Source organism: Anarhichas minor, unplaced genomic scaffold (assembly GCF_050575085.1).
Source record: "Anarhichas minor isolate MPS153535 unplaced genomic scaffold, ASM5057508v1 ptg000027l, whole genome shotgun sequence".
Lineage (NCBI taxonomy): Eukaryota > Metazoa > Chordata > Actinopteri > Perciformes > Anarhichadidae > Anarhichas > Anarhichas minor.
This window is the reverse complement of record NW_027466473.1, coordinates 4593152-4824701: the sequence shown is the minus strand read 5'-3', so window position 1 is coordinate 4824701 and position 231550 is coordinate 4593152. Positions and strand designations below refer to the sequence as shown.

General features: G+C 42.6%; 5 protein-coding genes and 1 long non-coding RNA gene across 9 annotated transcripts; 4 read left to right on the top strand and 2 right to left on the bottom strand.

Moving 5' to 3' along the window:
- The first annotated feature begins 46660 nt into the window (after nt 1–46660).
- LOC142960346 (junctional adhesion molecule 3B-like) lies at nt 46661–84375 on the top strand. The gene is given in 10 exon segments (XM_076102156.1): nt 46661–46681; nt 46683–46749; nt 74611–74679; nt 74759–74872; nt 74957–75109; nt 77082–77284; nt 78765–78864; nt 79437–79566; nt 79664–79718; nt 80807–84375. Coding segments are annotated over 10 exon segments (948 nt in total). The 3' UTR covers nt 80843–84375.
- A 3717-nt stretch (nt 84376–88092) lies between these two features.
- LOC142960345 (vacuolar protein sorting-associated protein 26B-like) lies at nt 88093–97322 on the top strand. The gene is made up of 6 exons (XM_076102155.1): nt 88093–88432; nt 90140–90296; nt 91604–91768; nt 91883–92058; nt 92149–92291; nt 93684–97322. The coding sequence occupies exons 1-6, from the start codon at nt 88210–88212 to the stop codon at nt 93819–93821; spliced, it is 1002 nt and encodes a 333-aa protein (XP_075958270.1). The 5' UTR covers nt 88093–88209; the 3' UTR covers nt 93822–97322.
- A 3676-nt stretch (nt 97323–100998) lies between these two features.
- On the top strand, nt 100999–204255 carry arhgap32b (Rho GTPase activating protein 32b). 3 transcript variants are annotated; one of them, XM_076101727.1, is made up of 25 exons: nt 100999–101394; nt 129819–130147; nt 142033–142138; nt 146569–146663; nt 146931–147015; nt 167894–167980; nt 171693–171830; nt 172891–172983; nt 173499–173621; nt 174735–174812; nt 177095–177176; nt 178777–178827; nt 180378–180452; nt 191058–191207; nt 193776–193878; nt 194757–194901; nt 196009–196091; nt 196459–196566; nt 196929–197074; nt 197148–197349; nt 197718–197863; nt 198018–198092; nt 198244–199014; nt 199355–199968; nt 201066–204255. In XM_076101727.1, the coding sequence occupies exons 2-25, from the start codon at nt 130053–130055 to the stop codon at nt 203268–203270; spliced, it is 5856 nt and encodes a 1951-aa protein (XP_075957842.1). In that variant the 5' UTR covers nt 100999–101394; nt 129819–130052; the 3' UTR covers nt 203271–204255. The 3 variants fall into 3 exon arrangements, with proteins under 3 accessions (XP_075957842.1, XP_075957843.1, XP_075957844.1); XM_076101728.1 differs by lacking the exons at nt 100999–101394; nt 129819–130147; nt 142033–142138; ... (8 more) ...; nt 178777–178827; nt 180378–180452 and adding an exon at nt 184065–184330; XM_076101729.1 differs by lacking the exons at nt 100999–101394; nt 129819–130147; nt 142033–142138; ... (8 more) ...; nt 178777–178827; nt 180378–180452 and adding an exon at nt 188275–188562.
- On the bottom strand, nt 169736–184874 carry LOC142960108 (uncharacterized). Of its 2 annotated transcripts, XR_012956284.1 has the most exons (3): nt 184006–184874; nt 172918–173043; nt 169736–172344 (listed from the first exon to the last, which is right to left on the bottom strand). It is a non-coding gene; the product is annotated as an uncharacterized LOC142960108 (long non-coding RNA). The 2 variants fall into 2 exon arrangements; XR_012956283.1 differs by lacking the exon at nt 184006–184874 and having other exon boundaries at nt 172918–177000.
- Nucleotides 204256–214189: 9934 nt separating the features above from the next.
- On the top strand, nt 214190–217801 carry h3f3c (H3 histone, family 3C). The gene is made up of 4 exons (XM_076101915.1): nt 214190–214342; nt 215641–215784; nt 216200–216353; nt 216476–217801. The coding sequence occupies exons 2-4, from the start codon at nt 215657–215659 to the stop codon at nt 216602–216604; spliced, it is 411 nt and encodes a 136-aa protein (XP_075958030.1). The 5' UTR covers nt 214190–214342; nt 215641–215656; the 3' UTR covers nt 216605–217801.
- A 4919-nt stretch (nt 217802–222720) lies between these two features.
- Nucleotides 222721–224829, bottom strand: crx (cone-rod homeobox). The gene is made up of 3 exons (XM_076102209.1): nt 224733–224829; nt 223589–223740; nt 222721–223359 (listed from the first exon to the last, which is right to left on the bottom strand). Exons 1-3 carry the CDS (start codon nt 224827–224829, stop codon nt 222721–222723), a joined length of 888 nt encoding a protein of 295 aa, XP_075958324.1.
- Nucleotides 224830–231550: the final 6721 nt, after the last annotated feature.

Sequence of the window (231550 nt, the reverse complement as noted above, 5' to 3'; positions counted from 1 at the left end):
GTTCTTCACAGGCCTTTACGAAAGTATCTTTATTCTTTTATAACACTCATGTATTTATTAAAAGGATAGCGTTATACACTGAGACTGCTATGAAAGCTTAAGTAGAGGAGGACAACCATCTCTCATATCCTTCAATTTGCAATTGTATTTCAAATGTGTATTATTAATTTGCTGCCAAAGTCCATTTCAATCTCGCCGATGAACAAGAGAATTTGACTTCACCATCATTCATAAATAATCTGAAAGAAATATCCAGCTACAGTAAGTGCCCCTCTGTCATTATGTCCTCGTCAATCATCATGTCCTTGGCTTTCATTACTTGTAAAGTTATTATATCAATGTCTGTATATTTCTTTCCTTGATTAGATAGAATAAAGAAGCGGCCTTTAAATTTGTTAAAGATATACTACATTTGCATTGATACCACACGTCTATGGCAGAGTTTGAGCCACCAGGGCACCTTTCTGTTTTTTGATCATGCCAATGTGACGGATAGAAGCGCCAGACAGGAGACTGCAGAGAAAGCCCCTGGGCGATATCAGAGGAGGAGCAGCTTGAGTGTGGTAGTGTGCAGAGTGCAGAGAGAGAGAGCTGCCATTTCATGAGTCGCCCGGAAACGCAACCTGTTTGTTTCTGCCTTTCAACTGGTAGGAAGTTCATAAAAGTGTTGCGATGACTGTGATTAAACCTTGGATACTTCTAAGGAGAAAACACCCCCACTTTCACAATGCAATGCTCATGCAATGGTTTACTACAGTGATAGCAGATTATCTCATTTGAAATTTATGAACTGCCACTGGAGAGCAATGCAATCAAGGCATGAAGTGTCATCCTGGTGTAAGAGCCACTCCAGTCCTCCAGAGGGACCACAGGCTTCCCGTCCTGAACTTTGTACCTCTCAGCACTTAGGAGGAACGCTGTGCTAAACCTACTGCGGCTATTAATTAGCTCGCATTCTACTGCATGGCCTCGTTCCATAGCTGCTGGCATCCCCATGAGTGCTGTTGTGTATGTTTGATCTATAACTTTTGAAAAGACTGAAGGCTTAACTGAACCAGAAACATAACTGTGCATCCATCTAGCTGAAGAGAGGAGGAGAAAACGAAGCCAGAATGACACCAATTTGCCGTCTTGGATGTCTGGGCCTGCCACAGAAATCCAGTACAGGTGAAACAGGTACCAATCAGAACTCATGAATCATATACATGGTGAGGCCTGATTCTCACTTAATCTACCTGCAGTATGTGGACCACAGGAAGGCTTCGAAGGAAAACATACAGCCAGGTGACACCAAATGTTCTGCACATACAAATAAGCTGAGCAGTGGTTTGAGTCTATCTTAACGAAATGCTCACATGCCAGATCAATGTTGAGAGAGTTATCGGTGACTGTAATCATTAATCTTCTTCATACTGGCCTTGACAGCACACTGTAAGAACAGAGCGACAAAATAAAGAGTCCTTGTTCTGTGCAAAAATGCATTCATTAGCTTAAAGCTGAGATGAGGCTGGGGCTGCCAATTTTCAAGTGTTTTTAGTAAAAGATGTCCTGTTTGTGAGCTGCGCTGAGCTGAAGCAGAGGGGTAAGTACTGTGAATTCAACTCTGCTACATTCATGTGCTATTAATTGTTTTTGTCCAATACATTTTTAGATGAAATCCACTGTCAACAATTTTTGTATTTCCTTTTTATACCACTCGCAAATCACAGGGTGGGGTCAGGGCAGCTTGGATTTGGTAATGCTAATGCACCTGGAGGCAACCGTTGGTTCCTCTACACGGTAGGAAAGGGAGGGGTAGGTATTCAGTTGGTTGCAATCTGAAAAAAACACCACTAGAAGCCACTAAATCCTACACACTGGAACTTTGTGTCAGTGTTTACCTTTTAAATACAAAGCAATACATCACCATACCACCTAGCCCAGTATCATGGCAGGTCGTGATACTATACGAATTGTAATCTATTGGTTTCCTGTAAAGGGACACAAGTTGTCTGGTTTTTTGGTGTCGCTCAGGACAATAACAATACAAACGGAAAGGTAATTAGGATTTTTTTTTGGTGATGGACACACAAATTAAACACATCCACGTGACTATGCAACAGTCAGAGGTAGTGACGTTGGCATTAAATCTCAAGAAAGACCTCTTTTGGTGGGCAGGACCAGGGCTTGGTGGGTCCAATGAACAAAGGCCCTTCAACCATGAGAGCGGTGTTTGACACTATGTGTCCCAAAGTGTTGTTGTGGTTTTGTAGCCTAAACCTAACTGTACTTAGTTATTTTAAGCCCAACAATGTTACCCAACAAAGTGGTTTTGTTGCCTAAACCTAACTTTTGTTTTGTTGGGTGACGCACTTCTGAAACGTCGAAAACCATCGTAATCTGGTAGAAAATATATTTCCCTTGAAAGGTAATTAACATTTTGTTTTGTTGTCTGTAAAAGTAAATTTTAGAAGACCAGGCTTATAAATCCACTAGTACTTCTAAGGCTCACTAATTAACATACTGTATATAAAATTATATCTTGTCTGTTTGATCCGAACAAAAGCTCATGTTGATTTCATCCCACTAAACCTGATTAGCAGCCACGGCCAAGGACACATTTTGAGGTATATTTTGTTTCCACCCTTATATCAATATATTTCAAATTATTTCTCTTCCTGTTTCAGCAGCAATGCTGGCTCATGCTTTGTTCTTCATGGCCACTGCCTCCGTTCTTCCAAAGTGATGTAGTAGGCGGCGGAGCTCAAACTGCTTGCAGTACAAAGTATCCTGTCATGGTCAAATTAGAAAGACCTTAGCTATAACTTCAACTCCTAAAAGAAATCCTTATGGTTTTTTATGGGAATAGGACCTGAAGGATCAGAGTCAGATGTTCATCATATTTCTTCCTCCAAACACCTTGGTCCCTTTATTTTCATGCACAGATAACTTACTTGCCTTTTAAGATACCTTGCTCATTTTAGGGCGTTTAAATGCCCTTAACAATGACACATTCAATCACATCCTGATGAGCCTGGCTGACTAAGAAGAAAAGGGTTAAATCTGACCCCACTTGGGGCCATTGGATGGCGATGAGATGATTAAATCTCAAAAACTGTTAAGTAGAGTCAAATTGGGTGCAGAGCAGATATCCCTCAATAATCAATCACTTTAGACAATGCCACCAGGACAAGTGTTTTTTTTTATTCTTGTGGAATGAGATGAACAGTAGTAGAAGTAATCATCCATCTTTGTAGAACAAGCTTTAGAAAAAGCCTCTATAATCCAAGGGGAATGGCCCAAGCTTGTCCTCTTGAGTTGGCAGAACACGCAAACACCTGGTTGCATGTCAGAAAAGCTGAAGTTCGTGCCAAAGATGTAGAAAAAACTATAATCAGAGGGACATTGATTGCTTTGCTCATGATAAAGGAGACTGAGAAAAAGCATCCAATGCAAATGGCTAGAGTCATGAGGTCATCAGTTCAATAAGTAAGATAAAACAAGTACATTCATTTTATTCAATTTACACTTATTTGTCACTTTATTTATAGAGCTATACAACAGCTCTGCCATAAAATCTATGGTGTTTATGGTTTTTGGTGACATTGTCAGAAATGTGCCAATTATAAGTTAACTATTGAGGGCATAGTTAAATGTGGTGTCGTACGGGACTACATTATATATGAGAAACACATCTCAGTATAATGCAGTCAATACAACACCATCACTAACTATGACCCAGGCGGCAACAAGCAGTTCTGAAAAGTGAAGATAATGCTAAAGTGCCTTAAACTTGCCTTCTCTCTAATGGCCATCAGGAGGCGACTCCTCTGGTTGAAATAAAAGTGAGATTGTAGTCTATGAGAAAATTACACTACTTCTCACATGATTCTTTTTACCTCAGCACATATTGTAAACATGATGTTATGGTCTAAATACTTCTTTAATACAGCATAATGTCTATTTAGTAGATTATGGTCCCATATAGAATAAAATAGACCATAAAGCAAGCTTTAGGGCGGGGCTACATGTTATTGACAGGTCGCTACCACTACCAGAGCCGTATTTAACGTCTCTACTTCACTCCTCCACAATCCTAATATAGTCACTTCCGCTCACTTGTTGCAAAAAAAGACGATATGGCGACGGGCAAAAGCCAAGTTGGCGACTGCCAAAATGCTGAATTTGAGGCTTAGAAAACCGCAGTCCACAAACCAACGGATGACGTAATGACGACGACTACGTCCACTTCATATATAAGCCTATGCTATGACCTCCAATACTAAAGCATTTGGAGTAGCAGTGCAAAACATTGCAGCTATGTTAACTAGATCGATGTTACTGATGTGATGAGTTGGATGAGTGTATGTGTGCATTATGCCTTCACGTGCTAACGTCTGGGTTCACTAAGCATCCAAGGATATTGTTTTTTACACCCAGTAAAAATCAATAATTCAATCAAGTAACAACTCTCTGACAGTGTCAAACTTCAACATTACAGACGTCCTAAAAGTAGACTTTATGTTAGAACTATTGAATTGTATGAGTTGTTGCTGCATGTTGCTGGACTGCCAAAGTAAACCAAATCACTGAGAGGAAACATGCAAACTTCACAAAAAAAGGGTCCAGACTCAAGACCAATGAAGCAGTGCTGTATAATGGTTCTGGTATAATGGTGAGGACTCAGAAGCAGGACGCAGAGACACGGCAGGTAAGATGAATGGAGGTTTACACTATTCACTTCTAAAGGGACCCAACAAAAAGACACAAACTGGGGCAAAAAACATTTTAGGGGGGCTGAAGCCCCCCTAAAATGTTCTTCAGCCCCCCCCCCAAATAATTTGGCATTATTGGCTTAAAAAAAAAAAAAAATAGTTTTTTTTTTTTGGTGATGTCATTAAATTAAACTATTGTTTCTCACATGGACAAGTTATTTATAACTCTAACATGCTACATATGTGCGTGCGTTCTGGTTTGTATGTTTTCTCCCCCTTCAAATTACAATCCAATAGCCTATCATCATACTTAACGATATAAAGTTGACACTGTCAGGTCCATTCTCCATCCATTGTGTGCGGTCCCTTTAAGAATTAGGATTTGGGAGTGACGCGGATATGAAAGCTAGTTTATCCGTCTTTCCTTTACAAGTAGGAAAATTATTTCTCTCTCTTTATTTGAAAAAAGTTCATATTTGTGTTGTCAAATTTCACTATGACCCTGAAGTTCTGTCTCTTGTGTTATCATATACTGAATGCAAGCAAAACTACAGAGCAACATCACACTCTTTCTGATTGAACCAATCTATGAACTGTCTGAAACAATGGATATCCACGTCCCCAAATGGCCCCAAAAAAAATGCAAACATGATGCTCCCCTTGGGCCTAAGCCCCTCCTTTCTTTGAATCCTAGAAACGCCCCTGGGAGGCAGGCATACTAAAGCACCAAAGTGCAAAGGGGAGAACACAATAGATGATCTGGCAAAGGGGAAAGGGGCGGGTGAGCACGTGGGGTTGATGATGAGTTGCATGGAGACGTCTTAACCAGTGGTCTTACTGTGGAGCAATGAATATGACACATTGGGAAGGACAGTACAAAGAGATGCCTACACAGGTTCTGTAGGTACCTACACAGGTTCTGTAGGTACCTACAGGTTCCTGTAGGTACCTGTAGGTTCTGTAGGTACCCGTCACATTTTTGTGAACAATAATTTTTTTATTTCTTCACAATATTTTGTGGCTTGGAAGAAACATTAAATTGTTATTACATTTTTTCTAATTATGTTGCTTTTAGAAGTAGTTCTGGTGACATTTCATTCCTCCCTAATTGAATTTGATGAATTAGTAGAATATAAACATTATTTATTGGAGACCGTAACCAGTGTTCCGTGATACATGCAAGAGGTAATTTATATTACATTAGTACCCTACAATGGCAAACAGATCTCGACACTGCTTTTGTGTGAAAGAGGCCTAAGAACACAATTCCTCATTAATACCGTAAATGCCACTGTTGCCTGACTACCGTATGGTCTTGACGTGACATGATATGCACAGCTCATGCCCATCTGCCACTGAAATCCTTGCGCTCACTATACTCCTAGTGCCGCTACTTCTCCGGTGTCACAAGACTCAAGATGCTCCCACATGTATGTTGGATGTATTTTTTATACACTACTGCTGCTGACATGCAAACTTTCCTGTGCGTTACAGTAATCTGTCACAGAAGCAGCAGCAACACTCAGATGGGGTGGAGAACATTTTTTTTTCCACTAAAGAGAAAAACCTGGCAACCCCGGAAGATCAAAGACACATGGCACACGTCTATTGATCAAAGTTAAAGTGATGCTTCTACTAATAATGGGTCATGCACTAATTATGTTATTTAATCTAATCAACCAAGGAGATAATCAACAAGGACGATTCTTCAAAACCCAAGATGACATTGAAGTCTTTTTTGCCAACATTTAAAAAATTCTATTCGATCTATTATATCTGTGCTTGGCACTATATGGTTATGGTTGGGTAATGTTAATAACATTCGCTTACTCAAGTAAAAGTACAATATCATAATATGAAAATACTGCATTATGGGTAAAAGTCCTTCATTCAAAACCCTGCTTAGAGGGTCTCTACATCGAATTCAGAGCAAATCTACAATTGAGGCATTGCCTTCACACGACTCAACATGTAGATGGTTGAGCCGGCGGCTAGCAGCAAACAGCGCTAACAGTGCAAAACCATGGTAACAGGGCTGACAGAAAACAGTGTTTTGCCATGAGCTAGCCAGTGGGGCACACAAACAGGGACTCACGTGTAACCAGCTCAGCTACGTAAAGAAAGTACGGAGAAGATTCGATGGCAACACACACAGAGGTGGACAGCTAGAGAACTCCACTATATCCTTACAAAGCAAATAGTTGTTTGATGCTATATTAATGCTCTGATATGTCGTATAGAGAACCTTTAAGTAAAATATTTATCATCTAAATGTACTTAAAGTATAGAAAGACAATGCCGTCTGTGTCTGATATATTATCAAATATATAAATTACCATTGTGGGAAATGAATAATCCTGCATTTTTAGATAAAAGCAAAAAGTGATGTTTCTAAATTGAACACAATGCACCCGCTATGTCACGTCTGCTGCGCGCCAAAATCACTTTCAGCAAAAAAGACATCCTCTTATCCCACCTCTCAATCTGCAGGCACACCTTTGCATATCAACGAGAGCGCATAAAACTGCATAGTCATCCTGTCGAACAGAAGGAGCTGGATGATGAGGTGTAGAGGTGAATGAAGAGAGGAAAAGAAAGGGGAGCTTGTCCAAACAGGGGCAGGACAAGTGACAGATGCAAAAGTACCCGCTTTGAATGATATCAGCTGATTGAGTATTTTATCAATCATAGGTTGGATGGCCCCTCTATTTGGTTCCACTGCTCTGTCTGTGCTTTCTTTCTCCAGGGCAGCAGACCTGATTGGGGAGTAATCAGTGGCGTTGGGCACACCTGGGCCCGGTCTGACTGCATAAAGGCCTGAGCAGCAGTCATTTGTTGGCAGATCTCCTCTCATCCCGCACCTTTGATGTGGCTTTTAGTTTCTATTTTGTATTTTATAACACTAATGCACATGTTCACACATGCACTTCCTACACTTCTGACTTTACAGATTCCTCCCATCCATTGATTTGACTTCTATTGAATTACTCTTTGGTTAATAAATAACTTTATTTTTAAGTATACTACCATTTTTGTCGTAGCTTGAGAGCCCGGCTGTGGCCGCCTGCAAGTGACATAATATATCGACCGGGCATTGAAAGTTTCGTGGTACAATAACGACGATAACAACCATCTTTATCATAGACCATGATCATGTTTTTAACCGTAAACCTTATTTATGACCTTAGCCAAGTAGGTTTGTTGCCTAAACCTAAACAATTGTTTCACAACATTTACTACGTGGCATTGTGCGTTTCTGCAAGCGTGACACGGGGCGGATATGAGAAGTATTTATGAAACAGATTTTTGGTCTCGAAACGACGACATTCAACGTTTCCCGAGGTGTGCAGAAACATATAATGCCATAATTGTTTTCTGGCTACACCTACTAGTATGTTCAGAAGGTCGTTATGATCTATTCACATGGTTGAGCACCGATACAAATACGAGAAGACGACCCTGACTGCTAGTCAGTAGTATTTACGACGGGAACAAAGGCAGAAGTCAAGTGATGACCTTTAAAAAGCAACGATGTCCTTGTTTGAAAGAGGTCAAACAATCACAGAACTTTCACCCAGGAGACCATTGATCGTGTCCCTTGTGAAACTAAAAGTCAATGTTTACTTCAGTAAATACTTAAGTTATGTAACTGGCATACTTCATTTAACCTAGAGCACGCCTTTCTCTTCAGATTTTGTTGCCTAAACCTAAAGTTGTTTTGTTTCAGTTCATATCAGTATGTTTCCCTTTCACATCGTGGTTGGTGCAGCATGGCCCTTCTTCAGCGTTAGAATGGTAGCGATACCCGCTGATGAAGGCCATTCATTCAGATGAAAGCGTTCTAAATGTGTTCAATGTAATCTGTGACCTGAAAATGCATTCTTTGAGATGGAGCACTGAGGACAACTGATGCGCAGTCACATGGACAGATTGTTAAATTGTGCGGCAAAAAAGATACCCTTGTGATATCTGAGTGGTTTATATGATAGAGATGATCATTGACTGATAAGATTTGATTGTATTTTATGAATCTACATCGTGTTTTTTTCTCAGGAAGTGTTTAAGGCCACTGTTTAAACAGCATGGATGCACATATGAAAGAGGATAGTATGGTCTATCATCTCCACTTGTATTAATATACTCATGTCTAAGTGGTGTTAGTGGTCGAAATGAATAGCCACTTGATTATAACGAGATCTGGATGAGGCCAGTCCAGGACATTAACATTGTTGTTTTATAGCCATTCTATTTAGCTTAAGCTCTGTATAGAGCTCTATATATGGGCTCATTGTATGACTTGAAAACAAAGCTCATGTTGGGGCAGGTTTTTTGCCATCAGGTTTTGCATCAGGTGTTACATTTCTATATTTTGTTGCATTTGTTTTCCCCTCGACCCTCACAAGCCTCTCAGCATGCAGCAGAGAGCCCCACCATGGCATGATGCTGCCACACCACCATGCTTTATAGTGAGACTGGTATGTTAACAATAATGTGCAGTTTAGTCTGATGGCTCAGTTCTGGTCTGATCAGACTAGTGGTGTTTTGGGGGGGACAAAGACTGTGGGGCAACAACTACTTTGAACAGATACAAAACCAGAAAATTATGAATAATGTGCTATTTCACATTGTCAAACACTTTAACATGGTGATAATTGACGTGGTGTTCTCCGCAATTCGCAATTCGTATGCAGTTTGGATGGCTATGTTAGCCCAATTTTTACCACGTTGTCCTGCTGTTAGCAGTTAGACATTTTTTCCTGGACAAAACCTCCATGTTAAATCTAGGATCATTTTTCCCCACATAGCGGCCTACCAAGCCAAGAGCCTGTAAAGTCCCCCAAACCGGGACCCTTAGGTGTACTGCAAGTTCATGCCCGGGAACCTGTATGCGCTTATGCATCAGGATGGGGGACGAACTACTGACAATTGTCTCTTGCAGTGTGTGCAGCACGCAACAATTTTATTGCCGGATACTTTACGTAGAGAGGGGAAGGCCTCCTGGAGCGCTTTAGAACCAAACAACATTCTCTTTTGCCGTGACAGCTAACCGTTAGCGTTCTGTCAGAAAGAGCCACAAGCTTCATAGCAACTATGTGACACATTTATTGATTGACACACATACCAACAAATCAGAGTTAAATTACAGATAAGTATTATGTTTTCATATTGGGTTAGGTAATATGAGCAGGGCAGACCATGATAAACGTCTGTGTAAGCGCTGACAACTAGTATATTAGAATATTTGAAACTGGGACAAAACTGGGACATTTTAGTATTTTACAGATATTTGTCAGGACTCTTGACACCGATCTTGACAGATGTCCTACGTCCCTCTGTGTCCTCCTTCATGGTCTCCCTCTCGTAGTCTTGCTAAGTCTTTGAGGACAGCCTGCACCGAGCAGAATAACTGCTGTTCCATGCTCTTTAAAGATTGATTTAACTGGACTCCGAGGGACGTTCAATGATTCCGAAATTCTCTAGCACTGACTTGCGCTTTTCAGTCCTGTTTTTCTCAGAGTTGCGTGGCAGTTTTCCGGTGCAGGCTTCGCTGTGATACTGACCAAGGAAGCAAATTCAGACACTAATATGCCACATGTAAAACTCAGATCCGAACATCTGGGATACCAAGAAGCAAACCCTTAGCTACACACAGGTGATCTCCACTTTACTAATTACCTGACTTCTAAAACCAGTTTGATGATTTTTGTATGTCCTAGTAAATAAACCAGTGAATAACAAGTGCTCTGTATTTCATATCTTTTTATTGATTTTGATAACTTTGTTTTTCAGTGTAAAAAATAAAGAATAAATGTTGTAAAACGAAAGCTCTGTGAGTGAATACTTTTTAAAGGTACTGTAATTACAGGCTCATTATTGCGATAAGCGTATTAGCCAGTGACTCTGTAATGCACTAATGAGCATAATGTTCCATTGCATGATAAAACTCATTTGCTCGTAGATGTATTAAATAGAACCTGTAAACATTTCAGCTGAATATGCTCTCAGAGCACAGCAGCTTGAACACTGGGTGCAGCATACACTGAAGCCAGATGGCAACCGCTGGTTAATTGCTAAATAATCTTCCCAAACACTGGATTGTGTGTGTTTTTTTTAGGTGTAAGCCAGTATTTCCAGGCCGCATGCTGGGAGATCAGAATTTAAGTCTCATCTGAAGGGGAAATTTCTCAGCGGGGCGTCTATTATTTTAAAGCAGATTACTCTGTCAGGCTGTTTTGGGCTGCCTCGTCACCCGTGTTGTCGCTATCATTTACAATAGACACGTGTGAAACAGTGGTGGAAAGCACTCGAGTAATTCTTCTTTATACCTTCAGACACTCATTAGAGTCACCACTGCCACCAGGTGTTTCTGCAACGACCACTGCTGTAATGTTTGAATGAATACAAACCACAATTGGCCCCCGGCTCCGTGCAGGTTCTCAAGCTTGATTTTGTACTTGACCCATCCGCGAGGGTCGCAAGTGTCACACCATTAGCTCCATTGCGGGGGTCCCGTGTGGCAGGTTTTTGCCTGTCAATGCACATCTGACATCTTCCACGTGGACGCGGATGCGTGGAAACCATGCGGAAACCATGCTGTATCCCCCTTTTCATTTGTACAGTATTATGTTCTCTATGGCTTGGTTCTCATGCTGATGTTACGCACCCCTCTACCTCCCCATCTCCGCCCTATCTTTGCAGTTCCATCAGCTTCATCAATTTATCATTCTATCAGCCTCATCAGCCACCACCACCACTGGTGTCTGGACTCCACAGGGGGATTTATCTTGTTGCTGGTCGCGTCCAAGCGCCAAGACTTTATCATCACATATCATCTGTTTATAATAAACAATCATCTTTTCTTTATCTAACTTGTCTCTCCTGATTGAAATGTGGATTGTACTTGGGATGAAAGCTTGTAAAAGCTTTGTATTGAATAAAAGTATATATTTTAATTTGACACAATATGCAAATCAACTGTATCTTTTCTTCAAACGATAACACCAATAACATTTTGCCATGATGGTTGTTTCTGAGGGTGATAGTGGTTAAATATATAAGATGAGGTTTTAACACAACACCAATGAGGAAGACCCTTCCTTCCACCTTTAGTACCACATCACATTCACAAATGTTGTTCACGGATGGATTACAAGTTTCATCTAAACCACTTTAAAGTATTTGCAAGTGGATTTTCGTACTGAAATGAATCCAGCTGTCAGTGAAGGTTAAAAATTGGGAAAACATGTAAAAACCCTGGTATGGTCTTTTGATGACCAAAAATAATATTCCATTATGATAAATCTGTTTCCGTGCAACCTGATCAGTTCAAAGGTAAAGATTTAAACAGGAAAATGAAAAGAACATAGAAACAGCTCATATGAAAAAGCAGCAGGTATAAAACATCCCATTCGAACATTTGGATTGACTAAAAAAAACATGCAACATATTGTGAAACCCTCTTGTGTATATAACTTTACGAAATGTCCAGGACGCATGCATACGTCCAGCCTCCATGCTGACTCGTAGCCAGCATGAAGCCAACGTGAGTCAGTGGCTGATATTTCCATGTGTGGGCTCGAACTGTGAATAATCATGACTAACGTTTATGACCTTTCTGGTCCAGCCAACGCTGCGTACCGTACGGCCCGTACGGCAGGCATTGTTCCCTGACATCATCCAGTCAGCTGCCGCCCACCAACACCTGATGCAAGCGAGCAGCCTGTCGCTGCGTTGCCCTTCGAGCATTGTCATCAAGACATCAGGATACTGCCTCTCATGAGCCTCGTTCGGTGTGTCATGTGTGTGGCCAACATGAATGAGTCATCCGCCTCTCCTTCACCTAATCGGCTCCTACATGTTTTTGCTTTTTTTTGGAGCTGGGTTTTCTTTCGGTGACTCACTGAAACTCAAGGTTCAGATTCCTACTGGGCCTCTGAGTGAAAAGGAACAGGAACCGAGGCTCATTTAAGTTCCTAGAAGGCGTTGAAATATGCGTTGATTCGATTCTCAGCCATACATTAGCAATCCTCTACATCTGGCAATTTTCTTTCCTTTTGTCCCTAAAAAAGGAATCCATCAATCACGATCTTTCTTCCATATTGTTGCTATGGTTTCCTGCCTTATTATATATATCAGGGTCATGTTAAGGACTCCCCGTGATGTCGCAAGCGTGTTGGAAGACTATGGTGGCCGACGCAAAAACGTGAAATCGCCAATGGGCCTGTCATGATCCAACAGTTCTAATTTTCAGGTGATTACACACTGAAGAACTTACTATCATATTCCATTTCTGCTAATACATCCCCCTAAACGCTACACACTGGCCCGTTAAATGTCATATTCTACAGAAAAGAACATAGATAGATGTGCAGTACTGGCGTTAAGTTGTGGCCTTTCGGTGCCTATATGTATACCTTGTAATTGACAGGTGACTCCTGTGGTGTTCGTTCTGGGCATTGTCTGCGTTTTCGTCTCAAAACTTGAACCCCTTTGCAGTGTGTTTTCAGTTCATGAAAGTTAATTGTAACATTTTGCTCATCTAAAAAGTGTTTGTTTGCACTTAACTCCACCCTCTCGTGTCACTTCTGGCTCCAGAGGATGGTGACGACTAAAAACCAAGATGGCGACGGACAAGATGCCAAACTCAAGATTTCAAAACTGTATTCCACAAAGCAATAGGTGATGTCACGGTGACTACGTTCACTTCTTTGTACAATCTACGCTGATGCATGGCATGCTCGACTCCTCGGGGCTCTGAAGCTCCGCCCCCTCTGCGCTAAAGACAGACAGACAATATCAAATTCAGTAGGCAGTAACTGTGGCTAAGTCTCAACTCACTGGTGGGGTGTTGCAGCCAGGCCAGACCCAACACACTCATGTAATTGTGCAAATTAGTGAGTTATTTAGCCTGGGTTTACTTTTAAATCTGACCCCTATTTATCATACATTTTAAATGAATGAATTTACAATTCATTGTCTCAAACAATCTACTGGTTCATAATTGGACGGTGGAGCATAATTTAGTGTTGTAATACTATTTTGCACCGAGCCAGCTGAGCTTGGATTGACCTTCATGTTAATGCATTAGTTCTTGTTGGAGGCGCTGCCGGCAGCAGGCTCCTGCGTGTCCGAGAGGCAGAGACTTGCAGTGGAAAGGTTGTAAAAAAAAAACACAAGCTTCACATTAGGAGCGGAGCAGAGACTGTTTATTTTTGGTTCCGTGTCAGTCTAGTTGCCAGGTGGCTGCCGGTCAGTGTTTTTTTAACACCGAGGTAAAGGTTGTGCCGGTGTGAGCGTGTGTTCACAGTTTCAGTACCTACGCACTTCGCTTCATGTTAGGCGAGAGATGATGCGGGGAACACTCTGTCGCGTTATCACCATTTTCAGAGCTAATTAGTCTGACGTCCTTTTCAGTGTGTGAGCTTATATAGTGCTGGCGTCACAGACCTAAATCGTTCTGCTGCAGCAAAGTGACAGAGGTCTGAGGGGGGACTTCCAGCTGGGCCTAAAGCACCAGGGATGTTTTTGTAAAAATGTATTTTTAAGTTGTTTTTTCAACTGAAATGTGTTATACAAGTAGCACACTCCTTTAAGGAATAACTTGGTTGCGTGTGTGTGACGTTAGCGAGAGAGAGAGCGTGTGTGTGATGGTGAGTATCAAGTCAGCAGTAACGATACTGCTGTGAAAGTAGCAGTGCAGTGTGTGTAGTTATTTGTTGGTGAATAAATTCTACTCAAGCCAAGTTCCTTGCTTGCCACTTTCTGATTAAAGTAGCGGGTTGGCGCCAAAGTTAAACCACAACTTCGGACCAGGCTCCTTTTGATCGGCCTTTAAGGTGAACCAGCTATTGTCATTTTAATTGTAATTGAACTTTCGTTTCATCACAGTTTTTCAGAGATCTACAGCATGAATAAACCAAACAGTCTGGCTCATATTTATTAATATTTCAAAATTTTGCTTTGGAAATGCTTATTTCATTAAGTTTCTATCGGGAGTCTCATGATTAACACAGTGCTGCAAATCATTTATTCAAACAATCCATTTTAGATGTTGAGTGCGTCAGAGGGATGTTTTTCATCTGCAAACCGTCATCAAGATATGGAATTGTTTGTGTGTGTGCGTGTGTGTGTGTGTGTGTGTGTGTGTGTGTGTGTGTGTGTGTGTGTGTGTGTGTGTGTGTGTGTGTGTGTGTGTGTGTGTGTGTGTGTGTGGTTGTGTATTACTCATGTTGTGGGAACATGTGTCTTACACAGTGACATTGTGGGGACACGCCTTCCTTATGGTGACAAAGTGCACCTCCCCATTATTATATTTTAGTGTGAAGACTTGGTTTTAAGGTCAGGGTAAGATTTTAAAATAGGCAAGTAGCTGTTATGGTGAGGGTAAGTCTCCAGAACATGAACGTAAGTCAAAGTAATGTCATCACATTTTAGGGTGAAGACTTGGTTTAAGGTTAGGGTAAGTTTAAGTTAAGGTAAGGTTTAGGATAAGGTAAGTAGCATTCATGGTAGGTCTCCAGGAAATGAATGTAAGTCAATGTAATGTCCTTTTAAGTGATGGAAACACGATTGTGTGTGTGTGTGTGTGTGTGTGTGTGTGTGTGTGTGTGTGTGTGTGTGTGTGTGTGTGTGTGTGTGTGTGTGTGTGTGTGTGTGTGTGTGCGTGCGTTTTTACCACATTGTGGGGACTCACCCTCCTTTTGGGGAAACTGCACGTCCCCATAACGTAAATCATTACATTTTAGGGTGAAGACTTGGTTTCAGGTTAGGGCAAGTTTAGGTTTAGGTTAAGGTTTAGGATAAGGTTTAGGATAAGGTAAGTAACATTCATAGTTATGGTAAGTCTCCAGTAAATTAATGTATGTCAATGTAATGTCCCCAAAAGTCATGAAAATACTTGTCTGTGTATGTGCGTTGATGCAACTTTGCTATTTTTATAAGGTGATCAGATGAGACATGCACATTAACACTGGGTTCAAGATTGTTATTAAATTAGCTCATACAACTCATAAACCACTGGTGAAAGGAATACGGCTACATCCTCTGGTATATAGTTTAATATCACAAACATCTGGTTCCTCACCTGGTCGACATGTTGCACCGGTTCAGTTGCAGACGTTGACTGACCACAAGAGAGCAGCATTTCACCACAAACTGGATCACACGTCTTCCTCCTGAGGTCAGCTACATGCTACTGTGAGTGAAACATACATCTCTGCAAAGTTCTGCTTGGCTACAGATGAGGAAAATGAATTTAGAACATGTATGTGTCCTGCTGTAATTAAAGCATGGGCGTCGAGGTTTTCTTTATATATATATATATATATATATATATATATATATATATACATAATAATTACAGTACAACATAGTGGCATTTGCATTTAACCAATCATAAGCACTTAGGAGCACAGGAGCAACTTGGGGTCCAGTGTCTCGCTGAAGCACACTTCAACCTACAGACAGGAGGAGCTGGGGATCGAACCACCAACCTTGTGATTAAAGAACGACCTGCTCCAAAACTCTTCATTGTTTTCCAATAGGCATATTTATTAAATAATCTCAACATTCAAAATTCAAATAGGAGATAGTTCAAATAATTCAATATATACACCAACACATGTAGATATGTTAGTATTTCAGGCAGACCTGGCCCATTCATTATTGTGACTTTGAAGGATATCAGACCACATTTTATGACTAAATTATGCAAAGAGGAAATCCAAGGGGATCATTTACTCCTTCTAGGAATAGAGACGGAGGTCATAGATCACTTCATATGTACAGGTTTATCTAACATTAATTGCGGTGTACTATTTAGGAGATGAATAATGTGTACATGTATTATATCACTTTTTCTCTGTTACTAATCTTACCAGGTACACTGATTCTGAGGTAAACGGCTACATCCTCTGGTTCAGCAACAATGCACAAATTCATCTTTAATGTAAATAATTGTATGTTTTTAAAAGACATTATAATTTATGAGGATTTCTCAGCAAACAGACAGCATTGCTGCTCTGTTACAGTGCAACAGCGGCTTCAAGAATGAATGTAAAGTGGACTTTATATAGTTTAATATCACAAACATCTGGTTGCTCACCTGGTCGGCATGTTGCACCGGTTCAGTTGCAGACGTTGACTGACCACAAGAGAGCAGCATTTCACCACAAACTGGATCACACGTCTTCCTCCTGAGGTCAGCTACATGCTACTGTGAGTGAAACATACATCTCTGCAAAGTTCTGCTTGGCTACAGATGAGGAAAATGAATTTAGAACATGTATGTGTCTTGCTGTAATTAAAGCATGGGCGTCGAGGTTTTCTTTATATATATATATATATATATATATAAAATTGTCAAGTCACACTGTACAAACAAACAATCAATGCATCCTTGTCCTTTTTAAATGGGACCACATGACCTCACATGGCTTGTGTGTCCGTGAGTAAAAGAGCAAACGATACATACGGTTCACCTGCAGCTTTAAAGTGGGAACGGCTTTATGAGAGCAGGAGCAATAACACTAAAGAGGCCAAAAGAAGAAGAGAGAGAGAGAGAGAGGCAGTAAATCTGGAGGATCATTACGCGCTGTCAGATGCTGGCTGCCAGTAAACTGCAGCCTGGCTCTATTCTTCAGTGGTCCTTCCCACTGTCAGGGCCATTTTTACGCCGACCCCCGTGCCCCCCATTTCATTTAGCAGAGGACTGGCTGCCAGTGTTCTTTGCTGTGGGCAGGTGCAATAACAGGTATAGCCTGTGAGCTTCCACTGACCTGACAGAGCAATTAAATCACTTTCACAGGGTTTGCTGTGTGCGGCCCGTGGGCCACGACTGTCATTTGAGCATTTAGCAAAAGGAGAGTGTGTTCTCTGCTCAGAAAAGGGGGGGGGGCAATAGTTTTGCTCTCTGGCGTTCAGGCTGCGAGTGGCTAAAAACAGTGGATTAAGGGAAGGGTCACGGCCTTGCTGATGGGATTTTTCTGAAAATATAGCCATGCCCCGCAGCAGCGTTTTCCTGTGAAAAATATATAAATAATGTTTGACATCATGGCTGCATCATTAACAGCGGAAGGAAGGCACTGTTTGAAACACATTAAAGCCCATTTAAAATGAAATTATTTTTCATTTTTTCCGCTGTTCCATCAGACCTCCTAGTGGTCTCGTCAGGATGATATTTATAGCAGGGGTTAGCTATAAAGAGCCAAGATTACAAGTGAAAACAAACAGATTACACAGTAACATAATCTAAATGGCAACAGGAAAACCAGGGCAGAAATCATGACATAGAATGTCTCAAGTACGGGAGAAGATAGGAGTCATAATGAGTCTTTCCCCAAAAACAACAAAAACTAGTTCAACAATCTTATTACATTTTTTAGGCCACAAAAAAAGTGAGTAAACTTGAACAAAAGAAGAGGTCAAAGTTTCAGTTCAGTGGATCCAGTGGAGCTTTAGCCTCACATCCCTTCACCTCTTGATCTATTGTCTATATTTAATACTGCTGTCAGATGTAAAGCTGGAGCGTTGCACCACGTGACAGCAGATAATCCATACGTTGAGTAAACATGAAAAACTGCAGAGCTGACTGAATTGTCTTTGTTTGACTTGTCCTCAAATCATAAACAGGTTAAGTCATACAGACGTCAGTGAGCTGATTAAAACTGTGAACAATATTTCACCTTTTTTATCTGAAAGCTGTAGTTACTTTGCAGGTGTTGAATATAAGATGTATGAACAGCTAATAAAGTATGATCCACTGTACATTACACTATATAACTAAAATCAGCTCTACCTTCACAACATTTAAATTTCACTTCCAAATCCATGCATCAAAAATAATATTCTAGTCACACATATATCATAAATATCTGACTCCGAATGGGGTTATTCTGGTTCATTTTATTTTGGATACTTTGAGTACATTTTGCTTCTTTACATACACAAAACATCATCAGCTCCTAAAATACAGTATGTAAAATAGTTCAATTTAGGTCAACCATAACTAGATGCAAATATTAAAATGCTGATTACATGTTAATGCATCAGTAACAATATTATTCCAATATGCATCTGCCCGTTATAATAGTATACAATAACCTACACTGATAAGTGCCATATTTAGTGGTGGAAGAAGTACTCTTTTATTTAAGTAAAAGTACTAATACCATCTGTTTTAAATCATCTTTGTAAAAATCCTCTGTTAAAGTAAAACTGATCCATTCAAAATTTCTATTAAAAGTACAAAAGTGTCAGCATCGAAATATTCTTAAATTACAAAGATGTTGAGTATATACTATATTATTCATAATAATACATCATCATTTATTAGTTGAATATATTTTGTATTATTCATTTGAAATATAAAGTAGCAGAAAATGCCAGGAAAGCTGCTCCTGTTTCATCAAATGTCTGTCAGTTGACCTCAGCAGCTGTTTGAATGTGGAAGTGTTTGTCCAAACGCAGAATGAGCTCAAAAAAACATCAACCTCATGAAAGTCTAAAGACAGAAAGTAGAAAACCTCCATAAACCAGGAGGGTGTGAAGAAAGAGGTTGTATAGGTATCGTCACGGAGGAATGTGCTTGCCATCTGACTGCCCAAATAATAGAAAATGATTAACTTCATTTTCAAACACTTCACGGTCTTTTTGTTCAGGTTTATCTCGAGGTGTTTGCTGTCATTTGAAAGTGAATTTGATACATTTTAATTAATCAAAACATGATACTGTTACTAAATGATACTTACAATATTCTTATTGGGGTTTATACGACTCTTTTGTACGGTCACCTTACTCTATATTATAGTATAATCTTGATAACTTATATTATATAACTGTATAGGTCTCAATATGAGCCATATATTAAGAATCATTTTATGAAATGTCAAACTCCATGCAAACTCTTTTTTTTCATAAGCATGTGAAATTAAATCTATGACAAGAAGCGATGAGTCACCTCAAACACATACAGTTCATGGTACCTGTTCAAACAGAAGAAGAGACTGTGCAGTTGATCATGGAGCCTTTGTTCGAATTGTCTGTTGCTAAAAATTGTACGGAAAATCCTCCCAAGATCCACTATGGAGACCGGCCCGGACCGCCGGCATTCCTCCATAATCTCAACCCCGCACACACCCTCAACATTTGTTCACATTCACTCTTCCTTTCTGATCCGATCCCACATATCTAACCTCACCATCCTCTCCAGTAAAAATACAGTCAGATAAAACACTGTCTCTGCTTTAAGTCAATGCCCTTTCACAGATGTTACATGTTGTTGCGATAGATATCTTGACCGAGCAAGAAGACTTTTTGCTGTCATCGTGTAGAGGGCAGATATCTGTGGACAGAAATAGAAAGGAATGGGGGAGGTTGGTGTTTAAAGGAAAAAGCCTTCAGGGATGTCTAAACTTTGCAGGTCTAAGATATCAATGAAAACAACTGTAACAATTTCAGAGTGATGAAATAAAACAGACCTCATATTGTTGTTTTCATTTTGTACAATTCAAAGAAGGCTAAAGCATCATGGGTTGTTTCCTGGAGCTACTGAGCTGAAAATCAATGATACACTGATTTTAACATGATTATTTACATGCAAATAAGTTCCACTACTGTTCAGTCTTCTAGCACAGTTTATAAGAAGAAAGGATAGTGATATACTTATTGTGAAGAGCTCAGCCTGAGTTACAAGCTGAAGTTAGCATGCTAGCCTACTACTATTGATAATTAGTAAACAAACTAATTAGTGAATACAGAATTCAGTTTTAGTGCATAAATATCCTCTCTATTCTATAAATTGTGCCCATGCCAAACTCTACATTTAAGTTAGTCAGTTTGTAGCTAGCTAGCTAGCTAGCATCGTAGCTAGTTAACACGCTAGCATAACTTCAGTGAAACACTTTTGATAGGGTTAAGGATTGAACCATCTCAAACAGTGTAATTTAAAGGCACAGTGCATGATTTGGTTGTATCAAATGGTGTGGTTGCAGATTTAAGTATTTCTCATAATAACACTACTTTAGGAGCAACGGAAGTCAGACAGCGCATGGCGGGCACTCTCTGGCAGACGTTACCGCAGTTTCACAAGCGTGATGGAGAACAACAGTGGCCTTCAGGTAAGAATACAGGTAAAAATACAAAAGGCTCTGTCTAGAGCCAGTATTTGGTTTATCCGTTCTTGACTACTGAAACATGGCGGTGCAACAATGCAGACTCCGTAAAGACGACCCGTTCCCTATGTAGACATGAAGGACACATTCTAAGCTAACGAAAAAACAACAATTTCAATGTACATTACTTTATGTATCTGCAAATACATCTTCTTAAATGTTAGAAACTGTCCCTTTAAACCCATAAGAAAATGAAACATGTGCTAATAGGTACACGGTCTACCAAGCTTTGCAAAGGGTACATTTACAGGTGGGCAATAAAAGTTCTTAGTGTAAACACAATAGACAACACTCAGCAGTGAGAGGAGCAGTCTAGTCACTAGACCCCCAACCCTCCCTTGGGGATTAAGCTCCGGCCTAGGGGACAGAGAGAAAGAAACACGACAGATTTGGCAGATGGTAAGTACAGTTCTTAGCAGCTCACTCAGCTCCCTCCCTCCCTCACCTCTGCTTTAAGAAACAAGCTGTCAGATATGCTATGTTACAAAAAGCAGCCCAATCAGCCTTTAAGGATGACTGGACCAACTTAACCTACAAAACAGTGTTAAAAAAAACATTTGTTAGTATCTTTTAACTTGTAATTTAAGAGCCCAAGGTGACAACAACTGTGTGGCCCACTAGGTCTTCTCCTCAAAGTCTATTTGTTCCATGTCAAATTTCAGAGACATTAATTTATTTGGACAGAAGAAAGCCTCCCAGTGGAGATATTATTTCCAAGACAGATTGAACATGCTTATCTTTAAAATGCCTCATAAGCACCTATCAGGCAGCAGTGGTAATAAATCAGCTTATGTAACCAGCACTAGTAATCAGAATTCAGTCTGAGTGGTTTTCTCTTTCTTAGCTCCATGTGCAGAGGTAATGCTGAAACCATACTACTAGTCGATTGTCATTTAGGTGCTTCGTAATAAAATGACTTGGATTCACAGATAGCTAATTATTTAAGGCCTGACAATGCTAGCAGTTGGCTTTATTTTTAACTACTTCACTCAAAATAGTGACGGTCACAACTGTCATAAAAGAATAAAAAAAATAATGATAATGTCTGTGTCATAAGATACAGCTCAAAGTAATTCAATATCCAATGGTGTGAAGAATAAAAATAAGTCCTTAACGAGCATTTCAAAAAAACTTTGTTCACATAGCGTTACTTCTCTCTTGATTTATTACCTCAGTAAACATTGTAAACATGAGTTTACGGTTCCATTCTCTAGTTTCAAGTCTTCTTCAATACAGCATGATGTTCATTTAGTAAATGATAGTCCTTTTAGAGGCTACCTTGTGATTGACAGGCCGCTACTATGACGTTGTCCGATCTTGGAGTTGCCTGTGTTTACATTTTACCAGTTCATGAAAGTTAATTGTAACATTTTGGGCGCCGAAAAATGTCTTATTCATTGTTCGGTTGAACTTGGCTCCAACCTATTGTGTCACCTCTTGTAGCAAAAAAACAAGATGGCGACATCCAGAAACCAAGATGGCGACATTCAGAAACCAAGATGGCGATGACCAAAATGCAGAACTGGAGAAACTAAACAAATGAATGACTGACTTCCCGGTGACTACTTCCACTTACATTCTATTATACATCAATAATATATATATATGATACATTCTATTAAATTAGTGTATTTTAGTGCATGTGAGTCTCTCTGTTGTACCCCACTGGCTAGATCATGGCTGCCGCTCTGTACGGCACTCATACGGCGGTTCCATCCGTCCTGAGGGGGAACCGGATTCCCGTCAACACTGTTGCCATTGTTGGCGCTGCCACGGCCATGTTGAGAGCCGTGAAGAGGCAAAAGAAATGCTCTGAATATGTCAGAGACAACCTTTAAAGTAACAGCAGAGTAGCTTTTATTGGTCTAAAAACAAATGATAGTTTTCGTAAGCAGTATTTGCTTTCACAATATTCAACATAATATGCGACTGAAATGGCTTGGTCTTGTGATCCTAACTAGCCTTATTAAATATGTACTTTCATGATGGTTCATCTCTACGAGGGACATACAGTACAAAGTCTTCCAGGCCTTAAGAATTAATTACATTTGAACACATGCACGCAGACAGACAGAGAGAGACAGTCTGCTTTCATTTGAAGCATTTCAAATATGTGTGTGGCTTTTAATTAGGCTGGAGATTACTTGTGCTGCTTGATTTTTGTTTTATATATTTATTTTCACACAGGGACATATGTCATTCCCATCTTTAGTAAACATGTGCTAACAAGTGATGAGCTACATGCTCACTCTGTTCAGTTACACCTTTGCATATCACCTTGTATAGCCCTTGTCTTATTATTATTAACATTCTTATGGTCTGTCTTGTAAAAATATTTCTGCTCCTAGTGGAATGTTCGTATCCATCATGCCGGCATCTGCAGTGAGAGACTGCGCCAAGAGCACAGCAGACAGAGAAACAGGGAAGCTCTGTCAAAATACAGTATCTGCTCTATAACACTGCAAACCTGTTATTTCCAATGATGGAAGAAGTATTGACATTGTTTTACTACTGTAAAAAGTGTAAAAATGCTCCATTACAAGGATATTCATTCTGATGTATTAATGTACAAGCAGCATTTTCCTGTTGTCAAGGTGAAGCTGATTTTAACTACATTATGTACTGTTGGGTAGTTTAATCTATAGCAGTTCATATGGTTTTAGAAGCTGATCATATCTTATATTTTATATGCAATACAATCATCTGCATAGAAACTCCTAACCACAGCTCTTTTCTGTGTTAGTCAGAATGATTCCCTTCTGGTTTTACCTGTCTTCTCTTATGTAATGGGATTTGATGTTGTCATATTCTAACTGTTTGTGCTTTTTGTATCGTATAACATTGTATTGTATTAATTGCCTGCTTTCTAAATGTCCTACATTGCATGATGCTGCCTTATTCTTCCAAGCTTTTAATCCTGTTCAGCTGTCAACAGCATGTCTGCTGTTCAAATTGTATATGTTGAACAGCATATAAAATTAAGCATAATAATTTTAAATGTATTTGTACATTTAAAATTATTTGAAATTGATTGACTTTTGACTAACACTGGCACATTTACAGAGATGTTGATTAGTGAATAAGACTTCAGCTTCCAAATAAATGGAGTTAAGTAAAAAGTACAGTATTCCATCTGAAATGTAGTGGAGTTGAAGTATAATGTGAAAATAAAAATACCCCAGTTAAGTACAAGTACCTCAGAATTGTACTTGAGTATGTAGGATACTCGGTGTCTAAAGTATATCTTTGCTTTAATGCTGCTGTATTTAATGTATAAATACTGCATGAATACAAACATTTCAATCATTATTTCTGTCCTCCAAGGCAGACAGGCCAATCATAGCGTAGCATCGGCCAGCTCCATCCAGCACCGGACAACTATCCAACTCCACAGACTCTCGTGCAATTGTTTCAGATGTTCTTCATTTTCAGGCTGGTTTAGTGGATTTGGAGCTGGTTACACTGGTTACACGGTCTGTAATAGTGATACTCGTTATCCGGAGAGGTTGGAAGGAGATATAAGTTTGTAAATGATTATGTTTCTGCATAAAAAAACATTAACGGAATACATAATCGTGTAATTAGGAATCCCACTAGTCTTCTTGGCAAGATCCACCCTGCGTAGCTGGATTAGACAGAGAAGATTGGTTAAGGTTAGGTATATACCTCAAATAGTTAGGGTCAAGATAGCCCATTGGTCAGGGCATGGGACATGAGCAAATCAGTTCACCTCGGCGAGCATGGACGCCTGGCTGCATGCTGCACAGGGCGGGTCTTGCCAAGAAGAGCAATGGGATTCATGATAATGCTACGTTACCACATCATTAAGTAGCGTTAGCATTACTATGCCAAGCTAGCTACTGAAGGTATACTGAATGTCTACACATACTGCTTTTTGAGGATTGTAAATACAGACCTACCTGGCATTACAGGAACAGTGTTCCCTAATTGTATTATCTGGTTGCCAGGTGGTTCACTGTTAGGCTTTAGCTTCTATCTTTATCTCTTAGACCTGTTTTACTGTTGAATCAGTTTAACATCCTGGATACAAGCGCATGTTGTATACCTTTCCGTCTGCTTCTCTCTAAAATGGCTTTTTTTCTCAAATGAGATCGTATTTATTCAAGGAGTGCAGTTAATTACAGTGTGGGCTCCAAGGTAACTCTGACAGCTTTTAGGAGAAGCAGCAGGGGGCGGGGCTTAGTGAAGGGTCAATTATAGTGTCACAACTTTTTTTCAAGTCTATAAGTATCCTGATAGTTAACAGAACCTACTGAGAGACAGAGGCAAATAGACAAAGATCAAACACATCACCCCCAAAACCACTTTTCAAATCACTATCAGCTCCCATATCAGCACATCGTATAGTATCTGATTTATCACTAAAACAGCATGATGCGGAATTCAAGAAATACCTGGAAGCATTATCTGTTTAGATCACCTTGGTGGAGAAGGTGAGCTTGCTTGATGAAATTAGAACAAGCCAGATGCAATCGAGTCCCAATCCATGTTAATTAGCATTAGCTCAGTGAGCGTCTCGCCTCATCAGAGGTAAACAGAGAGGGGCGAGCTGGAGCAGCGAGGCACATCGAGATGATACTGAGCCTTGCATGCTGTGGCAAAGCATCTGGAAGGATGGCACAGGGCCAGTCCATCTTTCTCTTTTCCCGTGTTTGAAGCTGACTCATGTTCTCATACAGATGTTGGCACATCACAAATACATAAGCGAGGTCAACGGGGACCATATCAGTCCCGATCCTGGCCTCGAGCCACACTGGAGATGCAAAGGGAGCACTCCGTCACTGAGATGGGCTCACTCGGACCCAACCAACCAGACAATGTGTTGGCCCGAGCGTCTTGTGTGCCATGCATGCCAGGCATGCTGGGATTTGTGACAGCTGTGGGCAGAGTAGAGACATTCGGCCAGTCTTGGCAACTGGAAAGAAGGGACAGGTGGAGCAGAGCTCATCCGATTGAGTCTTGCATGCGTGAGAGGGTTGAGGCAGCCAAAGCCTCATATTATCGTCATAATGCAGAAATCCAGTACATGACCCCTATCAGGGCTGCATGTTGATGCCTGAAAAGAGTAAATCCTCTGGAAAACACTGACTGATGAGTTCACATGACATGACACGTCTTATTGCAGACCCCAGTCCTCAGGCATTGGCAATAATCTCCATTATTTCACTAATTAGGAAAGAAAATTAGAGCTTTATGGACCTTAGTAGACGTCTTCAAAGAAAAAACATTATTTTTACCAACTAGCACTAAATCACTTCCACTTAAATCACATTTGCAAAGTAAATGTGAGATGTATTTTTATTCAAACAGGCTGTGCATCTGATTAATTCTGACCTTGGGCATCAAAAGTATTTAATTAATCCACTTCCCTTCCACTAAACCCTCGGGGTGCCAAGTTTCATCATCAGAAAGGTTGAGAAACAATTAGTCTTTTAATGTCTTTCCTGCATCTCCTTTAATGAAGTATTTGACTCTAACTACACAAAACCTGCTTTCATGTTTTTTGTGGTTTTCACTCAAATAAAAAATATTTGTATTTGTTAAGAACAACATACAAAAATCCTACTTCATATACCATATTCAAACTAATGAATGAGTGGCTTCTATAAAGACAAAAAATATTTTTGGATGTTGGATGTTAGCTGATAAGCTAGTGTTAATTATATGATTATCCCCATCTAAAAAATTAATTTCAAAATTACAATTTTCCAATAAGCTTCAGGATTAAACTCCTTTCAACATCATTAGTTTATGCAGGAGAATCTATCTGATGCGTTATTGTATGTTTTTAAGTTTTTTCTTTAGCTCAATGAACATTTCACAAGAAATTTGACAGTTTTATTTCGAAAAGAACAGCCTCGACCTGAGTTCCATGGGAACTTACAGTTTCCTTCTACGGCTTTTATTTTGAAAAACTAGATCTGTCCCTAGTTTCCTGGAAATATACATTAAGAGCTGGGGGCTTTTAATTTGAAAAACAGGCCTCATCCTAAGGTTCCTTTTAAGATACGGTTCCTCTATGGGGCTTTTATTATGCTTATTTAAGGTTTAAGGAGAACAGGCAGGTAGGAAGGAGACATGTTGGCCACACTAAGGCCAAATCCCAATGTCCCCTCTTACGGACTCACGGGCTTTGAGGCGCGCTCCCGCGAAGTCCGTGAGGGTTTAGGGCTGTCCCACTGTCAAATCATCGAGTGTTTGAGGGCTCTCTCGCAGACATTTTGAGCCCTTTATGAACCCTTTCCGTAAGTCAGCATGGTATGCTGACTTAGCCTAAGAGAATTACCCACAAATCATTGCAATGTGACGTTAAACACGGGGTAACCAGTGGACGCATGGAGACGTAAAAAAAAGGTAAACAAAGAGGACGGCTCACGTGTGTTCAGCCTGTCATAATAAATTTACTCAGAAACATTAAGGATTAAAGATGGAACAAAAAATAAACATGAAATCAGAAGATATTTATTTATTCATCAAATATTTGATTTTGTCATTGAAGCTGTTTTGACAAAAATGAGTAAATATATTATATGAAGTCACCTCATCTTGTGAGAAAAGAGCCTGAAGACGTTCAAATCAGGGAGTACAAAGTATAAAATAAATACACACAATTATACATCATATTTATTGTTGTTTTCATGGTAACGTGATATGTTGCAGCAAAGTGCTGTCCCATTCATATTTACACCATCTCAAGCCCTCACAGTCTCTCACACTCAACCAGTTACCAAGTGACGTCAGTAAGTCCTTGAGGGTTCAGGGTTCAGGGTTTAGGGGGGACATTGGGATTTGGCCTAAATAGAATCTGACCATAATGAACTTAATCAATTACACCTATGTTTACCCTAATACATCATGTCAAAATGGCTGCTGTGAAAATGGCCTCTATGCTCAAATTCTGAAGTCTTAACTAAGATTCTAGCTGCAGCGTTCTGAACAATTCGAAGACTTTTATTACTATACCTGGCTTTAACGTGTAAAAATAGCAATAATGTATTGAAGAAGTGAAACATTGTGGTTAGAATGGAGTTTTTTACTGACAAAAAGCCTGAAAATGTGCAAGTCCTGAGTGTGTTTGTGCGCTTGTGTGTCAAACTGCACTGATGAACTCATCTCAATCAGCTGTGTCTCATCCAGCAGCCATCAAAGGTTGCCGTGGTGATGGTAACTGCTGAATGACTCCTCGGTCAGTCCAGGTCAGACAGTAGATTTTGTACAGAGCGACCAATCAAAGCCTCGCTTCAGTAAAAATATCATTATATATATAAAATATTATAGATAATGTATTTTTGTTTGTGTGGTGTCAGGTGACCTCCTCATAAATGGGGACATGTGTTCCCAGAAATGTATGGCTGGCTTTGTACTTGTATGCACTACAGGTAACAACAGTAGAAGACCTTTTTCACAGCAAACATTTTGACGTGTCACAATAAAAAAAAGCACAGGTGTATTTAAACACATTCATGTGCATGCTGGCTCACTGCATGGAACCAAGATATCATTAACTGTATCAATTTCACCTGTGCTTTTCCTTGCTATGACAAGTCAAAATGTCTGCAGTTATAATAATTACCGTCGGTTGGTGCAGCAACCTTAGAGTTGACACTGAAAGACCAGGAGAATAGTTGCAATATAACAGCATAATGCAAACAGATTGGACAAGATGCAGAGATGACAGATGTGCAAAATTCAGGCTACGCTGGATGACTTAAATTATGAGCAGATTAGCAGGGTTCATTCAGTCTGTCAGTTCAGGGTTGTGTGTGCGTGTGTGTGTGTGTGTGGGGGGGGAGAGAGACAGACAGACATGCTTGGCAGGCTGGTTGCGCAGGATGACTGACACTTTCTCTGTGACACTACATTTTAAAGGTATAGCAGCGTGTTTAGCCGCAGTTGCTTTGACACCTTTATGAACTGAAAGCCACTGGACTGCAGCCGCATTCATCCTCAACGAGACTTTGCTGGTGTGTCGCCCTTCTCTGGTTAAATTACAGCCTCGCTATCCTCGCACTGACAATCAATTCCTCTTCCTTACTCCTGTTTGTTGCAAACTGCCATTCGTGCCGGCATCAATATTTTCACCATGCTTTTCTAGATGCTTCCCCTTTAGTTTGTGTTTTTTTTACATTCCCTCCCTCTTCTCCCCGCTCACACGACCCTCGCTCCTCCTGACTCTATTCCTCACTATTCATTTTTGATTGTAGTATAACCACTTGCCTTCCTTTCCCAAAGACCCTGGGTCAAGGAGGCTTTGAAATGCAGCTTGTAAAGATCCATCCGGCCCCCCCCCCCCCCCCCAAATCCCCGCCCGCTTGCTCCAGCTCTCTGAGTCCACGTGTCGCTCGCTCATGCCTGCTGTCAGCTCCCATTACCTAATTGGAATTGAGATGCATCTGGCCTGTGTTTTTGTCTGCACTGCATTCCTGCTGGAGATACCCTCCCGACCTCACTGGGACTTCTTATTCATGCCGTCCTGCTGGGGGGGGGGGGGGGGCTGATGTGTGGTCAAACAGTCGTTTAAATGGATAAAGATTTTTAAAAAAGGATAGTAGATCACAGCCAACTGCAGGAGGACAGAAACTACTGCGGTTCGCTACAGTTAATAAGAGCACTGTTTAATTCATGAGATCTGTCATGCTACAGTGGTTTCATCCTCACTGTCGGTTAAAAAGAATTTTTATAGCAGCTTCTGTACTTTCAAACTATTTATCTGTCGTGATCAGTGACCTTGCGTCTCCGGGTCAGAGATCCACGATGATGACAAATCTGCCGCCACGTTTACATAAATGCATCCAAAAGCTGGACGCGCTATCGCCACGCATGAAGCTCGCATCGCATTATTGATGGTGATTTTTTTCTCTTCGCCGTTGAGGAATGATTCGTCCTTTTCGTGGAGGGGGAATATACAGTATAGCCTGTCATGTCCAATGGATTATAGCTCATTAATATCCATTAACTTGACAGAAAAACTACTGGCAAGTGACCCAAATTTGGAAGTGTTTGAGGACAGCTTTTATAAGAAAACGAGCGCTCCGAAACAAAAGGGAGAGTGTTAATCACATGAGATAACTTTGTTCTGCTTTTCTTTCATATTCAGTATACTGGTGCTTTTTTAAATCTGCACGGTTCTCACTCAAATGAAAATGATGGTAAACGGGAAAGAAAATCATTAACAGCTAAAAGGTAATCATGTATTGGCTTATGCTGCATTCACAGATGTTTTGATTGGAGGTTACAGACTTTGTCCTCTCCAGCTATTTCTCTTCAGTCATTGGCTGGTCTGTCTGGTCAGAGACGGCTCACAGTAAAGGTCGTGTCAAAATGTGATTTGATTTTTCCACATCCCTGAGGTAGTGCTTTTAGCCATTCCTCATAACATAAAGGAGTTAGAAATAGTTTCACACTGAACAAGCGAAATAGGGCCAGCTGTAGAGGGATTTACTCAAATTTACCTTGAATACTGAGAGTGATGTGCTGGAGGAGCGGAGAGTGATAGCAGATATCTGACTCTCATTTTCACTGAGAACAAATGCGTAGCCCCTTTGTGATGGGACCAAAAGACCAATGTAATTTACCCGACACAAAAGGCTGAGAGGAGCTGAGCAGTGGGCATGGTTTCTGGGCTAATCTATGGAGATGAAACACATTAAAGCTGGACTTTGACACCGACCAAATTATTTAAAAATGACTGAAATGTTCAGCTGCTCTTGTCCTTTAATATTATGGTGTGAGTCCACAGCTGGCCTAAGGTGAAGCAGATTTCCCTCAGATGATGTACAAAGGAAAAGGACATTAGTGGAGCAATTAATGAATACATCCGGATGAAACTGACAGCCTCAGCGGAAATAAATGACTTTCATTTGTCACAGATCTAAAAGAAATCTGTCACAACCATTTGTCTTGATGTCACAGATATTCTTGTTGTGTGTCGACATCGTTGATTAACATCGTATGATAGATCGTATGATAGAGGGCTGCATAAGTGAGTCATAAAACCTGGTAAGGGGTTGGCTTAAGAGATTTTAAAGATTTGTTCTACAACATAGAATACATCAGTAAAGATCCCTCTCATGAATTTGAAACATTTTACATAAAAGGTGCTTGCTAACAAGTGGCTAAATGATACTACCAAATGTCATCACTAGAACACTATAGTCCACTTTAAGCTTTGTGGTGGTCTGGCGAAGTCATGTGACCGTTGTGTATGTTGTTTGCAGGCTTCACAAGCAGGCAGAAACCTTCAGTTCTGCAGAGTGAAACCGATTCGGAAGTGTCGTAAAACTTACATTCTCTCTACTGACCATCGGGGGGCGACTCATTACATTACATTACAGTCATTTAGCAGACGCTTTTATCCAAAGTGACTTACAATTCAGACTCCTCTGGTTGCAAAAAGAAGTCTGGTTGTATAGAAGTCTATGAGAAAATGACTCTACTTCTCTCTTGATTTATTACCTCAGTAAACATTGTAAACATGAGTTTATGGTCTCAATCTCTAGTTTCAAGTCTTCTTCAATACAGCATGATGTTCATTTAGTAAATTATGATCCATTTAGAGTCAAATGTCATAAATATAGCAGAGTATGCTTTAGGGCGGGTCTTACTGTGATTGACAGGTCGCTGCCACTATTAGAGCCGTATCCGGCGTCTCTGTCACTACTCCGCATTCCACATATTGTAACTTCCGTTCATTGGTTGCGAAAAAAACAACATGAAACAGTCGTAATCCAAGATGGCGGGTCTTCAAAATGGCAGTCCACAAAGCAATGGGTGAGGTCACGATGACTACGTCCACTTCTTATATATAATCTATGTTCACAAAACATTAATGTCGTGTTCATTTTTGAAGATTATCTTGCTGAACAAAACGTTAAAGTATCATAGACGTTTGTATGCCACCGAGTTTATTTTCTGCAATAGTCCAAAATCCATTGGAAAAATCTCATTGGCTTTTTGTCGAGGGAACCAGTGTGATGCTAAATGCTGGGTTGGCCTACAAAAGTGTGTCATCCCTGCAGCACTTCCTGGTTCTCAAATGTAGAAATAGATCACTATTCTGTTGCATTAAAGGAAATGTAGGATTGAGCATTCAACTTAAAATCAGGATATCTTTATGGGATATAGCTATTTGTTTTTCAGTTTCTTGTGAGTCCCCTAACTTCATGGGAGAGCAATACTAACTTGCTGAAATAGCCCTTTAACACTAAGCTCAATCGCTATACAAACTGCATTGTGTTAGCCCGACAGTTGTAGCTACATCATTTGAACCATGTTAGCTAACTGGATACAAACAGGACAGAGTTGTATTTTCTTTTTTTTGTATTAATTTGAATGACATTCGTTTCACAATTTAACATTCCAATTAATAAATCAAATGATCTGACAAAAAAAACAGTGAATTGTCACCCTTTATGTTATGCATAAAATAGTCACTTGCAAACCTTTACTATTATTATTATTACTATTATTAAATCACTCTAGTTTTACTTCTATGTAAGTAGGTTTTTACAAAAACAGAGGGAAGTGAGTTAAACTTTGACTTGTCCAGGTTATTTTAGGACTCTCTCTATCTCTGGTTCCTGTCAGAGGAATCCATTTATCCAGAGGCCAGGCCCAAGTTTCCATTTTCTCACCGGTTATCACTGTAATGTGGACTGCTGGAGTCTGTGGACATGCAGCGGTAGAATACCATCACCTGATGCCTAACTCAGTTACTGTGAGCACTGTGTAAGATCTACGGAGCCACGACCCTGCCTGTTTGGTGCACTTCAGTTTACAGCAGCAGGCTGCTTGACACGAATGTTTGATTAATGTAGACATCACTTGCAATATGCCCATACTCTTTTGCATGAGTCAAATTCAATTTCCTAAGCACGGTTACCACGATAATGGTTTCCTGCAGCGAGTGGGGAACATAGAACTAGAATAGGAGTAGAACGAGAGTTAGCTGTTATGGTGACAACACATGTCAGTGGGGCTGTAAAGTGTTGACGCAACTTGCCGGAGAAGAGAGCGGCGCAGCTCCGGAGACGGACGTCTGGCTAGTTAGATAGCTAGCTTGTCCTTCTCTGGAGCGGTTGGGAGTGAGGCGGAGGGACCGTTAGACCCACTGCTCAGCAAATGTTCTGAAACCACTGTAGCATCAAAGCATGGTGGGATTAGCAAGCTAGCTAACTAGCCAGCTGTCTACTAGATAGCTTGTAAGTCCATGCTACAACACTATGAAAAATAACAGGAAATGTTTTGTTTTCCTTTAGTTTACATGGAAGTTAGCCAGCTACAATGTACGCAATGACAACATAAAAATGGCCTCCGCTCTGACCATCCTGCTACTTCGATTTGAATGGGAATGTCCGTTCTACTCCTATTTAATTTATATGTTGGGGAAGGTAGCAGCAGGGTGATACAGAGTTCGGAACTACACGGTAGTGTTTGATAATAAAGTTTTGGTCAAAGCCAGTGTAATCTACACCTGGAGTCATTTACTGTCTCACGCAAACATGGTGCAGTCTTGTATGGAAGGTCTTAGAGACTAAAACCTGATTCAAAGACTTAGATTTAAGCACCTGCCATTTCCTGAAAAGGCAGCTGTGCCTCGCTTTAACACGCTCCTTCTTCTTCCTCTTCTTCTTCCTCAGCAGTAATGACTTGTCTTAGACTGTGCGTGAGGGTAAATATGTGAGCGCATGGATGATCTCACGTAAGCCCACCGAGGGTGCTTCACCCGCTCCACGCTGACCACCTCCCACAGAGCCATCTGGCACCCTTTTGCAGAGGCCTACTCTATCTATTTGAGTGTGAGAATGCGTGACTCTGCCTGTGTGCGTGCACTGATCCGAACGTCCGGTCCTGCACTACTATGCATGTAAACACCGCTGTGCTGTGATTTACTCATCTCACCTTTTATCTCCCGGTGCAACCTGGACCCTCCAGTGGCCATTTTTCACCACCCTCTATTTATTCGTTTGTTGATTTATTTTGACAGGTAAACAGAGCCTCCAACACTCATGGAAGCAGTGTTTCCCTTTGTTTGCCATGTAATCAAATCCTGCATTCACAGATGTGTGTTATTGAATCTTTTATAGGCCTAAAAATATTCACGGACCATTATCTAGGATCACCCCTTGATGATACATTAGAAAAAAAATCCCAACTATGTTTGTTTTGCAATGAATAATATCCCCTGATGTGTGGGTCTGTGGGTTTCAATCCAGCTTGAAAATACACAATACAGGCATGGTTGTTGTGTTAAGGTGTACCTCCTCACACTCTGCAGGTCTAATTTTAGCCTTGACTTGTGTTTCCCCCTTGAGGATCAAGGTTTTGCCTTTAGGGGGGGTGGGTGATGGTGGTATAAATAGTGCTAAATGCACAAGTTAAGCTACTGTGTGATAACAGCATGCCAGCATCATACTTGATGTTTCCATGACAGACTTGCTAAGCATAAGAAATGATTACTTGAGACATATTGTGTGCCCCTGAGAAAAAGTGCCCTATTTCTTTGATCTGAATTTATTTTATACTTTCTATTTATTTTCCCCGACCCGGGTTTTTGATTCCCCCCCAAGCCCGACTTTGCGAGCCTGAGTGGGAATTACTAAGACTGGAGAAAAGCTATTATTAACCCATAGAAATCCAAGAGTCCCCTTTATGCTGCAGATTATTATTCAGTGTTTCACTTTGGGGGAAGGGGTGAGATGCTGCCATGGAGAATTTTGTGTGACAGAAGCGTTCAGTTTGCCTGTCTATCACTTAGTTAGACGTGAGACATGGGATATAAATATACTGTGTGTCCATCCTTTGCCAATCTTCTCTCTGGCCCCAGTGATCACACTGCCAGCCTCCCATGGACCCCACGTGGAGGCTGGAGGCCCGTCTGAGTGCTGGCAGGGCTTCGCCCTCCAAGACTCTGATAAGGACCTCAAAATAGCAAAAGCCTCCATCATTCTCAAATTGTCCAACGGCAGATGCAGCATTTTTATTGCATTAAACTGGCCTTCTTCTCTGTCTTCACTTCTGTGGGGGGGCGCAGAGGCAACATGACGAATCTGTAAAAATGGCAGGCCAGCGGGCGCCCCGGCAGATTCATTTGATTGACAATAGGAATTACACCTTTCAGGAGAGATGTGGCCTTGCAGCACAGATAGTTCTGTTCGCTCTCTGCATCCATGTCTAGTTTGCTGGTCAAACAAATGTCTTGGCTGCGTGGACAGACGAGCTGAGCCGCACACACGGATGCAGTGACCCAGATCGAACACCTGGGGCCAGAGCGGGGGGCAAAAAATACCTCTTCTATCAACAGTGGGGGGAAATGTATTATATATTTGCCGTTTACCATTTTCATATACATCAGACCGACACATACGGGTACTTCAAGGCACCTTTTTGGGGTGTGTTTGCATTGTAATATTGAAATGTATCTCTTGTTAAACAAATTCTGTTTTACACACATGTCAAATTATTATTTTCCGGATTCTGATTCATTACTTTTAAATAATTTATTTTTTCAAAGTAAAACAATGGTTAAACAGGACACTGGCAATTATTGTTGTATTTGCTTCGTTCTTTTATATATCTGCTCAAAGAGTGTTTGAACGTGGCATTATTGCAAATTACTTTGGCCATGTTTTTTGACAGGGCAGCTTTTCCTGATTGTCACAGTCACCTGCCATCATGTGTACAGGTTTTATAGTTTGATGAATAAGACATATTTTTGTTATCAGACTGAATCTCACTCGCTGCACAATCGTCAGTTACTTTATCTGTGTCGGGCGTTAGAGCTAGTTGTTTCCTATGTTTTATTTTCTAAATGAGCAGAAAAAAGGTCACTGTGGTGTAATATATCAAATGCACAGCTGAATGCTGGCCTGTACATCTATGTGGGATCGATGACTGCTACAGCTACCAACAGTACATCCGCACAAATATGGAGAAAGTCAGCACACATTGGCAACAGTCACAAACAATAGCGAGTATGAAAATGATGTTAGTCGTATTGTGACCTTCACAGGCACCAGACCAAACTGAACACGTAATAGGAGATTTGGACCGTCATCAAAACACCAAATGAGGGAATAGCTTTTAAAAGAATTGCGTTCCAGATTGGAATATCTCAACAACTCGTCTCCAGGGAAAACGGGAAGTGAAGCATTTCCACCGTTGAAGTGCACTGGGACTCTCTTAGCAAAGATGTCTTTCCCTAATGCTGTGCTGAAAATATGTTTGCCCCGCTGTAAATGTCGGGGTGGTTATACTCAACAGCTTTATACAATGTTCCATGCTCTCTGTTGGCATGGCACCCTGCTCCACAGGGCAGGTTAAGGAAAACCAAACCTGCCCACTGAAGCTGATTTTCATCCGCGTAGCTAAATGCTTCCACTTGTTGTGGCTTTTCCCTCTGCTGTCTTGTGATTTGAAACCACTCAAGTGGCTCCCTGACTTGCATTATGTGCGTGTCTGGACCTTCTTCAAATTACTCCAAAACATCATGACACAATACAAGTAAGAAAAAGAGACACGTTATAATATGTAAAACTATCATTTTTTCAATACGCTTTGCAACACAACACACGGACAAACCACAAGAGGAGCAATAAATGAAATGAAATTGAGATCTGGCAGACGCACGCCTGCGTGCATAACTGACAACTTTCCCTCCCTAAGGCGTAAACCTAGAGAAAAGGTTTCATTTTTCACCAAAAATATGCCTGCTGAGTGCAAAAACAAGTTTTGAAGTATTAATGCGTGGTGCAAAAAAGATGACGGCATTCCTTTCATAGTCAGAGCGGTAAGCCAAACATTTACTAAATGAATCAGGCCATCGAGCTCGTCGACTGGCACATTGGGTGTACACATACCTCTGAGGCGGAGAGAGATGGGTCGAGGCTGCATCGTGTGAAAAAAGCATGTCAGCCTGAGTTAACATATGACGGAATCACTCAGCTGCCTGAGTCCTTATCAATCGGGGGGGGGGGCTTTGACAGCCTGCGCTGCTGTCTGCTCCCTTTATTAGCGTTCCGATGGCTTCGCAGCAGAGCCGATCAATAACAGCTCTAACTTTACAGGCGTGTATCACCGCCTCGGCCTCCTCCCCGGCTTTTTGTCGTCGATGCAGTGGTGCTTGTATCTAGTAATACATTTCCGACACACTTTTACTTTACAGGGCCTCTGGAGTGACACTGGAGCTTCAACCATACAGTCAATCATCCTTATCTGCATGCATGTTTCAGAGCACACGGATGTCATGACACAGGTTGTTGTGACACATGTCGACTGATGAAGATGACTGAATGAGTCATCCCGAACCCCTTGTAATGCCAATTACTACTTTATAATAACAGGTGTTTAATCAACCTATTCACAGCACTTCTTTTGACTTGTCCAAGCTTGAAAAGCACTCATCAACAAGTACGTGCACAAAGCCGGGCTAAAGTTGCCAAAGTCAACAGCCCATTTGCCCTCTTTGGCGTAAATACAAGTAACCGGCCCATAATTGCTAAAGTTAGTCTAATTAAATCTCCACATCATCCAAACTCCATTCCTTTTCTAATCTTGTGTGCCCAACAACTTGTTCTTCTGGGATGAATAAAGTTTATTTGGTCTTTGAAATGAAGTGAATTGGATTTTAATGTTGACCCAGCTAGTTTGCTGTAAAGTAAGGCACTTGACTTGAGTACTTTCAAAAAAAACACCACAAACTTTTATTTGCAGTGGGCAAAACACATAATGTGGACAGATGGCATAGATACAGAAGAGGTACACGGACTTTATGTTAACTTACGTACTCTAACAGTGTGCAGTTGTTGTTGTTTTTATTTCATTAATCATTAAATACTAAAACAATTAACAAATTTACGGTTGATTTGTGATCAGTTAATAGACCGTATTTTACACCCCCCCAGGTGCATGCTGATTCATGGGGGGGTTAGAGCAGCAGCTCCTCTAAATGTCTGTGCACGTCCCTGCTCATAAATGACAGCTGCTTTCCATTTAGGTGAGCCACTCCCAGGGTCCCGATATAATATCTGCTCATGGTGACTACAGCATTATTAAAATGTTATAGCAATGTGTAGGCGGTGACGGCACATGGCACATCTTTGATCATGGTCCTTTGATACGGAAAAACACCACATTGACTCGAGACACAAAACCACGATCTCTCCCTACCTTAGCCAAAGTCCTGCGCTTTGTATGCCAACCATCCACCTCGGCCTGTCACTATAAATGTAGCACTTTATTCAACTAAAGACAATGTTGCCCGTGGATATAATCCAGGCAGAGTTTCAGTTCCCTACAGTTAATTTAGACACTCCAGCTAGATTCTTTGATAAGAATGTTGGGTACTGTCAGTGATCAATATGTGTGTGAGACAAAAAATGTTTTCCCAGTGCCAAATGTATTCACATGAAAGTAAGATTTACTAAGATTTACTGGCATGGATTTAACATCACCTCCACACATGTCTGACCAGATGCTTCTTAACATTCCTGCCGCAGACTCTTGGCAAAAAAAAAAGAATCCTTATGAGTATATATCTGCCTCCCCTGGAACCAGGTCAGTGTCATACTGAGGTGCAGAAGTGTTATCTGATTCGCTCCATAGGTTTCACGGACTGCTGAAAAGTAGATTCTGGCAGGTTTGACAGCAAGTCTGTAAGTTGCTTGGAGGACCAAAGGTGGTACTTCATGTCAAATTCATGTTTATCACGCTGACATCAGGTCATTGTTTCACTTTTTCCAGTACTTTGGTTTATGACAAATCTCTGAACCCATGACGATGGATACGCTTTTGACTTCCTTTTCCTTGTGTGCTCATTGTTTACAGTCCAATTTGTAGCTTCAGATGCGAGATCGAAGTTGGAGTTGGGAGAGCAAGTGTACGACCGGATTGTTTCATAAGTAGCAAGTTTACAAGCTAATCTTAAAACCAATAAGAAGCTAAATCATCGTCAGACTTTCGGCCAATGCGTTCTCCACACAAACTGTTTACCCGCATTCAACCAAAGCCTGCTCGAACATGATTGGTCCATCGTACTCGGACTACAAACGGAAAAACCAGAACTCGGATATCACAATCTTGTCCCTTCGCCTACTTGATATGTGTCTGTTTATGTGTCTGTTTATAGATTAGTTGTTTCAATAAAATATGCTCACGAAGAAACTCCACCACCACGACCTGCAGATTACTCTAAACTTCCCGATCTTTCTGGAAACAGAAATGTTTGCTGCACATACTGACAGCGCTGCGAATGTTGACTCTGACTCAAGCCAAGCAGGCCGAGGGGCTTTCTCTTGTTCAAACGAGGCCGGCTTGTCCATCTGTTATCTGAAAAGCTGCACATCCGAGCTGCGGGTCCAATCACAATATCGCAACGTGTTCGATCACTGTGGGAACTTCCAAGCAGAGACGTGCAGATATGGGCTAGAGTGAGAGGAGAGACAAATGGCTCGCCCCCGGGGTGAGAGGCAGCAGCAGAAGGCTTTGCTTGTGTGCAGTCTGTTGGTACACATGTCTGGGTTTGGCTGTAATGAGGACTTCACAGACGCCCAGTTTGTAGTGTTTACAGAGCCTGGTGCACCTCAAGGTCACTTAAGAGCTAAAGCAGACAACAGAAGCTCATCCAGAAATAAATGTCTCGCCTTTATCGTCAGCGAAGACACCAGACGTTTCAATTTCTACAGTGACATGTACCAAGTCGTCAATTATATACACAGCTACAATTATATTTTCTAATGCCAAATAAGTTGTAGGGTAGCTGTCTTCTATGTTTCCCTGAAGAGGTGTGTTGCTTTCAATAGAGAGGCAAAGTCCCGCCCCTTGCAGTGGACCACCATGGGATTTTATTTCGGAAAGAAATATACAGTAGGCAGCGGTGAGTGACAAATAATGTATATATATAAAGTTTTTCATTTTAAAATATAATTTTGCAAGTTGAGAAAGTTGCATTTTTCTTGTAAAACTGCTTCCCAGCTGACAAAAAGACGCTGGATAAAACACATCAGGTAAAAAAAACAAGCTAGCTAACTAGCTAGCTAACTAGCTAAAAGCTAAGGTGGTGTTGGTGGCCTAAATTGTACCAGAAGAGAGATTTCACACAAAAGTAAATAGTACTACTACAAACCTAAGACAAATTGCAAATTTCATGACACATACAATTATCTCCATATGTGTAATTCATGGCACAATTCAAACAGGATCAAAATAATATGTCTCTACCGTACATTTCTCTTTTCTGAAATAAGCTCCCATGGTGGACGCCTGAATGGGAGGGACTTATAAGTAGCCAATAGGTTCTCTATGTAAGCATGGCTCATATCTTATATTCTACTAGAAATATGGCATCGTGATATCTGCAGAAATAAAAATGCACCATGGAAATGCAAGATACGTCACCAAAAGTTAGTAAGTGTGAACGTGTTTCTTCTTTTCAAGTATCACATACAGGTTGTACAAGGAGCAGCTCATTAACCACGGTGAGCTGCGGGGTATTTAGTTTCCTGTTTACCACATTCACAGCGTAGTGACTGTGGGCGACTCGTGCTGCGTGGCACAACATTATGAGAGCATACTTCCTGGTGTTGAGTTGCTAATGGGTACAGCAGTGATTGGTTTAAAAGGTAATGTATTGATTTCCCAGCACTGAAAGGAAATATTGCTTTCTACCTACGGTGCAATTATCAATGCTTCAAACTACAAAGGAAATAGTTTTGTGATTTTGGACAGGAAATGTCTTACTATCTGGCAATTGCAGCAAGCATTTATACAACTCTGCGATTATGTATTCTATAATACGTACATAAGTTATATTATCGTTGAACAGCAAAACAGCAAGAAAAGTTGGCTAACATGGAAACCAAAGACAAAGAATATAACAGAGATGGATACAACGCATGTGAAGAGGAGCAGGCAAACATGTTATTTCTATTATCGAATTGTCTAAATATAAATTCCGTTCTTGTAAAAGGAAATATTAGATATTGTAAGTAAAATATCAAAGTAGAGAAAAGAAGTAAAATAGTTGTTACACTTGATTTAGACTACGCTCGTGTTAGTGACTCAACACAACATATTTTCACCGTATGTTTGTTGACGAGATGTCAAATACCCTCTCTGTTGTTTTATTCAATCGTGGGTTAATGCTTCGCTCCATACCTCTTGCTCCGATTCTCAATGAGTGCGGTAAAAGAGTAAGCCTGGATGAGTAAGGGGGGGGGGGAGGTTCGCGAATACAATGTAGGCTTAGTGCCAGCAGCTTGAGTTTTGAGTGAATGGAGAAAGAGAGAGTGTTGTTCTAAGTGCTGGAAGTAAATCAGAGAATTCAATAAGTCTCTAGCCACTTCTATTATTCAAAAGACACAGGCAACACAATGGAAACAAAAGAGGCAATGTGGTGTGTAAGGACGCGCATGTGGTTATGTGTGTGTGAGTTGCCGGTTTCTACTTCTTCCCATCCACGTAACACTGGAAAGCTTGATGCATTCGGTGCATAATTCAGCTGTGTTGTATCTGTGTACACTCTGTGGGACGGGACATCAATGTTCTATGGCGATAACTGAACTGTAAGAAGAACATGTGCAGTTATGTTATTCGCCGGGTAGACGTCTCATGGTGTACCTGTTCCCACAGCTACACAGACCCACTTGTTCTGACTTTTTTTAGCCATAAAATTAGCTCAAAAGATGCATGTTGGGATTTATTTCAGTAGACATTTATGTTAAGGTAAATCCAAGATACTTACTTTAGTTTAGTATTGTTTTTAACTTATTAAAGCAACTTCTTCGTTTGTATTGCAGATGCCACCAAAGAGATTGTCCAGAAATATTTCATGATGGAGACAATTCCAGACCGAAATAGCTTAACAGCTATCAAATATATTGATATGAAAGTTTGTACGGATATTCGCTGCTCTTTCCCCGTGTGAAATAAAAAATCAACATTGATTAATCTGTCACGTAACTTCGTTAACAGCGCTTCCGTAGTTATTTTTGAATCTCTTGAGTGGGCAAACTTTTCATGAGCTATATATATTATATAGATATATTAAAATGTTTCCACCAAAGACAACGTTAGGCGTGTCGTGTTAGCAGCCAAAGCTAAGCTAAGAAGTTTCAAGTTTCAAATAAGGTGAAAATGACACAATAAGGTGTCATTTTCACCTTATTGTCACCTCATTTTGTGAAGCTCATGTTTTAATTATATTGCTGCATGGTTATCTAATACCTGATGCATGTATAAAACAAGATCCCCCGACTAAAACAGTTTGAGTCATTACTCATTGAAAGAGAAACACTCTTCGAGTGCAAGCTCAGCCCTGTAACTGCCTGACCTGATAGAAGGGATGTTCTGAAAAGCAAAGCCAACTCTCTTGCCTTTTTGCCATCTTTCATTTGCAATAACCTGGGGGGCATGCTTCGAGCTGATCTGTGTTTTTTGTTTTTTACTTTAGTTTATTTGAGTTGATATGGAAATTGGAGGATTGTAACATGGACCAGATGCACTGTGTTTAGTGTTTTTAGCAAAATGATAAGTTCCAACACCTGTCCACAGATAAATGCCATAAATGCGTCCACAAAAGACGAACACAAATATATACTAAAAAATACATCCACAGAATACATCCACAAAAACAAGTCCATAAATATATCCACAAACAAACAAAACATTCACAAATACGCACACCAAATATGTCCACAAATACATACACGGAATACATTTACTAATACTATACACAAAATACATTCACTAATACATACACAAAATACATTCACTAATACATACACAAAATACACACATAAAATATGTCCACAATACAATAAAGACACAAATCCACGCGTATGCAAAATACAGGTGTATAACTAGAATTTATATTTATTGTACATTGAATTGTCATTTGGTCCTACTGAAGGATACTGCCATGCCTTGTTCGTCGTGCAGGATTAATTTGGGATGACAGCAATAAAAGACTAGGCCTGGAATTTCAGGTCCAGCGGGATGCCATTAGATATTACCATCTGGCTAGTTGATCCATGGATGACTGTCTTTGTACAGAGAGATACAGCGACCGTGTAGGATTGGACCACCAAAGGCTCATCTTACAGCTGAATGGCTGAAATAAGAGTAGAAACATAGCTATCCAAAAAAAGCACCCAAGGCAGGAAATGTGATGACATTATTCAGTTTTGATTTAGTTAGTTGTTGTGCCTATAAAATACAAATGGACCCTTCTTTATGAAACCAGATAGTTCATATTCATGAGCAAAAACACAATTAAAGTGACACACAGATACATTTTCAGTCCAAAGATATTATGCGAGCAGTAGAACAACAGGAACAGGAAATAAAATGAAACAGATTTAAGATTAACAAGGAATAATCACGTTCCTTTTGAATCTGGCTTGAAATCCTTCATAATCATTGTAAACTCACACAGTGAGACCAGCTCTTTCAGTTTTACATCATTTCCCCATGGGCTGCGGGAGCCGAGTACATGAAAGCCCTTTGGTCTAATTCTGTAAGACTAACTCCATGATCATACACAGTTATTTACCACTGGATTTTTTTTTTTGTTATAGGCAAGAGCACCCAAAGTGAACATCCAGGCCCAGCCTTACTGAGAAGAGTGTTCCAGTGAACACGTTTATGAGGTACAATGACAGTTGAGATATCCAGTGTCAGTAATAAACCTGATACACAGTGCCAATGTCACACCGGGAGGAAGTATGTCTATATTAAACAATATTTTAATAAAGAACAGACATAATGGTCACTCCTTAATACAAAAAGCAGATGTAAAACACATGTTTAGTCATACACTAAATAGTGTGTGTGCAGCGGCCTGCATGCCGTCTCTCTCTCTCTCTCCCCCTTTCCTGTCTGTCTCTCACTATGAATAAAACAGATATGCCAAAAGAAATATTTTAAAAAGCCCTGAATCAGATATGATAAGATATAGTTTGAATGTCTCTTTAGGGAAATGTGTACTCTGTCCTGCAGTTCCACAGTTGATAAAAACATACAACACATAGCTTCCATGTAAAAATTTGCACATACAGAATTTTATCTTATGGACATAAGGACGTTTTTTTAGGGATAAATGAGTGAAGCTGAGAGAGAGAGAAGTTATGAAGAGAAGAGGAGGAAAGGAGAACAGAGGGACCAGGAGCAGATCAAATAAAGTGGCGTAAGATAATATTTGCCCTTGTAGTTTATATACTATTCCCTAAAGAAATCTAATATAATCGAGTCTAATCTTCAGTTCAGAGTAGTGAAAACCACAGTCACTTGGCAGTGTTGCGGATCCTTAATTTGACATCAGAGCGGCCCAGATTATTATGCCATGGATTCCAATGATTTGTCAGCTAAACCTTTATTCTGAGAATTCTACTACAGCATATGCACAGAATCATCGTTAATGGTAATTAATTACACCTGTGCCTTTCCTGCAATAAAAAATAGAAGCCCGTGCCATAACAAAGGGGCGTGCTTTGGGGTCATAAAGGCACCTTATGGCAAGAAATTCATCATAATAGCCCACCATATTTCCATACGGTGGGTGGATTTGGTTAACTTGTGTTAACATTAAAGTTTGTGTTTTTTTTGTAAAAAATGAACTGCATGCAGTGGGACTGGAACATTCCAGGTGAAACCCTGCTTTACCAGTTGCTTAAAAAGGCTGAATCATTTCAGATTCATTGTTCAGTGTTGCTCTGATACAATCAATACACAATCAATGCTATGCATGCTTTGTCAACGCATGCAGGCTTTGCGTTTAAGAAACATATACCTTGAAATAAACTTCCACTCACTAAATTCATCAAGTAAATATATATTCTGATAATAATTCTGATTTATTCTTTTCAATCACAGTGTTGGAAGTGGTTAGTTTGCACATATTATTTCATATTTACCTGAGTAAATTCAGTTTGCTGGTGGAAAATGGAGATGGCCTTATTTTATTTATTTTAGAAAACAAGGTTGTTATTTCATATTGTATGAATTCCAGCACCTAATGTTGCTTATGTAATATCCCCAAAAAGACCCTTTGTAACACAAAAGACCATGCCGCATACTGAGATACAAACCTGGAGAGCAGAGCCTCAAGGCAACCGTGTGGTTAAAATAACTACACCTGATTCATATTAGAATCTCGCAGATTTACATGCGTTATGTAATACAACTCATACGCATGCTAGCATAATTAGACATAGCTCTATATTTAGACATAATTACCACATTAAGGAAGCATGCAGTGAGTGCAATCATCTCAGATTGTACTTTTATAAATACAGCAGTGATCCAGTGCACCTATGATCATGCCCAACAGTAAAGGATATTACAGTTATGCACAGCACAGATGTCATAAAACCGTTTTTTGCCTATTGTGGAACTTTTAGAGGAGGTTGAATAGTATGTCATGGTTGGAGTAGCATTTATATTCCATGCTGCATCGGCTGTCATCACAGAGTTAGACCAGGGCTCAGCGGGAGAAAACGTCTCGATAAAAGCAACGCAATGTCACTGGAACTGGAGGCCTGCAGAGCAGACCCTATCCACTATGACAAAAACAGGACTTTACAGGATTCATGTGAAAAGGGTAAGAGAGCTCTGGGCTGACGGGCTGTGGCTCCTGTCAAAGGGCTCCAACATACGAGAAGTCCCTGACAGGGCTGTGATTTACAGTCGGTGAAAAATGGTGAAGGAATATTGCGTTGAAAGCCTGCCGTGTGCAATTGGTCACAGTGGTGACAGGCTGCCGGACTCAACTTATAACGTAACATACATGTCCATGAGCGCTCGAATAGCCTACAATGCATGATAAGAGTTAGAATTACGGATTAATGTAAATATACCATTTCAGAAAACTTGTAATACAAAAAAAGTATTGTCTTGATGAAAGTAATCAACAGGGGAAGTTCCATTATGATACCTGTTGGTTCATTTTTTTTTCTTCCTATTCACATCTTCCAAAGGTATCATTTTACAATAAATATCTTGAAAGGAAGTTTTCTCTAAATGAGCCACAAACCTCCACTTCAGCGCTTACATACACCAAACTTGCCAGTTTAATTTCTATCTTTATTCATATATCATTCATAGCCTGATTTATACAACAAATGATTCCTAAAAATATGGTGGAGATGTATTTTTTATGGCTGTTGACAGTATTTATTTTCTTTATGGAGTGATACAAAGAGATATCCAAAATTCCCTCAGTAAAAACCTTCAACTCTAATATAACTAATATGTCAACAAAATGAAACAGAAACTTTGAACCTGGCTTTATCCAATATTCAGAATTTTGTTCATTTTATAAGAGAATGCCTCATTTGCATATTTAAACATAACATTTCAGAAAACTTGTAATACAAAAAAGAATTGTCTTAATGTAAGTAATCAACCGGTGAAGTTTCATGTGATATCGAGGCCTATTATTATTCTTTACCCTGTTATCCTAGTCACTTCAACGAGGAACAGAAGGAATGTGGTCTTTTAAATATACTTCGCTGCTCATCTCTGTTCATCTCACAACACAGAGAAGACTGAACGCTCCCTGCTGCTTCCCTACAGTATAAGGCCACGGTAGTAAAAGCCTCCCACATCGTGTCAACTATAAATTCTTGTCTGCGTGAGTGATGCTTTCGGTAGCTATGGAAACCTAATATAATACCCCCCCTCCTCTCTCTCTCTCTCTCTCTCCCCCTCCCTCCCTCCCTCCCTCTGCCTATGTCTCTCTCCCTCGCTCCATCCACACCAAAGCTTCTTTAGGCTACTTTGCGCATGTACGGCCAGTCAAACCGAGCATTGCATCGACTCCAAGATGGCGAAAACACGTCTGGCTTGTGTCCTGACTCTCCTCTCAACTCACTGTAAGTACAGAAAATCACGCAAACTCTCTGTTATTTCCCCGTGTTTTCTCTTCCGAGGAACGTGGCCGTCAAAAGCCATTTACTTTTGCGTCTGTTTGGTCGCTATTTCTCACCAGCGTCGGGCGGAAAATAGATTGTGCCGCAGAAGTAACCCTATCTGGACGCAACTAACGTTAAACTCAAGCCAGGCTGACAGCAAGACCTGTCTCTCCGACGTGAAGTAAATATAGTTATTAATTCTGTTAACGAAATGGCAAATATAGTCGCCATTTTTGATACAACTTAACGCACTGTCAACATGACTGGCGAATGTACGGGTCGAGCGACGATTGTTTCTCAAATCCATCCCTCTCCTTCGCAGTTTTACTCGGAGTAAAGCGGCTGTATGTTACAATAAAACAAAGTGTCTGGATGTAGCCACATGTTAGCATTAGCACGACTAACTGAGCGAAGTGTTCGGCTCTTGCATCAGTTCAATTAGCGGCGTGTTTCACAGTGAAGCCCCCACGTTTGTCCCCGTCGCTTTGAAAAAGTTTCAACCCTTTAAAGTTCGGAGAGAGACTTTGTGTTTGTGAATTAAATATGATTTAAAGTGGTTTATTTTTTATTTTTTTGTCCCGTCGCCCGTGCGTTAACTATTTAACGTGGGGTTTTGAAGCCGCGGTTATAGCAGAGATGTAGGAAGCAGTGATGCGAAATAACGGTTTTTCCTGCGGCGGAATAAAGCAGTCTGTCCGCGGGAGGAGCCAGCCAGCCGGGCTAGTGAGTGTCCTCCTCCTCCCGCTGCTGGACCCTTTCAAACCCGCACCAGAGCTGAGCTGGTAAACAGAAACAGCCGTCGGAAAGTCCATTGGTTTCGGTAGTCCACCCTTAATAAAGACCCCATCTCTCCCCCCTTCTATCGGTCCTATCGTTGGTAACGATAAACGCACACCTGTAACAGCTTCATTAAAATTTGAACACGCGGGACAAATACTTAAAACATTAACTTACGGGCCGTGTTTTGACGATATTTAGAGGAAAAGCAAAGTTAAATCATTTTTTAACATGTCACTAAATGTACTATATTTAATCATGTTATATTCATAACGGAGTAAAACAATAAGCCACTTGTTGCTGTGCTACGTTGCGATTGATTTCTTTGATAAATCAGGATTGTTTTACTCTTCTTTGCTATTTTCTTCAGCTGCCACCAGACTACTCCAGTAGTTTATTTAATAAATCCAGGAACATGTAATTCTATAGTTTAAATCTACTGCAGATTTAGATGGATTTGCTGCAGGTTGAAAAGATTGATGATTCATCAAAAAAAAAAGCATGGTGGGCTGTTGCTTTGGCCTACATGCTTTGAAATTCAAGAATATAGTTAGTTTTATTTTAAGTGTAACAAATGTTGTCTAGAAACGTTTTACTTACAGCGAAAAATGCATTTAGAAACGTTGCACTCTCTCCCTGCTCACGCATGAGTAACTGTGCTTTGGAAATAATTTAGCCATAAGTTCGGGCATGAAATGTGTTCATTTTGCCCTCGCTGACACTTGGATGCACATTAAGCAAGGTGTGAGAGAACAGACGGATCAAAGAGAAGCGCAGACACAAAAACCCTCCTGTGATCTCTCACGTGTGTCAATTGGCTTATTCTCTTTGCTTTCATTAGGAAGAAGCAGCGGAGCTTGTTTGAAATCTGTTGCTGTGTGTCTCTCTCGACTCACCTCCAGGCTGTGTGCTTTTTCTTCTTCTTGTTTTTATGTGATACATTTCAAAGTCAGTACTCCTAATGATGTTCCCCCCTTGGTAAATCTGTGACATGGGAGCAGGACAATTGCCATTTTCAAAGGGGGTGGGGGGTGCAGTGAGCTGGTGAAGATTTAAGAATGTCTTTTGTCTTGCTGGACAGGGCTCAGCCATGTGGTCCGACTGTCTTTAGAAACAGGACAAATCTGGCTAAACCAAAGCTGGCCACAAGCCGCGTGGTGATCTACTACTTGGCGCTGACGCTAATAGGGGCTGACTGTAATTGGAATTCGTCTTGTTGTGTTTTGGAAAAAGCTCCGCACCAGATTCAGCTCCTGATGATTCACAAAGCGAGTAAGAAAGTCAGAAGACGGAATGTGCCGTCTGCCTTCGCTTCTTTTTCTGTGTCTTTGTGAGATGTGCTTGTTCTATTTAAATGCGTGACATTCATCGCTGGCGATCGCCTTAATGACCGCGCAGACCGCCGCCATTCCAAGTGACGGCTGAGCACGGACCGCAAATATCAGCCCCAGTCATCTGTCGGCAGAGCCAAAGACCAGGGCCTGTTGTTATTTTAAGCACAGCGGAGACTTTCCAATCTGATCTAATGGAATGCGTTGACATTTTCCATTGTTGGCTTCACCTGAGCCGTTTCCCTTAAACTATTCCAGAGAAAGCAGTACACTCACTTTAGAGGGACGTCTGCCAGAACCCTCCTCACAAGAGCGTGGCCAAGATATGTGGGATCTTGGAAGATGCTCACGGTGGATTAGTGCAGATCAAATATAAACTTTGAGATCACCGCTCTCTTTATAAGAAACACCTGTGGACAGCTACACATGTCAGATTGATTGCTGCGTTTTTGGAAATTATGCGAATCAACAACAGAAAGACGTTCGCATTAACTTAGCATAAAATACTATCATGAAAACCTGGTCATTCACAATTAATCCCTGCAAAAGAGAGTTGGTTTCCGGCTCAATTGATCAGCTTTCACGCTTTTATTTCCCTGGATGATTGACATTTTTATGACATTATCTCTGTTTTCTCTCATGGCTATCCGCCTAATCCAATTGGAGCCCTCTCTTCATCTGAATGGATAAGATAAGGCTAGAGAGCGGTGGAGCCTCCCCTGTGCTCTCCGCTGATAAGCTATTGCATCACTTAAGAGAGATTGGAGCATCCTCTAACCCACACATAACCGGGGTGCTCATCGGGTTACGTTGCCCAGCACGTTCCGCAAACATTTGTCTACATCAGGAGCCAAGCGTCGGCACTTCTCTCATTGTTTTGCATGTGTGGCACAGCCCCCCCCCCCCAAGATAACCGCGAAGAGTGGCTCCCTTAGGAGGTGCATGTTGTCAGATGTTTCTCTCCCCACCCAAAGCTTGCGAGCAAATGTTGGGAGCACTCTCTGAATGGCATGCGCGGCCCCCTGTGGGCAAGTCACATATACAGTCTTGACATTTGACTGCAGAGACGGTCAATGGCAGAGCAAAAACGGGGACGGACGAACAGACAGAGTCCCTCGCTGCCGAGCATTTTGTTTTGTTTGTTACAAGTCAAGAGTTTTTGTCTCCAGACACCTCCCCCCCACCCCCCCTGACTGAGAGGTGTCAGTGGCGTAACACATTTATCATGGCTGGCATTTTGGTCTCAGCTCAGATGGAAGGAGTTCTGCAGTTACCATGGGCTCATTGCCTAACCGAGAGTTGTGTAATTTAGGGTTGTAACAGTGCACCGGTATCTTTAACTTAATTAGAAATGATTGTTATCATACAGAGTACATTAGCTTATCTACGCTATGAAAAAAGACTGACATAAATGTGTGTGGGGTGGGGGGGGGTTAAAGGCACAAACAGTAGCACTATGGCTGCTCTGACACACACTCAGTTTATTGCTAATTGTTTATATTTATAGGAAATTATTTTGCAGCTGATGTTACTTTTAATCTTGGGCTGTCCTCAACCAAAGACATTCTCAGTCACCTGACGCTGACAGCATACAATCAGCATACAATGCTGTCGACTTATCGATTAGTTGATTTAATCGACGGATCTGTTTTTCCACAAAAGCACAATTTAAAATCTTGTCGTGTTTACAGAAAACAACACAAAAAAGGACTAAAGGAATCTTAGTCGACTGAGACCAAAATGACCGATTAGTCAAACAATCGACTAAGAGGGGGCGGAGCTATTTAATAGTTAATTTAACATGCTATAGTGCTTTAAGACTTATACAGTTAGGTGCTATGTTTTTATCAGTTTTGTATATCTTTATAATTTTGCTCTCATTCCCTTAAGGGTCATTTTAACTGACTGAATAATGATAATAATAAAAGTAATACTGTGATACTGAATCTTGTGATATTTTCAATGACAGTTATCGCACCGTGAAAACTTCACACCCTAATTTGCTTTCTTTGCTTTACACAAAATAAATCCCACCCTTTTGTAGTATATTCTTTGAATTGCTGCAGTCAGCCATGTGGGCGTCCCTCCATGGGATAAAGTCAAAGTGGCACATGGCCCTCACTGTGGAATGACCTGAAACAGCTGAGCAGGAGTGGGCGGTGGTGTTTTTCAAGCAGCGTCGCAGGCGTAACCCCGAAAATATCTGCCGCGTCCCTCCCAAACCTGAGTTAGCAAATGCGGCATTCCAAACAGAAAACACATGGCGGGAGAAGCCTCCTCATCATATGTGCACTGACTAACAATCACAACCACCTGTTTTCCCTGAGAGATAAAAAAAAAAGGGCCCCTGTTGATGAGTTGGCCGAGGTCAGGGCTGTGAAGAAAGCTCGGCAGTGTTCAGAAAAACAAGCCGGGCGTGACGGTGCGTCTCCTGAGACAGACGTCCGTTTTAACTTGACACAGAGGAGGATTCAGCTCCCTGTGCTGCTTTTATCAACTCTTTTTTTTCTTTCGCTCACAGCGAGCTGCAGCAGATGCTGAGGTCCAAAGGCAAATACTAACGCGTTCACGTTCCAGAAACGGCAATGGCATGTGCGTGCTTCAAATGTCAATAAGACTACCATGTGAGAGAACCACCGGTCGTAAACTAGAACCAGCCTCCAGGCAGCACACACCGGCCAAAAACTCCACATGTAAAACACCATAAAGGTCTCGCCGTGGAGCAGGTTCTGTCCATAATCTGACAAGAGGGGGGGATTCATGAGAAAATGAACTTAATTGTCGTCCCGTTTAGAGTAATGAGCGTTTGGAATCGACCGCTCTTCCTGAATAGAGGACTAAAGTGGTTTGTTTGTTTTGACAAGACATCATTACAGTCGATGTTTGGGCCACTCTAGATCAACAGGATAATCCCCAAGATGCCTCTGTGCTGGCTGCCTGAGTTTAGGGCAGCACAAGAGAGGCTTCCTGTCTGATGATCTCTATCTGTGGTCACATGGTCCCCGGAGCGAGCGAGCCAGCGCAGCTCTCCCGCTCGCGTGTCCACCGGACTCTGACGGAGCACGTCAATAGGTCAAAAGAGAGCGCCATCGATCAAACATCGGGGACGCCTGTCGGCTCAGTCAAATAATTAGGGGTTTCATTAGCGACGCGGTGGAGGCGATGAACTGCATGTGGCCGAGCGCGACGTCGCTCAGAGAGGAGAAAAGCTGGAGGCTGCGCTCCCGCTGAGAGTCATAACCAGATAATCGCTCCGGATTCATCTTTTGTTTACCAGGCTGCAAACAAAGGGGCAATTACCGTCTAAAAATAGCCGCGAGGCAGAATCATCTGACGACCTCAGGTGTTTGATCACAGCCCATTCCAGACCAAACCATTAGGAACATGGACTGTGATAATGATTGTGGACACAACACGGGTACAGTAGCTTCACCATATCTCAAAAGAACTGCCAGGAAACTTATTTATTTTAATCTGAATGGTAATAAAGTGGAGATGAAATAACATTGAGGCTCAGTCCATTGGTGTAAGGCCACATAGGGATGTTAGAGGATGAATGATGGCAGGAACCAGACCCAAGTGAGCCCTAATATCAAGCTAAAATATTAAAATCAGCTCTAAAGGTAGCCAGTGTCAGGCTAAAAGCATTTTGAAACAGCAGACAGGCTTTTTGACTTCCCGAGGAGTTGACAGAATGTCAGTCATGGAAAGAAATAAAACAGGGGAGGGGTTAGAGGACTGCACAATCTTTTTGACCTGTTTGTCAGAAATTACATCTGGAGTCTTTTAATCTTTGTTTTTGTCTGGATTATATTGAAGGAACCAGTGAGATGGAATTCGACTCATTTGATGACACATGGCCACGATAATGAGATATCGGGGCGGAGCTCCCGGGGGGATATAAACTGTGTTATCTGTGTGTTACCTTGGAGACAATAGCTTTCCACCTACAGCACAGGCTGTTGTGAGTGCAGATTGTTAGGGAGTTTCCTGCTCTGCGTCATTGCCTCGGAACGAGGTAATAGGGTGTGTTGTTTTTGTTATGATTGATAACAATGCTGCAAATAACATTGGTATGCTACTAGTTCTTATTAGCACAAGAGCTCCCTCTGATAATCAGGAGCCCTGGTGCTTGGAGCTCATTTCCTTGTCTTACATCTGGTGGCCTGTAATTAGGGGGGTTTCCACACCTCCAGGTCCATGTCAGGCCTGCAGCATGCTACTGTGGAGGTGGAGGGTGTGGATGCACCTGCTAGACATGTGGCTATCAAATTAAAAACAGCATGTAGCATCTACTGTAACATAATTCTTGGCACATGCAGTGGTGTCCGTGTTTGGAACGACGGCGTTTGACAGGAGGTGTTCGTGGTGAATCCCAGCCAAAGACACTAAATGTCAGATAGAGGACTAACATGTGAGTTACCGGCGTCTTCTGGGAGAGCAGTGCGAAATGGGTTCAAAACAGCACAGCGCAGAAGTGATAGATGGGGCTCGGTCAGTGAGCAAGACCTAGACCTTGATGCTCTCAACTTAAAAATAAATAAAATGAGGAAATGATTTGTTGCATGCCGGCAAGCCTGGCAGTTACACTCGGCCAGCACTGAATGTGGCTTTAGGGATGACAACAGAATCTACCCCTGCTAATTGAAAAGGACGAACTGAACAATTTCTTAGTGGATAGGACTCCATGGAGATTGATCTTCGTCTTCATCTCTTAAAAGAGGGGCTCATCGGCTCCAGACTTAGCAGCAGAGAGGAGGTTTAGGGTCAGACATGACCCAGACATCTTGGTGCTGATCCAAACCAGTTATTAGTGATGATTAAGTTGTGTGTGTGTGTGTGTAAGAGCAATAATGGTGATGCCGTGGATTCCTCCGTGAAACGTTACTCTCTGGTCCTATATTGGCTTAGAACTTAGACATTTGCTGTTGAGGCACAATGAGGTAAAAGCTCAGCATCATCTGCGGCCGTTCTTAACACCGTCTCAAGTTCAACTTAAAATTAGGCGGGACAGTGGTGGCTGTCAGCAGAAATCACAAATTAGATTTGGGCTCAAATGAGTTCGCTGCAACTCCCTGGAGTTTGATACTTGAGCCTGTCCAAGCTAATGGAATTCAAATGTCACTTTGACTATTTGTGACGAGTCATAAGACATTACAATCAGAAAGTTTTTCCTATTTGACTCAAAAGACATATTGTCTTCTTATATTCATGGAATAGTTCAACATTTTGGGAGATCCTCTTATTCACTTTGAATGAAATGCAAAGGTTTATATCACTCTCATTGCTGTTTGTTGTATTTGAAGCTACAGCAGCCAGTAACCACTTAGCTTAGCTTAGCACAAGGACGGGAAACAGGAGGAACCAGCTAAACTGTTTCTTATCTTGGAACCGATCGGTCTGGAGACGATTTAGCCTCTGGGGACAATGACCAATGTATCTGGGGTCTGGTGTAGCCAGTAGATATCTGGATAATGAATATAATGGCCAAGACTTCCTCTTCCGGTCATTGTTTACAGTCCAAGTAGCACAAGTTGCCAATTAGCTAAGCTAATAGAAAAAGCTAAATTGTAGTCAGATGATAGGCGGTTGGTTCCATTATCATTTTGGCCAGTGCGCTTCACCTCATTTGCTCTCCCTTTTTTTTTTCATGCAAATTCCAAAAGCTGCATTGTAGCCACGATCAAAAGCTCTGCTGCGGTAGAAAGCCCACCAGCACTGTCAGGAGCACAGAGTGCATTCAGCTGACTGGACAGATAGAGTAGCAGATTGTACCAGACCATCTGGCCACGTGGCGTGAAGGGCCACGTAGTTTAAAATATGTCGAGATTGAGCTGGAGTTGATAGCACTGTTATGCTGTTGTAGAGCTTGCCAAAATATCTTTTGGTAGAGAGCAATCCATTGATCTGAACGGTACTGCTCTCTCACACCAACGGCTTTTAGGCCAAACGGTGAAAAAGTTGATTGGAAGACCTCCATGTGAGCGCCTCCTCCCTCTGTGTCCCAACGTCTCGCTGGATGAAATGGGACTGAATACTTAAAGAGCTTTGAAGACGGTTGATATCTAGGAGCTTTAATGGAATGCCTTGATTCTGTCAGGAAAGATCACGAGTGCCCCGTGACCGTCCCTGTTTTTTAGGCTGTGCTGTGAGTCGTGCTGGAGGAGAAGCCCAGCACACACAGCCTATGTTGCCACGTGTGTGAGGGCATACTTGGGGTAAGTGAGTGCCTCAGATGTTTGTCAGGACAGGATGCCAGACATAGGAGACGAGTTTGTAATGCGGTTGCTAGCATTAGCCCCCCCCCCCCCCCCCCCGTCTGAACTTCAATAGAGGGGGCTTTACGGTGTGGCCCTGCTTGGGTTCTGTGTCGTTTAAAGCAGTAGAGAAAGCAATTTGGGTGGATTTCATGGTGACTCAGTGGTTTGTCAGGCATTTGTCATCGTTGGAACAGGTCACTCAAAAATGGCCAGGCTGAAGCCTCAAAGCTGATCAGAGACTTAAGTATTACGTCGTGACGTTACACTTTTAGCTGCAAAACAGCAGCAGCATAGTATTTTAAACGTATTTTCAAACACTGTACTCTGTATTGACCTAAATGATGGAAAAAACTGGATGATGAGCCTGTGAATATTCCGCAGCCCGTCTGTGTTCAGGGATTTCCTGAATCTTTTGCCATTAAGATTGTAATTAAACTAAATTGTCAGCTTCTCAACCCATCTTGTAAGTCATTCCCAAAATGACCACGTTATCTACTCTGCCATTTCCTTTCACAAGGCTGCTCCGCTTCCAAAGTCAGATGAATATATTTATGCGACGATGATTATCCGGGCTTAAGAGGTAACCTTAAGAGAAGCCATGTGGAACGAGGGGGTTCTTGTTATGTGGGACTTTCCAAGACTACAAAAACTACCCTTGATGGGTGGGAAGATGCCAAAATATAAAAAAAAAAAACTGAAGTAGTACTGACCAAGACCTGTCTTTAACTGCCTTTAAGGTGTAAAACAGGGGTATTCAATTAAAATTCCAAAAGGTCCAGATTGCGAAAATCTCCTCGGGCAAAGGTCCGGAACATTACAATAATATCTAACTTGCGCTATTTAGTGCCATATACTGTATATATTCAAGAAGTCTAGTAGTAGTACCAACGTCTCTGTGTAGTCAACACAGTCAACTGTCAAATCAAATAAAGAAAGTACACATCAATTATATTTTAACAATTATTATTCTCAGTTTTCAAATTTAACTGGATGGATTATAAATAATACATAAATAAATGTTCTTCTCATTTCAAGTAAAATAATGGCTGGATTAAAGAATAACTGACATAACAGAAAGTTTTTCAGAAATGTGCATCTTAAAATAAAGTACTCAATTTTAGAAAAATTCATTTCACAGAATTGCCCTGCAGCTTTAAATTCTGTTAATTCAGGTGTGAAGTGATGCCAATCAAAAATCAATATTATATTTTTCTCATCTTCTAACAAGATAAGTTGGTGTGCAGGGACTTTATCTGCCACTTGTTTCAGCTCTATTCTCTCTGTAACATCATTGTTGGGCAGTGAATTCATGTGTTAGGATTCTGATCATATTGGATTCTTAGGTTTATTTTCTGTGACTTCATTCAGATGTGAGTGGGAACGTTTGCTAAAAAGAGTTGTGCTTTGTCTCGTAGTGACGCTTCACATTACCGCTTTTAATAATCATCACGGTCTCTGAACATGTGAGACATACTGGTATTAAACTGTCCGTGTGAAGAATTAATCTATAAGCGTCTGTCCATTAATAGTTACAGACTCTGGTCTCTGACCACTTTTCTCTTTTTGGACAACGTCATGTGAAATAACTTCTGACTCAAGAAATTATTCTAGTCTTCTTTCTCTTTCCTCGTCTCTCCCCCCTGTGTCACGGTGTATGAACATCTCACTCAAGTCAGAAAACTTGTCAAAATACCCATTTTTGATTGGCTGAGCTGCATCACGTGATGTGATTTACAACGCATTGGTCGGCGTGTTTCCTGCACTGCTGAACAAGTGCCGCGAAGGCTGAACAAACTGCGCCGGTTAAAATAGAAGCCCTCCGTCAAAAATAAAATCGGTTTTAGGTCCAGGGTCCGGATACAACGCCGTCTGGGTCCGGATCCGGACCGCGGTCCGACTGTACTTGTTCTTCAGGTGCTTGACTTGTTCCTTAATTAGTCTCAGTCTACGTCTTGGTCTCCCTCATATATAGAAAACAAAGCCACGTCTCCATGTTATACAACCTGAACCCAAGAATACAGAGAGCACAGATGTGCACTTCCTAAAATATTCAGCATACAAAGGCAAAGAGCCAACAAATAATTCATTGTGAAAATAAGAAAACAACGGCGGAAAACACGAGAACAAAAGCCATTTAGTCGGCAAGGGGTAAAGTTTGCGGCGTGCACATGAAGCCTCAGAATATATATGTGTGTGTGGGTGGTGAACAAGTGGGGGAAACATACAACAGGCCACCGACCCCGGCGCTCGCCGCACTCCACCCCAAAAAGCCATTTATTCTGCCAAGATCCGGTTTTAAGCGAGAACAATGATCTTATGGTTCCTTGAGCTCTGCACCACACTCTCAGAGGGAATCTGTAGGCGATCTCCGTGCTAACGAGTGTCTCGGAGCGGCCCCCGTCCAGCAAGAGCTCGGTGTAATGAATCCCCCCCTCCGCCCCTTCCCTCGCCTAGAATCACTCATGCGGCACTGAGCGACTGTACAGTTTTATCTCGGATCATCAACACTCAAGATCATCAGCGTTCACATCTGTGGGCGGCGTCCCTCCGGGGCGATTGTTAGCGTGGTAAGCTCGTTGGGAGAGACACTCAGTTCTGCAGTGAGGGGGGGGGGGGGGGGTGAGCTCCGAAGGACTGCAGCGAGGGCGCTGGTACCCGAGCTAAAGGTTCCAGTCACATCCGAGCACAACACGGCCCGCTCTATTAGGCCGCTTTCCTTTCAGGGTTGAGATGGATGCGTTTAAGCAGATTGAGCCTGGCGTTACGCCAATCAGCGGTAGCCACGGCTTATCGGGGCCGGGCCTGCTGAGCACACTTCCACGGGATTCAGTGCAGTCTGGATCCTTCTCACTGGAGGCAACAGGCTGACTGGTGACTCTGGTTTCTAATTGGTGGAATATTCCACTCACTGTGACTCACTTGTGATTAGTTTCCTACACACAGCTGAATCATTCAACAATTATGCTGCATGTTAAGGCCTTTACACACCAGCGGACTCGATGAATAAGCAACACGAAAACGCCTGCGAATATTATATGTATAGGGCTTTTATTGTGAAAGGTAAGAACGAAATATCCCATATCTGAGCATTGTTAGCCATAGGAGAAAAAAAAAAGAGCTAAAATTAGAAAAATGTTTTCATGTGTGCGCAGCATTAAATCAATTGGTTTTGATTGTCCCCAAGAAGGACTATTTTATCTAATCAGCAAAATATTGAACAGGATAGCGCACGGATGCCATGCTCTGCCACGCTCTGCCACGGAGCAGTTATGTATGACACAAGCAGAGACAGCAGGTGACGAGGTCGCCAGCTGTCCTCTATTCTTACCATGAAAGCTTTGGACCGTTGCCATTGTCTCCCGGCCCGTGACTGTGTACGGCACACCTTTTACTTCCTGTGTGACCGTGTACACACACACACACACACACACACGGCATTGGTTCGTGTCAGAGGCTGGAAAACAGAATGGGAGGCATGGAGCGCTCGGCTGTCTGATGCCTCTGTCTGGTATTTCCCACGGAAACCCATCAAGGATTCCTCCCTGAGCAGGTGATGGAAGTGTGGGGGGGGGGGGCGGGGTGGTCAGCAGCAGGAGCCTCAGATGGTTTCCTTCCCCAGCTGTTGTTTCAGCAACATTCCCTGTCCCACAGCTCAGTCAGCCTGTGCAAACTATTTGAGTTCAGAGTATGCCTTTATGCACATTTGTTGTCTGAGGGGGGCGGCTCGTTGGCAAATTCCTGCTTGGAAATCGCACGCTGCGATGTCTCAATATTTATTTTTGTTTTGTTTTTTCTCATGGAAGGCACACAGTGTTCATAAACAACTGTCTTAAATGAGTAACAGTCGTGGTTTACTCCCAGTCATGTGTCTTGCAAAGTAGGAATTTGGAAGTGTGTGTTCAGTATGTGGCTCATGAGCAGGCGGCCCCACCCTTTTAATCAGGTATTTCAGAGATCGGAATGAACACTTCCAAAATACAGACTCTTAAGAACAAAAGACGGGGGTGCATGAAGTGACCCCGGTCCCCTCGACGACGCCTGGCTGTCAGAGCTCACTTCACCTGTGACCAGTCATCCCCCTCACACATTCTGCACTTCCCGTACTCCACATTAGTGCTTACTAAGGGACAATGAAAAGCACTAAGGGACAATGAAAAGCGCTCAGAGTTGCCTCCCACAGCATTATACGTGCAGGCCAGTTGGCGAGGAGGCTGCTCTGAAGGAAGTCTTTGTCGTAGAGTAGATCTTTGCAGCGGTAACAAGCTTGACCACGCTGCTTGACTTTAGTTTGTTTTTTTGCTCTCACAGTCAGCAGGCGCTCCTTCCCTCTGGTGTTGTGCTTATTGAAATGCCACACTTCTAAAACTCTCCTGCACATTGCATTTGTCTCAAACAGCTTCTGGAGTCTGTTCATCTGGATTGATAGTCCTCACAGACGATGTACTGTTGTTATGGAGTATGTTGGCTTTTAGTGCTGGAGACGGTTCATGGTGTTTGTGTTTGTGGAAAACTGTTCCATCAAATGGAAGTTTGTGGCATTTATTAATTCTCAAATACATTACCACATTCCTGTTTCTATTCAGTCAATTCATTTGCTACTGTCTATCACATATTTACTATTCATTTGTCTTACTTTATTTCATATTTCTTGGTATATATTTTACTCTTTTGTTTTATCTTGCATTATTTTGTTCCTTAGATTCTTTTTGCTTTTGCTTGCATGGTTTTCCCTTTTTATACATATTTAATGAGCAGTGTTGTTGGTAGGGTTGTAATGGCATGATAACATCTCAGAAAATAGTAGTTTCACCGTATACAGTATAACATTATTATTACTATTTTATTATCAGTTATAATGACCCTTAGAGAGAACAGAACAGAATTATAATAATCAGAATTATAAACCTGGTAACATAAAGTAACATAACATGTATATAACTGAAGCATGTTAATGTACATGTTAGCAGCACCATAGCATGCAAAATGAACTACTAAATGAAATGTAAGCTGAGAGCTATTAAAATAATGTCCTATGATTATTAACAATTAACATGAAACTCAGGGAGACTGAGATCCAACATGTTCATTGCCAACGACTGCTACACTGTGATTGTTGTGCATATGAACACGTTTATTGCTTCTAAAGCTGTCGATTGTCTCCCTCAGGGATCAGACATGGATCACGTGAATCTAACCGCCATGCTCTTCCAGTATTCAGACTTCCACCAAACAAACATGGCTTTTGTTCCAGAGCGAAAACAAAGGGCCGGGTAGTAGGCCGGAGCCGTGGGACGCCACTGTTGTGAAGAGCAGACTGTAATACTGGGGCTGGTCCTGGGCCTGCTGGTCCACGGCTGACAGCATCTTGATGACTGGGCTAAAGCTCCGCCTGGAGGCCCTTTTTATGAAGACTGTATAAGCTTCCTGCTGCTGTCTCACACGTTACGCTCCCGAGTGCCGCAAATGTGCCGAGCTACACAGCTCGAGACATGAGCGCGTCGGGCTACACTCCGGTTTGTGTGCGCACGTGTTAATGCGCTGTTACATTTGTCTGCCAGCAGTCATGCATAGTCGGTTCGTTGTCATTCAGTTCCGACGAGCCTCGATGAGATGACTCCCAGAGCAGAGGCATTAAAGAAACACAGAGATGCTGTCCATGCTGTGGAGATGTGCAGGCTGGGGGTGGGGGGGGGGGATACATAACTCATGAAAAACAGTTCAGAGTAAAGTCAGCACAGAGATGCATAAAAAGTTATCCCTAAAGGCCGCATCGCACCCTTTCAGTTGAGCTCTTTTGGTCCCACAGCCGGGCATCCTTCGGGCGCCGCAGGAAGCGAGGCAGATTAAACCTTTTGGACCCGCTAAGTCAACATGTCTCTGCCGTGTGCTGTTGTGTTATTGTTCAGTTGTCAGTCGAGCCTTAGCTCATCGCGCTCAGCTACCGCTCGCCCTCCACGCACCCGACAATGAGCGCTTATCTCTGCAGGCTGTGGCACATTGGCTCAGCTACACTCCCCCCACTCCCCCCCTTCACATCTCTATGTCCGTGTCCCGGCCCAACGAGCATTATTAGGTAAAGGAAATGCTGGCCGGGTCAAAAAAATAAATTAAGTTAATATCCCAGCATCCAGATTAGCCCGATATCTGCAGATGTGAGTGTTCCCAGATCTTTAGATGTTGTAGAGGAATTATTAGTTAATCCTTTGTGGCGTGCTGATGGAAAGCTTTAGAAAAGGGTTCCCGTTGAAGGGTGTGTGTGTGTGTGTGTGTGTTTGCGGGTGGGGGAGTTTTTTTGACGTGTCCGGTTGAAAGGACAGACAGCAGAATGTTATCCAGGGATTTACCACCATGTATTATTATCTGACCAGTTCATTGTTGACTGGCAGGGAGGATATAGGTTAGTGCACAGTAGCAGGAGTCACTCATAAGAACCCTGCTCTAGTGATCGGTTTAAAATGGCGTCGCCCTCTGTGCAGGATAATACTACCCATAAGCCTCTGGCACAGCCATGCCGCCATACAGTTTGTACGGCCACAAATGTTTCATCATGCTTTAAAAAGGGGGCCTGTGTTGAAATTGCATTCCTAATTAGGATTAAGGAACGGGTCAGGCAGCCCGGACTAGAATGTGAAGCATTCCGCCGATGCCATCTGTGCATCTGTGTGGCGAGGGGCTAATTCTGGCACAGAGTGTGGTGTGATGTACCACAGATATTTTTTTTGTGCAAGCGCGGGGATTTTGACTCTGACTGCAGCCCCCCAAAAAAGTGAATTGAATTTGAACCCCCCACCACCCCGTCCAGTTAGGTCTCCTCTCAGCTGACGCCACAGAGCTCCCGATGCACTCGGACACCCGACATGTGTGGCACGTCGGATTGCTCGCATAACAGAGACGCCGCGCCTGGGGAGGCCCCTGCTCAGCCTCTCGGGCTTCGATCTGTTTTGACAAGGCGCTCTCGCCGTCTCCCCTCGAGAGGCTGACCTGGGCAAAAATGAGCGGCCAATTTATTTGATCATGAGGTGCGTTCAAGGCCTCCCCAGGGTGCCTGTGAGAGGCAGCGAGTGCTACCGCTGCTCACACTTCTTACCTGGGAGGGATTCCAATTAGCAGACTGCGGGGGGGGGTGGGGGGCTCTGGCTGGCGCTGACAGCCGCTATAAATAGCGCCTGGCCATTTGACCCGTTCTCACTGCAGCGAGGAACAGCTCATGATTGTAGGTTATTACCTGCAATTGTCCACATCATCATTAAGCCACGCTGACACCAGCTGAAGCTTCAGGACTGAAAGAAATGCGACATGTAGCACCAGTTCTTTTCTCCCTTCCAGCTCTTTGTATTGACATTTCCATCATCACTGACACAGTGAACACATACACCATATAATAGACCATATAATAACACAGTTGGTGTATGTATACAAAAGGGCTGTGAAGGCGTTACATTTTGGATTGGTGTTTAAATTCTTGCAGTTTGGCTTTCATGAAACAGAATTCATATTAGGGATGCACGATATATTTTAGCAGAAACTGGCAAATGATTATTCATTATTCCGATAATGAAATCATGGATAGAGCCGGTAAATGAAAGCCAAATTGATCTTGTGCCCGCTGTCAGAAACACGGTGACATTAGTTGTTTGATGTGACATTACCACAGCGGATATAAAGAAGAGCATGGATATAATTAGTGGAGGTATCTTGCAGACGGTAACTTTAGAAATTTCAATGGCAGACATGTACACAGTTTGGCGGAGTGGCGCTGTTCCTGTCTGCTGTCTGCTCATGCGCAGCGAGTATTTAGCATCCGTCTAACGTTGGCGTAAACAGCATCTGCAATCCATCCTGGTCACGAGTTTGTAGAGCGCTGCAGGGATGACGTATTTTTGTAGGCCAACCAGGAAGTTAGCGTCACACTGGTTCCCTCCACAGAAAGCCAAAGGGGATTTTGGATTATTGCAGAAAATAAGCTCCGTTTATGATACACGTTTTGTTCAGCAAGATAATCTTCACAAATGAACACGGCTTTCATGGTTTTTGAATCATGAATGCAATCACCAGAAGTAAAAAGCTAACGTTAGGCACCAGTATACACAAGGCGGACTAGTGTTAAACGTAATTAGGTTTTTGTAGTTTTATTTAGCCACTTGTTAGACACATGAATGCTTCACAATTCACGAGCGGGATATTTACTGACTTCATATCGTGAAACAAGATGTTTAAATCTCTTACGCTTGTGATAACCTCAGACCTTTTTCAGGCATCTAAACTGACACTCTATGTATATTGAATGTAAATGGATGAATGGTTCGAGAGACATTTGCATGACATACCCACCACACACACACACACACACATAGATTACTTGCTTGCTTGAATTCCTATGCCAAACGTTTGGTAGGTAACCAACATATAGAAAAACCAACCAAATCCTTCTGCACTAACAGCAGCATAGCTGTCCCCCAACCCTTCCATGTCTTTATTCAGCATTAGTCGACTTTATGTCGTCATTGTGTTTTATCTGCAGACTAAGCAGCCGGTGGCTTTAGGGCCTATAAAAGCCTTCATTGAGTATTGAGTATTTTGTACATTCACATGTCGTTTTTGATGGATCATGTCAAAGCATTTCATTTGACGTTTTTCACGTACTTTACCAGAAAAAAATATTTGAAGAGTCAGAAATGTTTTTGTTATGTATCAATTGCAATATCAGTTAGATTTGGTTAGGCCAGAACTATGGAATATTAAATCATGCACCTCAGGTGTGCATACAAATCTACAAGCTATGAACTTCTTATTAAAAACCCAAAATGTAAAATGATCAGTTATCGTGTCGGCTGAAAGAGAAATCCACACGGTGCATCCCTAACCCCTATCACTGCACAGGTGACAGACAGTCATGTTGCTGATAAATCAGGTCGGACAGCCAGAGGAGGGGCTCTGTGTTTCAGCAGCGAGTGCAATACTGGAATTACACTGCATCTCAAATAGAACTCTACTGAGTATCGTGTTTATCCACGAGGAGCTCATGACTGGGGATCCGGCCATTGGATGTAGGTCCACACGGTCATTGCGTCCTCAGCCACAATACCCATCGACCATTGTTCCGTTTAATTGAGCAACCCATTCAGTCCCACTGCCCTGAAACTGTGTCACTAAACAAAGGTCTCCATTGGCATGCATGGCTGCTGGGAGCATGTGAAGAGGCAGTGTGGCACCAAACAACAGGACTCACTTTATACAGCGGCCGGGATCCGATTATCTCGGGGCCAAGATGGTTCACATGAATGAAGTAATATTATATCATTCAGTGAGTATCAGTTCCCTCTAAATGCATTATTGTAACTCGGAGCAACTTTGGACGTTTGGCTAAAGAACAGGAGCCTCATGTTTTAACGGCGCTTACACGCCAAATGTACACGTGACACTTCAGTCAGTCAGCAATCAGCAGTCCCATTGTGTGAGTTATGTTGCATCATGTGATATAATAATAAAAGGGGTTTCAAATCATTCTTTAACAGCATATACAATAAACAATGATACAACGTGTCACTGTCCATCTCTTTTATGACTGACGTGAATTAACGTGCACATTATAGCTGTCAGTACATTTTTTTGTTATATCTGCTGGCAACAAATATGACAAAATTCAATGGAAAATATGGTAATTAAATCCTGTGTGCAGATGTTTGTCAGGAGAATAGTTTACGTTTCTGCTATGAAAAACCTGGTTTTGAAGATATTGTTCATGCCAACAGAAATGTCTTGTTGTAATTTGATATGCAATAAAAGGATGGGAAAATGGACAAACATACTTATACAGGAGATTAAACAAAGTGAGACGGTATGTAACGGCTCAACGCAGCGACTAGCATCGTGGCTAGCAAAAGAAGGTGCTGCGTGTGAGGTGGAAGAGTAAAAGTTGCTTTTCCCACTCTGTGGTCCAGTCCTGTGAGCTAGTCGCACTGAGCTTGAGGTCAAAGTGAGAGCGGGCCAGATGCAGACGCTAACACTGACACAAAGTGACAGGTTCCCAGGCATTCAGTGACACCATCGGCTCCTCCCTTACCCCCCCTTCCCCTCTCCACACTGTCATTGGCTCAGGCCGAGTCTTTGACCCCGCACTGGATCAGAGGGCTCACCAGCAGTAAGGCACATGGGCTGCCCCGGCATCACCAGCCTCACGGATCAGGGCCCTGCAGCGGCCTCCTATAAATGCAGAATAAATGAATACACAAGAGGCCCTTGTGGGGAAAGATGAACCGTGTTTGAATACACCTGGATAAGATGGGCTGCATTTGAATGAACCCCTGATACCAGGATACAACTTTCAGTCAGACAGAATGAGTTTAACCACCAAAGGTGGAATGGTTGGGGGGGGGGGGTGCTGTCTTTGAGTCTCCATAGCTTGATAAAAGAATTAGCTTTTTGTATTCCGATGACCTTTCATCCATACTAGGAAGTGCCACTGTGTACATCGATATGTGAACTCTCCTCTGCCTCCACCTGCTCTTCAGGTCTTAACTTTGCTCCTGTGCTTATTGAAGCTGATTGTATGCACACCACTTAGCATTCTGGACACAATGTTAGCCAACGCCACTTTCATCTCTCAACATTGGAATTCTGCAGGCTGTATGCTACTTGGCCACAGGAAGAGGCTCTGTGACTTTCTAATGTCTGTACTGTAAATATGAAGCTACGATGAGCAGCTGAGCCGTTAGCTTAGCACAAAGACTGGAAACAGCTAGCCCGGTTCTGTCTAAAGATAACTCAATCTGTCTACCAGCACCATTAATGCTCACATGGTAAAGGTCCATGTTGTAATGTCTTTTTTTATTATAAAGCAGGACTAGGTTATATATATATATATATATATATATATATATATATATATATATATATATATATATATATATATATATATATATATATATATATATATATATATATATATAATCAAGTCCAATCAGTTTAATTAAACACAGCTGGACTCCAATGAAGGAGTAGAACCATCTCAAGGAGGATCAGAAGAAATGGACAGCATGTGAGTTAAATATGAGTGTCACAGCAAAGGGTCTGAATACTTATGACCATGTGATATGTCAGTTTTTCTTTTTTAATAAGTTTGCAAAAATTTCTACATTTCTGTTTTTTTCTGTCAAGATGGGGTGCTGAGTGTACATTAATGGGAAATAAAATGAACTTTTTTGATTTTAGCAAATGGCTGCAATGAAACAAAGAGTGAAAAATTTAAAGGGGTCTGAATACTTTCCGTACCCACTGTATATATATATATATATATATATATATATATATTCTGTTAAAACTTTCAAAACAACAATACTCAATCCCCTTTACCACCTTATATCTCATTTGTTTCATCTGCACATAATAAAAACGAAGTGTAAAAACAACAACTTGCAATTTCTAATATTTAATAAATATTCAAAAAGCCACATCAAAGAAAGAGATGGGAAGGCAAGGAAGCAGGGAATTCTCTCTCCCGGCCTTTTCAGGAAACCAATCAAACTATGACCCAAATACCGACATGCTCCACATAGCAAACAGTGAATTTAGTGGACCACTTCACCCTGTTCAGCATGTGATACATTTATACGTCGGTTTTATATAGCTGCATATTTACACGCGCTTGACGAGCTGCTCCGGGTCCATCCTTTTATGCGCTCAAACGTGGTGACATTTGCTCAGCAGCTGAGGGAGCATCTGATGCATTTATGTGGTGGAGTTTGCCTCATGTTCTCTCAACCACTCCACATGTGCGTTTCCCTCCAATTTATCCTTTTGACACATTTTTGGACGTTTTCGCGCAGAGTGACAGTTCCCCCAGAGGCGCTTTAAGTCGCGTAATAGATGAAGTGAATCTCGACTATTGAATGCCTCAATTCAGCTCGAGCTCGGAGGAGCACAAGTCTGTGGTTAAAGGCTTGTGTGTGTGTGATTGAAAAAAAGGAACAAACTTGTTTTTGTCTAACCAATAAGAAGAGGATTTCCCAGATTTACTCAGATGTTTTATTTCATCTCGTCTGCGATAATATGAAATATCCGTGAGTTTTCGACAGAGCTGTCACAACACACCGACACCAGGGAGGTAAAAGTAGGTGTGAGTGGGGTGGGGAGAGTTGAACACACACACTGGTGGGTGACCACAGCTGTGACAATACAACCGGGGGGGGGGGGGTTGCTCAGGCCTAAACCCTCTCCCTCTTTGTCATCATGTCACAAGCTTCCTAGCTAGACCTCTGAGGTCTGTTTAGTCACTTTCTCCCACAGCTACCAAAGCAGGTGGGATCCTGTCAAGTGTTGGTCACCGTTGGGGGGGGGGTGGAAACGGCAAGTGAGACAGAAAAATGAATCCAGTTACTATGGAAATATTGACAACATTGCTATGGGAACTGGAGCGCCACAGGGTGCTTTGTCTAGGATCTATCTGTAATCGTCTCAGAGAGAAGCTTATGGTAATATGTGATGCTCTTATGAATTAATTTGTCAGGCTTTCTGTCCCCGCTGACATCATCGACTTTTATCAAATGGAAATTAGCATCTCCTTGAGGCTAAAGACGAGAGGCAATGCGCCGTTCAACTCTCTTTTTTTTTTTTCTGCTTGAATCCTGTCAGCACCCCAGTGACACAGTGCATGGTTAAAATGTCTATAATAAACGTTGTTAAGTTAGTAATGGTTCACAATCCTGTCATTTTTATTGTTTATAACGTAATCAAAATGTTTAGATAGGGAGACTTCATTGTATTACCTTTGTTGGATAACCACTTTAAACAACAATTACCACTGCCTCTAGTTGTTGTTTCTGTACTTTCAATTCAGTCTTCCTCATGATGACATCATTGTGACATCATTCTCTGATTCTCACAGCACAGTTGGCATAGTTTTATTTTCAGTCACCAGAGAGGATCAATGGAAGTTCTTTGCTGTGGTGGACGGTGGAACAAGTGAAGTGACCGTGGAAAAAAACCATGCAGTGCAACCATTCCTCGACTTTTGATATTTGATTATCAAAAAGGAAGTCATTCATCACACAGGAGCAGTGTGTAGTATTTAGGGGGATTGGCAGAAAGAGAATATAATATTCATAACTATTTTTCGTTTTTGTTACCTTAGAATGGGTCCTTCATATCAACGTAGGTCCTCTTCACGGTGCCCGCCGTGTTGCACCGCCATATTTCCACAGAAGCTCACCTTACGGTACCTGGAGGCCACTGGAGTTCTCAGACACCCTCTGAAAGGGAGGAGTGATGGTACCAAACCCTACACACTGCTCCTCTTAAAGCACAAAATGCCAAACATTCTTGCTTTGTGTGTTCTTGTTGACTCTGGTGATCTTTTGATGTGATGAACACCTTTCTTGCTTTTGTGGTCTAGTTCCCGTATTCAGAGGTAGCAGAGAGAACCAGCAGCGCTGGCGTGTTAATGAATGTTCCTCCCTCAGCATTTACAGTCTTTCTCGTCTCCACCACACGCCTCACCAGCCGCATCCATGCTTGTTTACATCCGTTTGAGCTGGAAACATTGGTGCTGAATACGCAGCCGGGGCCGTTGTTATTCATGTAGCAGTAGCCACGAATACATAGCGCGCGTGTTGCTCTCAGGTCCGCGTGTGTCTGGATGCCCACATTCACTCCGTCGAAGGTGCGATGGCCGCAATGCGGGGCCATCTCTCGTGCTGTCATTTCTATAAACTGGTCAAGTATCTATCATGTGGAGGTCACGGCCTTGGAGGTGTCAGTGTTTGATGTGGCTGTCTGTGCTGGTCACGGAGCAGGAGATGACCAGAGAGGAAGAGAACAGTCCTCTTCGGGGAATCAATGGAAGCATTTCAGAAATGAAGTGAATAATGAATACAAATGAAGAAGGAGAAGATTATATGGTCGGTCATATCAACGGCACATTTATGCGCAGAGACTCTCGGCTGAGGAATACGTGAGCGGTTTGCGAACAGCAACCGGTGGATATTAAGTGAAACTGGGGTGTGCGTACTTTGATGTCTGAGCCTCTGAAGGGGCGTGGGAATATTCTCCACAGGCGCGAGGCAGAGATGTTCCACAGGGGGATATCACCAGGTTGCTTAATTGAATCGTTCTATTTATGGCAGCGGCCTCACCTCTCTGGATTCAGCGAACAGCGGCGCAACTGTGGTTTTTCCCAGGGGGAACAACAGAAAAGACAAGGAGGGATTCGTTACACAGGAAATACTCGGCTCCTCGGTGCCTGTTGTATTATTCAGAGATGTAAAAAAAAAAACTGTGGGCTTTACGAGGGCATTACACCAAGATTGCAGAGGGAAAAAAACCTGCGCCCATCACGAGGACGGCAAGGAAGATTAAGAAAAGAAAAGAAACAGATTTGCCAGATCTCCCACAGATGTGTCCAACCAAGAAGGACAACACAGAGACATGTAATTCATGCCATATGTAGGTCACTGAGCACCTGCATGCTTTAAAAGCTAACAATCTAACATCACACACATCTTACACACAGACCCGGTCATGGCTCAGAGAGAAAGACACAACAAGGATTCATTTCATCCAAGATGAAGTCTGAGCAGATTTTAGCAAACTTAAATGAAAAATGAGTAGATCCAGGTTTATTAAACCAAAAACAAATAGAGTTTAATCTGCATTGAGAGGCTCGCTTACCCAAATTGAGTTAAATACATGAATAAATAAATTAGCTGTAAGAACGCTGTAAAAAAAGACTTAACTTTCAGCTACTCTGTATTCCTCAACAAAATGTTGCATTGTTTGTTAGCTGGCGAGCTAAAAGGTTAGCGAGGCTAACGTCATGAGGGCTCCCGTGTTTCCTTCTTTGAGATAAACGTGTTGGCCTAAGAACAAGTTGAGCAAATAAAAGATGATCAATTATGCGTGGGTTTTATTGTGTGATTCATTTGCATGTCAATACCAGATCCTCTCCTCCTGTTCTTACCTTTCACAATAAAAGCCTGTTTACCAGAGGGAGCTATGCCCGAGTAAATCTGTTCAACCTTTTCATTTTGATGCGAAATATCCGCAGCTCAATATTTAGTAATTTTGTGTTGTTGTTTACCACGTGTGTGAAGGCCTCAGTGAAAAAACGTTTTTTCAAAGTAAAGGAGAAAGGAGACTGCCTGTTGGTCCAGTCTTCCTGTTCAGCTCCAGAACAGTTTGCTTGCGGTCTCCTGAGAATCATCAGCAGCAGCATCATAAAACTCAGTTGGGTTGAGTCTGTCCCTTAACTTTCTTCTCGGAACTTGATTATTTTTACTCAGTCCATCTCAAAAAGATACGTTAAACCTCCTCAAGTGTAAATTGAAAGTTAATCCTGGTTCACAGTTTAAATTGGAGTAAATTAGAAGAGAATATATACAGTATATATATTTAAATCCTGGTTTTAAAACTAATCTTTAATCCTTAATTTGAAGCTAGTTTTAGGTTTGTTGCAGCATCATTTAATCTGGTTTAAAAAGAGTTGCTTCCCATTTTACACTGGGCAAATAAATAACGTGTAGATATCACTGGTTCCATTGGTACGAGAGGTGAAGGCAAGACCTCGGAGGCTGTTCAAGGAGAGACACAGACAGGACGAGTATGATCAGGGAAGGATGTGTCGGACAGATGGGAAACACTGCTCTCATAAGGCACGGTCAGCACTTCCCCAGCTTTCACTAGGCTTGCGTTCTTCAGCCGGACGGTCCAGTTGTTTGACGCCCACTTAGGAAAAGACGCAGCCTCTGCTGCAGGGTTACCCAGAAGGAAGCAGTTGGGATGGGAGTCAGAGTGTTACTATCACTGTTATTAGTATCGGGTCTATAAAGTAATGATTGAGAAAATTGTGACGCCTTGAACAATTTCAGTTTTCGGGTTTTGTCCAAAATCATTTTATGATCAGAGAATACTGTCACAAATAGCAAATACTCACTCAGGAGATGCATTGAAAAATGACTTAATCGATGATGAAAACAGCTTATTCATTTCCTGTTGGTCGACTAATCGATTCATTTACTTTTTTTCCCGTTACACAAATGACTTAAGGCTGCATATGAGCCACTCGGTGAACAGACAGGAAGCTAAGGAGGGTGACCTTTTAATCAGTGAAAAGTTGACATTTTCAAAATACTTATTTCACGAACGAGACATTGTCACTTTTAACATGTTGATAAACATCGTTGAAGCGTTTCGCAGATATAAATGATTGTGTTGAATGCCTCCAGAGGTAAAGGATCTCTGGTAGGAGTGCAAGTCACAAGTTTCATCGTTTTGCTAGCCTGGTTTATAATGCAGATGAACCTCAGTGTCTTTGTGAGCGGGGGGGAGTTTCATGTCTTTTCCTGGACAGCTGTTTCCACAGCAGACCCTCTCCAGCTTTCTACGTCTACGTCAAGCTCACTTAGGCGCCTAATCTGCACTAATACTCTCTGCATTAAGGAGGAGCACGGGGGGGTGGGTGCTAAACTCCATTAGCTCTGTCAGACCAGAAAATCTGGAGCACCGCATTTAATGGAAAGTCGAAGCGCTAAATTAATCACCTGGTATAATTTATTGTCAACTTCGGATTCTATTTCAACACGGCCCTTTCTGATATTTCGGACCCTCTGCATACTTGGCCTAGTTAGATTCGGCGTTAAGTTACACATTACGGGCCGTATATTTGGAGCTCCAACCCAGAAGAAAGCAGCGACGTGCCTCGCATACGCAAGCTTTTGTCAGAAACGGTTAAAGGCATGTTTCCACTAGTGCGTGGATGGATTTAGGTTAACTGACAGGCATTCTTATTGAAGATTCCCTCACATTTCTACCTTTTTCCAGTGTAAAGAACAGATCTCCTTCAGTGTGCATTTGTACGAGGATGTAGAGCTTCTCCTCTACACACAGCTTTGTAACTGTGTGCTCTGTGCTTTCCACTGGATCTCTGCTGTTCTGACTGTCACACTTCTGAAGGAGCACACATTCTCATCTGCTCCTCTGCAAGTCTTTGGTTAAAGTTCGAAAACATTACTTTTTACTTCTTTTTTTTTTTTTAGGTTAGTCAAGAACTTTTTTTCATTTAGTGCTGTAGAGCTAAACTCGTCCCACCTGGGAGCAAACCTTGTTGTCTCTGCTGCAGTACGGAATAAATTGCGTCTCGAGATGCAAAGCCGATTCAAATATTTATTGAAATTATCAAATCAGAAAATATAAATATGAACTGCTGAGCTATATTTGTCGTTTTGAATGATGCTCCACTGCTTTAGTAGTATGGAGGCTCGGCGTGGGTCAGCACACTGAAGCTCCTGCGTGTGGAAGGCTGCTTGAAACATTTGTTTTCATACTTATTGCCACTAACATACTTGATGTCATCATGAAGAACTGCATCTCTGCTTTAATATTGAATGGCTCACAAGGAGCACATGTGAAAATGATTTATCTGACACAGGAATATTAATAAAGTCAGAACATGAGCGTCAAACTTAAACTTCTCAAGCGACCCCCTGAGACGTGGGTCTTTTGTTGTCCAGCGTAGGCATGACCTACTTCTCACCTCCATGCTGCCTTGTTACTGTCAGTAGCGGCTGAAAACAAGCTGTCGTCTTGTCATGATCTCCAGAAAGACCGCGGGCTAATCAGCTTACCCTGTCTACTCTAGCAGGTGACCCCAGACACTGCTGTGGATCCATATGACAGTTGGTGGAGGAAAGGTTATCCTCGTTTGAGCAGGTCTTTTTAAATGAGAGGCCCATTACTCGTTCCAACCAGTAATTATTGGCAGACTACACCTAAATACTGTCCGCGCCATTCAGGGTCCCTTCATGGTTGTTTGGTGTCTCTTTCTCTGGTCGATTTGTGTTTCTTGTCCTGTTGTGATCGTTGTCTCACCGTGGTTCTTTTTTGTCTCACTGTGGTCGTTCTTTGTGTCTCTGGTCATTTTGCACCACTTGTTTTTCGTCTCTCCGTTGGTGTTTTTTTTTGTCTCTTTGTTTTCCTCTTATCATAGTGTGGATGTTTTTTTGTTTCCATTTGTGTCTCATTGTTGTTGCCATTTGTGTCATTGTGGTCTTTTGTCTCTGCGGTTATTTTGTTACTTGATGTGGTCATTGTTTGTCTTTGTGTGTTGTGGTTGTCTTTGTGGTCTTTATTTGCCTCTTTGTGGTCGTTTTTTGCCTCTTTGTGGTCGCTTTTTGCCTCTTTGTGGTCTTTATTTGCCTCTTTGTGGTCGTTTTTTGCCTCTTTGTGGTCGTTTTTTGCCCCTTTGTGGTCATTGTTTTTGCCCCTTTGTGGTCGTTGTTTTTGCCCCTTTGTGGTCGTTGTTTTTGTCCCTTTGTGGTCGTTGTTTTTGTCTCTTTGTGGTCGTTGTTTTTGTCTCTTTGTGGTCGTTGTTTTTGTCTCTTTGTGGTCGTTATTTTTGTCTCTTTTGGGTCATTGTTTTTGCCCCTTTGTGGTCGTTGTTTTTGTCTCTTTGTGGTCATTGTTTTTGCCCCTTTGTGGTCGTTGTTTTTGTCTCTTTGTGGTCGTTATTTTTGTCTCTTTCGGGTCATTTTTTGGCTGACTTTCAAACAAGAAATGTTCGACCTCACTGTATGCAGCGGTTCTGGTCTAGGTGGCCTTGGCCTGAACTCAGGAGGCCAACTCAGCAATCCATCCATGAAACAATACAAATAAGTATGTGTGCATCATAACTGAGGTCACCTCAATGTTATAGTCCGTTCCTACTCAACGGACCACTTTGATGCATCATGACTTGAGCAGCCTTCATGCTGTGAGCCAGATGTACATAACGGGACTCATAAGTCATTTCATAATGAACTTCTTTTAAAGATTCAGCCGGGGCTTGGCAGCAGGAGGAGAGGTTGCACAAATGGAGAGTAGGCGTTCCCACAGACTTTCAGTGACCCTTTATCCCAGAGCCAGACCATCACTTTAGGTCTGTGGGAGTGTTCATGAGCATGTCAACGTTGACGTGGAAGTGACTTTGTGTAGATTTGTTTGTGGGCTTGTGAGGATGATTCAGCAGTGCTCCCAAGGCTCATAGCCTTCCACCACATACCAACACAGATCTTTTCCATGGTGCTTTTGAGAGAGGGAGAGAGAGAGAGACCTGAAAAGGGCACATGCCTCCCTGCGCAATTATCCACTGTGCATAGAAACAGCACCCCCACCCTCAACACGCGCACACACACACACAATGGTTTGACCAACACAACTAAAAATGGAAGCTGGCCGCTAACAGAATATGGCCAAAGAGCATCACCATTTCACCACCGTCGCATTGACATTTATCTCCTTTTCAATTGTGTTTGTGAAATAAAAGACGATTGGAAAATCTCCTCAAGGAGAGCGTTAAAATAAGCACAGCAGCACGTCAAGGATGTCAGCTGGTATTGTCCATGATATCAAATCCGCGTTGTGAAAATTCATGCTCCACAGAGTCTCACGTTGCATCGCCCCTCTGTCTCTGTCTCTGTCTCTCTCAGGCTACTTCAGCGCGTTGGCAGTGGTGCTGAAGACAAACAACGAATCGCCGTGGACCAACGAGTTTGACAGTAAGAGCTGATGAACCCCTGCTTTCAAAAATACAAAGAAGTAAAGCAACATTTTTTCATAACCCCCCATTTTTTCCAGGAATCGAGTTATCCTGTCTGATTGAGTCCATTTCCACAAGCAACCCCAGGATCGAATGGAAGAAGATAACGAATGAGGGGCCGAGTTACGTGTACTTTGACGGGAAGATCTCAGGTAACGTGCACAAACAAGACTCCTCTGTTTCCTGCACGTTCCTTCATTGCCGACATTGCTGACCGGGCGTTTCCCCTCCGACAGGTGACCTGGAGAACAGAGCGGTGATCAGAGAACCCGCCACGCTGGTGATAACCAACGCCACGAGGTCGGACACGGCCAAATACCGCTGCGAGGTCACCGCCGCCGCCGACCAGAAGTCAGTCGACGAGATCGTGATTGACCTCGTTGTGAGAGGTACGCCGACTTCACCTGCGTCAGCAACCTAAACACCATGTAGAGCAGGCATGGGCAAACTACGGCCCGCGGGCCGGATACGGCCCGTTGGGCGTTTTAATCCGGCCCGTCAGATATTGGTACAAAATTGTCCATATTATAATTAAGACTAGGGCTGGGTGGTATACCGGTTTTAATTTCCCGTATGATATGAATTCTTCACACACCATTATACTGGTGCATATCCGAAACAACTGCTGTCTGCTTTCAACAGGCAGCTAAATGTATTATTTGCTGCTAATGCACAGCGGTCAGCGCTAGTTCTCTTATATGTATTGAGAGGGAACCCGAGTCATGGTCATAACTTTATAACACAACAATTAACAACCCACAACTAACGCTCTTTAACAGAGAAAAACACAACAGCACACAACAGTCTGTGACACATAAACAATTTGTAACACTAATAATTGTACATTTATAAAATTTCACCGCCGAACTGCATGCTGGGTACAGCTCGCTCGCGAGCCTGCTTGCTAGCACAACAGTCTGCTGGGAGAGGGTCGTCGCTCCAGTTACGTTACATTAAAGAACCGGAGATGCACCGATAGAGTTTGACACATATGCAACGCTGATTACCGTGTAATATGTGTGGTATTTGTTATAAATGTACATTGGTGCAAAGAGGGTGATAATAAGCTGTACGTGGAGGGGCTTAGGACCCAGGGGAATGTAGGTGAAGGAAACAGGAAGAGACGGAAGACACGCCACACAAACAGCTGTTCACCGCTTGTCACGATCCTGTAGACCAGTGATTCTCAACTGGTGGTTCGTCGCGGACCCGTTTTCAGTGGGTCGCGGGACTTTGCTTTATGCAGCGGAGTTATTCACGCTCCTTTCCAGCATTTACGGCACTTGTTCAGCGGTGCAGGAAAAACACCGACCAATGCGTTGTAAATCATGTCACGTGATGCAGTTTAGCCAATAAAATAAGGGCATTCTGATACGTTTCCTGACGCCAGTGAGATGTACCCACACCGTGACACAGGGGGGAGAGACAAGGAAAGACATCACAGAGCAGAACTCTGATAATGTTAGATGTGACAGTCAAACATTTGTATGATCCGGTCAAAGACTCAAACTGCTAAAAAAGACCACAGTCATTAACCTTTACACTAAAAACACTGTCGAAAATGACTGCTTAATAATTAAGTGCATGATAAAATATGCATTAATGCGTACAGTGTAAGATCCCAGCTAACTGATGAACACCTCAGATCTGTTCTGAGAATTGCCACAACCAAACTGACACCAAACGTTGACGCACTGGTTAAAAAGGGTGACCAACAACACTGTTCCCGCTGAAATTAAATTGTACTTGTAATTTATATTAGTTCACACAAACACTCCATTCATCTGCTACTGGCCCGGCCCCTCTGTCAAATTTTAAAACTCAATGTGGCCCCCGAGCCAAAAAGTTTGCCCACCCCTGATGTAGAGTCAAAGATGTGACACGCGGAAATGTAATCAAAGATTCTTCCAAATGCAGGAAAACAAGCGGTTCTGGTGCCCTTAAAAAGAGAGACCTCGCTTAGTGAGTCACTCTTCTGGTGCTGTAAGATGAAACCGTGTTCTAGGTCGCACCAGCCCTTTGGCATACATACGAGGATGTGTTGTGACCAGACCTGCCCAGCTGCAGAGGCGTGTTCTGGGCTATAAGAGGAAACCTCTGAAACTGCATCTGCTCTGAATCGCAGCGCTAAAGAAAGCAAGCGCCGCGTGTTTTGGTAGCGTTTTTTGGCACGGGCCTTAAAAATCATCCGGTCTTGTCAAAATGCTGTCAGTCCAGTGAACCCTAAGGGGGTCAGGGTGACTTTGATTTTTAAAGCATCAGAGTTAATAAGCAGGCATCATGTTTGTTTTGCAATGGGAAGCTAATAGAACATCAAAACTCATCTGAAGTGTAAAAGCTCCATGTTTCATCTCGCCACAGTGAAGCCGGTGGTGCCGAAATGCAGCGTCCCAAAGTCGGTGCCTTTTGGGAAGTCGGCGGAGCTGAGCTGCATGGAGGAGGAGGGCTTCCCCAAGTCCCAGTACCAGTGGTTCAAGAACAGGGAGGAGATTCCAGACGACCCAAAGTCCAGCCTCAAGTTCTTCAACTCCTCGTACACGCTCAACGCAGACACAGGGACTCTGGTTAGTATGCGCGCACGTGTGTGTTTCCGCACTAGGGCGGGCCAGCGGGGGGGGGGGGGGGATATTTTGGGGAGACAGTTGATGGCGAGAGGGGCTTTGAGCCACGAGGGGAGCCTTCTGTCCTCGCTTGCACATTCCTCAACTCTGGATCTGCTCAGTGCCTCGCCTCGAACTCTCTGCTGTCAATCTTCAAGCTGTGATGCGCTGAAGCATGCTACAGTGTAAACTCAGTGCAAGTGATACACAGTCATGGCTGTTCACAGAAACACCGTCATCGCTCCTCTGCCACTCCCATATGAGGAAGTCATGCCCAGCGACCGATTTAGAAAATATATTATTATTTTGTATCACATTACATTATTTGGTGAGGAAAGTGGAAAGCGTCATTATTTTTGGAAGCTTAAAGAAACCCTTGTAATTATTTGAATTATTGCATGAGACCACCAAATTCTGATTTGTGTTGCTCTACATTGCATTATTTTGCAATAATGATTTAACATTTATGATATTTTAGCTTGAACATAAAAAAAGCTCAACTTTGACATGTGAGTGTGTATACATATAGAATAGGAGACGTAGAATACAAAGACAACTAACTTTCTGAACATTTCTTGTAAAAGATAATAAGATACTAACGAGTTGAACTTAAACTAATTGAACCTAAACTGAATCACGCAATTGCATTCTGAAAACTAAACTAAAACGAAATTGAGTCAAAACCAAAATAGTTTGTAAAATAAAAAGGAATCCAAAATTCAAAACTATTCCAACCGTAGAAATAGAAAAGGAGTAGAGCGGACATTGAACTGTTTTCCGTGGTCATTTGACGAGCACAAAAGAAAAGGCCGATGGTTGTGGAAGAGAGCGGACACAGACGCATCACAGCACGGCAGAATCAGCAAGCCAGCTAATTAGCCAGCTAGCTAGCTAGCGTGCTGATTCCACCGTGCTTTAATGCTACACTGGTTAGAGAAAACAAGGCAAACAAGCTGTCACTCGTCTGTTCATAGCAATGATCTTTCCAACGCTGTGACAAGAGCGTGTGGATGAAACATTAAGTTGTCATGCACATCAAAATGGCCGCCGCTCTGACCATCCTGCTACGTTGATCTGGATGAGGAATGTCCGTTCTACTCCTATTCTGCTTCTACGGTTACAACCTTGACTAGCACCACAGTCTGGTACGTTGCCTTCAGCACTGACGGTACCTCTCTGCCCTCCCTGAATCCCACAGGATTTAATCTGCAGAGAGTTGGTTCATTTGTTCACTCTTTTATCAGAAGCAGACAGCAGTGAATAAGTTAATGACGTGTTTGATCTATTCTCTGTAAAGACCCACACATACAAATCCTAACTGCTGATCCTAATCCAAGATGTTCTAAAACCTTGGAGAACCAGCTACTGACTAAACAATCACTGACAGTACGAGCATCGGGGGTTCACATCAATCACGGCTGTGTTTGTCATTTCTCCGATGCAGAAGTTCATCGCAGTGAGAAAAGAAGATGCAGGCGAGTACTCCTGCCGAGCGAAGAACGATGCAGGATACTCTGAGTGTCCACCGCAGAAGATGGAAGTCTGTGAGTGTGTCTCTCATACATTGTTAAGATGTACCGTATTTTCCGCACTATAAAGCGCACCGGATTATAAGGCGCACCTTCAATGAATGGCCTATTTTAGAACTGTTTTTATATTTAGGGCGCACCGGATTATAAGGCGCATAGAATAGAATAGCGTCGTAAGCGTGTCTCTTGAAAGGTGCCATTTTGGGGTCTTTATACACACAAGTGGTGTTGGACTAGGAGTAAGCACAGTACCGGTGTTTACCGCGGTGCGGCTTTGTAGTTTACTAGTCGTACTGAAACATTTTGACAGAGCGCCGTGTACAACCAGTATGGATCAACCAATTAACCAATTGATCCATATATAAGGCGCTCCGGATTACAAGGCGCACTGTCGTTTTTTGAGAAAATTAAAGGCTTTTAAGTGCGCCTTATAGTGCGGAAAATACGGTATATATATATGTGTATACGTACCTCTAATCTGATGACACAGATAACGTGTCAGTTACAGAATGATTGATTCATCCTGCCTGGTAGGATCAGGTTAACCCAATGTGCTTCATCTCTGCATTGTGACTTGACCTCCACAGACAACATCGATGTTGTGGGGATTGTTCTGGGAGTGCTGGTGGTGGTCGTGGTGCTCGTATGTATGACAGCGGGGATCTGCTGTGCGTACAAGCGAGGCTACTTCTCCAGCCAGAAACAGACGGGGAACAAGTAAAGACCCATGTTCTCCCACTCGCATGATCAACACATAGACGCACTGATCCCACCTGTCAGCCATAACACCTTTACTGTGCTTTGTGTTTCGTAGTTACAAAGTTCCAGCTAAAGGAGACGGACTGGACTACGTCAGGACGGAGGACGAGGTTTGTAGACAGCAGTTAGATCTAGACGCCTGTAGAATTTGCACATTTTAAAACTGGGGAGACACTACAAGTGAATCGGGTAACGAATATTAGCTAATATATATATATATATATGTATATATCACCATGAAACTTCCCCAGTCTTACATTAAGACAAGTCTTTTTGGTATTACAAGTTTTCTGAAAAGTAAAAAAATGCGGCAAATGAGGCATTATCTTGTCAAATATGCGCTAATTTGCATACATTTCCAGAACAGAAATCTGAACATTGGATGAAGGCAAGTTCAAAATTATTGTTTCGTTTTGTCAACGTATTATAGTCCAATGTTTTTACAAAGGGAATTTGGGGTTTTGGGGAAACTTTGTATCACTCCAGAAATCTGAAAATACTGTCAGCAAAAACTATCAAACATTAGCCATTTTTTAAGAAGTAAAATGTTGTATAAATCAGACTATGAATGGTATATGAACGAACCCCTTTGTAAAAACATTCAGAACATAGGTAGGAATGGAACTGGAAGGTTTGGTGTCTGTAAGAGCTGCTGAAGTGGAGATTTGTGGCTCAGAGTCTGAGAAAAAACTCATTTTGAGAAAACGTCCTTTAAAGACATTTTGAAGAGACTTGAAGACACTACAAGTGAAAAGGGTCAAAAATAAATACATATTTGATATCAACATGAAACTGCGCTTGTTGATTAAGACAATTATTTTTGAATTCTAAAGTTCTAAAATGTTATGTTTGAATATGTAAATGAGGCAAAGAGACAAAGTAGTGAAATAAACAACTGGATGTGTGTGTTGGATGATTTCCTTCCACTAGTCTGAAAGAAGCTAAATAGACCGGTGCATGAAGACATTCTGTTTCTGCCTCTCGCCTTAAAGTGAAGGTGGGAAATCAATCTAGAAAGTGTAATATGTGGTCAGCAGTAATGACGTATACACATGATGCTTAACGGGCTCAAACATTCAGCCGGGGGCCGGTGTGATGAGGTGGAGAAAGAAGAAATATGGTGGTGCGTTTGTAACAGGAGCATTCATACACTTCATTTTGATGTCCCGCCTAACTCGTCCCCGTGTGTTCTCTGCAGGGGGACTTCCGACACAAATCGTCATTCGTGATCTGAGGAGGGACGGATGAGGGGCCCCGCGCTGAGCCAGAGGCGTGACCTGTGGGGACCTGAGCTCCACGCTGTCTGACCACGGAGCCGCCACAGTCCACGCGCTCTGAGCTCTCAGCGTGACCGACATCCAACTCGCTCAAGTTTGCCAAAGGTGACGAGATTTTTCACGGGACAACAACATGTCGAACTTTAGATTACACAACCTAGTGGACTGAGATTCATTCGTCAGACTTTTTACCGCCACCAACCGAATTCTTTTGCTAAATGATGGAGTTCTTACTTTACAGCTGTCGCATGGTGTGAGAAACACCGACCGAGGTGTTCTTTGTTCTGCCAGGTAGGAAAGGAGGAGCGTCTTCCCTCCACAGTTTCTACTTCTGCTTCAAAACCTTCTCGTCATTTGTATAACCTTTGTTTTCTACTGTTGAAATTTGTCAGACTATTTTTGATGGAATATATTTTAAAAATGCCTATAGATAAAGGTTTACTTTTTTAAATATTTGTAAAATACTAACATGTGTTTTTTTTTTTGTTTTTTTTTTGGTCGCGGATAAAAAGAAATATGTAACATTTCAACCAGATCAGGCTGTAAGCATCGACAAGACAAGAAAAAAAGAGAAAAGAAAGACTTGAATCGGCATATCGCGCTGTGCTTCTTGATCGGCGGTCTTACATATTTAATTTCCTGCCGGCTTTTTGTCGTGAGACTCTTCCAGGTCCATGTTTGTAGATAGTCTTAGTGAGAGGCTTTGAAGAGTGCCAGTCCAATGCTGTGAAACACTGCACACAATCAGTGCTGCATTTTCTTGATTTTAAGTGTCCTTCTATGCTTGCTGTTGATCTTGTATATATTGAATTTGCTGTCCAGGATAGAGTTTTGCTGTCATATGCACGTTCAGTATTACACTATAATAATTATGGTAATAGTAAAACAGGGTTAGTTGGTTAACCTTCCAGACCCAAAGAAAAGGAAGTTGTAATACGAGACGTGATACGTTTTACTGTGTAAAAGCCCTGGATTTGAATTCTGAATGGAAACAAATTGGACAGAGAGCTTCCTGTTCCTGCGAATTAGGACAGCTTGTAACTTTGTTATTTTGACTACTGACTCGCATATATTTAAGCCCCATTCACTGAAGGTACCGAGAACATACGCAGAAATGCCCCAGCTCTACAGTACACTCAGACTGCTGCAGTCAGGTGTACACTCTGTTTCAATACTATTCTTTGCTAATATTTGTGCAAATTAGAGAGTAGGCCTCATTTTACATTTCTAACCTTTATTGTTTTAGTTGATCTGACACTTCAGTGGGACAGTGGTAGACAGCTGGGGTCTGGAGGGTTAACAGTTGTACTGATTGTATATAGATATTTGTATTTTTTTTTTTTCTCTCTCGCTCAAGATTATGTAAAGTGGTGAAAAAATGTAAAATGTCCGATTTGAGGAGATATGAAACTCTTTCCATTTGTAAGACTGAGAAACGGTAACATTTTATCATATCATTTCTTAACACATGAGTACGGAAGCCCTGAGAGGGCATTTTTCTGATCCATATTCTGAGTGATCTCAATAGTTCTCTCTCCTGTTTATGACTTAAGAACAGGTGGACAAAAGGTTGCATGGATCATTTTTCAAAGTTAATTTGTTATATGTGAAAACAGGTTCAAAAAGTTTTTGCTAGTGAGTATTTTTTGTCGTGAACATTTTTTTGTGTCGTTGTTGTAATACTCACTGTGGCCACAAGAGGCTGCAGTGCACCTCTGCACTCTAAACACAACACGTTTATTGTGTGTTAACAAGCTGTGTAGATTAAAACTCACCTGGAAGAGAGCATGAAGGCCTTCAGTCTTTCTAGAACACGGGTTAGTGGTGCACTTCAGCCTCTTGTGGCCAGAATGGACATTACAACAACAAACACACAAACAAAAAAACATTATCCTGACATTAAAATAAAAAGGTTTTCTACTGATGAAGAAAAATGATCCCAGCTAAACCTGTTTATACCTGTTCTTCAGTCATTAACAGAAGAGAGAAAACAATTTAGATGAGAAGTAGGAAATGGATCACCAGAAGTTTATTTTCTCACTGTCCCTTCAAGGCTTCCATACCTGAACAAGAGCTTCTTTACAACAGCACGGCAAGTGCAGTCATGATTTGACCCCTGTGTCGGTATTCAGAACAAACCGCTCACTGTTTCAAAGCTCTGTTGCTTTTGGCTCCTTCTCGTAACTTTTGGAGGCTCCAACCGGATAAAACAAACACACCTGATCCGTATCGGACTTCCATGCAGCTCACACGAACCTCTTGTTCAGCAGTTATGAAGTGAGAAGTGTGGTAAGATGTTAACCGAGTCCCAGTCGTGGTAGAGACGATCTGCCCAACATTTGCACAGAGGAAGAAGAAATACTGCTTTTTCCAAGTTGCATTAAGAACCATGAGAAATATGAATCCTGCTACAGGTGCTTTTCTGTTTATGGTGAGATACAAGTCACGCAGCACACAGACGCATACGTTTCCCCACCTTCAGGTGTACGAGTTTCATTCCTCTTAAGTGCCTTCTGCCTGTACAGTAGTCGGGTTTCTCCACAGCCATGCTCCCCCTCCACGTGCACATGGCTACATGATGCTGTCGGAGGCGTCGTGTTTTACATCCATGGAACCACACGCGCGGCGTTTGAGAGGAATGATGTCACCACAAAGTTTCCACCTCCCTTCTTTTACATACGTATCTGCGAATTTGTAAATAGCCTTTTTTTTCATAGATTTGAAGCTGTAGACATGTTGAAGTAGAAATAGAAATATATTAGTGCCTAAATATAGTGGGATTATTTTTGGTAAAGACACATAGCACTATTGGGCAAAAGGAAAAAATGGACACTGATTGACATGCGAGCTCTGGTTTATAACGCGTTTTAAAAAGGACACACTGTCCTGGTGTGTGTTTTTTTTTTTTGTTTTTTTTCTAACGCCTACAGCCAGGGGGGGGGGGGGGGGGGGGGCATTTCACTTTTGAAACCCACCGCCGCTCCACGGCTCGCAACGATGAACACGATGTCCAAACCGAGAGTTGACTCAGTATTCATGAAAAGTGCCATGCAGCAGTAACGGAGCTCTCATTATTCAGGTTGTTGCTACGTTTTCTATGAAGCAGAGCTCATGCAAAGCGTCATCCACAACAACAAACAGGACTGCCAGCTCCATGTAGGCCCACAGGCTGTCTGCGATCTGGCTGGATGGTGCGAGGATGGAGCCTTATGTGGACGAGATGGTGAGAGACGGTTCACGGTGTGTGTGTGTGCGTGTGTCAAACCAAGCTCACTCACTGTCTTTCAACTCCAGGAGGGCAGCGCTCCACCGATCCAACACCGGTAGAACTGTTCTAGACTGAGGACTTGGTCCAACGAGTAAGAGGGTGGGATGCTCTGAACCAAACTCGCATACAGTAGAATGTCCGTTTGGGGCCTGCTGGGGGGTTGTTTATGCTCTTTTCAGAACCACTCTATTTGTGATTAATAAAAACTCACTTCTAACATGACTGGGGACCTTATTTGTGTTTGCCTTTGTGTGAAGCGAGGACTTCTGCATCTGCGCTGCCACTCTTGTCATTTCATAATTTGTCTTCTGATTGTCCTCGATGTCTCCCTCTGCTTACGGGAATCCTATTCCGTGTATGAAAGTCCATCAAATGTCCCACTGGCAGCATCTTTGTTGATCTAAAGCTGTAAATCTATTGGTGGGAGTTAAGCCATTTCCACTTTCTAGTCTTAAAACAGCTTTCTTGCTCCTCTGTGGTAACCGTGCCAACTGGCAGCAAGTCCCGGGATAAAGAGCATTAGACCCAATGAGCTCAGCGGGGTGATATACTGTAGTTAGCAGAGGAGCCAGCGCACACTTTTATTTAGAAATCCATTGGAGGTCGGGTCACCCGTTTGGTTCAACGTGGGCTGAATAAAAAGCACCTTTCTGATTGTGGGTCTGAGGAATCCTCCCAGATAATGAAATGGAGAACATTTAGTTGAGCAGACCACACGGTTTGGAAGCGTGACTCATTCTCGCTGCACACTCCACCTCATTTGTGTCCTACGTTACGAGCCCCCCATCCTCTTACTGCCGTACAATCCAGTCACGTCACGTTCTTAACATTAAAATGTTTTTAGAGATTTCTAAAAGTGAAACAAGGACATTCTGACAGGCTTCAAGATGTATATGTTGGTAAGAAACAAACTGTTTATAATAGGTGGACTTAGTCACCATGATGTCACCCATTGGTTTGTGGACTATCATTTTGAAGCCTCGAGTTAGCCAGAGGTGACCGAAGAGGGTGGAGCTGAGTTCAACTGGATGTCGTAAAAGACATTTTTAATGTTTCAATTAACTTTCATGGCAGAAAAAAACACTGAAAGGGTTAAAGTTGTGAGGTGAAAAAAACCTGTCAATCACCGTGTAGCCCCGCCCTAAAGCATCCCCTACTTTCTGGTCTGTTTGACTCTAAATGGATCATAATTTACTAAATGAACATCATGCTGTATTGAAGAAGACTTGAAACTAGAGATTGAGACCATAAACCCATGTCACAATGTTTACTGAGGTAATAAATCAAAAGAGAAGTAGAGTAATTTTCTCATAGACTTCTATACAACCAGAGGAGTCGCCCCCTGGTGGACACTAGAGAGAATGCAGGTTTAAGGCACTTCTGCACTGGCTTTGCTTTTCAAAACCGGAGGTTGCCGCCCTTAAAAAAAGGGAATTTAGCATAAATCTTTATCTAATCTGTTAACAAGAAAACTCCACAGGGTGCCTTTAATCCTGAAATGTTAATACCAAGGATTATTTTCTCTTGGAAAACCATCTTTCTGGATGCATGTGACTTAAGTTTCTCTCTTTCTCTGACTTTCCAGAGCACAACAAATGACGTTCACATCACAATTTCACCAGCTGAATGTTTTTTTTGAACCATGGACACTTGGATGAAGTATTTGTTTGTGCTTGATGCCTTAATTACACATTACTACTCGAGGCTACAGGAAATAACCGGGCAGAGAGGTGAGAAACAAAGGTCCCCGGCAGGACTCAAACAGGGATGTTGCAGTTCACTTAAACACACTTAATATCAAGTTTCAATCATAGAATCAGACAGATCGTTTTTAAATTGAAATATTATAATACTGTACATGCAGTGGTATCTAGATTCATTATGATACTGAGTGAAGGCGAATGAATGTACCAGATCACTGAGACTTTTACGTTACCTCTCAAACTGTCACCATGTCCTCTTGGAATCTTAGCTGAAGAGGTTTGATCAACTGTGAGTTGCTGATTTCTTATATTTCCCGGCAATTTTGCAAGACACGATGGACTATTTCTGGGATTTCTTGTTGTCATGTTTGAAAAAGCCAGAAAAGGAACGCCACTTCCTAAAGGACTAGCGGGACGCCCCACGAGGAAACACCCGCTAATTTGTTCCCCAAATTCTAATTTCAGTAGACATTACAGATGCTTTCCAGTTGTGAACAAACAGAGCAGACGCCACAGTGAGGAGAGGAAGAGACGGGAGCAAATCGTACTCGACAGAAGGATGAGGCCTATTTAGAAAGATATCCCAGCATGAACGTGATGAGGTGACACATTGACAAGATATTTGTCCGCATCACAGCTGCACCCACTGCTCCCAACTGCACACCACCGACATGGTCTCAAGATAGAAGGACCGTGCTTGTTAAAAGTTTGCAGTCATTTGTCCAAACACGGAGAGGAGTTGTCGTCATTTGTCCATGTGACATTCAGATGTTCCAGCTGGCAGTTGACGGACAATTTTGGACGTCTTATTATTTTCCTTCACTGCCTCAAAAGTGAGTCATTGGTATGAAAGAGACGTCGTTGCGACTCGGTTCGTACAAAATAAAGCCCCGGGGGGAGTCAATTAACTGTTGTCAAAGGAGGAACATTATAATCTTTTTTCACAAATCACCAGAACTAATTACGCAGTTAAGAGAATCTGTTCCCGCAGGATTTTTGTAATGAGCTAAAGTGAAACACACGCACTACAAAATGTGAGTTTCTTCCTCTGTACACTTCATATTTCATATAGTTGGAGATGTAGCAGTGCAAATGTCACACTGTGCGTTCCAATACATACTATATAAAATGCAGTGTATGCCATAAATACCAGCAGGTTCTACCAGGATGATCCACAATCCTTTGCGCAGCAGATATATGAGCAAAAGGATCAAAGTTCAAGGTGCCACATTATGAGGAAGAAGTATAATTGAATGCATACTGCATGCAACAGTGCATACCTTGTAAGAACAGCTGCACTAAGAGTGTACTAAGAGTAGAAAGAAAAAGTAAGACTTTTGGAACGCTGCTCAAGTTTCTGAACTGAAGTGCAAGCGAGCAATTTAAGAATCCTGGAAACAGGAGTTTAGTTAGAGGGGATGTGGCCGATGCTTCAACTATGTATTGTGACGTTTGCCACATGTCTGAGAGCAAGGTGGATGAAATATAACAATTAACTTAAGTCTTTGTTGTTATTTGATGACCACTAATATCTAAAACTATTTCTATAGGGGAAAGTAAAGATTGACTTTTGGCAAGTAGATTTCTGACCCACTAATGCAAGTGAAAAAAACAAGAATAAAAACATTAATGTTGAACTCTGGCATATGTTTGTGAAACATGTGGCCAAATGGTGTTGGCTTCTTTGACTGACTAATGTTATGGCATATTTGGTGCATATTCACTTTTTACAGAAAATGTGGTTCTGACTAGTCAGTGTTTGTCAGTGGAAACCTTTTTAAAGTTTCAGAAGCTTTTTCATCGGATCAAGAATTTGAAAAAAAAACGAAACATGCAGTGGTTATAATATGGGGGAGGTTTTATTTTGGTATGGAAATGTTAAAATACTGAATAATGGCATAGAATATCTGGGATGCAAAAACCTTAACTGAAGAGGAGCGAAAGAGATAATCCGTCCCCTGTTGTTGAACTCTGCCCTCTAGCGGTGCAGCGCTGCCATCACACAACTGGTCACTCAGAGGGACTATTTCTTCCGCCTGTTGATACTGCGCCAAAAATGTGCAGACATATTGTAGAAAAGTTATCGGTATTTTAAATGGCCACATTCAACAATGTATTGTTGTGTTATTATAGCGTCGAGAGTATAGTTATCAAAAGTTTTAAAAAGAAAAAACGTTTGATAAATACAGCTTTCCGTCACATGACTGCCCGCGCATGCGCACTCAACCGGTTGTAACTCGAAATATTCAATAATCTGGGAAGCAGTTTAAGAGCTGGACGTCTCACAGCCAAACGAGAAGGAGCTCCAGTGTTTTACAGGTGTTTCGGACCCGGTGACAGCTGACCAGCAGCGATGAGCTTCTTTGGGTTTGGTCAAAGTGCGGACATCGATGTAGTTCTGAATGACGCCGAGACGAGAAAGAAAGCTGAGCATAAAAGCGAAGACGGCAGGAAGGACAAGTATTTTCTCTTCTACGACGGGGAGACGGTGTCGGGGAAAGTCAACGTGACGCTCAAGTACCCGGGGAAGAGGCTCGAGCACAACGGCGTCAAGATCGAGTTTATCGGCCAGATAGGTGAGCGGCTCGCGGGCCTGCGTGTTTCACTCTGAGCCCGCTGAGAGAAGTAGCAAAGTATTAGGAGGAGACGTCAGGGAGCTAGCTACACGCGCTAACCCGCGCCGTGTACTTTATTCAATGTGTCTTATACGAGTAGCGCGTGAGCCACTTCAACGTCACACCGGCCCGCTGTGGTAACAAGTGTCAGTTTGAGAAGTGTCGGGTCTCGTGACAGATGTGGGTGCAAGCTAACGTCAGCTGACGCACCAGCCATTGGCTAGCTGCCTCATTGACCCTTGACCCCCTGTTTATCTTTTTTTTCATTTAAAACAGGGCGCTTCTCTGTCAGAGCACAGCTGTGACTTTCATACAATAGTAACTAGTTTAGAGCTGATTCACACACCATGCAACTAGTAGCAGGTTGAAAATATAAGTTGCTGTTGTTGGCAACAATGTTGAACACTGAACGTGAAGATATAAACCACATACAAACTGGAACTGTCATGAATTGTTTCCAATACTTGCTACTTATCTCCCACTGCTATTCAGATACAAACGTTATATTTGTTACTCTACTACATTAGTCTGACAGCTATGGTTACTTAGCACTTTTATATTTTACAGACAAAACATACATTTATAAAAATGTAGTTTGTTACAGAATAAACTCGACCTTGAACAGCCACAACATGAAGATGCTGTTTATTGCATTAGTGATAATAACCCAGTAATACTACATATAAATCTAACATTGCCAGGTGTCGTACCATTCAGCTGCATATTGAGTACTACTCCTTCTGTCAGGCACTGAAAGTACATTTTGATAGTAATACTTCTGTTCACTTTACATGTGCAACATTTTGAATGCAGAACTTTAGCTGATGATTGGGTGCCTTCAGATTGTTGTGTTCCTGTAAACCACTATGAAGACTCCACCGTGTGAAGTCATTCAACTTCAAGGCTCGGCAGTAAGGGTTGCCACGGTTGACGTGTAACAAAAATGTGAGGTGACTAAAAATGGCAACCATATTTTCAGTTTCAGCAACCTGAAGCTGATGCCTTGTTTCCAGGAGCAACAACTTTGTAAAAGTTACGGTTGAACTCTGATATCTTTTTGTCAAAATCGAGTGCATCGAATAAGACACACCTTGATTCATTTTTCTTGTCAGGACTTTTTTTTGTTGTTGTGTTGAAGTAAGACTATAAAAACCAAATCTGCAACTAATTGCACAAAGGTTGCTCTGTGTAACGCCGGCCTCGGGGTCCACTAGATTAAGGGAAACAGCCCCTCATTCAGTCCATCTGCAGCTCGTTTGCCTGTCAAGCTGTGTACAGTTCTGTTCAAACTTCTTTTCTCCTTCATCAGCATGCAGTGAGCCTAGTTAAGCTGAGTTTGCAGCAGCAGCAGGGAGTTCCTCTTTGTCCTCTCCGCACCATGAGAGCATAAATACATCTTGACATTTTTCATCAGTGCTGCAAACCCTCCCTTTTCCTTTTTCTGTCCACCGCCATTTCTCTCCCAGTAAAGAAGAAGCAGAAGTACTTTGGATCAGGAGCAGAAGGGCAAAATGGCAGCCTTTGTAAAAAAAAAAATCAAAGTCAATAGTCCAGAAGCAACGATAGTTTTTCTTCTGCTATGAATAAAAAGCTTGTGCAAACTCCTCACTACAATGTATGAAAGCTCTCCACTGCAGCTGTCTGATGCCGGTACCGTGTCTCCTACAGAGCTGTACTACGACAGGGGGAACCACCATGAGTTTGTGTCCCTCGTGAAAGACTTGGCTCGGCCGGGGGAGCTCACGCAGTCCCAGACGTTTGACTTTGAGTTCACGCATGTGGAGAAACCCTACGAGTCTTACACCGGCCAGAACGTCAAGCTACGGTAGGCTCTGCTGTGGGCACTGTGCGTGGTGTGCATGGATTATTTCCAATGTTTGTGATGTGCGAATTTCAGCATCGTAACAGGGTTCAGCTTTAATGTTTTTGTTTTTTCATGTAACAATCAAGATTCTGAATGGATTTCCTCCAGAAGAACCTTAAATTGCTCCTGGTGGACAGTATTATTCACAGCCAGTCAAAGTTGTGTCAAACATGATTGTGTGATTTGTTGAAAAATCACACAAAATAGCAGCTTTACTGTGTAAGTTGGCAAACTTCTTAGAAGTAAAGAGGCAGCTCCTCTTAGCCTACCCATTTTATTTATGCAACAGGAAGCATTTTCATTTGTTCTATAACCTCAACTTGTTACCTTTGAAGTCACTGAGAATTACCAAACTTTCTAGTAAAAAATGTTCATTTGGGCAAATTTAGCATAAAGAAACGTTACCTTATGTCTTAGATTTGCCGTTGTGTGTTTACAATATAGATATCAGTTGAAACTCCATCATCTTCTGTACAATTCACTTAGTTTTTAACACTTTTATAGTGCACACTGGAGTCCATCCTAACATTAGCACCCCTATGTAAGGAATCAATTTTACATCACATTGTGAGAGACAGACTGATTTCACACCCCTAATGTTAAAACACGCTAAAATGCTAAGCTAATGTTGACATGTTAAAGGAATAGTGTGACATGTTGGGAAATACACTTGTTTACTTTTTGCCAAGAGTTCACTGATAATAATAATACGACTCTCTCTCATATTAGTTGTGTGGGTTCATGTAAGTCTTTTTGCTAAGCTAACAGTCTCCTGTTGTAGCTCCATATTTAACTCTAATATGATTGGCTGGACGCTCAACAATAACCCACACAGCTGGCCAGCTGTGTCTGAGGACATCAGGACGTGTCCTTGGCCTTTCTTCTGGCTAAACTTATCAAGTTTATCTGCCCATGTTTCATCCATCCAGCATGTACTGTGAGTTGTGTTTTGAGCAGCACAGTCTCAGTGTGAGGCACCAGGCCTCAGCGCCAACCTTTTAAAGGGGTTCCACGCGGGACGCCAGGCATTAGCTTTTGGTTGCCGAAAAACTAAACTATCGTTGTCATTTTGAGTCACCTAATATTTTGGGTAAATAAGATAGTATGCATATTTAGAAATCTATATTTTGGGGTGAATGTTTTGCTGTTTGCTATCTCTCTCTTTTTTATGTTACAAATTGGTTTGCCAAGAATTGGTTGCCGATGGGCAGCCCTCACTGTCCAGTCCTCCCTTGTTTCATCGCCATGTGACCTTTTTCCTCTTCCAGCTACTTCCTGAGGGCGACAGTGAGCCGGAGACTGAACGACATCAGCAAAGAGCTGGACATCGTGGTGCACACACTCAGCAGCTACCCCGAGCTCAATTCCTCCATCAAGATGGAAGTGGGGATCGAGGACTGTCTGCACATAGAGTTTGAGTACAATAAATCCAAGTATGAATGAGTTCCTTCTCCTCCATCCGAAGTGCTCCACCTGTTCATTCCACCTGTTTTCCTGAGAAAAGCAGGTGTTTTGGTTTTGACAGACGACATCGTTTTTCCTCGCAGGTATCACCTTAAAGATGTGATCGTGGGGAAGATTTACTTCCTGCTGGTGAGGATCAAGATCAGACACATGGAGATCGACATCATCAAGCGGGAGACGACCGGCACGGGGCCGAACGTCTACCACGAGAACGACACCATGGCCAAGTATGAGATCATGGACGGAGCGCCAGTCAGAGGTAACGACGAGGCCTCCATGGGGTTATGAGCCGAGTCTCTACTGCCAGTCCATTTGTCCCACACTGTGTCTCTGCCTTCTTGTGCCGCAGGAGAGTCCATCCCCATCAGGCTGTTCCTAGCGGGCTATGAGATGACGCCCACCATGAGGGACATCAACAAGAAGTTCTCGGTGCGGTACTACCTCAACCTGGTCCTCATCGACGAGGAGGAGAGGCGCTATTTCAAACAGCAGGTACGGCTTCATGTTGGCCTGGAAGTGAAGTGTGCTTCATGTCACCATGGGCCCTGAGATATGATATTTCAACATTTAGTAGACTAAACAATTCATCGAGAGAGTACTCACTACATGGCTGATGAAAATAATAGATAGTTTCACCACCTGAAGTGTAACTTCAGTATTTAGTATTAAGCGAGAGCACTGCAGACGGCAGCAGCTGATCGGGCTGCAGTGTTCTACTACGGGACCTACAGGCAATGTACGGCCACTAAAAGTGCTGGTTGTTGCTACTGACGGTTTCATATTGTTATCATAAATGCCTGACAACATTATGGAAAGGACCCTGAGGTGAAGTCTAGCACGAGTGAGAGGACTCGTCCATATTGTAGAAATCAGCGAAATATTCAGCCATGACACTGAAGATCTTTGAGCTACACTTCCTGTCCACCGGCTCTCCTCTCTACAACTCTGTCACGTTTCCACCCTTCTCTCCTGGCAACAAGTTGCCTCTCCATGTCAGAATGAGCCGTCTCCTCCAGTGAGACTTGGTTGGACTACTAGATTACTATAAGTGAGTTATTTAAACAGCATTTGTTTAAATGCTTAACTTCGGCTCAACCACAAGTTAATATGTGTACATGTATATAATATGTGTACATGTATATAATGAAAATATTACAATCACTAGCTGGTTTCACTCGACAATCTTCTGCATTTTTAATTGTTTAATTGATGTCCCAAGCTTTTTGATCCATATAAGCAGCTGATCACTGTAACTATAATCACTGTAAGCAGTTTACACTGTTATGAAAAAAATATTATAAAGGATTATAAAATATTCTTGTAATTTGATCCTATATTCTACAACTGTAGAATGGAAGAAAGCACAATAACCAATTATTTAGCATGGACTCGTCAGGGTGCTAGGTTGCTCTAAACATGAATCCCAAATACCAACACATCGCTGAGTGTCACAACCTCTGTGAAAACCCTGTTTGTGGATTTGAAGATGAGCGGGTTGGTGAATGAGGCCCAATCTGAGCATGTCAGGGGCAACAAGGAGCTCTTTCAGTGGACGCACGGTGATGGTGCTTAATTGCCCGTTTAGAGGCTGCAACACTGTCCCGATTAGACATAAAAACACGTCCAAATACCAAAGGTACTCTTTAACATTCTACAATAGAGGCTTCGGCTAGTTGACCCAGCAGACATTAACCATGCGCACTGTTCACCTTAAAGGTCAATCAATCATTGACATTCAGCTTCTCTCATGGGTGTAGTTTTGTCAAATAATCTATGAGTTAGGCACATTTGCTCATTATGAGCGTCAGTCACAGTTCCCAGCAGGTCACATGTGATTCATCCCCCCACCATGTCCTATATCATTCTTCTCGTGTCATGTTGCAGGAGATCACCCTGTGGAGGAAAGGCGACATCGTGAGGAAGAGCATGTCTCACCAGGCCATCATCGCCTCCCAGCGCTTCGAAGGCTCCTCCAATCCGGAGAAGACCCAGCCCCAGAGCAACGAAGAGGACGACAGCTAAAGCCCAGCATGCACCTCACCCAACGCGCTGTGAGTGCCGGAGCGAACGCCATGCGGAAGCTGTCGGCCAATTCTGAATGTGTGTGTGTGTGTGTGTGTGTGTGTGTGTGTGTGTCGAAGGAACAAACAGTCCGACTCAGACTGTAGTTGCAAGTAATTCTGTTTGTTTTAACCACCTTGAAGTACCAGCTGGGTGGAGTTTACCACGACTGCAAACTGCACAAAATCTTCTTTTAAGTGCTTAATTCAACTTTAATGGCATTTATCATACAGTTCAGTGGGGCAAACTTCACCCAATAGATGCACTTAACTATAATGTACAAATACTGTACGACCAATATCTTGAATTCACGTGTGTGTGTGTGTGTGTGTGTGTGTGTGTGAGAGAGAGAGAATGTACAGTATGAGAGCCACCAAGGGTGTATTTCTAACAACCTTTCCTTCTAACTACTTACTCGGCTGGAAGAAACGGTAGGTTTCTAAAAACGTGGGTTAATGATGGAACTTACAGTACATCTCGGTATGTCACCTCAAAAGACTGACATTTGTTTATTTAAGATTCACTGCCACGCCCCTCTCATTTGCTTTTAATTAAAAACAATTTTGGTCATAAAAAAAACGAGCAATGACAGAATAAATATGTACAAGACTTTAAAAACACTCTAAATGAAAGAAGTGTTTACATATTTGTATAAGACGACGCCTGAAATATTTTCATACATTCCGAGACTCTCATCAGAAAACGGTATGACTGTAGAGTATTTATTTTTGAACAAAGCTTCACATTTTTTAACCAGCGTTCTCCCCGTTCAGTGCGTGAGGTGGTGAGGGGCTCGGTGTCGGCCGCTGCCACTGCTGCTAACCCCAACATGGCACTTCCATCGCTATCGCCGCCTCCGACAGTTAGTGCAAATAAGAAAGCAGAGCTTCTATCAGTCTCACTCTGCTTTTTATTTTATTCTGCTCTCAGTGCTGTTTTTGAACTGGGCTTATGGCCTCACCTCACACCTCACATGGACAGTATTACACCTGTGTTTAGTGACAACAGCGACATAGATGCTTTTAGTTCAGTCTCTTAAAGGGACAGCTCACCCCAAAAATCCAAGACGCATATTTTCCCTCTTACCTTGTAGTGCTATTTATCAATCTACATTGTTTTCACCACTCGGTCAGCATCACAAAATAATACAAGGTCATCATTTCTGAAAAGATAAATATTTTTTAAATATATATTTTTGCCGCTTCGAGCACCACAAGCAGAGTGTCGTATGGTTCCATTCTACTGGAGAGAAGGCAGACATCTCTACGGCTGATACCTCCCACACTCGGCGACTCGCACTAAAACAATCTAGATTGATAAATAGATGTAGAGGTAAGAGGACAGATATGTATTTCTGATGTTCAACTGTCCCCGTAATGAGCTGATGTGGTTAGTTAGCTTTGTGCCTAAGGGTTTGTTGCCAAATGTTTCAGTGCAATGCTAGAGAAGATTTGCCACAGTGTGCTGCTATGATCCCCCCCCCCCCCCCCTTCCCATTTAGACTGCGCTCATCACTTTTCATGAATTAAAAAAAGTGTTTAGTGCCAAGAAGGTTTTTAATTAATGTTGATGTGAAAATGCAACTCTGTCATATGGAGCGCTTCAATTAAAGTTCAGAAACGGAAGAGTTCCAAAGTCTTTATGATTTCAAAACAAGCATAATCAGTTTTTTAGTTGCTGCTGGTAGATAACTTTTTATTTAGTTTCCTTCTCTAAAGTCCATCTCCTCCATCCTGAACAAGAGCAGGCTCAACGGGTGATGGTGAAGCTCTGCATCTGAACCATCACCCCCCCCCCCCCCCCCCCCCCACCCCCACCCCCCACCCTGTTCTGCTTGATGAGCTCTCGCTTTGCAGCTGTGCAAGAAAACCTCTCACTGTGTGTCCATATTAAAGTTTTAGACGGTTTTATATTTCATACTTGTACGGGCAGAGGAAGGTCAGCTGTTAGCATGCTGCTGTTGTGCTGAAGCGGCATGTCCACTGTCGACAGACTGCTGTTCGGGTAACTGCTAGAATATAGGAGACGCCCACCTAACGTGCTGATATGAGCCGACAAGACACTTTCATTTTGATTCCTGCAGCTCTACGAAGGGGGGGGGGGGGGGGGGGGGACAGTTTTACTCCATTAGGGATTCTTCCTTTGGCATCTTATTGACCCCACTCTCTTCTAAACCTAATTTGCTTTAGGGGATTGTACAAAAATGATCTGGGTGAGGAAAAAATGACTATACTCCATTGCTAATGTCTAAGCTCAACCCTGATTTCAAGCTTCATATGTTAACAGCTCAGTCATTTTTTCATATCCAAAATCCAGATTTATTTTAATACATATCAAGCATCCAGTTGGTACTCTGGCTGTTTGGGGTGTGTAAACACAAACGTCCCTACTAACTATAAGATCCACATCTACTGACATCTCAGCCCTACTAGCCACTGGAAAACACAGACATGAACATGAACCCACCTTCTGATCCCGGGTGCACACAAGCTGATGTAACAAGAACATGAAGTGAAATACAGATATTGGGGAATGGAAAATTCTGATAGTACTTTTGTTACGTTGTAGCGAATGTATTGTGCATTATGACCGGCGTCCTTTGTTTTGGCTGTTCCCTCCATTGATACAATATCACTTCTCTGAAATCTGTTGAAGGAAAGCAAAACGGTACCATTGAAGAAACCCAAAGCAAGTTTTGATTATGTGTCTTTTTTCATTGTTAGTTTATAGAGTGCTGCAAAGGTGAGTCAGCATTTTTTGCACTTCCTGTTCCCTCATCTAAAAGTCCATGGTTTTTTTTAAATATGTTTTTGGTTAGATGCCTGAAATAATGTCTGTGGTTAACACAAGCTGAAGAGATTTTAACGTTTTGTTCTAGGACATAAATACGTCAGTAAATACCCGTCTGGTGAATTGAGAAGCTTTTAATTGTCTTAAAAACGGCAGTTGCCAACATGTGTCTAAATGGATCACTAGAACACTGGTCCTCCTTTGTCTTAGCGGTGGAAGTCACGTCACCATGGTGGAGGTCCTTTATAGCCCAACATTGGCGTTTTGCTTGTGGTGACTGCATTCAAACTTCACGTTTGTTTGCCACAGAGCTTATTTTCTGCAACAATCTGATCCGTTGGCTTTTTGTGGAGGGAACCAGTGTGATGCTGACTTCCTGGTTGGCCTACAAATTTCCGTCTCCATTCCTGCTTGACTCTTATGTGGCTGTGATTGTAATTGTTGCAGTAGTACAGACACACAGTAGCCAAACTAACCCAGTTTGTAAAGTGAGATGGAAACAGGAGTGAATGATGAAATGTACAGTGTAAATGCACAATGTAAATGCAATCCTTCTCCGCTTTTTGTTTACTTTCATGTCATATATGGTCTCCCTGTCTATAAATGTGGATTTTAATCATTTTATATATTCCTGTTTTACTTTGAATTAAAAGGGAGTAACTGAAAAATGCATCTTCTCTCTGTTAATTGTTGTTTTCTTCCCGGGACTGCCACTGTTCAAGACACGAGATGATTGTCTGTGCCCCAGGCTCAACTCTCTCTCCCTAACATGACATGAGTGCAGTCACAAGGTCATATATTTTTATCCTAAAAATCTCAAATTGAAAATATTACAGTCTTACATATTAACTAGGTTCTTCAAATGTATTTAATCAGAGAAGTCCTGTCTCCATAAGTGTTTCAAGCAACATAAAACTAACAACTTCAAACGTACAATATCAGTTGTGATCATTGCAATATTATAATGTTTTTAAAAAATAAATAAAAGTATTTGATTCAAACCAGTTTGATTAGAACTAGATCTCTGAATGGACCCATTGAAACCAGACTATGGAGCTCCAGACGGAGCTGCAGCGTATTCCAGATGTCTAGTGCAACCGAGCTAAAAGCAACCTCTCACAGATCGCTGTTGATTCTACCTGCAGCACTGTCCTGTGATGATGAATACATACATGAATACAAGGGAAAGAACTCTTGTTTCTGTATATAGAAAACAACTAAGAAGAATTTGTCTTTGAATGTGTTCATGAAGAGCTGTTGCATCGCTACATGTTTATCCTGTCAGTGATGGGGGGCCGTCTGAATTTGTTTTTGTTTTTTTACATAGAATTAAAAAGCCTCATCATTGCCCTCAAATATAATGTCTCATTGATGGCCATGCAGAATAATTCTCCCTGTGGGGACCAGATGTTGTCACTAGAGGGCAGGGTTGGATCAAATGTCCTCATGAGCTATAGATCATCTGAGAAGAAGGAAATAATGTGTGTCAGTAAAGACCGTTTTTGATCTGCCTTATTTAAAGGGTAACTCCAACTTCAATACAACTTTATTGATCAATGACAATTGGTTAGGAACAGCTTGTACGCAGAGAAACACAGTAACATACAGACAAACAAATACACCAAGGAGCTAAGATGGGGGATACAAATCTATAAATGACGGTAAAAAAAGAAATCGATGGAGGATTTAAAAGTCGGGGATGGAGGTGATTTTTCCAAAATGCTCGCTGCTTTCCAGGATTCGTTGGTTGTAGAAAGAACGTACGAGAACATGTTCCTGAATGAATACAGGGTGAGGCTTCAAACGTCAACTGGCACATCTCAAATCCCTTGTGTCTGTGATTAGAGGAAGAAGTACGGCAGGAGGTTGTCTCAGTGAGAGAGTAAACTAACTCACAATAGGATTGGACATAGATATTATCTGAGTCCACACAAACTCTGCAGGGACAGCCAGTGTCCTCTGCTGCTCCCTCTGTGGACGGTGTTGGAGAAGCTTGATGAGTGTCTGGGGCACAGACCCACCACTGGGTCTCCTTGCAGACCGCAGGTCTCCGATGCCTCCAGGGGGATACAAAGTGGAGCTTGGGCTAGCACCAGCAGGACCCATCACAGCAGCAGGTCTGGAATCATTTCCTGTGACATGAAGAGTGTCGGGCAGGGGTGGCCAACACTTTTTTACTTTTATTTTTGTGGGCCATATACTGAAAAATATTACGGGGCCCAACAATAGTGAATGTGTCGTTTTCAATCAGTTACACGGTAAAATATTGGTTTCTGAGCCAAGAGAGAGATAAATGTATTTCATTTTATTTTATGTTATTTATTTTTTTATTTATTCATGCAATTCAAGACACAGTTTCCCTCTCTGAATAACATTCTGTACATGGTCATGTAACTATGGGAATGAATTCAAACTTTACAGACAACATGTCTTTGAGTGGCCAGAAGAGAGATGAACATTAACATGGACATCATGTAGCTTATTGAAATGAAAGGAGTCCCTCGTGCCATTATGACATGCGACTGATGGAACCGTTATATATGAATACACTGTAGAACCTGCACACTGTGTGTGTGTGTGTGTGTGTGTGTGTGTGTGTGTGTGTGTATGCGCCGAAGCACAGTGGAAAGTGACCTGAAAGAGGCCAGCGATCATCTGTCAGAGAGAGGAGAGCATCAGCAGCAGATGGGATCGGGTGACCTTAGAGGTTTGAATTTTCTCCTCACTTCCTTAGACTCTCCTTCTGCGGCTCTCCTGGACTAGAGGGATGTTTATGATCCTATAATTGTCTGAATGGCTTATTTCAGGTGTTTGGGGCATTGCAATATATGAATTTTGATCATTTCAGGCATCTGTTGTAGATTTACCTCTATGCCTCAGGTCATTAGTTGTGTGTGACACAGCCTCAGTTCAGCTTCACAACAGTGTCCAGGATCAGCTTCTTTTTAGTGCTGCTGGTTAAATACAAGACATCCTATGGACAAAGGGCTAAACTGATAAAAACAGTGGTGGAAGGAGTACTCAGATGTTTTACTCAAGTAAAAATCTACGGTGTGAAAAAGTCCAGCATTCAAAATCTTATTTAGTGCAAGTACAAAAGAGTCAGCATCAAAGTACTAAAAGTAAAAGTACTCATGACGCAGAATGGCCCATTAAAAAGAATATATTGATTTATATTCTTTATTATCAATCAGAAACTGCAAAGTGTGTAGTAACTAAAGCTATCAAATTAATGTAGTGGAATAAAAAGTACAATCTTTGCCTCAGAATTGCAGTGGAGTGGAAATATAAAGTAATAGAATAGGGAAATACTCAAGTAAAATACAAGTACTGCTTTTACTGTCTGTCTTTTGTTTAGAAGAAAACAAGAGCCACTGGGCTTGTGTTTCTTAAAGCCCCAACCCCAAAATAAATTTGAAGAACTGAGAAGTTATGACCGGGTTATTCAAGATAATCCAATGACCAGTTTCATGGAGGAACTGTTATCCTGGAGCTATTTCTACATTTTGAAATCTATTTTGGATTTTGAACTGTCCCTTTAATTAAGTGTTCCTCACTGTCGGGTTCTTGGGTGATCTTGCTACTTCTCTGCTACCTACTCTAACTTTACAATGAATAGACGTCTTACTTCTGTTTCAGGTAATTTGTAAGTCGACAGCTCTCATTAAGGCTGATAACATTAGCATTCATGCATGTCTACAACAATGAGTACACATGGTGTATTTCTCTGTTGTATCTGGCTAATTGTTGAGCATCACTCCACAAAAAGAAGCTTCACCTCATGTCTCAAACTAACCACAGGAGCAGTTAGCTTTTACTAAAGGTGACTGTATTAAAGAGCATTTTAAAGAGAAGTTTAATGGCAACACGTAAATATGTGGCCAGTGAAGGCATACGAGCTGGCATCAGACTGTTAATCCAGCCAGAGTTGCTTGGATGTTTCACAACTACAAAGCTATTCGCTTCTCTTGGTTTTCACAAAGTAACATAATGTGACTGTGTCCTATTTAGATGATGAATTCTTGTAAAATAGCTTATTTTGCAGCAGCATGCGTGGGAGAAAAATGGACTGGGCTATGTAAGGGATGTAAAACGAACTCCTTGTGTAATTGTATTCGTCTATAACCATTTGAATTCACAGACAGACCACCAGGCCCACGCGTCTGGGCAACTGCGTTACGATAGCACAATAAGCACATTGCCCTATTTCCTCAGCCGTTTGGGATTTCTTCGTGCTCCACGTTTCCGACAGCACGTGAACGCCGCACGGAGATAGCGCTGCTCCTCTGCTCCAGTCGGTCTCCACTCAGCGGTGTGCTTCTCCACACGAGCCTCTTGACAAGTTTTAACCTAGAAATAGCGTCCTGTAACTCCAGCTAAAGGCGAATTTAGTCAGCTGTTTGTTACGAAAAGAAGGTGGTTTTCATGGAGGACCGTAGTCGTCTTTATTTCCCCCAGAACAGCAACTGACTGAACGCTTCCCACGAGCCGTGTTATCCCGGGGGAGCCTTTTTGTTTCGGGTCAACCTAACTGTGAATACAACCGCTGGCGCCTTTTCTTCAGCCTGGAGAGAGAGACAGAGAGACATTGAAAAATATTGTCAAATTCTTTCTGCCTGACGTGTTTGAGTCTGCTGGGTTTCAGCTGTGATGAGGAGAGAATTGAGTAGCGGCGAAGCGCCAGACGGGGACAGTGAAAGCTGAGCTCATCTCACCGACCACAGCCTCCACCTCGATAATACAGGTACTTTTTACTTTAACTTAGCACATTTATGCTACATGCTCGCGGTGAACGCCATGCCTTTTTTCACATTACTTTGCTAGATAACGTGATGTAGAGTTTGGCTCGGTGTTTGGTGGCCAGACAGAGAGCGTTAGACGGCATGCGTGAGTGTGTGTGAGTGCAGTGGAGGTGGCGTGTGAGAGAGAGAGAGAATAACGTCTCCCCGGCTAGTCATGGCTCGCATTGAGTTGGCTAATCCTCCCGTCGCGATAGAACCGCATGCAGAAGCCCATTCAAAAATAGGGCTGCTTTGAATTCAGCGCTCGCCGTACAACATACACACAACGACAGCGGCTCACTTTAATCTTTTGTTCTCGTTCGGCTGTACAACCAACTAACGTTGACGACCAGACTCTATGAAGAGTCCCTTGAACTAGTGTTTTGAAGTTTTCCATAAATATACTGTACTGTAACATTATATATGGACATTTAACGGAGTCTGGTTCGTGTGGTTCTCATGTGTGAGAGTCTGTGATGAAGTCTGCCTAGTTGTGACTCAGTCTGGCTGAAGCCATTCATTTGTTGCGTCATATCTGAACATCGGCAGCTCCACTGAAACAAGCGCCACCGTTACAGGGCTCCACTGCCTCTATCACAAAAGAGTTGATCAAAAAACTAAGCAATTCTATTTGGCCTTCATTTGAAATGTTGAATCCTAAATTTTATGTGATCCACGAGGGACTGTCCTAAAAGCTACTCCCACTCCCTCTCATGTCACTTGATCCACAGTTCCAATGGTCTTCTGATGCTTCACTCCCAGTATTAGATTACGGTTTAATCAGATATGCATGGAGGCCTTTAATCCTTATTTAACTAGGCAAACCAACTACAAACAGGGAGGGTTGTGAGCACACACACACACACACACACACACACACACACACACACACTATTCATATCCATGCTGCCAAGTACAGCCACAGCACTCCTATAGTATTGAGCATCATCTCCAGTGGAGCTTTTGGCCTTGCTCAAGGGCACTACTGGGCATAGTTTTCTCTTGATGTTTTCCAATCATCGCCCCTGTGACACGTGTCCCGGTCAACATGACTAATTGATTCTAGCATCACGCCACTAAAACCAATCACATTGCTGCCGCCGCCGTGATTGGAATGGAACAGTTTACAAGCCATGGTTCGTTATGTATTTTGCTGTTGAGGGTCACGGTTCAGTGAGTCAAGTTTTCAGTGCAGCGGCATGGAAATATACCTGTGTATTTGGGTAAACAAACACTAACATCTTATCTGTTTTTGGTACAGCTATACTTGTATTCCTAGCATGTTGGTGCTTGATGTTATCTTGAGCCCCCCCTCTATTCTAGTCACCTCTTATCTGAAGAAATAACCCTGTTTGTATTGTAATGCACCCACTTTCATTTGACCAGCCCTCACTCTCTTTGCTTGCCCCCAATTCCCACATTTCCCCCCCTGAAGGAGTAGTTCACTAAATGAGTGGTGAGAAGGAGCATTGCACAGTGGACTAACCTAATCTTTGACGAGTAATGCCAGGAAGAAATGTGATTCTTTTTGGTATTTTAATGTTAATAAATCTGATATTACACTGGTGAGGCCTGTGATGAAGTGGGACATCAGTAACCGATATGATCAATATAAATACTGTACCAGTCTATGTACTGAGTTTTATAGACATGTGTAATGGAGGCAGTTTTGGGTTTAGACTTGCGCCATTCAGTGTGTTCTTTTTTTGTTGCGGTTTTAGAATAATAGCTTTTATTTGGAGATTTAGACCTTGATTTAGAAGCAATGATGCTGTAATTGCTGTTTTAATACGTTTTATTTTAGCTGACGGGGTGTTAAAGCTAGACTATTCATTATTTTTATTGTTCTTAGATTCTCTAGCCGAGGAGAAACGTTACAGCTAAAGACATTTAACAGACATATTATTAGGCGTAAATTCACACGACTCATTGTGAATTATTTTGACTGACTGAACACTGCCCTTTTTTAAAATCTGATACATAACAAAGCAACATTTCTATAAATGAAGGTACTCTTTCAAGCTGCTGTGTCCTCCAACTCTCAGACGTTTGTGCCGTTGTATCCGTCTGTGTTGCTGCAGCAGATGAGTGCGACTTGTGTTTGAAAGAACAGCTGAGATGTGAGCTGCTCGGCCTCGTCTCAACGGCTCATTCACCTGCAGTCTCTCAATGGAACTCTTTTCTTTGAGGACACAGGCCCGACTGTAAATGCTGAGTCATTTGACTTTAAGATACGCCGGCTCATCGCACAGTTGTTTGTTGATCAGTCTTTACTGTGGAGTTCAGTATTCGCTTGCTTTACATCAGATCTGTATGTTAGGTTGTGGAGGCTAATGACAGAATATAATCACTGTGAAATGATACAGTTTTCACAATGCCATGGTTAGGACTAAGATGGAAGCATATGACTAAGACTACACTGTTACAAGTTGGGACAGCCAGCTGCAGTTGAAATAACACGCTCTTTGGTTCGGCAGATAAGAGCCCAACGATATCAGATTTACTGCGGTGGTAACTTCAGGATTAGCCCTGTCCTAACACACAGAGGGGACAAGCAGTTGTCGCCGCTTGTGGCTGATGCAAATCTCTGAGACTGCAGCACATTTGTCTCCCGAAGTTAAGCTGCTGCATCGGAGGCTGAGCTGAGGTGTTGCACCAGGGGACAAGTAAAACTAATACATGAGCCACAGAAAATACAAGCATTTATTGCCCACAATGTGGGGAAATAGTCTTTGACTTCACCACAATCAAACTTAATTACATATTGATGAGTCGTAAAAAATACTTTGGAAGATCTTGGAGTTCAATAATTTACAATCAAATACAGTTCAATAGGCCTAATACAAGTGTACAATGTGCACATTTGGCAAAACATGGAATAAATGTGCGAATTCAGCAGGGGAGAGGGTGGGGGTGTGGCCCTGTAGGCTACGATTAGCTAAGTAGTAATAATGTAACTTTGCTTCAGGTTCCAGTAGTGAAGAGGACACACTCAGAGCAGCAGACGGTGTAAGTTGGTGCTTAAAGAAGAACATAACCCACAAACCAAAGCTAACATATATGGGTATTTATTAAAGTCAATGATTGTTTCAGGCCCTCATGTTGACATTCTAGTGCTAGTTTATGAATTTTACATGTTTTGTTATAGATACGCATAACGACTGCCCTCTGCTCGTTGAAACCCGGCTATGGCAATTTTGCTATTGGCTGGATGATCTGGAGGCAGGAGACCAATATGGAGGCAGCTTTCGTCACCAACCAAACCCCCCCCCCCTACCCAGCCCTTCTTATTAAACCAAAGTCCCCCAACTGCAGTCTGAGGACAGAGGAGTGTTATATTATGTACAAACAAAGGCATGGCCAGCAGCAAGTCACCGTTGAAGTGTTGCTGAAGCACTTGTTTGCATAGTTATGTTGGTAAATAGCACTCGGGCGTCCGTTTGTAGCTTTATGTCACCGGCTTCCATTGAAAATAAGTTATAGCCTGTTGCTGTGTTGCTCATAGTGTGAACACAGCATTAATGAAGAATAGCCCTTTTAATTAGCCTGTAAATCGGTTATGCTATTTGCATGCTAATCGCTAGCACAGACATATTGCATGTAAACAAAATGTTTGCGTCTATACTGTATTTTGTCTCCCTGACAGGCCTTTTACAGAACTCTCTTACCTAACCATAGTCATAACAACAGTCAACATGCTAGCGATTAGCACAAATCTGTTAAAACGTTAAAGTCCAGTGAACTGTTAAAGTATCGTAGTCCAGACCCATGTGGTGCTTTCTTTGGATTGTGATATAAGAATATACAGAAATGGATTTTTGTGTAATTTCTTTCCAAATGTTAAATAGTAGCACAATATGACAGGGATGTGATCTAAAAGGGTTAAAAAATATATTTTTCATTTCATCTGGACTTTAAGTGGTCTGAACTTGCCTATGGTCACTTCCACTGTTTCATGCAAGTCAGTCCACTTTTGTTCCCTTCAGGATGAATTTTAATAACCAGAATGACCAAATACCTGCAAATCTAATGACATTCCCAACAGCCCCAGCTGTACTTTGTGTTTAGGGTAAATTGGCAAATGTTAACATGCTAAACTAACATGGCAACAAAATAGATGGCAGACGTGTGTTCTGCTTTTAGACTTCACACCAATGATTATGTGGATTTTTTTTTCTCTTTTTTTTTTTCTTTCAGCCAAACCGCCGACTGTCGCGTATGAAGCTGTCTGCTTTGATTGCAGAAATTGTTAATGGTCTTTTTGTTGCTGTTACGACTTTCTAAAAAAACGATTGTTGTGCAGATCTTTCAGCTGTTGGGTCAGGTGTGTCATGAGTTCAATCGGTCAATAGTCTGTCGTCATCTTTCCTGTGCATCACTTAAGGATTAGTCATACCATCCATTAAATAACAGTTAAATAACTTGATCTCTTTGAAGATAAGACGCCTCTTTTCTATCAACTTGAAGTCTTATTATATTAAGTTTTCGAACTTTTGAATGGCGTTAAAAACCTATTTCTGATTAAGACAAATCTGTCTTGTATATGTTTTCAGTAGCCTGTTGTATGCAGTACAGGCAATGATAAAGAAGTGTCAGCTTTCTATTCAAGTCAATACACATTTATGCATTTGTATCAAACAAAATGTAAAACCTTTAGCAGCTTGACTGTCCTGTTTTTTCCTCCTCCTGTTACGCAACCAACCGCTCTCTTTTGTCGTCTTGCGATGTACACGAAACCTCCCGCGCTCTCAAAGGTCCCCTTGTTTGTCTTCATCCTCCGCGGCCACGCACAAAGCCAGACACGACCTCTGACCCCCGGCATCAGATACTGACGCATTGTGCGTGTAGCTGAGCGTCCATTGGGATTCCTCTCTGCATGTTCATTAATTATACATAATGCGTATACGCTTCCATCCTCAAGCCCTGTCCCACACATCCACCGAGCCTTGGACTCTCTTTCTTGGTGTGAGAAGGCATCTCGCTCCACGCTCGGTCACAGGCCACCGAGGATGCCGTGACATTCCCAAAGGAGATTCCATTCCCCGTAAACAATCCTGGCTTTGACAGTCGGCACTGATTAGCGAGGTTGCCAGGGTGTTCCCACAATGGCTCAGCGGAGGATAATGAGATCGGATCGACAAAAAAAACGGGGTTCTCATTCAGGACTTTGTTGGCAACAAGTTGTGCGAAACAAGTTGTGAAGCCATGTAGCTGAGAGTTAAGCTTTCCGAAAGTGCTGACATTCTACGGTTTGTTCTGACACGGAGCTGAAAGCACCCAGGGAGCACTGGAAGCTGTCAGAACTGCTGGTACCTGCGTTCAGAGATGTTTCTCTTATGTTTTCTGTCGGCATGTTAACTCCTTTCTGTCAGGAGTTGTAGGAGTACGGCGAAGTTTGGTCTCAGTTTACTTTGATAAAAAAGATCCCTTTTAACCCTTTTAGATCACATCCCCATCTACCTATTTAACAATATGAAGAAGAAAATTACAAAAAATCTGTTTCTTTGTAGGGTTAAAAGTCAATCATCTTTTTCTTTATGTAAAACAAAATATGTCATGTAAGCAAGTACCAAACAATTATATCATGACACTTCAGCGCTGTATCGCGCTACATTTTACTTTTAGCGGTCCAATCAAATGCGACAGATTAGATTTAAATCCCTCTTGTAACTGTACTCTGCTCAAATATTCCATTTCATTGGGAATACGCCACTTAAAGAAGATAAAGACTTCTGTTTCACTGGGACTTTAAGGAATGAGTCTTTTAGGAGATTTTGTAGACTGTTTTCATTGTATATAAAACAGTTTGTCATTACTTTCCTCCTAGTGTCCTTGTCACGACGTTTGTCCATGCGTCCTCGTTAAGCTCCTCTTGTTTTGTTGGTTCTACTTTAGCCTGGTTTCTCCTTTTCCAGCTCCAGGATGCCCCAGAGCCCCGGGCTCCAGACACCAAAGGCCCAGTGATGCACAACCTCCCGTAAAGCAGAGTTGTCTAGTGGGTCACACTTGTGCGTGCACCGAAACCGTTCATTGGACACCCACTTTCCAACGCCCCCCTATTCCCCCTTCCTCATTTTGCTAATTAGGTTGACGGGTGTCATGTTGTCTGGGTGCATTACGGTCAAATTAAACTATCGTGTCACAACAGGATCCCTGTCAACACCGTATTTGTACAACTAAGCGATCTTCATATATCGTTAGTTAGATTAGTGTGGTGAAAAGTTGAGATAAATATTTACTGAGTAGAGATTAGATGAAAACTCCAGTGATCCTTGAGTCCTAGCTAAAGGAAAATGGGTTTAGTTTGATGTTCTTTATTTTCTGTGTCCAGCTCTGTATTTCAGATTTCCACCATGTGCTTGGCTGGGAAGTCCTTTGCTGCCCATTTATGAAAGCAGAGGTCTGTGAATGTAAAACCTTCATCACTAGTGGCTCATTCTCTGCAGCAGGACAGGTCTTTTTAAAAGACACAATACAATCTGATTATTTTGAAGGTTGACGAAGGGCTTAGATTTGTGTCCAAAAAACATCAATCCGAGCAATACAGCCTACTTACTTATTGGTTATTCAATATTACAGCAGCATTAAAATGTCTCCAAGGACGATTACTCAAAGCAAGCCTGAGGGTGCCTGATGGTCCACTGGGGTGGACACGTGACTTTGGCAATGCTCGGTCCAGTTGTGTCCTGTATGAGAGACGCTCAGTAACGATATTCACCACTTCTTGTAGTTTGTACGGTCACGTTACCTCAACGCTTCCTGTTCTCAGTCTAGTGTTCACTGCACAGCAGTTATTTACTCTTTTCTTGAAATAATGATGTAATTCAGAAAAATTACAGGAAAAAAAGGTGTTATTTGACTTGTCATAGAAAAAGCACATTGTTACTAATACAGGGTACCGGCTGGGTCTTAAAAGTATGAAAAAAAAACATTGAAAGTAATATTCTCAAAAGAAGGCCGTTAAATTATTAAAATTTGTTTAGAGTATAAAATTTCATTTACAAAGTTCTGGATGTTTTTTTTGGTACTTTCGTTGGATTGAATTAATACCCTAACGTTCCAATTACAATGTACTTTGCTTGGTGTGAACTTTATTATATATATTATAGATATTTTGCGGCATGGCAGTACAGGTAGCCCACTGTTTACGTCAGTGTTGGCTTTACTATCTTGACTGTGGAGTCTGCGTGCGCCCTGGTTGTCTGGAAAGAAAACGAAAGTGTCTCGCACCGTGCTACTAACAAGCTAACGTTAGCATGTTGCCTCAGAATTGGCAAGTGTCGTTTTAACGACGACCCCAATTGCCAATATTAGTGCCAACAAGGTCCTTCACGTGAAAAGTTTTTCGCGAATGTGTCGATCAAAACATGAGGTTAGGCTTTTATTGTCGTAGGAAACATGAATGCATTGCAATGCAATATAATATGCGTCATGTCTGGAGGCTCCAGTGCAACACTTAATTTGCTCAGGAGAATGATTGTCCACAGCATGCGAGAGTTTACTGTGATCAAGTTTGATTATCTGCAGCCTGAGCAACAGCATAACTTCACAGCTGCAACGCAATGAACACATTATTGATGCAGCAATAATTCAAATCCAATAACATTATCATGCAATATAACTTGTTTATCAAAACAAGATGTCGTCTTGTCGTCTCCAATCTCAAAAAGCTCCAAAAGGCGTCATGTGCGTATTACAGTCCCTACATTGTGGCCCCCTGCCCGATTTTTGTATCTGTTGCACAGTGACGGTGGATTGCTCCACGTTGTGATCCTAATCAGCTGCGTGTCATCTCTTGACCTGATCAGCTCCCGTTCAAATAGGAGCTTTTGTGGTTCTCTGAATGAGTCAAATATACATCTTCTACATTTTATGTTGTTAGAGTACAGACATGCACCTCACAAAGCTATTTTGTATTTCATATGAATGTATAGGATCAAATGTTTTATTAAATTCAAGTAATTGGTAAATAACTATTTTCCAGGGTGTAAAAACAACAAAGATATTCCATTATGTCCTTTATCGTTTTGCTAATATGGCTGTGGTGTTAAAGATGTCTTAAATAGTCTTAAATTGAAGTTGGAGAACCCTGGGGTTACCCTGTAATCATGTTATAGATGGCTCTGTTCTACTCAAGTGTCCCAGTGAGCCAGCATGCACAATACCAGGACCCAGAAACTAAAGCAGCTAAATGGAATTCAGCCACCATTCATTTAGTAATTAACACCTGTGCTTTTGCTTCTATCTGATTAGTTTCTGTGAGAAAGGCCTGTTGCATGTGCTGCATGTGCTGAAGACTCACTGAGCCGGCAGTTCAAACAAGTTTGACTCTGAACCAGCTGTCTCTTTAGGCAGCAGTTGGCCAGCTCGGCAGGGTCAGCCTCTCCGGCTTTCTTTAACAACAGCTACTTCCTTCACTTTTTGTGAAACGCAGTGAACACATTTTGATAAGACACTGTCCAAACACGTGCGTCGTTATCCTCTTGTATTCCCTCTCGCCCCTCTGGATGGCAAAAGTTCTGCGTGTTAAAACGTATTAGTGTAGTAATGTAGTCTCACAGTACCATTGTCAAGGCTCATAGCCTCTTTTATTTATTTTTGTTGCCATGACGAGGCTTGCTAACCAAGGTTACATTCACTTACATTACCCCTGGGTTTGCATTCTTGATCCCTTCACAGTGATTGTGTTGTTTCCTTCACTTGGGTCCGTGTCTGAGATGCCATGTGAGTAATAGTTATAGACTATGCAGCTTTGGTGGAGGAGCAGTTTCATTGCAATAACAGAGCAACAGTCGTTGAAAGTCCGAGCTACTCACTTCCTTGTCTGGTCAGCGAAGTACGCTGAATCCATTGTATCTACCTCCTCCCATTCTTTTTGTCTTTCCCATTGAAATAACTACGATTCATCTATTGTACACGCATGGAGCTCTAAAACATTGCTTATTGTTACCGCTCATAAATAGTCTTATAAATTAGTTTTTTCATGCTGAGACTTGTTCAGTTGCCGTCCTCTGTTCTTTGCATGCGTCTTCACTTCGTAACTAATTTCTCCAGTGACGAGCTGCATTACAGTCCATGTCCATAGGACATTTCAAAGACTTCTTTTCCCAGAAGGGAAGAGATTATTCTCACCAACACCGACTATCACTGTCCCCGGTATTTGCTTCTTTTATCAGAAGGCATGAGATGTGTGTCGTCGAACATTTCCCTTAAAGGAAAGTAAAACCAATGTTTTATTGGAGTTGCTGTTTGCTTGATTACCTGATAAGTTGTTGTGGTCGACTAAATACATAACATGCTTTACCAAGAACCAAGTCTGCAGAAATAAATCTTTTTCTGTCAACACTCATTCGGGTATTCAGAACAGAGAAATAGTTTTGGATTTCAAACATGTCTGAGTGAACGTGCTCGTCCTCGGTATTGTACTGAGCTACTTACGTAAAAGCTTGGCTCTTCTCTGGCTCCCTGGGTTATAAAGAGATAGAAGAGATGTTTATTTGCAAAGGGAGCTGGACATTTAGCCAACGCAATTTGTGGACAAAAGGCTGAGAACATTCTGATAGATATGTACAGGTCTCTCTACATCTGTGAATAAGAATACAAGGGAAGGAAAGGGTATTGTGTTGTTGGGACCAGATGGGGGCTGCGTTCCATTTTGTCTTAAGACTCTAACACACACTTAGCGCTAGTAAGCAGAGGCATTTTATTGTGAATTTAGCCTTAAGTCTGTCAACATGAGAAACACCTTGAATAATTTAGTAGACCATAGATGAAAAGGGGCCATGACAGACAATCCTTTTGTGAATAAGAAAGCAACTTTAAAGGTCTTGTTATTGGCCCTCAACACATTTCTGAATGATAAGAAAAATCAACTATACTCGGTGAGCTACAATAAGGTTCATTTTGGCCACAAACGTCACAATGGATCATTAGAGCAGGGGTGGCCATAAACAGAACAATATAAAGAATCATGGGCAGAACAATAGTACAGTCTTAGTTTTCAACCAGTTACACTGTTTCAAAACCATAAAACCACATGTGCCGTAGAAAATTTATTTTCTCTCAAAATAACTACACAGCACTACTAAACAGTTTAGCCATTGACATTATAGTAATTTATTGCAAATATTACAAAAAGTATTTTTGTATCTTCTGCTCTTAAAGTTACTTAAAATGAATTCAACTCCTAATACAGTACATGGCCTGAGTGCCCTCCTAAAATATGATGTTATTTGTAAATCTGGAAATAAATAAAGTTAAAACAAGCGGCAATTTCCAAATATTGGTTTCTGTTCATGGCCTATGGCCCAGATTATGATGCAGATGTAAATGTGAGATGTAAATCTATAGGTCTAACAGTAAAGATCATATTAACAATCAGAACCTACAGAAACGGTTAAATATAGTTTTTTGTCCGAGGAGGTCAAAGGTGCTCTGTACGCCTCTCAACATGGCTACGGCTGAGCTAGCAGCTAACAGTGCTAACAGAGCTAACAGTGCCATTTATAAACGGGCCACAGTTGGCATGCGGGCTGTAGTTTGAATCCAGCATTAGAGGAATGGAATTGTTATAGCTCAGTAGTTTTGCTCCTGATTAGTTGGGGAAAACCAAAATCGCTATGTCGGAAATGGCAATGCTGTCTGATTATTTGAAAAAATATTTATTTTCTAGATTTCCGACTCCCCCCCCCCCCCCCCCCCTCTAGCCACTAGGTGTTTACATTGGCTCTCTGCCATTTTGTGCTGGGCAGTTTGCATACAATCGGTACATTAATTATCCAGTGTGAGCTAGTGACCTGAGATGGCTGCCCAGTGTTTTGTTTTGGGGGCGGGAGCTGCTGGGAGCTGCTGGGACTCAACCATATGGATGACAAACAAAAACAACCAGCTGAAATTGGCAGAAAGCTACACAGAGCAGCAGACGTGAGGCGTTGGTTCTCAGTAGGATCAGCTGAACCCTTTCACATTACAGGAAGTAATTTCAAAGTTCGATCGATGACTCAATGTTAATAGAATAGGGAGCTTTAATAGCCGACTGACGCATAAAAACCCCAGCTTATGTGTCTCACTGGAACCCTGAGGCGTAGAGCTGTTAAGTTGTCTGTAAAGTAGCAGAGACTTTGTATTCATCTTACGAAGGTGAATTGAATTAACAAGGTCACTCTCCTGACGTCCAGTCTCAGGAGGCCGAGGACGGTAGACTGTAGAGGAGGCATCAGATGACACGCAGCGGAAGGCTGACTCAAACGCAGTGTTTAAACAGATGGCTGCGTCACATATTGATTTTTGTCTCGAGTTTGTCCTGGTGAAGCAAAAGCTGAGAAATAAATTACAATCGTTCATTCCAGTTCGCGTTCTGTCAACAAGTCTCGCGCTATCTACAGTGATGTTTACTTTTTAGACCTTCAGGGACGTGGCACTCGTCTTCCACTGCAGCGCTGAGGGAACAGCAAAAGGTGCTAATGTCACTCAAGCCTGCCGAGCAGACTGCCGTCGTCACGGCCTAGTTCCTGTAAAGCTCCAAATTACCTCATGAATATGCACCACTGACAGAATTAGGGTCAGTGCCTGTCAGTATCATGCGTGCTGGGTTAGTGCCTGAGCAAAACAGTAGGAAACCTTCAGAACAACACTGTGGGGTGTCTGTGTTTTAGTTGGCTGCTTTACGTTCTCATCCAGTGTCTTACCATGTGTATATCGATCAATCTGACTTCTCACCATAATCCAACTGTCATTCAACGTGAAACATCGTTTAAAGGGGAACTCGACAGTTTTTTTTTGTAAGTTTGAAAAAAATGACCTTGATGATTCCTTGCGGCTCTGAAATGTCTTAACAGAAAAGTGTGGAGTTTGGAAGAAGTGGGTATTAGGGAGACGAGGAGGATCTAATTAATGACACTTGTTGAGTTGAATTATGGGAAATGTAGGAATCAGACTTTCTGGAGCTTGACCCACACGAGGAACTGAAAGTCTGAATACGTCAACTGGTTTAAGTTGCGACGACGTCACAAACAGACAGTAAGACCTCATACACTATGTAACTATTCAAACGTTCGGGGTCTCCTCCTCAAGAGCTTAATTGGATACAGTCGGCTGTCTGAGAGGACTACTCTATACGCTTTTAGGTTGTAGGCAGTCCTCTTCACAAATGCATGTTGTTTTGAATGGAGGGTTTGTTTTGTACATGGTAAACAAAACGCTGTACAGTGGTTCAACCAGACTGACAAGTGAAAGGGCAGGAAGAGACAAAGAGCCCTCTGAGCAACAGCTGAATTACAATAGAAGAAATCAGCTGTCATTGGTAAAAGAAGCTGGAAGCTTAGCATCAAAATGTGTGCAGATATAAAAAGAACCAGCAGTGTCAGATGTAGCCTAAAACAAGCTGCAATAAAGAGGCAGCGTGTTGCTTTATCAAAGCGTTTTCAAACTTCACAATAGAAGTAGAAGGTTAGTTTTGGGTTAGCACCATTTGAATATCAGCTAAACAAATCCCAGTTCAAACCTCTTCAATCTGACCACTTAGTGGACGGCAGAGGGCCCACATTGAAACAGTTACCCAAAATATTTGGAGCCCAGTTGCACTGATGTGTTTTCTTCAAGGGTCACTTGCACTTTTTTGGACTGGAAAACAATTCTGAATCCAAAAGTTCCAACAGTATTGTGCCCTGTCATGCAACGCTGGGGACATGGAGCCACTATGATGCCTACTGTTCTTACACTACATTAACTCCCTCTTCTATTTGATGTGATTATAGCCAGTCCTCCTGCCAGCACACTTCACACCGGTCTCTAATTTGAAATGACTGCTTGTTTAGAATGAAAAGTCAGAAATCCACTTGCGTGTGCTGGTCTTATGAATAAGAAGCGTGTGTTTGTTTTGTCATTTCAACTCTTCTTAAGCTTGTCACATTGATTTGTGTGCATTTAAAGGAGAAGCTGTTTTTTTTTGTCTTTCTCTAAAGGTCTGAGCGGTGGGTGGCTACGCTCAGCACATGGATAAATTATTCATGTCGAGAAAATGTAGAAAAAAAAGCTGTTAATGGAGCTTGTCCTTCATGCATACCAAAGAGGGCATTTATTAGAAGTGTTTTACTAAGCTAACAGAGACCCCAAAACGGCACAAAGTCCTGTTTGTTATTACTGAGTTTACTACATTTTCATTTCTCCCTTGGAGGGATGCTGCTGAAGAACAATTGTTTCAAAGGTTGTCGGTTTTGAAAACAATAGAAATACGGGAATGGGTTGGACTATTGCCCGATTCAGGAATGATGTGAGGAGGATATAGTTTTTATAACTATTTTTATTATCATGTATCAGTATTACAAATGAAATGGAATGACTTCTGTTGATTGGAAAACATCTCTTCAGCTCTTTCTCCCAGTAAGCTTGAAGATGACACAGCGGCTGGTTTGATCTAGTTATTCTCTTACTGGTTAGTCATTCAAACACAAGCAAACATTGTGTCAAAACCACTTGCTAAACTTGCTAAATGTGGTGAAAATGAAATTCTCAAAGAAAATGTGCACATTCGTTTGTGATGTTCACAGGTTAGTCTTTTGACCCCACAGTCAAACAACCTGACCTGCCTCACCAGTCAAACAAATATTTCCAAAAGGTTTGCTGCCCGGCCATGGTGAGAAGCATTATATTTGTGGGTTGACATAGATTTAAACTGCAAGATGACTGGGTGGTGGAGGCGTACAACCACGGTAATTCTAGTTTATCTGTTAAAAAGAAGTTGCCACCGATGGCAACCAAAGGCCAATGATTGGTTGTCAATTTCTTAAAATGGTTGCATTAGGATGTAGCACCAGTGGGCTTTGACAGGCGAGGCATTTATGTAGAGGAAGGCTTTGTTTTTTCACCAGATAAAACCGCTGCTCCCTCTTAAACAGCTGTGCAAGTGAAAGCAGCACGCACCACCTGCCAGGTTTTAAAGCCACAGTTCAACTTTGACCTCGGTGAAGGCTGACCTCTATGAGCCGTGTCCAATGGCACTCTTTGGTTTCTAGTTTCACCACGCAGAACAACGGAAACCCACAGTTGTAAAACGATACGCTACGACCATGGTGCGGTTTCATTGGCAAGAGCAGGATGTGGATACGAGGTTAGGATTCATATTGTCTCTTTAACGTCATACCTTCTGATTTAAAGGCCCTGCAGACGTGTATCAACACCGGTCGGCAGTGAAAGCAGCATGTTAGCAGAGCCGCAGCCTCAGCGCTCGTCTGTGTCCACACACGATGCGTTCAGGCAGCCATAGAGTGTAGGTCACATGGCTGCACTCTGAGCCAAACACACAACCACTGCAGTTCCACCACACTCTCAGAAAAATAGACTTGAAGTGGGGAAACATGCTTCAACTTGTGGTTTCATGTCTAACACGAGTAAATGCAAGCGGCCCCTATGTGGACAAGTCTTCAAATGCTTTGTGGACATTAGCCAGGAGCAGACTGAGTGGTGGAATAGCTGGGTTAGCTTAGCTTCCATCGCGGCTCCCCACCCTCTCGACTCCACTATCAGTAGTGTTTGGGCCCGCAGGTCTGGCTGGGTGACCGTTTCAAGGTCCGCTCCCCAAGAATGAATCCAATCACCACACTTCCTTCTCCGATGTTGATGAGTGTATTCTGTTTTATGCCATTAGTGCTCCAGTAAAATAGACAAAAATGCAGCAAAATTTGTTTGTTTGCTCCCAAACAGCTTCAGGTGCACGACCGCCACTCTCTGGACTCGAGTAGTACCGACTCTGATTTGCATATATAGCCCTTAAAAACCCAGACGGGTGCAATGAGGTATGAGATCCAGCAAACATAGATCCAGTGAGTGGATTATATCTGGAGACGTGTCATTAGAAAGTGGAGATGAAGCTTGGAGTCGATTGATTGGGCTGTTTTGTTTGATGTTTATTGTTTATGTCATTAGTAAATCTACACAAATGAACCAGAGATAAACGGACTCAAACATTCACCTGGCACAAACTGTGCGTTCTCTAAACCTGATCAGTGATGCACTTTTGCTGACAGAGCAGCACTGGCAAGCCACCCATGCCTCATTAATCAGAGCAGGTGGAGGGAGGGTAATGAAGACGGGACATGCGGGGAAGCATCCAATCAGTGAGCCGCGGGTTTGTGCTCGCGCGACTTTCTGTTGTGGCGAACGCTGTCAAAGATAATTGACAGGAGAGATGCCGCTCTTGGACCCGAGGATTAGTTTCAGGGTGACGTTCTTTGGTCCTTCCTCTCTCTACACTCTGACACTCCTCACTCAGGCAGTTATTGCGTGGCTGCCGTTGTGCAGATGCACTGCAGAGGCCACGCAGAGAGCAAACGATGACGCCCCTGAGCCTCGATGAAGTTAGCGCTCTCCTCTCACTCGGTCTTATCCGCCTGCTTTCTGGAGTGCCAAGTGATTAGAATGTACAGCTGCTGCCAAGCCAGCACTGCAATTAAAATAATAGTTTCCAGTAACGCAGTCAAGTGGTTTCAGGAGAAGAGATCTGTCTGAATAATTCAAACTGCAGATACAGAAAGCAGCGCTGCTATTTATTCATCTACATTCCACTTGATTAGGCTTATAACCATTAACTGCCATTTTAATTATTTGTTTGTGGACCTCTCTTTGCTGGTGCTGATTGAAGGATCATTTAGCTCATGTTATGTCAGATTCATGCTTTTAATAAAATGCATTATAAACATGCTTCTAATGCATATGATCTGCTTACAGCACTTTATAATTCAAGTTATAAGCACTTGTGAATGTAGAGCGCTGCAGGGAGGACGTATTGCTGTAGGCCAACCAGGAAGTTAGTTTCACACTGCTTCCCTCTACAAAAAGCCAAAGGGATTTCTCCATTGGATTTTTGACTATTGCAGAAAATAAATGTATTTGTTTGAATTTAAATGTTTGTGATACTTCCACGTTTTGTTCAGAAACCCACTTAAAATATTTTTGAAGCTTGAATGCAATCAGAAGAAGTAAAAAGCTAGCGTTGGGCTGTAAAGGAGCTACACCACAGTCGCATGACTATACGTCACCACCACTAAGCCAAAGGAATCAATACTGGGAAGGAAGAATGGTTTTGGAACATCTCTAATTGGGCTTTGTTTCAATTTCATCAAATCCCTTTCTGCTTATCCAATCCGGTTCTTAACGGATCTCGGTTCCGGCATGTTGTGGACATCATTCGTTTACCCGCAATATGAAAGAATTTGAGCTCGTCTGTGTTGTGTACCTGTGCGTGATACGCTGCTACTGCTAACGTTAGCTGCATGTGGGCTGGGAGACATTCTGGACGCTGTCCAGGGAACTGAAATGCAGCAGAGGAGATCGATAGACACACCAACCATATATTTGATATGTTGACAGAGGCTACAGTTCATTTGAATTAGTTTGTTTATAGGCCTTCATATGAGTCAAATTGTTTTTATGGGCTATCGCTCTCATTTATTTGATTTTGTAGCTGTTTTTGTTTCAATAAACAAGTCTGATTTGTGTCCTCCTCTCTCATTAGACAATAGAAAGGTGAAGTACAATGTAAGTGTGGCTGTACTGAATAGTAAGCTTAGAAGCTTCAATCACAACGTTTGGATTCTAAATCAACTTTCGACAAGTGTATTTTTGCATGTCATGTTTAAAGCCGGTATTTCTGCACAGTTGCAGAAAACGATCAATCTAGAGCGATATTATTAGAATTATTCTGTTTGTAGAATTAGACGCCAGTGGTGGCTTTATAGGATTGTTTCCAACTCGCGTGATCCACCTACTCTCCCACTTGCAGCACATAAAGGGAAGCACCCACTGACGAGTTATACTTATTAAAGAAAATCGATTTAATACAAATCATTTAATCCAACCAGTCACTCAAAGTGAGGATTGTTTTTGTGGGTTATGACGTCGTTCAAAGCGTCACTCTAATACCTCAATAGGACCTTTTGTATTCCGGCAACTCAAAGCGCTTTAACACTACATGTCGTCATTCACCCATTCATACACTGATGACAGGGCTACCATGCAAGGTGCCAATCATTCATACACCGCAGGACCCGCCTGCGGGAGCAATTTGGGGTTAAATGTCTGGCCCAAGGACACGTGGACACGTCTTATCGAATCCACAGTTCTTGGGAATTTGGAATCTTTGGAAAGTTGATACCCAACCCTCTGCTGGTTAAGGCACTTGTGTGTGCTGTCAGCGTATTTTACATGCAGCGTTGCTCTTCGTTCCGTCACACCTGAATTGTATATTCATTTGCATATGAGAGAGGTTGTGTGACATCAGTGTTTTCTCATGGTCTCCATCACTTAGTACCTTTTAATCCTCTTGCACACACATAAAACCTGGTTCAGACCCAGGTTAAGGTAATGGCTTCTTAAGCTCACTTTACATAGTTTGCAGTAACATGATTACATCTCCAGTAAGTTGTGTTTACACACGTTGTTCAATAGTTGCTCAAGTTAAGGTGTGGACAAATATGTGGGTAAAAGGTAAAGGTAATATAACCAAATAAATGGATGCATTCACTGACCACTGTTATTCATATCTTCTTACTTGTGGTCTTTGTTTTAACATGAAGGTGGTTTCATTTTTACACCGCCAAGCTGCTCCTTTTTCTAACGCACCATTTTGCATCCGCCCCGTTGTGTGACTTGACTTGAAACAGTGTAAGTCACCAGACAAAGCACAGCAGTGGACCAGGCAAGTCATTTAAACCACTGAAAAGTATCCCAGCTCTGTCTATTGAGTTATGCTCATCCTGATTAGATGAAGATGTTGTCACAGCAATTGAAATAACCACCATTAGCATACTATTAAAGTAATGCAAGCTCTGTCATTTTTGCCTCTCCAGTCTGCTCATTTTTTAACTTGGTAATTCAGATCCACATCTCACCTTCTATTGCATTATCTCCTCCGGTAATTCACTAAGCGTGGCCGCCCCACAGTGAGCCGCTGTGAGTTGGTGGCTTATCAGATTTCAGCCTGCTAATTATCAGGACACTTTTATTACCCAGAGCTTCCACATCAGCTACAAGGTCATTCATTTTCTTTACTTGGATACATTTAGTTGAAGGCCAAGTCTCTCGTAGTTGAACTTGAAGGGACAACGGTCTGTTTTTCACTCAATACTCGTGTTGTTGTGCTGCGGGATAAAAGATGTTTACTGCACACAAAGGATGTTTTGATGAACTCATCCCCGGTGAGGATTCACACTTTGGTGTAAGTGTGTGTCTGAAATGTGACTGAAGGTCTCCAGTCAGGCATCATTTACTAGAGATGCATGGATCTGACTTTTAAATTCCACATACGTGTACCAATCCAATGTGACGATTAAATACACATAAATGTACTGTTTTGCTCTTTTTTGAAATAATAATAAAATAACCAGATCGCCCAATTGTCACTATACTCGATCAAGCTATTTGAGGTAACATCTGACTGGTATCTGATATCAGTATCGGTGCATCACTAGATACACCCCCCCCCCCCCCCATTTTGGCCCCCCAAGATTTACAGAGGGCAGCTTGTGCTACAGTGATGTAATTCACTGATTAATGAGTGTGATGAAATTCTACTACACTATTGGGTGATTTTAGTAGCTCTCTTTCAGAGCGTGTTTTCTGCAGAACTGCATCTCTTTCCTATTGAACTATTAAAAACAGGAATCAATGGTCAAAGCCAAATGAACTCAGGCTCCCTCCTATGTGCTAGTACTGACATGTTCATGCTAGAGTGGGTTTGCTCTGTCTATGGCTGGCAGCATCACATATTCCACTGCCTGTGAGATTGAATTTCTCGATGCTGACCAAATGCAGCGTAGTTCATCCAATCCTCTGCCTCATCTCCTGTGACCCAACCACATGCCAGTGTATCAAACAGGCGTCGATGACCAAGCACGGCAATGCAATCCATTCTTTTCAGAGCAACTTCATAGATGAGCGTTTCTCAACATCTGCACATCTACGAAGTGACGGCCTTGATTTTTCACCTGGTTCTATGCTGACAATATTATATTGTTATTATATCATTTATATATTATTGTTAATTAAATTCAACACTACCTCATGCAAACTACCTACTTCATTGTTTCAAGTGTGAAAGTCTGCTAAAAGCACACTAACTGGTAGAAGGACCATGTGTTAAGGGTCAACTTTCAGCTAAGGATCCCGCCTTGGCTTTACATCTGAGGTCATACATATCTGGAAACTTTGAATGGACTTTGGTTGCTCTGTAACGATATAGTGGAGCAGAGCATGAAGTCACCTGCATGTGAGCGTGCCCTGCTGGTTAGCTCCCGGCGGTTACAGCTGATAACGCCGCCCCGAGCAATTGCGTCATCGCGGAAACGTAGCATCGAACCTCCGGTTCCCCCTCAGGTGAACACTGTTAGCTCTGTCAGCGCTGTTTCTGTTGTTTAGCACCATTAGCTGTGAGCCGCCGGCTCAGCGGGCGCCATGTTAACAGACGTTTAGCGATAATATATTTGCTCTGAATTTTTAATCAAGCACCTTTTAGCTTACACTATTTCCAAGCCAGCATACAATATTTTGGTTCTTTAGATAAGTGAAGGATTTTGTCTTTTTGAGTGACCTTTCAGAACAGCCTCGCTCTTATCAGCTACCAACTCTGCTGCTGCACAGAGAACTTCTTGAACAGAGAATAAAGACTAGATGAGGCTGCTAAACATGACAGAGAGTGCTGCCGGCTGCTGATCACATTCAAGCATTTAAAAAGTCATTCTGAGGACCCTACTAACGGAAGCAAGCCGAGACATTTCTCCACACTGCAGCCTTTATGTTGTCGCTGACGGGGTTCAAGGTTGTTCCACATGTTGAAGAGGCGACGCAGAACGGGGCTAGTCAGGATTAGAGGAATGTTGAGTGTAGTTCTAGCCTCAATAAATACAAAACACTGGGTGTCGGATGTCTGACAGAGGCATGAGAGAGAGAGAGTACATTTGGAGCTCAGAATAGGCACCAAGGATGCTTCCATGCTGCTTAGATATATGATTCAATCCAAAAGGATTCCTCAAAGAAGAGGTGAAGGAGCTTGACATGACTGGTACGATACGTAACTTATAGCAAGGGTTGTTTCCAGGCTGTTACTTCAATGTGACTCATGCACTCATTTGCACAACCATTAGTGGTTGTGTCGGTTGCAGCAGCAGGAGAGAGAGACTGTTGGCAGAAGAGCCGTGGACTGCAGCGTTGGGAATGAATTACGATAAACTGATATATTTGAATATATTTATTTGGCTAAATAGGGAGTTTACAACCCTCGTCCTGTTTTGTCACTTCAAACCAACGGCTCTGTCTGAGCTCATCATTGTGTGTGGGAGCATATATGTTTTATTTGAAAATGTTGAAATAACTGCAGATAATTCACAACATTTTACGGTCAATCTTCAGTGATGATGTGAACAATGCATGTTTTTTGCTGAATTGCACCTTGGGAGTTGCAGTTAACTTCTCCCCCAAAGTTTTGAATGCACATACTTTAGATTTTTTATTTTTTTTATCAAAGAACTAAAACTGTTCATCTTCTGGACTGATCATTCAGGAGAGTTTCATGCTGATCCAAGCTGTAGTGCTGCGACTGTGAGTCACGTAACATTGTCAATGGGACTCCTCCTGCAACCAGCACACATCAGCATTTTAAGGTATTGCATATAAAAATAATCACAAATACAATCAATCCTTCAAACAGGAAATACACACTGTTTGTGCCGGGCTGATTGGACATGTATACATAGTCGTGGGAGTTCCAATTAGCAAACTCATAAAAAAAAGTCGGGGCAAAGGAAACTTTGCCAGATGTGACATGAAAGCAGCAAAATAAATAAGGAACAGATGTTTGAAGAAATGTCCTACTGCACTGTGGTGTTGTAAAGATTACTTTTAATCACTGTAGACAATGTGAATGGAATAGCGAGAGAAGGACCCAGGGACATTGTTTTTGACACTGTCACAGCCAAACTTCAGTGCATTCTCAGAGCACTGCCACGATGGAGGTGCATGCTGCTCTGGTGGTAAATAGTTTGTCGTGGAGAAGCTCTGTAGTGATGGAATGCCCTCTTGATATGTCTGCAGAACAAGCTTTGTAAATGGCTCCTCTGCTGTCCATCAGAAACCATGACACGGCTACACACTGCTGACATTCAGCTCGGCAGTCAGACACTGCTGAAGAGGGTTGCAGAGTCCATGGGAAGCTGAGTGCTGTTGCTGGGAGCTCCGAGAACCGGCCCTGAAGTGCCAAGGAGACTGTGTTGTCCTATTTGCATATCAATATGTTTGAATAGTGGGTGCTTTCAATTGAGGGAGAGAGGAGGGCTACGCTGGACGGGCATCAGACTCTTTGTAGTGTTGGGAGAAACGATCTGTACTGCTTAATGCCTCCTTTCCCCCGCATGGTAGCGCTCCACTCGACTCACGCTTGTTACCAGGTGCCTTACTAGATGCAAATATTACCCCATCATCATCTGAGTGACATAGTGGTGCCGCGTGAAACTGCGGTGACATCATCATCAACGCAACACATTGGATCCTTTCATGGGCAACCGAACAGAGGAACGTCTGCGCCTCCATAAATTGACGGTAATCGCGTTTTTTTTTGTTGCAAGAAACGTGGCCCGTTCTTAGGCAAGTGACGATTCTGGTGACGCTTCTCTGACCAATCAGTGGCCTGCAGTGTTTTAAGTCCACCTTCTTGTATCGGTATGCTAACAAAGATTAACATCATGTTAGCATTCACCATTATGCCTGTAGCGTGGCTGTAGACTCTTGCTGCATTCGCGCCAAATCAGGCTTTAGTTCATGCAACGGTGTTGTAGTGTCACTAAACCGCCCTTTAACACCAAGCGGCTGCACAGTAGCGTCTTTTGTTCCCTTGTGGCAGGCTTGTACAGTTCTGGATCGTCCGTTACGTTAACTTTTTACCACAGGCCGCTTCGGGTTTTTTCCAACCATCAAATAGGGTTAGTGGAATATTTGGGTCCAGCCCCAACTATATCCTCACATGGAACCATGTCCATGTAGTATGACAGTAAACACAGCAGATTGCATTTGTTCTGTGACGGCCTGCATTACTGCACTGGACTGAATGTGCAAATGAACAACTGATGAATTGTAAATCACAACTTTGACTGATCACTAATGGTGATGATTTGTCCACCAGCAGTAGAAGGCCCAGCATTCAGTGCATGTCTCCATTCAGACTGCTGGTAATGATAGCAGGAAGTAAGAAAAGGTCACCAATCTGCTGTCTGGGTCTAGTGACACGTCTCAATCTCAAACAGCTTGTGCCTCAGTGACGCCGACGATGATAATCCATGGCATCAATAGGCCTTGTTATAGCTGCATCTTCTCTTTGCATCGTAGCTGCGGTGTCTTAAACTGTAAGAGGTCATGTGGGGGAACGTCGCCATCCTAGTATTGATGTCATGCTGAGGGGGTTTGTGTGTATTCACGTGGCTCGCTTCCACTCCAGAGCTGCTCTGCTTCCCAGAGGGTTTAACGTGGGATCCAGTCTGCTCGGAGAGAAAGTGCAGCAACTGTAGCAAAACACAAGACTGAAAGTTCACAGTAACACGCAGACGTCATGGGATATAAAGTCATCTTTTATGTGATTGCACATGCAGCGTTCATATTTGTACCGATGATGATTTAGTTTTCTTTTGAATGTGAATTAGCCTTGATTTGATTTTGTTTGCGGTCAACAAAAACGTTTCAGTGTCCTTTTCCTTGTGCATTTAATTTAATGTCCGCTCAGCATACTGAGGCTACAGCTGTCGCCATCTTCTTTGATGTGTACAGTTACCATGGTTACACCTATTGCGAGGTTTGTGGAGAAGGCTCTGTATGCTTACGGTCCGTATACCAGACTGTAAGGTTCCTACACACAGTGTCCATGTGGATCAGCTCTGCAGTAATACATCAGACTGACTCCTGGTCCAGCTGCTCCCTCGCTGCCTTTCCTGCTCGTCTGGCATCAGAGAGTAACTTTCAGGTTAACCCTGGTACTGTAGGGGTCGAGATAAAGTTACTTTATCATTAGCGTACCTTGTTATAAATGTGTCGGCGTGCTGCCTGGAGGTTTTCCTGGATGTGTTTTTGCTGCTTCTTGTCTGTTTGTGTCATCGTAGATGAGTTTTTCATTTCCTAGATGAGTCTATAAATCACTTTTTAACCGGTTACTTTAGCAAACACTGGCAGACATAAAGTACAAGATGGTGCTTATTAATAGGGCGGTGCAATAATTCAATATGATAATTTATCTTTCAACAGAATAACATTGTGATCGAATCATATATCGAGATATTGTGATACACATGGTCAACATTCATAATAAAATAGCAACACTAAATCAACTTCCTCACAAAATCTGAAATGATAATAATTCTGCTTCTGGGAATACTCTGGTAAAAATAGGCTTTACCATGTGCTTATTTAATAAAGACTATTTATACACTGCTCAAAAAAACACTTAAGCAACACATCCTAGATCTGAATGAATGAAATAGTCTTATTAAATACTTTGTTCTTTACATAGTTGAATGTGCTGACAACAAAATCACACAAAAATTATCAATGAAAATGAAATTTATTAACCCATGGAGGTCTGGATTTGGAGTCACACTCAAAATTGAAGTGGAAAAACACACTACAGGCTGATCCAACTTTGATGTAATGTCCAAATGAGGCTCAGTAGTGTGTGTGGCCTCCACGTGCCTGTATGACCTCCCTACAACGCCTGGGCATGCTCCTGATGAGGTGGCGGATGGTCTCCTGAGGGATCTCCTCCCAGACCTGGACTAAAGCATCCGCCAACTCCTGGACAGTCTGTGGTGCAACGTGGCGTTGGTGGATGGAGCGAGACATGATGTCCCAGATGTGCTCAATTGGATTCAGGTCTGGGGAACGGGCGGGCCAGTCCATAGCATCAATGCCTTCGTCTTGCAGGAACTGCTGACACACTCCAGCCACATGAGGTCTAGCATTGTCTTGCATTAGGAGGAACCCAGGGCCAACCGCACCGGCATATGGTCTCACAAGGGGTCTGAGGATCTCATCTCGGTACCTAATGGCAGTCAGGCTACCTCTGGCGAGCACATGGAGGGCTGTGCGGCCCTCCAAAGAAATGCCACCCCACACCATTACTGACCCACCGCCAAACCGGTCATGCTGGAGGATGTTGCAGGCAGCAGAACGTTCTCCACGGTGTCTCCAGACTCTGTCAGTCTGTCACATGTGCTCAGTGTGAACCTGCTTTCATCTGTGAAGAGCACAGGGCGCCAGTGGCGAAGTTGCCAATCTTGGTGTTCTCTGGCAAATGCCAAACGTCCTGCCCGGTGTTGGGCTGTAAGCACAACCCCCACCTGTGGACGTCGGGCCCTCATACCACCCTCATGGAGTCTGTTTCTGACCGTTTGAGCAGACACATGCACATTTGTGGCCTGCTGGAGGTCATTTTGCAGGGCTCTGGCAGTGCTCCTGCTGTTCCTCCTTGCACAAAGGTGGAGGTAGCGGTCCTGCTGCTAGGTTGTTGCCCTCCTACGGCCTCCTCCACGTCTCCTGATGTACTGGCCTGTCTCCTGGTAGCGCCTCCATGCTCTGGACACTACGCTGACAGACACTGCAAACCTTCTTGCCACAGCTCGCATTGATGTGCCATCCTGGATGAGCTGCACTACCTGAGCCACTTGTGTGGGTTGTAGACTCCGTCTCATGCTACCACTAGAGTGAAAGCACCGCCAGCATTCAAAAGTGACCAAAACTTCAGCCAGAAAGCATAGGAACTGAGAAGTGGTCTGTGGTCACCACCTGCAGAACCACTCCTTTATTGGGGGTGTCTGTCTTGCTAATTGCCTATAATTTGCACCTGTTGTCTATTCCATTTGCACAACAGCATGTGAAATTGATTGTCAGTGTTGCTTCCTAAGTGGGCAGTTTGATTTCACAGAAGTGTGATTGACTTGGAGTTACATTGTGTTGTTTAAGTGTTCCCTTTATTTTTTTGAGCAGTGTATATTGAATTACATGAAGGGATATATCTCGTTATCAACACATGACATGACCTATATGACCTCTATCCCTACTCATTAGTGCAGCAGCTAAATAATCCTCGGTAGAGAAGCATACAGTTTTTGTTGTGAAGAAATATATAATTCAAGTTTTCCTTAGTTTTCGTCTTGTTTTCACTGTGGGGAAGAATCGCTCCACACAGATGTGACGTAACATCCGTACCTGAAACAAACACAACATTTATGCACTCTTTTGGTTGCGCTCTCTTCTTCTGGTTCTCCGACTCCACCAACCATCCTTTAATAATCATAACGGTAGTAAACGGAAACAAGCATTCATTCGCATGTTCTTTTGCAGACGCATTTGGATGGAAACGTGGCTACAGACGTTACTGGCTTTAATAAAGTCATAATTGCCGCGTCATACACTCCTACGTTTAACATTTCCTGGCTCAAACCTGTGATGAGACACAATCTTGGATTCTAATGAGGATGACTTTATCACCAGGTACTGATGAGAATGAAGGATCTCGACTGTGCAGAAACTACTCGGTCTTGATTTTTAATCTCCTCAGAGCCCGGGCTCTGTCCTCTCTCAAGGTCGGCCATTTTATGGGTTTTCTGCTGCATCAGGTATTTGTGGGAAGCTCTGCCCTGCCTGCCTGGCATACACAAACTCGCCTCCTCTTTTTTACACACTCGTTTCCCTCCGCGCACAATAACAAAAGAGATGCGTATCGCCACGCCCACGGCATATGCATGCAGGCGCTTCCACCCGAAAGCACTGGCTTAATGTCAGATGGGCCGAGCTCACGTCCTTGCTGTGTGACTTGGGAGCTGTTTACAGTGATTTAAGAGCTGTGCTTTACAGTAGCCCGGGACAAGAGATGAATTTCAACATGTGACCAGCGCGTCCACAGCTCACCCTGCCTTCACGCTCACATCACACCACTCAGTGTGCTCATAGCAGTCGATATCGCCATGCACCGTAGCTGTCTGGTCCATACTGTGTCTGTTTGGTTAGATGGTTGAACTCCATGAGTGCCTACAGACCCTCAGAACTTGATCCTCTTTCCACCCAGACTCGCAGGCAGCCGGGCCGTCCGGATGCGTTCTTATTCCATGGACGATCACAGGTGAAAACAAGGTGGCGCATTAGTTTCTGATTGGTCCAGAGGGCGGCTTATTCGCTCACCATTCATACCGTTATTTTTAGAACGAAGCTCGCTGAATCGCTCGGAATGAAAAACTTTCTTAAAGATGTAAATTAACTTCAGCATTTTAGATGACTTCCTGTTCCAGTTAAATGAAAGCAAATCTGTCTTTTAGTATTTGTGATCCACTTATTTCTACGTCTATTATTATAGATAGTATATGTTATATGTAACAGAGAGCCCCCAGGAGTTACGTATGCCGAGCAAGTCTTTGTCAGATGTAGAAGCAGCTGCTTCAGTGTGTCTTGTGAGGATCCTCTCCTCCCACGCTCCAGCCCCCCTCCCACCTCCCCTCTGTCTCTCTCCTCTCGGCGTCATCCTCCAGGGATTCACAGTGCACAGCCATTCACCGCCACACAGAAACGGGCTGGATGGACTTTTCCATCCTCCCCTGTTTCCGATGAGTCGTTCCCGCGATGCTCCTGTTGTCTATTTTCGTTGGCCGATGACGTTGTATTTCAATGGGAGGTCGTCATGTGGTGGGTTGTATTATAGCAATAATACACGGCAGGGCGTTCTCTGCTGTGATTATGAGTACTCTTGATGATTCAGTGGGTAGGAGATGAGCACGGTTGATAGTCAGGGGGCGACTCCTCCGGTTGCAAAAAGAAGTCAGATTGTATAGAAGTTGGTGCTGTCTCCTCATCGTCTTCTTGTAGTCATGGGAAAAAAACTGTTTACAAACCTATTTAAACACATGGGGTTACTTCTTCCAGTGGCCATCAAACTGTTCAACTCACCCCCAGTCTCCCACTCACAGTGTGGACATTAACGCACTAGGAGGCCCAGAGGTCTTACTGGACTCGCTAACCGGACTTACAATTACATTGCAATTACAAGCCGTCTAACTTCTGGCACAGTGCAATACATCTTTTTACTTAATTCTACCTACTGCAGCTCGTATGCACGCTCATAGTTCTTATATGTTTGTGTTAGTACTTGTGTTTGACATTTGTTGCTGCGTTATTCTTCATACCGTGCGTTTCATTCGTGTACGGCTGCTGTTCCCCCTGGGGATAAATAAAATGCCTTTCCAGTACTGGGACAAGGTCCACTGTCTTACTGCCGGTATAACTTTAATTTGCAGGAGGAAGCTATTCTGTAATAGTGCCTTATGTTAGTCAGAGCGTTTCCAAAGTCTCTTGTGTTTGCAGAAATCTTACAGTAAGCTTGCTATTGCATAACAAGCTTCTGGTTTCTGGATGTGTGATTGTGTTTTAATCTATTCATCTCGAATGGACAGTTATGATTGAAACCAGCATTGAGCTGTTCTTCTTGGGGTGAAAGCTGTCCATAAGTCAGTGAATGTCTGGACCAGGTGGCAACCTCCGGTTCTGCTGAGTGAAGCAACTGTGGAAGTGTCTTCAAACTTGCATTCTCTCTACTGACCAGCAGGGGGCGACTCCTCTGGTTGCAAATAGAAGTCTGTGAGAAAATGACTCTACTTCTCTCTTGATGTATTACCTTAGTAAACATTGTAAACATGAGTTTATGGTCTCAATCTCTAGTTTCAAGTCTTCTTCAATACAGCATGATGTTCATTTAGTAACTTATGGTCCATTTAGAGTCAAACAGACCATAAAGCAGGGGATGCTTTAGGGCGGGCTTACTGTGATTGACAGGTCTCTGCTGCTACCAGAACCATATACGACGTCTCTATGTCACTCCTCCACATTCCAAATATGGTAACTTCCCTTTATCGGGTGCAAGAAACCAACATGGCCACGGCTGTAATCCAAGATGTTGACGGCAAAATCTCAGAACTCGAGGCTTCAAAACAGCAGTCCACAAACCAATGGGTGACGTCCCGATGACTACGTCCACTTCTTATCTACATGGTCTAGATACAGTGCTGCTTCTATATGAGATGGAGAAAATGGCATTTTTCATAAAACAAGGGATTGGTTTGAGACAAACAAAAGTTTAAACCATTGATGTTTTGGGTTGAAATAGAGACCGGAGGATATCAGGGCGGCCAATGTTGGTGTCTGACTGTTAATCACAGAGCGCCGTGCATGCCAGAATCTCCATGTGTTAACACCGAAGTGAAATCCTGCTTTGCAAAGCTCCATCAGCATGACTTATTTGATCGATAGACTACACACACAATTAATGATTTTTTTTTTTCTTCCTCCCTGCCCTCTCATCCTTCTCCCATGCCAGTCTTCCCGTTCCTTTTCCTCTTTACCACAGTCCTTCCTCCCCTCTCATTATTCCCCACTTTTTTTCCTCCTCCGTCATCCTCCCTCTCTTGTCTCTACATGTGATTTCTTAAATCTCATTTGTATTTCTCCCTCCTGATCTACCTCTTCACATCCTCCCCTCCCCTCCCTTCCCTCCCCCTCCCTCCCTCTCTCTGCTCCTCTGGCAGGCTGCTCATTGCAGTGAGTCAGTATCATGGAGGCAGGCAGCGGGGCTGCCGCAGCGGTGGGGAGTGCAGCGCTAGGACTGCTGGGAGCCACAGCCACGTCCGGCCATGACATCTTGGACAGGTAAGAGCGAGGAACGAGGCCGACGCGCACCCTCGAGGGGACAGACGGGCCCGTCCTCCGTCAGAGTAAGGCGAGGAGGAAGAGTGTGTGTCTGTGGAAAGAAGAACCACACCTCAGGTTGTAGTTTTGGTGAGCATGCTAGTTTGTTTATAGTCAGAGTAGGGGGGCTATGGAGAGTGTGTGAATGTATGTATGTGTGTCTGTGTGTGTGTGTGTGTGTGTGTGTGTGTGTGTCTATCCTATTATGCTCTGTGTGCATGTGTGTGTCTTCCTCTGTGTCATTACTCTCGCTGTATGGGAAAAAAACGCTCAGTTTTTGACAGTTGGAGAAACTGGTTTGGCCTCCTCCATGCCTCAAGGAGAAATGACACCAGGGTATGCGCATGCAGTGGGGAGAGGAGGGGGGGTGGGGCCCGTAGCTCAGCCGATAGGGTGAGTTTGCACAGTCACCACCCCACCCTCTATTTAACCCCCATCAGCCCATAGCTACTGGGGCGACGACTAGCCACCGCTGAAAATCCCTCATTGAGATTCCCGATACTGACGGATGAGCCAATCCAAGAACCACCGCCTCCACCGACAGGCCAAATGGATCAGCTTTCAGCCAGTTACGTCATCGCTACAGCTGTACACCCACACCCACACACCCGTGCACTGTCATCGCACACACACACACACCCTCAAGCATTCACACACATGGACTCGCCTCCCAGGGATGTTTTAGGACAAACATAGCAGTCACACGTGCATGCGATACAAACGCACACACAACAAACAGACGTTTCTCTTTGCCGTCAGGGTGATGGGGGGGGGGGGCTTCTCGGCGCTTCAGCTCTCTCATTGACCAACAGGTGCTGTTGGGAGGATCACTCATCAAATCAATCTCAGTTGTTACACTCTCGGCCAAACTAATCTCCCAACACGTCCCGGGGATCTCCTATGACACACTGAGCAAGCCGAGATGGAAATTAAGGCTGTGACTCATTTAATCATTTCTTTACTATTTCTGTTAGTCACTGCTCGCATGCTGACTCCACCAGCCTTCTCTGAGATCCACAGAAATATACTTCTAGCCTTACATCTGTTCCCATGTCACTCCACCAGGTAGCCTGTAGCTTCCCTCCCCAGCGTTATTGCTAAGGCAGCATGATGTGGGTTTATTCCCACCGCTGGATTAGTGTGTGCGTCACTGGCTGCACATGTGTGTGCATCTGTCTGTGTTTTTATTTTTGCAAATGTTTGCTGCTGTAAGTTATCTGTTTTGGAGGTTGATTGAGGGGGGGGGATTACAGTTAAGGCTGCTCAGCACTTCACTTGTACCCCCCTCCAGTCCTGAACTGGGTCTAAATCCTGCACTGGGGTTACCATGGCAGCAGCAGCTTAGCATACATTAGACAGCGGTCCAACGTTACTACTGGGTGTGTGAGTGAAAAGAAGAAAAGAGAGAGGAGAAGGGGAAAGAGATGTTCTTCTTCTACTAACATCATTCTAGATGATGTCACGTACAATATATGCGAGGGCGTGTGTGCGAGTGCTCAGTCTGTTGACCATTGCAGCGGAGTATTTATTTTATCGGGGGGGGGGCAGTGCATTATTAAAGTTGTCCGGTGAGTCCTGGGGGACAGGAACCGATCAGAGCATCTGCAGCCAGGACTGAGGGGGCCAGATTTGGGAAAACTAGGCCCCCCAGGTGGTGACGCAGAGAAAGAGAGTGAAAATGCTGTTAAACTGTTTGTGATTCCTCTATCCAGTCAGACGGATGAGCGGACCACAGAGCAGTACAGGCTGCCAGGGGTGTAGCATTCCATGTGCTTGAGCAGGCAGTCGATTTAAAGGTGCTGCATTTCATATTCAGAAAATCGATATAGCATCAAACAACTATTATCTATGTAAAGACAGAGAGTGGATCAATTTCTACCTGAGCAGAGAGTGAAGTCACTTTCCCTCTGTGTGTGTTCAGGGGGCGACTCCTCTGGTTGCAAAAATAAATCCGATTGTATGGAAGTCTATGAGAAAGACTCTACTTTAAACATTGTAAACATGAGTTTATGGTCTCAATCTCTAGTTTCAAGTGTTCTTCAATACAGCATGATGTTCATTTAGTAAATGATGGTCCATTTAGAGTCAAACAGACCATAAAGCAGGGTATGCTTTAGGGCGGGCTTACTGTGATTGACAGGTCGCTGCCGCTACCAGAACCGTATACGGCGTCTACGTCACTCCTCTGCATTTCAAATATGGTAACTTCAGTTTATTGGCTGCACAAAAACCAACATGGCGACGGCAAAATCTCTGAACTCGAGGCTTCAAAATGACAGTCCACAAACCAATGGGTGACATGACGATGACTACGATGACTGTTATCTACAGACTGTGTGTTGTTATTCAAGCTGCTCTGAGCTTTGTTTTCATAGCCGGGCCGACTGCACGTGAATTTAGTACACGTCCACTCTGCACTGCTCTCATACGGCGGTTACAGCCGATAACGCCGTCTCAACCGACAACGTTGTGTGAAGTGCAGCAGTTAGCTCAGTCAGTATTTCTGCTGTCGTAAGCAATGTTTACGGCCTTATTTGCTAGTCAGCCGTCGCTATGTTGAGACGGAAAAAAATACTTCCAATCTTGTACACATCAGTATAGTACTAGTTGTTCATTGTCACTTTGAGCTCTACAGATTCTGCTAACACGTAGTGGAACAGGGAAACATTTCAAAGTCACCGGTTTGAATGTCAGAGCTTTTAAAGGAGGTTAATGTATCATAGTTTTTGTAGCATGTAGAGCGAAATTGGGCTGCGCTTCCATGTTCTGTTCAAACCCAGCGACCATGGAAACGTTCAGATATTTCTGTAAATTTGTATCAACAGCAGAGGAATATTTATAGAGACATTGGGGAATATTTTAGTTTAGCATGGCTGGCTGTAGTGCTGACTTAAAGTGGAACACCACCGTACTCCACATCATATTGCTCGGGCAGTATAAGATGATGGTGTAAATATCTGGATGGCAGAACCCAATGGAAGCAAGAAGAGATAAACAATAGACGTCTTGTCTGCGATGCCGTATGCAGGACAGATGAAGTGCCTCAGTGGGATGGGAGCTAAACTTTTGGCCGACTGGAGAGACTTCCAGCCAATGGACGACATCCAGATAATGCGTAAGGTTGGAATCCCATGCGCTTTCTCCCCGTGCTGCTTCCCTCCGTATTTATTGCTGCGTGTTGCTTTCCGAGGCTTCTCCTTCACAGTGAAAATGAAACGTGTGCAGGGTCTGCGTTAGCCCTGAGTCTCTATTATTTACTCAGGACGGGCTACAATGAACTCGGCACTGTAATGAGTCCTATCTGATTTACTCAGACTCTGTCAACCTGTTCACTGGGGTGGGATTTTCAGATTTTCTGACATGATCACATCAGATGATATGATATGGGTGCTTGTTGTTGAGGATGTCCCAAAATATTGAAGTCTACCTGAAAAATTGACCAATTTAGTTTAGATTTGTTAAGATACTGCTAGTCATGTAAACGCACACTGTTACGCTGCACACGGCGGATACCAACCGTACCGAACTGAGATGACATGTGGGTCGCGGTGGCAGACAATGAAATCAAGCGGCTGTTAACTGTTTTATCATTTGATGAAGACGAAACCCAAAACGGTCACCATCTTTCTGAGCTCCGCTACCTGTTACGCCATAGAAACTGGCCTGTGGTGGCGTGTGCTCTGCTCTACAATGCATCAGATCAATACAGCATTTTATATAGTGGAGCGTCTGTATTTATGACAGTATTTAATATCATAACGTCGGATTAATAAATACCCTAGAATGCTGTATTATTAATGTAATACCCCCCAAGCCTAGTTTGGCTTGGTGAGGTGTTGCTCCCTGAGTTTTGGTTTGCCGACATAGACTGTATATGAGAAGTGGACGTAGTCACCGTGATGTCACCCATTGGTTTGTGGACCGCCGTTATGAAGCCTCAAATTCAGCGATTTAGCCGTTGCGGCTTTTTTTTTTGCAACCAATAAACGGAAGTGACCGTATTTGTATACCGCTCTGTCAATCACAGTAGCCCCGCCCTGAAGCATACCCTGCTTTATGGTCTGTTTGACTCTAAATGGACCATCATTTACTAAATGAACATCATGCTGTATTGAAGAAGACTTGAAACTAGAGATTGAGACCATAAACTCATGTTTACAATGTTTACTGAGGTAATAAATCAAGAGAGAAGTAGAGTCATTTTCTCACAGACTTCTGTACAACCAGACTTCTTTTTTCACTGCTGGTCAGTTGAGAGAATGCAAGTTTAAAGCACTTCTGCACTGGCTTCACTCTGTAGAACCGGAGGTTGCCGCCTGGTTGTCGATAGCTCTGGAGAGAGGTTTCACACTTGTGGACACTTACGGCCATAACCATCAGGCAGTGGATGGTGTGTTTCTGCTGCGGTCCTGCTTGTTTGCATATTCTGGTCATCATTGTGGAACCTTCTCTTAACAAAGATTTGTTTTTCTGTGGATCCACTCCTCCATAGAAGTTAACCTTCGATGTTTCCATGTTGTAGCAGCTGACCTGTAGCCTGTTCCTTATTGGCTGAAGTGAAGCGCCCGTGACCCTGTTGCTAAGCAACCAGTGTAACCTTTTATTCATTCACCGTATTGTGATACTAAAGGTGCAAATGAAGTAGACGTCATAGCAGTGGTGGTGTGTGGGTATTATATCACGGTATCAACCAATCAGATTGCTTGATTTGAGTTACCACTTTTATAATGTACATTACTCGATAATATTCAAATATAATCATGAGATCTAAAAGATACTCTGTAGCTGTGTAAGCTAACGCTAGCTCCCCAGACTGACGGGACGGACTGCTTCACAGCCCTGAATCCTTGAGGTCTCCGTTCAGTATCGGGTTCTATTTGATGAGAACAATGGTACCATGTGCTTTAACTCTGTTCCTTTCTTACACTTGACAACTGCAGAGCCAGCTGTCAGCCACGGACGTGAGGCGATTGCTGAGATTGTTTATGTAAAAAAACAGATGACCAGCAGAAACACGGCCAACTCTGAAAATGTGGCATTTCTGACATGCAAATAACAGCCACGGTTTCTTTTATGTTGTTTCACAGAAGTAGCTTTAATTAGGCAAGCTACAGTAAATGTATCGGTGACAGAGCTGAAGAAATCAGTGGTTGACCCATACAACTTGTTAAGGCACTTAATTAAAGTTTAATTCAAATATCAGCTATTTTAATTTGAAAATTGACACTCTTAAATTGTGATTTTGTATTTACGACTAATTGTTCAGTACTATAGACTGGTTCATACATCCAACCATTTTCTTCTTCTTATCCGGGTTGCATTGATTTAATTAGTTATAACATTAGGAATTATTGGTATACAGCTGGCAACTACAAAGTGTTATGATAAATAGCAGTACATTTTAATAATATATCTTTTCTACTAGTTTTCCATCATAATTTCACACTCTGACTGGTATGCTCATGAAATGGGTCTTAATTGCATTCTATGTAGTCTTAAAGGACTTTAAAAGTCTTAACTTTACCTTTCTAAAACTAAAGTATTCAAATTCAACCCTGAGCTTGACTTAATTCCCTGCCCAGTCCATCACTGATCGAATGTCTTGAAACAAAGCTTGAATGTCACCCTCGACAAATCTGCAAACCATAGCTTCAGCCAGAGGCAGCAGGCAGAAGCTCTGTTACAGCAACATGCACCCTAAAATAAGTTCTACTGGTCATTCTTATGATATTGGATAGCTTGGCCTGGATCTGTTTGTGTTCAAGTAATAGTATAACTCCAAGAAGGCAACCAACTGTCTTTTATTTTTAGTATTTGTTTGCGGGGGAGGGGAGAAATGAAGAATAACATTTTACATTTTTTACTTTTTCCAACTTCCAAATTTGAGGCCTACTTTTTCCGTTCCGTGATACGTTTGTCTTATCGAGCAAGTCAAACATCAAACATCTTGTCATGCACTGCAGATTTTTTTCAGATTCATGCTGACCATTGTTGAATTGGCATGCAGGTTAACAAATGATTTATTTGAGAAGAGTCACACTTGAAAATTTGAATGACTTCATTATTCAAACCGCAAATTCAACGAGCGAGAGAGTCTTTCAGTAGTGTATTCCTGGTGGATAAGTTATTGACTACAAAACACAATCTGAACAAAACCAAAACACATTTCATTCTTGTAGAGCAGAACATAAGGCGCATTGAGTATCTCTTTGGTCAGACCAGTGCCATGATATCCTCTGGAGGGTATTATTGGCAGTTCTAAAAGTGGCATGTAGCCACGTGTGTTCAGTCCAGTACAGAAAACATGCTATGCTCTTTAGAGTTGCTCTTATAAACATTGATCACAGCCCTCCAAATTGGCAGCACTTGTTGCCTGGCTTTGGCTGCTTTTATTCATTTCTTGCATCCCAGATAGATTTGTGCTGTTTATTAGGTTTCAACTGTCAGTTCCAAGTAAAAGCTTCTAACACGACTGTCTATGATCTTATTCGCTTTCAGCTGCCATTCTGGACTCATTCTTTGTCTGCAGCTGTTAGATCAAGGCTCTGTCAACAGTAACGCACACACATTTTACTAATGCATTATCAACCCGACTAGGGATTGAAAGGACTTAGGAAGCTCAGTTGCCAACCAGTAAAAGGTATGTATAGATGGGACTGGCATGGGTGGGGGTCATGGGAGTTTGCCCGTCCAGTCTACATGTGCTTCATGGACATGGAGAAGGCTATCGACCGTGTCCTCTGGGGTCACCTGTGGATGCTACTGCAGGACTTTGGGGTGCCTGAGCCCGTTGCTACAAGCCATCCGGTCCTCAGCAGAGTGAGAGCTGTGTCCGTATCGTCAGCACAAAGTCACATGTTTTCAGTGAGTGTTGGGCTCCAACGGGGTTGTTCGGTGTCTCCGACTCTGTTCATGATCTTACTGGACAAGATCTAAAGGTGCAGCCGGAGGGAAGGAGAGCGTCCGGTTTGGGAACCTCAGAATTGCTTCGCTGCTCTTTTACAGATGATGTGGTTCTGTGGCCTTCATCGGACTGTGACCTCCGGCACGCACTGGTGTGGTTTTGCGGTCGAGTGTGAAGCCGTGGGAATGATAGTCGCCATCTCCAAGTCTGAGGCCAGGTCCTCTGCTTGAAATCGGTGGATTGCTCCCTCTGGGTTTGAAGTGACTCGCTGCCCAAAGTAAAGGAGTAAGTATCTTGGTGTCTTGTTCAGGAAGGAGGGTAAAATCGAGCGTGAGATGGACAGGTGGTGCGGCACGTCAAAAGTCTTTATGCAAACAAAAAAAATCACATTTATATGACTACAATAAAACTGATTCACTGAAGCTGAACAGCTTATCACAGTGATTGCTCTCACCGACGTCTCCGCTGTCAATTCATCATGCTAAAAAAAAAAAATCCACCAACGAGGGCAGATTAGCACCAACGGTGCAGGACACACTGCAAAGACTAGGGCCACAGATGCTCACCGGCAGCCCGATTTTGGCAGACAGTGGTGTGTGAGGGCCTTTAGAGACGGGGTGAGGGAGCTGTAACATCCGGAGGGCGCTAACAGAAGACCCGCTGCTCCTTAGCATTGAAAGGAGCCCGTGGAGGCATATGATCAGAATGCCTCAACAGAAACCTGAAAAGCTCCTGTCTAACTCGAGACCTGAAGAGATCATATATCTCATTTGGATTAGGAACGACTCGGGATCTCCAGGAGGAACTAGAATATGTTGTTTATAAGGGGGACGTCTGGACTACCTTTCTAGCCTGCTGCCACTGCGACCCCAGTGTGTGTGTGTGTGTGTATGTATGTATGTATGTATATATATGTATGTATGTATGTATATATATATATATATATATATATATATATATATCTCCCAAGAGACCAACCATTCAAAAGAGTATAGCAAACAAGTACCTCATGAAAAGTACCTAAAATACACTTATTCGCTGTCTTGCTCAGAGTTGGACGTGAAAATCAATACCACCCCCATATCTGTCTACGACATATGAAGCTACAACGAGCAGCCAGTTAATTTAGCATTGCATAAAGACTGGAAGCATGGAGAAGCAGCTAGTCTGGCTCTGTCTAAAGTGCTTTGGTGTAGCATTTTCCTTTTGAGAGTGATCAAGTTGCTCCGGTGACTGTGGTATGGCAGCTTTTTAGCCTTTATCTCTCGCCCACCCTCAAACCTGTTGGTTCTATGTGAGTGAGACATCTTGTGCCTCACCGGCTGCGGCAACGCTGATGAAATATCGCTACATAAAACCCACATGATTTCCGTTTAAGGTTGTGAGCGTATGTTGAGTCAGGCATTCAGTGGCGTGGCAGCCTAATAGCAGAGACACGAGCAAGTGATGTCTGAAGGGGAGAGTTTCATGGCTTTCATTTTGCTTTTATTCACCAAAATTGAGAGGTTGGAAAAGTTTGGAGAATTGTTTTAAATGGAAGGTTCTCTATCTTGTTTCTTCCAGAGTTGGAGAGAGAAGCATTTGACTCAGCAGGCTAGGAGCTTAGAAAGTCTGCGTCCGCCCTCAGTTGTTCGTCTTATATAGATTTGTAGAAGGGGAGAGGGTAAGGCGGACAGCAGGCCAAAGTGCTGCTGAACACAAAGTTACAGCAAGGTTTTCTGTCAGCCAGGTTGTTGAGTGTTTGGAGCAGATGCTGGAAGGAGCCGTTCCTTTCTCCTTACATGCCTCCTCACCGAGGAATGCAGGGAATGCACCGCACTTCTGAAAGGAGAAGGTGCTTCTTGGCGAGTGCAGAGATTTGGCCTTTATCTCTGGCGTCTGAAAGTGCCTCACACGGTCTCATTACTTCTCAAGCCTTCCCTGGTTGGTGGTGCTTACTGCATGTCATTAGGGTCATTGTGGCTGTGGGTCACAAGTTGTTTCTCATCACTTAGCACTAGACAGTGATTCTACATTGCTTAACACCGTAGCTTTTCATTTTCGTTTCCATTTTGTTGTTATCGATCATTTTCCGCCTAAGTGAACTTTTTTGCGATATTTCACATTTTCATTCACATGAAGCTGTAAGTCGGTCTGTACTTAAGTACGAGATTAGAGCATTTGAATTGTCTCTCAACACGGGTGATGCTGAGCCGATGAACGATGTTGTTGCGGAGGTGTTAACTCTCTCTGCACTGTTGCTGTTATTTGCCCTGTTAGCACTGTTAGCACCCTTAGCTGCTAGACATCGACTCTGCAATCGCCATGTTGAGAGCCATTTGGAGGCACTTGATATGCTCTGAATTTGGTGTTGAGCCTCTTTCTACCCATCACTGCCATTCTCCTATGCTTCCACTGGTAAGTGCTAATCCTTATCGTCCAGGATTGGACAAAGAAAAGGAAACCGATGCTTTGCATCATGTTAATGATGAATATCGTGATAATGATATTCATGTAGATGAATCTGGGTTGAAGACTACAGGGGACATGTGTTTGATACTTTGATTGGAGTATCAGCTAAAGAGTGAACAGATTATTTCCCTTTTGTTTTAGAATATTGATGAATGTGTATCTCCCAGTACATTCCTGTTGTAGTACTTCCTTTGCTCTCACTCATTTTCTCACTGACTTCCCGTCGAGTCATTTCTAGTCAAGGTGATGTTAATGACGTTATGTGTCCCAAAACGGTGACTTTCTGCTCCATTTCTAGAGAATCTCAGTGATCTTTTTCAGCCTCACTGGCTTTAACAAGGTCCATTGGGAGTCAGTCTGTATATATAGTGTGTGTGTGTGTGTGTGTGTGTGTGTGTGTGTGTGTGTGTGTGTGTGTGTGTGTGTGTGTGTGTGTGTGTGTGTGTGTGTGTGTGTGTGTGTGTGTGTGTGTGTGTGTGTGTGTGTGTGTGTGTGTGTGTTCAGTACCTTGTTCAAGATTTGGTGCAGTGGGCAGGACTACAATAATAAGAATGATGGCATGGTATTTGTGAGCAGTATGTTACCTTTTAATGGGCTTTGACTTTATTATTGTGTTTACTGTTATTCTATAATTGAGGATTCATTTGGCAAAAGCTTAGTGTCTGTCTTTTGCAATCGGTAATTATAACAATAATGGTATTTTATCATTCCCCCCCTCATATTGTGGTCATAAGCTGCATATTTCCTCGGTCTCACATTTAGAGCTTTCCCCTTCACATGTCATCTCTAACAAAACGTGTCCCGGTGACACCACGAGTGCTGTTTTCCTCCTCCGCTGGACAACTCTTACAGGCCTCTCTCTGTGCTCAACGTATCCTCGGCCCTCTGTGTGTGCGTGTGTGTGAGTGTAGACGTATGTTTGCGGGCGCTCTCCCCCTAAACGGGGGCGTTTTGAGGCTTATGTCTCTGGCCGTTACACACCCCTTTATTCACCTGGGCCCGGCTACTAGCCCGTGTGTGATGCAGCCTCCGGAGGCTTCAGATCAGCCCTTTTGGTCGTATCAGAAAGCAATTCAGTTTTCATTATTTAACAATACATATTTAATATGGCACAAAAGCTCATTTGGACAGGCACAGAACCATAGATTAGTCTGCTGGGACGCACGGTATCGACTAGAGGTTTTGATGGTCCCTACCCCGACTGGATACAGTATTACACTCAATTGTTGAGCTGAGAAAAGTGTCATAATATGACTAAATGATGAAGTAAGATCAGTGAGCAGTCGAGTAAGAGGGAGTACAGAGAATTGCTTATTACTGAACTTCCCCACATCTTGACTCAGAGTCCCCGGCCCTTAAGTCCAATCATGTCAACGCAGAGACATTGTTTCAGAGTTCAATAGACGCCGTCTTCTTGCAGCTGCTGCAGTCACTTCGTTCTCGTTTGTCTACTCAACTTTATTGGACTCATGCAGATGTAGCATCACGACTGCATTCAGGATGATGGTTCAAAATCATCCTCAATATTGTGTGTGTGTGTGTGTGTGAGTTTGTCACGAGTCAAATTTGGGAAACTGCTACTATGCAAATCTGTTTCATTTCCATCCCCGTTCTCCGCTCCTCTCAGCCTCTTTGAAGTCGATGAGATGTCTGCATAGAGAGTCGTCTCGTCCTCTTCAAGTTGTTCTATGAAGGCAATGCTAATTCAATTATACCTTCATCAGATCTATCTCAGTTCTGTCCGGTTTCATTTCCTTAGTTGGGTCTCTGCATGCTGACCACATTGTGCTCCTCCGGACACACTACACATGCCCCCTCGCAGAATCTACAACTCTTATGTTAAGCTCCAAAAAGGTGGTGAGACCATCAGGCAGAATGGCGGACTCACACAGGCTGCAACTGACCATCGCTTCCATTGGTAATCGCTTCATTATTTCGTCTAAAAGGTGTCCAAACAATAGTGATGAATACACTTACGCAGCTTCCTGAAGCCCCAACGGGATGTCTTCAGATTTCTTATTTCATCTGACCTGCAGTCTGAATCCCTTAGATATTCCATTCACAGTAATAACTCTGAGAAAAGCAGCAAATCCTCTCATTTGAGAAATAAGGAAGCTTGAAAAAAAAGCCAAGATAACTTCCTGTCTATTGACTATTCATCACGGCTCCATTTCACTGGCTGAAAAACACATCCAACTTGCTCAGGCGTCAATCTAAGTAGGTCGATTGAAAGAAATTCAATCTTTTACTACTTTGATAATCGATCATTTGTTCAAGTCATTCTGTATGAAGCAATTCATATCTCCTGAGTTTTGGGCAGTCGTTTGGACAAAACAAGCAATTTCAAAACGTCGCAATGGGGTCTGGGAAATGGTGGTCAATTCTTCCCCGTTTTTGACACGTTCTAGACTGAACGTTTAACAGAATAATCGGTGAAATACTAGATAATAGATAATAGAATAATAGATTCATGTGTGTGTTTTGGCTGTAGGGGCCTGAGGCCTGGACGTCACCTGGAGGACGACGATATTGTGCCTGAACTGGCTAACATCCATCCCAGAGAGAGACCTGACTGGGAGGAGACCATCAGTGCCATGGTGAGACACACACACACACAGTCTGTCTTTTACATACACACAAACATTTGTACACGTGGGACAGTCGCTGTTTTGAATACATACAGTGCATTCATCGGAATAAGAAACATTTTCTTGCCGCGTATGCTCATCAATGTCCTGCTCTTCCCCCGGGTCAGCTAAAGCTCATACGTATGAACTTGTCCAGAGAATCGGGTCCCGACATTGTCGGGAGCTGCTCTTTAACACAGGATGTCACAACAAGACATCACCGATGGAAGTTCCCAAATCTCGCCGTCTCTCCCGTTAGACGTTTTCGTTGGCGTCTTCGTTAGAGATGCACCGATTTCTTGGCCGATTACGATTTTTAATTTACAGCAAGGTGCCCGGTGTAAACTGTCAACAATTCTCATCTGTATTGGTTATTTGTATAAAAACACACAATTCAAATGATTTGGAAACAAATGTTTGATTTGATTAAAGAAAGTCTTGGTGTAACTAGTTTTAATTATTTATTATAAGCTGCTTAGAGCTAGTGTTGGGAAGATAAACAGATCATACGTAAAAAAAACTGTTATGCGGCCCACGTGTGTAATCGGGATCTGGAAATATGTGACTGGCAGCCGACCTATGACTATAGCAGACGACTAGAGGTGCATCTCTAGTCGTCGTGTGAATGACCCGTCTCCTTCACCCCCGGAACGTTTACATTCTTGCGGTTTTGCACCAGCTGCAAGATAGAAACGTCATCAAATCGACACAACTCAGTCGGACATTCCACAGACTTTGTAGCAGGGGGCTGGCAGGGTAAAAGTCAGTTTAATGTCCGGTCTGACTGACTCGGACATTTGCATTCACCCGTACAGCTCCTTCTTATCAGCGTTCGTTTCCAACCCGGTGGATTGATTAGTTGTGCATCTGTCCTCTAGCCAAGCTGTGTCTCCTCCACTATCACACACTGGTAAATAAATCAGGCCCTATAGCTTCCCCACTCCTTTCATTGCTCTAGATTTCTACCTCTTCTGCGTGCTCCCGTGTCATCCGTTTATTTCAGCCCGTCTCTCCGAAGGCTGCATTCCATTCACCAGACGGCGTCATTCATTATTTCCTTCCATCCCATCTTTGGTTCGGGTCTCGCTTCTTCAGCATCGGCAGCGCGTTGACAAATGAGGCCGTCTCCATGGTAACAAGCCGAGCCACCCATGGTGGGCGCGTGGTTGGAGCCCTATCGCGAGTGCTCACTTTGTTCGGGCAACCCAGAGAGAGAGAAACAACAACAATCTCGCCAGGCTGATGAATATTGATCACAGGAGGCGGGGCTTTTGATATTCTTTGTTCAATATTTGATAGCAGAGGGACTCTGTGCCGGAGCGGCTTGCATTATGCATGTCTCCCGTGGTTCGAGGAGGTGATGAGAAGCGCCGAGCAACTTAGTGTAAGCTGTCACACCGACGCCCTGTTGCACTGTGTGGGACAGATCTGTTCTGTGTGGACTGCAGAGCAACAAAACACTCCCAAATCCCTGCGACGCAGCGATAAAGGGAACAGTAGAATCCTTTTCAGTGATTATAGATTTGCCTTTACACAGAGCGCTGAGATCGGGGACTAGGAATAGGTTCAAAGCTTTTACATTGATTTAAAACATCTGAGTCACACAGTCAAGGGATATGCCTGTGGCTGTGTTTGGTCACACGCGTTCACACGCAGACACATTTTACTGGTAGAAAGCATTGATGTAGCTCGAGCTGAATACTTCATATAGTTGTGAAGCTGTGGCAGTTTGAGCTTGTAAAGCTTTATATATTAGGGCTGTTACTTTCATCAACACTGAATATGCCGATTATTTTTTGGATTAATCAATTAAAGTGTCATAAATGAGTGAAAAATGCTGGGAGATGATGAGTGGTGAGCCCGCTGCATTCCACCGGCTCTCAGAGACTTTCTTTAGTCTAATAAACTCACCAAATGTTGAGAGAGGAAATATTCTCTCACATATTCACCTTCAAGAAGTCAAGACGAGCGTAGTTGCTTCATTAACTGATCGTGAAACACACTTCATTCAAACTTGACAGAAACAAAATAAAAGTCACCAAAACCGTCTTGGTTAGTTTTTCCACTATTCCAACAATCAGCATCTCTAAATCCATCAGCAATCGCTGATACTCAATATTATTCGTCAAGTTGCCCAACCCTGCAACACAGTCTACCAGAGACCAAGTGGATGTTTTCAAATGTCTTGTTTTGCCTCGCCAGCTGTCCAATACACATAAATAGGACTACCCCCTATACGACTACGTTGTTCAATGCTGAATGACTTATTTCCAAGAAACATATGAGCACATCTCTGGTAAACACATGATTTAATGTGATTCTTTGTGGAGAGACCACAGAACTGTCGATTAAATCAACTAATCGACAACATCGTAGGAGTGTTTGTCCACTAAAGATGTCTTTTGTCGAGTTCAGCCCTAACACGCATCAAATCCACGCAAATGAGAATCTGGAACCAGAGAGTGTTTGAATGTTTTCTGAAAAGATTAACAAAATAGTGATTTTTCTGTCGATGGACTAATCGGTTCACTAATTGTTGCAGCTCTACTATGTCTATGCAATTAAAGTGGCTGCCGTGTCTAACCAGCTGTCCTCTCAGGGCCTCTGACAGCTTTGTCCAGTTAACTCCTCAGTTTCATTTGCTTACCACCTTTACTGTCACCGACCGTCTGGCTGTGGAGTCACGAGCTGAATCCTGGAAACTTTCCCAGCTCTGCTCCATCTTGTTTCCTTTTTACATTATCCATCTTGACTTGATCATATTCACACTGACCAGCGCCAGATCTGTTTGTGAATCAATCCTTTCCTTACTACCTTACCTTGTTTTGTCTCCCAGGTGTCCTCCAACAACCTGCTGTCAGATTACTGACATGAAAATGACTTTATCCACTGATAAAATCTGCCTGCTCCAAAATACATTCCACAGGCTCTGTTAAGTTAATGTTTAGTTGACCACAGCTGCATTTGATTTTTACTGTAATTTAAGCTAAATGAAAAAAATAATTGCGTGTCTGCCTTGTGAAGGAATACATTACTGACTGTTGGTTAGCTCCTTGTGTGGAGTACATGTTGTGGCCAAACACTGAAACATACGAGCAGGTCTGTAGTCCGAGTAGTATTGAACAGTCACGTTTGAGCGGACTTTGGCTGCATGCAGGTAAACGGCCCACGTGGATGGCAAAAGAGGCAGAATTCACTGGCAGAAAGGCAATCTGGGAACCCGCCGAACCCGTTTACTAGCTAAGAAATCAACTGTTAACTGAGTGTAAACTGGCTACTTGTGTCGTCTCTCAACTCCATTCTTGCGTCTCGAGTTGCTAATCGGAGCGTAAACAACGACCTGTGCACGGATATCCGTTATTCGGATACCTACCGGCTACACCGCATCCCCAGAAGCACCGCCGTTAGCGTCTTCAGACCCATATCCAATGGGTTCAGAGATTGGAGCGTGTTCGGCTTCTTCGATGTGACCCAGTGAGGCATAATTCCAAGCTGTTTTTAATTTGATCGACCAAAAGTTGTCTACGGAGTTGTACCCACACCTCCGTCACCGGACGGGCGTCGGAGGGGGATGTGGTTAGTGTACAAATGATTTACAATTCAGCAAGTCCAGTTGGAGATCCTTGAGTTTCGAGGATTATTATTCACGGTTTTACAACGAAGTTGTCACGCAGGCAGTTATTTAGTTCTTTGGGCAGAGGTAATTGATAAACAGTAGAAGTACAGTGTTCACGTTACAAAATAGTCCACAAGGAAAGTACGACCAGTCAAGGGACAGCGTACCATCAAAAAAGATTTGAAAGGAAGAAAAAAGACACGGATTTAATGTAAAACCTCTCAAATATCAAAATACAAGTGAACAATTGACGCAGGTGAACAGGATTAGAACATTTTTTTGATCTCTTTGTGTCTTCAAGTAATCAATATTTAGGTCAGCTCATCAAACATCACAGCTTTTAATATCATTTAATATTAATAGTGGGATGCACTCTGGCTTTGGCTACAGAACTCTCATAATAAATGAAAAGTCAAGCAGCTTTAATGATTCACCACTTGACCCAGGCAACCCGGCGCTTCACTCGACCTCTCGATTATTACATTTGTATATTTCCTTTGTTCACTTGCTGGCTTGTTCTGAATAAGGTTGTTGTTGATTTAAATCAGGTAAACTGTAGCGTACCACTTCACCATCCAGCTCACCAGCCCTCTCGCCTACAAACAACCAGGAAAGACATTTCATCTTCGTGAGGCTTTCCACCAACATGACTTCAAGTTTACAGTCTGTCAGCTGTTTGAATGTTTCTACGGAGCTTTGTCCATCACCACGACAAACAGCAGAGATGTTTCATATTTGTGTGCTCCAGCTGGACCGCTGATGTTCTTGTGTCTTTGTGTTTTAGGCGAGGAGTGCAGAGATCCCTGAGCTGAGGGCGGAGCCCCTCATGCGCTCGTGCAGCAGCAGCACGGCCAGCATGAAGGTCAAGAATGTCAAGAAGTGAGCCAACACACACACACACACACACACACACACACACACATATGCCTCTGCCTGTCTCCTCCGCCTCTCTCACATCTCCCCATCCCTCCGTTCATCTCTATGCATCGCTCTCAGCTGGCTGTGTTTCTCGTCTATTTCTGTGTCTTCCTCCTTTTCTCTGTTTGCACAGCAATACTAGTCATACACACACTTCTGAGGTGTTATCATGAGCTGAGGACGGAGTGCCAACCAAACTGTGTGTGTGTGTGTGTGTCATGTTTGCAGACTTTGCTTCACCAAGGGCCACTTCCCGAAACTGGCAGAGTGTGCTCACTTCCACTACGAAAACGTGGACTTTGGTACAATTCAGGTAAAGACCTTGACTATTTTCTTCCGTAGTTACGTCAGCACAGTACTGGAAAGTGTCATCACATGTCTGATGATGGACGGATTGCTCTCAATGGGTTTGCTTCACCGGTTTCAACATTTTGGTGGAAGCTGGCTGTATGAAATACTTGACAGCACCGTGGATGCCACTCACGGTGTAGACGAAGCTTTGAACCTGACGTACAGTCAAGCAGGCTCCATCCTTTTTCGCCCTCCATATGGTTGATGATTTGCATTTGTTTGACATCTTCCTGAATGCCCAATGGGCTCTCCAGCATGACCTCATTCATTCCAGCTCAACACACCTCAGCTGACTGAGGGTTCTGTGTGTAAGATTGGTTACCCGTTAGTACTACGCGTCAACCCGCGAATCAGACAACTAGCTGATATAGCCTCTTATGATTCATATTAATGTTAAAGTTGCATTCTGATGTCAAAGTACAGAACACTTTGACACTATGCTGACAATACATAACCCTAACATCAGTAGAATATAAAACAAAAACAGAAAATACAAAATAAAGGCAATAGTACAGGGGACATACTGATGACAGCATGACTAGGAAGAAGATCAGTGCAATGCAGGATGATAGTGCTGCAGGGATGACGTTGGCATCGCACTGGTTCCCTCGACAAAAATCACTGAATGATTTTGGATTGTTGCAGAAAAAAAGTTCTGCGGCAAATTAACGTTTATGACACTTACCGTATTTTCCGCACTATAAAGCGCACCGGATTATAAGGCGCACCTTCAATGAATGGCCTATTTTAGAACTGTTTTTATATATAGGGCGCACCGGATTATAAGGCGCATAGAATAGAACAGCGTCGTAAGCGTGTCTCTTGAAAGGTGCCATTTTGGGGTCTTTATACACACAAGTGGTGTTGGACTAGGAGTAAGCACAGTACCGGTGTTTACCGCGGTGCGGCTTTGTAGTTTACCAGTCGTACTGAAACATTTTGACAGAGCGCCGTGTACAACCAGTATGGATCAACCAATTAACCAATTGATCCATATATAAGGCGCTCCGGATTACAAGGCGCACTGTCGTTTTTTGAGAAAATTAAAGGCTTTTAAGTGCGCCTTATAGTGCGGAAAATACGGTACAAGTTTCTTTCAGCAAGATAATATTCACAACTGAACCCCACTTTTATGACTTTTGAAGCGTATCTTATTTAGCCACTTATTAGCAACCGAGGGGTGTCTACTGAAGCATTTAATGTCGTAGAACACAACGTTACAATCTCTTCAGCTTGTGTTAACCACAGACCTTATTTCAGGCATCCAACCAAAAAGCCATTGAAAACCAGATGGAGAGATGCGGAAGTGCAAAACTGCTAACTCATTTCTGGTTCTAGGACTCATTCTGTTAATTACTTTCAGGAGAAAACATTCATGCAGCCTATCAGTCAGTGTGATAAAAGTCTGAAAAGGATCCCACCCATCTGACTTGTTCTTATTCACACAGCACTTTGCCAGCAGCTCGTTGGTGCAGATTTCTCACAGATCCTTTTTGCATGTTGCAAACAGCCGAACCTCGGTGGTCTCGGCCCGGATCAAACTGAACCACAGTTACGATTGTCTTTAGTGTGAACATTTTTTGATTTCTTTTTTTGGACAGTTTGGACTTCTGGACCAATTACAGGAAGTTAAAACATGCTCAGAGCCGGTATAGCAAAAACAAATCAACAAATCAAAATGAGCCGCGGTAGCACGTTGACAGCGGAGAAGACCCAATCATTTGGTCCGACGTCAGACGCACGTCCGTCTACAAACCAATCCGTTTTAAGTGTAGAGACGTACAGGTACGGCATAATAGTTCTTTAGTGCACTTGAATAATTGCAATGTGAAACCAAAACTAACCGGATCAAATGTATACCATGTAACAAAAACCTAAACCGTGGTTCGGACTGTCAGATGTGGCTCTTTATTTAGACGGAACTCGGATGAAAGCAATTTGAACATCTTAAAAAGTTGCTAAAAGTTGTTTCTAGTTCAGACAGTAGATTCTGTCGAGGCTGTGCCGGTATTAGTACAATTAAAGGCACACTCCACTGATTTCACTCAGGAAGTTTGATTTGTTGTATCACAAGTAGAACCATCCAGCCTGTGGAGACAGCTGTGTAACGTCTTCTGTGGCTCTCTAAAGTTTGAATTGACGATGTCATAGGAAATATCTCTGGGTTCTACTCCCGCTTGGGAGTGAGACCTCAAATATTTTTACAGCAAGTTTGCGTTTCAACCCCGATGGCGTGGGATATAAAAGAAGGCATTTGGGTGGGTCTGATGAAATACACGACTGAGTTGTATTATGGGAAATGTAGGATCCACGCTCGAGTCTTGGAGTCGGGATATGTAGGCCTCGGTGGCTCTGATTTTGAACATTGTTTTGTCGCTCCTTGTGATTAAGATCTCTTTCTGTACGAGAGTACTCCTTAAATGTTTTAGGGTTCACACTGCTGTCGACGATGCTCTATTTGCATCGAGGGTGTAAAGATGGAATTGTATAGCGGTTTTAAATCAGCTTAAGCTTTCACTCCTTTACACTAAATTAAGCAGTTTTGGCACCTCATCGTAAAGAGTGCAGCTTTGTCATGATGTTGAGAGACCAGCAGGGGTCAGCAGTCTGCTGCCTTTATTATTACACACTGCTGTCCAGAGGCCAGGGAGAGAGTTTGCTAAAACGCTTCCCGCTGTCTACTTCAGCTGCAGGTTCTTTGTTGACGTGACTCGGGTTACACCACAGAAACCATCTATTCATTCACCGCATGCATAATGGAAGTCCACGGCTACAAGCAGTCGTCTGCAGTCAGTAGATCAGTTATCCTTCTGTTGTCCCAGCTGTGTGTGTGTGTGTGTGTGCTGGCTGGTCATACTTCTCTGACTACAGAGCATACAGAGCAGCACGGCGGTCTTACCCTTTGTGGTTTCTCATAGCGCTTGTCTTTTCGTTTTGCCACTCCATGGTTTTAGTATTCGGCGGCACGGCTCCTGCTACTTCTCTTGGGTCTTCTTTGTTTGAGGGATTAATTGTTCTTTATTGGTTCCCCGTGTTGATCAGTATATTTTATGTATAATCTAGCCTCAGACAGATATTTTTCTTATTTTATGAATTAGTCACAAATGTATTCCTTTTATTTGGCCCAAGACAGACTATTAAACTTTGCTTTCAGAGAGTTTCCTTGAATCAACTTTTTCCATTCATCACTGTGGTCGCATGGACACATCCCCTGAAACACTATGTGTAGTGCTGCCAACGGTCATCTGTTATAGCTGCAGCAGTTATCTTTAAAATGGTGTCTCTCAGGTTCACCCGGTGAAGTTTAGAAATATGTCTTGAGGTTGTTTGTGCAGTATACTGGATCGAGGCCGGGCTCAGGTTGGCGTTAGGCCATCTGCTTGGAGACATATTCTTCCATTTCCATAATAAAAAGCCTCGCCAAAGGAGAGTTTGAGTCAGGCAAGGTTTTGTTGTGGAAACATTAGGATGTCATAGTCAGAGAAGGCCAAAGAGGAGGGTGCCTGCATTCAGAGCAGCACTTGCGTGGCAGTTTTTGTTCCTTATGATACTGGTATGTCAGGCACTACTGGCCAGTTGTTTTGTCTAAACGGGGTTGTTTTTATTCAGCCGTCACTGACACAAAGTGGATTCATTCCTCAATTGTATATTTAGTTATTCAGCCAGGTTTTCCATCCCAATGTATTGCAAATTTGAAGGAAATCTGCAAAAGGAAATGCAAAATGAATGCTGGTTTCCCTCCACTACTGATATGTGATTATAAAGAGTTGGTTCATGGAGATAAACAGTAAGTGGCGCCAATTCTCCAGTCGGAAAACCATTTTACCGTTACAGAAGAAGAGGGCGCAATGGTGAAAAACTATGTAGAAAACTGGATGTAAATATGAAAATCTTGTCCCGTTGCTAACAGATTCTGCATTAAAATGCAGCATTAATATGCAGATACCTGTTTATAAAGATGAGTCAGTTGGGCCACCACCCATGTCCAGACTGAAATATCTACAACTATTGGATGGGTTGCCCTGACATTTTATACAGATATTCATGGTTCCCAGAGGCTGAAGCCTACTGGTGAACCCCTCCCTGTTCATCCAGGTCAAACATTCTAATGTGACCAAAAACCTGCTAAACTAATGCTATTCTCATCAGTCTTGTGTTTGGTGCTAATGAATGTGAGCATGTTAGCATTGTCATCGTGAACCTGTTAGCATTTTTCTCAAAGCACAACTGTTCCTAACTACAACCTCACAGAGGCAGACTAATGTATCATTCATATTACTAAGCATGAAGTGACTTCCAATTGCAGTATGTGGATTTTGTGTACGGAGAAATGCCCGTATGTATAGTAGATTACCAAAAATCTCTGTGTGTGTGGCGTGTGCTTACTGGACACGCTGAACGGCTCCACAAGGGATTGTGTCTCTTCAGACCGAGATTTTGAGCCACGCTTAAAGCTGTTAATAGGTCACTTCATTAAGTTTATGTTTTCAGGTGAGAAAGTAACTATTTAAGATTCCCAACATTTGGTCAATATACAGTATATCTATATATCTATAGATATATATATATATAGATATACCGACTGTGTATGTAGGAGGCATTACGATTTCGAACAGTCTTGTAATACTGAATACCTTCCTTGAGCTGTTAACGTGTCAGCGAGACGGATGCCTTCTGGAAAAGAGTTTAGGAACCAACAACTCCAGGTTGGCTGTACCTTAGTGACTCCAAAATATACAGCTGGAATGTAACTTTATACCTTCTTACTTGCTTTACACTAGTCAGCCTAACCCTTATGCAACTGTGTATTTCCATATCAAGTGTATAATCCGCCAGGAGGATTTGGGGCCTCTTGCATGAAGGCGATAGAATGACAAAAGCTGATGGGCCTGTAGTTTCTGTTCTCCACGTCCTGCAGTTTCTGTTCTCCACGTCCTGCACTGTGGATAGAGACTGTTAAACTGTCAGACACCGTTGTTCCATCAGGCTACCAGCACAGTGTGAGAGCCATTAAGCTCATGTATGTGCCTGTGGGAGACGACAAGCTGCTGGTCATCCTAAAACTCTTTAATTGTCTGATCTCATGCAGCCCTTCGGATGCACCGTCTTCTGTTGATGGAGGTGACAGCATTGCAGTCCAGTAGTCTCCATTCTGTGTTTTTACCTAAATTACTTTTTGTGACACATTTTCCGACATAATTGACCATAGCTGTTGCATCAATTATAACTAGAGAGGCTGAATTATTTGTGCCACATCACTTCATTCTGACCATGATGGGACACAGACAGTTATCAACAAGGCTTTAAAAGGATTCCTAGTTTGTGCTGTTTTAGTTTTTCTTTGGGCTGCATGTTTTATTAGTGCCTGTGTTGTTTATTTGCTGGATCATAGTCTCTATATTATATCAAATTTGCCAGGGGGAAGGTATTTATGATATGATGGAACCAGTTCACTAAACAATATCACTGTTAAAGTGGTAGACATTAGAATGTGAGTGAACTCGCTGACCCTGTCCACATGCAGCACAGCGTCCTGTTGACAGGAGGTGGCTGTATGCTTTACCAAGCATGTGTATTTAATAAAGTGGCCTCTTTCTTGAGACCTCCTTCCTCTCAACATTTAGTGTTTTTCAGAATAAATACTATCTACTGTTATCCTCCAGACAACCTCACTGGCCTCTGCTCCACGTAATGTCTCTGTTCAATGGCCTCCAGCACTACGTGATACAGTCCTCAGTCAGACACCAGGAAAACAGCTTTATTGACTCCAACACTACTGGCGGTCCTGCTCTTCCATACAGTTTATCTACAACCTAGCATTTTGTCCCGTGTCGTGGCACACACGCCGCACTGAGGTTCAAGCTCTTACACACTTTACTATTAATGGAGAGTTCGAAACCACGCACGCTGGTGCTGTCCGTAAACTGAGCCACAGTTTTCAACTGCTGTTTGGTTAACAGTGATGAACAGCGTCTGAAGGTATTTAGAGATTGTTAAAAGGGAACTCCGCTGAGTTTGGGCTTCACTGTGCAGAGATGAATGTGCAGTGTTTGTTTTCACATTCATCTGCTGAAGGAGGAATGTCTGTCTGCGCCCACCTTAAATATAGTTAGTAGAAAATTAAATCCCAAATCGCTTGTGATCAAATACCTCCATGTGAATATTGCGGCAATATTGTACTGTTAGTGCTTTTACTAAATATTTACACAAAGAACACACTGAGAACACATTTTACTCAACGTTTAACCATGATTAGCTCCAAATCCACAAAACCAAAAAATCTTTAACGATTGAATGAGAGTCCATGGAGCAGAGCTGGCCCATGCTATGCTACGATTGGCTAGTCTGCGTTATAGGGGGGCGGGTATGAAGGCAAATCACTGTCAAAATCCGAGAGTGCAAATGAGATCCACGCGCGGTAAAAGACTCGCGAGCAGAAGAGCAGTGATAGTAGTCGCGCTCAAAGCATTGTTTTCTCCTCACAGGCTGCAATTATGCTCGCGCGAGCAGAGATATTCTGCGCGGAGTAATGTAAAAGCCCTTCTCAAAGTAAAATACGCGCGCAGCTCTTTATTTTGCACACGCGGGACCTCTACACACACGCGCGCGATTCTCATTTGCGCTCTCGGATTTTGACAGTGATTTGCCTTTATAGGCGGGCCTTCGAGAAGGGACACTTGCGTAATGTCGCTCCACTCTCTGGCACAGCACTTAACTGGTTTGAATCCTACTTGAAGGACAGAGAATACTTTGTGTCTACACATCAGAGCTGACTAGAATGACATGTGGTGTTCCCCAAGGCTCAATACTGGGGCCTCTTCTGTTCAACATCTACATGCTTCCACTACCTCAGACTATGGAAAACAACAAAGTGTGTTATCATAATTATGCAGACGACACACAAATCTACATAACTATATCACCAGGGGACTATAATCCCATACAAGGGCTGGGTAAATGCATTGAACAAATCAACAACTGGATGTGCCAGAATGTTCTTCAATTAAACAAAGATAAAACAGAAATAATTGTTTTTGGTACCAAGGACGAACGATTGAAAGTCGGCGCTCAGCTTCAATCACTGATGTTAAAAACCACAAACCAAGCCAGAACTCTAGGTGTAGTTATGGATTCAGACCTCAACCTGAACAGCCATATCAAGACAATTACATAATCAGCCTCCTATCACCTGAAGAATATATCAAGGATTAGAGGACTTATGTCTCAACAGGATTTGGAAAAACTTGTCCATGCATTCATCTTCAGTAGACTGGACTACTGTAACGGTGTGTTTACAGGTCTCTGTAAAAAGTCTGTCAGAAAGCTGCAGCTCGAGTCCTCACTAAGACCAAGAAAGTGGATCACATCCCTCCAGTTCTGAGGTCTTTGCACTGGCTTCCTGCCCAACAAAGAATTGACTTTAAAGTCCTGCTGTTGGTTTATAAGGCACTGAATGGTTTAGGGCCAAAATACATCTCTGATCTGCTGCTACCTTATGAACCATCCCGACCCCTTAGGTCGTCTGGGACAGGTCTACTTTCTGTTCCCAGAGTCAGAACTAAACATGGAGAAGCAGCGTTCAGTTGTTCTGCTCCACATATCTGGAACAAAGTCCCAGAAAGCTGCAGGTCTGCTGAGACCCTCAGCTCCTTTAAATCAACATTGAAGACTTTTCTGTTTGCTGCTGCCTTTAATTAAACCAGATTCAAGGATATTAATCAATTTCTGCATTTCTGCATTTTACTGCTGTATATTATTTCTTACACTGCTTTTTGGTGTTTTAATGACTGTTTTTAATGTTTCAATGAATGTTCTTAATTGTTTTTAAATGTCCTTTTCTTTTGCCTTATGTTTTGATGCTTTTAATGGTTTTATGTGAAGCACTTTGAATTACCTTGTTGCAGTGGCGGGCCGTGCATTTTATACCTGGGCCTTCACTGCTGTCCTGCAGCTGAAACACAGCTATGGTTATTATTTGTTTTGTGTAAAAATGAAGCCAACACCTATAGATCCACTAACTGCAGAGAATACGCCGAGAGTGTGTCTCCTCTCTTCTCTGACTGCAGCTGAGACTAATGCGCGAGGCTTCTGTGAGAGTACCCGCCTGTGTGTGCTTTGGGGCGGTGGAGGGGCTCACGGCAGCACCCGCTGCTCGTTCATAACAGTGCAGAAGGGTACGTGCTTTAACGTCAGAGTCAAAACACCAGAAAAAGTCGCTAGATTTGTCGCTAGTAGCTTTTGACAACAAAAGTCGCCATGAGGGTTTGGAAAGTCGCCAGGTTTAGCGAGAATGTCGCCAACACTGGCACCGACTAAATATGTCCCCAGAGCAACATTGGACGTAACAATGGTTCCTATCACATATAAAACCAAACAGAAATCTTCATAAAAACAAGTTGTACAAATAATAATATATAAACAAGCATATTAAAGCTACTGCAGATGTAAAAACAAACGCATTTAACTTACCAGAGCTGCTGTTCACTATTTAAAGACAAAGTGCATCCTCCCTTCTTTGTTAACAAAGAGTTTAATCTCACGGTTGTTCAGTACATCCGTGTGTTTTAGTTCCAGTAAGAAGTCCTTCTCGATTCATGGACGCCAGTGAAGACAGTCGAGCCTCCCCAGTTGTATTTCTTGAATAGGTTTTAATGCGTTTGAGGCTGAAAATGTCACTCCACAGAGGCAGCAGATATTGGGATTGTCACCGCCCAACATGTCACGCTAGCCCACTGACCAATCACGTACTTGTAGGCCAGCTAGCAGGCTCTGACACGTCAAAGAATACGCCCAACAATGTCAAACTAAAGATCTGATTGGTTGAAGACTATGACAATCAACAATATCGTCCCCATTCACTTAAACTGCACATGGATTCACGTGTGAGTCTGCAGGCCTCTGGTCTCTGTTCTTACCTAGAGACACAGAGGTGAAATCTGATTGGATAAAAGCTCTACTTAAAACAAGCTGCACTGGAAGCAGAGCAACTGAGGAAGACAGTAGCTGTGCAATGAGAGAATAAGATAATGGGAAAAATATTTTTATAAATTACAATACATGTAGTGTATTTAAGAAAAATTATTAAACTATAAAATAGCTATAACTTTGTGATTCTGTTTAGGCCAGCAGAGAAGACCTTGCAGGCCCTGACGGCCCACCACTGCCTTGTTGTTGAAATGTGCTATACAAATAAACTTGCCTTGCCTAAGAAATTGATATAGTACAATTTTACTACCATGCAGACAGATTAATGATAAACGTGGTGATAAGCGGCCTGAGACAAATCGTATATGTGCTTGAGAAAGACAAAGACGTAGAAAGGTGGCCGACAATAATCAATGCAATCAGTCTGAGTTTAACAGCTGTGAAGGAGTGCCGACCTCCCCCTCTCATCTCGACAATAGTTACTAAGGCTGTGGTTTTAGTGTGCGGGAGAGCAGTAGGCCGTATGTATGCATGCGGCCATGCGTGTGATGAAGATTGACGCCCCCCTTGGCCCGTCCTCTAGGCTAGCACACTGTGCTGCTGTACGGCTCATGTGTCTCCGCTGCTTCCACCTTCAGACGGTGACGTGACGGTAACCCTCTGGAAGGGGGGGGGGGGATCCATACCTCCCATCACTTGCCTGCCTGCATCCGCCCTGCTAGCTGAGCATCGTGACACAATATGCTCCGGCTGCCCAGTCACTCCTTTCGCTCACAAAGGGCCGAGAGAGAGATGCATGGAGTTGAACTCCCTCCCCCCAGCGGGACCCAATCCATCAACTGCAGCGCTACACTGAAGACAGCGCCGGGCAGCGCACACCCAGGAGGCAGGCTGCCCTTTAAAGGCACGGGGCGGCCGACGGCAGGGTCCAGAAAATAATCACGGTCGACATTGGATCAGTTGTAGCTGTAGAATAGTTCAGGACCATATGTTAGTCTGACAAAGCAAACTCCAAGCCATGGCCTGTAAACCCCCTCTATCACACATTCAGAGGACCTCTTTCCACTCCTTGTGAGCAGAGGATGATGTAACGGTTGGACTCATTCTGCCCTTGTTAGAGGAAACAAAAGACCAGCCAGACCGCGCACACACACACACAACCTCTCTGTGTCTCTCTCTCATGGCCGTTATTGGAGGACAAGTCGAAAGGGTTGAAAATGTGATTGTCCTCAAAGCCAGAATGCACACGATGAAGTGTTACAAAATCCACTCCAGGGTGGAAAACCAGCTCAATTAGTCATGACACTGTTAGCATGTTTCATCAATACTTTAAATTGAATGTGACACTTGATCAGCTAAAGCTGATGCCGCTGCAGTTTGAGATAAAGATTGACAAATTGAATCCAGTGGACTGTAGATAAATGAAGTGGGCAGTGAGATTAGCCTAGCATTAGGCTGTGCGATTTTCAATCCCAAGTTACATGTGAACATTTACAAAAAGTAATGCCTACTGTATCAAAATGTGTTATATTATGTAGAATTTTTGATATTTTCCAATTTTGACAACATTTTTTGGCTCGTGTCAAAGCACTGGCTCCCATCTCCCTTTTACAGGTTGCATATGAGCTTTGAGGGAAGGGTGTTGTTTGAATGTGGGTAGTGCATTTAGGCCGTGGGGGCCGCTAACGTAACCCCGCCACATGGTTTGTTCTGAGAAGCCGTCATTGGAAACTGTTTGGAAAAGGAAAGGCACGTTCAAAGAATACCTGGGACGTGGGAACATTTCAAACTGCTGAGCTTGCTGCTGGAGTAACTGCTTCACTCCAAGCATGTTGGGAACGCCTTACGCCCTTTTTCTGGCCTCCGGAAAATGAAAGAGGGGATAGAAAAGACAAAGTTGCAATATCCTCTTGACATCGAGATGCTTTTAGCGGTTTCTGCATTCCGGTCGTTTTTCTGTAAAACTAGAATGTTGAGGCACCTTGAACAGAGGCCCTTTTGCCTCATACGTAACTGTGTTTGTAATGGGCCGACCGCCTGCAGCGGGTGAGATAACTGCATTACCAGAGAGGCCTAAATTAGTAGGATGCACATATGGACGATATACACTCTGCATGAAGATGGAAATCCATGTTGAGCTCGGTGCCCTTTCACCTGAGGGTTAGTCTTTGTTCCGTCACGGCTCTTCAGCTTGTACTTCTGTGTCTCAGTAAAGTCTTTGTGAGCGCATCTACACGACAGAAAGCATTCTCATAATGGGATTAGTTTTGTGATCTGCTCCAAGTCTCGATCTCATTCCCTCACAGCAAATCACCCTCTGTGTTTAAATCCCATCACACTTCTCAGTCCTTATAGCTTTAGTAATGATTTTTAGAGTTAGCTCCCTCACACATCCTCCTTTTAGCTCGGAAGTACTGCAGTGAAGCCCCATAGGCAGACCTGCGCTCCAAACCCCTCTGGTTCTGCAGTGTGACAGAAGTACCCCAGTGTGGAAATGGCATCATGGGAAAGAGGCCATTATTTATAATCGTAACATTACTCTCCCGTTTCCTGCAAACTTCCATCCCCTCGCTTCTTCATAATCATCCCTCATCAAGGATGATGATGTTCTATCGTCTCACTGACGGATCGAGGTCTGTTTGTCCGTCATAGGTTAGATTAGAAAGACGTGCACAGAATTTACATCACAGTTACAGCAGGAATAGCATTTTGCCATGATACAGAGGCCAACTAAGGGGGGTGTCATCTCATCCACCAGCCCTGAAGAAGTTGCACAGTGTCAGAAAGCTGTTTGCTGGCTAGCAGTCAGCCTTTGGTTTGAAAAGTTCTCGTGGCTCTGGTTCTTTGGCCTGGCCAGCTCTCTTATGTCACATTTGCAGCAGAGGACGGGGGAGACTCACAGGAAATGAGAGCAGAGGAACGCCGTGGGCACTGCTGCTATTTAGAAGTGTTTTTAAAGGAGGAATGAGTAGGATTTGTTTGGCTGCGTGGGTTAGGGAGCTCGCCAGCGGGTGAAAGACGACCCAGGATTCCTTCCCGTTTTGGAACAAGCTTTGTCCGCTTGGTGCTTTTCCTCGCTGTATTTGCATTTCTTCCGGTGCTGTGTATGCCCTTTCCGTAGCATCGTCTTGCATGCGTGCTTACGATCTGGCAGCTGGTCGCTTTGTTTTTATAGAGGTTGATGCCCAGAAGCATTCGGAACACAGAAAAGAGAGAATCCAGGCAGATGCACCACCCACCTCTAGTGGGTCATTAGTGAGAGGAGTCTGTACATTGTTTTGTAGGAAAATATATTGCATCATTGTCTGCTGACAAATGTCTGAAAATTGAAGATATAAAAAGATCTAAAGGTCATTACTGGTCTACTAGTTATTTTTATGAGCCACGCTAGCAGAGGCTAATCAAGGTATGATGGTCCACCACTGTGTTTCTAACTAAAAGATCCATTTGATGTTTTTGCAATTTTTGTACAGACATTCATGGTTCAAATTTGCTTCACAAATGGACATATATGTTCCCCTCAGAACCAATTGTTATCAATCCTATGACCCCCGGACTTTTCATTCATCATCAGATTCAAGTTTGAATTTCTCTTGATTTATGACTAAATACCTGCCAAACCAATATTCAGCCTATGTTGTACCTTTGTGTTTAGTGCTGATTAATGAACGATTAAACACGGCAAACTGATCGAGGTAGGGAACATGGTAAACATACGTGCTTATCATTAGCATGTTAGTATTGGAACTATGAGCATATTAGCATACTATTGTTCACATTCACTCAAACACTGCTGTGCCTAAGTTAGGCAGTGCATGGTTGTAGTCCTCTGTGGCAGGAGGCCTTATGTTTTCATACATCCCGTGCTTGTGAGCGCGGTATCTCAGGAACACCTGGAGGGTCTTTCTTGAAGGATGAACTGATTAGACTTTGGTGGTCAAAGGTAACAACACAAAACACATTCATATGCTAATTATGACGATTTCACACAAATGTTTAATAGGATTAAAGTGATGAGATTTTGGACAGACATGGATGTAAACTGCAACATGATTGGTTGGGGGAGGCTTACAACCACAAGGTGGTTATTCTAGTTTTTTTTTTCAAGTTTTAGACTCCCCCCATGTCAAGTAACTTACCCGTGGGTTGCTAATAGCTGCCATGTCTAATACAATACATTTCAAAGATCCCATTGACATCCTCAATGCACTGAAAGTCAGTGATCTCTCCTGTCTAATCTTCTTTTTTTTTAATAAAGCAATAATATCATTTGATGAGGCTTTTTGCATTGGACGCTGGAACTTTGACTGTCTCTACATTTCCTGGAAACCGTCTGACCTCCCCACATGTGATGTGTGACAAACCAGTCCAGCCTGTCACTGGCATCGCAGAGCGGAGAGCTGAATGAACTGGGTCATCATTGGATTATCATTTGATATTCATCAGGCAGACCGATGCTCCGGCCATCCCAGCCAGCCGAGCAACGGCTCACCTTGAACACAGAACAGTGGGACTATTTCAACTCTGCAGTGACTGTGTGGTTGCCACACTTTGGCTGTAAATGTTTGGCAGCAGGTGTTGTAGAGGAACCTTTTTAGAAGTCACTTTAGGAATGAAGGTCGCAGCAATAAAAGTGAGTAAATGAGTTTAAACATTGAACTCTCTTTTTGTTTTTGATCTTTTCCTTGTTTGGTGTTGGATCTCTTTTTCTTGCACAGATAAACACACACACACACACACAGGGAGGTTCCATGCAGCCCCGTATCCTTGAGGCCTCTCTTGGCTCCCACATGTCCTCCTCACTGAGGCCGGCTGTTTGCTTGGATTTCCGTTCTCCTCTCCAGCAGTAGCACTTTTTAATCCATCTCATGTGTGAGTGGCACATGTGAAGTCATCACAGCTGATGAAACCTCCACTTTTCTTTCCTTTTTTGTTTGTTTGAGGTATTTGGCTGCAATCTGAGAGCAGAGGGGAGGTTCAGGTTATATTTTTGGCGACTCTATTTGTACTTGCGCTCTACCACGCTCCGTGGTGTGAGTTTTTAAATGCAGGGTTTGGTCGCCCCGAGTTGAAACAGCTTCCCTTATTTATTGTTTTGCTGCATTTGCAAAGCATCAGTTATTGTGTTGACACACTTAATTTAATGTGCTTTGAGGTGAAATGCATTGATGTCCTTTGACCAATAATTAGCAAGAACTGCTGATTTCAAAATGCCACTGTGCAAAAGGACAGCAGAGAGGACTGCACATGTGGAAGGAAAGAAAACGCCCCCCCCCGTTACCTCCTGCCCTCTCCTCTGCTTCTTTTCGCTCCCTCCATCCCTGCTCTTTGTCCTGGGAACGTACCAACCGGAGAGGGGGGAGAGGAGGAGAGAAGGGGGAGGGGTGAGCCAGCATGTCAGGCAGGGGGAGAGGAGGGAGGAGGGAGAGAATAGCATGTGGCGGAGGGACAGAGCAGACCGTGAGGCCGGCAGAAGGACAAGACAGAAAAGAAAGAAAACAGCTTTTCTTCTTTTTGTTTTGTGGGGGGGGGGGGGGATCTGGTAGTTCCCTCCGTTGTTTCCTGCTGCTAATATAATTGGGTGTTAAAGTTCTGCTGGGTGCCGAGCCATCAGAGAAAGGAAGTAAACAAGAGAAAGAAGACGAGGATGATGGGAGAGGGGGCAAAATGGAGGAGATGAAAGCGGTCCCGTAAAGGAATCCACCAAATAACCGCCTCCTCTCATCCAACAACACCAGCAGCAGCAGCAGCGCTGCTCTGTCTCTGTGTCCCACACTGGGAGAGCTTACCCTGTAAGTGAAAGAAAGTGGAGAGCTGACATTTACGTCCCGCTGAGGGGAACAAGACTCTGCAAGAACGGATGTGCATTTTCTCACACACTTGCACAGAGGAATAGACCGGGGACAGGTGTCGGAGTATTAACGAGGGGCAGACTTGACACTGGACGGCATGAAGGGAAAGGAAAGTGTGTAGGGACTAAGAGGAGTGAAACCCCAGATTTGAACTGCTGTGAGTACGAAGTGTCTTTCTGTCTTTTTGACTGTACCCTTTGGTTCTTTTCTGTCATTTTTCTTTTCTGCTGCTGCTCTGCAGTTGTCAGAGCAATGCTTCCCCTTTGTCCTTGTGTGCCTGCAGGACTCGCTTGTGTCCAAAATATGGCTGTTGGGATTTAGCTTTTTCTTTCTGCAGGAACCTTTGTTGTAGGGGACAGTGTAACGTCTCTATAGATGGGTTTCTCTTGCTTTTACGGTGTAAACAAGAGGAAATCACAGACCACACAGTGCATGTCTAGTTTTTCCAATATAACCTTCTACAGCTTGAGGACATGGAGAAAGTAATAGTTGTCACAATGATCTTTGTTGTGGTATTTGTATTGTATTCTCATTATTAAAATGCTGTATAGTTTGACTGTGAACCCGGTACATGCAGAGAAGCTCATTCTTGAGTATGTAGTAACCCCCTCCTTTGCTGTTGCTGGGGCCAAAGGGACAATGTGTGCTAGTGCAGGTTGGATCTTAATCAAATCACAACGTGGTGGGCCGCATGCAGTGCAGAAAGCAGGCCTAGAATGGTGGACAACCTGTCTGGCAGGCCACTCTGTTCGGGTGCACCGGATCGCAACACAAGTTGTAATTTCAATAAACTTCTGTCCAAAAGCAGAAGCACTCTCTAAAACGGTGAAGCTGTCATGTAGAGCAGACATTAGTCTTTGTATCTAGTGTCTAAAAGCACTAATAGTTTTTAAGTACATAGTTTGTTTGTTGTACAGCTGGGAGAAGACTACCGTATGCTTCCTCACTAGCTCACTTTGCTTATTCGGTAAATGCCCTCTTTAACTTCTCAAGGCTCTGCCAGCAGATGTACAGTAGACAGTTTAGGACTTGAGGCTGGTGGCTAAATATGTCTGTGTCTAAACATATCTTATTGTCACAATATGACAAGTGTCTTCCTGCACAATCCCTCAGAAGAGTGGAGCTGTACTGGTCATACCTATACTGTGTGCATTTTATCAGAAGTAGACTCGGGTAAAACAATGAATCTATTTAAAGGCCCTGCCGTGAACTTTGTAAAAACAAAAGTCCTGTCACCCTCTGGTGGCTGTGTTGAAGGGTAACTGTGGAGTCCTGTGTGTGGATTCTACAGTAGCTAAAAGAGTGTTTGTCTGGGAAATTCATGATGTGACACATCGTTACATATTTGTTGCTCACTCTGAGTTGTCGGGTCTCGGAGCCTACGGATTAAATATGGCTCAAATACTGCTCCCAACTCAAAGGCTCTGAGTTTGATTCATACCACAGTTTTTCTGAAGTTGTGGCTGATGCTAACACTTAACTACCTCGTTGTTTGTACCTTAGCATAGCTTTTAAGCAGCTGGGTTCTGCTGTACATTTCCCTCTTTCATACAGTGAAACCGTGTGATTGCTTTGTTAGTATTAAAGGGATCGTTTGGATGTTTTGAAGTGTGGTTGTACTTATCCGTACTCAGTGTATTACCTACAGTAGACAGTTTGTAGAAACAGACAGGAGTACCAGTTTAGACACATAAGACATCTATATCACTTTAAGTGTACTCTATATTTGTAATATCCAATCCAAACTTACCCCGTAAAACACCAAAGTCACATATTATCACAAACAAACTAACTGATTGAGGCAGCAGTAGACCAGTTACTCCCATGTTGTGCAATGTAAAATGAGAGTTTTTGTCAAAGGAGACAGTGGCTTTGAAGAGAGCATAGATGGATACAATGACTTCAGCTCCTTATTCTAAATATAGCGTGCACATTAACTGATATTGATTTTTTTTTAGGTTTCTAAAATACGTTTTGCTGCCCCCCTCCACAGCAGTACATTGCTTTACTCCCGTGCTGGTACTCCTGTCTCCACACTGGAGACGTGCCGACCTCCATCTACTGTAGGTACAACACTGACTATGGATAAGTACCTCATGCAACCCCACCTCAAAACATCTGAATTATCCTTTTCAGCTTATCATACAGGATGGTTCCCAAAATATTTGTACTGCTGAACTGCAGTCGCATACTGTAGGAGGGAAGCAGTGAACTGCTTCACTGTCAGTTGAAGGAAAGACTGATGTTCCACCACTAGACCATGACTGTGTTCCTCATGGAACAAAAGGTGGACAATTAGCGGATGTGAGAGCTTGTACCTGTCTTCATGATTACTCTGAGTAATCCTTAATGTACATGACTAATAATAGCAGGGGACCGACGCAGCCCTAAGGAGCCCAAACTAACTGAGTACATCGGCACCGTGGTGCCTTGAGCTAAATGCTAATGCTAGCATGGTAACATCCAGATGTTAACCAGGTATAACGTTTACCGTGTTCACCATCTTAGTTTAGAGTATTAGCGTGCTAACATTTGCCAATGATGGGAATGTCTTTAGTTTTGAAGGTATTGGGGGAAATGTTTTGACCTGATGATAGAAAAAAAGTTAAGGGATTACCAAAGTTATTACCCTGAGGGGAACATCTGAACCATATTCCATGACGTTCCATCCAATAGCTGTTGAGACATTTGAGTCTGGACAGAAAGATAAAAAGTCCAACAAACAATGTTAATGTCCATGCCTAAACTTGACAGCAGCCCAAGTGCAAGGAAGCTGAAGAGGTGTAAACCATCATTGTATTAATGAACATGCTGCTCTTGGCCTGCCCTACAGCACAGCTTTGAGGTTTGCTTCATTCTATATTAAAACAGCAATGCTTTGTATGTTTTAAGTTTTAGTTTGTTGCAACTGTCGTGATCCCAGTCAGTCAAAATTATTCCACTTGTCTCCTCAGTCCCAGTTGGTTTTGGGCTGCTGTCCTTGTCCTTGTGAAATGCCGAACTGTCTGCCTCTATGGGCTCACTTCTAAAGTTTGTTCTTGTTACTGCTCTGTGAAGAGAATGTCTTTTGCTTGTGCACCGAGTGCAAAATATTTCTGGGTTGCTCTGTGCTGATACTGAACAACAGCGGGGTAATTAGGTCATTTGCTGTCATTCTAGTTTGTGTCTCTGAAAAGAGACGCAGCCACAGAAACGGGCATTGTTGTTCCGTGAAGGCTGCTCCTCCACTAACAACCGTCTTTAAATCAAGCGCTCTTTACTGTGAAAACACCCTTGCTGGCACCATGACATTGCTTTGACAATATCTGCCCAGTGGACCTTGGGAGCACATAAATACCTCTGGTTTTTATGCTTGCTGTTGTAAAAGCAGAAACAGTTTCTTTTATCTGAACAAATTGAGATTTTAAAAGCTGAAATAGAATAGAAATAAAGTCATCTATGCAGCTGTGAGAGAGAGGTGAGATGTACCAATTATGTACAAACCTAAGGAGCACTGAGAGCAACGCATGCAGAGATAGACGCTTGAGAAAGCCAATCGTCAACAGCAGGGACTGCAGGCGAGGTTCAGTGGCATCCAACAATATTACCATTGTTTCTGAAGGAGACTCCCGGCACCCTGGAACTACTTCCATACTGTATGTGCAAAGACCTCATCTGGCTATGTGATGTGCTACATCATATCTTCATAATGTCCTCTGGTCTCATAGGCTCAATAAATAGAACTCTGCCAAAGGACGTTAATGACCTATTACCTGAACATTTAGGATCCTGTACAGCTGTGCTTCGAGCATCTGCCTTGTTTTACAAACCAGAATATTTTGGATATGCTCCATTGATATAACTTCACATATCAGGACAAACACCGCCATTTTGGTAGTTGAGTGCAGCTCACTGTGGGACTGACAACAATGGCACGAAATGGCACCAATTTAATCTTAAACATCAGTATCTGTAGGTTCAAAGAAGGGCCCTGCCTGCAATAGGAGGTCAGCAGAATGGAGCGAAGGGCATGACTGGGAAATGTCATGTAACTAGTAGCATACGACCCAACTCTGTACACTTTATAAAGATTCTCTATACAATATCCTGAGCATCAAACAACTATTATCTATGTACAAATATAGTGGAGTAATGGCTACCTGAGCAGAGAATGAAGTCACTCTCCCTCTGTGTTGTTATCCGAGCATCTCCTGCTTTGATGACTTAGCCGGGCCGACTGTGCGTGCCTTTTAGTGCATGTGAGCGTGCTAACCCGGCTAACTCACGGCCGCCTCTCTGCTCTCATACGGCGGTTACAGCTGATAACGCCGTACCGACCGACGTCATTGTTGTGGAAGCTATGAGCCCACCCTCCGGTTAAATTCAGGTCAAACGCTGTTGGCTCTGTCAGCGCTGTTGCCGTTGTTTGCGCTGTTAGCACCGTCAGCTGTGAGCCGCAGGCTCGCCGTCGACATGTTGAGAGACAATCAAAATGCTTCCAATCTCGGATCTTGCACCTTTAATGAATTGTGATCCAAGTACATAATAATGCACGCAATGTGGATTATTACCAAAAAGAAATGTTTTTGCTTCATTCTTGGCATTTGGTGTGCTTTGTTTGTTTGTCTAATTTCATCCAGGAGTAGTTTTATGTGGCAGGGATATATGATTTTGGTTTTGTATATAATTAATAATAATGATAATAAACAAAGAAAGATGTAACCGTTGCTTATTCCAAGTCTTTTTTTTCTAAGTAGGGTAACCTAACAGATCTGCTTCTTAAAACATACAAAATAGTAAAGATGAAGCGGTCGTAGTAGACAGCAGCCTCTTCCTTAACACAGCTGTCCATAGTTCTCTGTACTAAGCAGATGGCTGTACCAACGCTCCCAGCATCATGCTTGTTTCCTCATCTATATTTCATCTATATGTGGGCAGTCAGCGCTGTTCCACTTGGAACTCATCAGTATAATCTTATACAATTCCTTTCAGTTGCTTCCTGGTGCAGGTTTGAATGTGTCCCCCTTTTCTTTGACTTAAGCCCCTTTCCCGCTGGGCAAAACTAACACCCACAAACATCCGGCTTTTGTCTTCAGCATTCATTACCGGGACAAATGACTCTGCAGTAGTCGGTGATGGAGACATGACACCCGGGTGGACACGCTCATTTGCGTCCCTTTGCCGGTGTGATGCTATGTGCGTTGAAGTGAATACAATGATTAAAATCAACAGGGATTGGGACACTTATTATTATCTATTAACCTACAGAGCCTACATTTGATATGCTCCCACCGCCACCAGACTCCAGTCAGAACACATTTTACCTCGCTGATCATTGAAGCACGCTCAATACAAACTGAGTAGAAACAAAACTCATCTAAACCTTCGCTGTTAGTCTTCACACTGTTCCAGCTCTGGTTTGTGACTTAGAACGAGAGACCAAATAAGGAACCGATTTAAAAAAAAAAAGAAGTAACCAAAATGTCTCCCATGTTTAAAAAACCCCTGTGTATAATTTTGGTGGAATAAGGGTATTATTTAGTTTTGCTCACCCTCTTTTCATGCAGTGTAGGCCAGAGCTGTGATTAAAAGCTGCCTGCCTCATCCTCGCCTCGTCTGAATGGGCTGGAGAGTGATGTCAGAAAATGAAATGTGTGTTTCCTCTGAGTAATACTATCTTGGACACCTGAAGTAAAAGGCGATACTGAAACCTAATATTGCCTTGAAAGTAGCTTCACAGTTAATAAAAGACTTCTCCTCCCCTGGTTGACAGGAGCTCATGTTTATTTTAAATCCAGCACTTCATTAAAGCTACAGCATGTTACACTTCTGAGTGGAACAGTCATGGCTGTATCATTAAATGAAATGAAAATAATATTCTCCTGCTTAGTTTTCTGCACGTTTCCCTGCCAGCCTGACAGGTTTTGGCAAAGCTTAGGATCATGAATAGAATTTAAATGGCAGATTTCTGCTGTCCACCCATGAGTTCGTAATAATGGACCTGTCGAAGGGTTTCTCACTCACCACCTCTATCTGATTCTACTTCTTCTTTAGGAATAATCCTGAATCTCTCTGTCTTTTCAGCTGTCCCTCGGGGATGAACAGTGTGAAGTGACGCGGAACGGCTATGAGTCGAAGGAGCTGGTGTACTTAGTGCACATATACTGCCAGGTAAGAGTCATGCAGAAGTACAGATACTGTACGTACGCTAACCTCCCACAGCACGCATACACTTAGATACAAACTCCCACACTCACTCCACTTCATGTTTGTAAAGATGTATTCGTGCCTTCAACTTTTCTCTTAAACTGCAAATGACGGTTCTGTAGAACCCGGCCGCATATCCAGCAGTCCTCCCTGTGTGAGAGCGCTGGCTCAAATTCCGTTACATTTCTGAAACGCGTAGACATCCAAGTTATGTGGGAATTTTGGATGTGGATCGAAAAGAGCCGTGGATGAATGCCCGGATGGGTGAGAGATTCTGAAGAATGTCTGACAGGAAGGACGACGTCGTCAAACCCTGAGCTTTCACAACGTACTGTACACATGTTTGTGCATATTTTAGGATATTACCTCGGCTGACTTTTTGGGATTTGATTGCTGTTTAATCTAGGTTGCAGTGTTTTCTGTTGAGATGCCTCAATCATGGAAAACTCAATCCTTCATTGCAACAGTTGTTGGTGCCAGCGTCCACCAATGGGGATCTTCTTCCTCCAGCTCGCTGTGCTTTCCTTGCTTCGTATCATTGCAGAGGTCTTGTCAACGTAGAAAACTTAAAAAGTCATCTTTAGAATTCCTTTTTAAGGAGGGAAGTCAGAGTAAAGTAACGGCCACATTATTTATGATTACATCATATAGTTTTGCAAGAAATCTGATTAACCATCAGAACACACATGCACACCAGCTGCTCCGAAGCTCTGCCCCGGCCGCCCCCGGTGACATTTTTGATTCTGGTTTCATGCATTTCCCTCTACAGATCATATTCCATTTGCACGACCGTGGCAACTGCACACAAGTATGTGGCCGTCTACGTGGAAACTCCGACTTCTTACAGCCATCGGAAAACTGCTAAATCTACACTGGTTCTATTTGGAAGGGGGGGGGGGGGGTGGGGGCTGGCAAAGAGTTGAAACAGTGAAAGTAGCACAGCAAAGTGAGATTGGTTCCACAGAGCCAGAAAGGGGGGGGGGGGGGGGGGACCAGAAGCACCGTCTGAAAGTGGGGCAGGACAGCATAAAGAGTTTCCCGAGCCCCCCAGCGCGTCTCTACCAGCCAGCGCTTTATAAACAGCACTAGGATCAGTGGGCTGAGTGGTGCACTGCAGCCCCAGTCACACAAGCCCTGGCCTCGGTACAGACGCATCTTTCTAGGCCAAATCAAAGACTTTTTCCACCGCTCGTCTCTCTCAGTGGGTCTTACTGGATGAAAGAGATGCAACGAATCCATGGACGAACTCTTAGAATTTTTATTTTATTTATTTCTTAAGAAAAGTCACGTTTAATGTGGTGGATTGATCGGTTTGCCCTTGCACTGTTGGCATTTAATCACTGCATTTTACGATTAAGGGCTCAGTAAGCTGTTGATGTTCTTCGTTTGTAAAGGTATTTCCAGTATCAAAGCATACCAGTCCAGGAGAGACTCGATTGCCATTTTTCTTATATCTTTTGATAGACTGCCATTGTATTCAGTGTGTCTGTGGGGACAAAAACAGAAGAGACAATCCCAGAGAAACACAAAGTGAAAACAGAAGAGTCTCAGCAGGTTGTAGTGGGCTTGTCTTTATACTGATAGAAGCTGGTGGCTCTTCTTGTAATGTTATTTACAAAGTTCAACTCCAATGTTCGACCAAAACAGACAACCCGCGAAGCCTGCCTTTGTGGGTTACACCTGATAATGATATGACAGCAGGTAGCAAGTTAACGGTAATTGTTTTATAATGGTAATAATATCAACTTTATTTGTATGGCCATGTATACCTTTATGTAAATCACCAGGAGACGGGAAAGAGAAAAAACAGCACAGTATTCTTAACGTTTTCCTCAAAACAAAATAGAATAGAATAGAAATATACTTTATTCATCCCCAAGGGGAAATTTGTCTGTGGATGAATGAACAGCAAGAATGAACAGCAAGCAGTGAGCTCCATCTTTTTTTGACAGGTGGCCCTGCTTGTTGTTGAACTGGCTGGTAGAATTATTTTTCAGAGTGCTGCACAAGTGTTATTTCAGGCCAACCCGAAGGTTGGCCTCGCACTGGTTCCCTTGACAAAAGCCACTGGGTTTAATCCATTAAACTCTGAGGCAAATACAGGTTCATCATTCTTACACGTAATGCAGCAAGATAATCTTAAGAAGATAACCAAAGAACACCACTTTTATGATTTCTGAGGCGTGAGTACAATCGGCAGCTAACAGTCGATAACAGGCTGAGTTTACACAACGAGGCTGTAAAGGTAGAAGAGTTCTGCGTGTTGACGTTTAATGTCCCAGACAAGTTTAATTTAGCCACTTGTTAGCAATTGAAGAGAACACCATGGTTTTTGTATCACGTCACTTCGGGGAAGCATGCCAGTTCAAAACGACAGTGTGCCGAGAATGAACCCTGGGGAACACCACAAGTAATCTTAAAGAGGAACAGGAGTCTGCCTCTGCAACAGAGAAGGTTCTGTCAGACAGATAAAGACCTCCATTTTATGCAGTGACCAGAATCATAACATGTTATTTTCTCAGTTTAATCAGTTATTACTCTAATTTCATCATTTTGATTCTTCCTTCCTGAAGTAGTACTCATAAAATACAGGCCAATTTCACACCTGAAAGCTCAGCTGATGGAAAAAAAACAACCTAAGAGCTCCCACACTGGTCCACACTGGAATTCCGACTATGCAGACTGAACATTGACGAGCCAGTTGAGGCAATGGGGCTCTGTATATGAGGCGTAGACTTTATGGGGCTTTATGCACAAGAGCACAGCAGTGGTTTGCATGTTTTATCCCTTTTACTACAAAGCACATAGTTGCAGTGATGTAAGGCTACATTTCACAATACTGCAGATCCTTTTCAAACCATGTGATACGCATGCTATATAAACTAAAGAATGTTGTAAAAGCAGAGCCAAAGGACAAGCTGTGAGCCTACACAGCTGTTGTATAAAGGACCTTATACATTTGAAAGCTTGTTGTATTTCCAGCGTTGCTGTTGTGCAGGCTGCCCTCAGATACTCAAATGTTGGATGCTCCCTCCAGCACCTGAACCCACAAAACTACCCACATAGATTCAGCTGGTCAGTTATCGTATTGTAAGGAAATGAATGGAAATCAAGTACTGCCGGGAAGTTGGGAACAAGTTAGGAACAAGTGTTCATTAAACATGAATCTGTTGAGAAACACTTGGCAGCAAAGTAAAGCTGCCTGATGGGGTCACACAGGGATTTGTGTATTACTTCTTCTGAAGGGCCAGTCCAATTCTTTGTTTCCATTTAGGGCTGAAACTTAAATACTATGATACTTCTTACCAAATACCTCAATATTGATACTGCGACGATAATGCTGGGTTTACTATTTGAGCTTTTACAAACTATTTACTCAGTGAGATTTGTTTTGCCATGTAGCAATATTACAATTGATACAATATCGATACATTGCCCAGCCCTATTTCTATTGTATTCTATAGATTTATGAAACATTGTTGGTTTCATTTAAGTGAGGTCTTTTTCTTCGTCAATGACTCCTTTTTATTTGTGCGATTTTATTTTCATATTAATTAGTGGGTGAACTTTCAACTTCTACGCAGCAGCAGCTGCATGGAAACATTTGTCACATGCAGCTCTTTAACCATTGACGTGTTCTCTGTCCGCTTCCTGTGTTTCTGCTGTCGTTCTGAAGGGTCGGAGTTGGATCGTGAAGCGCAGCTATGAAGATTTCCGCGTCCTGGACAAGCACCTGCACCTCTGCATCTACGACCGACGCTTCTCACAGCTGCCTGAGCTGCCTCGATTGGACAGCCTGACAGACCAGTCAGAGGTCAGCACTGAAAACGCACATCTACACACACACACACACACACACACACACACACACACACTTGGCATATGTTTAACTGCAAACTGAAGCATTCAGGGCTGCAAGAGAAAATAATCCAATGTGGATTTAGATTTGTGGTTTAATGGATTTAGATCCTGTTTTCTTCACATTTTATCTTGAAATAAATCCTTGCCACAGGTAAAGGTTTATTAAAAGACCATTTTGTCACACATAATATGCCGTATTAAATCTCACACGGCTTTGTTTGTGCTCGCCCTGAACCATCCAGTGCTTAGTCATCCCCGAAATGGTAGTATTCTGCTGCCCATATACTTGGAAAACAAGCAAACACGGTATCGGTTATCTCGATGAAACCTGTCACTGTGCGTTGATATCCAATGTCATCCACATGGCTTTTGTCTTCAGTTTGAAATGTGGGCAGATACTCCCTCTTCAGCCCGCCTGTGAAATGTATTCTGATCCGGACAAAAACCTTTCTGGTCAGATTGAGGCTCTAAAAGGAATGCAGAGGTTAGGTATCAAATCCAAGCTGGTAAAACCAGTTCATCACAGAGGGCTATTGTGTGTGTGGACGCTTTCAGAATAATAGCTTTTACAAAGCTGCCTGCGGTGCTCCATCACACTTTCACCAGTGGCTGCGTTTATAGGATTCACTGTTCCATCTACTGTTGCCTGGATTTTATTTGCCACCGGTTTCAACGTACAGCACGAGGTCCCGATAGTGAACAGTGACGTAGCTGCAGGTTCAGACGTGAAGAGCTCAGCTCCTAAAGCCCAAACCTGCGTGTCATCGTTAACTAAAACTGTGTAGATGGCTGCAGAAACTATAAAACTAAGTTCTCCTTGTAATTTGGAGTCATAGCTGCAAATGTCATTTCAAGTGGTTTACTAGCGCATAACACAAGGAGCGGATTGTTTTTAATGGTTTTCATTAACACCCATTGTAACAGCTTAGTTGTGGGTTATTGCAGTGGTGAGCGGTACCATCTGAAGTAAATGCAATGACTCTAACTGGCCTGTGTGTTTTCTGCCATGTTAGTCCGTTTCCCAGATGTTGCTGGCGTACCTCTCCCGGCTCTCAGCCATCGCCGACAACAAGATCAACTGTGGGCCCGCCCTCACGTGGATGGAGGTGAGACCGCACTGTCTTTACCGTCTTTATGGAGCACACCGAGGGCCGATTTCACTAAACCTGCACGAATAAGGACAGAAAAAAAAGAAACCGTGTAATTGTTAAAGCACCCATAAAGGGTGAAAAGCACCCCAAACTGTGCTGCCAAGCAAACAGTGTCTCAGTGCTCCTGTTTTATTTGAATGTATTTAAGTTAGGTTATCAGACGTTTGGCGTAAAATTGGCCGCTTTCTATGCAAATGAGCCTTACTGCATGCCATATGGATAATTGCAATCAAATAAACGTCACTCAGCTGCAAAACTTTATGGGCGTGTTTTGCGCTGCTGTCTGAAAACACTGTAGAGTTTGTAATGCAGCAAAATCACAATGACATGTTGCAAATCAGAGAAACTTCATCGATGATCTAAGGAAAGGTTGACAGGAAGATGTTGCTGTATCTTTTCTCCTAGTCATTTGTTAGCCAATGTCTGCCACTGTTGAACTATAGAGTAAGTCTTGTCTGTTTGTGTACTAGGTTGACAATAAGGGAAATCATCTGTTGGTCCATGAAGAGTCGTCCATCAACGTGCCAGCTATTGCTGCTGCCCACGTCATCAAGCGCTACATCGCCCAGGCCTCAGACGAGCTGTCCTTCGAGGTGACAACAACAACAGTTCTCTCACACACACACACACACACACACACACACACACACAGATTCCATTAGAATACCTTGCAGATATTTGCTCGTCTGTAAGCAGAGAAAGAAAAAGAACTGATGGAGCAATAAAGCTGTCTTTCAAATGCAAATGTTAAAACTGTCGAATCTGTTCGGTTCATTTTTAAAACAGGTAAATTGTCCATATAGACTTTATTCTTTTTTTAATATTCTCTTCTATTTTCTTTTTATTCATGCTTCTTGATTGTTTGCAGTACTTACTTTTATTTTTTTATTATCTCTAACATGTTGATATTTTTGCACCAAGACCACGTCCTTGTCTATGAAAACCCAGCTGGTAATAAAGCTGATTCTGTTGACTGTGAGCTACCTCAGCAGCTCAATAGGTCCACTTCTAGACAGCGCCTAAGGATGAAGGGCTCGGAACAGTTAAAGCTGGTTACTGGTGGCTTTGCATCCTTTTAGTGCTCCTAATGGAGTTCACAAGATTCCACCACACCTGAAGAAAAACAACCAGTCAGTCTCTGATCTCTGCTCTTGAAGCTGCTGAACTCAAACTAAGCAGCTCTGATTAAATATGAATCATGATTATGTTTCTGCATTTCCTATTTCTCACCTCAAATGTTTTCAGAAACATATTGCAGTTACCGTTTAGCTGTAAAATGAGAAAATGTTCTCTGGCTGGTGGGCGGTGCTTAGTTGAGAGCAAACGTTGTCATTTTACAGCTTAACAATACACTGAAATACGTTTCTGTGTTTTCTGTTGATCGGAGTTCACAAGCTTCGCGACCACTGATTGACAGCTGCGTTCCTCGGCTCTGATTGGTTGTTTTCCTTCGGCCACAGAAGAATCATGCCAACGCCATTAGGAGCTTTAACAGGAGGCAGAGCCACCTGATTTTCTCATGTACGTCTGTCAGGATATAGTGACAGTTTGAGCAAATTTGAAAAAAAGTTGTCTTTTATTAAAGTTACCAGTTGCAGCTTTAACAAAATGATGCCCTTGCAATCGTTATATAATTGCTTTTATTTTAGCAGTCACTGAGGTAAACAGACCGTGAGACGCATCTTCTATCTGTCCTCCCTCGGCAGGTTGGCGACATCGTGTCGGTGATTGACATGCCCCCGAAAGAAGACACCACCTGGTGGAGAGGGAAGCACGGCTTCCAGGTACGCAGCTAACACAACACTTTGCATGCTGAGAGCCAAAAAACAGACACACACGTTTTATCTTTCTCTTCCTCTGGCTGTAAGCTTTTGATTCGGTTTGTACTCGATGTGTTTCAAGGACGGGGAGAGAGCGATGCTTTGTAAAAGCGATTTCAAACACTCCCTGAGTTTGTCGAAAGACAAAGCGAGATGGGAATCCTATTTCATGCGAAGCTTTTGAGCAGATTACAGGGTGTGTGCCGCCTGTAACGCCGTACTGATTCATATTCCTGCAGTTTTCAGTACGATCCGACAACACATTGGAACTTTTGATGTTTAGGACCTTTGTTACAATCTTCCCTGTTTCAGCTCTCAGAATCATGTCGTTTTCATGTCCTCGTGCTACACACCACACATAATCTCATTTTTGACTACAAGAAAACAAATTGTTGAATTATATATTAGCCATTTTAAAATGTCCATAATAATTTGGATGTTATCCACTCATCCTATCAGACCTCTGCCCTTCTGTTTCCTGTGAGTCCTGCTGCATTAACAATTAAACATAAGCATTAGATATTTATGAGGAATATTTTGTGTGGTAGTAACATTGTCAGGTAGATTTAAACCGTAACCAAAGTGTGTATCGAGGTATGTAGCAAGCATAGAAACAGCTACACACTAGTTTTCTGAATAAATACAGTTTATATTAATATTATTATTCAAACAGTCTTCAACTCTGCTGAAGGGATTAGTTCCAATCAGAACCTTTTCAGTGCAGCAGCACAGCTTCCTGCGGTTTTGAGGCTCAAGTCTGGCTGACCCTCCTCTGACCTGCCACCCCCTCTCTACACTGCCCTCTCTCCTTGTGTGTGTGCGTGTTGGCTCTCTGCCTACAAGAAGTAGTGCTGCCAGTCGGGCTAACTGGCAGGGTGGCAGGCACTTACTGAGCAGTTCAGCCATATTTGAAGAAGAGTGGATTACAGAGCTTCTCCCTCTGAACACGTAAAAGACACGGAGAGGCTGTTTTCCTCTGATAGAGGTTGACTATGAGCCCATCATTACCTGCATACTCTTTTACATATGACTTCAGGATTCATGCTAATGGGGCTTCAGCGTGGCGTCCCCCTCGCTTAGAGACACCTTTGCTCTACTGCAGGATGCTTCCCACTGAGCCTGGAGAAGTGGCTGCGAGCCGCTCTTCATCTGAGGTGGTGAAGTTAACGATAAGCCACACAATGGTGGGATTTATTATTATTATTCCTGTGTTTTCAATTAGTTTGGGTTTTCCACCTCTGATGAAGAACAGCGCTCAGCCGCTGCACTAAGCTGGGTCTCATGCTGAGAGTCCTGAACACAGTCCTTAGTCTGTCAGACGGTCTGAAGGTGACGCGACCATATCTGCAGAGCAACAAAGTAAAGCACAGCAGGATGACTTATTCTAATTCATTTACAACTTTAGTTTCGTAATATTACTTTTTTCTCAAAATATTATGACTTTTTAGAGAACACAGATAAGTAAGTAAAATGTATTTATAAAGCGCTTTTTACAGACATAAGTCACAAAGTGCTTAACAGGGCAGAATTACAAACTTAAAAAACCCAATGTGACCATCGGGCCAATAATTCACAGATGTGTGGGATATGTTTTGAACAGTAGCAGAAGTCTTTCTGAAACACACATGAACTACTAAATCATTGACTTGAATAGGTGCCACATGCACATTGAAAGAGGTTACTTCCCCCACGCAAAAGAGGAAGTAAACAATGTCTACATGTGTGTTTACTCAGCAGAGAGTAAATATTTGAAAGCATCATATAAGCATTATATTTTGAATTGTCAACTGTTGCCTGAATTATGTGTTTTCCTTTACATAAATAAAGACATTTCCACCATAGATTGATTTAAAATGTAGTGTTTGACGCTCAGAATTTCCAGAGGGAGGGCCTCCAGACCCCCCTGCTTCATATGTGTCATATTTGGGGGATCTAATCTAATTGAGTGACAGAAACAAGCCTGCAGTACCACCTGTATCCATTAGGAGGTAGTCAATCATTAGAGGCTGTGTGTTTGTTTAAGAGCAGCAGATACACAGATACACTTAACATGTGATGTGGTCATTCCAGCACCACCTGATCAGATCGCTGTGCTTCTTCTAACAACAGAATCACATGATCACAGTGACCTTCAACACCTCTGCGTGGACACTGTGTCGCCTCTCTCTCTCTGTATTTTATGATCTAGATGTGACTGTGCTTCCTCCCACCTCACCCTGCCTGTCTCACTCCCGTCCTCTCCCCAGGTTGGCTTCTTTCCCAGCGAGTGTGTGGAGCTCATAAATGACAAAGTGCCGCAGTCCATGACCAACACGGTGCCCAAACCAGGTATTCCTCCTCCTCTCAAACCACTCACAGGATGTGTGTTGGAGGGAAGTTATTATCATGCCGGTTGATGTCTCACTGATATGACTGCATTTTCAGGAAGTGGGGAGGTCTGTGATGGATGACGTGGCTCTGGGCGTGTGTATGTGTGTCGCATCTTTCCAGCAAATATTGTTGCTGGTCTGACAGATCTGTGTCATGGAATGGATTTTGTTTTAAAAATACGAGCTCTACAGTGGATTTATAGTCTTTAACATCTTTACACAAAATGAGAGAAATGTAGTGGAGTTAGAGATGTAACCTGAAAACTGAATTTACATATATACAGTGCCCCGTTAAAGAACCGAATCACATTATAACTATCAGTGTAATAGATATAATACAACTTCAATTTATGAGCATGTAACAGTGAAAGGAAACCCATCATTCTGACCCCTGATATAACCGGCTTATCATGTTATGTTGAGTCAGCAGCGCTATGCAAACTACTGTACTAATCTGTTGCTGTCCAGAGCAAACAGTTAAGCCCCTCAGCACGCGCCCGAGAGTGTCAAAGACAAGTACATAATGGAAACCTGGAATCAAAAAGAACCCGGAACAACATTTGGCGGCTTCAGTCTTGAGATGAACTTAAACTTTGCCCTCACTTCTTCACACACCGAGTTACACACTTTAAAAATAGCAGCTCGCGTCCTGTTTCTATGACCGAGCCCTTCTGATTAAAACCTCTTCTTGTACAAATCCACGTCTTACAAATCTAAAGATCGATCTCACCAATATGACTCACTGACACAACCACCCGGCTGGCTTCTAAGGGGCGGGGCTCTTAACCATCGAGAAAGCCTCAGAAAGACTCCGAGGTCTGCATGAAGTGCTGACACTGCGGAAAAAACCCCCCACCAGATCCACAACTATGAGGGAAGGGATGTCATTATAGGCGCCGGGATTCGGGTGCCGTTGGACGCCCATGTGCCAATCAGGGGTTCAAACCCAAAGTTTTTTTTGAGGCTTTCAGACTGTGTGGCTGAACATAAATGCATCTGGTGGTGTAGAGTTCACTGTTGCAGTGCACGCACAGCCTGCTCCCCACACGGCCCACCACTTATTCTGCCTGCCCACTCCCCTGCTTCTGAGCAACGATTTAATGCTTGTTGCTGTTGTTCCGTTTGTTTTTTGCATGTGTCCTAATTTATCAATCATGCTTCTTTTGTTTCTTCACCGAGTATCCGCAGGTCAAGTCCATTTTTTTTAATATCCTGAATGTAGTCTAAAGATTTTCTTTTGAATTGCTCATTTTTACACATTTGTGTTATTTATTAGTTAACTTTCTTCAATACGAAATATGTGGCTTGTTTGTAATAATCTCATTAGCAATAATCAAAATCTAATATTTGGGTTTCTATAACCTGCAGATGCCCTGTTCAAATGAACAGATCCTGGATCAGGTTCCTAATCGGCAGCAGAGCGAATAACTAAATGTAATGGCGTTGAAGCTGCCCGCTTGTTCTCCGCTGCGATGCGTCATTAATGCTGTTGTTGGATGTGCAGTAGCGTTAGCATGTGTCTTGATTTGTTGCATCTGACTGTGATTCCTCTGCCTCAGCCTCCCCCTGCTCTGGCCTGCAGCCTGCTTCTTGGAGTCTCTTCCCTCCCTGTGCGTGCTGGTATACACACCTCATCCACCTGTCAACTCACCCCGCATTCACTCAGCTCGCACACACAAAAAAGCATTTTTACACTCGTATGACTTGGATGTAATTAAAGTTCTAATCCTAAAGACTTCTTTCCCCGTTGATTTGATTCCTGTGGTGTGGTTTAATGCTACACCTCGCAGAACTCCTTGAACAGCTAATTTGTCAGAAATGCAACAAAAGAGCAACTAGTGCATCTTTTTGACAGTTGTGACCAACAGGTTTGCATTGTTTTAACAAAGAAGTTGGTCAATAATTGGCATTTTTTCCACCATGCCATGAGCAACCTCCATCTGATTTTATGCTGTAGTTTTATGAAGTGGTTTTCCACACAACAGCAGGGAAACCAAACATTGTTGGTTAGCTTGCTGAGGAGTTGGAGGTGTGCAGCCTGTCCCCTGCAGCCTGTCAACAGCCCACTGTGGTGGTTCGTTGGTTTGCCATTACCCCCTGAAATATTTCAAACGGATCCAAAAAATGCCAAAAATGTTGACACACCTGCGTTTCCTGTGACTGCCTTACAAGTGCTGGCTGTTTCACAGGTTCAGTGTTTTTAATGTGGCAGCAGCAGGAAATTAGCATTGTCAGTACCTTAAAGGGATAGTTGGGGTGTTTTGAAGTGGGGTTGCATGAGGTTCTTATCCATAGTCGGTGTGTTTCCTACAGTCGATGGAGGTTGGAGAAACAGACGTTAATACCAGCTTGGCAGCAAAGCAATGTGCTGCTGTGGACGGGGGCAGCAGCTAAACGTATTTTAGATGCCTAAAGAAATCATCATCCGTTAAAGTGATAGAGAGGAAAGCAATGTACTGCAGTGAAAATATTCTAAATAGAAAGTGAACTCTCTGTTTCTCCAAACTCCATCTGCTGTAGTTAAAACACCGACTATGGGGAAGTACCTCATGCAACCGCACTTCAAAACATCCAAACTATCCCTTTAACACCACTCTGACAGGGTGTGGCAAACAATGAGGCTGATATCAATCAGATCAAATTACAAACGGTAATGCTGGATTACATGCTGCATCGTTTCCCTCGCATATGCAAATTTAATCTTGTGCAGGAATGGCGGACCCCGCCACCAACAATGACAACTACTAGAAATAGAACAGAATGTAAATGCTCTGAGTGGCTACTGCTGAAAATAATGCTGACTATAAATAGTTGCAAAACATTTCAAGAAAGTCTTAAGGATTATAACTTTAGAGTTAAATTAAAGTAATCTCACAAAACAAGACTTGTTTTATTGATAAATGCAATGTTTCTTTAATTGAGTGTACTTCATGACGAAGCATTTTACTTTTGTTTTCACACTGTCTCACAGAGCAGTTTATTGCTTCAGCATCAAAGTATCATTTCTATGCAAATCCACTGACCTCACAGATCCAAAGTACACTGTTGCCCTGTTCTCTAACTTGAAGTGCTTCTCTCCCTCTGCCGACTCTCTCACGTCTCCCATCATCCATCCAATCCATCTGTCTGTGGGTCCATCTGTCCATCGGGCTGCATGCAGACTTGGAGATGGAGAGTGTAATACAGGACAGTGCATGGGTGGCCGACCCGCTAAACCACTACAACCTAAGTTCAGGTAGACAAGAACCCTTTGGTCGTGTTGCCCCGCCGCTCCCTAACCAAAACACTGACTCCACAACCCCAGTGATGTGTTTGCACTTATTATATGTCTAGTCTATACCTGTGATAGCAGCTTACGATGTGGGTTATAGCTTCACTCTTTACGCAGGAAAATGTTCACTTCTTGGTGTTGCATTACAAGTTTTCACATCCTGATAGATTGTCCATAACCTTTAACACACTTATCCACGTTATCTCAGCACTCTGTGGGTGGACCAATAAGACATGTGAGCGTGTCTGTGGATATGGGTCTTTTTTTCCTCCACTGTTTGTGAACTTTCTTTCACTTTAATTGCTCTAATCTCACATAAGAAAAGGTCTGTGTGATGCAACACTTGCCATACTCTCCTCCCCTGTTAAGTTTGTTCCCTAAATTCAGGCAGATTCCTTTTACATAATAAGATGATTGTTATCGTACTGCTGTATTTTGAATGTGTTGCAGGTTTTGTCTGACTGAATGTTTTGTGTGTATGCTGCGTATAAATGTTTTTGGGATTAGATGTAGTGGCGTAAAGATGAAATCCCACCCTTTTCAAACGTTCCTCTCAAAAAGAGAACAATCTTACCCTCCACCCCTCCACCCCTGTTCTTTTTCAGTTTCACTCCTCAAGGTGCATGCAAATGACTCCAGGGGTGAGCCAGGTTACTACAGCATTTCTCCAAGCGGCTGAATGTACGCCGTGTCTGGACGGGGGCCAGCTGTGTTTGTTGTGTGCGTCTGTTTGGTCGGAGCTGAAAGGCCACGGCACCCCTGCCGTGGCGCTCGGCCTCGACCGGCCTTGATTTATTTTAATCCTTTTACAATGAGGGGGCCTGTAAACCCGTCCATTGAGCGCCGAGCTTTGTCCCGCAACAGTAAGAATCTCTGTCTCGCTCTCCATGGTGACCGAAAGAGCACATTCCTGCAGGGAGCCACGCAGCATTGGGAAAATATGTTCACTTCTGCCTTGATCCCCTCTGCTCCACCACTAACCTTTGCTGTTCTTCAGTACAACTATGGAACTATGCGCCGCTCCAGCTAAAATAGAGACGATAGAAGCTAGTTATTAGTCTTCCATGCGCTTGTGATGTTTCTCAGTGGAATCGGAGAACAGAGACGACACCCTTCACAGTAAAAAAATACTCTTTTGTTGACATCAATGTGAAGATAAAGAGTTTTGGATGAAAAATGACTTCCCCAGACAGCCCAATAGACCTACTAGTAACTGACCCAGATGTAGAGCCCCCCTCCCCCCTCAGCACAGGCCTTCATCATGTCTGGGGACCAGTGATTTGGGCAGCTGTGAAGACAGCTGGTTATGTGAGGGAGAGAGGACGGGGAAACCGGAGAGAAAATGCGTGAGACAGAGTGAGATTTGGCCTCCTGTTTCCGAGGATCTCAGGTCATTTCCTGGCTCTCTGGTTCTGGGCCGTTAAAACTATGCTAGGCCCCTTGTGTGTACCGTCTTGCTCTGTAGCTTCAATAAGAGACTGTCGTCGTAGGCCGCACCTTTGTTTGGGTGGGAGGCTGTTTTTGATTACATACTAACAACTCAGGCTGTGTTGTAAAGTGAGTGAGTGTGTAAAGCACATAGATCTTTTTTTTTTTACCCCTTTGCTCCCTTTAGTGGACTCTCTGCTAAACGTTTGCTCATCAAAGTCTGACGCTGCCATGCACAGAGTTGTATTGCATCATTATTGCGGTTGTTGGTGTCTCATTACTAAGACAAGTTGTGTCGTTGCAAAGCTTCGACACTCAGACGTTTAACCAGCAGGTATAAAATTCAGATTTACAGCCGTGCTTGTGTTTCAGCCTGGAGTTCTGCTCCTGTTCATCAAACCGTGGAGTGCTACTGCTAAATACACTTCCTCGTTCTTGCCGCATCCCATAGAGAGACATAGATTATTCAGTTCCATGCAAAATAGCAGGTTTATGACACTTGGTGTAACACAAAGCTCTCTCTCTGTTATGTGGTGTATGACATCAGGGCAGGAGTGCAGGTGACTGGTGTTTTTCAGAACGTTGCTAATAGTCTAATAACCTAAACGCATACTCCACTTGTTGCTTTACTGTGTCCACCACGTCTCTGACAACCAAACTGTCTGCTGCTGTTCTAACAATGCCTCGTGATTCAAATTTGATAATTTTACAATTTTAGAGCACGGCATTACATACACGTGGAAGAAGTAATCCGATCTTTAACTTGAAGCTGAGGTCTGCAGCATTGGAGAAACCAGCAAGAGTACGCTAGATTTTAAGATTTCTAAACTGAAAAACCCAGCCCAGTGTTGCCAAGTCTTTTCCAAATACAGTAGCTAGCAGCATTAGCTCCAAAAGTCGCTAAAACTAGCGAGAAAGTCGGCAACACTGACAGCCCGGCCCTTCATGGCCTCCCTCCAAAGACACTCTCCCAAAATTAGCATTATGAATGTAAACATCGAGCTGAATAAAATGATTGAACAGATGTATTACAGTTGTTCAACTGCCACTGCCAGATTTTCTTTCTTTTTTTGTGAGAGCATTTGATCTATTGGTTGCTGCCGGGATGTTCTGAGAATTTCCACAAATATAACAAAAAATATTTCTAAAATACATCATCCACAATAGCTTTAAGTAAAAAGTACAAATATAACGATGTCAAATTAAAATACTCCATTACGAGTCAAAGACCTGCGTTCAAAATACAGCAAAAGTATTGATTAAGTATCAGAAGTACAGTACTTGATTAAATGTACTGATCACTATGGAAAATATCAGAACCTATGCAAAGAGACATTTGAGGATCAGCCCAAAGAAATGTTTGTCTTTGTGTCACTTGTAAAAATGATGTCAAGTTGAAGCGATCACATGATGCAGTGATAAAAGTCTGACTCCAGTCTTGTGATTCTGGACCAACAACAAATTAGTTTTACTTTATTTTGACTCAACATGTCTGCTAAGGAACTAAGCTTGTTAAGGAATTACGTTTTCAGAGGAACAGGAGGCCCCTCAGAGGGAGAGCTGGTCTAAAGTCGAGGCAAGGCCATCCTGTACATATGTTGGGAAGAAATGCAGGGATGCTGCTTGTTAGGATCGTGCGCGTGTGTGTGTGTGCGTGCGTGTGCGTGCGGTGTAGAGGGGTGTTTTCCACTCTCTGAACCACCAGCGATTGCCACTTGGCTGCATGTCGTCTGTGCTGCCTTCACATACTGTCGGGAAGATTAGAAACAAGCACATGTGTAAGTCAGCATTATGAATATGACTGGGCTGGTTCAGAGTGCATAAACGTCATGTGAGCAGCTGATGGCCAAAAGGGTTTTGTGTACATATACAACCACCGGTTTAATCCTGTGTGCGCTTTGATTCTCCTTCCTGTTATTCAGAATTATAAAAGCACAGACTGCAGGCATGGCCTCACGTATTCCTCCTTTATTATATGAACTAAAAGTTGTTAATTGGGTCCATCCGCTCTGTCGTATTCATTTAGTATACAATTTCCTTCAATAGTACTCGCAGCTTTGTAAGAGTGTTATTAACAATTGCTTATTACCATTTTTCCGGGAGCACCTGAAGGCAGCATACATGGGGTCGTAAACCGATACGTTGAGGCGCAGCTCCGTGTGGATCCGAGCTGACTGAGCACAGAGGAGAGCCGACGCTGCTCTCCTTCTCCTTCTGTCTACACTTCAACCTTTTTTCAACTTTCTCACTCGCACAAAGGGACCTGGTCGTGTTTGCGGTATTCAGCTGAGGTTTTAGCGCTATTTTGTACAGGTTTACGGTTAAAAGGAATAGATACAACTTAGTTGTACTTTGGACCTAGTTTGAAAGCCTGTCATAAAGCCCCAAAGCGAGTCCAGCGATATGGAGCGACGGTAAGAAAATAGGTTTATATTTGGAGTGTAATTGTATGTATTCGCTAAAGTATCCCTGATAGATACGATAGGCCGACAGCTTTATTATTCTAAACGGACCTACTACACCGTTAACAGTGAGGTTTATGCTCCACGTACCGGGTTCTACTGGGGGAGAGACTGCCTTCAGAGTGATGGGAGAGGTCTCCTACTAAGTGTGGAAAATATTGCTCCTTCATATGACCATCTTTTTCCAATAGAGGAAAAAAACAAACTTAGGAATTGTAGCGTTAGACATTCCTGCAGCTATCTCCGTTATTACAGTCACCAAAGTGGTTAGCTAGTAGCTCCTAGTAGCTAGCATTCACGGGAGAAAAAGGATAGACTACCATCGTCTCTTTGGTCTGGGAACTCACTGACCGTTTATTCTGCTCATGCGCACAACAGCACCCCAGTGCACACAGGTATACATCCTCCCACGTGACATCACTGCACAGGCCACTCAACATGGCTTTGCTACTCATATAAGGAATATGCTCAACAGGAATAATGTTCGCCTCTTCTCTCAAAGTGTGTGTGTGTGTGTATATATATATATAGATAAATTACCACTATGCCAGAAACGTTGGACTTTTAAAAGGCAGTTCTGGAATATTTGTTTTATTTAGCAAAGAAAGAGGTTAAACTTTTGAAATATATTGTTCACAAGATGTATAGTTGATTTGCATCTGAATAAGCGTTTGTCTCTATATGATGAAGCAGAGTTTAGATGCTCAGTGAGGTCAAACCTACTCTGACAGTACCGGCAGTTCTCATCACTGATTATTTGAGAAAATAAAAAAGTTATCTTGTTTTGATTACATCATTTAATTTTGAATTTGAAATGGCTTTGGGGGGGATTAGTGGCTCAGTGGTTTGTACATCCCTCTGCACTGATGCTGATATTGATCTTTCATAACACTTCTGTATGAATTCTGTTCCTGATTTCTCTGATGTGGTGTACAGTTGTACCATCTGGTAGAATTTTCGGGCGGGACCACGCAGGTCCTCTGCTCCCTCTGCTGGAGTTGTTGATTCATGGTGCATTGTGAGTTTGAACAATAAGGCATTTTGCTCTGGCTATCACCACACACTTAAAGCCCTTGAAACACTGCCCTGTTTACACACTAGACGGCCATCCAGAAACACCAACAGGAGATTGTAAGGATGTGTTAATTGGTGTTAACACAGTGTTAGTGTTCTGTTTTTCAGTTTGATAAGCAATGCAAACAGTGTCTCTGTGGTAGTCGCCTCTCAATAGACACATCCTTTTTCAATGAGAGTGATGAGGGCATGAAGTTGGCTTGTTGAATTGCTTAACTGGCTGTCAAAGATACTTTAGTAAAGCTTTTTTTGAGACATAGCAAATTGCAGACATTCTCAGATTCACTCCATTCTTCTGCGTTGCTCCCAGAGAGACCCAACTTTACTTTTATGGGCCCGCCACAGTAAAAACACATTTGGTCCATTTAGAAGAGCTTTTGACGGATCCACAGATCACATTCCAGCCAAAACCTGTCTTCTCACGGCATGCAGATTACTGGGATGGATGATGTAATTATATCCAACCAATCCAAAGAATGATTTAATGAAACAGTGAAGAGGTAGTTTGAATTTCCCACTCTGGGACTACATGGGTGTGGGTGGCTGTGGCGTCTCAAGGGGGGTGCTGGCTGAGCTGTGATGAGAGCATTGTGATGCCCCAAGGAGCCGCGGTCACGCCTGCTGCTGCTGCTGCTGCTGCTGGTGGTGTATTCAGGGAACACTGACACGCACAGTAGTTGTATCAAATATATCAGGCTAGTGCCTGCTATTTAGCTCTGTAATGTAACCGCTCTACTTTGGGAAGCACTCTGTTGTGTTGCTATGAAGTTGGGATTTTCCTCTGATCTGCTTCCTTTAAAAAGCTCCATGCTAACTCAATGGAATGAGGTGGTCGTTTTGTTTTCGGGGTGGACCGAGGAAACGGAGCATGATGTTTGCCATTACGGCTGTAATTGTTGCTGCTGTAATGCTTGGCCTCTTTTCTCCCCCCCGGCTCGTCAACTCCCTGCCTCTCACTGAGGCCCTGTCCACATTACTCCGTTTTTACTCCGTATTTGCTACGTTTACACTGAGCGGCCACACTACGCCGGAGTTTTGGAGCACCCTAAACGGAGGAATCTGAAAACTCCGCAGAGGTTGGAGGTATTTGAGAACTCCGGGGTTGCGTTTGCGTGTGGACGGTCGGATACGGATGTGCTTAGAAAAAATTACGCCCACACCCGTGTTCGCTACTGGATTGGTTCTTGGCAACCATGACGTCTCCGTCCCTGATTCGTCACACTCACTATCACGTGACCCGTACCCGGAAAAAAACAAACTGGGCTACCAGCGATTCATTTCAACATGGATAACTAATTGCAAGCGTTGCTGCTAGCACAACAGCTACATGATGTTGCTGCTAGCACAACAGCTAGCAGCAGCTAGCAGCTGTTATGCTGTAAAAGTCTGCATTTCTGTGGAGGTAGCAGTTGTTATTGGAGTGATTAGCGAGCAGCGTGACCGGCATCAGCCCTATGGAGCAGCTCGTTGTTTTTAGATTCTAATGAGAAGACACGCTGCACTAACGTTTTACTTCTTCCGTTTGGTAGCCTTGAGAGACCTTAGTCTGTAAGTATGTATTTATGAAGCATGAAAAGATGTACGTAGATATATTCTATTCGCGTGTTTAGTATAACATTTGTGTTGTATTAAATGCTAATCGCGGTTAGCATTTCTCCATTGGCGGTAATGTTACAATTAGCTTAGAAGCTAGCTAGGCGGACATGTTACATGCTGGCTATATCATGGATTGTTGAAGTTGTTGAAGTAAATTTGATGTGAGAGAGAGAGAGATAGACCCGCAGCGCTGTAATGCTAATCGCGGTTAGCATTTCTCCATTGGCGGTAATGTTAAAATTAGCTTAGAAGCTAGCTAGGCGGACATGATGTTCAGAGCTACTAGTGAGAACAGACATCAACAACACGGAGGAAACGAGTGAGAGACCACATTGATGGACCCATAATCTAGTAAACGTTTATGTGTAAGTGTTGATGTTAAAGTAAATTTGGAGAGAGAGAGTGAGAGCGAGAGACCCGCAGCGCTGTAACTACGTCTGAAAAATAAAACTTCTAAAACTTTCCACGAACTGTCTGTCTGAGTTTATAGAGGGAGATTTTAGAGGAAGATCTTAAGTATCAAATACAACCTTTCATTATTAAAGACTACTTTATTACTCTGTCGTATTTTTTTTTTTTAACTAAGCAAGCAATCCACTTCCTGTTTACACCGTCACTCGCATGCCCAGTGTACGTTAATGGTCACGTGCTGTCCGCCTTCGCAGGCTGCCATGTGGACGCAGATCAACTCGAGAATGATGCTGAAACTCCCGTGTGGACGGAGATCGTTTCTATTTGACAAATCTGCATCCAAGGAGAAACGGAGTAATGTGGACAGGGCCTGAGATCTGCTGGGGAAAAGTCTCATCATACTCACACAGTCAGTTCAGGCCGTCAACTGAAACCTACAACCATCCTTCTGTGTTTACCGTTGTTCTCTCTTTATTTGTTTTCTATGCAAGGCATGGGTTAATGGCTCTACTTGACCCAGCTGTGAACATGTGCCCCCCCCCCCCCCCCCCCCCCTTGGTAGTGTGTCACATGTCAAGAATGTATCATCAGTTATTGTGTTTGCAAACATTCAGAAATATTATAGTGAAAACATTTCATCTCAGCTTTTTGTGTCAACAAGGCTCTCATCAACTTTGCATATGGATGTCAGTTTACCAGTTATAGAATGTCTCCTCTCTCTGTGGAGGAGCTCTGAGAACAGACCCCTGGTGATGTCATCAGGGTTGTTGTGTAGTTTGGGGGGGGGGGGGGGGGGGGAAGGGTCTCTCAAGTCAGGGTGTCTCACAAATTGTTTCATTAATGTATCTCCTGCAAGACGTCCAACTTTGTGAAGCAAGCTATAAATCTTGTAGTTCATTTTGAAGGCTTTATCAGTCCCACCATCCTTGTGTTGAAGGCCTTCTGCCCAGCTGGACCTGAGCCGCAAGCGTGTCAGAGCTGCTGGCCCCTCAGACTCTATCTGCCTCGACAGTAAGCAGACGGGAGTCTCTGTCCGTCCTCCAGAGAGTCACGCTTGTCGTTGCACTCCTCTTCCTCGCGTCAGACAGTCGGAGTCGTTTGAGGTACTAGTGTGTTTAGAGCCAAAATAATTCAACTTAACAAAACACTGATGGACGGATTCCATTTTGGAATGCTACAGATCAAAATCAATCCACACATTCTCCCTCTTTGTCAAAACCAAATGCCACAAACATTACCCACAATGCAAAAGTAAAGAGAGCCACTAAACACAGTTTCCTGAACATGTCATTTATTAGACATTTCACTGTGTGCATATATCTTTGTTAGTATGCTGCCCAAACAACGAGAAACTGTTCAATGCATTCAGCTACAAAGCGACTTTCCATTCCCATCAGCTCATTAGTTTTACTCTGGTCCTGATGTTTGCATTCTAAATGTACGCGGCAGACTGTCAATTAAGTGAGCTGCACTCAGTTTACTCCATAGTGTACGTTTAGTATGCGAGACAGGCAGCCTCATTAGTTTCTACCTAATGGTCTCTGGGCATTAGAGCCAAGTCTCACACAGTGTGTCTGTTTGAGATGGTTGTAAATAATGATATTCATGACGGCACACATGTGCCTAAATTATGCCGTGTATGTCTCTGTAAGTGGATCATCTGCTGTGAGTAAAGATGCTGCCTTCTCACTTTCATTGTGTTGTTATCTTGCAAACACACAGGTGTGGCTGTCTTCACCTCAGCCTGTTTAGTTTCTTTGGTAAGCAGTGGCCTACTTTCTGTTGTGCTGAGATGGAAGCAGATTTAAGCTTTGCACAGCCACAGATTAGTTATTGATTTGGATTGAATCCTTAACGCTTTCTTCTTTAAATTGCGAAACCAGCGTGTGTGTGAGCGTCGGACTGTAGTTTGAAGCAGGTGATGTCAGGTCTGTGAAACACATAAAGAAAGTGAAAGGATTGTGATCGTGACTGTGTTTATAATCAGTTAAAGGAATGTGCCCTGGAATATAAATATAAAAAAAGCTGTTTTTCCACTTTGGATGTTGTTGTGATCACTCAGTTCTCAAAGATTTAGTGAAGTTCCAGATGTGGTGTGGATGAGAGAACACAATGATCATAGATCGGATAGGTAAGGGATGTTTTTAATACTGTCCTCACTGGTACATTTTCAGCTCCTGGGCTGCTGCTGTTTTACTTTATGTTTTTGATTAAGACCGTTTGTCAGTTTACATGAGTGTGGACCGCATGGACTGCTGAGCGCTCCACGTTCAGAAAGGATAGTTGTGCTGTGAAATGCAAGAGTATAAAACTGTAAAGTAATAATAGGAAGAGCTGTTGGTTAAAGTGCAGCACGATGTAAGAGGATCAAAGAGAGACTAGCGAACCGAGGGCAGACCATTGACACAGAGAGAACGGAGAAGCAGAGAAAGATGAGTAGACTGGAGATGTGTTCTTTGAGCAGCGTGAGGTCTGAGTGGAAGCTTCACAGGGCAGAGACGGTCTAAACACAGAGAGACAAGGCAGTGCAGCTGGGAAAGATCCTGTTAATATCAGGATTAGTAGGGTCCTCTTAAGGATAAACTAATATTGAACTTAGTAACACCGGGGGTCGTTCTCTTTTCTGTGCCATTCATTTGCTCATCCATATATTTTTTTGCCCTGTTTTGTCACAAATACAAAACAGAATGCAAATATTACGCAGCGTAAAAGCTGCATACTTTTTTCCCGGAACGAGGTCCATTTTTTTCCTAAACTTTTGCACCGCGAATAAAAGGCATCAGCCAATCACATTATGCGGAACGGGTTGATTGGCGCCTATATTTATGTAACCACAACACGTGACATTTAGCATGTAGTTTATTCATCTAAAGGTCCTCAAGATGGTGAAATAGTTTGTTTTTAACCCTGCAGTCAGACTGTGTTAGATGCACTATGGCACTTCTTTGGTCAGTCAGTGGAAAACTGTTTCATACTCGATACATTTTGGATTTTTGTGTCTGTTTAGCCCAGACTGATGGACAACTTAAACTGAACTGAATTCTCAGTTAAAAGAGAATTGAAGCTCTCATCAGACGAGTTGATTTCATCCGTATCGCCGAGTCCAGTAAACTGACCCAAGAGTGGAAAAACACTGCTACTGTCACCTCACCAGTGTGTGATTTTCACTTTTCTTTTTCTGGAGTGGAGCCAGCTCCATTGTCCCCCGAACCCCATCAAAAATATGCTAGTTTAAGAAGCTTACGACCCTTTCCCAGACATGTATCGGTTTGGGTTTCTAAGTAGGTCTGCTCCTTCTTCTTTTTGTCTCGTTTTGAAGCTGAGCGGAGGATACTGGTATTGGATGTGGAGGATTCCTTTGTAGTTGCCTGGGAGGTGGCATTTAAGAAGGAAGCCTTCGCCTCAAGGAGACTACACATGCATAAAGGAAGGGTTTGCATTAGAATGAAGCTGAAATGCACAAAGGGACAAGCCTGAGCTGCTTGTGTGGGGTTTCACTCCAGTCTACCAGAAACCAGCGTCAAACCCACATGTTCTGTAGCGTAGTAAACAGCCGTGTAAGATAACTAAGATGTGTCCTCCCTCCCTCGTCCCTCAGTGTCTAAGAAGCACGGAAAGCTGATCACCTTCTTGCGCACCTTCATGAAGTCCCGGCCCACCAAGCAGAAGCTGAAGCAGAGAGGCATCCTCCGGGAGAGGGTGTTCGGCTGCGACCTGGGAGAGCACCTACTCAACTCGGGACATGATGGTGAGATACATGCAGACACACCTGAGGGCACCAGTGTTTTCTGGACCCATTTAGGCTTGTTTTTTTAAACGCCATAAATTCTCAAATAGTAGCCAGGGCCCTAAATTACCAGGAGCTTTAGAGACATTAGAGACCGACCTCGATTCTTAATTTCACCTGCTCCCTGGTTAATGCAAACTCTAAACCTCCTCCATCTTTACCTGTTGACTTGATGAGTTCATCATTGTGTCCCTTCCAATCATGTCACACTTACTGCTATACTCGATCCATTTCCAGTCAATTCCACTTTGCAATCGCTGAAACTTGCATATGGAGCAACATCCAGCAGCTGGTTAGCCTAGCTTAGCACAAAGGCTGGAAGCAGGGGGGGACAGCTAGCTTGGCTCTATCCAAAAGAAAGATTTGAGAATTGATGGGATTCAGAAGTGCAAGACACAGTCGGGTTCTTTAGACTAGATTCCTTGTCCCAGAGGAAGATTGTTTTTCCTGCCCGTGCAACACAGGAGCATACAGATATGCACAATAGATACAATGATCATGAATACATTAATGCTCCGTCCATTATCCCTGCTCACATTAGTGTCAGTGAGGCAGTTTGTTCAGGGCTTTCATGGCAGAAAGGACAAAACTCTCCATTTTAAAGTCCTGTAGCCCCGTCCCAGATGTGACAGTGGAGCATCATGACCATTAGCCTCAAATTATGGAACATAATAATGTTTAGCATATACCAGTGATGACATATGACTGCCAGTGTTCAATATTTGTTGCAGAAAATGTTACCACCCCAAACACACCTGCTCCTCCATCCATTCCAGTCTGTGAGCTGATGGTTTTTATATGAAGCCATCATGAACCCTTTCAAATACACACCACACACTGTTTGTAACCAGCAGCTCATTCCAGCTCTGTGTAGTTCTAGTTAACATATTTGCTGGGCTAAAATCCATCCATCCATTTATGTGCTAAGGCTCAATGAGGACGATGGTGTCCTCATCACACTGTGACATCAGCTCCACCCAGCGTAATGATCAATAACCTCATTTCAGTTCATGTTGACAGCAACTTGAAAAAGTTCTTAATGTTAATGGTTCTCAAATGGGCCAAATTGATGCATCGCAATTTGAATGATTTTTGATTATTCACTTACCTTCGGTACAAACTATTTTTATTGCAGTTTCACCTTTCACAGAGCACTGCTTTCACTTCCATGTTGTGCTACATTCCTGCTAGTTCACACATCTTGGATTAAGACACAAGGTACGGTTCTGCTTCGCCTGAATTCAATGTGAGCAGAGTCAGGAGACGGTCAAACAAGTAATGGACAGTATATGACTTGTCTCCTCTGGACTACAACATATAGTCCAGCTTTTTCACTGGCTGCCGCTGTAGGGCGGCAGTGCGGCAGCATGACAGCTCCCGAAAAGTGAAGCCAAAACATCTCAATTTCCCCCCATTGATTTGATATGCAGCGGCGTTGGCGATAACGCTCCTTATTCTTTGTCTGTATATTAATGTCATCGTACCATTGGCTCACAGCGATCAGTCCTGTCCTTTTAAACTAGCACCTAGCAATGGAAAGTAAGAGCTAAAAGCCTGTTCTCCATGAAATCTATGTTTCTTTCATAAATCTCCATTAAAGCCTCTAGTTTTGAGTGGCATGCTAGAGACAAAGGGATCTGACTTAAGTCAGTTTGAGCTTTCAAAGGGAGCCAAACCAGCACATCAGTTGAACGTTCTCCTGCTTTGAATGCCGTTGTTTGAACTAGAATTGAAGAGGATTTATTCTTGCTGTGTCCAACCCTAACTCCACATTCAAAACACGTGTCGTGTGTCTTTTGTGATAAGAGGACGTAACAACAAAAAATGTTCCTATGTGAAGAACGTCAGGATTCTCTGCAGCAGAATGTGGTTTCCTCAAACCCCGGCCTTGTTTTCTCCTTCGCTATGTGCGGAATTCGACTGAACAGCTGCTTCGGCAAGTGTCCCACTCTCTGTCATCCTCTGAATGATGTGTGAGCTGTGGGAGGCCTGGGAGCCTCCTTATACACATACACACCATCCTTATCTACCACACACACACACACACACAGATAAATAGCATGTCTGCATGATTCATGGTTAACTGAAGGGGAATTAGGAAGTTCTATTTCTGAGTTTCTTTTCTTTTGGTCAGTCCCAGCTCTAACACACAATCACTGGTATTGTGCTTTGAAGCCGAGTGTGTGTGTGATTGGCTGCCTCAGTCAAACACACAGAGCTGCATGGATGTAAAAACTGGGTTAAAGGGAAACCAAAGGCACCAGAGAAAGAAGACAAATATTTGTCTAAAGCTCTTCAGGATATATTGGTCTCTCCTTTACATGGGTCAAATGTTTCTGCCCTCAGCTTTTCCTTCCGAAAGCACTAGAACGTTACTCACTGGGTAATCCCTCTGAGCCCAGAGCTCTGGCCTGACTGCTCTGTACTCGGCTCTTCAAAAAGGAAAGTCATGGTATTCTTGACCCTGAAGCTCTATATTGACGGATGTTATGTGATGACACGCTGTTTTTTTTCTCTCTCTCTTCGCAGTGCCCCAGGTCCTCAAGAGCTGCACCGAGTTCCTGGAGAAGCACGGCGTGGTGGACGGCATCTACCGCCTCTCTGGGATCGCCTCAAACATCCAGAAGTTGCGGTAGGAGACACGCTGCCCGTTAAATACAGCATTTGATTCAATTCACTGCATCTGTAAAAGAAAGAAAAGCATCAGGATGACGTGCAGTGTAACAGATTTTACTATGTAATGTTGTCAGAGCAGAATAAGATTTTTCAATTATTAGTGTAAGCTAAGCAATATTAGCTTTAAAAAAAATAAAAGTTAAACCCTGGGCTTTGCCTCTCAGGCCACATACAATGCGCTTATATATTCAATGTGGAGTCTGCAATTCTGGAAAAAGATTTCTGATATTTGAACTCAACACTGCCTCCTCTGTATTCACATATTGGTATTTTTGGTTGAGAAAACCTCAACCTTGTGTCCTCTCACGTCTGAAACCACACAACACACTGCCCATGTGCAGTCTGAGGTGACAGTCTTCCTAAGGAGCCTTAAGAAATCTTAAAAGGGATAAATTCATTCATCTAAATAAAAAAATGTAATTAGTTGGTAGTAAAATGTCTTAAATCAATCTGTCAAGTCTTAAAAAGCAGGATTTGACGAATACTTTTTTTCTGACTTCAAAATAATCTCAATTTATTTAAAAACAAATAATTTACAGAATGTCTGTCGCATTAATGTCATGCAGAACCAACAACACTCGGGATGCTTCAAGCAGTTCCTGTAGGAACCCTGGATTAGATTATTACTAAATGTGACTATTTTTAACTTGACTAACAGAAATGTTGTGTTGGCACAGATCACTCCTTTCTAAAACACAACTTAAATGCAGTGAGACTTTTTTTCCCATGTCTCGTATCCCTCCACCAAACCACAGCAGTCGTTTATTGATGCGCCTTTTGTTCAGAAGAAGCACATTTGTTGACTCTACCTTTGCCCTCTTTCTCTTTCGCCAGACACGAGTTTGACTCTGAGCAGATCCCCGACCTGACCAAAGATGTTTACATCCAGGACATCCACTGTGTGGGCTCGCTGTGTAAGCTCTACTTCAGAGAGCTGCCCAACCCCCTGCTCACCTACCAGCTCTACGAGAAGTTCTCCGTAAGCACGGCCTCAACTCAACACTCCTCCCACACCAATCTCTTGCTTCTGCTATTACAGCACGTGATTGTTAGCTTGCTTTGAGCTTCTGTGTCAGTGTTTAGTTTGGCTGCTATTATAGATTCAGTCTTAGTCTTTAGTCCAAAATGCTGATTACATTTAGTCATTTTTGTCCTGCATATTTTTAGTCTAGTTTTAGTCGATGAAAAGTCATTATAGTAAACTTTTAATCAAAATGTTTTCTCTCTTAATTTTGTCAGCTACCTTTTAGTTTGATTTTTTTCATTTTAGTCATCAGATTATATTTAACATTTCAGTCAGTCTAGTTAAGCACAAACTAATAGTTTTGTCATTAAGTCAAACTTTTAGTCACATTAGATTTCATTCTATTATCATGGAAAACACGGTTTGAATGATTAGGAAGGCAGCTTTGCTCACTAGTGATGCATGGGTCAGTCCAGTCACACCCACCTGCCTGTTCAATCAAACAATATGTGTTGGTCAACCACCTGAACCCGGCCCGCAAACTTTATGCATTGAAGTGGCACGAGGACAAAGACAGACTGAGCTCACACTGAGTTTGACACCGTTGCACGTTTCACATCATCACCTTTAGTTTTAGTTGATGTCGGTGCCGTCTGGTCTGGAAATACAGGTGGCTGATGAACATGTTTCATCCTAGTTCACACTGTTCAGTGGTTACTGATGCCCCGGAAGGACACTGATTGGGTGTGACTAACTGCTCGGTCTCTAAGCAAAGAAAGGGAATTCCTTTAATTTCTCTGATAGGAATTCTGCAAATTTATCTTGCAGTTATGAGTCACAGACACCCTTGAAATAATAGCATTGTACTTGACACACCCTATCATTACAAATGTAGCCCTCTGTGTCACCTGGAATAAGAACTTTGTCCAAGCACAACAAGTCCCTGAAGATGAAGGAAATGTTTGCTGGTTGTTATGGCAGCTGGGGAGAGGCTGTGGCTGCAGACTCTGTGCTCCATGTAGCAGCGCCAACCAGGGATGACAAATGAATGAGCTTAACGTTGTTGATACGCTGATACAACTATTTATCTCGCCATCTCTCCCTTTTGTTTTCACCCTGAAGGATGCTGTATCAGCAGCGACGGACGAAGAGCGACTCATCAAAATCCATGATGTCATCCAGCAGCTTCCTCCACCGCATTACCGGTCAGTGTAGAGGCACACTGCCCCCCTGTGGCAGGCTCGGCAACTGCCAGAATGCAGACGCGGGCTCGTGTCGTACATTCACATCAGTCCGGTGTCTGTTAATGTCAAAATCAAGGGTTTTCCTACTGCCACACTGCATTGAGTGGAACCATTTAACAGGTCCCAGCTGGTCTGCGTTGATGATGAATGGAATTTCCCGTCCTTCTGTGAAAGCATACAAATGCAGATTTCTAAGTGACATTCCTCTGGGGCTTTAGCACATAGTGAAATATTGATGCTCTGAAGAAAGAGCTCTATCGCAGCCATTAGTCTGCACATCACTAGTGGGAGCTAATTAAACCTGACTAAATGAATATTTGATTCCTAGGACCCTGGAGTTCCTCATGAGACACCTTTCCCACCTCGCAGCGTTCAGCTACATCACCAACATGCACAGCAAGAACCTGGCCATCGTCTGGGCGCCCAACCTGCTGAGGTGAGACGCCGTCCCGCTCAAAAAGAATGTCCTTTACATGCTTGTTTTGCAATGTGGGGAATATACTGTCAGTCATCACCTGAAAGCTGTTTCGACTACTCGCATTAAGGATTTCTCAGACTTGAATTGGCTGCGATAATGGGCTGTGCCTCCTGCTGTAAATGAGTCTTCTTCCTGAATGAAAATGATTTAAGCAGCTGTTTGTGGGAGGATGCTGATCAACACAACAACAAATGCTGGAAATGCATCCCAAAATAATTTTAGCAACTTAAACTCTAAGCATTTATACGTTTGATTCACTACCTTAAAATGTTACGCTTGTTTAAAGTGGAGCACTCTCTAAATCGAACACAATTCTTCAGGTCCAAACAGATAGAATCTGCCTGCTTCAGCGGCACAGCAGCCTTCATGGAAGTCCGAATCCAGTCGGTGGTGGTGGAGTTCATCCTCAACCACGTGGATGTTCTCTTCAGCACCAAACTCAGCTCACTAATACGCGAGGGAGCTGGTACGTACTGCTCTCGTTGTCATTCCTCTACCCGCTGCTGCTTCCTCCACTAAACACTGTCCCACATCACCAGGTCACAACTCATTGTCGCGGCCCAAATCCCTGCTGGTTTCATCGCCCTCCACTAAACTGCTGAGCCTGGAGGAGGCCCAGGCCAGAACCCAGGCTCAGATCAACTCTCCAGTCACTGAAGACAGCAAGTACATCGAGGTGGGCGAAGGTCCGGCTGCCCTGCAGGGAAAGTTCCACACTGTCATCGAGTTTCCCACCGAGAGGTTTGTTAACTCCTCTTACTGATATTTCATTTGATGAATGTGTGCCTTCAAAAAATCAATTAGAATCAAATTTAGACACTTTCGATATGTATCTGTAGAATGTGTTGCAGAATACTAGCATTTTAATACCAGTTGAGCCGAGATAATAATGCTGGAATGTGTCTCCATCTGCTGGTTGCTGTTAGGACTGCAGGCAGTCGTTTTCTTCCTGCACCCAGTTGCCTGCGTCTCCGGTTACAGACTTAGCTTAAAACAGAAAACTGTCTTTGGTCATTTTCATTCCTGTGTCTAAATCTGTCATTGTGTATGTGAGTCAGTGAAACTAACCTTTCGTTGCCCGCTTGCCCTTCACCATTTATTAATCATAGGAAGAGGCCTCCTATTAAATCCAAGAAGTCTCCTGTGGGTAGTTGGCGTTCTTTCTTCAACCTCGGCAAGTCTTCCTCCATGTCCAAGCGCAAGCTGCACCGCAACCCCAGTGAGCCCAATGAACTGAAGGCCATGGCTCTCGCTGGTGAGTCCTTCCTCCAAAATAGGAAAGAAAATTGTCAAACTTTAACCTCACAATTGCTGAAATGAAGGAACAACAGTGTAGCGTTGTCCGTATGAGGAACAGAAGAGCGTATGTGACTAAACAAGGCTGAAACCTTTTCATCACTGTGTTTCAGGAGGCAGAGGAGACACGGCAACATTGAGATCAGCCAAAAGTGAAGAGTCCCTGAGTTCCCTGCACAATGTTGAAGGTAATCATTTGTGTCTTCCAGTTCACTGTTACTCAGAATAGCAAGTTTAATCAGTCATATTGTTTTTCAAATGCTCTACAGTGTAGCCTACTGTTATGCTTAGGGCCTGATAAAAGAAATAGTTTCTGATTATATTCTGTTGCTGCTTCAGGAGAGTCCAAGGTGTACCGTCCCCGGCGGCCGCGCTCTAGCAGCGACGCCCTGTCGGCCTCATTTAATGGCGAGCTGCTGGACAGCCGGCAGCACTGCAACTCCTACGACAACCTGGTCGCCACAGAGGACAGCGACGGAGACGACGGCCCCATCTGTGTGCCTGCACTCATCTCACCTCCCCGTTCAGCGGGTGAAGACGTGGACCTCAGCCCGCCGGACATCGGCATGGCCTCATTGGACTTTGACCCCATGTCTTTCCAGTGCAGCCTCCCCGACACCTCCTATGCCTTCCCCCTAAACGACTCACCCGCCGGGGCAGAGGGCTCCATGTTAAAGAGGAGCCCCAACAGCGTCTGCGGCAAGACCAACCGCTCTGACTTCATCTCTGCCACCTTCCTGGGCAGCTTGATGTCCCCTTTGTCGTCCGCAGACTTCAGCCTGGCTGCTGGAGAGAAGGTGGCAAAGAAGAAACTGACCACTTCCTATTCTTACACCGATAAACCCACACAGGCTGTGTCGCCTATTAAATGTGGAAAGACGCTGCTTGCCACTTCGGAGCTTTTCTCTACAGAGATGCCGGACAAGAATATGGCTGGACAGTTTGCCTCTCCACAAGCGTTATCACCTCCCGCCGAGCCGTCGCTAAGTGAAGCTTTCCAAATGGAGCTGCACTCTAAGCTGGCGGCCTTTGACAGCGCGGACAGTCGAGAGCTGAAGGGAGAGGACGGCGTGCAGCAGGCGCTGGTTGCCAGCAGCCAAGAGCACCAAGGTAGGGAGCCGAGAATGACCTTTTTAAGTGTAGTGTTTGGTGTTTGGCACATTTCTGCCTTGACATTGCTTTGTTTACACTATTTAGATTAAGAATAAGGTCATAAATTGTGCCATTAATTATGACTTTTTTTCTAGGTTTAGTTTTCCAGGTTTGCATGCATTTCATCTTAAACAAACCTTTTCATGTGAAGCCCGAGCACCAGGCTTAACTTTTCCCCTCATTCCCTTTCCCGAGGCACCTTAAAACCAGCCTTCCTGCTGTCGTTTCTTCTCTTCACCTGCTGCTCTCTTGCTTATTCCTTCTTCAACTATAGACCCCTTGTGTTTTTGTGTCGTAGCTCCGGACTCTTCAAAGGACCTCACCCCTCGTTCCCTCAACGCTACATCTCCCACTACCGCCCCTCCTCCCCCTCCTCCTAAAAATGCTGCCCGCATGTTGGCCCTGGCCTTGGCCGAGTCCGCTCAGCAGGTCTCCATTCAGGCTCAGTCCCGGTCCTCTGAGCCCTCCACGCCGATGTCCCCTCTGCAGCTTCAGGAGGCCTCTAACTCCCAGGAGTCGACACATCCACTGTTCCCACTTTTCCGGACTTCTTCCGAGGAGGGAGCAGGGAGAGGGAGTTCCCCGCCACCAAACAGCACGGCCCCGGCCTCAGCGCATCCCTCTGCCTCCAGTCCTACAATCAATCAGCAGCCTCTAGAGCTCACCAGCGCGATCACCAAGCCATCGGACAACACCAAGTCCTCTACAACCCCACCAGACACTCCTTTTTACAAGTGTGCCCCACTCCCCAGTTCAACCAGCCTGACTTCTCCAATCAGGAGAAGTCCAGAAAGGCAGCAGCCTGTCACGGGACAGGTCCCAGTCCGTACCAGCTCACCAAGTACCACTCTGGCCACCTTCCCCAGCGGCAGCTGCAAAGAGACTGGAGTCTTACCACAGCTTGTTCCTGAGGTAAGTGTCATATCACTGTCATATGTAGACTACTACTACTTTTACATTATTAAGGTAAGCATGATCCAAATTGATTAATATTTCATCTGCAGTATAACATGAACAAGTTATCGTATTTTGAGAAGTACGCTGACAGTGATAGGATTAATATCACTTTCATCTCTGTACATTCAATATTAAGCTATAGCCAGCAGACTGTTAGCTTAGCTTAGCATAAAGATTGGAAACAGCTAGCCGGGTTCGGACACTTTTTTTTTGTACAGATTAAACAAACAAGATGTAACGTGTTAATTAGTTGTAGCTTTAGAGGACATGTTAGTTGGATTTTAACGTTAACAATCAACTGTTTTCATTCTTTATGCTAAGCTACGTGTCTCTTGGCTCTACCTTCATATTAAGCATGCAGACATGAGTGATTTCAATCTTCTGATCCAACTGTTCCTTGAACTCGAATATATCTTTTGATTAATTAGGTCCCAATTTCATGATTAGGAATGATCTGTACTCTTCCACAAAAGGAAATTTCACTGACAGTGTTTTGACTACTGTCACTTATTTAAGTGTTGTATTATATACACGCAAACTACACTGTACAGTGATGGTATGTAACGATGTACATTTACTCGAGCACGGTACAATAAGTAAAGTTAAAGTGTGTCAAAATTGTACTTACGTATTTCCATTTTATAGAACTTCTACTCTACTCCATCTCAGAAGCAAATATTGTACTTTTACTACGCATTTTGTGCTTTTACATTTTTAATTCGGAACTTTTACTTATATTGGAGTATTTTTAGAATGTGGTATTTTGACTTTTACCTAAGTAAAGAACCTGAGTGTATGACATGCAAAATGTTTGTGGCAGACAGAAAAATACCAAATGTGTCAACCCTTTTGCCATGTGGGTCGTCAGTGTAGTTTATTTGATGCTATGATTATTTCTATGGTATTTTTGCCTGCATAGATATGGAGAGATAATAACAAACAGACATTAGGAATTGATGCTGCAGTGGAACTACCCCATAACTAGACTGGTGACACTGTACATCTTGTTTTCCTCAGGAAATAAGAGTCTGTTCTGTTCTGATTTGTCTCAGGTCAAACTAGAGGGGACTAAACCCCCCCCAGTCCTTCCAAAACCCACAGAACAGCCACCTCAGAAGCCCAAGAGGCAGGCTGTCTCACTGCCCCAGCATCAAACACAAACTCAGCAGCAGAGCCAAGCTCAGATACCGCCTCATCTTCCACCACAGCCTCACACGCAATCTCAGACACCGGTCCAACCCCATACCCAGCCCCCCTCCAAGGCCAGCGCAAGAGTGGCCCCCACCTCTGCTGAGCCTGTTGAGAAGCCTTGGGAGGCCATAAAGCCGGTACAGCCCTGTACAGAGCCTGCAAAGCACCAAGACGCGTACGTACCCAAGCCTCCGGCCCCTCCTGTCCGCACCATGGAGAGCAAACTGGCCACAGCGGCTCTCAGCCAAAGTGAAGCCTCCTACCATATCCTGGGTGAAGGGCCTGTGCCTGGCCATCTGGAGGATGCTCTGCCTCACCATCCTCCTTCCCCTCACAAATCTTCCACGCACCAGCCAGCCTACCTGTACCACGCTAAAGGAGAGTCGGTCTTAATTGAGCCGCCTGGAGCTGCATACTACCACCAGAGGCCTGTTCCGCTGGGCCCCCAGTCCGTGCTACACCACTTCCGGCCTGACAGCGTCCCCCCACACCTGTCCTACGTGTCCAAATCAGAGCCTCAGATCCCTTACAGTGCCCGACTGGACAACAGATACAGCACTTTAGGCCCCAGGTCCTACCACCACTCCATGAAGTCCAGAGGAAACCCCCGCAGTGTGTACGTGTCTCCGGGGCCAGGCCATCAGGGTTACAGCCATGACAGAAACCAAGGCTACCCCACCATCCGCAGAGTGCACTCACTCCATGTCCCTTCCACTATCCGCTCAGTGCCCATCCAGAGGACCGAAGTTCCTCCAGATGACGAGATGTTCTTCTATCAACGGCCCGTGTATCAGTGCAAAGCCTACCAGCAGCCCCCGCAGCAGTCTTCACAAACAGACTACCACGTCACCCAGCTGCAGCCTTACTTCGAGAACGGACGGGTCCAGTATCGCTACAGTCCGTACTCTGGTTCAAGCCCTTTGGAGGCGCCTTACTATGACATTGACCCTTACGGCACCATCCGAGTCCGCCACGTCCACTCCCATAACAGCCGAGATCCGGGAGCCGCTGATGGTCGACCGGGTGGAAAGGCGACTGGGTACCACTACCTCGCTCGTCATGTTCTCCCGCCGGGGAAGGAGCACAGCTTTGTGAGCAGAGACATGCCCCCCGGTTACGGGACCAAGGAAGCTGCTGCTTACCTCGCTTGGGACCCCGAGGAGTTAGAAAGGCTCCGCATGCACTCCATCCGCAGAGAGAGCAGGGCCAGACAGAAGATCAAGGGCCCCGTCCTTTCTCAGTATGACAATGTTGGCTTGTTTGCACCCTCTGATATATCAGGCTATGAAACCCTGCACCTGCGCAGTAAATCTGACCCAGGCAAAGCTGTGCTCATCGCGGCCGAGAGCAAAGATGGGCGCTACCTCCCCAGACACATGGTGTCCGACCCCGATGTCCTCATGTACATGGAGACCGACAAGCATGTCCAGGGGGGCGCAGTGGGCGACAAGTCCGACGGGCTCGCCAAGCAAAGCGGTTCCAAGAAGTGCCAATCCTCTCACTCCCTTCCAGCTACTCTGGGCCACAGTCTGTCCCATCAGCAGGAGAGTGGCCGGCACAAGACCGGAGACGACAAGCCCGGTGGAGACGGCAGCCGGTCTCAACACTGGCAGCAGGACTTTCCCAACAAGAGGAACTTCCAACCACACTACGAGTGTCCTGATTCTGACCGCCACCAGAGTAAAGTGAAAACATCCAGCGGCTACCACATTACGGACGAGCAGCCGTCGGCCCCCAGGGAACAACTCGGCCGCTCCAAACTAGAGCGATCGCACAGCGTCCGGGAGCAGCAGCTCTACAGCCAGGGCAACCCCGAACTGGACAGCGACTACTCGTATCAGAAACACGGCGCTAAACCGGTGCAGTCCCACTACGATAACTTAGACGATTACCACCCAGTACCTCAGCCTCAGGCTCCTGTTCAAAAACGTGGAGGATCCTATCCCGGCCCAGGGTTCACCGTGAGCCACAGTAATAGAGCGTACTCCACAGCACTGGGCCAGGGAGCCTTTCTCCAGACTGACCTGCTCATGCAGAGGCCAGAGACAGAGATACGTACAGAATGAAGCATTCGGGGGAGGGGGGGGGGCATGTAGAAGAAAGACTTTGAGCTACGGTTGCAGCCTCTGCAGGACAGTGGACTGTCGTATAAACATATTTTTGCTCCTCTGTATTTTTAATGAATTTTAAAGAAAATTGTAAGACTTTTTACTGGAAGATCTGAATGTACCTGAATTTACTGTCCAAGGGGGTCACATTATTGTGATTGAGACAGTAGCCAGTCATAAATGTATATTAAAGATGTACGGTACTTTTAACAGGATCATAAAAATGTAAAATATATATACTCTATATACTATATATATATATATATATATATATATATATATATATACTCTATATACTATATATATATATATATATATATATGAGAATAGAATCACCAGTAAAAAAGGGATTTAGTTGTATTTTGTTTTTGTTTCTTTAGGTGTGGCGCTGGGTATGAGAATCAACTGGGGTTATGGTTTGCATTTTAGAAATGCATGCACTCTCTATCTTACAGAACAGTTCTGTATACTGAACTATCCATCACGTTCTTTCTGGATGTTACAGCACAAGTTATTGGAGGAGGATATCCCTCTGCTGATGTGTACACGAGTAGAGTCCATGTTAGTCTCTTCAGGATCCGGCTGGGTGTGAGCTTTGATGAGGAGCTGCGATGGGTTATTCTCGGTTAATATAGTGGTTTGTCAAGGTCTTATTTTCTGTGTGACTGTGCCATTTTTTCTGTAACTTTGCTATAAACTGATTTCAATGACTTCTAATGGACTGTTTTGGTACTTGTACTGTTCTTCATCCGAAGAGGGACCAAGCGACTCGGCGCAGTTGTTGCACATACGGGATAAAAGAGGGGAGATGGATGAATGCCTGTTGTACCTTTTAGGTGTGTAAGAGGTTCTATTTTAATTTCCCTTTTTTTCCCATTACGTTCACGGTACTTTCATGAACTGGACTAACTGAATAAAGCTGAAACCAATTTGGTGAAGAACATGTTGCAGCTGCTTTGTGGACTTGTTGGTGACGAGCCTTACATTTTGTTCATCGTAATGCACAAACATTGTGATAACTAGAATTCAGATCACCTGGCCATTTATTTTCAGGCTGGAAATCCTCTGGTATTATACTATGTGCCCTTTTGGTTTACCATAATCATGTGTGGATTACAATATGTTTCAAATGCGTCCAAATCCAGTTTGTACTCTTAACTGTTTGACAGGTTTTTCTCCTCTTGCCTTATTTAAAGCCTCTACCTTTTCAGATGAGTAACTTAAGTAAGGCTCTGTGTACTTGAATGTGAAAACACTTTAGTCTCAAACTACAGGCATCTCCAATTAGATATGAAATAATAAAACTGTTAAGGAATAGCTGTAACCCATGTCTTATAATATGTGCGTGATGTTGCTGCTCGGTTCAGTCTGACAGTTCCTTCAGGACAGCATTTGTTAGTTGTCATTAACTATACATCGATGGTATAAAATAATGGTTGTGTGTCGAGATTACAAATCAGCTTTTTGTTCTAAATCATTATTGACTAGTTGCAGTAGAGAGCTCAACATGTTCCCTGTAGTGTATTACCTGTAGCAGCATGTGCCGGAATTGCGCCAGGGAAGGAAAACTGCAGGATTAAAAAATATATATATATATATATTTTAATAAGCTTTATAAATATTTTATGAGGAAGGAAATGCATTCAACACATTTGTCAGACCTAAAGATTAAATTTATTTTGTATAACCCAAAATCACAAATTTGCCTCAGTGGGCTTTACAATCTGTACACATATGACATCCTCTGTCCCAGAACCCTCACATCAGAACAGGAAAAACTCCCCCAGAAAACCTTTTAACGGGAGAAAAGAGGGAGAGACCTGTGGGAGAGCAACAGAGGAGGATCCTCTTATCAGGATGGACAGAAGTGTGATAGATGTCATGTGTACAGAATGAACAACATTTACAGAGTTACAACACATTCAATGCATATGACAGAACCACGGCAGGAGGCAAGACCAGGGTCCAGGTATCACCAGGATCCACAGAAACCTGTGAGGAGAGAAAGCACAGAGACTCTGAGGAAGAAGCAAAGCCAGTAATGTGCGTTAATGGTATCGGTAATATAAATAACGGCAGTGGGAGTCAGCAGGGCCATGGCGGGAGGAAGGAGCAGGGTCCAGATATAACCACGATCCATGGAAACCTGCAAGATCCACAGTGTGAGTAACACTGAATGGTTGTCTATTAGAAAACTCCACAGGGCACCTTTAAAAGGTCCTAACCCAGACTGCATGGTTTTTACATCACATTGGAAACATCTTTCTGTGTATAAACAAGGTTTATAGATTGTGGACTCTTCTATAAACCATTTCAATAAGGATTCCATCCTAAACACTCACAAATGACTCATTGCTGTCCTCTGACTGTCGCCGCAGCAATACCTTTGAAGAGGTAAAACTCCACTTGTTAGACCAACGCGGCCCAGCTTTTGGCCTTCAGCAGGGACATTTCATTGTGACGGCGAGATGAAGCATTGAAGCTTTCCATCCACTTGGTTCACTCGTGGGCCGAAGCTTCATTTGCTCTACTGTGCCATCAAGTGGACAATAAATGTAAAACAGGCAGAGTGACGATAATGACGCCATGGCTTTGGTGTGTGAAGCTTTGGATTGCATGAATGAATGAATGATGTTTGTGATGCTCGAATAGATTGCAAACAAACGCGCAATAAAGCCCCAAGTCGACAAAATGTGAAGGGGGGATCCATTGCGTTTTGCTGCCCCTTATATTTCGAATCACAAATCCTTCTGTGTGCATTTGTAAATCGAATATATTTGTGAATTGTTCTGTTTGCATTTGTGAGTCTTTCTGTGTGCATTTGCAATTATTGAGACTGATCTGACCCCATACTCCAGCTCTTCCTGTAGTTTGCTCCAGCCTCTCTTCTTTTACATCACTTCTTCTCATTCTTTGGGGGTTTCCAGCTGTTGGTAACCTTTTAAATTGCATTACTGCCTCCTAATGGATTTAATTGTCCACTGAAATCCTATTCTAGTAATAGCCTTGATAATAGTCTGCTTTCTTTCAAAAACCTAAAAATCGTTTTTACTCTCTCCACCGTGTCTCCACTGTCAATAGGCCCTTTTTTACAGCAGCCATTTAACATGACACTGCAGGGTGAACACAGGTGTGATTAATAACACTGATTACAGCCCTGTTCCATTTAGGTGGGCCACGACCCTGGTATTGTGTATGCTGGCTCCCTGGAACGACTGACCCACAAAACAGAATGGTACCATAATTAAAAACCATAAAAAAAACACCTGTGTTTACCCTACTATAACATGTCAAAATGGCTGCTGTGAAAAGGGTCTATAACATAATTAATCCTGGCCTCTTCTCATCCTGGCAACTGAAGTCCTGCAGTCATGGGCTTTCTTTCCTCTTCATACTTCCTGCATGGAATCAGGATGTCTCCTTTTCTTGAGACTGATTACAATGACTGATTATAGTTTGTTTTCCTATGACAAATAGTGTACCATTCAAGTGACCAAGTGTTAATCTGCTCATGATTACTGTTATAGTCTGTCTTATTCGTACCCCACCTACTGTATTTACCGATTTTATGCGTCTTCTTTTTGTCACACTATCCCGATACTGTTACCACTGTTTGCTTATTTACCTCCAAATATCAACTGAAAATAGTTGCTACAAAGGTAAAGTATAAAAATATAATAAGTATAATGATGTATCATATGTTATGTATGGTTGCTGTTTTACATCAAAATAAGGTAAGAATCTTACTAACTTGATCAACATGTTGTCGATCATCAAATAAATAATCAAATTTATATCGGACATCAAACAAAAACATAAATCAGTGGTGGAAGAAGTACTCTAATCTATTACTTAAATACAAGTTGCAATACCACAGTCTAGAAATAGTTACAAAGTAAAGTAATTCAAAATAATCGAAAAAGCACACTACCTGAGTAAACTGCGGTCAAGTCAGCAGACACTCAGATCTCCGTGGTCAACTCAGCAGACACTTAAATTGTAGTGCACATATACGCTGAAACTTACGGTAAACGGCACAGATCGGGAGCGAGCGAAGAACTTTGCAAAGTTAGCGGAAAGATTAACGTGAGACAACTTCCGGTTTTCTACAGACGAATATCCGGTTTTCAGAATAAGATGGCAACAAAGTATACATATTGCATAATGAAATGAGATTAAATGAATTATATTCACAGTATAAAACATGCTACCTGCATCTCCTGAGTTAAAGGGAAAATACACCTAAATTGTGCGTAAAGTGTCTTTATTCTTTGATTTGAGGGTTGCTGGAAGTTAATAATACCTGACTGACGGTCAATTAAGATATTTTACGAAGCAAAAACTGAACTGAATTTGTATCTTCAAATGGCACATTTTTTAAATGTTTAAGGTGCTACAAAAATATTTTTCTCAATAATTCCAGACAATGACTGACATGTATGTGTCAGTCATTGTTGGACATCGTTGACTCCACCCACACTGAAAATTTGACATTTTTACTGTACCAATTAAGAGATATTTCAAATTAAAACTCATACATTTGAATCGAGAAAATATCTAATAAATAGATATTTGAAGTGTAATAAAAACAGTTTTCTCAATAAGTCCAGACAATGACTGATATACATGTGTTGAGGACGTCGTTGACTCCACCCACACTGAAAAGTAGACATTGTTACTGTCCCAATTAAGAGATATTTCAAATTAAAACTCATACATTTGAATTGAGAAAATATCTAATAAATGGATATTTGAAGTGTAATAAAAACAGTTTTCTCAATAAGTCCAGACAATGACTGACATGTATGTGTTGAGGACGTCGTTGACTCCACCCACACTGAAAGTTAGACATTTTTACTGTCCCAATTAGGAGATATTTCAAATTAAAACTCATACATTTGAACCGAGAAAAAGTATAATAAATGGATATTTGAAGTGTAATAAAAAGTTTTTTCTCAATAAGTCCAGACAATGACTGATATGTATGTGTTGAGGACGTCGTTGACTCCACCCATACTGAATATTAGACATTTTTACTGTCCCAATTAACAGATATTTCAAATTAAAACTCATACATTTGAATTGAGAAAAAGTATAATAAATGGATATTTGAAGTGTAATAAAAAGTTTTTTCTCAAAAAGTCCAGACAATGACTGATGTACATGTGTTGAGGACGTCGTTGACTCCACCCAAACTGAAAATTAGACATTTTTACTGTCCCAATTAGGAGATATTTCAAATTAAAACTCATACATTTGAACCAAGAAAAAGTATAATAAATGGATATTTGAAGTGTAATAAAAAGTTTTTTCTCAATAAGTCCAGACAATGACTGACATGTATGTGTTGAGGACGTCGTTGACTCCACCCATACTGAATATTAGACATTTTTACTGTCCCAATTTAGAGATATTTCAAATTAAAACTCATACATTTGAACCGAGAAAACGTATAACTGAATATTTGAGGTGCTATAAAAACTATTTTCTCAATAAGTCCAGACAATGACTGATATACATGTGTTGAGGACATCGTTGACTCCACCCACACTGAATATTAGACATTTTTACTGTCCCAATTAAGAGATATTTAAAATTAAAACTCATACATTTGAACCGAGAAAAAGTATAATAAATGGATATTTGAAGTGTAATAAAAACAGTTTTCTCAATAAGTCCAGACAATGACTGACATGTATGTGTTGAGGACGTCGTTGACTCCACCCACACTGAAAATTAGACATTTTTACTGTCCCAATTAAGAGATATTTCAAATTAAAACTCATACATTTGAATTGAGAAAATATCTAATAAATGGATATTTGAAGTGTAATAAAAACAGTTTTCTCAATAAGTCCAGACAATGACTGATATACATGTGTTGAGGACATCGTTGACTCCACCCACACTGAATATTAGACATTTTTACTGTCCCAATTAAGAGATATTTAAAATTAAAACTCATACATTTGAACCGAGAAAAAGTATAATAAATGGATATTTGAAGTGTAATAAAAACAGTTTTCTCAATAAGTCCAGACAATGACTGACATGTATGTGTTGAGGACGTCGTTGACTCCACCCACACTGAAAATTAGACATTTTTACTGTACCAATTAAGAGATATTTCAAAGTAAAAGTCATACATTTGTACCAAGAAACGGGTACATTTCTGAATATTTGAGGTGCTATAAAAACTATTTTCTCAATAATTCCACACAATGACTAATGCATATAAGTTGAGGAAATCTCTGACCACACATATACAGAAAATGAAAAATCTTTACTGTGGTAATGAAGAGATTTTTTTAAAGTTAATTAATTAATTTGTTCCAAGAAATATCCAATAACTGAATATTTGAGATGCTATAAAAAGAGTTTTCTTTATAATTCCAGACAATGACTAGTGCATATGTGTTCATGACATCTCTAACTATACTAATACTGAGAATCAAATATTTTTACTTTCCCAATTAAGAGATTTTCCAAAATATAAGTCCTTCTTTTGAATGTTCAAAAAGTTAATTTCTTAATATTTAAGGTGCTATGAAAAGGGTTTTCTTAATAATTCCAGATAATGACTGATGCATATCTGTTCAAGACATCTTTGACTCCACCCATACTGAAAATTAAACAATTTTACTGTACCAATTAAGAGATATTTAAAAGTAAATGTCATACATTTGTACCGAGGAACAGGTAATTTCTGAATATTTGAAGTGTTATAAAAAGTATTCCCTCAACAATTCCAAACAATGATTGATGTATACAGGTGCATCTCAATGAATTAGAATATCATCGAAAGTGTGATATATTTCGAGTGTTTAGGCTATGGCTTACAGCTAATAAAAACCCCAAATTCTGTATCTCAGAAAATTAGATATTACATAAGACCGATTAAAAAAGGATTTTTAATATAGAAATGTTGGCCTACTGAAAAGTATGTCCATGTACAGTATACAGTATGCACTCAATACTTGGTCGAGGCTCCTTTTGCATGAATTACTGCATCAATGCGGCGTGGCACGGAGGCGATGAGACTGGCACTGCTGAGGTGTTATGGAAGCCCAGGTTGCTTTGATAGCGACCTTCAGCTCGTCTGCATTGTTGGGTCTGATGTCTCTCATCTTCCTCTTGACAATACCCCATAGATTCTCTCTGAGGTTTAGGTCAGGCGAGTTTGCTGGCCAATCAAGCACAGTGATACCGTGGTCATTAAACCATGTATTGGTGCTTTTGGCAGTGTGGGCAGGTGCCAAGTCCTGCTGGAAAATGAAATCAGCATCTCCATAAAGCTTGTCAGCAGAGGGAAGCATGAAGTGCTCTAAAATGTCCTGGTAGAAGGCTGCACTGACTTTGGACTTGATAAAACACAGTGGACCAACACCAGCAGATGACATGGCTCCCCAAATCATCACTGACTGTGGAAACTTCACACTGGACCTCAAGACACTTGGATTGTGTGCCTCTCCACTCTGCCTCCAGACTCTGGACCTTGATTTCCAAATTAAATGCAAAATTGACTTTCATCTGAAAAGAGGACTTTGGACCACTGAGCAACAGTCCAGTCCTTTTTCTCCTTAGTCCAGGTAACTTAGCCCAGGTAAGACACTTCTTACGTCTCTGGTTCAGGAGTAGCTTGACACAAGGAATGCGACAGTTGTAGCCCATGTCCTGGATACGTCTGTGTGTGGTGGCTCTTGAAGCACTGACTCCAGCTGCAGTTCACTCCTTGTGATTCTCAACCAAATTCTTGAATGACCTAAACCCCAGAGAGAATCTATGGGGTATTGTCAAGAGGAAGATGAGAGACATCAGACCCAACAATGCAGATGAGCTGAAGGCCGCTATCAAAGCAACCTGGGCTTCCATAACACCTCAGCAGGACCACAGTCTCATCGCCTCCGTGCCACGCCGCATTGATGCAGTAATTCATGCAAAAGGTGCCCCGACCAAGTATTGAGTGCATACTGTATACTGTACATAGACATACTTTTCAGTAGGCCAACATTTCTGTATTAAAAAACCTTTTTTAAATTGGTCTTATGTAATATTCAAATTTTCTGAGATACAGAATTTGGGTTTTTTATTAGCTGTAAGCCATAATCATCAACATTAAAAGAAATAAACACTCGAAATATATCACCTTGTGTGTATATTTTCTCGGTTCAAATGTATGAGTTTTAATTTGAAATATCTCTTAATTGGGACAGTAAAAATGTCTAATTTTCAGTGTGGGTGGAGTCAACGACGTCCTCAACACATACATGTCAGTCATTGTCTGGACTTATTGAGAAAACTGTTTTTATTACACTTCAAATATCCATTTATTATACTTTTTCTCAATTCAAATGTATGAGTTTTAATTTGAAATATCTCTTAATTGGGACAGTAAAAATGTCTAATATTCAGTATGGGTGGAGTCAACGATGTCCTCAACACATACATATCAGTCATTGTCTGGACTTATTGAGAAAAAACTTTTTATTACACTTCAAATATCCATTTATTATACTTTTTCTCGGTTCAAATGTATGAGTTTTAATTTGAAATATCTGTTAATTGGGACAGTAAAAATGTCTAATATTCAGTATGGGTGGAGTCAACGATGTCCTCAACACATACATATCAGTCATTGTCTGGACTTATTGAGAAAAAACTTTTTATTACACTTCAAATATCCATTTATTATACTTTTTCTCGGTTCAAATGTATGAGTTTTAATTTGAAATATCTCTTAATTGGGACAGTAAAAATGTCTAATATTCAGTGTGGGTGGAGTCAACGATGTCCTCAACACATGTATATCAGTCATTGTCTGGACTTATTGAGAAAAAACTTTTTATTACACTTCAAATATCCGTTTATTATACTTTTTCTCGGTTCAAATGTATGAGTTTTAATTTGAAATATCTCTTAATTGGGACAGTAAAAATGTCTAATATTCAGTATGGGTGGAGTCAACGATGTCCTCAACACATACATATCAGTCATTGTCTGGACTTATTGAGAAAAAACTTTTTATTACACTTCAAATATCCATTTATTAGATGTTTTCTCAATTCAAATGTATGAGTTTTAATTTGAAATATCTCTTAATTGGGACAGTAAAAATGTCTAATATTCAGTGTGGGTGGAGTCAACGATGTCCTCAACACATGTATATCAGTCATTGTCTGGACTTATTGAGAAAACTGTTTTTATTACACTTCAAATATCCATTTATTAGATATTTTCTCAATTCAAATGTATGAGTTTTAATTTGAAATATCTCTTAATTGGGACAGTAAAAATGTCTAATTTTCAGTGTGGGTGGAGTCAACGACGTCCTCAACACATACATGTCAGTCATTGTCTGGACTTATTGAGAAAACTGTTTTTATTACACTTCAAATATCCATTTATTATACTTTTTCTTGGTTCAAATGTATGAGTTTTAATTTGAAATATCTCTTAATTGGGACAGTAAAAATGTCTAATATTCAGTGTGGGTGGAGTCAACGATGTCCTCAACACATGTATATCAGTCATTGTCTGGACTTATTGAGAAAACTGTTTTTATTACACTTCAAATATCCATTTATTAGATATTTTCTCAATTCAAATGTATGAGTTTTAATTTGAAATATCTCTTAATTGGGACAGTAAAAATGTCTAATTTTCAGTGTGGGTGGAGTCAACGATGTCCTCAACACATGTATATCAGTTATTGTCTGGACTTATTGAGAAAACTGTTTTTATTACACTTCAAACATCCATTTATTAGATATTTTCTCAATTCAAATGTATGACTTTTACTTTGAAATATCTCTTAATTGGGACAGTAAAAATGTCTAATTTTCAGTGTGGGTGGAGTCAACGATGTCCTCAACACATGTATATCAGTTATTGTCTGGACTTATTGAGAAAACTGTTTTTATTACACTTCAAACATCCATTTATTAGATATTTTCTCAATTCAAATGTATGACTTTTACTTTGAAATATCTCTTAATTGGTACAGTAAAAGTGTCAAATTTTCTCTATGGGTGGAGTCAACGATGCCTTGATTACATATACATCAGTCATTGTATGGAATTATTGAGAAAAATATTTTTGTAGCAGCTCAAATATTGTGATATTAGCCTTTTTTTTGTCCTGAACATATATGCATTAGTCATTGTGGGGAATTATTGAGAAAAACATTTTCATAGCACCTTAAAAACTTCAGAAATTTGCCATTTGAAGATATAAATTCAGTTCAGAGTTTTTGCTTCGTAAAACATCTTAATTGACTGTCAGTCAGGTATTATTAATTTCCAGCAACCCTCAAATCAAAGAATAAATACACTTTACGCACAATTTAGGTGTATTTTCCCTTTAACTCACGAGATGATGGTATCATTTTTTATACTTATTGGAATATAATTAATTCAATCTCATTTCATTATGCAATATGTATACTTTGTTGGCATCTTATTTTGAAAACCGGATGTTCGTCTGTAGAAAACCGGAAGTTTTCACGTTAATATTTCCGCTAACTTTGCAAAATCTTTCGCTCGCTCCCGTCCTGTGCCGTTTGGTTGCGTTTACCGTAAGTTTCAGCGTATAGGTGCACTACAATTTAAGTGTCTGCTGAGTTGACCACGGAGATCTGAGTGTCTGCTGACTTGACCGCAGTCTGAGTAACTATGGGCATAATTATGCTCATATATTGTGCCCGATTTCTGGACCCATTTTGTTCTGTAATTTGTATTGCGCAATATTGGCCTAAACACTTTGGTGAAAGAATAATAGTTGTTGCTTTTCTAGTATCATTGTATTAAAAACAACGTTTGGGACAAAAAGTTACTGTTGAGGACATGAAGTCGGCTACAATGTTTACAAATGTTGGCAGTTGCATTGTGGGAGACAGATGATTGACACGGCCGCCATTTTGCTCCTGCTCTCTCTCTGCTTCCATTGTGTGAGAGATAGTAAATATCTGACACTGCCAGACAACCACAACTCACTTGTGTCCTCGCGAAGAAAAATCGCTAAATTCAGCCTCGGTAAGTCAAATTGCTGTCATACTTTTGAAATCATAGAATAGTATTCACCTTTTTGTAAAGAAAATGAGACGGATAAAGTTGTTTTTGTGCTGAAATGGCGTGTTATTTCGACGCGGTAGAGAGGCGAAAAAGCAGCTACCCTGATGCCAGGCTGAGAGAAACACGGCTCAGTACTTCCACTGAGAGAGCAGCTCCACTTTCATGAGCGGTTTACACTTCGCTGTTCTGCTTTAATACACCATTGACTCTCACGCGGTGACGCTTATTTGACAGCTGCACTTGTCTCCTACGTTTTGTCGGTAGTCTTGTGTGCACACGTTGTTTGATTTTGAGGTAAAATATCAAAGTTTCCGTCCCGCTCATTGCCTGTGTATTGGTAGGTTCATTTGGGTCTGCGGCCATAATCTTGCGGAATGAGGCGGCCTTATGGCTGCTCGTCCCGCCCTAAAACCCAGAGGACTGACACGCCATTGGTCCTAAAATGCGACACAGCTACGGCGGATTGGTGCATGTGAGAATATGACCAGTTTAGCAGTGTGATTGGTGTGGTCTTTATCCAAAGCTGTTTGTATTGGCTCGGGACGGTGTGTCTGTGCAGCTGACAAACCGGTGAAAAGTTTTCCCAGGAGGTCAAATATGATTGACCATCAAAGTCCCAATCCTGATCCTGATCCCCCTAAAGCCTCAAACCCGGAACCCTCAGGGACTGACTGACTCGACCTGCTAAATGGTTGAGTGTGAGAGAGAGAGAGAGAGAGAGAGAGAGAGAGAGAGGGCTTGAAATGGTGTCAGAACTTTGCTGCAACATATCAAGTTACCATGGCAACGTCAAAAAATATGACGTACAGTTGTGGGTATTTATTTTATACTTTTTACTCCCGAATTCGTGAGAGTGAGGATTGGGATCGGGACTCTGAGCTAGATCCTTTGCTACCTGGTACTGCAGGAAAACTAAAAAATAAGATGTTATGCAGATATTTGGGTGAAAATAGTGACGATATTAAAACAGCTCACGAAGTTCTCTAAATTCATGCTTCACTAAAATGTTGAGAATTATTTTATCCATATATTTTCACAGCTTTTTGTGAGTTTTAGGGCTCCAAACATAAGCATTCACATTTAGGCTAAATATTTCGTACAGCGTTATCAGAGGCTGGCTGAGAAACCATCAGTGGATAACATGATTAATGTCAATAGGGTGTCCAAATAGCGGCTCTGAAACATGTCGGAGAGAAAAAGTATGAAGTATAGAGTGAACAACACTAATCATCCTGTTATATATTTGCTATTCCTTACAGGTGATACTTCGTCGTAATGGCTCGTACCAAGCAGACCGCTCGTAAGTCCACTGGAGGAAAGGCTCCTCGCAAGCAGCTGGCCACCAAGGCTGCCCGCAAGAGTGCCCCCTCTACTGGAGGCGTCAAGAAGCCCCATCGTTACAGGTAACGCCACACACACACACACACACACACACACACACAAACAGCCATTTCTTTGACAAATCTTAACATCACTGAGACCATCTTTATCAAGATGAGATGGAGAGAAGAAGGATGTTGTAGTTGTATGTTTTATACACCATTACATTTTTAACTGGAAAATCTTTAAATCCAGCTTTATGTTTTTATACTTTTATTTACTAAAACCTCTTGGTTGCACAGAGTGACACACCAGTACATTGGCAGCATTAAAACTTGATGTTACATTCACATTCACTGTACTGATCAGAAACTGAAATGGGGCTTTCTTTTTTTTAAATTTTAAAGTGACAAAATGTCATTATTTGTACAGAAGATGAATCCTGATGAGCTTGTAGCGGGTTAAATTAACCTGCTCGAGCTTTGTTGTGCGTTTCAGGCCCGGCACCGTGGCTCTGAGAGAGATCCGTCGGTACCAGAAGTCCACCGAGCTGCTGATCCGCAAGCTGCCCTTCCAGCGCCTGGTGAGGGAGATCGCTCAGGACTTCAAGACCGACCTGCGTTTCCAGAGCGCCGCCATTGGAGCCCTGCAGGTGTGTGTTTGTGTGTGTGCACGAAATGTATTGATAAAGCTACATCAGTGTAATCCGTAAAACTGGCACACTTCTCCTGCTAATATGTGTTGCCACCCACCCCCCCCCCCCCTTGCCTGCAGGAGGCCAGCGAGGCGTACCTGGTGGGTCTGTTCGAGGACACCAACCTGTGTGCCATCCATGCCAAGCGTGTCACCATCATGCCCAAAGACATCCAGCTGGCACGCCGCATTCGTGGGGAGCGCGCTTAGACGGCCCTCCCTAATGTTTCACCTCTGTCCTGTTTTTTCTTAACCTGTCCCCACCCCCACTCCTTTATTCCACCCACCTTCACCCCTCCCTGTCACCCTCCCGCCTGCCCAGCTTCTCAGTAGACTTTAGAGTAGTCCAGATTCTGAAGAGATAGAAATATGTTGAAGTCTGGTCTCATAGGTTTTCTTTGTCTTCACCAAATGTTTTTTAGGGTACCTTTTTCGTGCATGTAAAAGGTTTTGCAGATCAGACACACGTGCACACATAACTCAAACGTGCGTCACTGAGTGTGGGAAGCCCTTTGAGCTCTCCTGGATTCTTCCGTGGTGGGAGGCCGGCAGGTGCGGTCAGTGTGGCAAAACCGAGCTGAGGCAGAGGGACGTGGCCGAGGGGCTAGTCTGCTTAAGGGGAGCTGCAACTTCCACAGCAGGGTGCTATTAAAGCTAGTCCTGAGGCCTCTACCCCGTCTGAACCCCCCCTCCCTCTGCAGCCAGACGGCTCTCTGTACCTCTTCAGACCACCTCTTCCCCTCTGTAAGCCGCACTGGAAGGGGATGGCGCTCTGTTGGTGTGGATGTGTGAGCGCTGATCTTTTAAACCACTTGTACTCAACAAACAAGTTTTTTTTTTTTGGTGGTTGCTTAAGAATATTGATTATCGTTGTGGATATGGTGTCTATTTTTTTTATGCATATAACTCACGGATGAGCATCTCTTCTCTTTACCACTTCCAAAATCAGCAAATTAAGAGAGAAAAAACAATTAATATTGCCTCTATGGCTATCTTTTCTTTGTGTTTTGCAGTGATCTGATCTGCTAGAGAAGAGCAGGAAGGGCTTCTCTATTTTCAAAGGCAACTTCTATTCTAATGGCAGCCACACGGGGGCGATGGTCTACTGTCTCTATTCAGTTGTTCATCACACATTATGCTTCTGTCTCTATCTTTATCTCCACAGATAGGCTTGTCACAATAGTATGAATTAACATTATAGTGCAAGTTACACTCTGTTTGTCTGCTGCTCTCTGTTGATCTGAACATATCTGTCCCTTTCTCAAAATTTGTGATACACAATATAACCTCATATTTGTTTTCTTTTATATTTTTCTTATTCCTCGAGATTTTCAGACGTATAAATAAGCCGATCTTTGTATTTTCCAAATTTCTCATATGGTGGTAATAAATAGGTGTTAAAACGAACTGATTGCCAGTTGGTGTGATTTATTTGCTTTACAGTGTTTCACTGTAAAGGCACTGATATGTGTCTTATTGGTCATTCAAAAGAAAGGTTGGATATGAGTAAGTTCAGTTTTTATCATTTTTTTTTATCATCGTTGAAAACAAACTGTCGGATATAATCCAGCAATCATCTTTCAATTTAATAAATACCTGATAATATTGCAAATGGCAACAACATGGCAATTTGCAAGGATACTTTATACTGCACTGTGTGTTGCTTCATGGTGAACTGATGAGAGAAGTACACCACATGCTGTCTCAACAGGAGTTTCCTTTAGTCAGCATATATCTGAAGCTGGAATAACCTCAAGTGAAACCTTAAACGGGCAGTTTTCTGTTAGTCAAAGTTACACTTGGTTTACCTAAAGTGAATTTAACAGCACATCTCACAGATGACAATGCATTGAAAAGGTCATTTTATTGTCAATAATATGTCTTGCTCTAGGGTCCAGCTTGGATCAGAATGATCTAGAACTGTGAATTGTTTTTTAAAAGAATCAAACCTGACTCGTACTGCAAATATAATTTGTATTAAAGCTGCAAGCAGCGATGTACGGGCCCTCGCACCTTCCTGCGTCTCGGGGGTCCTGGCGGGACGCCATACATATCTGCAACCATCGGACAGCGTGCCCACAAGTTAGACGTATTTTTAAAGCTTGGACTGTGGGACGCTGGAAATGATGTGCAAATATTCCACCAGTTCCTGTATCCACTACGTGGCGCTAGAGAACACGCGCAGACATGCATTATGTTGCTCTACATAGAGTATAGACCACATCATGTAAATGTCATGTAAATCGAATTCACTTTGTCACATAACGCTGTCTTCCTGTTGCCGAGTCCCTGAAAACGTGAGAAAAGAAGAAGTTTCCTCTTTGTTTTAACATGTTTAAAGTGTTTTAATTCGGCTTGCTTTTAATGCACGTAGCAGACCTGAGTGATACACAACATTATCTGTTCATTAAACGTATCTACGGTGGACTAAGTTAAATATATCCATTACCAACTGAAGAGTGGATTCTATTAATTAGGAACAATTAGTCGTGTTTTATAGTTCCGGTAGGTGTGCTTAGCCTTGAGATAGGGAAACAATAAATATGTCATATTTTGGATGGAGTCTGGTGTGAATACTGCAGGCTTGAAGAACAAAAGCATGTTACCATAAAATACAAAATGTGAACATCAAACTTCCCTCAAGAGTAACCTAACACTGCCACATATATGTGTAAATATTATTGTGATGTTTCTAAAATGATCTAAATAAATACCTTTTGGGGACAAAGATCTTCATGTGTATCAGCTGGAACATCCCACCCAGGTGTGGAGTGGACGTCAGGGAAGAGTGACTTCATACTTTACATTTTAGCAATACTCATTATCTGAAAATATTACATTTCAAATTGGACTGTATTGTAGATTAGCAAGAGCTGCTTAATGGGCCAGTTCTGCTTGTTTCATAAATTGATGTGACATTATACTGATTTTGCAAGACGCATTTCCCGTAAAGGTGGAGTTATTCATCACTTCACATGTGATCTAAGCTACTGGATTTCTACTGGATTCTTACCACTGCTTTGAAACAAATCTTTGACCTGTAACTATTACGTTCAACCAATGTTTTAACACCTTAAACACAACATTTTATTCTTTTAAACAGTGCTTGTAAATTTGAGTGGTGGAATGTAGCAAAGTACATTTCACTCGAGCACTATTTTTACTACTTTCCAATCTATGCTACATTATACTTATCCTCTGCTAAATTTGGAAGCCAATATTGTACTAATAAGGATGTATTCATATTGATTAAGCTACCTGTTAGTCCATAAAGTAATTCAAATTACACCAACGACTGCACCTCAGGAGACCATGTGGCCTCATCCGGGACGGCGACATGTCTGCATACCGACATGAGGTTAAACAGCTGGCCCTCTGGTGCAGTCAGAACAACCTGGAGCTGAACGCTCTGAAAACTGTGGAGATGGCAGTGGACTACATTGCAATAATCCAGTCTGTTCTCTACACATCCATCACTGTGTGGTTTGAATCGACCACCAGACAGCACAGGAACAGACTACAACGGACTGTCAGGGCTGCAGAGGGGAAATCCTTGGTGACAGCCTGCCCTCCATCCAGGATGTATACACCTCCAGCCAGGAAACGTCACTACAGATCCTCCACACACTGGACACAACCTGTTCTCCCCTCTGGGAGGCGCTACAGAACACTGTAGGCCACAACAACCAGACACAAGAGCAGCTTCTTCCTGCAGGCCTACACTCTGATGAACAGTTGACAACAGTCATATAGTGTCAATAACCCCCCAACAACAAACATCCACGTCACCAATACATTCTATATTTCGTTTTGTTTGTTTGAATACTGACTGGTTTTTAAACATGTGAATATCATCACTATCAATATGAACGTAAACATCGCTGTATATATTAAACCGTACATACTGTTATATCCACTGACCTCATGTATATAAAGCAACCTGTTACATTATATATGTATTTATATACATATATATTTTTTAACGTATTGTTTTATATGTTGTCAAATCCCTTGAACATGTTCTTCCCTCTCTATTAAAGCTGTTTCTGATTCTGAAATGAACCTTCCTTTTTTACATTACCGTTACAGCAATGTTAGTGGATAGATACTCATTAATGTATCACTAACCATATTTCAGTGATGTAATACATATTATTCTGCCTAATGAGTTTTTACTTTTGGTACTTTAGGTATGTTTTGATGATAATAATTCTCAGCTTTTGTAAGAGTTTGAATGCAGGACTGTTAATTGTAACAGAGCCCCTTTACACTGGGGTATTGCTACTTTTACTTAAGTAAAAGATCGGAGTACTTCTTCAACCACTGGTGGCAGGAAACATGGCCCGAGCGGGCTGTGTTTTTGTTTTCCGGGCATTAACCTTCCTCAAGGTCTGCTCGGTGCCCCCCATCCCCCATCACATCTGCTCCTCCCCGGGATTACAGCGCAAATGTCCGTCTGAAACTCTCAGTGCTGAGGGGAAGATTACAAGTGCACTGCACCCTCTATACGGGAGGTTAACCAATCAGAGTGGTCATACGTAGGGATTAACCAATCACACCATGGAGAGGGAGGGCAGAGGGATTAAACCAGCACAGAGTGGGATTAGGCCAGCGTTGAGTGCAGAAAAATGCTTTGAAATGTCTCTCAGTGCAGTAGATCTGAATTTATGATCTAAATGATGTGACATTTTACATGGCTGATGACCAGAGGATCAGATATGATTTATATAGCAACCAAAATAAAATGAGATTTTATCATTTCTATCAATATTACACCAGAAATCTCTCAGGAGTGATACTTTTTCAAGCCATTTATATTGATTTAAAACAATACTTTAAAACCTTAGGTTTGATGTGTTGGTAATCTTATGGTGAGTGTTGTAACGATTTAGCTTTAAAAAGAAGGCAAATTATATTATGGAGAGAGTTTTGGAAGGACATCGTTTTGTTAAGTAACAGAATCAATCTTCTCTTACCGCACTACACACACCTCCGTAAAACATTTCACATATTTGATGTCATGAGTTTGCGTGGTAGTAATCAGGTCATGTGTGGATTACCAAATTGTCGGAGAAGTTGGGGAGATTGGTGGAGGGGTGGAGGGGTGGAGGGGTCCGGGTCCAGGAGGAGATGAAAGAAGGGGAACCACTGATCTGATAGAGACATACCTCAGCGCCGGAGCGATAGATGAAAACAACTGTAGGGAAAAATGCTTTATTATTGTTGTCACTGATTTAAATTGTTTGAGATAAGGATGAGTGGGATACACATGGACCGAAGCAAAAGGCAAGACAACCTGCGAGAGGCAGGCAGAGGTAGAAAACAACAAACAAAAACAGAGAGAAGTTGGTGAGAGAATAAGGAAAGGTGGAGGGGAGGAGAGAGCCAGGAAAGGAAGGGAGGAAGAGAAGGCCGAGGCGGGTGAGATGGGTGAGAGACAGAGAGAGACAGAGGGGGATAGGGCAATAATCCTAACTAATTCACTTAGGCCATTGCAGAAGGGAGGCTAAGAGGATTGGGACACTCCCAGAAACAGATAAACTAAAATAACCAAGATGGACCAGTGAGAGCCAATGGAGGCCATATGACGACCATGACGGGTCCAGACCCGACCACAACACGGCCCCAGTCTACGATGTGAAATTCATTTCAAAGAATCTAAATGATTGTCAGTGCACAAAGTGTAAAGAATAGATCACTTTAATATGTCACAAAGCTTTTTTTCCCCATCAAACAGATTAGGATGATAACACTGAAGGCTAACACTGCAACACGCAACACAAATGCTAAGTTCTAAATGCAAACAAATGACAGATTTAAATGTAGCATAAAATAATAATGAATAACTTAAAACGATTAAACCCTGAAGGAGAAGGTGACCTATTAAGACTTCAGAGCTACGTCCCGTCACAGCAGCTCCCCTTTCACTCTATGACAATGCAAGTTTAAAAGAAAATGTGTAATTGTATGTGTCTGAGTTGAACATGTTGAATGACGAGATGACTCAGCGTGTTTCCATACGTACGATTCTGGTACTTTCCGACTAACTCTTTAAAGGCTTTTGTTCCCTTATTTATGAATGAAGACTCATCGGATGATTTGCAGTCAGGCAGCATTGATGACAGTCACTGGTCCCTTCATCTCCGAAGTCATTCAGATAAAATGCATTCCTACAGAGGTCACCTTTAGAAAATAAAACAAAAATCTTACAGACAAGAGAGATAAAATCAAAGATTACAAGTCCTCCAGCAGACATGCCTCACACTATCTCACGTGGGATTTGTTGACACACACAACTTGTCGACGCACATGAGCGACACATCTCTCTAGAGGACCTGGAACTTCCAGGAGTTTTGGTCCTTGTGATCCAGGCAGTCCATTGTGGTGAAGCCCAGTTTCCAGGCCTGCTGGTCCTTGTAGTCCAGGCAGTCGACAGAGGTGAAGCCCAGGGAGGAGGCCGTGCTGTAGCCCTGCGAGGACAGCGAGGCCGGGGACTGGCTCAGGGAGCCCCCCATCGAGGGCACAGTGATGGGGCTGAGGGCGCCCACCGTGCCCGACAGCTGCGAGTGCATGGGGGACAGGTAGGCGCTGCAGTCCAGGCCGGTGAAGTAGGACGTGGTGCTGGCGTAGCCTTGGGCGTAGGCCGACGGCTGGCCATAGCTCATGGGGTAAGGTGAGGGCCGCTGCATGCAGGGGGCCGAGGAAGAGGCCAGGGGGTCGGGCAGGGGCGAGATGGCCGGGCTCCAGATGGACACGCCGTTGTTCCCAGTGCTGGAGCTCGGGACCAGGCCGGGGCCTGACTGGGCAGAGGAGGGGCTGTAGGACCCAGACGGGTTAGGGACAGGATCAGGGGCGTTGGGTTCCTGCAATGGAGAGGCCTTCTTTTTCGGAGGGCGGGGCTTGGACTGGCCACTGCTCTGCTGCTGCTGCTGACGGCACTTGGCACGGCGGTTTTTAAACCAAACCTGGAGTTGCGGAGAAGAAGATGTTAGAACAGAAAAACAAATACCTTCAATTATAAAAAGCTGGGTACCGAAGGTAAGAAAGAGTTTTGTATTGTAAAACCATATGCAGGATATAGATATACATCTTGTTGTACTCCTAGAGGAAGTTTATTAAGATGCCTACTCCCACTCTAACTGAAACACATACACAGTTGGCCTCCATCTTGGCGGTGGCCTACTTCTCCAGTACCTGCACACGTGACTCGGGCAGGTTGATCTTGAGGGCCACCTCCTCCCTCATGAAGATGTCTGGGTAGCGGGTCTTGGAGAACAACGCCTCCAGGATGTCCAGCTGTGTCCGGGTGAAGGTGGTGCGTTCCCTGCGCTGCTTCCGGGGAGTGGCTGCACGCCCAACAGTCAGAAAGGGGGATTATTATTCTGGCAGCAATATAGAGAGTTGACCTGAATTATCAGCACAACTCAGAACCATGACATTTTTTTTAAAGGTCGACATGCCATTTAACTGATTATTCGGGTAGGTTTGAGGTTTCAGTGAGGATGACAACAAATACAAATATCAATGGAAACCGCAGAACATTATGATACTGTTTATAATCCTCACTTGTTTTCTACAGTATATTTGTGACAAATAGGAAGACAAAGTGATTTGCTGCTCATATCAATAGTCACCTGTACTTTCACGAGTAGTTTCCCCCCAGAGAAGCAGTTACATTGTTACATTTAACTTGTTTGTACAGTCAAAGTCATATACAAACAGACAAATAGGTGCATTTTTTTTCAGAAAACATAAAGAGGAATTATTCGATGTAGTCACGTGAATTTAGCCAATTTATACTCATCGGAGCGTGAGAACGTTTGAGAACCCTTTAGGGGGAAAAGAGGAGCGAAAAAAATCAAAAAATCAAATCTATGTCTGATTCCTGACAGACACTGAATTCAGGAGAGCGCGCGGATCATCCGCGTTTCAAGGCTTTTAATGGGCTCATTGTATCTGCGTATTAACAAATGTATCTGTACTAAAACATTATGTCTACGACAGCAGACTCGTGCATAAATTAAAAAGATTAACATTTATTTTAAATCATCAATCTCTCGGAACGAAAAGTTTCCATTACATATTTTAATTTTCGTTTGTTAAATAATTGTAGTAATGATACTTTTATGGTACATTTGACTACTCAACTATTATTATCCAAACCTTTTGTCAATACGCTTATGAAACAAAAAGGTTCATCCTTTCATTTATTTTCGTTACGCGCGTCCTGCGCGTCTTTACGCATCATTTTGGGTTGAATAAGGCTCTAAATTAGAAGAGCAGCAGAGGAGACAAATACATTCAAGTAAAACAATTAAAAATAACAGTTTATACTTACATGGATAAGCGATGGTTGTGTGCAGCACATCCATTCCGGGGCCAGGCAAATTTAACCCGTTCATGGTGTAATGGGGTTGCTTTATGTAGGACATCATCCTTGCAGCAGGATTTTAAGTCCTGTCGCTGACTTGTATATTGGACACGGACCACAACAACCGATGGACCCTCAGTGCTCCACTGGGGCAACAAGTCAGATCCAACCCGCTATGGACAAAAGCGGGATGCGCCGAAGTTCACCAGAAAAACCTTAAACCTTTTTTTTCGTCTTCTTTCAGTTTCAGCTTTTACTGTATGTCAGCTTAGCAGCAGAGCACACTGGCGCGCTGAACACCCGAAACTGCCTCTGCAAGTCGGATTTCTCACAGTTAAGTCATAACACAGGTGAAGTGGCCCCCGGATGCCTTTGCGCCTTGGTGAGGTCGCTCTACTGAGTTTCTTTACCGGCACACGCTGCTAATTAGAGGGAGCAAGTGGCTTCAGCAAACCCCTCCCACCACACACACACACACACACACACACACACACACACACACACACACACACACACACACACACACACACATACACGTGCACGCAGACACAAACGAACGCATACAAACACACGCACAAGGCAAACCAAAGCAACAGGCTACATAATAAGACAAAACAACACAGAGTTTATTCTCATTTGATTAATGCCTTATTTGCATTTTTTTTTTCACCTGTATTCTTCAAAGTGTAAGTCGTTTTACAAAACATATCTCTAAAGGCCATTTTCTCTAAATTCGTTTTTTCTCAGACTCTGAGCCAGAAATCACACCATTGATTTACACAACATTTGAATGACTAAAAACGCTATAGTAGGACTATATGTGGTGTATATGACTATGAGCATTGCCTGCATACATCACCACTTGTTTTTCAGTTTGAATGGAGTATGTTTTACATTAACTAGTGCTGTCTCTATTTTTTTCGTCTTTTACATGTTGTTTTCTGTCCAGCGCCTATAATTGTCGTCTGGATGCATGTTTTCGTGATAAAACAGTGGCCCTTGCAGACACACCTGGTGGAGACCTTTCTAGTTTACAATATATATATATACAGTATATAAAATAAACGCAAAGAATTTTGATTTCAGAAATATTACATTATTTATGAAAACACCGGTATCCTTTCAGTTCTCAAAGCCTTCTTCACCTTCTTTCCTGCTGCTGATCAATACACCTGCTGCTGCAGTTCAATCACACATAATTGACAGATTACATTTATCACCAAATCAGCTGCAAACACACCACCCACACACACACACACACACACACACACAGATGCACAAAACCAACGAAGCTCATTTGATTTATCATAAAATGCTTTATCTGAAAAGAAAGTATCTTATCTCCAGATAAAGGGAGGAAAGACAGAGCAATCCGTTCAGTGGCGGCGCAGGAAAGGAGCCTAACCGCAGCCTCACTGAGGGGAAATGGATGGCGTCTCTGCGGATTCGGAAAAACAGAAACCTGCAGAAGATAGAGAATGTATCGAGGGGAGAATAGAAGGCGGAGGGAGGAACGGCAGAGTGAGAAGCGTGGACAGAGGATCAGAGCAAGTAGACAGCTGGGTGGCACTAAATGAAAACCTACATCTGGACACTTTTGAACATAGTCATCATGGATACATTGAACATGGCATTCCTGGAGTCCTAATGTGTTATTTTGGACTACAGTGTTGCCGCTTAGAGAATATTGATCAGGAATGAATCTGACATACACACAAAAAGGGAACTCTGTATGTGGATGCATTGTTGTGCACATTTTAAGTATCTGTCGTGTTATTAGCCTTTGACAGACTTTTTATCACTATTTATATTTTACAATTTTGCTTTTAATCGATCCAAAAATAAATTGTCTTTACCTTTTGGCTGTTAACAGAGAGCTTTAATCACAAATTGTTTCATTTAGGACACAAGTGCAAAAGAAAAAACTGCTATAGTTGAATATTGTTGAATTATTAAAGTATAATGGGGCATTGCAAATACTAGCCAAAATGTTGTTGAGCTGGGATTTATTTTTTAAATGTGACTTATTTTTTTATTATATATGTTACCCTGTCCAGATGATGTTAATGATGGAATTTCAATCCAACCAGTGGAACCTCTTGCAGCTGCAACAGCAAACAAGGAAGTATAGGGAAGAGGACTGAGCTGGTTTAATCCCACAGAGACACATTCAGGGTGATGCAAGCGAGTGGTTTTATTTTAAAACTGAAAAGAGTTGGTGTTCGACGACACCGTAAAACCGACTAAGGCCTGAAAACTCAGGGAGATGGAAATAAGAGAGATGTCACGGAGGAGGAGGAAGAGAGGGGGAGGTGGTGGGGGGGGGGGGGGGGAAGTGAGAGGGATGGAAGAGAAGCAGGTGAAGGGGCAGAAGGGGAGGGGGGAGCTCCGGTCCTCGTCCCCACTGACACACTGCTGCAGTTAATCCAGATTAGAGCGTCTAAAACAGGTCGGCTAAATCTGAGGGCCAGCCAGCAATACAGAGGCTGCTGTCAGACCCAATCACTCACCCTGCACGCACACACACACACACACACACACACACACACACACACACACACACACACACACACACACACACACACACACACACACACACACACACACACAACAGACACACACACTAATAATCTCCTCTGTGCAAACTAGGTGCCACTAGCAGCTCAGCAGTCCTCCACTAACCACCATCCCCCTTTCCCGTCCAGTGAGGACTCGTATCAGAGCTCCATACTGTCAGACTGGAAATACACATTAAAGTCTATCACACCGCCAAGTCAAGTCTATTCAGGTTGTAATGAGCCTTCTGTCATCTGCTGCATGCCATCCAAACTTCTTAGAACAGATACATCTGAGGATTACAAAGCATATACTCTATCCTCACTCTTTTATATTAGCATGTACAGTATCAGCATTGATTAGTTGTTTGGTGTGTGATCACTTTAAACAGGCTGTTGAACGTGAACATTTCCTTTAAAAGCAAATAACAGTATTACTCAGGGTAACGGGAAAGTATTGCTAACATTATTAGGCATGCAATTATAACCTCAAACTATTTTTCAATACCAGTTAGAGTGCAACCATATTTTGTGATTACACTTGGTCTCCAACTGTATTTCACACATTCCTCTCGACTATCAAACATCACAAGTCGAGTCTCAAGTCACTGTGTGTGCAATTTAAAAGCGACTTTAGTCCAAGTCAAAAAAGTATTATATTGTGGTTTCAACATCACTTGTGGTTTATGAGACAGTCCTATGGACGTAGACAGCTGTGATACCAGCACAACTGAGATTCTTCAACCTGCCGAGTCACCGTGAAGCCCAATATAATCTTCAGATTTAACGTGTCCTGTCTAAATGAATCTGACACTCTCATTGTGGCAGCTGATATTTTATAAAGGACCAGTTTAACTTTAAACATTAGTCAAAAGCCATATGTACCCTGAACGGGTCAGTGTTTGCTGTAATTGTTCCTCCTGTTCACTGGCTGTGAGGACAGCCCTTCTTGAAGTGATTCCATTTCTGATTTGATCGGCAGTATTATTATTATTATATTTGCAATTGCAAAAACACAATTTCTGAAACTAGGGCCCTCTTTTTTTAACCCGATACACAAAAACATAAACATACAAATATTTAACATCTCAAACTGTATCAACTCTTCTAAAAAAGTCACAACTTGGCACACAGACACCAAGTAAACAGCTTTCTCCACATGTCGACTGCACACCGATGTGCTGAGTACAAAACACTATTACTATGTGCATTTGTTAGCATGTTATAAATATAGAAAATGAACACAAATGCAATGTGTTTTTTATACTCACGTACAACAGTATCAAACACAATGACTAAGGTGAAACACCTGAGGCAAAAACATCGTTTCTTTCATGCACGGGTCTATTTAGAGATTTTGGGCTATTTTGCTTCCATAACATTTCTTCTTTCAGACTAGTGGAAAGAAAAAATCCTAAATACACATTCAGGTGTTTATTTGACTACTTTGTCTATTTATCCTTAATTCATCAGAGGTTACCATTAGATAATGCCTCATTTGTATATTTAAGCATAACATTTCAGAAAACTAAAGATACAAAAAGAAAATTGTCTTAATGTAAGAAATCCACTGAGTAAAGTTTTATGGTGATATCTGTTAGTTACCCAATGCATCTGTACTGTATCCCCCTAAGATGACATGAACATATTACTGTATTGTACTATAAACTAAATACAGTATGCTGTCATTACAGTCCTCTTTGTGGTTCACACCAAAGGGCAAACCTGAGTTCATAGAGTTCAAGCTCTGATTTCTAAGTGATCGAATAGGTTAAAGGTGTTTTCACAGGTGCATTCTGGGTACAGGTGATGATTGAGTGTGGTATTTCAATGGCAGTGGAAACAGCACAGGCTTTTAGTTTTGAATGTGGGTAGTTTTTTGTAAAAAAGTACGTTTTAAAATTGTAAACTTAATGTAAAGCGGACAATGTGCTTATGGTTCAGCATAGCTGATTAAAAAGTACCAGTTTTTGTGTCCTGGCAAAAACTGTAAAAGCTACTTCAAAGACAGCAGTGCTGCATACTGTAATGCTACCTGTTGTTCATGTTTTAGGTCATTGTGTACTGAGAGTGTTACTGTTGGGAGACAAATGCGTGTTCTGGTGCAAGAGTTGATCCTGAGATGTGTTTCAGGTGTTGTGGTTGCACTACTGCATTTTGGATGTGAGATCAACTGAAGAGAAATGTGTGTAACCAAATTCCATAAAAAACTACAGCCATAAAAAACGTCTTATGCAAGGTACTTCATGTGTTTGTGTGTGTAACGAGTCAGGAGTTGCAGAGTGAGGTGAGGTGTGTCAGTGTGGAGGATGAGTGATTACAGTGGACAGTAATCCTGCAGATGGATTAGCAGGTGGTATTAAGAGAGGGGGGTTGGGTCAGGGGGGGGCATTGCCACCTCCGAACTGTCACAATATGGAGCAGCAGCTCGCAGGGCCTAACCTCCGTCTGCTTCTCCCCAGAAACACCGGACACTAACACACTGTGATGACCAGTCTTTTTCTTTTTAGCTTATGTTCTTGGTTATTATTAATGAAGTACTCCACAATGTGCTGTGAGTTGTGTGTCTGTGGGCAATAGCTTCCTGGTGTTATTTTACTCGTGCTGTCTCTTCTGCAATGTCAATTTTTTACTTCTTCATACCTAGAAAGATTCTTAGTTTCATAAATCTAACTAACACCCCATTCAGATGTCAGTCATCTACATTCCTCTATATTGTGAACTTTGTCACATGTATTATATAAGTGGAAATGTTTTCTTTATTGAAACTATATTAGGACATTGTTTTGATGGAGAAATAAGGACTTAAACTTTCACATGCAACAATATTCCCTGTCTCCAAACAATTCTTATAACTCTTAGATACTAAGTGACTACTATGTCATGTGTCATGAGAGAACATGCACAGATTTGATTTGATGTTTCAGTTTAACATTCAAACTGCCCAGAGCCTGATAGAAGCATAATCCGATATTTATTGTCTTTATTAGGTTTTTCAGTTTTTTTTAACACACCTGGTTATGAGTTTCCTTAGTATAACGTAAGTTGTGATCACATCAGACATTGATGCAAAAGAGTTCGATTGTTTAAAAGACTGCGGAGAATGTATTTTGCATCACATGCTCCCTTGTCCTCTTACTTATGCTGCAGTCACAAATAACAAGTGGACTAACAAAGGGGTGTTCTCTAACCCACCTGGTGGAGTGTGTGGACCATGTAGACCGAACCCTTGGCAGTGGCCCGGATTCGAACCCGTGGCCCTTTTACTGTTTGTGATTATTTACTTATTATAACTGGGTAAGACAAAGCCTAACAGGTGAGAGGAAGGTAGTAATATTGGAAAGTGAAATAATTATTTTTGTCTGCTTCTTTATAAAAGGGGGAGGCTTTCTCTCTCTCTCTCTCCCTAGCCTTTGTAGAAAACAACAGCATGGCAACGTGCAGCTTTCAACAACTTGACAAGTGAGTGTTCACTGACATCTGGTGGACAAACATTAACTGTCTTTAATGTGACTGCGTTCTCATCGTTCTGTACACTGTAGAATAATTTACACAATTTGGAATATGCACAAAAAAGTACAAAAGTATTACCATCAAAAAACCTGTTATATAATATAAAGTACACATTATCACTGGCTTATGATTATTGGTGCATTAATATGTACATTACTTCAATGTTGCAGCTGGTAAATATGGGGCTTATTTTGTTGCTATGTATGCGGTAGGGTAGCTTGTGAATCTCACCAATGGATCAACAAAGCCCTATCTTTATCCATAATGATACGCTTAATTTATTTGTTGATTATTATTATTATTTAGCAGTTGTAATCTGAATATAGAGGTTACTATGAACAAAAAGTATCAAATAAATGTAGTGGAGTAAAAAAGTGCAAGATGTCCCTCTGAATTGTGGAAGTATAACAGAAAATGGAAAACTCACCTTTGAAGACAAAAAAAAAGTCAGGATTGATCTGAGATGTAATACATACACAATACCAGAAGGAGGCATGATAATGAATGTGATGCCTTGAGTCAGTCATCAATTTACAACGTGAAGTAGAAACGCTGCCTTTCAGAGCCTAGAAACGGTACGTAATAAGGCAACACAGACCAGAAGTCCCTAGTTAGCCGTTTAATTTGATGAATTCTGACTGTGTGAACTTAAAATTGATAACCAAAATTCACTCTATAACCGGGTGGATGACATAATAAATCAAATTTAAAAAATGG

What these genes read in the sequence shown, in the direction of transcription:
- h3f3c (XM_076101915.1), top strand. Translation starts at nt 215,657, where the DNA reads ATGGCTCGTACCAAGCAGACCGCTCGTAAGTCCACTGGAGGAAAGGCT. An exon ending in AAGAAGCCCCATCGTTACAG is followed by an intron (nt 215,785 to 216,199) that starts GTAACGCCACAC and finishes TGTGCGTTTCAG; the next exon opens with GCCCGGCACCGTGGCTCTGA. An exon ending in CCGCCATTGGAGCCCTGCAG is followed by an intron (nt 216,354 to 216,475) that starts GTGTGTGTTTGT and finishes CCTTGCCTGCAG; the next exon opens with GAGGCCAGCGAGGCGTACCT.
- arhgap32b (XM_076101727.1), top strand. Translation starts at nt 130,053, where the DNA reads ATGGAGGCAGGCAGCGGGGCTGCCGCAGCGGTGGGGAGTGCAGCGCTA. An exon ending in GGCCATGACATCTTGGACAG is followed by an intron (nt 130,148 to 142,032) that starts GTAAGAGCGAGG and finishes TTTTGGCTGTAG; the next exon opens with GGGCCTGAGGCCTGGACGTC. An exon ending in AAGGTCAAGAATGTCAAGAA is followed by an intron (nt 146,664 to 146,930) that starts GTGAGCCAACAC and finishes TCATGTTTGCAG; the next exon opens with ACTTTGCTTCACCAAGGGCC.
- LOC142960345 (XM_076102155.1), top strand. Translation starts at nt 88,210, where the DNA reads ATGAGCTTCTTTGGGTTTGGTCAAAGTGCGGACATCGATGTAGTTCTG. An exon ending in CGAGTTTATCGGCCAGATAG is followed by an intron (nt 88,433 to 90,139) that starts GTGAGCGGCTCG and finishes TGTCTCCTACAG; the next exon opens with AGCTGTACTACGACAGGGGG. An exon ending in TTTGAGTACAATAAATCCAA is followed by an intron (nt 91,769 to 91,882) that starts GTATGAATGAGT and finishes TTTTCCTCGCAG; the next exon opens with GTATCACCTTAAAGATGTGA.
- crx (XM_076102209.1), bottom strand. Translation starts at nt 224,829, where the DNA reads ATGATGTCCTACATAAAGCAACCCCATTACACCATGAACGGGTTAAAT. An exon ending in CACAACCATCGCTTATCCAT is followed by an intron (nt 223,741 to 224,732) that starts GTAAGTATAAAC and finishes TTGGGCGTGCAG; the next exon opens with CCACTCCCCGGAAGCAGCGC. An exon ending in TGCCCGAGTCACGTGTGCAG is followed by an intron (nt 223,360 to 223,588) that starts GTACTGGAGAAG and finishes CCGCAACTCCAG; the next exon opens with GTTTGGTTTAAAAACCGCCG.